The 241,760-nt window shown below is 41.4% G+C and overlaps 2 protein-coding genes and 1 long non-coding RNA gene across 20 annotated transcripts; 1 reads left to right on the forward strand and 2 right to left on the reverse strand.

Annotated features, from left to right (window-relative positions):
- Positions 1-6,465: 6,465 nt before the first annotated feature.
- On the forward strand, positions 6,466-213,058 carry CLDN10 (claudin 10). 10 transcript variants are annotated; one of them, XM_005586102.5, is made up of 5 exons: positions 6,466-6,914; positions 130,144-130,305; positions 130,394-130,475; positions 147,006-147,113; positions 147,680-149,508. In XM_005586102.5, exons 1-5 carry the CDS (start codon positions 6,701-6,703, stop codon positions 147,792-147,794), a joined length of 681 nt encoding a protein of 226 aa, XP_005586159.1. In that variant the 5' UTR covers positions 6,466-6,700; the 3' UTR covers positions 147,795-149,508. The 10 variants fall into 10 exon arrangements, with proteins under 10 accessions (XP_005586159.1, XP_005586160.1, XP_073877385.1 ...); XM_005586103.5 differs by having other exon boundaries at positions 6,466-6,857; XM_045377244.3 differs by lacking the exon at positions 6,466-6,914 and adding an exon at positions 71,662-71,747.
- Positions 66,455-103,374, reverse strand: LOC135968128 (uncharacterized). The gene is made up of 3 exons (XR_010582640.2): positions 103,180-103,374; positions 67,867-67,935; positions 66,455-66,583 (listed from the first exon to the last, which is right to left on the reverse strand). It is a non-coding gene; the product is annotated as an uncharacterized lncRNA (long non-coding RNA).
- On the reverse strand, positions 156,499-219,917 carry DZIP1 (DAZ interacting zinc finger protein 1). 9 transcript variants are annotated; one of them, XM_005586108.4, is made up of 23 exons: positions 219,588-219,917; positions 218,809-218,906; positions 218,230-218,444; positions 217,179-217,430; positions 216,483-217,040; positions 208,531-208,618; positions 205,293-205,417; positions 199,772-199,933; positions 197,374-197,511; positions 194,729-194,791; positions 187,346-187,486; positions 186,752-186,800; positions 184,703-184,759; positions 181,266-181,322; positions 175,065-175,124; positions 169,620-169,762; positions 165,986-166,148; positions 165,533-165,662; positions 164,889-164,942; positions 162,942-163,132; positions 161,407-161,537; positions 160,142-160,316; positions 156,499-157,695 (listed from the first exon to the last, which is right to left on the reverse strand). In XM_005586108.4, the coding sequence occupies exons 4-23, from the start codon at positions 217,212-217,214 to the stop codon at positions 157,616-157,618; spliced, it is 2,601 nt and encodes an 866-aa protein (XP_005586165.3). In that variant the 5' UTR covers positions 217,215-217,430; positions 218,230-218,444; positions 218,809-218,906; positions 219,588-219,917; the 3' UTR covers positions 156,499-157,615. The 9 variants fall into 9 exon arrangements, with proteins under 9 accessions (XP_005586165.3, XP_073877377.1, XP_073877378.1 ...); XM_074021276.1 differs by having other exon boundaries at positions 218,809-218,980; positions 219,534-219,917; XM_074021277.1 differs by lacking the exon at positions 175,065-175,124.
- Positions 219,918-241,760: the final 21,843 nt, after the last annotated feature.

Below are 241,760 nucleotides of genomic sequence, written 5' to 3' on the forward strand. Positions count from 1 at the left end.
TTTTGACTTTATACTGTTAAAGGGAAAAAATTATTCAATGACACTTGTTAAATATGGTAAGGCAGACTTTATTCAAGGAAAAGGGGGACTATTGCAATAGGTATAGACACCACTGCAATGGGATTTTGCAGTAGGGGAGAGAGAGATTGGACCCAACTCTGAATACAGCATGGGCAAGTGAGAATTTATAGTCAGGAGAGGGTAGGAGCTAGTAGATAGGAAATGACTAAGAGGAAACATCAGGGGAAGTGGGGATGCTGGCTAAGCCATTGTGACAAGATTCTTACTGAAGGCAGGCTGGGGTGATGAGAGACCGCCTGTGGGATGGTGGAGCATGAGGAACCCAATCTGATACAGAGGGTGATCAAAGATGAGAGATTCTAGCTAAACTGACTTAGCAGAATTCTTGCCAAAATTAGACAATCCAGAGACAAACAAGTCTAAAAGTCAAGGCCTACTTGAAAAAGACCTCAGGGCACCCTGAATAAAGTTTTGTTAAAAAGAATCTTTGTTAATACCTAGCAAAATTACCTAACAAAAATAAGCCCTGAATAAAGATTTATATCTATAGGTATAGATATATATCTATACATACACACATACATACATATAGATATCTATCTAATAGATATCTATCTCTATATATATATACATATATTTATTGCTATATATGTATATATAGATATTTGAGATAGGGTCTCACTGTCACACAGGCTGCAGTACAGTGGTGTGATGTCGGCTCACTGCAACGTCTGCCTCCAGGGCTCAAATGATCTTCCTGCCTCAGGCTCCTGAGTAGCTGATACTACAGACATGCATCACTACAGTTGGCTAATTTTTATATTTTTTGTAGTGATGAGGTCTCACTATGTTGCCCAGGCTGGTCTCAATCTCCTGAGCTTAAGAGATCTGCCTACCTTGGCCTCCCAAAATGTTGGGATTAGAGGCAGAAGTCAAAGTGCCTGGCCTCAGTAAAGATATTATCTGACAAACGAGTTGCTCACTAAAGAAACTTCTCAAGAATGGCCTTTAGGAAGAAGAAAAATAAACTGACAGGGAAGGTTTAAGATACAAAATAGAATCGCAAGCAAAAAAAAAAAAAGAAGATAAACAATGACAGTATATAATTGTAATAATGTTTGTGGGGCTAACATTTGTGTGACTAAAAATCCAGTTTCTGGGTCTAAACATCAAACAAGATAGAAGTAAAGTAATAACAGAAATCAGAAGAGGAGTAGTTCATGCTGAAACATCTTAAGGTTCTTAAGACCATTCAGGAGGAGAATAAAGACACTGATTACTTTTTTTTTTTTTTTTTAATTATACTTCAAGTTCTGGAACACCTGTGCAGAACATGCAGGTTTGTTACATAGGTATACATGTGCCATAGGTGTACACGTGCTGCACCCATCAACCCATCATCTACATTAGGCATTTCTCCTAATGCTCTCCCTCCCCTAGCTCCCCACCCTCTGACAGGCCCTGGTGTGTGATGTTCCCCTCCCTGTGTCCATGTATTCTCACTGTTCAGCTCCCACTTACGAGTGAGAACATGTGGTGTTTGGTTTTCTGTTCCTGTGTTAATTTGCTGAGAGTGATGGTTTCCAGCTTCATCCATGTCCCTGCAAATGACATGAACTCATCCTTTTTTATGACTGCATAGTATTCCATGGTGTATATGTGTCACATTTTCTTTAACCAGTTTATCATTGATGGGCATTTGTGTTGGTTCCAAGCCTTTGCAATTGTGATTTTCTGAATAGTGCTGTAATAAACATACGTATGCATGTGTCTTTATAGTAGAATGATTTATAATCCTTTGGGTATATACCCAGTAATGGGATTGCTGGGTGAAATGGTATTTCTGGTTGTAGATCCTTGAGGAATTGCCACACTGTCTTCCACAATCGTTGAACTAATTTACACTCCCATCAACAGTGTATAAGCGTTCCTATTTCTCCACATCTTCTCCTGCATTTGTTGTTTCCTAACTTTTTAATGATCACCATTCTAACTGGCATAAGAAGGTATCTCATTGTGGTTTTGATTTGCATTTCTCTAATGATCAGTGGTGATGTCCATTTTTTCATGTCTTTTGGCCACATAAGTGTCTTCTTTTGAGAAGTATGTGTTCATATCCTTCACCCACTTTTTGATGGTTTTTTTTTTTCTTGTAAATTTGTTTAAGTTCCTTGTAGATTCTGGATATTAGCCCTTTGTCCGATGGATAGATTGCAAAAGTTTTCTCCCATTCTGTAGGTTGCCTGTTCACTCTGATGATAATTTCTTTTGCTGTAGAGAAGCTCTTTAGTTTAATTAGATCCCATTTGTCAATTCTGGTTTTTGTTGCCATTGCTTTTGGTGTTTTAGTCATGAAGTCTTTGTCCATGCCTGTGTCCTGAATGGTATTCCCTAGGTTTTCTTCTAGGGTGTTTATGGTTTTAGGTCTTACATTTAAGTCTTTAATCCATCTTTAATTAATTTTTGTATAAGGTATAAGGAAGGGGTCCAGTTTCAGTTTTCTGCATATGGCTAGCCAGTTTTCCCAACACCATTTATTAAATAGGGAATCTTTCCCCATTGCTTGTTTTTGTCAGGTTTGTCAAAGATCAGATGGTTGTAGATGTGTGGCATTATTTCTGAGGCCTCTGTTCTGTTGCACTGGTCTATATATCTGTTTTGGTACCAGTGTCAAGCTGTTTTGGTTACTGTAGCCTTGTAGTATAGTTTGAAGTCAGGTAGTGTGATGCCTCCAGCTTTGTTCTTTTGTCTTGGCACTACAGGCTCTTTTTGGTTCCATATAAAATTTAAAGTAGCTTTTTCTAATTCTGTGAAGAAAGTCAATGGTAGCTTGATGGAGATAGCATTGAATCTATAAATTACTTTGGGGAGTATGGCCATTTTCACGATACTGATTCTTCCTATCCATGAACATGGAATGTTTTTCCATTTGTTTGTGTCCTCTCTTATTTCCTTGAGCAGTGGTTTGTAGTTCTGGAAGAGGTTCTTCACATCCCTTGTAAGTTGTATTCCTAGGTATTTTATTCCCTTTGTAGCAATTGTGAATGGGAGTTCACTCATGATTTGGCTCTCTGTCTGTTATTGGTGTATAGGAATGCTTGTGATTTTTGCACATTGATTTTGTATCCTGAGACTTTGCTGAAGTTGCTTATCAGCTTAAGGAGATTTTGGGCTGAGATGATGGGGTTTTCTAAATATAAAATCATATCATGTCATCCGCAAACAGAGACAATTTGACTTCCTCTCTTCCTATTTGAGTACCCTTTATTTCTTTCTCTTGCCTGATTGCCCTGGCCAGAACTTCCTATACTACGTTGAGTAGGAGTGGTGAGAGAGGGCATCCTTGTTGTGTGCTGGTTTTCAAAGGGAATGCTTCCAGCTTTTGGCCATTCAGTATGATATTGGCTGTGGGTTTGTCATAAATAGGTCTCATTATTTTGAGATACGTTTCATCAGTACCTAGTTTATTGAGAGTTTTTAGCATGAAGGGGTATTGAATTTTATCAAAGTTCTTTTCTGCATCTATTGAGATGATGATTTTTTTTTTTTCTTTTTGAGATAGAGTCTCACTCTCGCCCAGGCTGGAGTGCAATGGCATGATCTCAGCTCACTGCAAACTCTGCCTCCCAGGTTCAAGTGATTTTTCCACCTCAGCCTCCTGAGCAGCTGGGATTACAGGCACCTGCTATCATGCCCAGCTAATTTTTGTACTTTTGTAGAGAGGGGCTTTCGCCATGTTAGCCAGGCTGGTCTCGAACTCCTGACCACAGCTGATCTACCTGCCTTGGCCTCCCAAAGTGCTGGGATTACAGGCGTAAGCCACTGTACCCGGCCAATTACTTTTATATATTAAGCTAAATATACATTAAAGCTTCTATTAGTAATCATTAAACAATGCAAATAAAGTGTATTTTCCGATTTAATGGAGAGAAAAATTGAAATGTGAAAAAAGGGCCCAATTTCAAAACACCTCAAGAAAGGAGAAAAACTATATGTGTACTCAAGAAAAAAACTGAACAAACTGTTAGTACAAAATAGATGTTAGAATGAGTCTTAACTTTAAGAATAAATATAACAAAAAAGTAACTATTTTTAGAGATTAAAGTATATAACTTCACTAAAAGCATTAAAGATGGGTTAAATAAATGAAGAGATATATGATGTTCATGAACAGGAAGACTTGATTTTATAAAGCTATCCATTTTCCTCTAACTGAATAATAGGTGCAAAACAATTCCAACAAACCTCCCAATCTATATGTATGTGTATGTGTCTAATTTGATAAACTGATTCTAAAATATATAAGAGCCAGGCACAGTGGCTCATGCCTGTAATCCTAGCACTTTGGGAGGCTCAGGCAGGTGGATCACCTAAGGTCAGGAGTTTGAGACCAGTCTGGCCAACATGGTGAAACCCCGTCTCTACTAAAATACAAAAATTAGCCAGGTGTGGTGATGGGCACCTGTAGTCCTAGCTACTCGGGAAGCTGAGGCACGAGAATCACTTGAACCCGGGAGGCAGAGGTTGCAGTCAGCCAAGATTGCGCCTTTGCACTCCAGCCTGGGCAACAGAGTGAGACTTTGTCTCTAAATAAATAAATAAATAAATAAATAAAAATATATAAGAAATAGCAAAGAGCTAAAAAAAAAATCCGAACATGCTTGAAAAAGATGAGCAAGGTAAGCAAGGTAAAACACTCACCAACAAGATTTTGAGATACATTTATAAAATTAGAGTAGTTAAGAAAGTATTGTACTGGCCTAGGAACAGTCAAGCAGATAAATGGAACAGAGTAAAGAATCCAAAACCAAATCATGTGAATATTGATGCCCAGTATGTATGACAGAGGTAACATTGCAGATCAATAGAGAAACAAGGGACTACACAAGAAAATTGGAAAAGTGGGTTTCCACATTGCAAAATACAATAGGTCCCAAATCACATGACACAGAAAAATCAATCTGGATTATTTAAACACTTAAATATGTAAGTTAAAAGTCTGACGTTTTTTGAAGTGAAGAGGAAAAAAGTTATTTTCTTTTAAATAGAGATTTCTTTTTCTTTTTTCCCCCTTTTTCCTTTTCTTCTCTTTTTTCATTTTTTTTTTTCATTTCATTTCTTTTCTTTTCTGAGACGAGGTCTCAGCTCTGTCACCCAGGCTGGAGTGTGTGGTGCAATCATGGCTCACTGAAGCCTTGACCTCACAGGTTCAAGCCATCCTCCTCCCACCTCAGCCTCCCAGGTAGCTGGGACCACAGGCCTGCACCACAACACCCAGCTAATTTTTGTATTTTCTATAGAGCCAGTGTCTCAATATGTTGCCCAGTCTAGTCTCAAACCCCTGGCCTCAAGTGATCCTCCCACCTCGGCCTCCTAAAGTGCCGGGATTACAGGTGGGAGCCACCATGCCAGGCCCAAGAGAGGGATTTCTTAATCAAGATCTCAAACCACAAATCACTTGGTGAAACTTGATAGATTTAGCTATATTAAAACCAAGACTGTTTCTCAAATGGCCACATAAAGAGAAACCACAAACTGGGGGAAGATACCCGCAACATAAATAATCCACAAAAGATTACTATCTTGAGTATATAGATAACTAAAAATAAGTTATAAAAAGTCAAACAACTCAATAGATAGGTGAGCAAAAGTTGCATATTTCATTGTAGACAAAAACATAACCAATAAACACACAAAAAGATGCTCAACCTCCTTAGTAATCAGAAAATATAAATTAGTAATCATAATGTGACACCTTTATACCCATCAGACTGGCCAAAAGAAAAAATAACAGTCTCAACAACCCCACAGGTACTGTGTTATGAAGCGGAACACGGAGGACTTACCCACTGCTAGTGGGACTCTAAATTGCTGTAACTACTTAGTCAAACAATTTAGCATTGTCTATAAAGTTAAAGATGAGTGTTTCCTACATCCTAGCAAAATTCTGATTCTAGGATATGCCCTAGAGAAACTCTCGCTCACATGCACAAGAAGAAATGCCCAAGAATGTTTATAGCTGCGCCAATGGTTATTAGGGAGAAAAGGGAACAGAACGAATGTTCAGCTCCAGGAACATGAATAAATCGTGTTCCTTAAATTGCATTTAATGAAATACTATATTCAGCTGTAATAGTTAATGAATGACAACTACATTCCTGAGCATGGATAAATCCCTCAAATTCAGTGTTATGTGAAAAAAAAAATAGGTTATAGGAGAATTTCTACAATATGATTCAATTATGTAAAGATTCAAAAGCAGGTGAGACTAAAGCAATTGATCAAATAAGCCTTAACTGCTACTGTATAATTTGTACTTTGTAATATCTGGTAGTTGCACGGTTCGTTAAGCTTCAGGCTAACAGAAAATTAAGCATTAACTATGGTGGCAAGTTAAAAAAGATCTGCGAAATCAAAACCCTTAAAATTCATCTACGAAATTTTAATAAATATCCGTGTAGAAAATCAGAACGACTCTTTCAGGCCATCTTTAAAATGTCTTTGGTAAACCATACTTGATCCTAAATTCCTGTACTTCCTCAGGCCATCCGAGCATGAAACGCTGTCACCTACCCACATCCGCTGGCTGTGACGCTTGTCAAAGTGTTCTCTATCAGCTGCATGCCTAGACCACCAAAGCGTTCTGTCCGGACAGTGTCACTGGCGAAGGCGGCGCGACATGTCCAGGGCGCAGATCTGGGCTCTGGTGTCTGGTGTCGGAGGGTTTGGAGCTCTCGTTGCTGCTACCACGTCCAATGAGTGGAAAGTGACCACGCGAGCCTCCTCGGTGATAACAGCCACTTGGGTTTACCAGGGTCTATGGATGAACTGCGCAGGTAACGCGTTGGGTTCTTTCCATTGCCGACCGCATTTTACTATCTTCAAAGTAGCAGGTAAATATAATGGCTTTGTTTGGGGTGGAGGTAAAATGTACTTTCCCCCTCCAACTGTGCTGAAGTAGCTGTCTATGGGTGGTTGTTAACTCTCTGAAGACTGAGTGCTTAATCACAGTGCCACGATTTGCCTAGGAAGGATGGGGTGTATGAGTATTGGCTGAAAGAATGACATTATTTATTTTATTTGACAAAGGAGATGTAAGAATAACCTTACGGAGCTTTTGGAATACCCAGTGTGACTCCAGAGGGAAGAGTGGAAGTGATTAGATTGTTTTAAAAGTCAGTTTCAATTTGCCTTGAGTCATGGAGGAATCTTGAGGGGTCATCACCTCTATATAGGAAACGTTCTCATTGATTTAAACTTGTCTCTCTTCCTCTCTCTCTCTCTCTATATATATACACACACACACACACACACACAGAGGTATCTATATGTGTATATATATGCACACATGTGTATCTATACATACACATATATAACACACAGGTATCTATATGAATGTATATACACATATACATGCACACACATATATATGGAATATGCCATTGATAGATTGGAACTGGCAAATGATGGCAAATTGAAAATGGCTTTTAAAACAATGCAGCCACTTCCACTCTTTCCTTTGGAGTCACACTGGGTATTCCAAAAGGCCTGTAAGGTAATCCATATGTCTCCTTACATCTACTTTATCCTAGATTCCTGATAACAAAGGAAGGAATTCTATTTTCAGAGGGGTTTCCATGTTTTTTTTTTTAATGTTTGTCACAGCCTAGATATAAAACAAAACAAAACAAAAAAACCATATTGAATGATAAAATAACAGCAAGAAAAGTTTGAAAGCAGTTAAGTGAAAGAAAATGCTGTTTACTTTCCCCTTTGGTTACCTGGTTTTATTTATTTGTTTTAAAAATACATGGGGCAAGTTTTCATCGTTGTGCATATTAGAAATTCTATCACAAGTGTACATATCTCAAAGAGGGAACATGTATTTTTTAAGGACATTTTCATACTCCAGGATGCCTTCAGGGAAACAATTGTCATTTGCTTTCATGTCATTATGAGAATTACTATCTGCCTCTGCTTTCTGCACATTTGATACATTTACAAATCTGCAACAAGTTGTGGGTTTATTATCTTAAAAATTGCTCCTTGTTTTTTGGTAAAATACAGACTTTTCACAGTCAAATAGTAAAACTGTACCTTGGCCCCAGTAAAGAAAATGAAATAAAATTTTAACTAGGAAGTTACTGAAGCAAAATGTGTTAGGAGATTTTGTGTCAAGTATGCACATCATTAGTCTACAGCGAGTGCCAGGGGATAAAGAGAGAATACTTAACTAAATCCAGGAGATTTCTAATGACAATCAAAAGAAATATTCAAGCATGGATGCCTCAGTTAGGCCCTGAAATAACATGGACTTTCCGAGGTACCCATTTGAGGAATCCATGCTGTGTCTCTCTTCAGACTCAACTTCTAAACTTATTTTGGGGTATTTCAACACTGTTCCTTCTGCTATAGAACACTGCCTAGAAAGGGGGGAATTTTTAAAGGGAAAGAAGAGTGTGTGTGGAGACCCTGTTGTCACTCTGCACGTCTTATAGTCGTTCTTTCTCCAGGGGCCCCCTTGGCCCTTTTTCACCTTAGGAATCAGGTAGAAGAGATGGCATGTGGTAAGTCTGTTTGTTTTCAATTGGGTTCATCTTTTATATGTTCAATTATTTTATATATATATATTTTGAGATGGGGTCTCCCTGTGTTGCCAAGGGCGGTCTCGAACTCCTGAGCTCAAGAGATTCACCTGTTTCTGACTCCCAAAATGCCGAGATGATAGGCCTGAGCCACCGTGCCCGGCCTCATTTTAAAATGTCATTGGTAAACCATACTTGATCCTAAATTCCTGTACTTCCTCAGGCCAAAAAGAAACAGAAAGAAAGAAAGAAAATTACCTTAATATGTTTCATTCTGTATTTCTTAATGAAACCCAGTTATTGGAAATATGTGTTCAACTTTAGTTTCAAAGTGGGTTAAAGAACCATGGTACACTTTACATGACTTCAACTTGCTACTTCCCCAAACACATCATCACAGAGTTAGGAATTTTATTACTAGCATTTATGATGGTCCAGATATCTCTCACCCTTAAAACCTTCTTAGTTTGTATTTATTGTTTTTGAGACAGAACCTTGCTTTGTTGCCCTGGTTGGAGCGCAGTGGTGCAATCTCAGCTCACTACCACCTCCACCTCCCAGGTTCAAGTGATCCTCCCACCTCAGCCTCCCAAGTAGCTGGGAGTATAGGCACATGCCACCACACTTGGCTAATTTTTAAAGGTTTTTGTAGAGATGAAGTCTCACTATGTTACCTAGGCTGGTCTTGAACTCCTGGGTTCAAGCAATCTTACTGCCTTGTCCGCCTAACGTGCTGGGATTATAAGCATGAGCCACCACCCTGGCCAAAACTTTATTTTTAAAGTTAACTTTGCTTATTGATTGTAAAAATAATTTATTCTGTATCTCCTGTATCCCCTGCGCGTAGGTAGTTTGAAAATCTCACCCACTGACAATGCTTCCCCAAGAACAAGTACAATTAAATTAATATAATCTCTCTACCTTCTTCATCCTGAGTCACAATCTTTGTAAATGATACACTTTGCTGCAGAAATCTATTTTCAATGTCAGAAACACTGATTCTTATTTCCAAAGGAAACAGGGATTCACACATTTGGATTTCCTTTCCCATGGAGTCATTGCTGGTTGCTTTTCTTTTATTCCTATTTGAAAACATAACAATGAGGGAACTGGAAAAGCTATCTATGCCAATAATCTCTCCAACGTCGCAATAATTACAAATTGAGAAAAGAACTCAGAAGTCAATGAAGAATGAAAATGGTTATATCACCTTTTAAAATAATAAAGTATTTAAGCCTGCATTGTCAATTTGAGACAAATCTTCTTAGACTTAGGCCAGATTAAACCTCCTCTAAGAAAGAACAGCAGAAAATCTTTCTAAGCTGTCGGGTTTGTATTTTTTTTTTTTCTTGTTGATTATATAACTTCATTGCTGGAGTCATACCTTCTCATAGCTAACCCTCTTGAATGCTTCAGTGTAGCCACAGCTTTTCAGGGCTTCATTTGGATTAATAGTGACTACATCCCTTAAAAAGTTGATGTTAGCAAACAGCTTTTTGGGTGAGCAGCATTTATAGCTATTGTAAAAAAATACAGAGGCCACCTTCAACTGTCATTCTGTGAAATAAACCATAGGGACACCTGCAATTCAATTCTTATTACAGCCTGAAAGCTTGATTAAAATCCAAAGCCAATTCACTATCTTTAGACACTAAGTCTACCATAAACTAGGTCTCCTGTTTTGTTGTGTTTTGTTTTTCTCTCATAGCAACATTAATAGGAATGCTTTCGCTGTGAAAGTTAAGCATCTCTCATAGTAGGGAGAGAAGCAGTTCTTTCTGAGGGGGAAGACTGAATCCTGGAAGCGTGGCTGCAGTGAGAAATTGAAGCAAATCATGATCACCTTGGGACAGGGGCTGGATCTGTCATGTTCCTGTCGTGCCCCTGGCACATGCTGGGTTCCAGATATAGAGCTGCCAAATGACTGAATAAGCCAAATAATGAGTGAGACTACAGATGGTTCACGATGAGGGCAAAATTGTATTCCTGGAGGAAGGCTGGAGTGTGCTGAATTGAGGAGCGAGTGAAGAAATGCGTGCAGGCAACCCGAAGGAAGGTCACTGGATTATGACTCAGCAGACTGAGCCTCGCGTTCTGCCTCCTTTATGACTTGCTGTGAGACTTTGACTTCAGCAATGACACCTTCTGTGCCTCATCCTTAAATTAAGAGAACAGGTCTCCAAGAGTTCCTTCAGATATCTTTCAACCTGAAGTTCAATTCGAGAACTTCACAGTGCTTGGCCACCTGGCAGTAGAAGTTTCCCAAAGAATTATAGCCATAAAACTATCCTCTATTATAATGGTTATAGTTGCTCATGGGATTAAGGTCTTTCCTTCTGTTTTTAATTTTTGTTTTTTAAGACAGTGTCTCACTCTGTCACCCAGGCTGGAGTGCAGTGGCATGATCATAGCTCACTTCAGCCTTGACTTCCTGAGCCCAAGTGATCCTCCCATCGCAGCCTCCTGAGGAGCTGGGACTACAGGCACGTGCCACCATGCCCGGCTAATTTTACTTATAAGTAATTATAATTTTGTTTATAATTGTATTTATAAACAGATTTTGCTGGACATGGTAAAGACAGGGTCTTGCGATGTTGCCCGGGGTGGTCTCAAACTCCTGGGTTCCAGTGATCCTCCAGCCTAGGCCTCCCAGAGTGCTGGGATTACAGGCATGAGCCACCGTGCCCTGCCACGGCCTTCCCCGCCACCTGCCTTATCTATTATCTTGACCAGCTTCCTGTGTTCCTGACTGTTTACAGTCTTCTCTGCATCTGGGTTGAGATAGGTTTAAATGACCTTAAATGACCACAAGACCCAAGTAAAAGTGCCAGGATTTCAGTGGAATGAAACCAAACAGTCATCTGGAAGCTGCAGTCAAATGATGCTGGCTGTCTACAGGATTGTGAGCCTTCTCTCCTCACTTTCCAGCTGCTTCACCTCTCTCCCCACTCCCTTATTCGGCCATGCCATAAAAATGGGGGTAAAGAGGCCAGGCATGGTGGCTCATGCCTGTAATCCCAGCACTTTGGGAGGCTGAGGCAGGTGGATCACCTGAGGTCAGGAGTTCAAGACCAGCCTGACCAACTTGGTGAAACCCTGTCTCTACTAAAAATACAAACATTAGCCAGGCGTGGTGGCGGGTACCTGTAGTCCCCGCTATTTGGGAGGCTGAGGCAGGAGAATCACTTGAACCCAGGAGGCAGAGGTTGCAGTGAGCCAAGATCGAGCTGCACTCCAGCCTGGGTGACAGAGCAAGACTCCATCGCAAGGAATGCTACTTGCTAGAGAAAGAGGGTTTTCTGGGGGTTTAGTCACATCTAGGGAACAGCTGGGAGCCATCTGATGTCATCACTTTAGACTTCTTGCTAGTTAGAATGTATGCCTGTGTTAGTCCACTCAGGCTGCAATAACAAAACACTGTAAACTGGGTAATTCATTAATACCAGAAACTTATTTCTCATAGTTCTGGAGGCTGTGAAGTCCTAAATCAAGACACTGGCAGATTCAGTGCATGGCGAGGGCCCATAGATGGCACCTTCTCACTGCATCCTCACGTGGTGGAAGGGGCACGGCAGCTCTCTGAGACCTCTTTTTTATTTTATTTTATTATTATTTTTATTACTATTTTGAGACTGAGTCTTGCTGTATTGCCCAGGTTGGAGTACAGTCTCAACCTCTGCCTCCCAGGTTAAGCAATTCTCCTGCTTCCGCCTCCCAAGTAGCGGGGACTACAGGCGTCCACCATCACACCCAGCTAATTTTTTGTATTTTTAATAGAGACAGAGTTTTGCCCGGTTGTCCAGGTTGGTCTCAAAATCGTGTCCTTAAGAGATCTGTCTGCCTCAGCCTCCCAAAATGCTGGGATTACAGGCATGAGCCACTGTGCCCGGCCTCTGGGGCCTCTTTTATAACAGCACTAATCCTATTCATGAGGGCTGTGTCTTCCTGACCTAATCACCTCCCAAAGGGCTCCACCTATGAATACCATCATTTTGGGGGTTAGGATTTCCACATATAAATTTGGGGGTACACAAAGAGTCACAACATAGCAGTGCCTTAGTCCATGATTAAATAATAATAGTAAATATCAAACAATAATAATTAATAAATGAAAATGAATTACTATGTCAGTGAGGGAAAATTAATAAGTTAGATGCCTCCAAAATATTAACACTTTTCTTTTTTTTTTGAGAGAGAGTCTCGCTCTGTTACCCAGGCTGGAGTGCAGTGGCGTGATCTCAACTCACCACAACCTCTGCCTCCCGGGTTCAAGTGATTCTCCTGCCTCAGCCTCCCAAGGAGCTGGGACTACAGGCTCGTGCCACCATGCCCGGCTAATTTTTGTATTTTTAGTAGAGATGGGATTTCACTATCTTGGCCAGGCTGGTCTCAAACTCCTGACCTTGTGATCCACCCACTTCGGCCTCCCAAAGTGCTGGGATTACAGGCATGAGCCACTGAGCCTGGCCAATATTAATACTTTTAATAGATAACTACACCCTTGGATAACACTTACCTTTCCATTCGCTAAGATCCCCATGCTGCTTTCTGAAACTAAGTTTCATTAAATAAACTTAAATTTAATTTCAGATTAGTTTTTATGCTATGTCCCAAATGCATATAAAATTATTTAAAAGTATAAAGAAGCTGGGTGTGGTGGCTCATGCTTATAATCCCAGTACTTCGGGAGACTGAGGCAGGAGGGTCACTTGAGCCAAGGTGTTCAAGACCAGCCTGGGCAACAGAGGGAGACCCTGTCCCTACAAAAAAAAACATTTAAACATAGCCAAGCATGGCAGCACACATCTGTAGTTCCAACTACTTGGGAGGCTGAGGTGAGAGGATTGCTTGAACTGGGGAGGTTGGGACTGCAGTGAGCTGATATTGCACTGCTGCATTCCAGCCTGGGTGAAGTCCAAGAAACATTCAACATGTTTCTGTTCCAACAAACGGGGGCATAATATTATATGTGTACTGACACAGTCATAACCCAAGGTAGGTGAATTGGACTTTTGCAGTAGAATCTGGACAGGTTGAGCCACTGTAAAATTGTCTCTGTATCAATATGGTTAGAAGGCACAATGCTGAAAAGTGCCCTAGCCTTACAGTGGTGAAGATGGCGCTGGAGTGGTCAGACTGACCTCAGTTGCCATAGCAGTGGACGATTGGACTGGGGATCCTAAGGCAGTGTGCTGCAGGCTGTTCTTTCATGGAAGCATCAGACACTTTTTAAGATATCTTGTCTCCACCCATAGCTCCTGTCTTAGAGGCCAGGACCTTATCTCATTTATCCTGGTCTCCCCCATACCTACGCTATGTCTGGCTTAGAAGGCACTCAGCAAAGGTGTGTGGATTGAATAAATGGAAGGAGAAATTGTTCATTGAGTTAAATTCTGACATTTATATTGCAGAGGGAATCTCTTCTCATGTCACCAAGCTCTAGAAAAGGGAGAGCGTCCTAGGGAAGTGCTTAGAACAAGTAAAAGAGCCATGGATTTGTTTTTGTGGTCTTTTCTTTCCTTTCTGAGACAGGGTCTTGCTGTGTCTCCCAGGCTGGGGTGCAGTGGCGTGATCACAGCTCAACTTCCTGGGTTTAAGCAATCCTCCCATCTCATCCTCCTGAGTAGCTGGGACTACAGGTACATGCCAACCGTCCAGCTAATTTTCACATTAGCTGGACACAGTGAGATGGGAATCTCACTGTGTTGCCCAAGTTTATCTCAAACTCCTGGCTTCAAGCAATCCTCCTGTCTCAGCCTCCCAAAGTGCTGGGATTACAAGCTTGAGCCACCACACCTGGCCTGCCATGAATATTTTTTATGATGGTATCTAAGAAGCACAAACATTTAGAGTATTGCTTCTTGAAATGTGGTCCACCAGCCAGCAGCATCTATATCTCCTGGGAGCTTGTTTGAAATGCAGAATCTCAGGCCCCACTACAGACCTATTGAATCAGAATCTGCAATTTTATAAGATCTCCAGGTGTCTTCTATGCACATTAAATGTTTGAGAAATCTTTGCTTGGAGTTTGGTCTTAGGAATCTGATGGACGTAACATTTACTAACGGGTCTTAATCCCTCTGAGCTTCAGTGTGCTTTCCTGTTAAATGGTGATTAAATAAGACACATATGGCCAGGCATGGTGGCTCATGCCTGTAATCCTAGCACTTTGGGAGACGAAGCCAGGCGGATCGCTTGAGTGCAGAAGTTTGAGACCAGCCTGGGCAACATGGTGAAACCCTGTCTCTACAAAAAAATACAAAAATTAGGCGGCCGTGATGGTGGGCACCTATGGTCCCAGCTACTCAGGAGGCTGAGGTGGGAGGATCACCTGAGCCAGGGAGGACAAGGCTGCAGTGAGCTGTGATTAAGCCTCTTCACTCTAGCTTGGGTGACAGAGTGAGACCCTGTCTCAAAAAAGCAAAAAACAACCAACAAATAACACAGGTAAAGTGTCGTATGTAGTACCAGACACAAATAAGGCTCTCCATAAACAGTGGCAATTATGTCCATGAATATCTCTTTCAATGCCTTGAAAGGTCACATCTCAGCTGTAGGAAGGTGGCTATTACTCTGCTGTATCCATTTGTTTCCAACCAGGACTGCAGTAGCTGCCTCTTGGAACGCAAACCCTGATAGAAGCATGCCTTTGCTCCTTTGCCGCGTGTCCTATGTCATATTTTTCATGATGTGAAGGATATTGTGCTCATGATGTGAAGGATACTGGACTATAGTTTGCCCTTAAGATTTGCTATTTTGTATGAGTCAAGACCACCTTGCATTTCGATGTCAACTTCTCACTAAAGACATGGATCTATTCCTTGTGTCAATCACACATTGTAATAGCTCAGAATGGGGAGAAAAGGCTCCCTTTGGGCTCCACAGGGGAAGGCAGGGCTCCTCCAGGCTTAGGGTGTGTTTGGTTTGCCGGGCAGCCGAAAAGAGCAAATGTTTACTTGAGTATTCTTAGTTCTGAGGGCAGGGAAAAACTTTGGGACAGACAGTTTAATATATGGGTTTGAATCATAGCTCCACACAGAGCTAACAGTGCAAACTCGAGCACATTCCTTAACTTCTCATAGACTCAATCTTCTCATTTGCAAATGGAGGTAATAATACTAATTATGAATTAATGATTATTAAATCAACTCATAGGGTTGTTGTCAGGGTTAAATGAAATGATAATGTAAAATACTTTACATCATGAGCAGCTGTCACGATCATAAGTTAGCCGTCATGTTATTCATTGATGACTTTAATCATGTAACATGAAGTCACTGGTTTTTAAATGCATGTATACAGTGTGTTTTACAAAGTGCTTTCACATACATTGTCATAGTTCTCCAGAAGAAAGATACTCTGTAGTCTCCATTTTATATACGAAGCAACTGAGGTTCACTGGGGACCATATTTCTAACTTCCTATGGGCTTCTTCAAATCTTTTTGGGGAAACGGCCAGCATCTGGTACTAGCCCCCAAATTTGTGTTTAAGTCCCAGCTTGGCCATGTTTTGTGGACCTTCGGTGAATCCCTGGCATTTGCCCTTGTTTCCCTTTCTTAGCTGTAGTATAACGATGATGATGATGTTGTTGACAATAATGATGTCTAGTTACACGCTTCAAAAGCTTGTGGGGAAGGTTAAGGAAAAGAATCTTATTCTATGATGTAGACTAACCTGTGTTTAAAATGAACTGGGGATTTGTTTTAATCGGGTATAGTAAGATGCACAGACATGGAAATGACTGTCAGGAAAGAAGTTTTATACTCGTCGATCCCGAGAAGTGGGAGACACGGCATGGCATGCGGGGCCATGCAGGGAAGACCCAGGGTCATTCAGGAGCTGGGTGGGAAACTCATGTTCATGAGTCCTTGTTGTGATTTTTGTGGGAAGGAATAAGCCAGGCTGGGAAAACTAAGCAGGTTTAGGATTGGCTCGTTTTAATCCTTTCAGCAGGCTCTGGAGTGTAGGCGTCCCAAGTTGTAGGAGTCCCAAGTTGTCTGGTTGCCACCCTGGGGTGATTAGGGCAAGGAAATACCTGCTTAATGGGTAAACACTTGGGAAAGGAGGTAGTTGGGGGTGTGGTCTTTGGGATGGTTGGTTTGCTTATGAAAGATGTGCTTGTAGGGAGTCATTTACTATCTGTAATAACTGGCTAGCCCTTGGGTTGGAGGAGCAGTTTCCCCCAAGTCAGTGAGGCCCCAGATGCCAGAGCATGGAGAATACAAAAAACAAGAAAACAGAGTTAATACAGCATAGATACCAGAGCCCTTGGTGGTGTTTGGACTGTAGGACAGCAAGGCATGGATTTTGCTGTCCCCCACTCCTTTAAGACTTCATACGTCTCTGATTTTCTCCTGGTGAACATGTAGCATAGAAAAGGTTCAGGTTTATCTTTCACAAGGTTCATAACTCCTCTCCCTGCTCATTGCCCATCTGGTTGTCTCCACTGCACAGCTTTCCTCGCACCTCATAGACTAAATGGTATCCTAAAAGAGATGTACTTGAGGAACATCTTCTGAGCAAATGGTGTGCTGGGCTTAGTCATTTAAAACCTTCCTGCGCCTGTGCATATGTAGGTAATGTACATTATACGAAGCGCCACTGCTCCTAAATGAACTTGGGATAATTGACTTGATTTTCAGAAGCCAGCAGGTCTACAATTAAACTTTTGACAGATTTTTATGTGCATTGCAGGAAAAGTTGATTACCGAAGGATGATAATTTGGCAAATCATTCAGTGGATTCCTAGTGCAGAATATAGGCTCTGAGGACTCAGGGAGGAACAGGACAGGGGCAGGTCTTCAGATATATGCTGTTGGGAGTAAGGCAACCATTTAGCAATTAGCCCCGAATGCTAAACGTTATTGGACGGTTACGTTCAGAGGGAGGCAGTCTTCCCAAAGAGCTGAGGCTTGTACTGTCTTGAAAGATGGGCAGAAGTTTGACAAGAAGTTTGCTGAGGAAAGGAGGGCATTTTGGGCTGAGGGACTCATTCAGCTGCAAAAATCATTAACTGCATGTTTCTGGGAAGAATGCTTAACATTTGAGCTCCCTCATCTATTTTTTGTTTTAGTTTAGTTTTCTTTTTTCTTTTTTCTTTCTTCTTCTTTTTTTTTTTTTTTTTTTTTTTTTTTAACAGAGTCTCTGTCACACAGACAGGAGTGCAGTGGTGCTATCTCAGCTCACTGCCACCTGCTCCTCCCGGATTCAAGCGATTCTCGTGCCTCAGCACAGATGTGCACCACCATTCCTGGCTAATTTTTCTGTTTTTAGTAGAGACAGTGTTTCATCTTGTTGATCAGGCTGGTCTCGAACTCCTGACCTCAGGTGATCTGCCTGCCTCGGCCTCCCAAAGTGCTGGGATTACAGACAGGAGCCACCATGCCTGGCCTGAGCACTCCTGTCTGTTAAATGGGAATATTATCTACTTCAGAGGATGATGGTGAGGACTGAATGTGTGAATTTGCATACAGCGTCTAGAGCAATGCCTGGGACATACAAGCAAAGACCTAAAAGCGGGAAGAAGGCAAGTGCGTGCAGGAACAGGAAGCACATAACTGGAATGGCTGATACCTGAGATGTGCACAGAGGGAGGGAGAGCATCTGGCTGCAGATGTCGATAACAAAAGTGCCCAAAGAGACCTTTAAGCCCTCCAAAGGGATCCAGACTTTGTCTGGAAGAAGCTGAAAGCTATTGAAACATTGAAACCCTTGGGATTTGCACTTAATGTGTTAGAATCTGAGCAAAGGGCATAGCAGTGGGAATACAAGAAGATATTTGGAGGCAGAATTGTTGAGTCTTGGTGACTTGTAAGGAATGAGAGGGGTCAAGGATATCTCCAAGGATTCCTGCCAGGAAACTTGATGGGCAGTGGGATAGAGAAAGCTGGTCCCAACGTAACCTCTAGTTCCTTCTCCTGCGGTGTTTTCCAATACGTACCAAGATCTCAATCAGTCAGTTTCTTAACTTAATGGGGTTTGGCCTTGAAAAACCAATTGTAGACAGTGAGACAGATTGGCTTGACTGAGTTTTTTTTTTTTAACTGTGCTTTTTAGATGTCTAATACAAATCAAGAGGAAAATGTGATAGCTACAAAGATTAATGCAATTGTAGGTGACATTAATAGCACAGGAATAACAAAGTGAGACGGGTAATAGTCCCCAACTACTCTGTAGTCAAATTGCATAGTTCTAGTCTTACACACCATATATTTTAAGGGACATGAACATAAACCAATTAATTGATTCTAGAGGAGGGTGACTAAGAGGATGAGAGGTTTTGAAATCACTTCTCATGGCCATTTGTTTAACCTGGAAGAAACGGAAACAAATATAGGGCACAGAGTGGGAGAAGATATTGAGTAGATGTTTCTAGAGAGTGTGGTTTAGGATCACTTTGAAGAAGTCATTTCTATCAGAGTTGCCCTGCAATGGGACAGGCTGTCTCACAGAGACCTGGCTAGAAGTTTCCAGAGGAGGTTGATGGTAGTCTGCTAAGAGGCTGTAGAACCCCTTCCTGCACTGGCTGGGAAGGTAGACGAGGTAATCTCCCAAGCAATTTCCAGTGTGAGAGGTCTGAGATTCTGTGCACATGTACAAATAAACACAAATATTTAAAAATCTATGTCTCTGATTTGTGTATTGACTTCAGTAGTTTTGAACAGCTGCCAAGCTCTGTGCTAGATAACTTGGAATACAGCAATAAAAATACCTCATCTCTGCCCTTAGATGTTCACAGCCTAGAAGGACCAGGAATTGAAGCAGTAAACGTTATATATGTTATGTTAATACCATTCTATTTAAACCTATATGTTAATCAATGTTAGAATTAATATAAGAAGTCTGGACACAGTGGCTCATGCCTGTAATCCCAGCACTTTGGGAGGCCAAGGCGGGAGGATCACCTGAGGTCAGGAGTCTGAGACCAGCCTGGCCAACATGGTGAAACTCCACCTCTTCTAAAAATACAAAAATTAGCCTGGCATGGTGGCAGGCACCTGTAATCCCAGGTATTCGGGAGGCTGAGGCAGGAGAATTGCTTGAACCCAGGAGGCAGAGGTTGCAGTGAACCGAGATCGTGCCACTGCACTCCAGCCTGGGCAACAGAGCGAGACTCTGTCTCAAAAAAAAAAAAAAAAAGAGTTAATATAATTAATATAAGAAATACGTAGCTCTCCATCTCTAGCTGATATCTGGAAGGGTGCTAAGAAGCCCATAGTGTGTGCCATCTAACCTTTTCTGGGAGAAGGGATGACTACTTCTAAATCCAGGCACAGAGTGATGGTGGGGGCGGGGGGATACAAGAGAACAAGTCCTGCCTTTAACTAAATTTCCTTGGGTTGATATTTTTAGTTTATACTCACCAAATATAGTCCATGCATAAAAACGGACCCGCCATCCTACTGGGAGGCTGATTTTCTCCAGAACACAGAATGTGGACATTTGTGAGGTGGGCAGGGGGAAATGGAAGACAATTTTCTTCTTATCTTACTACCGCCAGATGTCCTCCTTCATTTCCACCAGCAAGCCTTGAGCCAGTCATATCAGGGGATTTCAGCCTGCACTGGAGGACTCCTACAAACGTCCCCACTAAACTGACGCTGCTGCAGTGGCCGAGGTCCTTCCTTGACGCTGCGCCTTGGCTCTGTGTTTGTGCCACTTTGCTCAGCCTTCCAGCTCCTGGAGGTCAGCTGCTGCCCACTCTCCTGTTTAAACCTGGACCGCAGACCTGTCACTTTTTTCCTGGCGACTGATGTCTGGTTCCAGGTGGTAGATCTGCCTTATGACGGGTCCCATCCCCCAACTCCAGCATGCCTGGTGGCTCAGTTCTGCCCCAGTGCCTGTCCTGAACATTATGCTCTGGACATCATTGATCTGCCTGATCCCCAGTGCCTCTCCTTTGCCTCCCTGCTTCAGCTCCTTCACCAGGACTTGCTTTCTCTTACCCCACACCTCGGGAAGAACTGTCAAAGCATGGCTCCTAGCTGTGAGAATTTGGGAGAAAATGAGAAGGGGGAGGGCACGTGTGTGCATGTGTGTGTGTGTGTGTGTGTGTATCCATTTTTTCACCTGGAAAAATACGCATGTTATCCTAGTGGCTCCCTCTATTCCAGCTTCAAGTCAGGAGTATCCGGGACAGCAGGTGTGGAGCCCGAGAAAGTCCTCCCCAGGAGTTTTCCCATCCCACCTGCAGCCTCAAAGCTGCCCTGCGGGGGTCCCTGCGGGGGTGCAGCCGTGCAGCCTCTCCCTTGCCAGGCTCTTTCTGCCTCTGCTTCCTGTGCCTTCGGTGAGCCCTCTTGGGAGAGGTGGGGTGATCTTCCTTTGCACAGGTGCTAAGCTATCCAGCTTTTGCTCCAATTCCATCTAGTGTTGTGAAATAAACGTACACTAGACTGCCCACACCACACAGGCACACACATGCACACGCATATGCCAGGCAGGTTCTACAGCTAACTACTCATACACACAATCTCTTACCATGCAGACACCTCTACACACCACACACACACACACACACACACACACACAGAAAAATACACACCAGTCAGCACATACACACAGATGTGCATTCACCATACAGGCAGGCACCACACACACATAGACACCCATTGACCCAAATACAACAATGCAAGCTCCACACCTAACTACATACATATACATACACTATGCACCTTGCAGACACCTCATACATATCACACGCATAGTCTTCAGAGGGAAAGAAAGACTTAGGGACCAAGATTTTCACAGACGGTGAGGAATGTGACCCCCTGAACAAAAACAGCTGGGGATGGCTGCTTATCCACACTATGCTCAGAAGTCATTCATATCGGGGCAGGGGTCAGTACAGAAAAGTTAGCTCCTGCCTCCCCAGATGGCTCTCACAGGCCTATGGGGTGCCTAGAAGTGACCTTCCATCACATCATCATCTTTGTCCACTAAGCCATATTATATTATATTATATTATATTATATTATATTATATTATATTATATTAATTTTGAGGCGGAGTCTCTTTCTGTCGCCCAGTCTGGAGTTCAGTGGCGTGATCTCGGCTCAGTGCAGCCTCCACCTCCCGGGTTCAAGCGATTCTCGGTCCTCAGCCTCTTGAGTAGCTGGGATTATAGGCACACGCCACCATGCCCAGCTAATTTTTGTATTTTTACTACAGATGAGGGTTTCACCATGCTGGCCAGGCTGGTCCCAAACTCCTGACCTCAAGTAATCCGCGTGCCTGGGCTTCCCAACGTGCTGAGATTACAGGCGTGAGCTACCATGCCCTGTCCCACTAAGCCATGCTTTAAATCATCTTACCTCCTTCCAAGTCTCCCAGCTTCCTAAGGACTCCCTTGGGAGAAATTTGGAGTCTGACAAATTATAAATACTCCATAATGATCCATTTCCCTCTTTCATTCCTTCCAGACCATAGACCTCGAAGCCTGACATCCTGTTGAAATCCCAGGTCTGCTGCTACTAGCTGTACTACCAACCTAGTGACTTAACCTCTCTGTGTGTTTCGGTTTTTTTTTTTTTTCATTTATTTATTTATTTATTCTAATCTCGCTCTGTCGCCCAGGCTGGAGTGCAGTGGCGTGACCTCAGCTCACTGCAAACTTTATTTCCCAGGTTTAAGTGATTCTTCTGCCTCCGCCTCCCGAGTAGCTGGGATTACGGGCATGCACCACCACACCCAGCTAATTTTTGTATTTTTAGTAGAGATAGGGTTTCATCATATTGGCCAGAATGGTCTTGAACTCCTGACCTCAAATGATTCGCCCGCGTCTGCCTCCCAAAGTGCTGGGATTACAGGCATGAGTTACTGCACCTGGCCACTCAGTTTTCTTTTTTTATTGTTTTATTTTTAGAGACAGGGTCTTGCTCTGGTATCTAGGCTGGGGTGCAGTGGTGTGATCATAGCTCATTGTAACATTGAACTCCTGGGCTCAAGGGATCCTCCTGCCTTAGCCTCTGAGTAGCTGGGACTATAGGTGCACACCACTGTGCTGGCTAATTTTTAAATTTTTTTGTAGAGACAGGGTTCTCCCTATGTTGCCCAGGTAGGTCTTGAACCCCTGGCCTGAAGCAATTCTCCCACCTTGGCCTTCCAAAGTGCTGGGATTTCAGGCATGAGCTACTGCACCTGGCCTTGTGTGTCAGTTTTCTTATCTGTAAAATGAAGATAATAGCAGAATCTGCCTTATGTGAAAGTTAATATATGAGTTCGCTTTTGTTGTTTGCTCTAACTGACAATTCTAGCTTTTCAAGACTGCTTTGAAACCAGACTTTGTTGTGTTTCTGTTAGCTGATCTCCCAGTTTGGCATCACCTAAAACCCTTCTGCACATTCCCTCTGGGTCTCTGTGGGAACCCTGCAGGGATTAAGAGCCCTCCCCCATTTTTCTCATGTTGCTCTGAGATGTCTGAATCCGGGAGGGTGGCAGCACATTTCTCTTCTCCTCTCTTTTCCCAGAGCGCTGATCCCAGGCTCTCGCCAAGCTCCCTGCTTTCGAATTCCATGTTCTTTGCCATGTGTCTTCCTCACAGTCCCCTTTGACTTGCCTGCTTCTCCATTCAGCTGGTCACCCAGGTTAGACACCTGTAGCACGTAAGGCCCACCTGCTGCTGCTTCAGACTGCACGCCCGGCCAATGCCAAGTCCTGTCAAATCTGATGGTCACCCCTCCCATTCTCCCTGGAGGGAGCTTCACCCTGTCTCTAGCTCAGGTTATTGTCTACCTGGGCTCAGCATCAAGGCTCTCCCTGCTAAGTTTAGATTGTGGTCAAATAGTAAAAAAGAAATCTATTCACCGTTCTACTTGCTCGAATCAAGGCTACAGATGAGACCCCCAAAGGCAGAGCTTCCTCCAGTTTAAACCTGGGCTTTGTTGAGCTGCATTGAGAGCATTTCCTCTGTGCATGCACCGCTGTAACTGTGACCTCGCTTGGTTCCCAGAGTGAGCTTTTGTACTAGGAGCTTTACCCATGCCCGTTTTGCAGGTGAGGTCACTTCATAGAGCTTGGAGAAGGGCCATAATTTTCTCAGTGCCATGGCTAAGGTGGTGGCCGTGGCAGGATTCAAATGTGAGACTGTGTAATTATTGAGTCCCAAAGTCCTATCACCCATCAAGGACGCCCAGAAATGTCCAATTCCTGGCAGGAAGAATGCATCACAACAGCCCTGACTGTCCTTTTCAGTCCTCCTGCTTCTCAGACTGGACTTCGAGATGAGCTTCTCCCTTCTCTGTGCCTCTGCTCATGCCATTTGGGGCAAACACCTGCTTATCGCTTCACATCTCTCTCTTCCTTCAAGCTGCACCACCAATGACATCTCTTATGCAAAGGCTTTTTAATCTTCTAGCTAGAAGGGACCTTTGTCTTCAAGGTCCCCCTGGCACTTGGTACTTCTCTTTTGTTTTTAGAGACATGGTCTCGCTCTGTCACCCAGGCTAGGGTGCAGTGGCACAATCATATCTCACTGCAGCCTCCAACTCCTGGGCTCAAGCTATCCTCCTGCCTCGGCCTCCCTAGTAGCTGGGACTAGAGGCGCAAGCCTCCACACACAGCTGGTACTTCTTTTCTTGTGGCTTTGCTACTCTGCCTTGCATTGTGGTTACTTGTGCACTTGTCCTTTGCCACTACTATATTATAAGCCCTGTGAAGACAGGGATCCAACAACTTCTTTCTATCCCTTGCCTGGAAGACCACCCTGCATAAAATCCAGGCTGTATCCATGTATGTTGAGTTAGTGCAGAACCATTTGTTGAGTTGAATGAGTGAGAGCAAGAAGCAGACCACAGGGCATGGAGACTTTCCAGGTTCACCTTCCTTGGTGTCATTACCAAGTCTATCGGAATGGTTATCAGCCCAACTTCAACCTTCTTGTCCAAAGCACAGTGTGATAGATGTTTCAAAGCATCCTAGCAAACTTTTCAAAAGAGAAAGCATTTGATACACATCTCTTGCTCTTAGAGGCTCACCCTGGTTCTCAACAGGAGCCCCTTTTATCTCTAAGGTTCAAACACCATCTCTTTAATGATCTGTTCTCGAATTTTCCTATCGTTTGCTACCAAGCTATCAATGTTATTATCAAAGCTACCAATTGTTATCAATGGCAATTTCCAAAATGTACCCTTTTGAAATTTGGGACATTTTCTTAACCCCTAATTTTCTCCCTGCTCATGTTTTCCTTCATTTTATGATCACATCTGGTCCTTTCGTATAGATATTAACATGAAAAATCTCAGGCACCCTTCAAAATGTTCTCTTTGGGCAGTAAGAAACAGCCCTCCCTGTATTTGAAAGGTGCTGCTGAGAGAAATCATAATTTATTATTATTTTTATTTTTAAAAAGCCTCTGATTATTTGAACAGATTCCTTCCCTGAGGACTTTCATCCTCTGAGTGATTCTGGGTTAAGTCCCTCTCTTGGTCATTAATGAATTTGAGATATGGATGTGGTTGTTGGTCTTGCCCATAAATTATCCAGTCATGCATGACCGCAGTCAGCAGAAAAAGAACTTTCCAGCTCTTCAGCTGCTGGATTCAGAAAAGTGACTGGGTCGCGTGGACATTTCTGTGAGGGCTCCAGTTTCTGAATGTTATGAGCAACTTAGTAAAAGTGCAAGGTAAACATAAAGTACCATTCACTGAGAGCAGACTAAATTACAAGCCATAACCTTCTCGAGATAGCCTGGTACCATTTGGGTTATCTCTTTTATAAAACGTGTCTGAGGATGATTGGTCTGGAAATAGTTGTTCTTTCATGTGTCTTACTCTATTTTCCTTTGACTCAAATGGTTAAGATGAGAAGTGGAAATAATTTTCTAACAATAAATTATTTCCTATCTGAACTTGTTTTCCTGTCAGGACTTTCTGTTACTTCCTCTGTCTCCAACCACACTCACACTCCCCAACTCAAATATTGCAAATAGTGTGTTTCTTAAAATATTTGTAATTACCTGTTATTATTAACTTCAGTATACAGGTCTTGCCTTCCTATTTATAAACCTTGATTCTTTCCTTAATCAGCATGTAATGGGTTTCGTTTTTGTTTTTGTTTTTTACTTTTTAACCTCTCTTATATCTCATACTTTTAATTTTATTTTTGTAAAAGTTATTCTCCGTAATATACCAGCATATGGGAACAAATGCTATTATCTTTACATTTATGCCCCAATTCACATGAAATCTAGGCAGAAACTCCAGACTTTTCCAGGAGTCCCCTCCCTAAACATCTCTTCCCTAGCAATATTTGTAATTATCTCCTCTTCTCCTACCTGCTCTTGTCTGTCGGGAGAACCCACTCTCTTGTCAGCAGGAGTGGGCTGGGCTATCATTCCACCAACATCCTCACCCACCAGCCTCAAATTCCATGAGCCTTACCTCTAAATAAACAAGCACAGAGGCCGGGCTGGTGGCTCAAGCCTGTAATCCCAGCACTTTGGGAGACTGAGACAGGCAGATCACCTGAGGTCAGGAGTTCCAGACCAGCCTGGCCAACGTGGTGAAACCCCATCTCTACTAAACATACAAAAATTTAGCAGGTTGTGGTGGCACATGCCTGTAATCCCAGCTACTAGGGAGGCTCAGGCAGGAGACTCGCTTGAACCCAGGAGGTGGAGATTGCAGTGAGCTAAGATTGCACTACTGCAGTCCAGCCTGGGCAGCAGAGTGAGATCCATCCCAAAAAGAAAAAAAAACACACACACAGTGATTAAAAATGATATGTTTTATGCTAACACTGCTTCTAGAAAAGGTCCATAGGCATTGCTGTCCCAGTAACATTTCTGCATATGAGATCTTCCCACTTGAGATTCTAGTGCCTCGCTGGGCATGGTGGCTCACGCCTGTAATCCCAGCACTCTGGGAGGCCGAGGCAGGCGGATCACCTGAGGTTGGGAGTTTGAGATTTTACTGCCAACATTGCCCCTCAATCTCATTCCCCCATGCTGGCTTCTGATAGCTCTAAATCTACCTTCTCTTTTTCTCACTCTCCAAGGGTCCCAAGCGTGGTAACAATTTCAATTTATCTTTGGACAAGTGTTTGCCAGAAGATCTACCCACAACCAGGTTGACCGAGTCAGGATAATTTGAGTGCAGGTGTCCCCTGGGCCAGGCCTGCACTTCTCCCCAGTCATTGAAAGAAGGCCAGGCCAGGCGAGGTGGCTCACACCTGTAATCCCAGCACTTTGGGAGGCCGAAGCGGGTGGATCACCTGAGGTCAGGAGTTCAAGACTAGCCAATCTGGTGAAATCCCATCTCTACTAAAAATACAAAGATTAGCCAGGTGTGGTGGTGCATGCCTGTAATTTCAGCTACTTGGGAGGCTGAGGCAGGAGAATCACTTGAACCCGGGAGGTGGAGGTTGCAGTGAGATTGCACCATTGCACTCCAGCCTGGGTGACAGAGCAAGACTCTGTCTCAAAAACGAATGAACGAACGAAAGAGAGAGAGAAGGAGGGACGGAAAGCAAGCCTGATGCTGAGTCAGAATCTCTGGTGCAGGCTCCCCTCCCCTCTCCCCACCCAAGGAAAGTGTTCTTTTTGTATACTCCAGCCTTGTCACAGAAGATTAGTGGAGAGGCAGCAGAGGGGATGAGGTGTGAGTGTGGAAGGATGAAGGGAGGGGTGTGGGAGCCTTGTCAGGGTCCTGGACCCTTTCAGAAAACTTCTTGACTCCTATGAAAATTCATGAATCTGAGGATATACTAAGGGCAAAGATGCTGTCCAACTTTATAGGCAGCTTCTGGTTTTTAAATGCAAATGAATATTTTGAGGGAGATGTAGCACCTACTTCCACCCCTTCACAGTCAAGTTTGAGTCACAAGCCTGCAAGTCCAGTCAAAACAATATCTTTGGCTGGGCATGGTGGCTCATGCCTATAATCCTAGCACTTTGGGAGGCCAAGGAAGGAGGATCACTTGAGGCTACAAGTTGGAGACCAGCCTGGGCGACATAGTGAGACCTTGTCTCTACAAAAAAATCTTAAAATTAGCTGGGTGTGGTGGAGTACACCTGTAATCCCAGTTACTTGGAAGGCTGAGGTGGGAGGACTGCTTGAGCCCAGGGGTTAGAGGCTACAGTAAGCCTTGATCACACCACTGGGATTACAGGCGAGTCACTGGGCCCAGTCAAGGATTATTTTCTATAGCCTCTAATGGGGAAAAAAAAAAAAACTATTTTAAAATTCTCTTCCTGCAGCCTATTGGCCAGTGGCCACAGGATTCTGTCTAGCCAATACACACATATCCTGTCCAGTGGTGCAAAGTACAAAAAAGTGATTTTGTTAGGCTTTTCCCACAGAGAGCATGTAATGTGTTCTTAAAGGTATAAGGGAATTGTTCATGGTTTATTTCTTCGTGAAGTTTTTGATTGAATTAAAACACCAATATAAATTGGACTTCAGCTGTCTAAGAGCAAATTTTCTATAATAAATAAACAAAATTCTGAATTTCTAGAGAACAGAAACTATGGCTTATAGTTCTGCCCCCACTGCATAGTACTTACCTAGCTTCGTGCATGGTAAAAATAAAGGTTCTGTAAGTTCATTTGTTGGATGAATGGATTTATTTATTCATGAATAAATTCTTTATTCATGAATGAACTTATTTATTCACTCATTACATTTCTTCCTTTGCTTGCATTTTACCTTTCATTTTCTTTATTCTTTGGACTCAGTAACACTTTTCATATCATTTTCAATAAAAGAGTTGAATAACTGTATATTGACCTGAATTGAAAAGAGAAATGGAAACAGAAAATCTTTAGCAAATTGAACTAAAAATCTCCCAGTGAGTTACAAATTAATCCAGTGAAATGTTCCGGATGTTTTGGATGAGGGAATTCTATTTCATACAGGTCACACTCCCTTACTAAACTCAGGCCTGGCTGAAGGAAGATTCTTCTAATCCAAAATATCCTGCAGTTTTAATTTAATTATGAAACAGCATGTTGTGCAAGCTAAGTTAGACTTCAAGATGACTTAGCAGAAATTCCCTGGTTTGATAATAAATACAGATACCATCCAGTGCAATAAAAATGACTGCATCAGGCCAGAGGCAGGTACAAAAATGCTGAAAGAGGCTTTTATTTATTGTGATGCCAGAGACAATAAAATTGTGTGTCATTTGGGGTGAAACTTTTAATTTCATATCCTGTAGGTATTAAACTACACTTGCTATCTGCACATCCAAGTAGATCGTCTCCCATCTTTACTCCCTGTCTTTACTTTCCCAAAAATCTTAATCCTGAGTTCTGCCAACACTGCTTTCTTACCTATTCCTTGTCTGTTCCTTGTCTCCACAAATCTCCCAATTCCTTTCCCGTATCTACTCTCCTATTCCACCCCACTTTTCTCTAAGGAACTCCAGGAAGCAGAGGTAAAACCCCTGTCCAAGAATATTCAAATATGTATTTATTCCTTCATGCAACAAAAATCAGCTGAGCATGGTGGCTCACTCTTGTAATCTCAGCACTTTGAGAGGCTGAGGCAGGAGGTTTGCTTAAGGCCAGGAGTTCGAGACCAGGTTGGGCAACATAATAAGACCCCTGTCTCCACAAAAACTTTTTAAAAAAACTTAGCTGGGCATGATGGAGCACAGCTGTAGTCTCAGTTACTTAAGAGGTTGAGATGGGAGGATTGTTTGAGCCTAGGAATTCAAGGCTGCAGTGAACTATCATCATGCAACTATACTCCAGCTTGTGCTACAGAGGGAGACCCTGCACCAAACGAAACAAAACAAAATGAACCAAAAAAAAAAAAAAAATGGAAACATTCATTAGGCATCTTCTATGCATTAGGCATTTTGCTTGGTTTGTAAGGGCAGATCACAGAAAAAACAAGTTCTTGTGTCTTTTCTCCAAGGGAGATTTAAATTTGCAGGCAGGATTGAAGCAGAATGGGAAATAGGAAAAAGATGGAGCTGATATGTACAAATATGTAAGACAGACAGTGTCCCTGCCAGGCTGTAAATAGCATAGGTCCCAAACCAAACTCAACATGTTCCTCTGCAAAAGCACTTCCTCCCACAGCCTTCCTGTTGTGTCCTAGTCCTGCAAGTGTTCCTGTGATCCAGAAGCATTTTACTGCACCCATCTTCTGGTCACCTCTGTTGCTGGCATATGGAGGCAGATCCAATTCCTAGTCCATCCACGTCTCTGGAGATTATTCCAGTTTTCAGTATTATTGTGTACTAAAAAAATTTGTTGAGTTAAATTACATTCTTACCATTGCACAAGCTTACAAAATCTGCTTCAGATGAAACAGCCAACTTCTACATTGCAGAGTTTGTTTCGTATGCAGATGGATCCTCTTTCTTTGAGAAGCTGGGTGTGTAGAAACTCAGGGAGGACCAAAACAAGGTGCCAGGGGCTCTGTGTTCTATGCAGTCTTGGGAACTGACAGGGGAGTTGTGGTTATCTGTTTGACCTTGTATTTGGTGAATCACATACTGATATGGGGGAATCCCCGTTGCTACCACTGTTTGTTCCATTCTCTAGTTTCCTACTCGAGTTTCAGATACTCTGCAGCTAGAAATGATCTTAGTTCTTCCCAGTTATCAGATACTATTTTCTGACCCTCAGTTCCCCTGGGGTTGCCACTAGCCTGGCATCATATGAATGGTTTCCAAATAAGGATCTCTTCCAAACAGAAGAGGCAGCCTGGGTATATAGTTATGGTTTCTGCCCTTTTCCTTGGGTGTACTCCTTGAAGACCCTCAAGGAAGCCAAAACTGAACTGGGCATATCTGCAGCAATCTCTGTCATCTCATAAGGGTATGTTGAAAATAAGTTGACATGTGAGTTAGCTACTGTCAGAAAATTGCTATGTAACCAACAACCACAGAGCCTCATGGTCAACAACAATAATGAACATTCATTTCTTGCACCTGTGAGGTTTGGCTAATCTAGGCTGGGCTTTGCTGATCTCAACTGGACTCAACTCATGCACTTGGGGTCTAATGGGGGTTTGCCGATGTTAGATGAGGTTGGCTAGGGTGACTTGTTTCTGCTCTGTCTACCTCCTAGGACCAGTAGGCTAGCCTGAGCATATTCTTTTCATGGCAAAAGTACAGCAGAACAAGTCTAATCACATGAGTGGTTGTGTAGACCTCTGATTGTATCATGTCTGTGACATCCCATTGGTCAAAGCAAGTCATATAACCAAACACAGAGTGAAGAGGTGGAGAAATAACCTCCGTGTTTTTGTTGTTCTTGTTGTTTTGTTTTTTGAGACAAAGTTTTGCTCTGTGACCCAGACTGGAGTGCAGTGGTGATCATAGCTGTATTAGTTTGTTCTCACATTGCTATAAGGAAATACTTGAGACTGGGTAATTTATAAAGGAAAGAGGTTTAATCGACTCATGGTTCTGCATGACTGAAAAGCCCTCAGGAAACTTACAATCATGGTGAAAGGTGAAGGGGAAGCAAGACACCTCCTTCACAGGCAGCTGGAAGGAGAAGTGCTGAGTGAAAGGGGAAGAGCCTCTTATAAAACTATCAGGTCTTGTGAAAATTCACTATTAGGAGAACAGCATGGGGGAAACTGCCCCCATGATTTAGTTACCTCCACCTGGTCTCTCCCTTGACACGTGGGGATTATGGAGATTATGGGGATCACAATTCAAGATGAGATTTTGGGTGGGGACACAGCCAAACCACATCATTCTCCCCCTGGCCCCTCCCAAATCTCATGTCCTCACATTTCAAAACATAATCATGCCTTTCCAATGGTCCCCCAAAGTCTTAACTCATTCCAGTATTAACCAAAAAGACCAAGTCCAAAGTCTCATCTGAGACAAGGCAAGTCCCTTCTGCCTATAAGTCGGTAAAATCAAAAGCAAGTTAGTTACTTCTGAGATGCAATGGGGGAAGAGCACTGGGTAAATACACCTGTTCCAAATGGGAGAATTGGCCAAAACAAACGGGCTACAGGCCCCATGCAAGTCCAGATTTGGCAGGGCAGTCATGAAATCTTAGAGCTCCAAAATTATCTCCTTGGCTCTATGTCTTACATCCAGGTCACACTGATGCCAGAGGTGGTCTCCCATGACCTTGGGCAGCTCCACCCCTGTGGCATTGCAGGGTACAACCCCACTCCCAGCTGCTTTCACAGGCTGGCATTGAGGGTCTGCAACTTTTCCAGGTGCATGGTGCAAGCTGTCAGTAGATCTATCATTATGGGGTCTGGAGGACAGTGGCCCTCTTCTCATAGCTCCACTACTGTATGCCCTAGTGGGGACTCTGTGTGGGGGCTCTGACCCCACTTTTCCCTTCCACACTACCCTAGCAGAGGTTCTTCATGAGGGCTCCACCCCTGCCACAAACTTCTGCCTGGACATCCAGGCATTTCCATACATCCTCTGAAATCTAGGCAGAGGTTCTCAAACCTCAGTTATTAACTTCTGTGCACCTGCAGGCCCAACACAATGTGTAAACTGCCAAGGCTTGGGACTTGCACCCTCTGAAACAATGGTCTGAGCTGTACATTGGCCCATTTTAGCCATGGCTAGGATGCAGGGCACCAAGTCCTGAGACTGGACAAAGTAGCAAGACCCTGGATCTGGCCTATGAAACCAGTTTTCCTCCTAGGCCTCCAGGCCTGTGATGGAAGGGGCAGCCATGAAGACCTCTGACATGCCCTGGAGACATCTTCTCCATTGTCTTGGTGATTAGCATTTGGCTCCTTATTACTTATGCAAATTTTTGCAGCCTGCTTGAATTTCTCCCCAGAAAATGGGGTTTTCTTTTATGTTGCATTGTCAGGCTGCAAATTTTCTAAACTTTATGCTCTGCTTCCCTTTTAAATATAAGTTCCAATTCCAAATCATCTCTTAGTGAATGCATACAACTGAATGCTTTTAAGAGCACCCAAGTCACATCTTGAACACTTTGCTTCTTAGAAATTTCTTCCACCAGATACCCTAAATCATCTCTCTCAAGTTCAAAGTTTCACAGATCTCTAGGGCAGGGGCAAAGTGCTTCCAGTCTCTTTGCTAAAGCATAGCAAGAGTCACCTTTATTCCAGTTCCCAACAAGATCCTCATCTCCATCTGAGACCATCTCAGCCTGGATTTCATTGTCAATATCACTGTCAGCATTTTGGTCACAGTCATTCAACAAGTCTCTAAAAAGTTTCAAACTTTCTCACATCTTCCTGTCTTCTTCTGAGCCCTCCAAACTCTTCCAACCTCTGCTTGTTAGCCGGTTCCAAAGTTGCTTCCACATTTATGGGTATCTTTATAGCTGCAACCTACTCTCTGTGGTACCAATTGACTGTATTAGTCCACTCTCACATTGCTATATGGAAATACCTGAGACTGAGCAATTTATAAAGGGAAGAGGTTTAATTGACTCATGGTTCCTTGTGGCTGGGAAGGTCTCAGGAAATTTACAATCATGGTAGAAGGCGAAGGGAAAGAAGGCACCTTCTTCACATGGCAAAAAGGGAAGAGCCCCTTATAAAACCATTAGATCTCATGAAAACTCACTCAGTGCCATGAGAACAGCATGGGGAAAACCACTCCCATGATTCAATTACCTCCACCTGGTCTTTGCCTTGACGTGTGAAGGTTTTATGGGGATTATGGGGATTCCAATTCAAGATGAGATATTGGGTGGTGACACAGCCAAACCATATCAATGGCTCACTGCAGCCTCAACCTCCTGGGTGCAAGCAATCCTCCCACCTCAGCCTCTCTCCTCTGGAGTAGCTGGGATTACAGGCACATACCACCTCACTCAGCTAAACTTTTATTTTTTAGCTGGGCATGGTGGCTCACGCCTGTAATCCCAGCACTTTGGGAGGCTGAGGCAGGCGGATTGCCTGAGGTTAGGAGTTTGAAACCAGTCTGGCCAACATGGTAAAACCCCGTTTCTACTAAAAATACAAAAAAGTTAGCTGGGTGTGGTGGTGTGTGCCTGTAATCCCAGCTACTCCAGAGGCTGAGGCAGGGAATTGCTTGAACCATGGAGGTGGAGGTTGCAGTGAGCTGAGATCAGCCCACTGCACTCCAGCCTGGGTGACACAGCAAGACTCTGTCTCAAAAGAAAAAAAAACATATTTTTTAGAGACACGGTCTCCCTATATTACCCAGGCTGGTCTCAAACTCCAAAGCTATCCTCCCACCTCAGCCTCCCAAAGTGCTGAGTTTACAGGTGTGAGCCACCATGCCCAGCCTTGCATTCTGCGTTCTTAAATAATAGTGTGACCTTGAGTGAAGTTCAGCTAAAACACTCCAGTACTTCTCCACCTCATTCTATTGCTCTTTGATTTCTATCCCTCATAATGGAGTCATTCAGGAGAGGGAAGAACAGATACTTCCTGAGGCCTTTATTTATGCTAAAAGTAACTTTACCTTTTTCCTTTGCCTTTGATTCCTATTCACTCTTGCCCTCAAGTTATTTGGCTTTTTTAGTTCTATGGTGGTGTCTCCAGCATCCTACTTTAGAAAAAGAAGTTAGTGGTCTTTCCCCTGTCCCATACCATGCCCCATTATCATTAGCATGACTGTTTTCCTGACCCGGTCATGATTTGTGAATCCCACAGTTCCCTTGGAGAACTGAATTATTCCAGGAAAAAAACTTTGAGATAAAACAACTTCAGCTTCCTCAACCAAATTCCTGATGACAGTTCTGCTTTATAAATCGAAGCTACCACTTGATCTCACAAGTGCAAATGCTTTAACTATGCCCTTCTGTGACACACAGAACAGCAGAACTTGTTCTTAATAAAACACTTGACCACGCACGATGACTCATGCCTGTAATCCCAATACTTTGGGAGGCCAGTGCAGGAAGATCACTTGAGGCTAGGAGTTCAAGACCAACCTGGGAAACATAGCAAGACCCCATCTCTACAAAAAGTAAAAAAAAAAAAAAAAAAAAAAAAAATTAGCCAAGCACAGTGGTGCCACTTGTAGTTCCAGCTCCTCAGGAGGCTCAGGTGGGAAGATCACTTGAGCCCAGGAGGTGAAAGCTGCAGTGAGCTGTGACAGTGCCATTGCACTCCAGCCTGGGTAACAGTGAGACCCTGTCTCAAAAATAAAAATAAACACTTTACATGCAGTAGTACGTAAACTCTATTGAAGAATTTTGTGGGGTAAAGCCTGTAAAATCCAGTTGTAATACCTCACAGAGTCCTGCGTTAATTAATCATAACTAATAATAAATAACTCACGAGTTAGTGATGGTCATTTGTGTTTGTATGAGAGTTATGATTTTACCTTTTTAAAAATTGCCTTTCAATACTACATTGCTAAATCACATTCAGATTATAATCTTTATAGCCGCTTTTACTTATTTGGTTCATTCTGCCTGTAATGAAAGGTATTTAAATTTATTAAAACCAATATTGATTTCATGTCATCATTCTCTAAACACTTTTCAGAAGTAAATAACTTTCATAAAGGCAAAGACTTGGGTATCAAAGTAAGCCAAGAGGCCCACAATAAACATGTGGGCAGGACCTAGGGTGGGCACAGCCCTATTACACGGTTCCCTTTACAAAGGTGGTTAGGAGTATCTTAGAAGCTGGAAGTGAGGAAAAAGGAGTCAGGGCCTGGGGACCACTTGGCAGAGGAGTTAGTTTCTAGGCCAGAACACACAAATCTGTTTGAGGCATTAAGTATTTGGAGAAGAAGACAAAAAACAGAAATGGTAGCCAAGTTCCACCTCATTCTAAACAACAGCTGAGTTTGAGGTAGAAAAAGGAAAGGAAGAATGTATAAAGGGAAGCAAATGTATAAACTGGAAGCAACCAGAAATGGGGAAATATAAACAACTCAAAAGATACTGTGATGCTATAATTCCGCTTCTAACAGTCCAGTTTCTGCAAGGTTCTTACCTGATTGGAAGAAGAAAAACAATCTATGGGCTCAGGGATACAAAAGAGTAATGCCTCATTTATGCCTTGTTCCCCTCATTGGTGGCTGTAAGCTGCTTGCCAAGGACTGAGGCCTTCAGAGCCTTTCTGTTTGGCTATGTTGATGCTTCTGAAATGTTTCTCATATAAATCCTTGTCGACAGGGCAAGCCCCCTAACCAGGGGCCCACATCTCTCTATAGTAAAGTCCTTAAGGTTTTCTCCATTGTTTTGCCCATGAGAGCATTTGAGTCTGACTCTTAACTATTAATATCTAACTATCTACCTATCTATCATCTATCTATCCATCCACATACATATATGTATATATATTTGTGTGTGTATATACATATAGTTGAGTCAAAAGTGCAAACTCTTTATATATTAACATATATATGACATATATATATATATATATATATATTTGTCTTTTTTTTTTGAGGCAGAGTCTCCCTCCGTTACCCAGGTTGGAGTTAATTAGCGTGATCATGGCTCACTGCAGTCTTGGCCTCTTGGGCTCAGGTGATCCTCCCATCTGAGCCTTCCGAATGGCTGGGTCTACAGGCACGTGCCACCACGCCTGGCTAATTTTTGTACTTTTTGTAGAGATGGGGTTTCGCCATGCTGCTCAGGCTGCTCTCAAACTCCTGGAATCAAGCAATACTCCTGTTTCAGGCTCCCAAAATGCTGGAATTACAGGCATGAGCCACTGAGCCTGGCCTTAACTATACTTTAAAGCAGGTTTTGAAACTACTTACACTGCTTTAGCCATGTGACACTATTTACAGCAGTCAGTCAGAACTGAAGGAAGTTCACACTCTGCCTCCATATGGACAACATCATCCCTTGGCAGTGACCCAATACACAGGCTAAGGACTTGCCCTGCAAAACCCTTTTTTTTGGACAACCCAGCTAGGGTTATCATTTGTTTGTGCCACTTATGGGTTTATCTGAAATACACAACTCCTGTAGTTGTCTGAATCAAATTTCACTCTGTGATCAAACTTTTGTTTCATTTTCAAGGTTATTGGAGCAAGGTTATTCATTACACAAGGACATTAGTCATTCTTAACTTGGTATTATGAAGCCGTCTAATCTAACATTTATGTATACAACTGGCAAACCTAATAGTCCCAAGAAAGACCCGTGATTTTTATGGTCTTGGATGTTGTTCATGATGACAAGGGTGTCCGTGTCCCAGATGCCATGCTGCGCATTTCAAAGATACTGTGTTTTTGCTTTTTTCTTTTTTTTTGAGACAGGGTCTCACTCTGTCACCTAGGTTAGAGTGCAGTGGTGTGATCTTGGCTCAGTGCAACCTCTGCCTCCTAGGCTCAAGTGATCCTCCTGTCTCAGCCTCCCAAGTAGCTGGGACTACAGGTGTGCAGCACTACACATGGCTAATTTTTGTATTTTTTGTAGAGATGATGTTTCACCATGTTGCCCAGGCTGGTCTCGAACTCCTGACTTCAAGTCATCCGCCTACTTTGGCCTCCCAAAGTGCTAGGGTAACAGGTTGTATTAGTCCATTTTCACACTGCTGATAAAGACATACCCGAAACTGGGAAGAAAATAGGTTTAATGGACTCACAGTTCCATATGACTGGGGAGGCCTCACAATCATGGCAGAAAGCAAAAGGCACTTTTGCCTTTTGGTGGCAGAAAGACAGAATAAGGCAGATGTGAAAGCAGAAACCCCTTATTTTTTTTTTTTTTTTTTTTTTTTGAGACGGAGTCTCGCTCTGTCGCCCAGGCTGGAGTGCAGTGGCGCGATCTCGGCTTACTGCAAGCTCCGCCTCCCGGGTTCATGCCATTCTCCTGCCTCAGCCTCCTGAGTAGCTAGGACTACAGGCGCCCGCCACCGCGCCCGGCTAATTTTTTGTATTTTTAGTAGAGACGGGGTTTCACCGTGGTCTCGATCTCCTGACCTTGTGATCCGCCCGCCTCGGCCTCCCAAAGTGCTGGGATTACAGGCGTGAGCCACCGCGCCCGGCCAAGAAACCCCTTATTAAACCAGCAGATCTTGTGAGGCCTATTCACCACCATGGAAACAGTATGGGGAAAACTGCCCCTGTGATTCAAGTATCTCCCACCGGTCCCTCCCACAACACGGGGGAATTATGGGAGTACAATTCAACATGAGATTTGGGTGGGGACACAGAGCCAAACCATATCACAGGTGTACCATGCCCAGCTGATATTGTGTCTTAAAACCCTCACCTTATGGTAGCAGAATTATTATCCTAACTTTAGAGATGAAACAATAAGCAAAATGCTGAGACTTTAAGGTTAAGTAATTTGCTTACAATGACACAGCCAGGAAAGTTAAGTTTAAGTCTAGAGTGCTTGCCCTAAACCTTCAAGCCATTCACTTCAAAAATACTCACTGGCCACCTGGCAGGTGAATAACTATGCCAGTGGCAAAGGAGGAATACACACATTTCCTATCGTTTAAGTTTTCATTCTACGCTCTCTTAGATCTTGGATAAGTCATTCATGCTGGCATTGTTTATGATCAAAGCAGATTTACAAAGACTTTCTCCACTAGATTCAAAAAGATATTTTTTCCTGTGGCAGTCTCTGAGATCCATTCACTTTTGATACTCAGAGTCTTTCTTCACTACTGTCATCTCCTTATGTTTAGAGAGCCTCCAAAACAGGTGCTCTTAATCTGGGAGTTATGAACTTGGGTTTTGTCAAATGCATTTCTGTGTCTACTGAGATGATTGTATGATTTTCTTTTTATTCTATCAATATAACGTATTCCATTAATTGATTTTCTAATATTAAACCAACCTGGAATCCCTGAGATAAATCCCATTTAGTCATGGTGTATGTTTATGTTTATTTATTTATTCTACTATTTAAAAAAATATTATGTTACATATATTTTACCACTATTTATTTTACTATTAAAAATAGTGTTAAAATATATATAACATAAAATTTGCCATTTGAACCATTTTCAAGTATATAATTCTTTTTATATGTGTCTGGATTCAGTTTGCTAGTACTTTATTGAGGATTTTACTATTCATTACAATGTGGATATTAGTCTGTAGTTTTCTTTTTCTGTCTTTTTTTTGATGTCTGGTTTTGGTATTGGGGTAATATTGGTCTCATAAAATGGATTGAGAAGTGTTTCCTCTCTTCTATTTTTTGGAAGAGCCTGTCTGATGTGTTGGGTAGAGCTTGATTATGATAGGCTTTGACTGTTAAAGTGAGGCTGCCTGGCTGTATAACAAGGCAGTGAGAACCCACTGGAGCTTGAACCAGAGAATGTGCATTTCAGTAATAATTTTGAAATAATTTAACAAATCACTACATGTAAATATGTATGACAAAGTAAATGGGAACCCTTCTTACAAGATAAAGGAGAGCTGAAATCATATATTTGAGGAAGCTAATGAAAAAAAAACATACAGTTTAGGAGGCAAGTGGAAACATATTTGTGATAGACAAGAAAGGAGTAAGTTGTCACTGATGCCTTAAAAATACAAGTTTAATGTTGAGGTAGGCAAAAAAACTAAAGCATTTACTTGCAAAAATTTTAGTATAGAAATAATGTACAAAAGTAGAGAAAATAGTATAATAATCCCTCCCCCATATTCTGATCTTGTATTCTTCAACGATTATCAACACTTGATCAGTTTTGTTTCCTCTATATCCCCTCTACTTTTTTTTTTTTTTTTTTTTTTTGAGACAGAGTCTCGCTCTGTCACCCAGGCTGGAGTGCAGTGGTGTGATTTTGGCTCACTGCAAGCTCCTCCTCCTGGGTTCACACCATTCTTCTGCCTCAGCCTCCCAAGTAGCTGGGACTACAGGTGCCCATCACCACGTCCGGCTTTTTTTTTTTTTTTTTTTTTTGTATTTTTAGTAGAGACGGGGTTTCATCATGTTAGCCAGGATGGTTTTGATCTCCTGACCTCGTGATCCTCCTGCCTTGGCCTCCCAAAGTGCTGGGATTACAGGCGTGAGCCACTGCACCCGGCCACCCCCTCTATTTTTAACCCATCCTCCTACTCTTGATGAATTGTTTTGAAGCAGATTCCAGATACTGAAATTATTTTATTCATAAGCATTTCAGTATATATCTCTGAAATTTAAGGACTTTTTAAAGCATAGCCCTGTAAATGTCATTGCATCCAAAAAAATCAACAATATTTCCATAACATCATCAAGTATCCAAGCAATGTTCCAAATATCCCTGATTGTCTCATAAGTTTTAAAAAACTTGGTTTGTTCAAATAGGAATCCAAACTAAGGCTCCTCCATTTCATTTGGTGAATACGCCTTTTAAATCTCTTTTAATCTATAAGTTACCCTTTCTGTTGTTTTTTTTTGGGGGAGACTATTTGTTGATAAGTAATAATTTCAGTTGGCTTATAAAATGTCCTATACTCTGCTTTTTGTTGATTTTATCCCTGTGGAGGTGTGGCTTAGCCAAGTTTCTCCAGAGAAACAGAACCAATAGAAGAGAGAGAGAGGAGAGGGATTTAGTATAAAGAACTGGGTTGGCCGGGCGCGGTGGCTCACGCCTGTAATCCCAGCACTTTGGGAGGCCGAAACGGGTGGATCACGAGGTCAGGTGATCGAGACCATCCTGGCTAACACGGTGAAACCCCGTCTCTACTAAAAATACAAAAATTAGCCAGACGAGGTGGCGGGCGCTTGTAGTCCCAGCTACTCGGGAGGCTGAGGCAGGAGACTGGTGTGAACCCGGGAGGCGGAGCTTGCAGTGAGTAGAGATCGCACCACTGCACTCCAGCCTGGGCGACAGAGTGAGACTCCGTCTCAAAAAAAAAAAAAAAAAAAGAATTGGGTCACAGAATTATGGAGGCTAGCAGGTCCCAAGACCTGCAGTCAACCACCTGGAGCCCCAAGAGAGTGTAGCCTGAAAAAGTGAGAAACAGCAGAACTGATGGTGTGGTTCAGTCCACAGGCACGGGCTAAAAACTCAGGAAAAGCTGATGTTTCAGTTCTGGTTCAAAGACAGGAAAAACGTTGATGCTCCCTGTGGAAGGCTGTCAGATGTGAAGAATTCTCTCTTAGGGTGGGTCAACCTTTTTGTTCTATTCAGGCCTTCAACTGTAGGATGAGGTCTACAATGATCCATATAGGGAGGAATCTGCTTTACTTAGTCTACCAATTTAAATATTAATCTCATCTAAAAACACCCTCAGAGAAACATCCAGAATAATGTCTGACCAAATATCTGGGCACACCATGGTCCAGTCAAGTTGACACATAAAATTCACTGTCCTAAGTGTATTTCCTATAAGTTTGTAGTTAGTAGTTAGATTCTGATTAGATTCTGGTTTCCTGTTTTTTGGTTTGTTTGTTTTTTTGTTTGTTTGTTTGTTTGTTTGTTTTTGGTAATTGTCTTACCTCTGGCCAATAGGCTCTTCAACCTGGTTCCTAAGTCTTTTTGGAACACTCTTATGGTCTTTGATAGTTTCCTTGCTGGATGATATGACAAGATGTTCCAAACTTATCCCTGATGTTGAATCGACCATTTCTCCAAAGAACTCTGTTCCCTTTAGCCAGAAATGGTATTTAGAGTGCATGAGGCCAGGCCAGATACAGTGGCTCATGCCTATAATCCCAATACTTTTGGGAGGCTGAGGTGGGAAGATTGCTTGAGGTCAGGAGTTTGAGGCCAGCCTGGCCAACATGGTGAAACCCCATCTCTACTAAAATTACAAAAATTAGCTCGGTGTGGTGGCGTACACTTGTAATCCCAGCTACTTGAGAGGTTGAGGTGGGAGGATCATTTGAACCCCAGAGGTGGAAGTTTCAGTGAGCCAAGATCATGCCACTGCACTCCACCCTGGGTAACAGAGAGAGACCCTGTCTCAAAAAAAAAGGAAGAAAGAAAACGGCCTGGGTGCTCAGGACACTCTTTGCTACTGTTAGTCAAGGTATCTAGGCCTTTTCAACAGACAGAGTTAGGAATAATGTATTTTAACATAAAATACATCATGTGTTCTCATTAGTATTTCCAGTTCAAACTTAGGATAGAGGTTTTTATTTAACTTCTTTGATTTGATATTTATATTTCTTTTTTCTTGCACTGAAAACCTTAGTTCCTAATGAAATAATGTAATTTTTCTACTAAATATATTTTGATTTCATGATAATCATACCTTACTATCAAGAAATATCATATGAGAGAAAAAATTATTCTAAAAAGAGAATTACTGAAGACCACTTCAGATTTCTTTACAGTTTTTTGGTTTTGTTTTCTGTTTCTTTTTTTTTTTCTCCTTTGGCATTTACCCCACTAGGATTATGTGGTCTCATGACTGTAGTTTAAAAATAGAATCTTAAAAAAGTCTAGATTCAGCTGACATCCAGGCATTTTAGCCAACTATGAAGGCAGAAATGATGTGGCATGGAGAGGTTATGATCTGAGTGATGCAGCCAACTATTTATTAACCCAAGTTTCTGCAAATTCAGGGGATGTGGACAGCTATAGTTCATATTTAACTTCACCATCTATATTTAGTAGGAGCACATGGTTGCTACTGATCAGTTATTCAACGGGATGAGAGTTAAATTCACTCATGAAGCTTTGGCTTTAGGAGGAAAGCACAAAGTTTTAGAGCCACAAAGGGTTGCAGTGGTACTGAATCTTGAAGGCTACCTGGTTTAATCACCATAGTCTACAGAGGAGGAAGCTAAGATCCAGCAGTGTCTAGCAACTTGCCTAAGAGCTCACCACTAGTTAGTAGCAGGGATAGAACTGGAAACTGATCTGTTGTCTCCTTTCCATTGATCTGTGCTGTTCCCTCGCTCTCCTTGTGTAAATGCTGAAGGGGATCATGATGAGCCCAGGATGAGCAAGGGAGGCCCATTCTGAAAGTTCAATCTGAAGACTGAACACACTCAAAAAAATGCTTATGAGACATTTGGTGAGCTATTTGGTAAATATTCAGTAATTGGCTCTAAGTATATAGCAAGACAGCCTTTATTGTCTTTTTAATTTTTTTCTTGCCCAGGTAATAAATTGAATAAGTATCTGGTACGATCTGAAAGCTGGAGACACAATTTCAAACATTTAAGACAATCTTCTCACCATATTTTATTTTTAAAACAATACAACAGTACTTGAAAATAATTTCTGAAGTCTTGATTATAAATGTTGTCTGTGTTCATGTATCTCATTCAATAAACCACCACTACATACACGATACTGGGCTACACAGACTTTTTCAACAACTAGAACCCTGCAAATATGGAACTAGGCTGTCCCAGAAGTTAGTGAAGTGGAGAACTGACGGCTAGTGGATTAGTGAATTCTTATCAGAAATCTGCACAGGGATTTCCTGCAGAGGTCAAAGGATGGGACTTGATGACATCTGGTGTCCTTGTCCTTTCTAATCCTAAGATTAGATTGTTTTTGTTTTGCTGTTTTATTTTAGACACGGTCTTGACATGTTAACCAGGCTGGACTTGAACCTTGAACTCCTGGGCTCAAAGGACCTCCCACCTCAGCCTCTCAAGCCGCTGGAACCATAGGTGCACACCATCATGGCTGGCTAGGTGACAGACCTGTATTCTATAATTTGTGTGAAGCCCCTATTAAAGTAGCTTGTTTGGGGAGAGAGTAGTAGCCATTTATACAAAGAGACGCAACATGTTCTTCTCTCCCCTTTTTCTTCTAAGTCCAAGTTCAGTCTCTATTTATAGCCAACCCCCAAAGATTCAACATACCAGAGAATAAGGCATAGTGAGCCCTTAGGGAAAGTCTCCATGGAACTGTCATCTTAGGGACCCCTCTTCACAAATGAAAAAGACATGCTTTGTGGGAATCTCAGCAACTTCCTGCTGTCCGTGCACATCTTGCCCATTGTGTTCTCCTCTCTCCAGCTGTCTTCCATTTCAATCACCCACTTGTCTCTGTTACTGATACCCCTTCCCACTCCAGGTTTATTAGTAGCTATGTTCTCAGCCCGAGAGTGAAAGAGAAGCAAGTGGATCATTTTGGGACCTGGAAAGTTATTTAACCTGTGTGCTAGTTCACGTTAACGTCAGCCAGCAAATGCGTGAGCCCCGGCTGCAGGCCCAGCTCTGAGATAGGTGCTGGGGAAAGTGAGGGAGACAGTTCCTGCTCTTCCAGGCTAGAGGAGGGAAGGAGATGAGAGAGGAGAGATTACAGGAAAGCCCATGAGCATGAGCACGGAAAAGGGTAAAGTCCTAGCCTCAGAGAGGATTAGAAGCCGCTCTGAGCCAAATGATTTCACTGTGACCTGAAGGAAGAGGGGAGGAGAATTTCCAAGCAGGGGAAAGACAGATCCAAAGGTCCAGAAAAATGGAAGTTCAGGGAATTCGAGGAACTGAAAGAGTAAGGCATGTTGCAGCGACTGTCTCGAGATGACTCAAGCGAGGAAGGCAGGAGTTAGACGGTAGAGGGGCTTGTCACAGAATTATCAAGAAGTGCTCACCAGAACTTCAGGTCTGACTTATGGATATGTGTGTGTATAACAAACCTACACATCCTGCACATGTACCCCAGAACTAAAAATTAAAATTAAAAAAGAAATAGCAACAACATCTAACAAGGGCTGAGGAAGAGATGGGCCTCGGGTGCCCCAGGCAGCCTGCATGCCAAGTGATGAGGATGGGGAACCAGGGAACAGCTGTGCCCTGGGCCGCTCACCACCCCGGGATCCTTCAGTCTAAGCTGAGTAATAATAGCAAATTCCATTCACATGATATTTCGTTAGGTTCTCACGTGCCTCATTCAGCTGACCTCTCGTGAGAGCGTGCCTGAGAATCACCCAGAAGGGCTGCAGGAACAGAGGGCCGGGTGCCATCCCCAGAGCTCTGACTCCGCAGGTCAGGGCGGGACTGAGAATTGCATTTCTCACACGTTCCCGGGCCCCGATATGCTGCTGGTTCAGGGACCACACCTGGAGAATCACTGGTGAACTCATTTCACGGAAAACCTTCAAAGGCCAGCTCTGTTGCCAGGCTGTTAAGCTTCGGAGGGAACCAACCCCTGCCCTCAAGGGGCTCGCCCACAGTGGAGGAAACAGAAATAAATAATAAAGTATTAGAATATAATGCACTAGAACAGCGGTCCCAGCCTTTTTGGCACCAGTGATTTCACTGTGACTTCGTGGAAGACAATTTTTCCACTGACAAGGGTCACAGGGTAGTTTCAGGATGATTCAAATGCATTATATTTACTGTGCATGTTATTTGTATTATGATGACATTGTAATATATAATGAAATAGTTACACAACTCACCATCATGTAGAATCAGTGGGAGCCCTGAGCTTGTTTTCCTGCAACTAGGCGGTCCCATCTGGGGGTGCTGGGAGACAGCGACAGATCATCAGGAGTGACAGATCATCAAGCATTAGATTCTGATGAGGAGCAGGCAACCCAAATCCCTCGAGTGTGCAGTTTGCAATAGGGTTCATGCTCCTATGAGAATCCAATGCCCGGCTGAGCTGACAGGAGGCGGAGCTCAGGCGGTGATGTGAGCCATGGGGAGCAGCTGCAGATACAGATGAAGCCTTGCTCGCCCGCCTGCCACTCACCTCCTGCCGTGAGGCCTCATTCCTAACAGGCCACAGACTGGTATCAGCCCATGGCCCAGGGGTTGGGGACCCCTGCAATAAAACAAAGGCTCAAATGGAGGTTAGAGGAGGCTGCTGTGAGCGCAGAGCGGAGGAATGGACGCACCTCAGTCAGGGAAAGTAAGAACAGGTGAGCCGTGCCTTCTAGCAGGGAAGAGAGTAAGAGAACAAATCCAAGAAGCAGCTGTGTACTCAGAAACAGCAGGGAGGCCTGCAAGGGCAATGGCCCTGTCTCAGTGAAACTGGGGAGGAAACCCATATGTAGAAAGGGACCGGGGAGAAGAGAATGGAAAAGGCAAGCGGAGATTGATAAGTGTTCGAGGAGGAGTGAGACCTGGTAAGATCTGCCTTTTTGGAAGCTCATTCCAGGGGGTAGGGAGGAGGAAGATGGCGGGGCGGGCGTGGAGCCAGGCTGGAGGAGGCTGTTCTGTGCTGTAGTGCCAGAGGGAGGCTTGAGCCCAGCAGAGGCAGGTGGGTGGAGGGGCTGAGCCTAATGGGATCTCAGGGATCTAGCAGTGTACATCTCACATCTTGGTGGAGAGGAGGGTTCAAAACTTGCAGGTCCCTTGTGTTTTGGCTTCACAGACAGAGCGAATCAGCTCCTCTCTGCTAAGGGGTCAGGAACACACATGCTGGTGCCACACAGAGGAGGAAACCTATAAGCCGGGAAGTAGGAGCACACACCCAGTGCTGTCCCACAGCTCGGGTCAGACGGCAGCAGCTCCCTGCCAGGGATTAAGAGCCAACCCCTGCCCTGTGCTCCCTCGCACTCTACATATTTGTAGGGATGGGGTCAGGGGACATCCCTGTGATTATGGAAGTTCCTTGGTTGAGAGAAATGACCTTGGTTCAAAAGGGGAGCGACTGCAACCAGCCCGGCCTCCTGGGAACCTGGGCAGATCTGCTGAGCCTGATCTCCGCTAAGCTTAGGAGAGGGGAGATGAGGCTCCGCAGCCACCATCTGATGCCCCAGCCAATTCTTGGAGACAGACAGTGCCAGGAGCTTTGCCAGCCCACCTCAGCTGTGCTGACTGAGCACTGGCCACCTGTGGGCTTCTCTGCTGCTCCTCTAGGGAGGGAAGTAGCCAGCAGGGTTTGAAAGAGTTTCAGTGCTCTTTGCCCCAGTGGCCTCTGGGCCCCTGGGGAGGGTGACTGGCTTGGAGCTCCAGGAAGGTGGCAACGGCTCCATTCCCACCTTGTGTCCTCCAGCTGCCTTTCTCTGGGTGGTGTCTCAGTGAAGCCAGCCTGGAGTCTATCTGTGTGCGCTCCCATGATCCCAAGTCCACCTGCATGGGTCAGAGCTCCCTGCTTCTCTCTCCCTCTCCCTCTTTCCACCGCCTCGCTCTGCCTGTTGGGACTTGAGAACCATGGCTCTGCTGTGATGTGACTTATGATTGATGCTGCCCCCTGAGCAAGCTGGGTGGTCTTCTGTGCTTGTCACAAATCTCTGCCATCTAATTTTACCCCACATTGCCCAGATTGCTTCCTTCCAGATAGGGGAACTGGTTGAGATGCAGACGCTGGGTTGGTTTTTATTTGCAAAGCACACCCCCAGGAGGACTCCTTCCAGGGGCAGGAGGACAGTGAGGGAGACATATTATTGGGTTGCCCAGAGCAAGGTGTGTCCTGCAGATGCACACGGGGCAGATGTTAAAGCATCAAGTTTACAGAAAGGAGAAACATGGTTAATACAGAAGCAGAAAAGGAATGCAAAACAGCTAGAGAACAACTGCAAAGGTGCACATGCGGAAACACAGGATGATGGCCTGCCAACCCAGGGGTGGATGGTCTGTGGACCAGCAGCACCTGGGACTTAGAGATGCAGCATCTCAACCCCACCTCAGACCTAATGAATCTGAATCTGCATATTAACAACACCCCGTGCGTATCTTAAGCCGTGATAAGTACTGGCATCAGCTGCAGACAGGCCCATGGACAGATGGAGGAGGAAAATGTGTGGTTCATTAGGGAGGCTTCTTGGAGGAGTCCTCTAGCAATGAAAGCCAGCTTCTATTTGAAAAGAAATGAGATCTTTTGCCTAAAACGGTGGTTCTCAAAATTGGCTGCAAATTGGAATCACCTGTTGTGTTTTAAAAAGCTCTGGAGGCCGGACGCAGTGGCTCACATCTGTAATCCCAGCACTTTGGGAGGCTGAGGCTGGCAGATCACTTGAGTCAGGAGTTCAAGACCAACCTGGCCAACATGGCAAAACCCCATATCAACTAAAATAGAAAAAAAAAAATAGCTGGACATGGTGGTGCACGCCTGTAGTCCCAGCTACTTGGGAGGCTGAGACATGAGAATCACTTGAGCCCAGGGAGCTGAGGTTGCAGTGAGCCAAGATTGCACCACTGCACTCCAGCCTGGACAACAGAGTGAGACTCTGTCTCAAAAATAAATAAGCAAGTAAATAAATATAAAAAGCACTGATTTCTGCTTCCAAGCAACAGAGATTCAGATTTAATTGAGATAAGACCAGGATGTAGAGAGTTTACGGAATTCTCCAGGTGATTTAAACATGCAGCCAAGTTAGAGAACCACTGGCCTTTGCCATACGGAAGATATAATGTGCTGTACCAGGACCAGAGAACAGAGTAACAGAGGAATCCGATGGTTTGAGAGCAAGACCAGGAGTGTGCATGTCTGCCCGGTGGGTGGGGTGAACAGGGAGGGTGCACCTAGGATCCTTCTCCCCTCCCATCCCCATTTGGCTTCCTGGGCCACATTCCTCAGTGCTTCCTTGGTTCTCACCTGGATGCTTGTATTCTGCTTCCCCCTAGTGGTGACTTGCAGTATGGCACAGGTGTCGCTGGAGGTTTCATTAAGGTTCCGCGTTCATCACTAACCTGTGACAGTGAGTCCCAGGCTGTGGTCAGGTGGGATCATCCTAAGAATCATGTCCTGTGAGCATCTTGGCCGTGTGACTTCAGGAGTTGCTTCGTCACAAGAAGCCTCAGGGAGTTAGAGGTCACTGGCCAAGCACTGCCCGGGCACAGGGCTGCAACTGGAGCCTAACTGGCCTCCTGTGCATGAGGTTTAAGGAAAGTCATTTTATTAGCCAGTGGTTAAGTGCCTGTGAGAGCAATCATCAGAAGGTGCAGTGGTAGAAGATAACAAGCTTCCTAATAAACAGTGGCTACTGGTCGGCCACGGTGGCTCATCCCTGTAATCCCAGCACTTTGAGAGGCCAAGGCGGGCGGATCACGAGGTCAGGAGTTCAAGACCAGCCTGACCAACATGGTGAAACTCCATCTCTACTAAAAAACATAAAAATTAGCAGGGTGTGGTGGCAGGCACCTGTAATCCCAGCTACTTGGGAGGCTGAGGCAGGAGAATTGCTTGAACCTGGGAGGCAGAGGTTGCAGTGAACCGAGATCACGCCACTATACTCCAGTTTGGGTGACAGAGCAAGACTCCACCTTGGGGAAAAAAAAAAAGTGGCCACCGCTTAGATCTTTGTGGCAAGAATGGGTTTTACTTAATTATCACATTTCATTCCATGACAAGCCTAGAAGGTATTAGGATTGTCAAATATTTTTATTGCAAATATGCATTGCTAAGGCTTATTTTAAAAAAACACATAAAGTCATATTCTTCTCTGAAATGGACATTTAGCAAAAATAAAGTCACAGATTTAATATTATAGTTAGTCATGAATAAATATTTTAAAATTATGAGTGAGAAAGAACATTAACTCGAGAAAATGTTGCTGCATCACTTTCAAAACAAGCATGTATTTTAAACAGACATGGTTTGCAGAAGAGGATTCTCATCTTACAGATAAGAAAACAAACCTGGAGACCTTAAGGAACTTGATCGAGGTCACATAGACAGTGACAGATGCAGGGTTTGAACCCACATTGGTGGGACAGCACTGTCTGTATGTACAGCCCCTCCCATGTCTCCTGCAAGAGTCCAGGGGTTCTCACCTGCTCAAGGGTTTGCAACAGAGACTTCACCTGAATCCTTGATTGAGTCTCTGTGGTTCCTCCAAGCTCCCCTAGTTCCTCTTTGTATTAGTCCATCTTCACACTGCTGATAAAGACATACCCGAGACTGGGGGATTTATAAAGGAAAGAGGTTTAATGGACTCACAGTTCCACATGGCTGGGGAGGCCTCACAATCATGGCAGAAGGCAAGGAGGAGCATCACATTCTACATGGTGGCAGGGAAGAGAGAACTTGTGCAGGGGAACTCCTTCTTACAGAACCATCAGATCTTGTGAGACTCACAATCACAAAAACAGCATGGGAATGACCTGCCCCCCATGATTCAATTACCTCCCACCGGGTCCCTCCCATGACACATGGGAACGGTAGGAGCTATAATTCAAAGCGAGATTTGAGTGGGGACACAGCCACGCCATATCTCTCTTCTTTCCAGTTTCACATTGACTCAGACACTTTATTAGGTAGAGCAGTCTCTGAAGGCCCCGTATTAGGGAGAGAATGCCCTTGTCCAGTCCTGGCAGAAAACTCTCTGCAGCTCACGCCCAGGGCTGGGTTCAGGCCAGATGAGGAGAGAGAGAATGAGAGAAACAGGAAGCGTTTGAAGCTGGCAGCCAGTGTGGTCCCCTGACCTGGCTGGTTCCTTTTCTTCTCCCCTGGGAGCCAGCTGCTGTCCACCCTACCCCATTACAAGAGTTCCTGAAACTCTGGTGTGAACCAGAACCACTGGGAAACTTGTCAGAATGCAGATCCCTTGGCTCCACCCTCAAAAAATCCTGATTCAGGATCATCAAAAGTGGGACCCAGGAATTTGCATTCTAAGCAAACAACCCATGTGAATTCTGCTGCACGGGGTCCTCAGAACACACATTGAGAAACATTCAGTAGACATGCTATTCACATTCAAGAGTACCAGTCAAGGCCCATAAGCTATGCTGAAATATTTAGAAGTTACGTATCAAGTGAATAAACTGTCAAATATATATACATAACTACGTGGCGGGCTAGAATTCCTGGGCTCTAGAGCCCAAGCCAGAAGGTAATGAGACAGCAAGAGCTAACCCCCAGCCCCCATCCTTCCCCTTTGTCTTCCCACTTTATGCCGTGAGGAACTTGCTGCTTGAGCGAAAGGACACACCATCCATAAATTCAAGCACAGGCACTCTCCCACCCTGTAACAGCTGCATCTTGACCACCTGTTGGGCTAGGATGGACCCCAGAGGGGAGGCTGGCGTTGACCCTGGAGGCAGAAAATTCCCAGGTACTCAGAGCATGGTCTAGATGGGGAAGAGGTTCCAGGAGGATGTATGCCCTTGACCTTGCGAACTGCCTGCACTGAGGGGAGGGGCAGCAGAGGGTGGCCAGGGCAGAGCCCTCTAAGCTGGCATTTCTCTAACATTCATGGGAATAGAAATTTCTCGGGATCTGAATCAGTAGGTCTAGGGCAGGGACCAAGATTCCGTGTTTCTAACGGCCTCCCAGGAAAGCTGGTGAGGCTGGTCTTCAGACCACAGAGGGAAGCAGCAAAGCTATAAAGCAGGGGTCAGTGCCAGGTAGTAAACTTTTAGTCTCTGAGGGCCATGTGGTTTCTGTGGCAATTATTCGACTCTGCTGTTGGGCCTGAGAGCAGCTACAGATGACATTTAAGAGAATGAGCATGGCTGTGTTCCAGGAAAACTTCATTTGTGAACACTGAAATTTGAATTTCAGATAATCTTCCTATGTTGCAAAATATTCTTCTTTGGGGCTTTTTCAATTATTTAGAAATGTAAAAACTCGATCAGGCACAGTGGCTCACACCTGTAATCCCAGCACTTTGGGATGCCGAAGTGAGTGGATCACCTGAGATCAGGAGTTGGAAACTAGCCTGACCAACATGGCAAAACCCGGTCTCTACTAAAAATACAAAATTAGCTGGGTGTGGGTGCATGTCTGTAATCCCACTTACTTGGGAGGCTGAGGCAGGAGAATCACTTGAACCCAGGAAGTGGAGGTTTTCATGAGCGAAGATCGTGCCACTGCACTCCAGCCTGGGCGACAGAGCGAGACTCTGTCTCAAAAAAAGTAAAAACTCAATCATAACGTAACTTAGTTGTACATTTACAAATAAAAGAGCATAATTGAATTGTTTGTAACACTAAGGATAAATGCCTGAGGGAATGGATACCCCATGTTACATGAGGTGCTTATTTCGCATTACAGGCCTGTATCAAAACATTCCGTGTACCCCATAAACATATACACTACTATGTACCCACAACAGTTACAAATTTAAAACTTTACCAACGATTTTTAAAATGTAAAAGACATTTTTTACATGGGCTGTACAGAAACAGGTCTGGATGGGGAGGTTAGATTTGGCCCAAAGTCTGTAGGTTGTTGACCCCTTTATATGGCCCAAGTCAGGAGCCGTGCATGGCTGGGTCTAAAAGCTGTGCCGATCTACAGAGCCCACGTGAAGCTGCTGTGGCAGAAAGGGTCTAGAGCCTCACTGAGTCATGTCTTTTGTGGGTCAATGGGTCTTCTGGGTGCCCATCAAATCACACCTTCTCAGGCTGCCTCCAGTACACACCTATGAGACCAAGCTTGCTGGTCCAGGGCAGGACGTCTAGTCCAGATCCACCCTGCTGTGTTACGCAGGAGCTCAGATTCAGTCTCAGAACCATCTGGATTGTTTTACTTTCATGATGAACTTAATCCTGATGGAAGTATAAATGAATAAGCCGACTGGGCACGGTGGCTCACACCTGTAATCCCAGCACTTCGGGAGGCCAAGGTGGGTGGATCACCTGAGGTCAGGAGTTTGAGACCAGCCTGGCCAACATGGTGAAACCCCCATCTCTACTAAAAATACAAAAAATTAGCCGGCTTGGTGGTGTGTGCCTGTAATTGCAGCTACTCTGGAGGCTAAGACAGGAGAATCTCTTGAACCCAGGAGGCAGAGGTTGCAACGAGCCAAGATCGCGCCCCTGTACTCCAGCCTGGGCAACAAGAGCAAAACTCCATCTCAAAAATTAAATAAATAAATAAATAAGCCCATTAAACATCCACAAATTTAATGTGAGGCCAACATTCTTACTAGTGAGAGATGATTCTCGATTGTTCTTGGGAGAAGGTGACTCTGCCCGTCCTCAGGCCTGGGAGCTGCCGAGGAGGGGAGAGTGAGGATGTTGGTTTATGGAAAAGGCGTGGGCACTGCCACTCTGTGCAGATTTCTGGAGCGTTCACCTGACTATTTGTTGATTTTTCATTGAACAGTTTTCTCCTCATTCAGACTGTGGGCTCTCTGAGAAGATGGGGAAACATTATTTGGGGAATTTAACCTTAGGGTGAAAATCATCTAAGCTTCTTATTTCTCAATTTCCCTCTCCTCCCCTCATTTCCATCTCTATTTTTTTTTCTTTCTTTTTTATGAAAATTTTTTGTAGAGATGTGGTCTCACTATGTTGCCCACGCTAGTCTTCAACTACGGAGCTCAAGCAATCCTCTTGCCTTGGTCTCCCAATGTGCTAGGATTATAGGCATGACCCACTGTGCGTGGCCTCTTCATTTTTTCAGTGTCACAGCTTGTATCCCCAGAAACCAGACTCTAAAGAGGCATTTCATGAAGGGGTGCCTGTGGAGGGACCACACCTGTGGAAGGTAGGGGACAGAAGCAGGAGTGGGCAGAGCAGTGACGTTAAGCTACAACCCAAGGCTGACAGTCTCTGCAAACCTCACCAAGAGCTCTGGAATTAGATGGACTTTCAGAAACATCCCAAGCATGGCTGCGCTGGCCAAGCCCTTATGCTCCACCATCCATTGGTCACTCGATATGAGCTTCCCCAGGCAGAGGTGTGCTATGGTCTAAACATTTGTGTCCCTCCAAAACTCCTATGTTAAAATCCTAACCCCCAAGGTGATGGTATTGGGATTTGGGGCCTTTGGAAGGTGATTAGGTCACAAGGATGGAGCCCTCGGGATGGGATTAGTGCCCTTATAGAAGACACCCCAGAGAGGTCCCTCCCTGGCCCCTTCCACCACGTGAGGATACAGTAAGAAGACATTGTCTATCAGTTAGGAAGCCAACCCTCACCAGACATCAAATTTCCTGGTGCCTTGACTTCACAGCCTCCAGAATTGTGAGAAATACATTTCTGCTGTTTTTGAACTACTTAGTCTCTGGTAGGATAGCAACACAAAAGGACTAAGGCAGGGCATGTCCTTAGGTGAGGCAGCTTTCTGCAGCTCAGGCACTTTCTGAGAGGGCTAAGAGCTACAGGCTGAGTGTGGTAGCACTTCCAGCAGCTGGGGCCTGATGTCTTTCAGTGTCCTTTCTGGGCAGCGTGTCACAGTATCCACTGCACACCACTCGGCTATCATTCTGTTCAGATACTTCTTGACTGGTCTTTCTACTTCTAATTTGTTCCATGTAGAATCTATCCTAAACACTACCTCCCTAATCTTTCTTAAAGGAAAATATTGGCAAAATATTTCATAATACATCATTATGAATAATTTTATATGTCATTCTCCTGAAAAGAGGTGTCACAAGGTCAAGTTTTTTCAGTTACACAGGAAATGTAAGTGTGTGAAAAAGCAGGTGTGTGGCCAGGTGTAGTGGCTCATGCCTGTAATCCCAGCACATTGGGAGGCCAAGGGGGATGAATCACTTGAGGTCAGGAGTTCAAGACCAGCCTGGCCAACATGGTGAAACGCTGTCTCTACTAAAAATACAAAAAAAAAAAAAACCCACAAAAATTAGCTGGGTGTGATGGCAAGCACCTGTAGTCCCAGCTACTCAGGAGGCTGAGGCACAAGAATCGCTTGGACCCAGGAGGTGGAGGTTGCAGTGAGCCAAGATTGTGCCACTGCACTCCAGCCTGGGTAACAAAGTGAGACCCTGTGTCAAAAAAAAAAAAAAAGAAAAGAAAAGAAACAGGGTGCAATACTACATGGTATGATGGGGTCTTATCTAGTTTGCCTCCACTTCACCCCACTGGTGAGGGAGGGATTCCCACCCTAGGGTTGAGAGGATGGTTGAATGTACGACATCCAACCCTAGACAGATGAGATGGGCAGCAGGTAATTCAGAGGCTCACAGCCCAGCGGAGAACAACCCTGCCCCACACAGAGCCAGGAGGTTGCAGTCGGGAACAGAGTGAGCCATCAGGAGCTGTGGGAGGCAGGCTTTGTAGTAACAAGAGGGCGAGGTGCCCCTGGTTCCTGTGGGAGGATGTGTTGGCTTGCTTGGATAATTCTGCAGGCTGACGGGGACATGAAGCCTAGCACTGCACCTGGTCCCTTTGACAAGGAGGGTTGCTTGGCTAGAGGACCTTATCTACCAGGAGCAGAGTGGGAGGAGAACTTGCAGTTAATCCATTTGAGCCTCTGTACCCTGATTTTACCAACCTTCATGGTCAAGGCAGTACTTAGTTTTGAATCTTAATTTCAGGCCTTACACCACAGGTCTGTGAGTCATTGGAGCTGAATTTCCTATCCAAAGGCATTCAAAATTTTTTCAGATCTGATCTAGCCAAACAATTCTATCATTCATTACTGGTTTTCAAGCCCGGGCCCACTCCAGATTCCCTAGAGTGGCACATCAGGGTATTCATAATCAGGCCTAATCCATATCTCCTTTCTCATCATGCCCGCTAAATATCAGCCTGAGTTTACTCATATTCACTGGACAAATTGTGTTTTTGGCATACATGGCTGTATGTTTTTACTCATTCTATTTCCTCCAGATAAGGACTAGAAATTCTAGTCATCCTTTGAGGCCAACTCAGATGCATCCTTCCTGGACATCGTAGGACAAGTGCCTCAATGGCCTTGATAACCCAGCTCTTCCCCCATTTTTCACTTGTAGTTCTCACAATAACTGTAGAATGTGCCAGAAACAACATTCAGAGATAAGGAAAAGCTGTCCAGAACATGCCAGATTCTGTTTCTGTTCCTCTGAGAACAGGATGTCCTCCAGTGTTGTGGTCCAGTGATCCCAATCTGCCCCCAGGGTATAAAACCCAGAGTGGAGAGATTTCAGGGTGCCTCAGCTGCGGTGCAATGTGGGGCATGTGCAGACAAGACTCCATCCATTCTCAGCAGTTTCCTGAGCCTTGCGGAATCAGCTCACAAAGGATGCCAGGCTTCTGTTGTGCCTTGCTGCCTATCTGTGATGAATAAAGTTGCTTTGCTCAACTTGTTCTGTGAGTGTTCTGTCTCACTCAACTCCTGCAAGTGGTAGAAACTGCAGCCCAAGATGCAATAGGTGCACTTTAGGAGGCTGATGAGGGAGGATCACTTGAGGTCAGGAGTTTGAGACCAGCATGGCCAACATGGCAAAACTCCAAAAGTCTCCACTAACAACACAAAAATTAGCCAGGCATGGTGGCGTGCGCCTGTAGTCCCAGTTACTCTGCAGGCTGAGGCAGGAGAATCACTTGAACCCGGGAGGCAGAGGCTACAGTGAGCCAAGATCACGCCACTGCACTCCAGCCTGGGCGACAGAGTGAGACTCCATCTCAAAAAAAAAAAAAAAAAGAAAAAAAAATGCAATTGGTGGAAGTATCTGGACTTCCCTTCCTGGTGGCTGGCATAGTGATGATCTTTGCGATCCTCCATGTAGTGGGATCTCCCCTGGAATTGGTAACCAGAGTACAGTGAACCTGCCTCACAGGCATCTCAAACAGGATGAAAGGTGCCTTGCTTTTCATTCCTGAAGCTTTTTCTTTTTCCATCCTGGCCATATGATTCAGTAGCCACATTTTAGCCTCTCAGTTGTGCATGTGCCTCCACCCTGCCGCACTGTGAGCTCTTTGGGGAGGCGGAACTACACTCTCCCTTTACAGCCTCTGTGCTTAATATGGTGCTTGATACTTGGGTGCTCAATGAATGAGTTGCACATGGAAAACTTAAAGAAATAAGGTTTTTGGTGGAGAAAAGTTGAACGTCATGGCCAAAATGAAGTGGAGATTTTGCTGTTGTCGCTGCTGCTATTGTCTTTGTGTTGCGTTTCACATGGATTTGAACTGTCCGTGTCCAGCCTTTTTCTCTTTAGCGTTATTCTAACCTACACCTATGGGTGTTCTCTGCATCTATCTCCTGATTAAGCACATGCTATTCTCACGGGCAATTTGTTCTGGCAACCTATGATGTCATTTGTAGGAAAACACTCTTGCCCAGTCTCTGCTATCCTAGCATCCTCTTGCTCAAAACTGAAGTTTCCCAAGAAGAGTATCTCCTGTTTGCAGGATTTACTTTTCTGTTTCCCTTAGAGAGTTACCTATGAAGAGAACTTTACAGATACAAAGTCATCACAAAATCATTTTTGAATATTCAGGACAAATAATGCTGAAGACTGGCTAAAGACTATGTTATTACTGCTCTAAGCTTTGCATTTGGGTTCATCTGTGGAAGCATAGTAATTCTTGAAATTTCCTCCGCACTTCTCTTAGTTTATCTCTTTCTGTCACGTAGAAATTATTCATGTTCACATTTTATCTTCCCTCCTAGATCAGGAGTTTTGTTAGGAAAAAAAGAAATTTTTCATTATAGAGGATTTGAAACACATACAAAAATAACAGAGAAGAGTATAAACTCACGTACTTCATAAACTCATGGACAATCTTGTCACATCTGTAATCCAATTCTCTATGGTTCTAATTTTTTCTAATTTTTTAATTGTTGAGATGAGATCTCACTCTGTCGTCCAGGCTGGAGTGCAGTGGCGTGATCACGGTTCACTGCAGCCTTGACCTCCCAGGTTCAAGTGACTCTTCCATCTCAGCTTCCTGAGTAGCTAGGACTACAGGTGCACACTACCATGCCTGGCTAATTTATTTTTATTTTTATTTTGTAGAGACAGGGTCTCACTGTGTTGCCCAAGCTTGTCTTGAACCCCTGGGCTCAAGTGATCCTCCTCCCTCAGCCTCCCAAAGTGCTGGGATTACAGGTGTGAGCCACCGTGCCTGGCCTAATTTTGTTTGTTTGTTTTTGAGATGGAGTCTTGCTCTGTCACCCAGGCTGGAGTGCAGTGGTATGGTATTGACTCACTGCAACCTCCACCTCCCGGGTTCAAGCAATTCTCTACCTCAGCTTCCCAAGGAGCTGGGATTACTGGCACCTGCCACCATGCCCGGCTAATTTTTTTATTTTTAGTAGAGACGGGCTTCCACTATCTTGGCCAGGCTGGTCTCAAACTCCTGACCTTGTGTTCCACCCACCTCAGCCTCCCAACGTGCTGGAATTACAGGCATGAAACATCATACCTGGCCTCAATTTTTTTTCATAAGTTATTGGGGTACAGGTGGTATTTGGTTACATGAGTAAATTCTTTAGTGGTGATTTGTGAGATTTTGGTGCACCCATCACCCGAGCAAGATACATTGCATCATAATTTGTAGTCTTTTATCCCTTGCCCCCTCTCACTCTTCCCCCCAAGCCCCCAAAGTCCACTGTATCATTCTTATGCCTTTGCATCCTCATAGCTCAGCTCATACATATCGGCGAGAATATACGATGTTTGGTTTTCCATTCCTGAGTTACTTCACTTAGAATAATAGTCTCCAGTCTCATCCAGGTCACTGCAAATGCTGTTAATTCATTTCTTTTTATGGCTGCGTAGTATTCCATCATATATATATATATATGTGATATATATATTATATATATATGTGATATATATATGTTATATATATATATATGTGATATATATATATATATGTGATAGATATATCACAGTCTCTTTATCCACTTGTTGATTGATGGGCATTTGTGTTGGTTCCAGGATTTTGCAATTGTAAATTGTGCTGCTGTAAACATGCATGTGCAAGTATCTTTTTGGTGTAATGACTTCTTTTCCTCTCAGTGGATACCCAGCAGTGGGATTGCTGGATCAAGTGGTAGTTCTACTTTTCATTCTTTCTTTCTTTCTTTTTTTTTGAAACAGAGTTTCTCTCTTGTCACCCAGGCAAGAGTGCAATGGCATGATCTCTGCTCACTACAAACTCTGGCTCCTGGGTTCAAGTAAATTCTCCTGCCTCAGCCTCCTGAGAAGCTGGGATTCAGGCACTCACCACCACGCCAGGCTAGTTTTACTTTTTCATAGAAATGGGGTTTCACCATGTTGGCCAGGCTGGTCTCGAACTCCTGACCACAGGTGATCCACCTGCCTTGGCCTCCCAAAATGCTGGGATTACAAGCATAAGTCACCACTCCTGACCCTACTTTTAGTTCTTTAAGGACTCTCCACACTGTTTTCCATAGTGGCAGTTTACACTGTTTTCCACTGTGGCTAGTTTACATTCCCACCAGCAGTGTGGAAGTGTTCCCTGTTCGCTGCATCCACACCAACATCTACTGTTTGTTTAATTTTTTGATTATAGCCATTCTTGCAGAAGTGAGGTGGTATCATACGCATTGTGGTTTTGATTTGCATTTTCCTGATCATTAGTGATGTTGAGCATTCTTTCATGTGTTTGTTGGCCATTTATATATCTTCTTTTGAGAGTTGTCTGTTCATGTCCTTGGACCACTTTTTGATGGGATTTTTTTTTCTTACTCATTTGAGTTCATTGTAGATTCTGGATATTAGTCCTTTGTCAGATGTATAGATTATGAACATTTTCTCCCACTCTGTGGGTTGTCTGCTTACTGTGCTTTTTCTTTTGCTGTGCAAAAGTTCTTTAGTTTAATTAGGTCCTAGCTATTTATCTTTGTTTTTATTGCATTTGTTTTTGGGTTCTTGGTCATGAAATTCTTGCCTAAGTCAATGTCTAGAAGGGTTTTTCCAATGTTATCTTCTACAATATTTATAGTTTCAGGTCTTAGGTTTAAGTCCTTAATCCATCTTTAGTTGATTTTTGTATAAGGTGAGAGATGAGGATCCAGTTTCATTTTCCTACATGTGGCTAGCCAATTTATCCCAGCACCATTTATTGAAAACAGTGTCCTTTCCCTCACTTTATGATTTTGTTTGCTTTGTTGAAGATCAGTTGGTTGCAAGTATTTGGGTTTATTTCTGGGTTCTCTATTCTGTTGCGTTGGTCTATGTGCCTATTTTTATATCAGTACCATGCTGTTTTGGTGACTATGGCCTTATAGTATAATTTGAAATCAGGTAATGTGATGCCTCTGGATTTGTTAGTTTTGCTTAGTCCTCATTTGGCTATGAGTGCTCTTTTTTGGTTCCACATGAATTTTAGAAGTGTTTTTGCTAACTCTATGAAGAATGATGGTGGTATTTTTATGGGGATTGCATTGAATTTGTAGATTGCTTTTGGCAGTATGGTCATTTTCACAATATTAATTCTACCCATCCATGAGCATGGGATGTGTTTCCATTTGTTTGTGTCGTCTGTGACTTCTTTCAGCAGTGTTTTGTAGTTTCCCTTGAAGAGGGCTTTCAACTCTTTTGTTAGGTATATTCCTAAGTATTTTAGGTTTTTTGCAGCTATTATAAAAGGGGTTGAGTTCTTGATTTGATTCTCCGTTTGATCGCTGTTGGTGTATAGAAGAGTTACTTATTTATGTATATTAATCTTGTATCCGGAAACTTTGCTGAATTCTTTGATCAGTTCTAAGAGCTTTCTGGAGGTGGCCTTAGCGTTTCAAGGTAAACTATCATATTGTCAGCAAACAGTGACAGTTTGGCTTCCTCATTACCAATCTGGATGCCCTTTATTTCTTTCTCTTGTCTAAGTGGCCTGGCTAGGACTTTCAGTACTATGTTGAAGAGGAGTGGTGAGAGTGGGCATCCTTGTCTTGTTCCTGTTTTCAGAGGGAATGCTTTCAACTTTTACCCATTCAGTATTATGTTGGCTGTGAGTTAGTTTTGATGGCTTTTATTACATTAAGGTATGTCTCCTGTATGCTGATTTTGCTGAGAGTTTTAATCATAAAGCGATGCTGGATTTTGTCGAATGCTTTTTCTGCATCTATTGAGATGATCATGTGATTTTTTGTTTTTAATTCTGTTTATGTGGTACATCACATTTATTGACTTGTGTGTGTTAAACCATTCCTGCATCCCTGGTATGAAACCCACTTGATCACGGTGGATTATCTTTTTGATATGTTGTTGGATTCGGTTAGCTAGTATTTTGTTAAGGATTTTAGCATCTATGTTCAGCAAGAATACCAGTCTGTAGTTTTCTTTTTTGGTTGTGTCCTTTCTTGGTTTTGGTATTAGGGTGAAGCTGGCTTCGTATAATGAATTAGGGAGGGTTCCTTCTTTATCTTGTGGATGGTGTCAAAAGGTTTGGTACCAATTCTTCTTTGAATGTCTGATAGAATTCTGCTGTGAATCCATCTGGACCTGGACTTTTTTTTGTTGGTAATTTTTAAATTACTATTTCAATCTCACTGCTTGTTATTGGTCTGTTCAGGGTATCTAATTCTTCCTGATTTAAATCAGGAGGGTTGTATTTTTCTAGGAATTTATCCATCTCTTCTAGATTTTCTAGTTTATGTGAGTAAAGGTGTTCATAGTAGCCCTGAATGGTCTTTTGTATTTCAATAGTGTCGGTTGTAATATCTCCTGTTTTGTTTTCTAGTGAGGTTATGTGGATTTTCTGCCTTCTTTTCTTTGGTAATCTTGCTAATGGTCTATCAATTTTATTTATCTCTTCAAAGAACCAACTTTTTGTTTCATTTATCTTTTGTATTTTGTTTGTTTCAATTTTATGTATTTCTGCTCTGATCTTGGTTATTTCCTTCTTCTGGATTTTGATTTGGTTTGTTTTTCTTTCTCTAATTCCTTGAGGTGTGACCTAAGATTATCTGTTTGTGCTCTTTCAGACTTTTTGATGTAGACATTTAGGGCTATGGACTTTTCCCTTAGCACCGCCTTAACTGTATCCCTGGGGTTTTGATAGGTTGTGTCATTATTGTCATTCAGTTCAAAGAATTTTTAAATTTCCATCTCGATTTCGTTTTTGACCCAATGCTCATTTAGGAGCAGATTATTTAATTTTCATGTATTTGCATAGTTTTGAAGGTTCCTTTTGGAGTTGAATTCCAGTTTTATTCCACTATGGCCTGACAGAGTGCTTGATATAATTTCAATTTTCTTAAACTTATTGAGGCTCATTTTGTGGCCTATCACATGGTCTATCTTGGAGAAAGTTCTATGCTCTGTTGAATAGAATGTGGTTGTTGGATGAAATGTTCTGTATATATCTGTTAAGTCCATTTGTTCCAAGGTATAGTTTAAATCCATTGTTTCTTTATTGACTCTCTGTCTTGATGACCCGTCTAGTGTTGTTAGCAGAGTATTGAAGCCCCACTGTTATTATGTTGCTGTCTATCTCATTTCTTAGGTCTAATAGTACTTGTTTTATAAATTTGGGAGCTCCAGTGTCAAGTGCATATATGTTTAGGATTGTGATAGCTTCCTGTTGGACAAGGTCTTTTACCATTAATGTCCCTCTTTGTCTCTTTTAACTGCTGTTGCTTTAAAATTTGTTTTGTCTAATATAAGAATAGCTTACCCCTGCTCACTTTTGGTGTCAATTTGCATGAAATGCCTTTTTCCACCCCCTTTACTTTAAGTTTATGTGAATCTTTATGTGTTAAGTGAGTCTCCTGAAGGCAGCAGATAGTTGGTTGGCGAGTTCTTATCCATTCTGCAGTTCTTTTAAATGGAGAATTTAGGTCATTTATATTCAATATTATATTGAAATGTGAGGTACTGTTGCATTCATCATGCTCTTTGTTGCCTGTGTACTTTGTGTTTTTTTATTTTGTTTTTCCTTTTTGCTTTTTAACTTATATTTTTGTTTTATAGGTGCTATGTGATTTATGCTTTAAAGAGGTTATGTTTTGATGTGTTTCCAAGATTTGTTTCAAGATTTAGAGCTTCTTTTAGCAGTTCTTGTGGTGGTGGCTTGGTAATAGTGAATTCTGTCAGCATTTGTTCGTCTGAAAATGACTAAATATTTCCTCCATGTATGATGCTTTTTTCACTGGATACAAAATTCTTGGCTGATAATTGTTTTGTTTGAAGAGGCTGAAGATAGGGCTCCAATCCCTTCTAGTTTGTAGGGTTTCTGCTGAGAAATCTGCAGTTAATCTGAGAGGTTTTCTTTTATAGGTTACCTGGTGCTTCTGTCTCACAGCTCTTAAGATTCTTTCCTTTGTCTTAACTTTGGATAACCTGATGACAATGTGCCTAGGTGAAGATTTTTTTGTGATGAATTTCTTAGGTGTTCTTTGTGCTTCTTGTATTTGGATGTCTAGGTCTCTAGCAAGGCTGGGGAAGTTTTCTTCCATTATTCCCCCAAATATGTTTTCCAAGTTTTAGAATTGTCTTCTTCCTCAGGAACATTGATTATTCTTAGGTTTGGTCATTTAACATAATCCCATACTTCTTGGAGGCTTTGTTCATATTTTCTTATTCTTTTTTCTTTGTCTTTGTTGGATTGTGTTAATTTGAAGATCTTGTCTTCAAGCTCTGAATTTCTTTCTTCTGCTTGTTCAATTCTATTGCTGAGACTTTCCAGAGCACTTCACATTTCTAAAAGTGTGTCCAAAATTTCCCGAATTTTTAAATTATTTTTTCTGTAAGCTATCTATTTCTTTGAATATTTCTCCCCTCACTTCTTGTATCATTTTTTGGATACTTTTGCATTGGGCTTCTCCTTTCTCTGGTCCCTCCCTGATTAGATTAATAACTAACCTCCTGAATTCTTTTTCAGGTAAATCCAGGATTTCTTCTTGGTTTGGATCCATTGCTGGTGAACTAGTGTGATTTTTTGAGGCGGTGTTGAACAGCCTTATTTTGTCATATTACCAGGGTTGGTTTTCTGGCTCCTTCTCATTTGGGTAGGCTGAGTCAGAGGGAAGGTCTGAGGCAGAAGGCTGTTGTTCAGATTCTTTTGTCCCATGGGGTGTCAGAAGGCTGTTGTTCAGATTCTTTTGTCCCATGGGGTGTTCCCTTGATGTAGTACTCCCCTCTTTTTCCTGTGGATGTGGATTCCTGTGAGCCAAACTGCAGTGATTGTTGTCTCTTTTCTGGGTCTAGCCACCCAGTGAGTCTAGCCAGCTCCGGGCTGGTAGTGGGTGTTGTCTGCACAGAGTCCTGTGATGTGAAATGTCTATGGGTCTCTCAGCCATGGATACCAGCACCTGTGCCAGTGGAGGTGGGGGAGGGTGCAATGGACTCCACAAGGGTCCTTAACTTTGGTGGTTTAATGCTCTATTTTTGTGCTGGTTGGCCTCCTGCCAGGAGGTGGCACTTTCTGGAAAGCATCAGCTGTAGTAGTGTGGAAAGGGACTGGTGGTGGGTGGGGCCCCAGAACTCCCAAGATTAAATGCCCTTTTGTCTTTCAGTACCGGGGTGGGTAGGGAAGGACCATAGGGTGGGGGCGGGGCTAGGTGTGTCTGAGCTCAGACTCCTTGGGCAGGTCTTGCTTCAGCTGCTGTGGGGGATGAGGGTGGGATTCCCAGGTCACTGGAGTTGCGTACCTAGGAGGATTATGGCTGCCTCTGCTGAGTCATGCAGGTTATCAGGGAAGTTGGGGAAAACCAGCAGTCACAGGCCTCACCCAGCTCCAACACAAACAGAAGGGCCGGCCTCAATCCCACCATGCCTCCCCCAGCAGCCTCAAGTCTGTTTCCGGGTGGAGGGTGAGATGGGCTTGAAAACTTGCCCAAGGCTTTTCGCCTCCCAGCTGTGAAAGAAAAGGGCTTCATTTCTTCCCCCTGCATGTGAAGTCTGCACGCCAGATTCATGCTCTCCCCCAGGTTCTGGCCAGGAGGCTTCTTGCCCCTTTCAAATTGTTATAAAGTTCAGATAGAGAATGCCTTCTCCCTGTGGAGTTTTACCCCCTGCTCCTCTGGCCGCCCTCCTGCTGGATCCCTGTGGTGTCAGGCCGGAATGGGCTTCTTGGGGACCCAGCGAGCTCCCATGGCCTTTCTGCTGCTTCCTCTACCCTTGTATTTTGCTCGGCTCAGCTCTCTAACTTGACTCCGCTTGAGGTAAAGTCGGAAACTTCTCCCGAAAACAGACCTTCAGCTTCCCCAGTGGAGGTGTGTGTTCGGAAGAAGAGGGTCTCCCTTTCCCGCTTCTGCAGTTGGGGCACTCACAGTATTTGGGGTGTCTCCTGGGTCCTGCAGGAGCAGTCCGCTTCCTTCAGCGGGTCTGCGGCTCCTCTCAGGATTGCTGCTTTGTTCTTGCAGTTGATCTGGAGGGTTACTTCTCCAGCTGAGGGTAAGGGTCAGTGGACCCTGCAGCTCTGCAGTTCCACCTCTGCCGCCCCTACCTCTACCACGGAGCCAGTGACCTCAGGTACCCTCCCTGCCCCACCCACCCAGACGGGTGCCCCTTCCTCACCGGCCCGGGTGCACCCACCTGGCTCTAATTTTTTTTTATTGTGCTAAAAAATACATGTTATAATTTCCCATTTTAATCATGTTTAAGTGTACAGTTCAGTAGTATTAAAGACATCTGCATTGTTGTGCAACCATCACCACCATCCATCTCCAGAAAAGAGTTCTTACAAAACTAAAACTCTGGACCCATTAGATGGTAACTCCCCACTTCCCCTCCCCCAGTCTCTGGTAGTCATCATTCTACTTTTTTCTCTGTGAATTTGACTACTCTAGATACCCTATATATTTGCCTACTCTCACTCTCTCTTTTTTTTTTTTTTTTTTTTTTTTTTGAGACAGAGTCTCACTCTGTCACCTAGGCTGGAGTGCAGTGGCACAATCTTAGCTCCACGGCAACCTCCACCTCCCAGGTTCAAGCAATTCTCCTGTCTCAGTCTCCTGAGTAGCTGGAATTACAGGCACATGTCACCATGCCCGGCTAATTTTTGTATTTTTAGTAGAGATGGGGTTTCACCACGTTGGCCAGGCTGGTCTCAAACTTCTGGCCTCAAGTGATCAGCCTGCCTCAGCTTCCCAAAGTGCTGGGACTACACGTGTGAGCCACCGTGCCTGGCCGTATTTGTCCTTTTGTGTCTGGCTTATTTTACTTAGCACATTTTCAAGGTTCATCCACGTTGTGCATGTATCAAAATTGCTAATACTATTTTAAAGCAAGTTACACATATCACTTGCGCTCATTCAGAAATATCTTACTATGTGTCTCTAAAAGATAAAGACGTTTTAACATAACCACAATACCAATGTCACACCTAAAAATAAACAGTAATTCCTTACTACCATCAAACACCCTTCCAGTGTTCAAATTTTGAATTGCCTCATAAAAGATAGATTCTCCACTGTTCTTGAGTACAGAATTCCTGTTTAATTTGTCCTAACAACCCTCCTCTCCCCATAGCAGCTGTCTTGTACACAGAAGATGCTGTCATACTACATTTCACCAATAGATGGCACAAATAATCATAACATTTGCTAAATCCAACTGACATTTACACAAGAGGAAACATCACTTGTAGAAAGTTGGCAATTATAGGTAAATATACAAACACAGAAATTGAAAATAGCCTGTTTGCTCTGTGTAACATGCATAAAACCTGAATACATCCCAATTCTAAGGGATAATTATTGGTATCAGACAAACTTTCTATTTGTTTTAAGGAGAACATGGAAAACATATTTGTTGGTGTTGACGTTTATCTCTACCATGTCAACATTTTTGGTATTAAATAATTGAGACCACTTATGTTTATTTATTCTTCCACTTAATAAAAGAAAAAGCAAATAGAATCTACTTGTACAATTGATTGCTGTGTCAAATGCCCATTACAAATGTATTGTCTAAATTGTATTAACTGTACTAACAGTTGCTTTCCCAAACTTCCTCTAGCATGTCCTGAAGAACAGAGAATCTTAGGATGGTAGATATGGATAGGGTCTTTAAGACCATCTGGTCTGGCCCCATCATCTGACAGATGAACGGACATGAAACCTCATCATAAGATCACACAACAACTTGATGGCTTTTTGTGTAATTTGCTATCTTTCTGCCAGCAATCTCACCTTCTCCCCTCCACCCCTACCCTAAAAAACTAACTGCTTGGTGAGCCAAGATTGCGCCACCGCACTCCAGCCTGAGCGATAGAGCAAGACTCCATCTCAAAAAAGAAAAACAAAAAACAAAAAAACAAAAAACTGCTTGGTAAAATTAATATTTCATTTTAAGGATGCAAAACCCAAATTGTGCAATTAATCCTCCCTTTCTTGTCCTTTCAATATATATATTTATTTATTTATTTAATTTTTTCTTTTCTTTTTTTTTTTTTTTTTGAGATGGAGTTTTCTCTGTTGCCTAGACTGGAGTGCAATGGCTCAATCTCAGCTCACTGCAACCTCCACCTCCTGAGTTCAAGCGATTCTTCTGCCTCAACATCCTGAGTAGCTGGGACTACAGGCACACGCCACCACCTCTGGCTAGTTTTTGTATTTTTTTGTAGTGACGGGGTTTCATCATGTTGGCCAGGCTGGTCTCGAACTCCTGACCTCAAGTGATCCGTCCGTCTTGGCTTCCCAAAGTGCTGGGATTACAGGCGTGAGCCACCATGCCCGTCCCCTTTGAATATATTTAGCAAACATTTATCGGGTATTACCAGGGCTAAGCAAGATCTTGTTCCCTTGGTCAAGTGAGCCTTTTATTTGAGTTCATATCTTGTAATTTCCTAGAAAGAAATGAAGCTGACTTTAGGAAATCAGCCTGTAAGGAATTTCTAATGGGAAGTAAATATGACACTTTCCAGCCCAGATGACATAATAATTCTGAGTCATTTTTTATCCTATTCTCCTATATTCAAATTAACACTTAATATTGGACTGTTCTTTCTGTTCTTAAAATCAGCTCCTCCAACCAGGACAGGCCCTAAACTCTGCCTTGAAAGTAAGTTCTCACCAGATTTATCCCAAGAAGAACTTCCTTTTATCTTCCCCAGATGTTCCGGAATATCTGGACTCTTTTCCCTGCAATGGCACTTCCCACCTGTTGGATGCGGCCCCCTGCCCTTTCTCAGGCTCTGTCTGCATTCTTCTCTCCTCTTTTCAACTACCAAACCCTCGCCTGTACCACTTTATGGCTTCATTGGGCAGTTCATCCCACCTGGAAAATAAGCACACATTCATGTCTGAGGCATATGCTTCACTTCCAGTAGTACCTTCCCAGTGTGTTCTTTGAGATATTCATAAATGGGGAGATGTTCCATAGTCAAAAAGTTTGAGAAGCAATTGTTTAAACAAATGTAAATAGCTTCCTTTATTGCAGGACTCTTCAGAGTCTTTGATTTCAATAGGCATCATTGGTCTTTTAAGATAGGAAGATAGTACTATATGGGACATTTTCAAAATTGATTTGATTAAAAAGCACTACCCCTTGTCTTACTGTGCTCAGGCTGTGATTACAAAATACCATAGACTAGGTGGCTCAAACAACAGACATTTACTTCTCATGGCTCTGGAGGCTGGGAAGTCCACAGTCAAGGGCCAGCAGATTGAGTTCCTGGAGAGGGCCCTCCTCCTGGCCTGCAGATGGCTGCTATCTCACTGTGTGCTCATGTTCTGGAGGGTGACCCAGCTCTTGTCTCTCCCTCTTCTTATAAGGGCACTAATCCCACCACAGGGGCCCCACCCTCATGACCTCAGGTAAACCTAATTATTTCCTGAAGACTCCACCTCTAAATGCCATCACATTGGGGGTTACAGCTTCAACATATCTGAGTGGTACCCAAGCCTCCTGTACATGACACTCCTTTTGTTTTCCTCATTGCACCATCTGCTACTGGGTTCTGTGGAATGCACCTAGGGACACACAAACTCCAGTGCAGGCTCTGGGTCTGAAAACAGACAACCTGAACTCATTCCTAGCTCCACCAGTCCCTGGCTGTGGGACTTGGGTAAGTTTCTCAATCTCCCCAGGCCTGTTTTCCAGCTGGAAAACGAGGATAATAGTACCTACCTCACAGAGTTGTTGTGAAGATGAAATGCTTCTATACAGGGCAATACGGGGCCACACACAAAGGAAGCACTAAAAAAAAAAAAAAGTCAGCTATAATCATGAAATGTTAGTATCAATAATTAACTATAATTAAACAATCTATTGTATTGGTTATTAATAAACATATTAATAGTGAATAATAATTATTATCTGGCAATATTTAATTTCTATTGAGGCTGAATATTGAATTCTATGAAAGGATCATGGTCAAGCCTCTATTTTAGGCTCTTAGAGGGCAATGTAGCATTGAAAGAAAATCACAAGAGAAGCCATGGCAAGCATGAGCCAGGAATCAGAAACAGTGTGGCTGGGCTTAAGGGAGAAAGGGCCACTGAGCTCAGTGCCAGGACTCTGTGCCAACCGTCACAGCCCTGACAGGAAGCAGAGTTGTGATTCTGCAAAGGACAGACCAGCTGCACAAGGAGGGAGGCAGGCCTGCCTGTCCCCCCGGCTTTGTGCAGATAGATTTGAACTCGTGGTAGTGTCATCTTTGAATGTGCATTGCAATTTCACATCCATATCTACCTCACCAAATAATCCTAGAATAGTGAACTTCAACACAAATGTCCCCTGCAATTTCAGGGGCTTAAGGGGTCCCTTTATGTAACAAGCAAAGGATTAGGGCCAGCTGGGAAATCCAAGTGTTTAAAACCTGTTCAGCACTTTTGCAGCCAAACAGTAAGTTGCCAAACATTTTTCTCTCAAAAGAAAACAGGCCACTGAATACTAGAAAGGAGAATTCCGGAAAAAAAAAATCAAAGAAGAGAAGAGAAGGGACATCTTGGGAAAAGTAAAATGATGTTGAATTTAAAGGTTTAAGACATTGAGATGATGAACTTAAATGAACATTTTTCTTTAAAATAAAAATACAACAAAAAGAGAAACAATCCAAGATGATTTTAAAAAGCAAACCAAGGGAAAATGTTTATAGTCTATTAATTTCTAGATATAATAAAATTAAAACACAGATTCTTGGCTAACAGATCCTAGGAGCTTTCAGAGTTACGTATCAGGCTTTTCCTGAGAGGCAATCTGAAGGTCAGTGTGTCACCTGAGGAAGGCACCTCCTTGAGCTCCCTGGCAGCCCTCATCTCCCAGCATGACTATCCTGCCTTCTCACTACTGTTTCATTGAATCCTCCTGGGATCCACAACGCAAAACTCCAGATCCTCATTCCTTTAGATCGTCCTCCGGCAGCATCACAGTAGGAAACATTCCAAAGAGAATTTCAGTTTCCAGTGCAACTACATACACAGTATGTCTATGGGCAAAATATTCTTTTTCTTTTTCCTTTTTTTGAGACACGGATTGCTCTGTTGCCCAGGCTGGAGTACAGTGGTGCCATCACGGCTCAGTACAGCCTCGACCTCCTGGGCTCAAGTAATCCTCCCACCTCAGCCTCCCGAGTAGCTGGGACTACAGGCACATGCCACCACACCTGGCTGATTTTTGTATTTTTAGTAGAGATGGGGTTTCGCCATGTTGGCCAGGCTGGTCTCAAACTCCTGGCCTCAAGTGATCCACCCATCTCAGCCTCTGAAAATGCTGGGATTACAAGCATGAGCCATCATGCCCGGCCTATTCTTCTCCTTTATAATTTTTAAATTGTGATAAAATTAAAATATGCACAACATAAACTTTACCACATTGACCACTTTTGAGTGTATAGCTCAATAGTGTTAAGTACGTTTACACTGTTGCACAAGCAATTTCCAGAACTTTTTTATCTTGCAAAACTGAAACTCTCAATCCATTAAAGAACTCATTTCTGCCTCTGCCACTCCCGGGCAACCATCGTTCTATTTTCTGTCTCTATGAATTTGATGACTCTTGATACCTCATATAAGTGGAATCATATAGAAATTGTCCTTTTGTGACTGGCTTTTCAATTGGCATAATGTCTTCAAGTTTCATCCATGTTGTAGCATGAGTCAGAACTTCCTTGCTTTTTAAGGCTGAGTAACATTCTATTGTATGGATAGACCACATCTTGTTTATCCATTAATCTGTCCATGCCAGGAATACGTTTTAAGAAGTCCACGAAAATGCATGGAGTTGTGTTTAAAAGGGTTTTATAAATCATGATTGGCAGCAATTATTAAACACCCTTCTCTGATTAGCCAGCATTGAAAATAGACAGGACTGGCCAGGCGCGGTGGCTTACGTCTGTAATCCTAGCAATTTGAAAGGCTGAGGCAGGTGAATCACCTGAGGTCAGGAGTTCTAGACTACCCTGGCCAACCTGGTGAAACCCCGTCTCTACTAAAAATACAAAAACTAGCTGGGCGTGGTGGCAAGCACCTGTAATTGCAGCTACTTGGGAGGCTGAAGCCGGAGAATCACTTGAACCCGGGAGGCAGAGGTTGCAGTGAGCCGAGATCATGCCACTGCACGCCAGCCTGGTTGACAAGAGTGAAACTCCATCTCAAAAAAAAGAAAAGAAAATAGACAGGACTAAGTGATTTGGATCTGCATGCTGACAGGCAGATAGACAGGCGCTGGGGTAGACTGAGTAATCCAGCCCTGACCAGCCCTATTGCCAGTGGAGGTGGAGGGTTCCCAGGAAGGCCTGAGAGTCTGGGAGGGAAACTGCCTAAGGGGGCAATCAATGGAATCAGCAGCGGGAGCCCCAACACTGACTCAGGCACTGACAAAGCAAGCCTGACACGTTGGGAAGGGATTTAGCACTAGAAAAAAGTTCCTTTATATCAAGGGTGTCCGATCTTTTGGCTTCTCTGGTCCACATTGGAAGAATTGTCTTGGGCCACACAGAAAATACACTAACACTAATGATAACTGATGAGCACAAAGAAAAATAAATCGCAAGAAAATTTCATAATGTTTTAATAAAGTTTACGAATTTGTGTTAAGCCTCATTCAAAGCTGTTCTTGGCCCACAGGCAGCCCGTAGGCCAACGGCTGTACAAGCTTGCTCTATACTAAATGTTCTCACCCACCAACCATTCATGTAGTCCACAAATACTTACTGACTGCCTGCCACGTGCCAGGCACTGTTCTAAAATTGGATTATATATCCTTAAATAAAGCCCAAAAGCTCCCCATTCTCCTAGAGTCTACATTCAATAGAATGTAACATCTAACAGATAATGCAGAAGCTAAACAGATAAATAAGGCTGAGAGATGTGAGGTCAGTAAAACAGCATGATGCAAGTGAGTGAGGCGGGGTCTGCATAAGAATGGGAAGTTAGGGAAAGCATCTCTGAAGTACCTATGTGGCCCGAGACCTCAATGGCTCAAAGGGGTTAGTCGCCATGCCATGATCCAGGAAGGAGAGTGCATCTGGCAGAGGGAATAGCAAATGCCAAGAGTGAGCCTCAAATGGGAGCCGACTTGCTACATTTGAGGCCAGTGTTGGAGTAGAGTAAGGGTGGAGTGGGAGGATGGGAGAGGCCAGTTTATGCACAGCTTGTAACTGAGTACAGAAGGATGTTTCAGGAATGTGTGGAGGAAGGTAAGGGAGGAGGTCTCTGGCAAGTGGAGGAAGGATGCACAGAAAGAAGCTCTGCTTGCTGAGGAACAAGAAGCAATTGCTGTGAGTGAGGTCTGGCATGAGTGATGATCAGTGAATGACAAAGCTGGAGAGGTGGGTTGGGGCAAGCCTTTGAGGCACCAATAAGAAGCTAAGGAAGGGATTTAAACTTTATCCAGCTAACCACCAGAAACCATTAAAGGTTTTTAATTAGAGAAGTGACCTCATTTTCGTTTTAAAAATAAACTTGTTGCTGGGATGGATTTGAATGGAAGAGTGACACCATTCTCCTGGGAAACCAAGAAAACTGAACTGAGCAAAAGGAGTAGAAGAAGCAGAGAAGACATGGCATGTAAGGGATACCTTGAGGGCAGATTATTTTGGTCTTTAAAAATATATTTTTTTAATTCTTAGTTTTTCTTTCTTTCTTTTCTTTCTTTTTTTATTTTTTCTTTACAGAGTCTCACTCTGTCACCCAGGCTGGAGTGTAGTGGCATGATCTCAGCCACTGCAACCTCCATCTCCTGGGTTCAAACGATTGTCCTGCCTCAGCCTCCCAAGTACCTGGGATTACAGGTACATGCCACCACGCCTGGCTAATTTTTGTATTTTTAGTGGAGACAGGGGTTCACCATGTGGGTCAGGCTGGTCTCAAACTTCTGACCTCAACCGATCCACCCGCCTTGGCCTCCCGAAGTGCTGGGATTACAGGTGTGAGCCACCACATCCAGCCCATTTTTTTGTTTTTAGAGATAGGGATCTCACTGTTTCAGGATGGACTGCAGTGGTGTAGTCGTAGCTCACTGCAGCTTTGACCTCCTGGGTGCAAGTGACCTTTCTGCCTCAGCCTCTAGCTGGGACTAGAGGTGTGTGCCACCATGCCCAACTTTTCTTGGTCTTATTGTAAACTGACCTTTTTATCATGAAATGACTCTCATCATTTTTAGTAATTCTTCTTGTCTTGATGTCTTCATTGTCTGAAGTCAATACAGCTACTCCAGCCTTCTTGTGATTAGTGTTTGCATGGATATCTTTTTCCATATTTCTACTTTTAACTTGTCTGTTTCTTTATATTGAAAGTGCATTTTTTATAAACAGCATATAATTGGGTCTTGCCTATTTTTATCTTTTTAAAAAATCTAGTTTAATAATCTCTGCCTTTGTTTGAAATGTTTGGTGGTCCATTTACATTTTATGTAATCACTGATATGGTTGGGTTCAAGTCTGCATCCTGCTGGTGAGGGGTTTCTATTTGTTCTAGCTGCTTTTCGCTCTTCTTTTCTATCTTCTCTGTTAATTGAATAATTGTTAATATTTCATTCTATCTCCTTTATTGATCTTTTAGCTATACTTCTTGGCATTTTAAAATAGTTGTTCTAGGGATTACAATGTATACCCTTAACTTATCAGGGTCTACTTTGAATTCATATAATCTAACATAAGAATTTTACAATAGTTGTGTTTCATTTATAACCACCACCACTGTCCCCCCCAACCCAATCCTTTAAGCTATAGTATTTTACTTCTGCACATGTTAAAAAGGATAGATTCACTTGGAAACTTGTTAGATTTTAAAGGTGAGAAAAAAGAAGTTTAGCTCCACTCCCAGGTTCCTGACTTGGGCATATAGTCTACAGTTCATCTAGAAAAGAAATCACCTGTCTGGGAGTGCAAATGAGATCATAATTGCAGTAATACCTCAAATCTTGATTTTTTTGTCTTCCCACCTGCTTAATTACAGGAAGTCTGGCTTTACTTGTGATTTCCCACCTCTCAAATGTCTGGGAAGCCCTAGGGAGTGGCTATACAAAACTGTGAATCAGCCTAGTCACTCCTTCTCTAGAAAGTTTTCCCCGCTTCAACTGTTGCCAGCAGGTTTATGGTGAGGAGCAGCTTGGGAGCATGTTTTTTGTTGTTGTTGTGTTGTGTTTTGTTTTGTTTGTTTTTTGAGGCAGAGTCTCACTCTGTCAGCCAAGCTAGAGTGCAGTAGCAGGTGCCCGCCACCACACCCAGTTAATTCTTGTATGTTTTAGTAGCAATGGGGTTTCACCATGTTGGCCAGGCTGGTCTTGAACGCCTGACCTCAAGAGATCCGCCTGCCTCGGCCTCCCAAAGTGCTGGGACTATAGGCATGAGCCACTCTGCCCAACTGGGAGCATGTTCTAAGTGAGAGAGATGTGCAGTCTCTCGATGCATTATGCTCACTCAGTAAAAGAGGTCTTCAGCAAAGATGTCCTGTTTCTGGAGCATCTGTCTCTTCTGATGGACATATTTGTATGAATGAATGAAAGGGATGGGAGTAAAACTCAGTCTTAACAGGTTCCCAGTGCCCACCCAAGCATACCATCCTCTAACTGTTGGTTCGCTCTATCTTGTGGGAGGGTTAAATTTGCTCAAATGCTTCCTGTGTAGGGTGAAGAGAAATGGATTCACAGATGGAGTCTGTCTTGGGCCTATATTTTGGATATTTGCCCATTGGAGATATTTAATATATAGATAAATATTTTGATCTCAAGACAGAAGCCAGAGGTGAATATGTAGATTTTCACAGAGCTGATAATATTAATAAAAGCCACAAGAGTGAATGTGTTTACCAAAGGAGAAAATGTAAAGAAAAAAACATTAGAGGGTCAAATGCTAAACCATGGAAAGTGGCTAATATTGAGGATTAAGAAGTATTGAAAAAAATACAGGTACAATATTCAAAAGAATGCATTTTTGAATAAAACCAAAGGGAAGGATGTTGTATCAAGGGCTGTCCATAGGTTCCTCAAAAAATTAAAAATAGAACTACCATATGATCTAGAAATTCCACTTCTGGTTAAATACTCAAAAGAATGGAAAGCAAGGTCTCAAAGAGATATTTGTACACCCATGTTTATAGCAGCACTGTTTACAAAACCCGAAACATGGAAGAAACCCGAGTGTCCATGGATGGATGAATGGATAAGCAAAATGTGGTATATACTTACGATGGAATATTATTCAGCCTTATAAAGGATGGAAGTTCTGACTCAAGCTACAACATACATGAATCTTAAGGGCATTATGCTAAATGAAATAAACCAATCACAAAAAAAATGCTGTATAATTCTACTAATATAAGGCACTTAGTCAAAATTATAGTGACACAAAGTAAAATGGTGGTTGCTAGGGGAAAGAGGGAGGCAGAAATGGTGGGCTGTTGTTAACGGTACAGAGTTTCAGTTTTGCGAATTGAAAAGAGTTCTGGAGACTGGTTGCACAACAATGTGAATATACTTAACACTACTGAACTGTACACTTAAAAGTTGTTAAAATAGTAAATTTTATGTTACATGTATTTTATCAGAACTTTAAATATTGACATAAAAATGAGTAGTCATGGGTACTACATGGAATTACAGGAAAATGCACACCTTAAGATATTTCTTGGATTTGGACATTGAAAAGAGTTTGAAGTAGAGATTGTCAATAAAGCGAGCCAAGCAAGCAAATATCATTACTGAAGAAGTATGACAATTAAATCAGAAAGAGGACTACAGTGAGGTGAATAGTGTAAGTTATGGAAGACGATATATGGGCATATTTATGGACAGGAAAACAGGAATATTCTCTTCTGTCTGCCTACATTTTTTACTTCTGCAAGAAACACTAAGTCCTCTGCAAGAAACAATCACATTTACTAAAATATGAGATGACATTTACATATTCTTATTTTTTTATTTTATTTATTTATTTATTTTGAGATAGAATCTCACTCTGTCACCCAGGCTGGAGTGCAGTGACCCGATCTCAGCTCACTGCAACCTCTGCCTCCCGGGTTCAAGTGATTCTCCTGCCTCAGCCTCCTGAGTAGCTGGGATTACAGGCGCCTGCCACCATGCCCAGCTAATTTTCGTATTTTTAGTAGAGATGGGGTTTCACTATGTTGGTCAGACTGGTCTAGAACTCCTGACCTCAGGTGATCTGCCTGCCTTGGCCTCCTAAAGTGCTGGGATTACAGGCATGAGCCACCACGCCCAGCAATTTTTAAATATTTTTTAAAATTTTTATTTTTCCTTTCTATAGGGATAAGATCTCACTATGTTGCCCAGGATGGTCTCAAACTCCTGAGCTCAAGTGAGCCTCCCACCTCAGCCTCCCAAAGTGCTGGGATTATGGCTTGAGCCATCACAGTGGCCAGTTTTGCATATTTTTTAAAAGCATCCATTTTGGTTATCTGCATAAAATCACTGTTGATTATTACATTGAAAATTCTCACTAATTTGAAGAAGTAGAAGGAGACGTCAGATTAAAGGTGGTGACATTTACTTTGAGTTTTAACCCTACTCTTCCCCCAACTCAAGAACATTTATCTGTTGAAGGTAGAAGAAAATTAGGGTAATAGCCAAAATTCACAAATGGATTAAAGGAATATTTTTTGCCAGTAGAGAAACTTGGGTATTTTCAAAGGCAAACACATGTTTCTGTATTCACTCTTAATTTCCATGAAAAGGTGTGTTCCTTGGGATAATTCTAACACTATGTTGAGACTGCAAACCCATGTGATAGGATGGTATCGGGTTCTGAGGGTCCACAGGGAGAAAACAAGGAATTTCCTAACTAAAAATATAAAATCAGATCTTCTGGTTCTCTCTCTGGAAATTTAGCAGAACCCACTCATTTTTAAAGGCAGGTATTATTGTAGCCCCATTGTTTTCCCATTGCTCAAATGCAGAGAGCCACATTCCAGGGATGTCTTACAATGGGCACGAGGGGACTTAAGGTTGTTGGCTGACTCACTTTCTTTAGTGCGCAGCTGTGAGCTCTCATTCATATAAGTACTATGGTCTTTGGAAGTTGATTTTGGTTTCAGCCCAGGCCAAGTCCCTTTGTGGCTCATCTGAAGGATATTTTTGGCTCCAAGGTGGTTGTTGGCAGACAGTGAAGCAAATACAACTCAAAGCTCTCACCGCTGTCGGATCACTGCCATAACAGGTAAAATGGAACTAAGGAGACAGTGGGCAAAGCAGATGTTTACAAAGTGAGGACTAATGCTTGAATAAACATAAAATAGACACATTTGTAATTTGGCTTGTGCCAAGACCCTTTCCCTTCTTTCTTTTTCTTTTTTGAGATGGAGTCTTGCTCTGTTGTCCAGGCTGGAGTGCAATGGTGCAATCTCGGCTTACCGCAACCTCTGCCTCTCAGGTTCAAGTGATTCTCTTGCCTCAGCCTCCTGAGTAGCTGGGATTACAGGTGCCTGCCACCATGCCCAGCTAATTTTTGTATTTTTAGTAGAGATGGGGTTTCACCATGTTGGCCAGGCTGATGTCGAACTCCTGACCTCGTGATCCGCCCGCCTCGGCCTCCCAAAGTGCTGGGATTACAGGCGTGAGCCACCGTGCCCGGCCGGACCTATGCACTTTAACAGGAAATTGGCTGGGGGTCAGGTCTGACATCGAGGAAAATTGAGCAGAATGAGATCACCCCTGAGGTTCCTTAATTCAGAGGCGAGTGGCAGCAGTACTTGCAGGTGGTGCCAGAATTCATTAAAGAATTGTTTTGGATCTGCTCCAATGAACAGAGAAACAAATGACTGGTGACATAGCAAAGCAACAATAATTTTAGCTTCATAAAGATGTTAGGTGTCGGACCAAATATAAGCAGACTTTTAACATCTTAAGTCAGCACTCATATAGTAAGAGCACTAAGCAACTCTGCTTTTCCTGACGATTCCAGTCCCTTCTGGACTCATCTCTCTCCCATGAATTTGTGGGTGACTCACTCGCTCTTCTTGATGGTCATTGGTGGTTTCCTGCCACCATCCGCTTTGTCTCTACCTCCGACTCCTTACTTGTTTCTTCTGGCCCACTCCCAGAGATCTCCTTTCTCTTCCTCTCACACAGCTGCCACCATAGCTCCCTGACTGTAAAATGCACAGCTTCCAGATGTGCTGGTGGGTAGGATGCGCATGGGGGGCTGATTTGTAGCATTCGTCGTTTTCTGTGGTGTAAATACTCCCACCTTGGCTGATTCTAAACTACCAAAACTACCAACGTGTTGTCATTCACTTCCCCAAATTGGCAACGGGAAAGCTCTCTTGAGCTTTTACAAGCAGGTTCCAGTACACCACGGCTTCTGAGCCTGAGATGAGTCACATTTAATGTGGTGGTGTTCCTTCCCCTTCCCCAGAGGGAAACCCTGGGATGATATGGAGAGTCTGGCTTCTAGTGAAGAACATTTGACGAGGGAGAAAATCTAGACATTGCTGCCTTTGAGTTTTGCTTAGGCCAGTCTTACACTTCTCCCTCTTTCCACATGGTCACCATCTTCCCACCTAAAGAGCACTCACCTCCTTTGAGAAGCCTGTGCTTGTCCTGACCCCTCTGAGCACACTTTAATGTTTATGAATTCATTCCTTCCTTTGACAGTTCCAGAAGATCTTTGTATTTTGCACAAGGACTCTGGTTCTTTGTGCTAGCGTCAAATTAGAGACTGTTTGTTTTCTGTTTTCCCAGGTTAATGGTAAATGTTTCAAGGGTCAAGATCTTATCTTTACATAGAATTGATTTTTGAACATTTATTTATTAAGCCTTTGCTCATTTGTCTTACCATAATCTTTTCTATATCCTCGTTTGAATTGTTTTTATGGCTTAAGTGTGTGTGTGTGTGTGTGTGTGTGTGTGTGTATTATATATATATAATTATATAAAATATGTATATTCTCTTTTTATACTGTGAAAACTATTCTTCTAAGCACATAAAATGTCTTTTCACAATAAAGATATCTTTTAATATTGATAATTCATAAATTATATTGCTAGGAAATTAAGTGAAAATTTGTTGGAGTAGGTCTCCAATGAACCAGTAAATCTCCAATAAACAAGTTGGAAACTTACTCCATTACTGACTACCTTGCTATGTGAGACAAGTTATTCAGGCCTCAGTCCTCCAAGTATAAACCAAAGGCACTAAGAAAGTTTTCAGGGTGTTGGAAACACTCTGTCAGCCAAAAAAATGTAAAGCACCTGAAGTCTAATAGAAAAGTACTCTATGAATATGACGTATTTGTCAGGCATAAGAATTTTCTGGGCCGGGCGCAGTGGCTCACGCCTGTAATCCCAGCACTTTGGGAGGCCGAGGCGGGCGGATCACAAGGTCAGGAGATCAAGACCACGGTGAAACCCCGTCTCTACTAAAAATACAAAAAAATTAGCCGGGCGCGGTGGCGGGCGCCTGTAGTCCCAGCTACTCGGGAGGCTGAGGCAGGAGAATGGCGTGAACCCGGGAGGCGGAGCTTGCAGTGAGCCGAGATCGCGCCACTGCACTCCAGCCTGGGCGACAAAGCGAGACTCCGTCTCAAAAAAAAAAAAAAAAAAAAAAAAAAGAATTTTCTAGAAAATAAAATATTTCATAACAGGGATCATTTTTTAAAGCTCAAGAATTATTGGAACATCTACAGAATTAGGATTTGACAACCAGTTTTTCAAGAACTTGGTCCAATTTTTTCATACATCTGAAAGTCAGTCAGCTGTAAGAACTGAAAATAGCAAGAAGTAAAGTGACATACTGTAAACACAGATTAGTATCATTTTATCCAAGCCATTGTGGGATTTTCTTTAGGTGAAAAAGCAAAACCTATGATAGAATGGCAGAGAACAAAAAAAAAAGGAAAAAGAAAAAAAATCCTAAATCCTTGTTCTGTTAATAAACAAATATAGGTTTGGAAGTCCTAAAACAGGGAGGACTTCCAGACCTATGTTTATTAACAGAACAAGTGTTGAGAACTTGAGCGATGTGAAGAAAACGGGTTTCGCACAGAAGCGTTTCTTTGTGAAAGAGTTTTCTGCAGTAGGCAGAGGTGAGAGAAGGAAGAGGGGAGGGAGCTTCTCCTGTGGTGTTTCAGACCCAGGCCAATGATACAAGTAGAAAAAGTCATCTTAGACAAAGATTCTCTCTCCTTTTTTTTTTTTTTTTCTGTTTTGTTTTTTGTTTGTTTGTTTTCTGTTTGTATGTCTGTTTTTGATGTTAATATGAGCAATGTGTTTGACCAACAAGGCTAGGACCAATGATATAACTAGGAAAAGTCATCTTAGATAAAGATTCCCTCTCCTTTTTTGTTGTTTTTTGTTTGTTTTAGGTTTGTGTATCTGTTTTCGATGTAAATGTGAGCAATGTGTTTGGCCAACAAGTCTAGGAAGGGAGAGATGGGAGAATAGGGGGATAGCGAGGGTTTTAACTTCTCTTGAGGGAGATGATTTCACCCAAGGACTGTATCTTAGTTTGTGCCACACAGGATGCTGTCCTGGGAATTTCCCAGGGGCCTAGAGCAGTATCAGCTGCAGCCCTGTGCCACGTCCCCCAGTCACCCGGTACTGTCTCCTCTCTGCCACCTCCACCACACTGGCTGTCCTTTCAAGCAGGCTAGAGCACTGCACTTGTGTGTCTGGGCTTAGGGCCCTATAGGCTTCCTTAAGAAAATAGACTGAACCTGATTGCAGAAACATCAGCTTTTCACCCACAGAAAGTGCCAGGCGTTTTGATTTTTGTTTTCACCAATACCTGGTACACAGTAAGAGTTTTATTTTATCTTTATTTATTTATTTGGAGACAGGGTCTCACTCTGTTGCCCAGGCTGGAGTCCAGTGACACAGTCTTGACTCACTGCAGCCTCAACCTCCTGGGCACAAGTGATTCTCCCACCTCAGCCTCCTGAGTAGCTGGGGCCACAGGAGCACGCCACCATGGCCAGCTAATTTTTAAGTTTTTTGTAGAGCACAGAATCTCACTATATTGCTACCCAGGTTGGTCTTGAACTCCTGGGCTTAAACAATCCTCCCTTTCCACCTCCCAAAGTGCTAGGATTACAGGCATGAGCCACCATGCCCAGTCCAATAAATGTTTTATTAGCTTGAATTTGGAACTTTCCTACCATTGTAGAATGGCCCTTAGGATCCATAGTCAAGAGCATTATTTATTACTTACTATTTACATACCCCTCTGGCAGGCACTGTGCAGGGCAGGAGGCACTGTGATGAAGAAGAAATTTTACAGTTTAGGTAACAAGGGACAGAATGTGTTCTATGCTGAAAATAAACTTGTTTTCCAATTAACATAATGACTAAAAATCATTTCACTAGACGGTTTCAAACTATAAATTCCTTCCACGTCATATTGTATGACACCCCTCTAACAAACCCTTCCAGCCCTTTCTTCTTTCACACCCTTCTTACTCAACATCCTCTCTCCCTCTTGGCTTCTGGGTGTTAAAAGCAGTAAAATAGAGCTTTTTCCCTGAAATAAAAAATTATTTTTTTAAAACTTAGGAAAACTAAGAAAATGAAAACACTGTAAAAGGGAAGACTCATGTGTACAGAATGAGCTCTTATTCATTCATAAATACATATTGGATATATACTACATTGACAAGCATTGGACTATGGTTGAGATAGACCTTTTTTCATGGAATTTACATGGTAATCTCTGTCAATAAGCTTTAGAGATAAACACAAAAACAAGTGTAGAAACAAGTATATAATCTGACAGCTTTTCATGGGTGCCTTAAAGGAAATAAGCAGTGCTGCGTGATAGAGAATCATGCAGTGAAGAGCTGGAGCCAGCTTGCATCAGCTCTCAAGAACTGATTGTTATGCTTCAGAACTCTTCCAGCCTATTACCAGGCACGGTGGCTCATGCCTATAATCCCAGAAATTTAGGAGGCCAAGGCAGAAGGATAGCTTAAGCTCAGGAATTCGAGACCTGCCTGAGCAACACAGAGAAACCTCATCTTTACAAAAAATCAAAAAATTGGCCCGGCATGGTGGTGCATGCCTGTAATCCCAGCTACTTTTGGAGGCTGAGGCAGGAGGATGGCTTGAGCCCAGGAGGTGGAGGTTACAATGATCTGTGATGACACCACTGCACTCCAACCTGGGTGACAGAGCGAGACCCTGTCTCAAAAAAGAAAAAAAAGAAAGAAAAAATCTTCCAGCCTATTGACTTCAGACTGATAGCTAGAAATTAGCTGTGGTAGGAGAATTTACACCACAGAAATAAGCAAGCACTAACAATCAGGGATTCCTCCACCTACTCCACCCACCCCACCTGCAAAAGCCAGTTGCTAAATGTTTACCAGCACACAACCAATAATGGGGAGGTAGAGGAATTGCGCTACGTTTTATGTAGAGGGTGGGTGACGCCCTGTCTATGGAGAGAATATTTAAACAGACCTCAAGGTCTGAGAAGACAGGAGTAAAAGTGTTTCAGACTAAAGGATCCCTAAGTGCAAAGGCATTAAGGCAGGTAGCCTCAAGGGTCTTCTAGCACTTGTCAGCAGGTGAGAGTAGCTGGTGATGGGGATGAAAGCCAGATGAGGCCTGGATCAGGGAACATGGGGCTTTGTAGGTCAAGGTCATGCATTTAGGTGTTTAGTTAAGAGAAATGGAAAGCCCTTTAAGGGGTTGAAGCAGGTAAGGGTGTGTGCGACATGACTTGCTTCATAAGTTAAGAGGCTCACTCTGGTTACCGAGTAGGAGATGAATTTTAAGGTGACAAGGGCAAGCATGGAAGCCATTGCAGTATCTCAGTTGTGAGAGGATGTACCACAGACTTGCATGGAGATGGTACTGAAGATGGTAAAGAGGAGACAGATTTGAGATATACTGTGGAAGGTGAACTTGCAGGAGACTTGGCTGCAACTTGCAATCATTACGAGATGAGGTCTTGTTACATTGACCAACCTGGAGTACAGTGACTATTCACAGACATGATCATAGCGTACTATAGCCTTGAACTCCTGGGCTCAAGCAATCCTCCTATCTTAGCTTCCTGAGGAGCTGGGACTGGAGGCACTCACCCACTGCACCTGGCTAATTACTTTTTGTTTTGTTTTGTTTTGTTTTTTGAGACAGAGTCTCATTCTCTCACCAACGCTGGAGTGCAGTGGTACGATCTCAGCTCACTGCAACCTGCACCTCCTGGGTTCAAGCAATTCTCATGCCTCAGGCTCCTGATCAGTTGAAATTACAGGCGTGTACCACCATGCCCGGCTAATTTTTTGTATTTTTAGTAGAGACGGGGTTTTGCCATGTTGGCCAGGCTGGTCTTGAACTCTTGACGTCAAATGATCTGCCTGCGTTGGCCTTAATTACTATTACTTTTAAGACAGAAAGATGTTACACTCAAGAACAGAACGGACTGTCTTTTGTGGCATGAATGTGAGTCTTTCCTACAGGTCCTTCTCCACTGTGTGAAGTGAGGCTCTGAGTCAGGGGCCCTAACCAAGAGAAACTGTGGTCACTGAAAAGTCTTGGATTCATCTCAGAGCTCACCTTCTCTCTGTCCCATCACACAGCTAGCTACCTCTTGATTAGATCCTTGGGGGAGGTGGCTGACATAGTTCCAGCTTGGTTTGCTTGATGATGGCTTATAGAACATGAGCCCAGAGGAAGGACATTGACTGGCTTGGGAACAGAGAGTTTCTTTCTAGTGCTCTGCTGACCTTCTGCCTACTTGGCTCCAAACTGACAGGCAGGTGGATCACGTGAGGTCAGCAGTCTGAGACCAGCCTGGCCAACATGATGAAACCCCATCTGTACTAAAAATACAAAAATGAGCCGGGTGTGATGGAGGGTGCCTGTAATCCCAGCTACTCGGGAGGCTGAGGCAGGAGAATCGATTGAACCCGGGAGGCGGAGGTTGCAGTGAGCTGAGATTACACCACTGCACTCCAGCCTGGGTGACAGAGCAAGACTCTGTCTCCAAGAAAAAAAGAAAAACAAAAGATCTCCTTTATAATTTCAAAATTATATGTGCTAAAATATTTAAATAAATAATTGCTATGAATACAAATGCATACCAACGAAACAGTAGGAAAGAACTCCAGCTTCACAGTAATAGAATATTTCTCATCTATATTGAGAGTCCAGTAGCCCAGATGTTTATATAGTATCATGACATTATATCCTACACCTTCAGGCAGATTAAACAGTATTATAAAACATAAGAAACAGCATTTAAGTCCAACTCTTTGAGAATTTTGAAGCTCATAGCTTCAGGCAGAATGGATCCACAGAGACCAAGCAGCAGATTAAGGTTTGTATTGACTGCAGGATTTGGATTCAGACTAAAAGACAACTTCAAATAAATAGCTGTGTTTTGAGAGCACATTGCTTTGTGAATGCTTTCAAGCTTTTTCTGTTTTAACTTCCTCTGAAATCCAAGAGGATAATGTTTTTACCAAAAATATTTACCAGGAAATGGGAAATTTAAATGATCCCCAAAGAAAACCAGCTTTTAAAAACCCTTAAAGCCCTATTATTAGGCAAACAAAGATTATACAGAGATCCTGCTCCTGCTGCCAGTCTCAAGGACTTCTTCAGGGCAGCAGTGAAACCTGTCAGGCAGCTATGGAAAAGGCTTTGGATCTCTGTGTGTGCACAGAAGGGCATGGAGGGGAATTCTCATCTTCTTAAGATCTTCATCCTTAATATAAGTTTCTGAATTATTTGCTCTATAAACCAAAACTTTGATCAGAATTTATGCGGGAGGGGATAGTGTCTCCTACAGCCAGACATACGAGATGATCTGATAACCATGGGCAATATTTACCCATACAGACCATTGTGATGAAGCCATTCTCTAAGTTAATAGATTATCTCCTTCCTTCCTTCCTTCCTTCCTTCCTTCCTTCCTTCCTTCCTTCCTTCCTTCCTTCCTTCCTTCCTTCCTCCCTCCCTCCCTCCCTCCCTCCCTCCCTCCGTCCCTTCCTCCCTCCCTCCTTCCCTCCCTCCCTTCCTTCCTCCCTTCCTTCCTTCCTTCCTTCCTCTCTCCCTCCCTCCCTTCCTCCCTCCTTTTCTCCCTTTTTTCTTTCTCTCTCCCTTTCTCATTCTCTTTCCTACCCTGTCCTCCTCCCTCCCTCCCTCTCTTCCTTTCTCTTCCTTTCTCTCCCTTTTTCTCCCTTCCTCCCTTCTTTCCATCTCTTTCTGTTTTTTCATTCTTAATTTTTTTCTCTTTCCTAACTTCCTTCCCTCTCTCCTTCCTTCTTTCTTCCTGACTTCCATGGCCATTTACTGAGCCCTTGCTTAGGAGCTGGCCATACAGACAAATGAGTCACAGCCATTGCCCTTGGGGAGCTCTTCCCACAGACAAAAAATGGGAATGTGTTGGGGTAGACACCCACCGAATCTAGGGATCCGGTGGTGGGAGAAGGGTGCAATCCAGGAAGAAAAGTTGATGTTTGAATTGAATATTAAAAGCTAAACAAGCTGGGCACGGTGGCTCATGCCTGTAACTCTAGTACTTTGGGAGGCCAAGGCAGGTGGATCACCTGAGCCCTGGAGTTTCAGACCAGCCTGGTCAACATGGTGAAACCCCGTCTTTACTAAAGATACAAAAATTAGCCGTGTGTGATGGGTGCCTGTAATCCCAGCTATTCCTGGACGCTGAAGCAGAAGAATTGCTTGAACCCGGGAGGCAGAGGTTGCAGTGAGCCGAGATCACATCACTGCACTCCAGCCTGTGCGATAGAGCGAGACTCCATCTCAAAAAAAAAAAAAAAAAAAAAAAAAAAAGCTAAACAGAAATTGTCAGTGAGACAAGAAGAGAATGATTGGTCTAGGCAGAAACTAAAATATGTCCTATTTTTTTCTGGTTGAATTATAAATAGGAATGATATTAACAGCTGTGCTTATCTCTTCCAGGAAGAGAATGGCCATTAGAATCTTTAGCTTGAGCATTTAGATAATATGAACACATCAAATATTAAAAACAGCATTTTTAAGGCTTTCCTTACTTTCTGTTTCCAAAAAGGTTTTTAAAGCAACTTATAAAAATGTAAGTAATATAAAAGGAAACATGAATAGATGAGAACAGAAATTAAAAAGAAAATCACATTAAGAAAATGAAATAAAGCTTACTGACTGCATGCCATAGGTCATTCACAGTTAAGGGAGGTGGTGAGCAGATATGGTTCAAGCCTCCTTCACACCATGTGGGACAGAGTCATGGTATCCATAAAATAAAATGTGGCCACAATTTCTCCCACAGATATTCCAAAATGGACTGTAGTGGAGTCTGCTGTTTTTGCTGCCCAGTGTCCATCTACTCTACACTGATTACGAAACACTTTTGCTCTGAAGTCATCCTCTCCCCACCCACAATATCTATTCGTAGTGTGGATTTAGCTCCACTCCCACACCAAGGGTTGAGTATGTGGCTCAGATAGGACCATTCAAGGCATTGCATTCCCCTGGTCCACAGAGGTTGGTTCAGAGATGCATACGTGAGAGAACCAGAGCTAATCAGACCACCTGGACCTCTGTAAAAGAGATTCTGAACTTGCACCAGGGGAGAACCTGGAGAACCTGAATCCTAGAGCTGCTGCCGCTATTTAGAGACCTCAAGAGCAAGGCTTACCTGAGAATGGGGTGAAGACAAAGAGAGAAGGAGTGAGGACATCTAAATCCTACTGCTATCATTTGAGCATGGATCAGGTAGTCCTTGAAACTTACCCAGACTTTTCAATTCCATGAGCCAACCACTTCTGATTTTGCTTTCACCAGTTGGTGTTGGGTTTTTTTGGTCCTTCACTCATATAATGACATTGTGTGATGGAGCAGAAAATACTCTCAATGAGATCATTACAGTAGACACAAAAGCAAGTTTTGTAGAATTCTCTTGTGCCATCCCTCAAAGCAGGTCAATTGCGGTTGTAAAATGCCAAAGCAGGGTAAAGTCAATTCCAAAGGGAACTAAGACAATGTAGTCCCAGATGATGAAGCTGTCTTGAGTCAAGGATATAGATACACTTCATATTCTTCAGAAAATTCTCAATGATGACTGTATCTTGACATCACACTTTATAACATGCAGGGAGAATTTTCTGACAAGACTCTGAAGCGTAGATACTCTGTGTTACCAATTGAGAGACTGAGGTTAGGCACAGTTGCTCATGTCTGTAATCCCAGCACTTTGGAAGGCCAAGGCAGGTGGATCACCTGAGGTCAGGAGTTTGAGACCAGCCTGGCCAATATGGTGAAACCCCATCTACTAAAAATGCAAAAATTAGCCAAGCATGGTGGTGGGATAATCCCAGCTGCTCGGGAGGCTAGGCAGGAGAATCACTTGAACCCAGGAGGCAGAGGTTGCAGTGAGCTGAGATCACACCATTCCACTCCGGCCTAGGCAACAAGAGCAAAACTCTGCCTCAAAAAAAAAAAAAAAAAAAAAGAAAGGAAATTGAGCATATGAGGATATGTTTGATAATCAAGGAATAGTTCATTTTAAAAGTTAGGACATATTCCTAAAGCCAGCCTTTCAGGGTTCAAATTCTTTTTCTTCCATTTTATAGTGATTAAGAAGTCTGGAGCAAGCAACTTAACATTTCTTGGCTTTGATTTTTTCACCTGAAAAATGGTGATAATAACATTACCTGCCACAGCGTTGTGAGGATAGAATGAGCAAACGTGTGTAAAGTGATTAGAAGCATGCCTAGCACATAATTACTACTCAATGTTTAGTCGCCATTCTTTTTTATTATCATGTCCTCACAGAGAATCTTTATAGGCAGGGCCAAGATGTTACTCAAACAGTTTTGGGTCCACTTCAAGAAACCTGGAAAAATTGATGATCTAAGTCGCAAAGTTCTGTTATAGATCATATCCACAATTATTTACATGAGAACATTTGCAAAACCTGGATTTACCAATTGCAATCATTAAGAAAAAAAATCTATACATAAAAATGTCTAATTTTAGGCCGGGTGTGGTGGTTCATGCCTGTAATCCCAGCACTTTGGGAGGCGGAGGAAGGTGGATTGCTTGAGGTCAGGAGTTTGAGACGAGCCTGGCCAACATGGTGAAACCCCATCTCTACTAAAAATACAAAAAAGTTTTTTTTTTTTTTTTTTTGGGGGGTATGGTGGTGGCGCATGCCTGTAATTCCAGCTATTCAGGAGGCTGAAACACAAAAATTGCTTGAACCCGGGAAATGGAGGTTGCAGTGAGCCAAAATTGCACCACTGCACTCCAGCCTGAGTGACAGAGTGAGACTGTCTCAAAAAAAAAAAAAAGAAGTCTAATTTTAGAAAGCTCAACTTCCTGATGACTGCTCTAAGACAGAGTGGCTGCAACATGGACCCTAGGTAACTCAATGATGTGATCAGAGCTATAGAATATTGGCTGATAATTATTTTGGTCACAAAATTATTTTGGTTTAGAGTGTGATCTTGTGTCATCTTTCTGACTATAATTAAATAACTGAATCAATTGTTGAGGCCTCTATGAGTACGTGACAGGCATCGGTAGAGCCATGTGACCTTGAGTAAATTGCTTAATCTCCCTGCACCTCAGTGTCCTGTAGGAGAGCTGTCCTGGGGTATCAAAGAGCACAACACACATCAGGTCCTTAGTGTAGTGTCAGGCACATCATACAAGTTCATTAGAGCTTAGTGTATTAGTTCAGAATTGAATTTACTTGCAGATATAGAAAACACAGGTAACAGTGGCTTAAATATCCGGGCTTTTTCTGTCACCAAACAAGAAGTATGAAGGTTGGTGACCCTGAGCTGGTCCGGAGACCTAAAGAAGCAGATGGATGCAAGGTCTCTGTGACTCTCCGGGCCTTTCTTTCATGTCTGGTCAAAAGGGCTGCTGCCACCATTGCATCCATGCTTCCTGCTTTAGGCAGGAACATACAAATCTGAGGTCTGTTCGTTTTAAAAGAAAATTGGACAGAATTGATATGGAAGTGTTTGCTACAGTTAGCTAGAAGTTACATGGCAGTTGATCAACCTAGATCTTCATAGTAGCCCTGGAGGTAGGAATGGGAGGTACTCTTTCTATTTTACAGATGTGGAAACTGAGGCCAGAGAGGTGAAGAAATTTTCACAGTGCCATACAAGTAGTCAGTAAGTGGCAGACACAAATTTGTAACTTAGTCCTTGTTCAAGCTGTTAGTTTCTAACTCTTAACAGCGCACCAAGCTGCCACGGGGAAAGTCTTTGTTGGAGGCTCAAGGATGAGTTTTAAGACAACAAATAAAAAGGTTAATGGAAGTCAATATCACTAAATCTAAATTTAAATAATGTGCTCTAACATACTAGGAGCATTTCTGGGCCTAGATAAAGAGGAAAGCGAGAGGAAAGTTTAACAACATAAGAAGTAAATGAGATTCAGACATGAAAATCATCCATGGAAATCATCTATGAAAAGTGTATGAAAATCCAAAGTGCAAAGAAGGAGTTGCTCATACAATCACAATTTTCTGTTTTTCTTTACAATGTTTAGGTAATATAGTGTGTGTGTGTGTGTGTGTGTGTGCATTCGCCCAGGCGCACGTGTGCATGTGTTTGTGTTCGCTCAGATGAACATGTGTATGCACGTACTCTAGTGAGTGCATTCACATGCATGATAATAGACCCCACCATATTAACCCCAACCCTAAACCTAATCAGAACTAATAACAGATTAATCTTTCTGGGTTATTAATAAAGCCTTTCAGTCTATGTAGATTGATTTTGTGCAAAATTTCCATATTAAAATACGTTTCTTTTTCATGTACATATACATTTGATATGATTTAAGACATTCTGCATAGAGATCTCAAATATTTATTTTAAAATTTATTTCTAGTTATTCACTATTTTTAGATGGAAAAAAGTTCCCGTTTATTTATTTATTTATTTAGAGATGGAGTTTCACTCTTGTTGCCCAGGCTGGAGTGCAATGGCGCAATCTTGGCACACTGCAACCTCTGCCTCCTGGGTTCAAGTGATCCTCCTGCCTCAGCCTCCCAAGTAGCTGGGATTACAGGCGCCTGCTACCACGCCCTGCTAATTTTGTATTTTTAGTAGAGATGAGATTTCACCATGTTGGTCAGACTGGTCTCAAACTCCTGACCTCAGGTGATCCACCTACCTCAGCCTCCCAAAGTGCTGGGATTACCAGTGTGAGCTACAGCGCCCAGCCAAGTTCATGTTTTAAATTGTTTGGATGCGGCCGGGCGTGGTGGCTCACACCTGTAACCCCAGCACATTGATAGGCTGAGGCGGGCGCATTACGAGGTCAGGAGACCGAGACCATCCTCACCAACATAGTGAACCCCGTCTCTACTAAAAATACTAAAATTAGCTGGGCGTAGTGGCACGCGCCTGTAGTCCCAGCTAGTTAGGAGGCTGAGGCAGGAGAATCATTTAAACCTGGGAGGCGGAGATTGCAGTGAGCTGAGATGGCACCACTGCACTCCAGCCTGGGTGACAGAGCGAGACTCCATCTCAAAAAAAAAAAAAAAAAAAAAAAAAAAGTGGATGGATGCATCTACATTGAAATTCAATGAATTTTTATGTGTTGACTTTGGATCTAGCAAACTTGCTAAACTAATATTAATACTAATAATTTATCAGTAGATTCTCTTGGATTTTCTATACCTACAATCATATATAATTTGTGAGTTTCAATAATTTCATTTCTTCCTTCCCAATTCTTACACCATTTGTTTCTTTTTCTTGCCTACAACACTGGCTAGGCCACGGTACAATTTGAAAAGAAGTGACAATAGTAGGCATCCTTGTTTTGTTCCTGATTTCAAAAGAAAAATTTCAATGTTTTATCAATAAGTATAAGGTTTGCTTTGGGGATGTGTATCTATCTTTCATCAGATTCATAGAGTTCCTCTCTATCCTTCTTTAATAAGATTTTTATAAATCATGAGTGGGAGTCAAATTTTATTCAATGTTTTTTTGTCATCTATTGGGATGGTCATATTATTTCTCTCTTTTAATCTGTTACTGTCATGAATTCATTGGTTGATTTCTAATATTAAACTAAACTTTGCAATGTCAACTAAACCCAGCCTGATATCGCAGTGAGCCGAGATCGCCACTGTACTCCAGCCTGGGCCACAGAACAAGACTCTGCCTCAAAACAACAAAAAAAAGACTGATGTTATTTCTTCTTTAAATATTTGGTAGTTCTTACCAGTAAACCCATCTGGACCTAGAGGTTTTGTTTTGTTTTGTTTTAATGGAAAAGATTTAAATTGCCTCTCTCAGTTATGAATTGTTAGAGGACTATTTCATTTTTCTATTTCTTCTTGTGTTCGTTTTGGTGTATTGTAATTTGAGGAATAAATTTGTCCATTTTTTTCTAAATTTTTAAATTTATTGTCCATAAGTAATTCATGAATCTTGTTTCTTTCTTTAATGACTGCAGGATCTATACTGATACTTCCTTTTTCTTTTATGATACCATTTGTTTGTGCTGCTTCTTTTCTTTTTCTTTTTTTACTCAGTCTCACCAGAAGTTTATCAGTCAATGTCTTCAAAGAGACAACTTTTAGCTTTCTTGATGTTCTCTGTTTCCTGTTTCATGAAGGCTTGCTTTACTATTTCTTTGGTTTTAATTTGCTATTCTTTTTCTGTTTATTTGAGATCATGCTTGGGTGATGAATTCTTATTCTTCTCTTTTAAAATAAACATTTTATGGTTATAAATTTCCTGTAAATACTGCTTCACTTGCATTCCACGAGTTTTAATGTCTTGTATTTTTATTATCATGCAGCATAAAATTTATTCTAAATTTTATAATTTCTTTTTTGACAACTGATTTTTATAACTGTTTTCAAATAGGTAAGATTTTTCTATTACATTTTTCTCATAAATGTCTAGCTTGATTTTATTGTAGTCAGAAAACATACTCTGATTCTAACTCATTGAAATTTATTGAGATTTGTTTTTGTGACCTAGCATACAAAGTAAATGTTCCATGGGTGCTTAATTAAAACTGTGATTCTTGGGTGAAGTATAGTCATCCGGAAGGTAAAGTTTGCTGGTAGTGTTTCTCAAGCCTCATATATCCTTACTGAGTTTTTAGATTGCACACTAAAGCCCCCCATTATGGTTGTAGATTTTTCTGTCTCCTCTAGTACTTAGGTCAATTTCACCTTATTTTTTTGAGGCAATTTTGTTAAGTATATACTAATTTAGAATTTTTATATATTACTAATGAACTGGGTTTTTAAAAATCATTATAAATGACTCTCTTTAACTGTGTGATGATGTTTTTTGCCCTAAGTAGTTTGTCTAATATTAATAGACATCAGTCTTATTTTAGGTAGCATTCACATTATACATCTTTTTCATTTTTTATCTATCAACTTTTCTGTATCTTCATGTTTTTGTTTTGTCTCCTGGGTTTTTTTATTTTTTATCCAGCCTGAAAATCTTTGACTTTAGTTCTTTGCCCTTAGGAACATTTAGTTCATTGACATCTAATATATTTATGACAATAATTTGTATTTAAGTTTACTATGTTTTCGCCCTCTTTTTGTCCCATACATTTTATACTCCTTTTTCACTCCTTTCTTTCCTTCTTTTGTATTCATTTGCTTATTAGTCTATCTTTTTTTGTTGTTAATTTAGAATTTATACTCTTTTTTTTTTTTTTTTTTTTTTTTTTTTTTTGAGACGGAGTCTCGCTCTGTCGCCCAGGCTGGAGTGCAGTGGCCGGAGCTCAGCTCACTGCAAGCTCCGCTTCCTGGGTTTACGCCATTCTCCTGCCTCAGCCTCCCGAGTAGCTGGGACTACAGGCGCCGCCACCTGGCCCGGCTAGGTTTTTGTATTATTTTTAGTAGAGACGGGGTTTCACCGTGTTAGCCAGGATGACCTCGTGATCCGCCCGTCTCAGCCTCCCAAAGTGCTGGGATTACAGGCTTGAGCCACCGCGCCCGGCTAGAATTTATACTCTTTTACTAGTCTCTTAGTTGTTCCCCTAGAGTACAACTGACTTATTGATTCTAATGCTAAATGGTACTATCACTCTCACGGTGAACCAAAATAAATCTCAGAATACTTTGATTTCATTTACTCTCAGCTTGACCTACATGTAATTCTTGTAAATGTTAATTCTATATGTATTTTAAATCACATAAGGAATTGTTACTGTTTAATGTTATTATTGTCCGTTTAAGTTTACTCACACATTTGCTATTTTCATTGTCCTTCCTGCATCTTCAACTTTACTTGTGGGATTATTTTCTTTTACCTGAAAAGATCAGGTAAATATTTGCCATTTATTTCCTTTGATGTGGATCTACTGATAGCCAATTATCTCAACATTCATTTGTCTGCAAATATTTTTTATTTTATATACATTCTTCTTTTTTAGAGATAGGGTCTCATTATGTGACCCAGACTATTTTCAGCCTCATGGCCTTAAGTGATTCTCCTGCCTCAGCCTCCTGAGTAGCTGAGATTATAGGAGTAAGCCACCAATGCCCGGCTTATTTACAGTTTTGAAAGATATGTTATTGCATGATTTCTCGACTTTGGCGCACTTTATTTTTTTGGCCAGATAACTGTTGTTGGGGCTGTCTTGTGCATTGTAGGACATTTAGCAGTTTCCTTGACTTCTACACATGAGATGACAGTATCACTTCCCTTCTAGGTTGTATCAACTAACAATATCTCCTGGGGAACAAAATTACCTTGGTTGGGAACAACTGGTCTACCGAATATAGAATTCTAATTTCATGTAACATGTTTAAGATATAATTTCATTGTCCTCTGGCTTTCACTATATGTCCAACTTTTGGTCTTAGGTACTTTGACTGGCTTTTTTTTTTTTTTTTTTTTTTTTTTTTGAGATGGAGTCTTGCTCTGCTTTGACTGGCTTTTAACATTTTTATCTTTGACTTTGATATTCTGTTTTGTCACAATGATGGCTATAGTTGTGAATTTTTCTTTATTTGGTTTGGAATTTGTTGAGCTTCTTGAGTTTATGAATGAGGCCTTTCATAAGTTTTGAAAAGCAGTCATTAACTCTGTTTTTCTACTTAATTATTTTGAGATCTACGTCACATAAAATTTACCACTTTAAAGTGTATTAGTCAGTGGCTTTTAGTATATTCCTATGTTGTGCAACCAACATCATGGAATTGTGTAATATGTGGTCTTTGTGTCCGGGTTCTTTCAATTAATATAATGCTTTCAAAATTCATTCATGTTGTAGCATGTAATTTCATTCCCTTTTTGATTAAATTATATTCCGTTGTATGGAAATACCACATTTCGTTTATCCATTTATCAGTTTATAGAAATTGAGGTTATTTCCACCTTTGGACTATTGTGAATAATGCTGCTAAGAACATTCATATACAAGTTTTTGTGTGAACATGTATTTTCAATTACCTTGCATATATACCAATAAGATAATAATTGCTGAGTCATATAGTAATTCTAGGTTTAATTTTTTGAGAACCTGCCAGACTCTTTTCCGCAGTGGCTGCATCATTTTACATTTTCACCAGCAATGTATGAGGGTTCTAATTTCTCCACATTCTCCCCAACATTTGCTATTTTGTACTCTTTTATTTTTTATTTTATTTATTTATTTATTTATTTGAGACAGAGTTTCACTCTTGTTGCCCAGGCTGGAGTGCAATGGCGAGATCTCGGTTCATCGCAATCTCCACCTCCCGGGTTCACGCAATTCTCCTGCCTCAGCCTCCTGAGTAGCTGGGATTACAGGCATGCACCACAATGCCCTGCTAATTTTGTATTTTTAGTAGAGATGGGATTTCTCCATGTTGGTCAGGCTGGTCTTGAACTCCTGACCTCAGGTGATTGCCTGCCTTGGCCTCCCAAAGTGCTGGGATTACAGGCATGAGCCACCACTCCTGGCCTATTTTGTGCTCTTTTAAATTAAAGCCATCTTAGTGTGTTTGAAATGGTAACTCATTATTATTTTGATTTGCCTTTTCCTAATGACTAATGATGTTGAACATTTTTTCATATGTGTTTTGGCTATTTATGTATCTTCTTTGGAGAAATGTCTATTCAAGTCCTTTTTCCATTACTAAATTGGGTTATTTGGTTTTTTATTATTGAGTTGAAAGAGTTCTGATATATTCTGGACACTAGATCCTTATCATATTTGCAAATATCTTTTTCCCATTCTGTAGGTTGTCTACTAACCCCAAATGAGATGTAAGTGAGCAACAAATAAATCTTCATTGTTTTTTGTTTTGGTTTTTGTGAGACGGAGTCTTTCTCTATTGCCCAGGCTGGAGTACAGTGGCGTAATCTCAGCTCACTGCAACCTCCACCTCCTGGTTCAAGCTATTCTCATGCCTTAGCCTCCAGAGTAGCTGGGATTACAGGCATGCCCCACCGCGCCCAGCTAGTTTTTGTATTTTTAGTAGAGAGCAGGTTTCGCCATATTGGCCAAGCTGGCCTTGAACTCCTGGCCTCAAGTGATCCGCCCACCTCATCCTCTCAGAGTGCTGGGATTACAGGGATGAGCCATCATGCCCATCCCAACTCTCACTGTTGGAAGCCACTGAGATTCTTGGGCTGTTATTGATTACAGAATAACCTTATTAAAATTGACTAAACAACTTGCATCTAGCTTTGTGCACCTGCACTTTCCCATGCGGTGAGGATTTCTCCTCACTGATTCTGGGTCTATAAATCCTCCTATTAGGATGTTGGATCTCCTAGATCATTCCTCTATATTCCTTGTCTTTCTCTTCTATTTTCTAAGTCTCAATGTTTTCGCACCTCTTTCTGGAAGATATTGTTAACTTTGTCTTCCAAACCTACCATTGTGTTTTTATTTCTACTATGATTTTTTTTAATTTCCAAGAGAGTGTTTGTGTGCCTTCTCTGAATGTTCTTTAGCTGTTCTTTTTTTTTTTTTTTTTTTTTGAGACGGAGTCTGGCTCTGTCGCCCGGGCTGGAGTGCAGTGGCCGGATCTCAGCTCACTGCAAGCTCCGCCCCCCGGGTTTATGCCATTCTCCTGCCTCAGCCTCCCGAGTAGCTGGGACTACAGGCGCCCGCCGCCTCGCCCGGCTAGTTTTTTGTATTTTTTAGTAGAGACGGGGTTTCACCGTGTTTGCCAGGATGGTCTCGATCTCCTGACCTCGTGATCCGCCCGTCTCGGCCTCCCAAAGTGCTGGGATTACAGGCTTGAGCCACCACACCGGGCCAGCTGTTCTTACCTCATAGATGCAATATTTTCTTTTATTTCTGTGAAAATATTAATTATAATTGTTAGATTTTTTTTTCTCCCCACCTAAGGTTTTCTCCACGTTAGTTGTTACAAGTTGCTTTGTTCATTCATTTGACTTCCCTGTTGGAAATTTCTTCAACTGTCTGCCAGTCAGTTCTTCAGCACGGGCATTGAAGAATTCATTAGGAGCTCTGAGATTGTAGGTGGACTTGTCCACTGAGGCTCACAGTGGATGTCTGTAGTGAGCCATTTTACTAGGGAAACTCCAAAGTCAGTACCTTTAAGTTGTTCCTTATGAACCTGTCCATTCTCTAGAGATGGATCTTTTAGTCAGTCTCTTGTATACAGAGTTTAGTCCGGACTGCCAATGTTTTGTGTTTTGAGAACCAAATGTAGAAAAATGGCAAGAAGGGACCAGCCTGGACAACATGGTGAAACTCCGTCTCTACTAAAAATACAAAAATTAGCCGGGCTTGATGGTAGGCACCTGGAATCCCAGCTATTCAGGAGGCTGAGGCAGCAGAATCACTTGAACCGGGAGGTGGAAGTTGCAGTGAACCAATATTGCGTCATTGCACTCCAGTCTGGGCAACAAGAGTGAAACTCCATCTCAAATAAATGAATAAATAAAAATGTTGAGAAGGAAAGGAGAGCGGTCTTTAGCATTTAGTGTAAAATTTTCAGTTAATCACACTGTTTTAATAATGAAACTCCCTTCTTCATTTGGAACAGGTGTTCCCCAGTTCAACAACCAAAATTTCATCCACCCCAGAGAGTATACTTCCAGCTTTCTGTTCAGGTGAGGAGGGAGGATTTGCTCCCATTGAGCAGAGCTGAGTAGGAAATATGAGTGTCAAACTTCTTCTAAATGGACTTTCAACAAATCATCCTGTTTTAGACCCATTTTTGCCACCTTCTTCTAAAGCTTCCAGGGGTCTGCTAATTGTGGCAGTTCTGCAATAAAATTTGGGTTGTTTCTTGGTTTTCCTTATTGCCAATTTAGGATCAGACCTCTCCATGCTGTTAGGCAGCTTACCATTCATGAATGTTATTTTCAGCTTTCATAAAAGAAATGTTATGTTCTTGTTTGCCTCCTTTTTAGTCTTGATGGTTTTAAGCAATAATTTTTAAGAAATTCACTTACTGTCTTTTTAATAAAATTTCATGAGGAAACAAATACAAATGTATGTGTCTCCTACCCTTAACCAGAAGTCCACCTTCTTCTCTCTTTAAAATTCTGATATAGAAAAAACAAAAACAGGCCAGGAATGGTGGCTCACGCCTGTAATCCCAGCACTTTGGGAGACTGAGGCAAGTAGATCACCTGAGGTCAGGAGTTCAAGACCAGCCTGGGAAACATGGTGGACTTCATGTCTACAAAAAAATACAAAAATTAGCCAGGCATGATGGTGAGTGCCTGTAATCCCAGCTACTCAGGAGACTGAGGCGGGAGAATCACTTGAACCTGGGAGCCGGAGGTTGCAGTGAGCTGAGATCACACCATTGCACTCCAGCTTAAGCAACAGAGTGAGACTCTGTCTCAAAAACAACAACAACAACAACAACAAAAATAAAATTTAAAAAAAAAAATAAAAATAAGTCTGTGGCCAGTATATATCATCTTATGGTGAAATATCATTCTATGCATCCAAAGGCAGAGTGTGTCAGCTATAGCCATTCATTCTAACAGGAGTGTGACATTCGTAGGGGAAAGTTTTTTGCTATTTGACTGCTATCATGGAATTGGATGTATGCTGAACCATTGACCTCTAAGATTGGTGGCAACCTGGAGACTTCCTGATTCTAGGATCTGTGCTGTGATCTGACCGCATGTTTTCTGGTTACCTCAAGTAGTTGTTTCCATGCTTTGTTCAACTGTTTTTCCTTTCCCTGTGTGACTGACTGTATCTGTCTCTATAATGCCGCCATATGCAAGTCGATATGGTTTGGCTGTGTCCTCACCCAATTCTCTTCTTGAATTGTAGCTCCCATAATTCCCATGTGTTGTGAGAGGGACCCTGTAGGAGACAATTGAATCATAGGGTAGTTTCCCCCATACTGTTCTTGTGGTAGTGAATAAGTCTCATGAGATTTGATGGTTTTATAAGGAGTTTCCCCTTTCACTTGGATCTCATTCTGTCTTGCCTACCACCATGTATGATGTGCCTTTTGCCTTCCACCATGAATGTGAGGCCTCCCCAGCCATGTGGAACTGAGAATCCACTAAACCTCTTTTTCTTTATAAATTACCCAGTCTCGGGTATGTCTTTATCATCAGTGTGAAAACGGACTAATACACAAGTGAATCATACATTTTGGTGTCAGATATTTCTTGCTTTTCCCATATAGTATAGCAAAGAAGGACATCAGCTAGAGGAAGCAAAGAACTGGATGGATGATCCAACCATCTGCCAAAAGATGAATTCAAATAAGGTATCAGTAACAAGTAAGATCAAACAGAAATAAACCAGATGATTCCTTCTCCTGAAAGACTGATAGCCATATTGAGTAAAGCTAAGGAAAGGGAGAATGTCATGTATGGAGCTCATGGCAGCAGAAACAAGTACAGACACCATGGCAAAGCCCTTGAAGGAGATCTGACTGCATTAATGAGCCATTTTGTTAAATGGGTAGTTAGCAAGAAAAAAAAAAGTTTATTCAATAAGTTGGCAACACCAAGTTAAAGAGAGAAGTTAAGTAGGTCATTAAGACACTACAGTCACTAATATTTAGAGCTTGAACACAGTATGAATTGGTTATCTACAGTGATGGTCAATCAAGGGTGTTTTGTTTCTTTCTGAAACAAAGCTGGGAACGACGTTTTCGTTGTTGTTGTTGTTGCTGCTGTTGTTGTTTTTAATGTAGAACTGGTTGGGTCAGTAAGATATTGCTGCCCACGTCTAGCATTTTTTCTAAGATTTTTGTCTTAATATCATATGGAGGCATGCTGTTACCTATAAATTTACCTATAAATTTCTAAATGTAAAAGAAATCCTCAAAATAATCAGAAGAAAATTCAACAGATACTATTGAGATCTCTTTTTGCTCTGTTGATCAATTTATTTCTTCAGTCAGTAAGTTAGTGGTGCTTTCTTTTCCTTTGGCAGTGTTTCATCAGATCTTCTGGAATACTTCTACTTAGGAGTAAGATTTCTAACTAATTAAAGTGAATAAACACGTTTCTTTCAAAAGAATGTACTGCGTTACATAGAAAACAGGGCTTGAAAGGAATTGTTAAGAACCATTAGCCTTATTAATATGTTATTTTTTTTGGTGCTGTCAAGGGCATTGGGAACTGCAGTCCTTTGCAGTAGAATTCTTAGCTTCTCGGTAAGCCTGCCTCTAGACTGGAATAATTTAGTCACCTGACTTTCCTGTAACTCTTATTATTTTTGGCTTCATGAGGTAGTATTCATGCAGAAGTGGTCCTTTTCCACTCCCCAAAAGTCTTTTGTAGGAGACTGATAATCTCTTTTCTTTCCCTACTCCTCTGCATGAAGTGTGCAAAAATCTCTGGTCATATCCAGAATTTTAATACAAAGAAGTAGGTTACAGTTAATATTCCAATTTTGCTTTTTTCCCCAAATAATTTAGGGTTTAACATTATTATTTCTTGGGTTATCAGGAGATAGCTCTCCCTTGAAACTAGCGTATTAGATGTGAACAGTTGGTACTGCTTTTTAACAATTCTGGTGAGGAAAACATTGTAAATTATCGTAGAGTCAAATGCGATCTAATTATTATAGAAGGTCACTTTTACTACTTAAAACATTGAGTTGATTATATTTAAATCAAAAAAGATATTAAAGGTGAATAAATGTCACATATTAAAACCTCAAGCCACATGCATATAAAGCTTTTTAGTGCCCACAAACACCAACGAAAGTGTGTGATTACGTTCCCATGTTCATGCACCTGTATTTGTTTCCTCTTGATTCACCTAACCACTTTCACAGGAGAGAAATGGGGAGAGGGAGCAGCTTCAAAAAGTTTCCACAGTGCACCATGAGATATTTAAATCCATCTCACAGAATCCATTTCCCGTGCACTGAAAGTCCTGCGACATTTCCAGAACTGCTGTTTACTTTGGGATGTAGAGATGTTAAAATTCTTTGTGTTTAAACCACAACATTTATGAGTGGCATGAGACAAAGACTTATGGCAGGTTGTAAGTGGTTGGGCAATCCCTGCCGGAAGGAAACAGGCTATTGAATTACTGGACTCAAGAGCAGGCAAATCCATCTGGGTTGGCAAGCCCAGGGAAGGCTGCCAAGAAGGACTTAGAACCAGTCTTTGCCCTTCCCTGCCTGAGTATACTCATCGAAAGGACCCTGTGTGTCTATCTTCATTAGGGCAAAGAGCTCAAATCCCAAATTTCATAAAGGAGAATGCTAATGCTATGGTCACAAGCTTTTACACAAAGAAAAATACCTGCTACATAGACATTCAAGGAAAACATCTTGTGTTCATCAACTACCTTGTGCTTATATTTTTTATTTTATCCATATGTTTTCCTAAAGTATGGCCCTGAAATTCACTGATCTTTACAATATCTTATTATAATAGGAACAGTCTAAGAATTATTTTCTTTCTTTACAATTAAAAAATAAAAGATGAAATTAACTTACCTAAGTTTAATACTGAGTTCCTTCCTAGAAACATCTCTAGCCCTTCAGTCATATTAGACTCCAATGAGAAGAAACTGATCTTTTTTTTTTTTTTTTTTTGAAATGGAGTCTCTGTCACCCAAGCTGGAGTGCAGTGGTGCAATCTCGGCTCACTCAGCCTCCCAGGTTCAAGCGATTCTCCTGCCTCAGTCTCCCGAGTAGCTGGGACTACAGGCATGTGCCACCACATCCGGCTTATTTTTTGTATTTTTAGTAAAGATGGGGTTTCACCATATTAGCCAGGATGGTCTCAATCTCCTGACCTCATGATCTGCCCACCTCAGCCTCCCAAAGTGCTGAGATGACAGGTGTGAACCACCACACCTGGCTGATCATCTTTCTTAAATAACAAAATATGGTAGACTTTAAATTAGGATATAATGGCAGTAACATAATTTTTTATTTTGCATTTTTAAGGCCAACTTAATTTTCAAGTAAGGATTCCAATGCATTTGATTAGCGAGATGAAAGTTATATCGCTGAAAGAGAAAGAATGGATTCATATTTTAAAGAAGTCATAGGGCATCAATTTTTCTAGTAGGCAGTCAAAAGTCATTATATCCTCATTATTAAATTCTTCTCCAGATCACAGGATGACAGGATGTAAAATTTAAATTAAAAGAAGGAAACTTTTGGATGTTGATTGCTCAGTATTTCCTTTTTTTTTTTTTTTTTGAGACGGAGTCTCACTCTGTCACCCAGGCTGGAGCGCAGTGGCGCAATCTTAGCTCACTGCAACGTCTACCTCCTGGGTTCAAGCGATTCTCCTGCCTCAGCCTCTCAAGTAACTGAGACTACAGGCACCCACCACCATGCCTGGCTAATTTTTTTTTTTTTTGTATTTTTAGTAGAGATGGGGTTTCACTATGTTGGCCAGGCTGCTCTCGAACTCCTGACCTCATGAGCCACCCATCTCAGCCTCCCAAAGTGCTGGGATTACAGGCATGAGCCACCGCGCCCAGCTAGTATTTACATTTTTAAAAAGATAGAGGAATAGATCTGCGCTTACACATGCATTTGATTTTCCACAAAGGCACCAAAACAATCCAACAGGAATTTAAACAAATGGTGCTAAAGTAGCCAGAGAGCCATATGGAAAAATGAATCTAACCCCTGATTCATACCAAACAATAGTTAGAGATGGATCACAGGCCACATAAAAAACAGCTAAAATCAAAGGGTTTTAAATGAAAATACAGGAGAATCATGACTTGGGGGTAGGCAAAGGTTTCATAAGATAGGTCATAAAAGGCCAGGCGCGGTGGCTCACGCCTGTAATCCCAGCACTTTGGGAGGCCAAGACAGGCGGATCACAAGGTCAGGAGATCAAGACCAGCCTGGCCAACACAGTGAAACCCTGTCTCTATTAAAAATACAAAAAATTAGCCAGGCGTGGTGGTGGGCGCCTGTAGTCCCAGCTACTTGGGAGGCTGAGGCAGGAGAATTGCTTGAACCCAGGAGGCGGAGCTTGCAGTGAGCCGAGATCATGCCACTGCACTCCAGCCTGGGGAACAGAGCGAGACTCCATCTCAAAAAAAAAAAAAAAAAAAAAAAAAAAGATAGGTCACAAAAAAGCAATAACTATAAGAGAAAAAATTTTTTATATATTAGACTTCATCAACATTTAAAACTTCTGCTCATCAAAAGATGCCTTTGAGAAAATAGGCAAGCCACACACTGAGAGAATGCATTCACTAAGAATATATCTGATAAAGGCCTGGTATAGAAAGAGCTCCTATAATAACAAAGAAACAACTCAATAGAAAAGGAGCAAAGAATTTGAACAGGCACTTCACAAAAGAAGGTATTTGAATGGGTAATAAGCACACGAAAAAGTGCTCAACATCATGAAGTTATCAGGGAAATGAAAATTAAAATCACAATAAGATATCATTGAATACCTACAAGAATGGCTAAAATAAGAGACTGATAACATCAAACCTTGGCAAGAATGTACAGTACCTGAAAGTTTCACATATGGTTAGTGGGAATGTAAAATAGTACACTTTGAAAAATGGTCAGGTTATTTCTTATAAAACTAAACATACACTTACCCTCCCACCCAGTAATTCTGATCCTAGATATTTACCCATGATGACATGTTCACAAAAAAACTTGTACAAGAATGTTCATAGCAGCTTTATTTGCCCAAAACCCAAAACTGGGAATAGCTCACATGTTAATCTGCAGAAAAATGAATAAACAAACTGTGATATCTTCAGATACTGGAACTCGACTCAGAAAAAAAAAAAAAAAAAAGACATGAACTACTTATATATGCATCAACATAGATGAGTCTTAAAATATACTGAATGAAAGAAGCCTTATACGAAAGAGTACATGCTATTTGATTCTATCTAGATAAAGTTCTAGAATAGATAAAACTAGTCTACTGTGGAAAACATAAGAACAATGAGGGGAGTGGGTTCGACTGGTAAGGAGTATGAGAGAACTTTCTAGAAAGATAAGTGTTTGTTTCATTTATACAGACGTACGCATTTGTCAAAAGTCAGTGAATATACACTTAAGATTTATACATTTCATTTTATGTAATTTTTACATCAAAAGAAAAATTAAATAGCTAGTGATATGCTTGCTGAAGGATTTAGGAGAAATTGTGCTGAGGCCTGCAATTTATTTTAAAATATTCCAAAAAAAAAAAAAAAAAGCAAAAAACGATGGATAGAGGGAGGGAGGGGGGAAGAAGAGAGACAGAGAGCGAGAGAGCAAAGCAAATAAAATGTTTATGGTAGAATGTAGGGGTTGGGTATGATATACGGGGTGTTTACTGTAAAATTCAACATTGCTATATATTTATAAAGTTTTACGAGAAAATGTTGGGGAAAACGAAAGTAGATTTTTAGAAGAAAGAACCAGTTTTCAATAATCTTTAGATATAACACTCCCATAATACATTTGACAGAATTATTTTCCAATGGGACTATTTGATAATAAATTACTAATTTGTTCAATCCATTAAAAAAATAAATCACACTGGTATCTTGAGTCTCTTCTAGTAAATCTATGGGTATAAGAAGGTGGAGGGGAAAACCTGTAGGTCAAATAAATTAGGAAGTATTCATTGAGCTTTTACTATCTGCCTACTCTGTGGGATACAGAGACATCCAAGACTTAGTTAGATCTTACCTGCAGGGGCCACATTCTCACTGGGCAGCCATGAAGAACGAAGCAAAGGTCAGGCCTGCGGGTAATGCAGGGTAAGGATGAGGACCCACATGCTCAGCAGCACCTTCAAGGCCCCAACCCTGCTTCTCCCCTCCACTGTGATCTTCTCTCTTGCTCCCACCACAGGTCCTTCTACCCAGACTTCTGGCTCTGTCTGCCGGACTCTCCCCCCTGGCACCAGGCTTGAGTATTCTGCCTCGTTCACTAAGCCTCGGCCCCCACCCGTTTCCTCAGGGACATGCTCCCTGACCCAGAGCAGAGATCACCTTCTTTGTTACACCGTTTCAGAGTACAGGAGTCCTTTATTAGACAGCATTTGATTCAGTTTATAATTACATGGTCACTGAGGGATCGTTTGGGTCATGTGTGTCTCCCCTACTAGATTTTCAGCTCCATGAGAAAAAGAACTGTATTTCCTTTTTAATTCTCATTACATCCTCAGCAATTTAGCAGCATCTGCTATGTAGAAGGTTATATATGAAAACACACAGAAAGCATTGGGTGTTTTTTTTTTCCTTTAAATAGGAAAGAAAACAAAGAAGAAAACATGGTTATAACCATATGAAGCTACTGCCAGGACAGTATGTTAATAAAATAAATTTAAGAAAAGATTTGTTGAAATCAAAAGAGGAAAAATATTTGTAGAATTATAAAATCTTATAATTGGGAAGGGATATTGTGGGTCATCTGGTCCACCTAAGCTTAACTGTACTCCTGTCAAATTTATGAGTATCTTTAGTAGATATCTTTAATTATTTTACATTTTTAAAAATAACTTTTTATATCAAACTGTTAAAAATTTGAAAAACCAAATCAGTTCTTCATCTTCAGAAACTGATTATTATATAAAGCATTTAGTATAATGTATGATTCACAGTGATAGTTATAATAACTACTATTAGTAGGAGTATTACCAGGAAACCTCTAAGTTGTAGTGCATTATTTTGATAGGAACTTGGGTTTTGGATCATTTAAAAAAAAAAAGGGGGGGATTAAATTATAACTCTGCCTCTAAATGGCAATACATCTTTGAGCAATTTGCCTAATATCTCCAAACTTCAGGGTTTTTTTTTCTCCTGGCATTCAATAAACGGTAGCCAATCATGGTTATAATGTAACAACAGCAGTGAGGGTGAATAAGAATCTGTGTTTATTCTCAAAGCGCTCACAGCTCAGCAGGGACGTGGATAGAAATTCCGATTCTGCGCAGTAAATGCAGCAATGGAAGCATGCCACCAAGAATGAGAGAGTGACTCTCAGGCCTGGTCTACTGGGGGAGGAAAGAGTTTTGTTTAAAAAGTAATTAAAAGGAATTCTCCAGGCTAATTAAGCAAAAAAGACATCCTGGGTGGAAGAACACTGCCATGCGTGCTTGCTGTGATCCAGCAGAGTATTCCAAGGTGGGGCATGGCAGGAGATGGGCTGAAGATCCTGGGATACCTTTCGTGTCATGATAAAATATGCGGATTTCATGCTGCAGGTAGTGAGGAGCCCGTGAAAGGTTTTAAAGTGGTAGAGAAACAATCAGGCTTATCTTTTAGGAAAATCAGCTGGGGAGTCATATTAGAAGGAGTGAGCCCTGGGGCAGGAAGACCAGTCAGGGTAGTGGATGGAAGAGGTGATGAGGGTCTGAACTGGCAAGAGTAGTGTGGGCCTAGAGAGGTGAGAATGACTCATGGCAGTTCAGAAAGAATGTCAACAAGATTGAGTGATGAAGAGTACAGAGGGAAGAGAGCCATCCAAGATGACTCAGGAAGACTCATAACTTGCTTGGCAGACTGAGTGGGTAGACAAACAAATATGGTTCATGGTTCAGTGGAGAAAATACAGAAGGGAGCTGTGGGGGAGGTGGGGGTGAGAGGTTTAGTTGTAGACCTAATTGAGGTCTCTAGACCTGTGAGCCACCCGGAGAAAGGAGAAGATGTCCCATAGGCAGGTCCTGGAAATCAGAAGAACTGATTCTGTGTCAGAGAATCCCATTATGGAGCCACCAGTTGGTTCAGGGAAAGAGCGTGATGTGAAAAGGGATTAGTGCCAAGTATAGAATGCTGGGGATACCAGCCCATGAGGAAACATGGAGACGAACTGTGGAACAGGCAGAGAAATCTAGGCAAGAATGAGGCTATGGAAGTCAAAAGAAGAAAATATTGCACAAAGAAGGAACTGAGCAACTATGTAAAAGGTACAGAGAAAACAAGATAAAGCATGGGGTCTGTTCACTAAATCAGGTAGCACAAAACCACTTGTCTCTTTTGCCTATGATGTTTCAGTGGAAAGGGAAAGATAGCAAAGATGGCAGTGGATGGAGAAGTAGATGGATGGTGGACAGAGAGACTGTGATACTATAATAGACAAGTCTATTGAGATGGTCAGTTAAAAAAGAAAAATGAAGAATATGTTTAAAATGTCCCCCATGATATCTTTAAATGCATTTGTGCATTTTCCTAATTTGGAAAAAAAAACCAAAACAGTCCTTAATATCTGCTTCATCCAAGCAGAAAGATCACCTGAGATCAGGAGTTCAAGACCAACCTAGCCACATGGTGAAACTCTGTCTTTACTAAAAATACAAAAATTAGCTGGACATGGTGACACACACCTGTAATCCCAGCTACTCGGTAGGCTGAGGCAGGAGAATCGCTTGAACCCAGGAAGTGGAGGTTGCAGTGAGCTGAGATCATGCCACTGCACTCCAGCCCGGGCGACAGAGCAAGACTCTGTCTCAAAAAAAGAAAAAAGAAAAATCACCCACGGAACAATTTATCCTTACCCATACAAAACTTACAGCCTCAAGAGGAAGATGAGCTTGGACCACTGTTTTCTAGAGAAAATTGGTCCTAAAAATCATTACTTTGTAATGATTGGCACAGTTTCCCAACATATCTTGATTAAAAGAAAATGATAGATTCCTAATTTGAGGCCCTTCATAGTGCCATCTTTGCGTAACAGTTGCAAAATCTTCACCTTCTAGTTCGGTTAATGTTGGCTTTGCAATGTCCTCACACCTGTCCTTTCTCGTCCTTTCCCACAGTCCTTACAATAAAACTGTTTATTTTTAAACAACTACATGCCTTTTTAAAAAGTTCACATTGAAATGTCTTAACAATCGTTATCCGAAAGAGGGCGCAAATTTCTCATGAACTATAGTGCAGTATTTTACAACATGTCTTTGCTGCTAGTGGTATTTACATTTCACAGCTGCGGTAATTTAATGCAGAAACACTAATCCTGCGGCATGTGCATATGAATTCTGTTCTGTTGTGTGGGTGCTAATTAAGAGCCTTTTGCTTCTTCAGAGGAGTTTCAGAGAAGAGCTAAGCCTTGCTGAAGTTAAGAAGTAAGTTGAAGCTAACATTTTTCTATTCTGGGTAGCCAAATCAAATTAAGATAGAATATTTTAAAATTAAACATTAAGTGGGTGGAGAAAAAAAAAACCTCTCTGTTTACAATCTTCTAATTTTAGGATGTATTTCCATTCTACCACAGATTAAAGAATGCCTAATGAAGTTAATATAATTCAGACTTTGTGTGGGGTTGGTTAATAGCTAATCAGTTTCAGCAGGGGGGGTGTTGGTTTTTTGTTTTGTTGCCAGAACTGGAAACATTCATAATTCAATGAATGCCCAGTGTGCACGGCTCTTCTTGCATACAGGAGGCAGTATGAATTGCGAACAGAGGGAATCAAGTGGATTCCGGTCTCAGCTATTCCTTTAGCTTGAGTCCCACCATAATTTGTGTACGTTTTCTGATGGGGACGATATGCCAAAGTGGTGCTGAAGTAGAACTGGGTGTCACAAATATGAACTGTGCAAATGGAAGGAAGTGCAAACAGGAAACCATTTTTGAATGGTAGTAATGTACCACAAGTCTCCGTTACTGAACAGAAATTCATTTAACCGAATTCTGCACTTGAAATATATAGATTAGGGCACAACTTCACTCCACAGAACGGCATTTCCAAATCTGAAGTCCTGTGCTTATTCTTGCTTCTGTAACTGGCTTGGATTCCAAATTCCAGGGTTTTCATCACACCTACCTGCTTGGTAATTTGCTGGGGTGCGGTAGCCATGAACTACTCGTGAGTAACACTCACTCACCTGGGTAATTCGGATTGGCTTCCAGACCCTAAAAGTGAAACCAATTATAAGTAGAGAATCCCTGAAACTTTATCTGCCAATTGATTAGCACTGGTGGCTATCAACTAGAACCCAAAACTACATTCTCCAGTGGCAGCATACAAACAGCACTAAATGAGGGCAAATGCAGAGCTAAATTCTTAGTCCCTTTATATGTACCAGTCTAAAACGACATTGCCAAGTAGATCTGCAGAAAATTTTGATAGAGAACCAACATGACAACAAGAGCCAAGCATTATTTCCAGCTTTCATTTGATTACAAATCTGTGACCCATTGACTTTTTTTTTTTGAGACGAGTCTCTCTCTATTGCCCAGGCTGGGGTGCAGTAGCAGAATCTTGTCTTACTGCAACCTCCGCCTCCTGGGTTCAGGCGATTCTCCTGCCTCAGCCTCCAGAGTAGCTGGCACTACAGGTGCCCACCACCACGCCCAGCTAGTTTTTTTTGTATTTTTAGTTTCACTATATTGGCCAGGCTGGTCTCGAACTCCCGACCTCATGATCCACCCACCTTAGCCTCCCAAAGTGCTGGGATTACAGGTGTGAGCCACCGCACGCAGCCAACAAACTGTTTCTATGAATTACCAACGAGCATTCATACCTCCTCTCCATATATGATGATAGAGTGATATCAATTGATTCATCATATTGGTTTCCACTTGTCAGTGGCCAAACCTACCTTCATCATGCAACCCATGCGGCTACAAGGTCAATGTGTGTGTTTGCTCTGAAATCCTCACACTGCATCTTGGCCAGCTTCCTCCTTTCCTGACTATAAGATCTGATCTCTTCTTCTATAGGGTAGAGTCTGGATCACATTTTGTTTTCTGGATTTCTGAGGCCATGACTCCTCCTCTTCCTCTGCCTGCTTCTATAGCCAACACCATTGTTCTGCTGTACCACCTTATGGCAACAATCCTAACACCTTAGATTCCATTCCTGTAGACTCCACAGAGAAGGCGATTTTTAAGTACCCAAGTTGTTTGATAATGCTGAACTTCGTAACATTTCTTTTTTTTTTTTTTTTTTTTTGAGATGGAGTCTCGCTCTGTTGCTCAGGCTGCAGTGCAATGGTGCAATCTCGGCTCACTGCAACTTCCGCTTCCTGGGTTCAAGTGATTCTCTGGCCTCAACCTCCTGAGTAGCTGGGATTACAGGCACCCGCCATCATGCCCGGCTAATTTTTGTGTTTTTTTAGAGATGGGGTTTCACCATGTTCGCCAGGCTGGTCTTGAAGTCCTGACCTCAGGTGATCCACCCACCTCGGCCTCCCAAAGTGCTGGGATTACAGGCGTAAGCCACCGCGCCCGGCTGAACTTTGTTACATTTCTAAAACATTTTATAACTCTCCAAGAATAGAAACCAGATCAAATGTTTGAGGACAGCAATGTCAAAGTAGAGGGTAGAAAGGAACCAAAGTCACTGGACTCTTAAAACAACACAGAAGAAAACGTGAGGATGCTGGCATTACAACTGAATTTTGAACCTGTTTTCACCTTTAGTATTTATACTGAGACGTGGGAATACAATATTGTTTCAATATGCCTTCTCTCAATGATCATTTTTTAGTTGGTACATGACTAAAAGGTTTGCTGTATTCATTGGAGTAAAATTCACATTCTGAATTAATTTGCTTAGAAGAGGAATCTGATTTTATAATAAAAATTTTAAAGGAGTCAATTAGAAAAGTGCAGCTAGAAGAAAGTTATTGCATCATTTAAGGGCTTGAATAATATATAAATGTAAGTTAGTAATAAAAAGGTAACTACAAGATGGCTTTATTTCTTATTGAAACTGTATTTTCTACCTTTCCAGAATATTGTCCTGAGAACACTTACATATTCCTTTTTTTAGAAAAACTGTTGAATAAAGAAGGCACTCATTATTTTCAGCTCCCATAGTTATAATTCTCGTTTCCATAGAAATTTGCAGTATCCCATAGAGTACAGTATTTTATTCAGCTTTCAAAAGATCATCTTGACCCTTTAACACATGTTTACTTTTGGCTGGGCAAGGTGGCTCATGCCTGTAATACCAGCACTTTGGGAGGCCGAGGTGGGAGGATCACCTGAAGTCAGGAGTTCAAGACCAGCCTGAGCAACATGGTGAAGCCCCTTCTCTGTCAAAAATACAAAAATTAGCCTGGCGGGGTGGCATGCACCTGTAATCTCAGCTACTTGCTGGGGACTGAGGCAGGAGAATCGCTTGAGTCTGGGATGTGGAGGTTGCAGTGTGCCAATATAGCACCACTGTACAACAGCCTAGGCAGCAGAGCAGAGACAGACTCTGTCTCAAAAAAAAAAAAAAAAGTTTACTTTTAAGAACTGCTTACATTAGTTACAAAAGACCACTTTTTAGTTGTTAATATGCGTTAGATAGCAAATACTTGGCATATATGCATTCTTTGAAAATATCAGACAAAAAACTAAACAAAAATTGCATGCTAGCTAGTGGCTCTGACTGGAAAATGAGAAGTAATGTTAATTCTTAACGTTGGCTACGTTTGTCACCTGTAAAATATGATCAAGCCTGTTAGTCTAACTTAATAGCTTGAGTAATTGACATAGGGAGTGTAGTTTTATTGGGGGCTGGGGGAAGACATTGCTTTTTTCCACTGACACTGACGATACCAGTTTACTACTATGTGATACTTTTTGCTTAGAACTGGAAGAGATAAGTAGTATTTTTCAAGTTTTGAGGTTTGGGTGTTCGGCTCTTGTGGATGTGTCATGTTTAATAAAGCTTGTTCACAACTACTGGCTTAGGAAATGGCTTGCAGTTAACAAGTATCTAACTTGGAACACCGGGTGGAATGACCACATGGCCCAGTGGCCCAGGGCCCACACTGAGAATTCAGCAGCTGTGCTTGCTAAATCTGGCTCCGTCATTAACCTGCCGAGGAACCTTCTACAAATGCTTAATTCCAACCATGAAAGTAAACATAGGCACCAATGCCTGAGAATAGTTGTAAAGGAAATCAGACCTGTGCAGAAAATAAATAGAACTCGTCTGCCCTTCCTTTGTAACACTTGTTGGAGGCAGGGAGGAATTCAGAATGACCAGGCTGTAGGTTACTGTTCTTTGCTTCTAATTAAGAGGCAACTATACGCAAGTGAGCATAATTAGGAGAAACTGGGGCAGTTGGGGCAAGTATGGGCAAAACTTAAGCCAACTTTGAGAACTAAAGGGCAAATCTCTGGAGTGGTGAGAAAGAGATTTCTCCGTGGTTCTGTCTCTTGCTAGTTGCATATGTGTACAATGACCCCATCACACTCTGAGTCTGAGCCTTCCTCTCTTTCTAGTTTATTTCCTTGTCTCCCCCATTCCTTCTTGTTTTTGCTTTGTTTGCACTGTCTGAAGGGGAGGAGGAAACAATATTCTCCCATTGCATTTTTTAGTTCCTTCCTCTATCACTAGAGCTAGGCAGAGCTTTTGAGACTCCTTTTGACACACTCACTTTTTTTTCCACACTCACTTTTTAGACGGGAAAAATGGGCCCAATCACATGTAAATATGAGCAGCAAGGTAGTGACAGCTAGAACAGATGGCAGGTCCTTTAAATGCCAGTCCAGTGCTATTTCCATACATTGCACCCAAGTTTAATGATTAAGAACAAACAGTAACACTCCCAAGGCTGAACTGACCTTATGTTTTTCATATGTAAAAATGTATTCTATGTTTGTTACTTCACAACTGTGTTAGTCCATTTTCACATAGCTATAAATAACAGAGACTGGGTGATGTATAAAGATAAGAGGTTTAATTGCTAGGTTTTGCAAGCTGTACAGGAACATGATGCTGGCATCTACTTGGCTTCTGGGCAGGCCTCAGAAAACTCAAAATAATTGTGGAAGATGAAGTGGAAGCTTGCATGTCACATGGGCACATGGCCAGAGCAAGAGCAAGAGAGTGAGGTGGGAGGTGCTATACACTTTTAAATGACCACATCTCATGAGAACTCATTCACTATCACAAGAATAGCACCAAGGGGATGGTGCTAAACCATTCATGAGAAATCTACCTCCATGATCCAATCACCTCCCATCAGGCCCTACCTCCAATACTGGGAATTACAATTCTACATGAGATTTGGTGCAGACAGATCCAAACCATATCAGCAACCACAGGAGTTAGGGCAGGTGGAGAATGTGACAGCATTTAAACACCATTATTTCATCTACATGGAATTACGTGATGTAGAGTATGAATGTACATACTTTGAAATTCAATGTGATTTTGAAGTATATCCACAAGTGTGGTTCATCTTTGGCCCAGTTTGGCCAGAAATAAAATACTGCACTGGAAATATGTATGCTACATTCACTAAATAATTTAAAAATGAGAGTTAAAGTTCATAATCATAGTTATGAACATAGAAGCCAAGGCGGGTGAATCACTTGAGGTCAGGAGTTCAAGACCAGCCTGGCCAACATGGTGAAACCCCATCTGTACTAAAACTACAAAAATTAGCTGGGCATAGTAGCACACGCCTGTAATCACAGCTACTAGGGGGGCTGAGGCAGGAGAATCTCTTGAACCCAGGAGGCAGAGGTTGCAGTGAGCTGAGATGGTGCCACTGCACTCCAGCCTGGGCAACAGCGCTAGACTCTGTCTAAAATAAAAATAATAATAACATGTATTATTATACTATAAATAACAAATACAAGTTATGACCATAGCAAAAAAAAAAAAAAAATCATAGTACAAACCCACATTCACATTTGTCCAGTGAGAGGTAAAGTAAACACCAGTATATATGGAAATTTAAAATCTGCCCTTTAGGCTGGGCATGACGGCTCATGCCTGTAATCCCAACACTTCCGGAGGCCAAGGCAGATGGATCACCTGAGGTCAGGAGTTTGAGACCAGCCTGGCCAATGTGTTGAAACCCTGTCTCTACTAAAAATATAAAAATTAGCCAAGGGTGGTGTTGCATGCCTGTAACCCCAGCTACTCGGGAGGTTGAGGCACGAGAATTGCTTGAACCTGGGAGGCAGAGGTAACAGTGAGTCGAAATCGCGCCTTGAACTTCAGAGCGAGACTCTGTCTCAAAAAATAAAATAAATAAATAAAATCCACCCTTTTGAGAAGTCTTCTGCCCTGAGAGTGAGAGTCAGCCAGAGCTTTTCAGGTGCTAAGTAACAAAGAATGGTGCCGTTTAAAATAGGTGGAAGTGTGGAGGTACTTAACACTTAGAGCTTAGCTTGACTTTCCCTAAGCCAGTGAAATACAAGAGTCTTGAAAGTCAAAAGTAATTGGCATTAGGAAAAAGAGTATAAGAAACTGGTGAGTCTAATTTGTGAGTGAAGTTACCATACACCTATTCCAGGTAGCAAAACAAACTAAAAGAAAAAATACTGCATTTTCCAAAATTCATAAAATTTCCCAAATTCATAAAATTTATGAATTTAGGAAAATGCAGTATGTTTTTCTATTAGTTTGCTTTTTCTATTAGTTCGTTTATGAATTAGGAAAATTCATAAATTTCATGCCTAAAATTCATATTTAGGAAAATGCAGCATGTTTTTCTATTAGTTCATATTTTCTATTAGCTCATATGTTTTTCTATTCATTTCATATTAATATTACATGATTCCAAACTATCTGTAGAAAAATTATTTAGTGATAAACATTTATATGCATATATGCAATCGATTGTAAAAGACAAAAAAAGCAATTACTTGAGGATTAATTTAATTGTTTAAAGTATAAACTGACAAAGCCTTATATTCATAAGATTTTAATTTGAAAGGATATGACATTCCTTCTTCATGTTAGAAGATTATATTCAAAAGAGCAAATAAAAATTAGACATTTACAGTTTGTTTTTGAGAGTTCATGCTTAACATTCTACCAATATTAATCATATATCCTTTTTTGACTAATAAAAAATTCAACAACATTTAGCAAATGCCTATAGTATACCCAGTTCTATAATATCTATTCTTTAATTTGTTGAATCCTCTCAATCACATCTGGAAATTAATATGAAATAATAAAATTTTATTATTTGCTTTTCTCCTCTACAGTATATGAACTCTAGAAACTCAAGAATAAACAGAGTATCATTCAGGTTGCTTAACCAAATTTCATTGGCTGCTTTATTTAGCATGTCAAAAAATTACAATATAATCTTTCATATGGTGTTTTGATTGGAAATAAAACATTGCTTAACTCTATAGGATTACATATATGGATGAATTGTATGGTGGGAGGCAGCTGACATAGGGCATGGTGGTTTGTCAGAAAGATTTATGCCAGAAATCCTAGAGGTGTGGTAGTTACGATAATACAGGAAAAACATGACATCAACTTTGTTCTTTAGATCTTTTTCTTACTCTTCACAAACCCTAAATCAAACATAGAAACAGCTATTGCTTTGAACCACAAAGAGAGGTGTGTCTATTATCAGTCTGCCGTGTTATCAGCATACAATTCCATTGTGATTTCCTTTCTTTTTATGTTACTATTCAGAAGTCATGTATAGAGACGACTGCATGAACCTGAATCACAAAGCCTCCTAGTAATACACTTGTAAATATTTTATTGGGGGACATAAATATATCTTTGAGGAGAACCTAGATGAAATAGGGTAGTTTTCAACATTATTTTTTAGATAGAGTCTCACTCTGCCGCCCAAGCTAGAGTGCAGTGGTGTGATCTCAGCTCACTGCAACCTCCATCTCCCAGGTTCAAGCAATTCTCCTGCCTCAGTCTCCCAAGTAGCTGGGATTACAGGCGTGCGCCACCACACTCAGCTAGTTTTTGTATTTTTAGTAGAGACAAGGTTTCACCGTTTTGGCCAAGCTGGTCTCAAACTCCTGACCTCAGGTGATCCACCTGCCTCAGCCTCCCAAAGTGCTGGGATTGCAGGTGTGAGCCACTGTGCCTGGCTCAACTTTTAAATATTATTCAAATCTTGCTTCTAATTCAGATTTTTCTTCAGCACCAAACTCAGATAATTTTTCAGATTTATACATTTTTGAAAAATATTAATAACATGCAAAATGTTATTCCAATTGATATACTACTTCAACATATGCTTTATGACCTAATGTGCATTAAGAAGTCATTTTTGAGTCCAGGCACAGTGGCTCACACCTGTAATCCCAGCAGTTTGGGAGGCCACGGCAGGCGGATCACCTGAGGTGGGGAGTTTGAGACCAGCCTCACCAACATGGAAAAACCCTGTCTCTACTAAAAATACAAAATTACCCAGGCATGGTGGCACATGCCTGTTATCCCAGCTATTCGGGAGGCAGGAGAATCACTTGAACCCAGGAGGCGGAGGTTGCGGTGAGCCAAGATCGCGCCTTTGCACTCCAGGCTGGGCAACGAGAGCGAAACTCCGTCTCAAAAAATAAAAGAAAAAAAGAAGCCACTTCTGGGTCCCAGTTTCCTCATTTGAAAATATTGAATTAGGTAACTTTTTTTTTTTTTTTTTTTTTTTTTGAGACGGAGTCTCGCTCTGCCGCCCAGGCTGGGGTGCAGTGGCGCGATCTCAGCTCACTGCAAGCTCCGCCTCCCGGGTTTACGCCATTCTCCTGCCTCAGCCTCCCGAGTAGCTGGGACTACAGGCGCCGCCCCCACCTCGCCCGGCTAGTTTTTTGTATATTTTTTAGTAGAGACGGGGTTTCACCGTGCACCGTGTTAGCCAGGATGGTCTCGATCGAATTAGGTAACTTTTTTAAGGTCCTTTCTAACTTCAGCATTCTAGAAATAAAAATGTATACTTTAGTTTGATGTCTTTTAAAATAACAATATTTTTATGGCTATTTAAAAACCATTGTTTTTTAAATGTTTTCACCAGAAAACAAAATGAACATGAGAAGGAGAGTCCACAGCACAGTAAATGATGCCCACTGCAGAACATCCCCAACTCAGGATGGCAGGGAAGAAGGGTGGGCGCTCACTGGCAGAACATTCCCATTCAAGTCACTGGGCCAGCTCCGTTTGGCTGAGAGCACGGGCCAGAGCTCAAAGCATGCAGAAGACAGATTTAAGAATTCTCTAATGAACTCTTCTTACTGTGTGTGTGAACTCAAAGAAAAATGTTCCAGGCCCAAACTAACATAATGAATGACCCTTGCTCAGGACACCATTAAACAGCATATTATTGAACTTCAATTCACCTACTGCAAGATCTAGACATATACTGAAATGAAGTAAGGAAACTAGGTACCCTGTTCAAATACCTCGATTATAAAAGCAATTTTCCTGAAAATAAAGTTAAATCAAGTTATCCAGAATTGTCTTAATGCATTTTGTGCATGTTGGTTCACACACTGTAGATATTCACACACTGTAGATATTCACACACTGTAGATGTTCACACACTGTAGATATTCACACACTGTAGATGTTCACACTGTAGATATTCACACACTGTAGATATTCACACACTGTAGATGTTCACACACTGTAGATATTCACACACTGTAGATATTCACACACTAGATATTCACACACTGTAGATGTTCACACACTGTAGATGTTCACACACTGTAGATGTTCACACACTGTAGATATTCACACACTGTAGATATTCACACACTGTAGATGTTCACACACTAGATATTCACACACTGTAGATGTTCACACACTGTAGATATTCACACACTGTAGATATTCACACACTGTAGATATTCACACACTAGATATTCACACACTGTAGATATTCACACACTGTAGATGTTCACACACTGTAGATGTTCACACACTAGATATTCACACACTGTAGATGTTCACACACTGTAGATATTCACACACTGTAGATGTTCACACACTGTAGATGTTCACACACTAGATATTCACACACTGTAGATATTCACACACTGTAGATATTCACACACTGTAGATACTGACTGTACTCTGTACACAAACTACAAAGAGTTGTCTTGGTGGGAGGCAACTTCTCACAAGGAATGGAGACTCTGGAACTGAGCTGGCTACATTGAAACCTCACCTCCACCACCTTCCAGAGCAAGTGACTTAATCTCTCTGTGGTTCAGTTTCCTCTTCTGTACAATGGGAGTGAAAATAGTACCCCATTGCATGGAGTTGTTATTAAATAGTATCTATTGCATGGAGTTGTTAGAAGGTACAAGATCAGTGTTTATTAGATAGAAATGAGAGAATGCCTACATTTTGAAGGAAAAAAAAAAACCTCTCAAAATGAAACACTAGCTTATAGGTATGTTTTTGTCAGAACATGCGTTTTTAACCCTGAAGTAATTCATTTTAAACTTCCTCTGATTTTCCCCACAATGTGAGCCACATGGTAAGTTGGAATAAACTTTGCACCTGCTCTATCGTGAGGACCGGGGAGAGGAGCAAGTATCTCATTTGGTAACAGACACTAGACTGTATTGCTTCCCACTCCTTACACCTAGTCATTGAGAAAACCAAGGGATATGGAAATCATTCACTCTGTCCTTAACGTCCTCTGCTCAGCTTCTCGTCCCAGTGCTGTCTCCCTCTGATTTCCCGCTTCTTCTCTCCTTTATCTTTTTTTCTTGCCCCTTGCTTTTCTCTTTGCAATTTCTGTTCCCCTTACTGTCTCTGCCTTATAATTGGTCACTTCTTTCATTTGTTTTTACTTTTTTTAGAGACAGGCAGGCTGGTCTTGAACTCCTGGCTCATGCTCCTGAAGAACTGGGACTACAGGTGGCTGGGTTTTTTTATTTTTATTTTTAAGAGATGGGGGCTTTCCCTGTGTTACTCAGGCTGGTCTGGAACTCCTGGGCTCAAGTGATCTCACTGCCTCAGCCTCTGGAGGGACTGAGAGAGATTACAGCACCCAGCTGTTCACCCTTTTAAATTTTAACTGCCCTCCGGTTTTATTTCTCACTTTCCTTTGCAAGCCCCGCACCCCCCACCACCTTTGCTACCCTGGACTAACCTCTGCTCTGACTTCCTGGTTTCCCTCCCTCTGCCCTCACTCTGGGCACCAGCCCCTTCCGTGTTGGCATATGACTCCACACTTTCTGCTTTCCTACTTTGAGATTTACAATACACTTCATCCTTACTCACTTACTGCTGTCAGTCTGACTGATTAATACCACTTTTATGAAAAATGTAATTTTATCTCTTTAAAGAGACACAAGGAAATGAGAGGCATGAGTGAACTAAATAATATTCATTATTTACTAAGCATCTACTACATTCCTGTCCTTCATATACATTCTCTCTAATCCTTACAACGCCTTTGAAAGAAGCTGTCATTTAGTACCGCTTTATACTTGAAGAAGTGATGCTGAGTGAGATTAGGGGACCTGCCCAAGGGCATTAAGAGGTAGAATTTTATCTCACATCTTTCCGATTACATCATCTACCCTCTGTCCGCTATATCTCCCTGATTCTTAAGTGAATGAAACTACCATACTTTATCACATGTTTCTCCTAAACAGAAGGAAAAAGTGACAATAAGTCTACATGTAGAGATTTTAGATTTTCTCCATGCACTGCCTCCCACATACACATCTATACGGACGCCACCTTTAAATTTAGCAAAGGAGGGAGGCAGAAAGTGAGTGGGAATAAAACAGTAAAGACACCAAAGGAAAACTGCTTCTCTCCTCTCCTTGATGTTATCTGTGAATGACTGAGTTCGTTAGGAATCCTAGACTCAGGGGTTTTTGGAGTTAAAAGTGGTCTCGGAAGCTATCCAAAATAACTCCTCTGTTTTACAAATGAGGGAGCTATAACTCAGAGACATAAAATCACTTGCCCAAAACATATAGATTAACATACTGCCCCGACCTGGGTGGGAGGTTAAATTGATATTCATCAAGTGCTTATGGACAAACACAATGTACCCAACCTGTCTACAAGCCCTGGAAGGTTCTAGCCTCCCAGAGTGAGAGTCATTCCAGGCTCGAAGGGTATTCCTGTTGGGACCCAAACCGTACCCCTCCCCTCAAGGGGCTCAAGAGGAGTCTAGATGATCCTAAGATAATTTAGAATTGGGAATGAGTGTGTTTCAAATGAATGCATGAAAAACAAATCCACAAGGTATATGGCACTGACTTGTAATAGGCCCATAGAAACATTCTGATGGAGTACGACTTCACAGGTTGCCAAATGACAAAATAAGGCAACTGTTCGTATAGTTATAATTTGCAAAAAAAAATTATATTTATATAATTATATTTATATAATTTATATATAAATTATATATTATTTATTTATATATATTATTTATATAATATATATATTATTTATATAATTTATATTTATATAAATATATATATATTATATAAATGATGGTGATGCAATGGTGAGAATAAGTGTTCATTCTGTAACTATTCCTATCACTCTGTAGCTTCCATGCTAAGTAGATTACAAATATCACTGGATTTGCATAAAGCATTAAGATAAATGAAATGTTAGGGAAAATGGAAGGAAAAAGAACACAGATATGCTCTTTTAATATCTTGGTAGCGGCATTAATGTCTTATTTAACACGTTGTAACAATACTTGGCTCCTGGGCAGTTTTTTTTTGTTTTTTTTTTTTTTTAGTTAAAAAAACAACTGCCCAGGAGCCAAGTATCATCGAGAATTCAGTTTCTTCCCACCTGATGAGCAGCACGCCACCTCACTGGGATCTAGGAAGGAGCTAATGTATACTGAAACCAAATGTGATGCTTAGAAAATCCTTGAGCTATTGAAAGGCACACCTGTGTTGCTTGGTGGGTGTACCGAATCTCAAGTGAGGAATTTCTGCAAATCTCCTGTTTAGTTGGCTAAACTGGTTTTCACTCCTATTGAACAACCCCAGGGTGGGGGGATCGTCTATTTCTCCTTAATAACCATAATAAGCCAAAGAAATAATTTTCAATGCTAATTCCAGTGACTTAGACCTCAAAAGTGGACAGGTTCAGCACATGTTTCAGGGCATTATATGTCTTCGGGTCAAATTTATTAATTTATAGATCAGTTAGTAGTTCTCATATTGGAAAAGATCTGCAGCTTTTTGTAAAGACTAAACTATTGTTAACTAAGATGTTACTTTGAATAATTTAGAGGAGGCAACCTTTTTTGATGTATTCACTTTTATATTTAAATTAAGAAGAGTCTGTTATGAAATTTCAGTGAACTGAATCCTAAAGAAAATAAGGAAGCATTTATCAGTCAAAAGTACTCTATAAATCGGTTTGCAGATTAACTGCAAAGGTTATTTGGGAACTGTATAATCTTAAAGCAAAACAAGCCATTTATCCATTACTTCTTCTCAAAAATCTCTATTTGGTCCATTTTTATTTCTGGACATTCTTTTTTTAGATTATATGCTACTCCATAATATCTTTAGAATTCTCCTGACTAAACTAGCTTGAGAAGCATAAGATATAAGACATTCTAAAATAAAAGTGTTTGATTCATTACATAATATTATCTAGATATTAAAGAAAGTTAACATTTTTCATTCTTTGGTCAGGCACTTCACAGTCTCTAATATACAGCTTTCCACAGTAACTATGTAGTACATTCTAGGGAAGAAAAAGAAAAGAGTTTAGGGTTGTCCAGCCTCATAGAAAGGAGAAAGGAAAATTTAAAAAATCCACAGGCATGACGACCCTAGTCTGTTTTAGCTGGCAAAGGAACTAATAGTGCTGCCATTTAAGTCTTAATTTATGGATTGTTTGTGGTGTTTCCAATCCCTTTTAAGTTGAAATTGTGTGTTGCAATCTCTACAGTAATAGAATATTTCTTTTTTCAAAGTTTTCAACAACGAGATTAATATTCTTTCTTCCTGTGATGCATACCACCATGTGTTATGCTAAATTAACTGCTTATACACATATATACAAAGCTCAACCAGTCAGAGCTGTGGTTCTCAGCCTGAGTACACATTAGAAGTTTTGGAAATACTGCTACCATGGCCACCCCCAGAGATTCTGGCTTCACTGGTGTGGCGATGCAGCAGAGAGAGAAGAGTGTTCCAAGTTGGAATTCAGAATTTGTTTCCTCTGGATGCTATGTTGCAACGGTAATCTGGGTTTATGGATTTTTAAAGTATGATAGGTAGAACTACATTATATGTTAAATAAACTTTGAAGACTGGTTTAAAACACCAAACCATTCTTCAAAGTTCTTTCTTTAAAACAAACAATGTGCCTTTGGATCCAAACACAGTGGAATTTATAGCCAACTAGGTGATAAATTAGGAAGTGCTGGAGTCTTATTAAAGGCCACAGCACTACACTTGTTTTGTGTCAAAAGTAAGTCAGGGTTTTGTCTAGTAAAAACAAAGAAATAATCAATTTAGTGAGTACCTACCATGGGCAAGTCACAGTAAACAAAGGGACTATCAAACAAGGCCAGGAAATAAAGTATTAAATTTGTGTAATTTGTAATTTTAGAAAAATCAGTAAGAAATGTTATAGTTAATGGGTTTTTGTGTTTTTCAAATAGTAATTGGATCATAAATAGGCAGATTATTCAGAAAGGAATATGGCATAGAACTAATAGTGGAAATATGCTGGAGGGCAAAAAAAACAGATGATAAAACACTTTTAAAAGGCAAGCCATACAAAAGAATAGAGGATGCTTTGTAGTCATTGCTCAAAGGTGACTGATTTGCATAGCAAGGAGGATGAGAAGGAAGAGGTTAGGAAGATACTTCTCAAACTCGGTTTTTAAGTTTAGCTTACCAGTGAACCTAACATGATACATCAGGACAAGTTGGGGTTCAGAGCAGAACAGTAGGGTAACTGTGTCTGCATCATCACCCTTGTACCCATTCACGAAAGCCGTGGACTGTTAAGCACATAGAAGCCCACCACCTACCAGCCGCTGCACGGCTGCAAGAGTAGGACTTACTTTGTGTTCTCAGAGCACAGATTACAGCATTTGGATAGACATTGAAGACAGACAGATTTGGGCTCAATAGGAAGAAAAGCTTTCTTAAAAGGGCTGTCAAAACATGAAAAAACACAGTAGATATTTTGCCATGCACTGAACTGCAGGTCCTGACGGGTGGAGCATGGGCTAAACATTCTCTCTAGAAATAGACAGGATAATTGTTTTGAGTGTGGAGCGTGTCCTGCTGGTCTCCAGTGGTTCTTCCAATCTAAGTTTGGATGATTCTATGTCCAGCTTCCTCTCTTCTCCAGTCACCTTGTCACCTCTAATTTCACTGGGCACCCATTTGGTTTAAAAAAAAAAAAAGTGAAAGAGGGAAATTAAGAAATTCTTCACATTGAACCAGAGTGTTTCTACCTAAAGATAGTGACACAGAGGGTTAGTACGAGATTCATCACAGCAGACTGATTGATAGGTTTTAGACCTTTCCTTACTTTTGGCAACAAGTGAACCCTGGAAGCTCATACCAAGAGCTGCAAGAACTTTTAAGTGGACAAATAATAACCCCAGTGTCCTTGTTCTCTCATTTATGCCCAGATTTGTGGCTTCAGGAGCCAGAAGTACACCCTGATCGTTATGTTTACTTTTAGACAGCAATGAAGGGATGAAGGAATGAATCAGTTTATATTTCAATTAGGCGTGAGAGGTGGAGGTGGTTTAAAAACCAAAAAAAGTCAAGATGGCAGTTTTGACTGGGATAGCAGCATCCTTTCATAGACCTGGGAGCTGGAATGGACCTACAGGGAAAATGTGTTAAACAAATGCCCTCTGTGTAGTGCATTGGTATGAGTACACCAGCAAGATCAAGATTGTCAGGATGCCCCATCTGCTGCTATCTTGACTTTAGGCCTGTGCCACGCACCTTTTTGCCATGACTTTCCGCATACCACCAGGCCAAAAAGAACTGCAGAGTTTTGAGGGCAAGGCCGGTTTCCAACCCAGAATCTGCACAGTGATCCCTCCTTGACAAGTCAAACAGAGTCACCCAAACAAGCGTGGCACGCAAACCTTTAGAGTTCAGCAAACCGAGGACTGAGTTGCCAAACCGTGTCCTTTCAGGGCACGCAAAAGGCTTTTCCTGCTCTGCTTCTACAAGGTAGTCAGGAAGCCAAGCTATTTGCCTTGGGTAGGGCTGGGTCGGGGTGGTGAGGTGGGGGCGCAGCAGGCTGTCCACACCCGATGCCAGTCTGAACCTGAGCCGCTCCAACAAGCGAGCTCTTCTCCGCGGCCCTTCGGCGCAGGGGAGCGCAGGCCGGCCTTCCTCCCGCACGCGGGCGCTGGCCAGCTGCAGGTGGAGAATCCGGGGGCGACCGCCAGCCTTCTGAGCCCCTCACGGGCCGGGGCGTGGGTGTGCCGGATCGCGGTCGCCCCCTGGCGCCGGGTCCGGTGGGCGGGGCGGTGGGCGGGGACAGTGGACGGAGGCGGAGGCGGGAGGCAGAGCCGCGGGGTTGGGAGTGCGGGGGTCGCGGCGCAGAGTGGGAGCGCGAGAGCGAGCAGGGCTGCAGCGGGCGGCATGGCTAGCACGGCTTCGGAGATCATCGCCTTCATGGTCTCCATCTCGGGCTGGGTACTGGTGTCCTCCACGTTGCCCACCGACTACTGGAAGGTGTCTACCATTGACGGCACGGTCATCACCACCGCCACCTATTGGGCCAACCTGTGGAAGGCGTGCGTTACCGACTCCACGGGCGTCTCCAACTGCAAGGACTTCCCTTCCATGCTGGCGCTGGACGGTCTGCATCCCCGCGGCCCCCGCCCTCGGCCCTCCCTCCTCGATGGCCAGCCCGCTGGGCGCCCTCTGGTCCCCAATACTCCCAGCGGGACCCCCGGACTGGACTCCTCTGAGGCCCGACCCGTCTCTCTCCACAGGGCCTCAGGGAGCCGGGGACGGTCCCTGGTGCCCGTCCTCTCCTGACGGCTGTCTCGCGGGGCGCCTGTTCGAGCCCGGGACCCCGGGAGGGGGGACACGCAGACAGGCCCGGGTTGGTGACTCCCGGGCGTCGGGGGATGGGGGAGCTTTGCCGTCCTGAGAGTCTAGGACGCGGCTGCCCCTCCACCCCCCATATCTTGGGGTCTGCTGGGACCCACAGTTCATGCTGCAGGGACTTGTCTCCTCCACCTCCCCTACGTTCCCCGAAGGCTGGGTTCTGATGTAAACGGTGTCATTGCAAGCCAAATCCGCTTGTCCTGACCTCCCTTGAGCCATTTCGTTGGTTCTTTTAAAAGTAGGCGGGGGTGGGGGGTGCGAGGTTGGAAGGGGGAAAACATATTGCAGGATTTGTTGTTGTTTCCCTTTAAAGAGCTTCTACAAACTTGTCCGCCGAGGCAACACTGCAAACACTTCCTCCGAGTTTTAGGAAAATAATAGCCCTTGCGGTGCCGCAATGAGTCGGCAGTGGGTAGGGAATCTTGGGCCGTGCGAGCGTGGCGCCCGGGAGCTGACCAGTTCTGCATCCGAGTCCCCGGTGCCTGCTGCTGTCCTGGGTTATTCCTTTGTAGAGGTTCACCTGCGTCGCTCCGGTTAGGCCTTATGCTGGTAGCAGCTGGTGGATATTCACACGGAACTCTGGCTCTGTTGCGTTTCAAGACAACAGCCGATGTCAGCCCGGTCCCAGTGATTGCCCAAGTTCTAGGCTCTTTGCTTCCAGGATTTTACAGCAAACGGATCCCGGCAGAAACTTAAGAGGAGTTATTTACATTACGTATTTCTAGATTTCAGGTGTTTCTTTTTCTTTTATTACCGCACTTGCAGTTTTTGTTTACACAGCTGTGTAAATGAAAGAAAATAATTGATTCCTGTAAGATGGGGTTTGCCACGAAAAGCAAACTGTTGCTCAACGTGGTATTTGATGGAACCCTCCGTATAAGGAATACGCATCTAGTTTTAGAAGGGTGGCGCCCGGGTCCGTGTCCTGTTGGGTAAAATAAGCAGCCAGAACAGTGTTTATTCCGCCAGCATTACCGGTGAGTTTTCTGTGGTTTGTAGAGCACGCATCCAGGTAGATAAACAGGCATTCTCTTGTTTCTGTGGTTTATAGTCAGCAATATGTTACTGTCCTCTGAACACTCTTCTGTTGTAATACTCTTCTATTGCTCCCTGAGATCGTGCCAGATAGGTATGCTTCCTTCTGTAGGACAGCCGGGGGGCAAAGGAGAGAAGGAAATAAATGCTCTATGAATATTATTAAGTGCAGAATAATAAAGTTTTCTCTTACATGTCTGCAGTGAGAGTGGAGGTGGTACCAGACCTGTTTGGGGGCAGATCAGGGAGTGAAGAGGAAGTAGGAATAGTTGTCCTGGTTAGCTGGGAGGAGAGCAGAGAGGAGTGACATTCATATGCCATCCAACTTGCAAAATGGTCTTCCTGTGTGCTCATGTGACTAAAAAATGACTTTTAAAAACATAAATGGCATGACACTACCTACTGTTGTACAACACTTTAAAATTAATATATTTTTCCAAGTCAGTAGTTAATAGAAGTGACTGTGTAACCGATGTATGGTATAGTCATTATAAAATGGCTTAGTTAACCATGGATCCATTGTAGGCATTGGACCTTTTCCAACTTTTCTTTGTTGGTGGTGCTTTACTGAAAATCTTTATATTCACCTCTTTGTACATGTGTATATTTCTGTAGACTCCATTCCACTGAGAAATGGTTTTGTAAGAGCAGTAGAATACACGTGCATTTTAATATTCAGTTCATACTGTCAAATTACTTTCCACTGACAGTGTATGAAAGTACCTGCTTCTCCACATTCTCACCACTCTGTTAATCCAGTTTTTGTTGTCGGTTTTTTTGTTGTTGTTGTTGTTGCTTGTTTGTTTGTTTGAGATGGAGTTTTGCTCTTGTTGCCTAGGCTGGAGTGCAATGGCACAATCTCAGCTGACTGCAACCTCCACCTCCCAGGTGCAAGTAATTCTCCTGTCTCAGCCTCCCAACTAGCTGGGATTACAGGCATGTGCCACCATGCCCGGCTAATTTTTTTTGTATTTAGTAGAGACAGGGTTTCACCATGTTAGTCAGGCTGATCGCGAACTCCTGACCTCAGGTCGTCCACCCTCCTTGGCCTCCCAAAGTGCTGGGATTACAGGTGTGTGCCACTACGCGCGGCCATCTTGTTATCACTTTAGTTGGAATTTCCCTTATTGCCATGGTCAAAATCACGGGTTATAAAAGTGGTCAAAACCCATCTTATTATATATTTACTGATCATTTGTTTTTTTCTCTTTTGTGAATTGGCGTCCATATCTTAGGCCCATGGTTCTGTTGTTTCTTTGTGGTTTTGATGATTTGTTCAGTCCTTGATTTGTGATGCAGGTTGCAATTTCACACCATTGTTTGTCTTTTAAATTTGTGGTGCCTTTTCTCATACAGGACTTTGAAATTTGTAATAGAATCATATGTATCAGCCTGTTTTTTGATGACTTTGCCATCTGTGGCTTAAGAGGGCATTTCTTACCGCAAAACAAACTTACTTTTCTGCATCTCTCAGAATAACATTTTGAAGGGTTAAATCACGCAACTGTGTTTTCCTGTGGAGGGGAGTTGATTCCCCCACCTGCAAGTGGAGGCTTCCAGGGTAGGGCCCCTCTGTTCGTCCTCTCTACCTTGCATTCCCAGGGCAGCCGTATCTGGTGGGTGCTGGTCCTGACATTGCCTTTGGAGAAAGTTGCCATGGTGACCTGAGTAGAACAGCCCTGCCCTTAAACCCAGGCATAAGCTCTAGATTGGGAAGACGATCCAGGAAGGGAACGAGAAGGCTCGTGACTCTTGCCTATCTTGTGTTAGGTGGAAGAACTCTTGGAGTCAAATGATGAGGTCATTATTCTGAATTCCTTTTTTTTTTTTTTTGAGACAAAGTTTCACTCTGTCCCCTATGACAGAGTGCTATGCCATGATCTCTGCTCACTGCAACCTCCGCCTCCAGGGTTCAAGTGATTCTCCTGCCTCAGCCTCCTGAGTAGCTGGGATTACGGGCACTCACTGCCACACCTGGCTGATTTTTGTATTTTTAGTAGAGACAGGGTTTCACCATGTTGGCCAGGCTGGTCTTGAACTCCTGACCTCAAGTGATCTGCCCGACTCTGCCTCTCAAAATGCTGGGATTACAGGCGTGAGCCACACGCCCAGCCCTATATTTCTTATATAAAGAATTCTCTGATTCCCCTCCCCTAGGGGTATCATTGCCACTTGTTTTCCTTATAAGGAAAATGAGGCCTAGCAAAGCTCTATGTCTAGATTTAATGTTATGCCATGTTAAGAACCCAGCTCTAATTTCTGCTTAGAATCCACTGTAGTATTATAATATGAAGGGATGCTTTGATGACTTTCATACTACTCAGCAGACACCCATGTCATTCATCCTGTGAAGGAGGTGCTGCTATCCCTGTTTTACAGATGAGAGAACTGAGCCTCAGACAGATTAGGTCCTATAACCAAGGGCATACCTCGGGTAAATAGAAGCACGAGAGGTGAAACTTTAGAGTTCCTGCCCTCCTCATACCACTGTTCTCTCAAAGGATTTGCAGAAGTACACAAAGCTACCAGGAAAATAAAAGCACATTCTTTTTTTCCCCCCTAAAAAAAAAAAAAAAAAAAAAAATGCATCAACTAGCACAGGTGCTATTAGCAAACTGTCTCCACCAAGTGGATGTTTTCGTTTTTTGCTGATTTGCAATTGAAAATAAAGTACACGTAATTTGGAAAACACTTAACTTTTAAGGAACACCTTGAAGGTTTCCTCCAACAGAGTTCATTCATTTAAAGTCGCTGTATTTTACTATTTGAAAATTTCACAGTTGAATGAGCTTGTGATTTCTGTTTATTGTTAACCCATACTCCTTTCAAAGTACCACTTGAACTTCAGCTGAGAATAATTTTCAGCCAGTTTGTTTTTAGTGGATGCCATCTATTTTTGCTAGTGGGAATGCTTGCCATTTCTCCCCGGAGAACTAACTATAAATTATACTTCAGAGAACTTCTAAATAAATATGTTCATGCCTCAGCACCTTAATGTGTTAATTAGCTATTAACAGTGTCAGTAAATTAGACCTGTCAAAAATAATGGCCTCCTTGACTAGGTTTTTACTACCACTTCTCCTGCTGGTGTTACTTGTAAGTTTTGCCCTCAGGAACTGTTAAAAAGCAAGGCTGTAGAGGTCTGCTTTGCAAAAGATGAACTCTGAAAGGGTTTGTTGGAATCATCTTGGCTCTGATCTGTGGGTGCTATAAGGACTGGTAGCCTTAGAACACGGAGAATTTACAAATCTCAGGCTTACGAGCAACTCCATTACATTTATGGTTGGCAGGGGAGTTTATCCCCAGCTCTTTGCTCTCCATTTCAGAAAATCTGGCCAATGATTGTCCTTGTAAATTGCCTTCTTTGTGCATGCGCAAAATTGGCAAGTTATTGCTACTGTTCATGCTGGAGAAAGGTACCTCACTTTCCAAATCCAGGTTCTGGTTGGCACAAAAGAAGGACCTGACCAGATCAGAATCTGCCCTGCCCACTTCTCCTCTCATGCCTGTGTCAAGAGACCAAAGCGGGTCCTGCTGCCAATACCAGGGCTGAGACAGGGAATCTCAGAGTGAGAAACTTGGGACAAATGTTATGAGTGGTGATTACATAAAGTTTAAAGACTACTGTTATTTTCCCTGTCGTATTAAGAATCAAATTGGTTGGCCTGGGATTCTACCCACTGTTTATCATCTGGGAAATGCATTCCGTGTTCTCAATGACCAGATTGTTGAATTTAACCTTTGGTAAATTCCTGACAACTTGCACTTTCTGTTAACAAAGCATGGAAGATAACTAAAGGAAATGCAAATTAGGGTACATGCTAATGTTTCCTGGGAGTATATATAAATAGATGAGTCCCCCATTTTTTGTTTATTTAATGACTGCAGTCAGAGTCAGTTATAACACCTCAAAACCAGAGATTAAAATGAATTTCACAAAAAGAGTGAAACCACACTGTCCGAGTAGCCCTGGTGGCAAGCAATGAACCAGTCTGGGTTGTCCTCGCAGGCTCTCTTGAATCTTGTAAGGGACTGACAGGCTTCCCCTCTCTGTCTTGCCTCTACCTGCTGTCTGGGCTCTGGCTGGGGAACTTGAGGACTGAAGTTTAAAATAGAGCTGGTTCAGCATTTGGCAGTGGAGACCCAAATAGCCCTGCAGCACAATGTTTGCTATGAAAGAAGCCTTCATTATCCTGTTTTCCTAAAAATAAGTTAGTTTTGCTGTTTTTGATAGCCACGGTGTTAGTGAAATTGTTTTTTGTATGGAAATAGTTCACACTACACAATAGAAGGTGACTGTCCTTGCAATCTGCATCTGTGGGAGTCTAAAGTGTTTACAATTAAGTAGAGCAGCTCTTAAAAAACAGGTCCAAGGAATAGGATTAAAACTTCAATTTCATTCTTTTCCAAAGAAACAGACTGGGGCCAGGTGCGGTGGCTCATACCTCTAATCCCAGCATTTTGGGAGGCTGAGGCAAGAGGATCACTTGAAGCCAGGAATTTGAGACTAATCTGGGCATTATAGCGAGACCCTGTCTCTAGAAAAAAAATTAAAAATTAGCCACAGGTGGTGGCAAGCGCCTACGGTTTCAGCTACTCAGAAGGCTAAGGCAGGAGGATCTCTTGAACCCAGGAATTGGAGGCTGCAGTGAGCTATGATGATGCCACTGCACTCCAGCCTGGGTGACAAAAGTAAGATCTTGTCTTAACAAAAAGAAAAGAAAAAGAAGAAACTGAACTGGAGGCCACTAGTATGTACTCCCTAAACTCATGATTATCATGATCTTGGAATTATTATTTATTGTGGCTTTGCTTGAACACCACTAATAAATGACTCGTCATATATTGGCACATGGAGGTTTTTTCCAGTTAAAAAGTTTAATTCCAAATGTAAATCTGATGTAGGTATATATGTTCATTTGCTTAGCAAATATTTACTTACACCCAGTATGTGCTACTATCACTATTTTAGATTGAAATATGGCATTGTTTCAGGCTGAAATGAAAATGACTTATGTGGTAAAAGCTTATTAGTTTAAACCCTGTTAATGTGAAAACCTGGACAAAAGCCACACTAAAGTTTACCCTGTACCGTGGCTGTGCAAATAAAAATACGTGACTAAGAAAAAGAATAGCACAGGAAGGATGAACAAACGAACTCACAGAACATACTTTTTAGGGTACTTTAAAGGCATTCATTTATAGGAGAACAGTTGACTTAATCACTATAAATGACTCTTCTACAAAATAGTGCTTTTAAAAACCCAGTTTTATTATATATGTCCTGAAAATAATAGTACTTCACTAAAATATTCCCTTAGACTCCCCCCCCCATGGTTCATGATGATATTCCAGTTAGTCTCCTATTAATAACCTTCCACTAATATTGGAAGGTTTGACCCTTTGGAGCTCTTTCGGCTGCCCAGTTATAAATCTTATCATTTGATAATGTCAAAATCATTAAAACACATTTTTAAAGTCCAATGAGCGGAGGAGCTACAGAGTTGTGATGGTGGCAGATGATGTTTTTTCACAGTACAAGGCAATGTTATATGGAACTTGTAGTCTGATTTGGGATGGAATCCATGTCTGCTACTTTCTAACTCACCTCTGGTAAGTCACATAACCTTTGTGTGCCTCAGTTTCCTCATCAGTGCATATGGAAATAACACTCAGAGATCTGTCCTGAGGATTCCGCATAAACCGCACTTCACAGTGTGTGACCTAGAATAGGCACTCCCTGTAGATTAACTTGCTTTCCTTTCTTGCTTGTCTTGCCACATGTTTTCACCATTACAGTTATCTTTTTGGAAAACAAACATCCAGAATGACAATGTAAAATGAGGATTTCTCCCTGGACAGCCACATGCTTTATGTAACGTAAATGACCTACTCTAATTGCAGGTTATATCCAGGCATGTAGAGGACTTATGATCGCTGCTGTCAGCCTGGGCTTCTTTGGTTCCATATTTGCACTCTTTGGCATGAAGTGTACCAAAGTCGGAGGCTCCGATAAAGCCAAAGCTAAAATTGCTTGTTTGGCTGGGATTGTCTTCATACTGTCAGGTAAATAGTAACTTTCTTCCAAGCAAGGTAATTGATGATGTGAATGAAATCACACTAACCATAGTGCTTTCCCTCTGATACTTGTTAGGGCTGTGCTCCATGACCGGCTGTTCCCTATATGCAAACAAAATCACGACGGAATTCTTTGATCCTCTCTTTGTTGAGCAAAAGTAAGTACTCCTCTCCGTCTGTTTCCAGCTCACAGGAAATGTATATAAATTAATATTCTCAACCAAGAGACATGAATTTCCTACATGACTTTTGAAAGTAAGACATACTGATAAATGGTAACCGATGACATCATTCAAGATTAATTGTGTTATATGCCACATACACAAAACATACATTTAATTACTTTGCTAGTGTTGCAGTGTCTTGTCTCTAAACAGTTCAAGGCATCAAATTTAGAACTATAAACTTCATCATTGGCTGTACATCATGAAACTGAGGTCAAGTAGAGGAAAAGTGAAAGGTGTCAGATGGGGAGAAAAGAATGAAGCGGCGTGCGAATAGAAAATTAAAAGCTTGTCTTGATTGCTGCCCACTCAAAATGATATTTGCCAGAAGATAGTTTCTGGGTCTTTTAAATCTGCTGTATTAACTACTGTCTTAACAAGCTCCACCTAATAAGCCTGTATAAAGAAACTGTACATGATGCAAGGTTTTTGAAAAATGTTGCAGGAGCACGGCACCTTTACCCAAATGTGGTTGGTCGGTCTTGCAGATGAATGCTTTGGAATTAACAGATCAGTTTGCTTGTTGGTGTTGTTTTTAAACTATAGGATGTTGCTTTTTATAGTTTCCCTAGGCTTATTTCTTTGGATTGGGAAAACCCCAGGGATACCAAATCAGAATTAATATATTAAATATTTTGTCTTGCCTAAGAATATATCTACATCCCTCTTTAGGAAGCCTTACATATATATATGTGTGTGTATTGCTATCAATGAGGCTGGTAATTTTATTTTAGACTTCAGGTCAAATTTTATAGAATTTTTAAGGAGTATATTACTGAAATAGCTGGTCAGCTGGGCTTTACTTTTTTTCTAGTGGTTTTAGGAATCTTCAGGAAATTGATTTTCTAGTTCTGTCTTAAGTGTACCTTATGCATAAATAGTAAATGCTTATATCATGAAATATAATGAAAATAATAGCTAGTGCCTGTTGAGTCCCCACCAGGAGCCAAGCAGAGCACTGCAAATATTATTTTATTATGTTATTTTATTTTATTCTTAAAACAACCTTATAACCTTATTAAGTAGGTGCTCTTGGTACTCTTTCTTTAAATTGAGGAAAGAGGCCAAGTAATGTGTTCAAGGGAACTTGGACCAAACTAGTAAGCTGATTGAACTGTGATTCAAACCAGGCAGTTGAACTTCAGAACACTGGCTCCTAAAATGCATGATTTATAATATTCCACTATTTTGTAATTTTTGTGACAATATTCTATATATACTGTTCATCAACTTTCGTTCTTTTATTTTTAAAGAGATAGGGCCTCTTTCTGTCACTCAGGCTGGAGTGTGGTGGTGTGATCATAGTTCACTGCAGCCTTGTGCTCCTGCGCTCAAGTGATCCTCCCACCTCAGCCTCCCGAGTAGCTGGGACATGTATGTGCCACCACAGCCGGAAATTTTTTTTTTTTTTTTGAGATGGAGTTATTGCTCTTGTTGCCCAAGCTGGAGTGCAGTGGTGCGATCTCGGCTCACTGCAACCTCCATCTTCCGAGGTCAAGCGATTCTCTTGCCTCAGCCTCCTCAGTAGCTGAGATTACAGGCACGCACCACCACGCCCAGCTAATTTTTTTGTATTTTTAGTAGGGACAGGGCTTCGCCATGTTGGCCAGGCTGGTCTCGAACTCCTGACCTCAGGTGATCTGCCTGCCTCGGCCTCCCAGAATGCTGGGATTACAGGCATGAGGCACTGCGCCCGGCCCCGGATAATTTTTCCATGTTTTAATGGAGACAGGTCTTGCTATGTTGCACAGGGTTGTCTCCAGCTCTCGATCTTCAATGATCCTCCTGCCTCAGCCTCCCAAAGTACTGGGATTACAGATATGAGCAGCCATGCCCAGCCTTTTCTAGACATTTAAAAATCGTTTTTATTCAGAAATTTTATTAAATGGGAAACAAAAACAAATGTTTTAGACCCTAATATAACTTTTTTATCCCTTGCCTATGATACAAAAACATATTCTGATTTATTAATTTTCTCCTGACTTATCTTTCAAATGAGATTTGCACAGATGTACATGGCTGCAAATGTTGAAATGAAAACCGAGGCTGTATTTCTGAAGCTTAGAAATATTTTAATATTTAAATGAAATAATTGTATTTAAATGATACATTTTTATTTTAGGGTTTGATATCATAAATATGCAACAAACCTGTGTTTCTCATGGTTTATTTTATTAAACACATTGCTCACTCTTCTACATTATCTTTCCTGTATTACTGGTTTTATTTTCCTGACAATTATTAAGGATATCTTTGTCTAAATCTTAACAATCATTGGAATCTTTCCTCAAATAGTCAAGGCTAATTTGTGTACAAACAATAACTTAAGCCTATCTTTGTGTGACTGTTTTCTGTGCTTGCTATAGCTCAGTCACCTAACTCAGTGTAGTGCCATTGGAATTTCTTACTCTCTTTTCAGATTTTGATTAAACTCAGTTCAGTAATGAGGTGCTGTGAGAGGTTTTCCTCTTTTTCAACCTCTTAGTGCTACATTGAGCTATTCCACCGTCATTAGCTTCTCGGAATTTCTCTTTCCATCTCTGCCTACTCTCTCTCTCTCTCTCTCTCTCTCTCTCTCTCTGTCTGTATTCTCGTCTGTAAAACAAAGATAATAATAATACCCCTCTCACGAAATTGCTGTGAGAGTTAGGAGATATATATATATGTATATATATGATTGGCACAGAGCAAACACCTTGTATTAGCTTTTATTGTGTTATATTAACTATTAAGAAGATTGTTTTTTAATTCTGTATAGTATGTAAGATGTGGCTTATCTTCATAGATGCCTTTATTAGCTCTTTTCTGAGGTGGCTTAAATATATAACACCTACAATTCGCCCATTTACCTAATGTAAGTAAAAGCACAAGAATCAGGGGTCATGAAAAACAGCACTGCTTATCCATTGGTAATATTTACAAATAACAGGCCCTTTGCATCAAGGTCTACAGAAAATATAGACTATAAAAAACCTGATATTGAGAATGAGTTGACTCCTTGAGATTGGGGCTTTCTCTCCTTCATCTCTGTTTTCCCTGCAGTGACTTTCACAAAGAAAGGTCCTCCATGATTTCAACAAAATCCAGCTGGATCAAGGAATTATCAAGGCCTGAGAATTGTAGATATCATCAGATTCTAATTACCTACAATGATAGAAAAGAGGCATAAAAATGACACGACACCCACAAGAACTCACACCTCATTTAAACAAAACATACTTGTATAAAAACTAATAAATTAACATGACTTCATTTGGTTTCCCTTTATCAATACCTTCTAGTAGAGGGGATAAAAACTGGGAAGATGAATAAGCTGTAAATTGGCTACCAGCACAAAATGAACCGATTTCCTAGATCTGAAATATCAGCTTTAAAGCAATATTTTATTTCGGCTTATTCTAGGGATAGCACTTCTTTGGCTAGCATTTGCTGGAATTTGATAATTGATGCTTCTGGTTTTCTTTGTACGTGAACTTAGAGAGGAATACGTTGTAGAATCAAAGCTTGTGGCAGGGCCAGCCCTAGATGAGCTGGGATGTGAAGGATGCCACTATAGGAATGTTCTGACTATGTCTTTGGTGTCTTAATCAGCTGGCATGAGAATTAAGTTCCTTGAGGTCAGAAAACGTCTATACAACTCTATCTTCTTTGCCTAGCACAGTACCTAGAAGTGAAATTCTTGTCTGTAGACCTAGTCCTTTCAGAATTAGCAGAGATAATTGTTGTCTCAGTGGATAGAGGGAGCCTTCCAGAGGATGGAGCAAGAAAGCTCTCTTCTTCCCATTATTATCTTACATGAATCTTACAAAAACTAGCTGCCACTAAATACCATGTCTCCCTGCAGGTGCATGTGTGTTTGGGCCCTTAGGAAGCGCAGTGAGAGACAGCTACTTGCCACATGTTCTCATTTACATTTCTGGTGAGCAAATACTTGCTCTCCAATACCCAAACCCTAACACTTTGGAAAACAGTTTAGATCTCAGAGCACGGTTTTGTTGTTCTTTTTTTTGCTGCTGCTGCTGTTTTTCCTTCGGATTTGTATGCTGTGTTCATTGGATCTTCTTTGTAGATTTCCAGGACAACTCTATATAAGGCACATCTTGCTTGCCCAAGTTAGGAAAACACAACTAAGCTCATGAACCAAGTTCCCGCTACATTCCTGCTATATGCAAGGAACTCAGCTGGGAGCTTTGTTGATGAGAAAAAAATGAGTGGCTTCTTGCATGGCATTGGAGTAAAGATTGCAGCAGGCACACAACAGGCGGTATTGCACTTTATGTTCAGTGGCTAGTTCCTCTAAAAGCCCTTCCTTTTCCACCACATATTTGGGAAGATTTTTCTTCCAACCTACAATCATTTGACAGAACTGCAATCTGTAAAGAGGTTCATCGTGTTCTGCTATTTCCCCATTTTTCCCTTTTGTTTTGCTTTCTTTCATTCGAGCTATGACTATGTTCTGTGACTCCAGCATGAGCTCTTGCAGAGCCTTGAAAACTGTTTTTCAACTCTTCCCTTTAGGCTGTGTCAAACTAACTTCCTCCTTATTAAAACAAAACCTAACAAATCTGAAAAAAAAAAAAAATCTCCTACAAGCTTGTAGTAATAGGTACTCCTTAGCATGATTCACCATACCAGGATGTTGAAATTTAATTATGTTATTCCCACCATTGTTTTATTGTCCAAACCACTAGCTTTCTGAATGTCCTGCTTTGTTTTCTTAGATAAACTATTGCAAATAAGAATTGATCAACATTAAGAAACTCCTTTTCAAATCATGCAAAGTTATATGACTTAACTGATTGCTCTGGCTGAGGAAGTAGAACAGAATTGTTATCTTAGACTTATTCTTTTTTTTTTTTTTTTTTGTATATGAGATTTACTGTTAATATTTTGGCCCAGATATTCTTGTGTTGGGTTCTTATCATCCTCTAGGCTTTTTTATTTCCAGACTTTTCAAAATCATGTCACACTTCTCATTCCTGGCATGTATTTGGTTTCTACTTTAGGATTTAAGCTTTATATAGATAAAATCTTTTCACCATTGTGGCTATTTAGTAGTTAGAAATAAACAACTACATGCTTGCTTTTTTTATTATTATTTAAGTTCTAGGGTACATGTGCACAACATGCAGGTTTGTTACGTAGGTATACATGTGCCATGTTGCCTTGCTGTACCCATCAACTTATCATTTACATTAGGTATGTCTCCTAATGCTATCCCTCCCCCAGACCCCCACCCCCGACAGGCCCCAGTGTGTGATGTTCCCCGCCTTGTGTCTATGTATTCTCATCATTCAGTTACCACTTATGAGTGAGAACATGTGGTGTTTGGTTTTCTGTCCTTGTGATAGTTTGCTGAGAATGATGGTTTCCAGCTTCATCCATGTCCCTGCCAAGGACATGAACTCATTCTTTTTTATGACTGCATAGTATTCCATGGTGTGTATGTGCCACATTTTCTTAATCCAGTCTCTCATTGACGGACATTTGGATTGGTTCCAACTCTTTGCCATTGTGAATAGTGCTGCAATACATACATGTGCATATGTCTTTATAGTAGCGTGATTTATAATCTTTTGGGTATATACCCAGTGATGGGATCGCTGGTTCAAATGGTATTTCTAGTTCTAGATCCTTGAGAAATTGCCACACTGTCTTCCACAATGTTTGAACCAATTTACACTCCCCCCAACAGTGTAAAAGCATTCCTATTTCTCCACATCCTCTCCAGCATCTGTTGTTTCCTGACTTTTTAATGATTGCCATTCTAACTGGCATGAGATGGTATCTGATTGTGGTTTTGATTTGCATTTCTCTGATGACCAGTGATGATGAGCATTTTTTCATGTGTCTGTTGACTGCATACATGTCTTCTTCTGAGAAGTGTCTGTTCATATCCTTTGCCCACTTTTTGATGGGTTTTTTTTTTTTTCTTGTAAATTTGTTTAAGTTCTTTGTAGATTCTGGATATTAACCCTTTGTCAGATGGGTAGATTGCAAAAATTTTCTCCCATTCTGTAGGTTGCCTGTTCACTCTGATGATAGTTTATTTTGCTGTGCAGAGGCTCTTTAGTTTAATTAGATCCTATTTGTCTATTTTGGCTTTTGTTGCCATTGCTTGTGGTGTTTTAGTCATGAAATCTGTCCATGCCTATGTCCTGAATGGTATTGCCTAGGTTTTCTTCTAGGGTTTTTTATGATTTTAGGTCTTACATTTAAGTCTTTAATCCATCTTGAGTTAATTTTTGTATAAGGTGTAAGGAAGGGATCCAGTTTCAGCTTTTACATATGGCTAGCCAGTTTTTCCAGCACCATTTATTAAATAGGGAATTCTTTCCCCATTTCTTGTTTTTGTCAGGTTTGTCAAAGATCAGATGGTTGTAGACGTGTGGTGTTATTTCTGAGGGCTCTATTCTGTTTCATTGGTCTATATATCTGTTTTGGTACCAATACCATGCTGTTTTGGTTACTGTAGCCCTGTAGTATAGTTTGAAGTCAGGTCGTGTGATGCCTCCAGATTTGTTCTTTTGGTTAGGATTGTCTTGGCTATGCAGGCTCTTTTTTGGTTTCATATGAACTTTAGAGTAGTTTTTTCCATTTCTGTGAAGAAAGTTATTGGTAGCTTGATGGGGATGGCACTGAATCTGTAAATTACTGTCGGCAGTATGCCATTTTCACGATATTGATTCTTCCTATCCATGAGCATGGAATGTTCTTCCATTTGTTTGTGTCCTCTTTTATTTTGTTGAGCAGTGGTTTGTAGCTCTCCTTGAAGAGGTCCTTCACATCCCTTGTAAGTTGGATTCCTAGGTATTTTATTATATTTGAAGCAATTGTGAATGGGAGTTTACTCATGATTTGGCTCTCTGTTTGTCTGTTATTGGTGTATAGGAATGCTTGCGATTTTTGCACGTTGATTTTGTATCCTGAGACTTTGCTGAAGTTGCTTATCAGCTTAAGGAGATTTTGGACTGAGACAATGGGGTTTTCTGAATATACAATCATGTCATCTGCAAAGAGGGACAATTTGACTTCCTCTTTTCCTAATTGAATACTCTTCATTTCTTTCTCTTGCCTGATTGCCTTGGCCAGAACTTCCAATACTATGTTGAATCGGAGTGGTGAGAGAGGGCATCCTTGTCTTGTGCTGATTTTTGAAGGGAATGGTTCCAGTTTTTGCCCATTGAGTGTGATATTGGCTGTGGGTTTGTCATAAATAGCTCTTATTATTTTGAGATATGTTCCATCAATGCCTAGTTTATTGAGAGTTTTTAGCATAAAGAGCTGTTGAATTTTGTCAAAGGCCTTCTTTGCATCTATTGAGATAATCATGTGGTTTTTGTCGTTGGTTCTGTTTATGTGATGGATTACGTTTATTGATTTGTGTATGAACAACTACCTTCTTTCAGATAAATTATCTCATTCTTGTCAAGTTGAATGGACATTAGACAATGTAAGAAGTAAATTTCTAGATTATACAGATTTTCCTGGGTGAGGATGAAAAGAATATTGACCTCATCAGGTGACCTTGTCAAGATATTTAATTTCTCTCTTCTATACTTATTATAATTTAATACACTATGGATGTTTGTTTATTTAAGTTTACTCCATTCATGAGGTTATTTGGAGGATGAACTAATGTTGGTAGCAATCTCACATATTCTCAGATAGGAGATTCCAGATAAGTGCCAAGTGGTAAGAACAAAACAGAGTTCAACTGTTGAATATTAAGAAAGTGTTATTCAGTGGTTTCAGTTTGTTCAGAAATAGTGTAGGCCACCTCAGATCACCAGAATTACTTTGATGCTTTTTGTTATGCTAGCATGACGTAAAAATCTGCTTGGGAACTAAATATTTGGCGCTGTCTTTTGTTTTTACTGACTAGTGTGTGACATCATGATTTCTGCCAGTGTGCCCTGCTTTCTGGTAATTCAGCTCTTACCTCCATTGCTCCTCTCCTTTTCACATCCTGGCTAACCTCTGATCAACCTTCAGAACCTGCATTCTTGGTGGGGTGTCCCTGTTTTGGGTATTCCCTTTCCATCCTAACCCTACTGGGTGGTTTGCACCTGCTCATTTATTGGCTGGTCTCCTTAACAAGACCACAAGCATCTAGAAGTAGAAACGATGTGTTGCTCACTTTGGAATCTCTTGTAGAGGACCCATGCTCCATGACCCTTACAGCAAGGACGGTAAATCCGCAGTGTTGTAGGACTGTCTGCCTGTCTGTATCTCTCCTAGAATGGTAAGACGGAGCATGCTTGTGGTGATCGCCTAAAGGAACAGGGAGACGCAGCATGGCACACTGTTCAAGAATAAGGACTCTGGATCCAGGCTGCCTGAGAGTAAACCTTTGCTTTGTCACTTTCTAGCTGTGTAACCTTGAAGAAGTTACTTATCCTTTCTGTGCCCAGTGCCCCTCATCAGTGGAATGAGGATAATACATACTAGGAGGCTGTTGTCAGGATTAAATGAGATAGTATACTTCAACTGTTTAGAATCATGGTAGTTCATAGTAAACACTTACTAAATGCTAGCTACTATTTTTAGGGATACTGACTCTAATGCAGAGTATACTAATGTATAGTATATTACCTTATGTAGTCTATTTAGGTTAGCCACAGAGAAATGTATGTTGAAATGTTGGAGACCTAGTAGAAGAGATCATTTTAAGACACTTGGCTCTCAAGTAGAAGGCACATTTGAAGGGGACCTAACACGAAACCATAAGGCTTGGCTGGGTGCAGTGGCTCATGCCTGTAATCCCAGTACTTTGGGAGGCCAACATGGGTGGATCATTTGAGGTCAGGAGTTCGAGGCCAGACTGGCCAACAAGGTGAAACCCTGACTCTACTAAAAATACAAAAATGAGCTGGGTGTGGTGGCGGGTGCTCATAGTTCCAGCTACTCAAGAGGCTGAGGCAGGAGAATCACTTGAACCCGGGGGGTGGAGGTTGCAGTGAGCCAAGATTGCACCACAGCACTCCAGCCTGGGCAACAGAGGGAGTGAGACTCTGCCTCAATAAATAAATATATATATATATAAAATAAAATAAATAAGGCTTGTGTAATTTAAAAATTGTTGGTCACCTCTGTCATAGCATTGAGTTAGAGATAAGTAATAATATAAAGTTGTCAACTGGATACTCTTGGTTCGATTCTAAAATATATTCAGGTAGCTACTTGAAGACTGAATAAAATGTCAGATACACTTTTGATTGATTGACCCAAGCTTCTTTTGCTGCAAGTCCATCTGTGTATTTTTACCTCAACACAAAGCCATGTACACCCACATCCACACACGGATTCTTGACTCAAGCTTAGCAATACTGGCCATGCCCTAAGGCATCTCAGGACAGTATTTGTTATTTTAGGAATTTCCCATCTTGAAGCACAGTCTTCTCTGTGATGTCAGTTTATTCAGACTTAAAAGTCTGCATGTAAACCTGTTACTGTGCCTACTTTAACTATTATGACTCAGTGCCTCATTTCTCACTTACGGCCAAGCAAACTCCCCAATTATCCACACACGAATGGAGATGTGGCATGGATGGTGCTAAGCAACAGATTTGGTTTTGAATTGAACTATGTGACTTTGGGACCATGAGATGTTCCTTTTACATTACAGTTTACTTTGGCTAACAAAGAGTAGCCAACATTAGATTTAGTCCTACTGTGGATGGTTTTTAAATTCCTGTGAATAATTTTCAAGAATTAGTAGTCCTGTGTAGACACTCACTGATCACTTTACACACTATTAGAGAGGCAGGTGGCGGAGAGGAGAAGGGTGAGGTTTTGGAGTATGACTCAGCTCTGATCCTGGCTGAATCCTCGTCCTCCTCTTCTGTTATATTAGGTAGAGTGCAGTTGCCTTGACTGGATAACAGAGGTAGTATTTCCTGTTCTGAATGTTAAGAGGATGAGAGAAGATAAAATATTGGGGAGATATTGGCCCAAAGATGTGAAATTTCAGTTAGATAGGAGGAATAAAATATATACATAATTTTAAAATGTATATATATACACACACATATATACATATATAGAGACCAGTTTTATATCTATTTATAAATTCAGCATTCCTGATTGCCTAAATATGTTTCCTGAAGTTACCTTTGGACAATGTGTAACATATTAGGTTGGTGCAAAAGTAATTGCAGTGTTTGTCATTACTTTTAATAGCAAAAACTGCAATTACTTTTGCACAGACCTAATATTTCTGCTTCCTTAGTTAGGTAATGAGCTAAATAAAATCCTTGAAACATGTTCATTTTAGAAAATAAAAAGAAAACGTCTATAAAGCATCCACCACAGCGACACATGGTAGGTAATCAATCAATGTTACCTGTTATTAATATATGCAACTTATAGAATTCTGAACTACCCTAATGAAAATCACAGCACATGGAAGGATAATGGGCATAGTCTATTATAATCTAGCCACAGAAAAGCAGTTTTTTTGTTTAGGTACCCCCTACCAAATGTCTTTATTTTGGGTTTCCAAAATGTAAGAATTCTCTATGAAGTTTCCATATATAAGTAGACACTTATAATTTAAATTATTCCATCCTACTTTCGCCCACCATTTGGGAGGCACCTGCTACTATTTTGCAAGTCTTGTTGGATGCCTCGGGTAGGAAGTACTGTGGCATCTGCCAGGCAGTGGGAGAGAACCCAGCAGAGGGGGAGGCTGAGTGTCTCATAAGAGAGACTGGACTGTGGCAGCCTCAGAGACACACAGGATGAGCGGGCACCCCACATAACTGGGGCCCCAAAAGAATGAGGTGTATTTTGGGGAAATGCAGATAATTGCTGTAGAATACTTACTTATATAAAAATAAAATCAATTCATGCAGTTATATAGATCTTGGATTGTATTTAATATAAGACAATGCATTGAATAAAAAGTTTTATGTTAGACCAATAGAATTCAATTTTGAAATGTTATATTTGATAATATATGAGTGTACTTTCTGGATTTTAAACTTTGTAAAAAAAAAAAAAAACTTATGTAGTTATTTTAAGGTAATTGGAAAATGTGTCTTGATTAAAATGAGGAGCAGGATACTATGTTTGAAAAACACACAATATTGAAGGATGGCAGAAGACCTGACTTCTAGCTCTGTGACCTTCAGCAAGGTCACTTCACTTCTCTGGGGATCTTAAAAGGATGAGGTGCTTTCGTTTGTTAAAACCGATCTTGCTTCGTTTTGGGAGGGGCTGCTTTTTCCTTTTTCAGCTCCAACATGCCCTGATTCTAATTGGTATCCTCACCTCTTTTTGTGCCGGAAGAAAAGGCAGCCCGAGGGCATTCATTAAAAAATCCCGTGCCCTGAAGCTCTTGAGCCACTGAGAACTTAACGAGCCAGGGAGAGACAAAACTCCCATCTTTCTGAAATGACAAAATATGTTGCATCGATTGGGTTTTTTCTATTTATAAAATCTTTTACTTAAAGTGTACATAAAAGGATGATGGCGTGACAGTTAAGAGCTTCGGTTTGGAATCACAGTTATGGGTTTTAAATCATGGGTCTACCATTTATTTGGCTGAGACATGAAGGAACAAGTAATTTAATATCCCAGAGCTTTAGTTTCCTCATTTGTAAAATGAGGATAGTAATACGTATCTCCCAGGCTTGTGATGAAGATTGAATATCATAATGTTTGTAAAAAAAAATCTTAGCACACACAGAAACGTCCTAGTACAATGAGCTGGCAGTAATAGTAGCTGTTGTTAGCATGGACATTGACTTGAACCACATCTGAATGTGTTTGGGAGAACCGTGGTAATGTTTACTTTGCAAAAACATGCTCTTCTTATTGTTTCATCACACTTTACTGTAATTATTGGTTTAATGTCTGACTATCCCCAGTAGACTACACAATCTGGATCTGTGAGCCAGGGCCATGTCCCTCTTATCTGCCCTGAACACCTGATTAGCACAATACCTGGCATGTCATTTCTGTAGAGGTAACCAGAGGAGGTTATACCAGCTCCCCATAGATGGCAAACCTAAATCAGAATAGGGATTTGGGTGCCAGGAATACAAAAGTAGGAGGTGAAAATAAGTTGTTCAGCATTCCATTTCCTTAGGATTACTCTAAATGGCTAAAATATGAGTTGAAGTATGAAATGCATCAGAATCAAGGTCTCTAGGTTGGTGTAGCTCTGGCCAGCTCAACATGAAATGAGAGCCATGCACAACAGCCTACAGCACCACATACAGCCGGGTGGAGAGTGACTTCACCTTAGATCTTTATGGTTTCTTCTTTGAGAAAATTATAAGTCGTTATCTGTGTTTTAATTTCTGTCAGAAGTAAATTTGTTCCCCATTCCGTGTCTAAAGTCACTTAGTGACGTTATTAATGTATATTGAAGTTATACGTGCAGCTTTTGATTAGTCCATCAACCGAGATCCTCTAAAAACAATGTTTTCCTCCATAAATGAAGTTCTGTCCTCAACCTGAAAGTCATGGTTATGCATTGGTCCAGTGTCATGTAGATTTGTAACCTTTCATAATAATGAAGAAACTTTGGTGTTAGTCATAAAGAGGGCACACTCTGAGCAGGAAGGCTGGCCGAGGGCCAGGAGGATATTGTTCACAAAAGACCTGCAACAGAGAATCTGAAATTTGGATAATCTTACCAACGTGTTGAAATCAGCTTCTTAGTGTTACCAAAACGGAAGAAAGATTTCCAGACAGAGAGTAAATAAGTCTCCTAATCAATGTGAAAGAATATGTGCCTGGGAACAAACTGGAGTGGATATTATGTTCACCTCTTTCTCAGTCCTGTCTTTCAATAACACACGTCAGTTTTTTTTTGTCTGTTATTTGTGTTTTTTAATTTTTATTTATTTTTGTGTGTGTTTTTATTGTACTTTAAGTTCTAGGGTACATGTGTACAACGTGCAGGTTTGATACATAGGTTTACATGTGCCATGTTGGTTTGCTGTACCCATCAACTCATCATTTACATTAGGTATTTCTCCTAATGCTATCCTTCCCCACTAGCCCCCAACCTGTGTCCAAGTCTCATTGTTCAATTCCCACCTGTGAGTGAGAACATGTTGTGTTTGGTTTTCTGTCCTTGTGATAGTTTGCTGAGAATGATGGTTTCCAGCTTCATCCATGTCCCTGCCAAGGACATGAACTCATCCTTTTTTATGGCTGCATAGTATTCCATGGTGTATATGTGCCACATTTTCTTAATCCAGTCTATCACTGATAGACATTTGGTTGGTTCCAAGTCTTTGCTCTTTTGAATAGTGCCGCAATAAACATATGAACACATGTCAGTTTTTGCCAGATACACACAGAGAGGTGTGAATTAAAGTCACTGTTGACTAAGTTTGTGATATGTCTTTCACAGAAAGAAGGAAAAGTCTCTGAAAGAACATGCCACCAAATTAAAAAAAAAATTCTGGGGTAGACGTATGGTTTCTGAAATCATCTCTAAATGGATATTGTCTATTAAATGTTTGTCTCCAACATAATTCACACTGAAATTCAAATGGAAATGATTTTTTCCTTGGAATAGTGTCAATATGTAGTGACTTAAGATATTTTTCAAAAAGGGCCATGTGTGGTGGCTCACACCTGTAATCTCAGCCCTTTAGGAGGCTGAGGTGGGTGGATCACCTGAGGTCAGGAGGTCAAGACCAGCTTGGCCAACATTTTGGAAACCCCATCTCTACTAAAAATACAAAAATTAGTTGGGCATGGTGGCACACACCTGTAATCCCAACTACTCGGGAGGCTGAGGCAGGAGAATTGCTTGAACCCGGAAGGTAGAGGTTGCAGTGAGCTAAGATTGCACCATTGCACTCCAGCCTGGGCGACACAGACTCCATCTCAAAAAAGAAAAAGATACATAAAAAGGATATATTTTAAAAGATATTAAATATTAATATAAGCCAAACTCATGATTCCTAAATTCCTCCAGAAAGTTTCAATATGGCTTAATGTAAACCCACTTCCTCATCCACCTGGGTAATTTATCCTGTAATTTGTAGTAATACTGTATCTGTGTTTGTAATGCTTCTTTCAGTGAACTCATTGTGCCAAGCTATGCTTATGATTTCTATCATCTTCATCCCCCAACTGGCCACTCTTAATAATTCGATATTTATTTATTTATTTGTAATCAACCATGGTATCTGGCACTGGCATTCTATTTTAGTGAAGTTCAATATTTTCAGAAAAATCTCAGACCATGTTTTCAGGGCATATTTACACTAAGAGTAATATTAAGGTATAGTTTCAGGAGAGAAGATAGCCTAACCTGTACTGGGAAAAAAAGTAGAGAAAAATAGCAAGTGTTGTACAATTATAGTCATCCTATAATAATACACTTCATGCAGAACTTTACAGTTATGCTCACTCCTTTAGCTGTCTGCAGTAAAAAGGGTGCCAACAGACAGATCTGATGCCATCTTCTAGGATTTCCAGGTGTTTCAGGGGCCAAATGACAGGCACCTCCAGTTTGGCAGGCATGCTGCTTGTTGCCGGTGCATAATCTCGTTAAAATAACATAAAAGCAGGGCTGACTGCAGGAATCCAGGGCGTCTTTTTCAGATGTGTAACACAATATTTAATGAAAGTATCTTTTCTGAAACTCCCAGTTCAGCATTCCCGATCTGGCCAACTCTTTTTTCACTTGTGGACTTCCTGCTCAGTCCTCCTGTGTATATGTGTGTGTGTGTGTGTGTGTGTGTGTATGTCTGTGTGTGAACTAACATGACAGCAAAAGCAACCTTTTGTTTTCTAACTACAGTCTGCCTACATGATTTGTGCTGCAGAACAGAACAAACACGTGGAAAGCTTGGCAAGGTTAAGGCAGAGGGTGTGTGTGCAGACCGAAGTGTTTGTATCCCCACTTATACAAACCCTCTGTCTCTGCCATTGCCCCTTAACGGAGCCCGCTTACGTTCCTCAGATGCCAGAGCACAGTTAGTGCTCCAGAGCGGAGGGGCTTCCCTCTAGTTGTTCTGTTGCAGCGGTTCCTTGCCCCATCGATCACCCTGATGTCCCAGGAAAGGCAACACAAGAGTGAGTAAAGAAAGGCTCACAGAGCAGCATTATTGTGCACATAACTCCATCCCAACTGCAAATGCACAAGTGGGCCCCGTGTCCCTGATCAATGTGATGTGTGTCTTAAAATACTGAGGTTCACTAAAATAGGATGCCAGTGCCAGGTACCATGCATGCTTGATTAAAAGCACACCCTGCTTCCTGCTCCCCTGGCTAGTGATGGGCGCATCCTATTACACCACTCTGCCTGCCACTCAGACCACACCAGAAAGCCTGCCCATGTGCAGAGCCAGAGTTCAGAGATAGTGACGCTTCAAGTAGGAGGGGGTGCAGCAAGGCTCAGGACAACCCCAGGCAGCACTGGGTGGCCTCGATCTGATACTGAAGCCTGGCCTTGGCTCTTGAACTTGGCTCCCCTGCGCCCTGGGGATGGAACTAACCTTGGGCCCTGTGTTGCCTTCCCCTGGACCTCTTACTCTCTTGCCTCATTTCCCCTATGGATTCTGTGCTATCAAAAACAGACCCTCCAACCCTGGCTTTATTTTACACTGAAAAGCACCGAGATTTCTTTTGTCTTGCAATGGAAGTTTATGGGCCCCAAATGAGAGTTACTCTTTATAAAAACAAACAAAAACCTAAAATCAACCTATTCTTCTGGAGAAAGCTAAACAAACATGAGAACACACATAGTCGCTGAGATTTTGGTGTACTTTTCTCATTCCTTGTTCTCTGGGTGAACTGAAAGGATTTCCTCTAGTCCGCTACTGTAAGTGATCTTGTTTTTTGTCCTCAGGAGCACTGTACATACATTTGTTTCATGGCCTTCCCGGGGAAGGACTGTCTCGTTTATCTTTGCATCTGCTCCTGCTGTGGTCATCGGCAGAGCACTATGACCTGCCATCTGGGAGATGCTTAATAGTAATTTATCACTAAATGATAGCTATTGATTCATTTCCCCACTAGACTGCAGTGATTAATGACGATTTGCACATATCAGGTGCTTAGTAAACATTTACTAAATTGAACTAACATGACAGCAAAAGCAACCTCTCATTTTCTAACTACAGTCTGCCTACATGATTTGCGCTGCAGAACAGAATAAATAGATGGAAAGCTTGGCAAGGTTAAGGCAGAGTGCAGAGGAAAGGTGCTGGCTGAGTCAGGAGACCCTGGCTGTGACTACTTTTGCTTTGACCTTGCCCCCGTGGATGCCCTCATTTCCTTTCAGGATGTTGGGATGGTCTAATGGCTATAAAAACACTTAGGGAAGAGTTTACAGCATTTTACAGCCACAAGGCGTTATTATTTCCTTTACAGTCTTCAATAGCAAAAAAACATAATGAGCATTTAGTAAATGTTGACTCTCAGTGTTAAATACTGTTTACTCCCCAAATAAGTGAGCTGTAATACTTGTGTAATGCTTTCTCACAGGTATGAATTAGGAGCCGCTCTGTTTATTGGATGGGCAGGAGCCTCACTGTGCATAATTGGTGGTGTCATATTTTGCTTTTCAATATCTGACAACAACAAAACACCCAGGTATGAAAAAGAGACAAAAATGACCTGTTAAAAAGTCGAAGGCTATTCTAAATCATGACATGTGGGACAAATTTCAGATAGTTCATATGATTCTTAGAAACTTCCAAAACCCAGAATTGGAAAAGGTTAGGAGTACAGTTAATTTTCTACAGTTTTACCATTATTATATTCCAAAGAAAATTCTGTAAGTAGAAATAAGGGTCTGAATATGAGGACATGTTCTTCACTTTGGCCTCATCATAATTTTCCTGTAGGTAGGCAGGAATGTTGATGGCCTCCACTAAGTCTCCTAGGTTCCAGGAAGACGAGTTTTAAAACATGGTTTTGTAAGAGGATAACTGAACAAATGACCAAGTCATGAGTTTCTTCTGCAGAGAGTGTCCATCCCACCAGTTATTCAGAAATGACACTGAAAATACTTCTTGGGGCAAGAGAGAAGAAAGCTATCTAAGAAAGAGGAAGACTTACATTTAGATATTGGCAAAGACGGGCTGAAACAGTTTCTTCCCATTTTTGTTTGCCCTATGCGTAGAATAGAACCTACCAAACTATGTTTTACCTTTCAGATACGCATACAACGGGGCCACATCTGTCATGTCTTCTCGGACAAAGTATCATGGTGGAGAAGATTTTAAAACAACAAACCCTTCAAAACAGTTTGATAAAAATGCTTATGTCTAAAAGAGCTCACTGGCAAGCTGCATCTTGAGTTTGTTATAAAAGCGAACTGTTCACAAAATGATCCCAAGGCCCTCCCATAATTAACACTCAAAACTATTTTTAAAATATGCATTTGAAGCATTTGTTGATTGCAATGGATGTAAGTGTTCTTACACAGTTATATACTAATCATTTTCTGTTGTGGCTTTCTATAAAAAATAAACAGGTTATTTACAGGATTTGTAAAATGTTTTCTACATTTACTACCAAAAGTTCAAGAAGTATTCGTACTCTAGCCTTTTTCATCATTCATAGATAGAAGTCTTCGTACCCACTCCTTATGTTTCTTTTCGTTCATACACAGGTATATAAGGAACAATGTCTTATAAACAGCATGGCGGCAATCTGAGCATATTCCTCAAAAGGTGTCCAGGTTAAATAGACATGTTACTGGCTGCATACAGGCAAATTCTAGGTTTTTGTTGTTGTTTTTAGTATTCTACAACGTGTATTTAAAAAGCTAAATATTTTTGTGGAAGCAGCAAGTTATCTGGCATAACTTAACTTCTACAGGATCAGAGAATCTTGCTCATTCATGGCCATATCCACATGCCCATGGCCACTCAGTAGATTGTTGAAAAAGCAAAGCCACACCATTCTCTTTGATGTATGCAGAGTTGCGTAGCAGGGGATGTTCTCTGATTTATTCCACTGGCACCATTAGTGACTGTTTAGTTGTTTTCATAAATGATGCTGTGATGAAGACTCATGTACATATTTAGCAAATGTTAGTTTCTTACATGTGTCTGTCATGACTGTAATTCATTACGACTGCTCCAGGAAGGGCTAATGGGGCCAATATATTATTGCCTGTCATGTGGCACATCCATGTGAAGGGGCTGAGCGTCCCTGGCACAGAATGCAGAGCCCTGAACTAGGGCATCAGCAGAAGCTGAGATAGAGATATTGGTCGTGGTTGACTGTGGAGCCAATTAAAACCTGTTTATGCCTAGTGTTCCATTATTGGAACGCTAAGCATGTGGGAGTTATTTATATCCTACTGCTCAAGGTCACTGCCAAGGTCTGATTGGAAAAATTCAAAAAATTGCAACCTTAGGCGTAAATGGGTTAAGGACATCCCAAGCCCACGTGGTATGTGCCTCACTCAGAACTGACGGGCTGAGTTCTATCTAGTCTGTCTTCCAGGCCCTGTTTATGGAACCAACTGGATAACTGAGACACTTGTCATTTCTAAAGACATTTAAGTTGTTCCAGGGATTTCTGAACAAAGACACAGCCTTCCTCCTACAGCCAGCCCTATATAACATGCCCACAAGGGCAACATTTATCACAGTTAATACATGCCTTTCATGTCCTGTCTCACTCACTCCTCACAGCCATCCTAGGAGATACATACTGTTTTCATCCTGCATTTACAGAAACAGAAATGAAAGCAGAGAGCTTAAGTAATTTGCCACATGTGATGTCAAAACTAGGCCTTTGAACCAAGACAGTCTAGGGTAAAATATACTTTCAAAATATGAATAAGAATTGGTATCTGTGTTATCTTTGAGTAAGAAACTGTCTGATATGAATCACAACATGGATGAATGTAGTATTTTCCTGAAGTGTGAAAGACTTAAAAGAAAAATCACATTGTTCAGAGGTGCTCAATGGAAAGAAAAGGAAATGAACAAGTTTGTTAAAAATAAAAATAAAAAATTCCATACCTTTATAATCCTTGAAATATCTTTTGCAGAAATACAAATTAACTGAAAGACATAAAGGTAGATTATGTCCTACAGGCCAGTGTGGGACAGAGTTGTATGGGTTTGCATTTCAAACAAATTTGTTATTCACAACTGGTGAAGATAACGCTTAGATTATACTGAAGAATTTAGGGAGGGTGGGGGATGAAGGTCCGTTAGAAACCAGAAACACATTAGTTGGGCATCAGCAAGGGGCAACATAAAGGAATGGTTCCCCTCAAAAATGAACAAACCAAATTTTATACAAAAAATGAGATGCAGCCGGGCGCGGTGGCTCACGCCTAGAATCCCAGCACTTTGGGAGGACAAGGTGGGCGGATCATTTGAGGTTGGAAGTTCGAGACCAGCCTGGCCAACGTGGTGAAACCCCGTCTCTACTAAAAATACAAAAAACTTAAGCCAGGCATGGTGGTGGGCACCTGTAATCCCAGCTACTCGGGAGGCTGAGGCACGAGAATCACTTGAATCTGGGAGGCGGAGGTTGTAGTGAGCCGAGATGGCGCCACTGCACTCAAGCCTGGGCAACAGAGTGAGACTGTCTCAATTAAAAAAAAAAAAAAAAAAAAAAGATACAACTAACCAGGTAAGTTAAAGGGAGGGGCTTTTAAGACACAGATGTAGTGACTTAATTTAAATACTGGATTTACTTAGCAAAAGTTTATTTCCCCAAGCCCTTCCGCTCAGGAATGAAAACATGGCAGACACAAAACACGGAATAGAGACCTGGCTTACAGTCTCCCCTTGACGCTTTGTACCTGCATGGCTTCTGGCAACTTACTTAATCACTCTCAGTTTCTCACACCTTTAGGATGAGGATTATAACAATAACGACATCACAAAGTTGTAATTAAATGAATTAGTGCATGTTCAAAACCAAACCAGACCAAATGGTTCTATAAATATCTTTTTTTTAAAATTTACTTTAAGTTCTAGGGTACATGTACATAACGTGCAGGTTTGTTACATATGTATACTTGTGCCATGTTGCTGTGCTGCACCCATCAACTCGTCAGCACCCATCAACTCGTCAGCGCCCATCAACTCGTCATTTACATCAGGTATAACTCCCAGTGCAATCCCTCCCCCCTCCCCGCTCCCCATGATAGGCCCCGGTGTGTGATGTTCCCCTTCCCGAGTCCAAGTGATCTCATTGTTCAGTTCCCACCTATGAGTGAGAACATGCGGTGTTTGGTTTTCCGTTCTTGTGATAGTTTGCTAAGAATGATGGTTTCCAGCTGCATCCATGTCCCTACAAAGGACACAAAATCATCCTTTTTTATGGCTGCATAGTATTCCATGGTGTATATGTGCCACATTTTCTTAATCCAGTCTGTCACTGATGGACATTTGGGTTGATTCCAAGTCTTTGCTATTGTGAATAGTGCCGCAATAAACATACGTGTGCATGTGTCTTTATAGCAGCATGATTTATAATCCTTTGGGTATATCCCCAGTAATGGGATGGCTGGGTCATATGGTATATCTAGTTCTAGATCCTTGAGGAATCGCCATACTGTTTTCCATAATGGTTGAACTAGTTTACAATCCCACCAACAGTGTAAAAGTGTTCCTATTTCTCCACATCCTCTCCAGCACCTGTTGTTTCCTGACTTTTTAATGATCGCCATTCTAACTGGCGTGAGATGGTATCTCATTGTGGTTTTGATTTGCATTTCTCTGATAGCCAGTGATGATGAGCATTTTTTCATGTGTCTGTTGGCTGTATGAATGTCTTAAGAAATGTCTGTTCATATCCTTTGCCCACTTTTTGATGGGGTTGTTTGTTTTTTTCTTGTAAATTTGTTTGAGTTCTTTGTAGGTTCTGGATATTAGCCCTTTGTCAGATGAGTAGATTGCAAAAATTTTTTCCCATTCTGTAGGTTGCCTGTTCACTCTGATGGTAGTTTCTTTTGCTGTGCGGAAGCTCTTTAGTTTAATGAGATCCCATTTGTCAATTTTGGCTTTTGCTGCCATTGCTTTTGGTGTTTTAGACATGAATTCTTTGCCCATGCCTATGTCCTGAATGGTACTACCTAGGTTTTCCTCTAGGGTTTTTATGGTATTAGGTCTAACATTTAAGTCTCTAATCCATCTTGAATTAATTTTCGTATAAGGAGTAAGGAAAGGATCCAGTTTCAGCTTTCTACTTATGGCTAGCCAATTTTCCCAGCACCATTTATTAAATAGGGAATCCTTTCCCCATTTCTTATTTCTCTCAGGTTTGTCAAAGATCAGATGGCTGTAGATGTGTGGTATTATTTCTGAGGACTCTGTTCTGTTCCATTGGTCTATATCTCTGTTTTGGTACCAGTACCATGCTGTTTTGGTTACTGTAGCCTTGTAGTATAGTTTGAAGTCAGGTAGCGTGATGCCTCCAGCTTTGTTCTTTTGACTTAGGATTGTCTTGGAGATGCAGGCTCTTTTTTTGGTTCCATATGAACTTTAAAGCAGTTTTTTCCAATTCTGTGAAGAAACTCATTGGTAGCTTGATGGGGATGGCATTGAATCTATAAATAACCTTGGGCAGTATGGCCATTTTCACGATATTGATTCTTCCTACCCATGAGCATGGAATGTTCTTCCATTTGTTTGTGTCCTCTTTTATTTCACTGAGCAGTGGTTTGTAGTTCTCCTTGAAGAGGTCCTTTGCATCCCTTGTAAGTTGGATTCCTAGGTATTTTATGCTCTTTGAAGCAATTGTGAATGGAAGTTCATTCATGATTTGGCTGTTTGTCTGTTACTGGTGTATACGAATGCTTGTGATTTTTGCACATTAATTTTGTATCCTGAGACTTTGCTGAAGTTGCTTATCAGCTTAAGGAGATTTTGGGCTGAGACAATGGGATTTTCTAAATATACAATCATGTCATCTGCAAACAGGGACAATTTGACTTCTTCTTTTCCTAACTGAATACCCTTGATTTCTTTCTCTTGCCTGATTGCCCTAGCCAGAACTTCCAACACTATGTTGAATAGGAGTGGTGAGAGAGGGCATCCCTGTCTTGTGCCAGTTTTCAAAGGGAATTTTTCCAGTTTTTGCCCATTCAGTATGATATTGGCTGTGGGTTTGTCATAAATAGCTCTTATTATTTTGAGGTACGTTCCATCAATACCGAATTTATTGAGCGTTTTTAGCATGAAGGGCTGTTGAATTTTGTCAAAAGCCTTTTCTGCATCTATTGAGATAATCATGTGGTTCTTGTCTTTGGTTCTGTTTATATGCTGGATTATGTTTATTGATTTGCGAATGTTGAACCAGCCTTGCATCCCAGGGATGAAGCCCACTTGATCATGGTGGATAAGCTTTTTGATGTGCTGCTGAATCCGGTTTGCCAGTATTTTATTGAGGATTTTTGCATCGATGTTCATCAGGGATATTGGTCTAAAATTCTCTTTTTTTTGTTGTGTCTCTGCCAGGCTTTGGTATCAGGATGATGTTGGCCTCATAAAATGAGTTAGGGAGGATTCCCTCTTTTTCTATTGATTGGAATAGTTTCAGAAGGAATGGTACCAACTCCTCCTTGTACCTCTGGTAGAATTCAGCTGTGAATCCATCTGGTCCTGGACTTTTTTTCATTGGTAGGCTATTAATTATTGCCTCAATTTCAGAGCCTGCTATTGGTCTATTCAGGGATTCAACTTCTTCCTGGTTTAGTCTTGGAAGAGTGTAAGTGTCCAGGAAAGTATCCATTTCTTCTAGATTTTCTAGTTTATTTGCATAGAGGTGTTTATAGTATTCTCTGATGGTAGTTTGTATTTCTGTGGGGTTGGTGGTGATATCCCCTTTATCATTTTTTATTGCGTCTATTTGATTCTTCTCTCTTTTCTTATTAGTCTTGCTAGCAGTCTGTCAATTTTGTTGATCTTTTCAAAAAACCAACTCCTGGATTCATTGATTTTTTGGAGGGTTTTTTGTGTCTCTATCTCCTTCAGTTCTGCTCTGATCTTAGTTATTTCTTGCCTTCTGCTAGCTTTCAAATGTGTTTGCTCTTGCTTCTCTAGTTCTTTTAATTGTGATGTTAGAGTGTCAATTTTAGATCTTTCCTGCTTTCTCTTGTGGGCATTTAGTGCTATAAATTTCCCTCTACACACTGCTTTAAATGTGTCCCAGAGATTCTGGTATGTTGTATCTTTGTTCTCATTGGTTTCAAAGAACATCTTTATTTCTGCCTTCATTTCGTTATGTACCCAGTAGTCATTCAGGAGCAGGTTGTTCAGTTTCCATGTAGCTGAGCGGTTTTGATTGAGTTTCTTAGTCCTGAGTTCTAGTTTGATTGCACTGTGGTCTGAGAGACAGTTTGTTATAATTTCTGTTCTTGTACATTTGCTGAGGAGTGCTTTACTTCCAATTACGTGGTCAATTTTGGAATAAGTGCTATGTGGTGCTGAGAAGAATGTATATTCTGTTGATTTGGGGTGGAGAGTTCTATAGATGTCTATTAGGTCTGCTTGCTGCAGAGATGAGTTCAATTCCTGGATATCCTTGTTAACTTTCTGTCTTGTTGATCTGTCTAATGTTGACAGTGGAGTGTTGAAGTCTCCCATTATTATTGTATGGGAGTCTAAGTCTCCTTGTAAGTCTCTAAGGACTTGCTTTATGAATCTGGGTGCTCCTGTATTGGGTGCATATATATTTAGGATAGTTAGCTCTTCCTGTTGAATTGATCCCTTTACCATTATGTAATGGCCTTCTTTATCTCTTTTGATCTTTGATGGTTTAAAGTCTGTTTTATCAGAGACTAGTATTGCAACCCCCGCTTTTTTTTGTTCTCCATTTGCTTGGTAAATCTTCCTCCATCCCTTTATTTTGAGCCTATGTATGTCTCTGCGTGTGAGATGGGTCTCCTGAATACAGCAGACTGATGGGTCTTGACTCTTTATCCAGTTTGCCAGTCTGTGTCTTTTAATTGGAGCATTTGTGGCGTTCTCTGTATTTCCTGGATTTGAATGTTGGCCTGCCCTACTGGGTTGGGGAAGTTCTCCTGGATGATATCCTGAAGAGTGTTTTCCAACTTGGTTCCATTTTCCCCCTCACTTTCAGGCACCCCAATCAGGCGTAGATTTGGTCTTTTTACATAATCCCATACTTCTTGCAGGCTTTGTTCATTTCTTTTTCTTCTTTTTTCTTTTGGTTTCTCTTCTCGCTTCATTTCGTTCATTTGATCCTCAATCGCTCATACTCTTTCTTCCAGTTGATCGAGTCGGTTACTGAAGCTTGTGCATTTGTCACGTATTTCTCGTGTCATGGTTTTCATCTCTTTCATTTCGTTTATGACCTTCTCTGCATTAATTACTCTAGCCATCAATTCTTCCACTTTTTTTCAAGATTTTTAGTTTCTTTGCGCTGGGTACGTAATTCCTCCTTTAGCTCTGAGAAGTTTGATGGACTGAAGCCTTCTTCTCTCATCTCGTCAAAGTCATTCTCCGTCAAGCTTTGATCCGTTGCTGGCGATGAGCTGTGCTCCTTTGCCGGGGGAGATGCGCTCTTATTTTTTGAATTTCCAGCTTTTCTGCCCTGCTTTTTCCCCATCTTTGTGATTTTATCTGCCTCTGGTCTTTGATGATGATGGTGACGTACTGATGGGGTTTTGGTGTAGGTGTCCTTCCTGTTTGATAGTTTTCCTTCTAACAGTCAGGACCCTCAGCTGTAGGTCTGTTGGAGATTGCTTGAGGTCCACTCCAGACCCTGTTTGCCTGGGTGTCAGCAGCAGAGGCTGCAGAAGATAGAATATTGCTGAACAGCGAGTGTACCTGTCTGATTCTTGCTTTGGAGGCTTCCTCTCAGGGGTGTACTCCACCCTGTGAGGTGTGGGGTGTCAGACTGCCCCTAGTGGGGGATGTCTCCCAGTTAGGCTACTCAGGGGTCAAGGACCCACTTGAGCAGGCAGTCTGTCCCTTCTCAGATCTCAACCTCCGTGTTGGGTGATCCACTGCTCTCTTCAAAGCTGTCAGACAGAGTCATTTGTGTCTGCAGAGGTTTCTGCTGCTTTAGTTGTTGTTTAGCTGTGCCCTGTCCCCAGAGGTGGAGTCTACAGAGACAGGCAGGTTTCCTTGAGCTGCTGTGAGCTCCACCCAGTTCGAGCTTCCCTGCGGCTTTGTTTACCTACTAAAGCCTCAGCAATGGCGGGCACCCCTCCCCCAGCCTCGCTACTGCCTTGCGGTTAGATCGCAGACTGCTGTGCTAGCAATGAGGGAGGCTCTGTGGGTGTGGGACCCTCCCGGCCAGGTGTGGGATATAATCTCCTGGTGTGCCTGTTTGCTTAAAGCACAGTATTGGGGTGGGAGTTACCCGATTTTCCAGGTGTTGTGTGTCTCAGTTCCCCTGGCTAGGAAAAGGGATTCCCTTTCCCCTTGCGCTTCCCAGGTGAGGTGATGCCTCGCCCTGCTTCAGCACTCACTGGTCGGGCTGCAGCAGCTGACCAGCACTGATTGTCCGGCACTCCCTAGTGAGATGAACCCAGTACCTCAGTTGAAAATGCAGAAATCACCGGTCTTCTGTGTCGCTCGCGCTGGGAGTTGGAGACTGGAGCTGTTCCTATTCAGCCATCTTGCTCCACCCCCCTCTATAAATATCTGTTGAATAAATAACTGAATGAACAAAGTGACACATGGGTCATCTTAGGTATGGTGTATTTTTGTAGATTGCCATTCTCTGTCCTACTACATGAAACTTGGATTCAGCCTTCACTAAAGCTTTTAGAAACATACATATAAAGTGAGTATATCTGTATGAAATAGGCCCTTTAGGAAGTTGGAAAAATTTTTTTAGAGGGCAAGTATGGCTTACAAGTAAAAAGGATCCCAGGGTGGGTGGAAACAGATAAAGATTTGTTCTAACCATTAGGACAGGATGTGATATGGCATAGCTGTCAAGGCCAGATTCTCCCTCTGTAAGACCTCTAGTAAGTATAAATTTAACTCAGAATTCATCTCTAATAACACAGCCACAGTCACAATGACATAACGGAGTGCTTTACTGAAAAGGTTGACAAATGAAAAGAGATCTAAAACCCAACAAATCTTTTAGTTAAAAGGTTACTTTTTCTTGGAAACAGAATATAGTACCACCAAGTTATAAAAATGCAAAAAACAGTTTATATGAACTTTCTGACTTTCGACAATGTCATTGTTTTAAGAATGTAACTAAATTACTTTTGAGGTATTCATAATACATGTTGGGTATTTAAAAAGTAAAAAAAAAACATACATACATGAATTCAGTAATGACTCAAATATTTTCTATTTAGTCTGATAAATTGGCAATTAAAATAACTACACTTTATTCATAAAATATCCAAGATAAAGAATATACTATATAAAATAACCAACCATTTAATAGTAACATGCTTACAGTTTCTCAAAGCTGAATGTGACAAATGTACTTCAGGAAAATGTATTTAACATTGGACTTAGCTATATTCTAATTCTAAACTTACTTTTTGGGGTGTGGAGGGGTGGAGTCTTCTATATTGCCCACGCTGGTCTTGAACTCCTGGGCTCAAGCGATCTGCCCACCTCAGCCTCCCAAGTAGCTGGGATTAAAGGTGAACACCACCACACTCGGATTAAACTTACTTCTATATGAAAAATAACCAGACTAACTTTTAGGGACTAGTGGTTCCACCAATTCAATTTTAAGACTACTAACAGAATTTTATAAACACCTATGATGTTACAGCATACGTAAGAAAAATATTTTTTAAAGTTTTAGTAATTCAAACCAAAACCTGCTGTATGTTAAAAAAAATTCACTTAAAAATTAGTTGGAAAAAAATACACTTAACACTAGAGTACCGTTCTGAAGAAAAAACTTTTTATGACTTCAATGACATGTTATTTTTAAGCAGCAGCAGAAGTCTTAAACACCTTTATATGCTTTGAAATACTGTTGATGATCTGATTTTCAATACTGTAATAGGTGCCATTAAAGAGACCATTGTTCTTTGAATCAGTCTCTGTGTTGCTGTTGGAAACACAGTAAGGCAGAAGCACTGGAATCATGGAGGCAAGTTACTGAAACACTGTGATACTGAAATACTGCTGGCTTCTGGAAGAATCTTCTGACATGTGGAATTAGACATCTGAAGAATCGCTCCAATCAGTCACAGTTACTAAGCTGCTTTTTAATGTGCTTGATTCATTTTCTTGAAGTCCTGTAAGTGGTGGGGAAAGGCAGGAGAAGAGAAGGCCTCAACGGTTAAACAAGCACATTGTCAAGTCTATAAAAATCCATAATTTCATATTGTCATTAATCACTCAGTGTCTAAATGTGTTCAGGAATCCTCATCTCCCAACCCCCATGAGCTATGTATAGGATGGCACTTTAAAATCCAACCATGAATTGGTCGCATCTCTAGGACACACTCACAGGACCCTTGGATGCAAGCTTCCACCCTGCAGCCTACAAACAGCAGGGGCCACATCCTGCTTCCCACTCCTTCCCCAGCATTCAGCTCAGGGCCTGGATGTTGAAGGTGCTCAGTACATTTGTGTTATAGTTACTGACTCTGAGTGAATAGATGGTAAAGAAAGAAGGATGAAATTAGCAAGCCACGTAGGGATTAAGTGTTAAAAAACAGATTTTCTAGGGTAGATAGGCTGAACAATGAAGCCAATTTTAAAATGCCATGATTTTGAGCCACTGAAATAGAGTGCAGAGAATTCCACTCAAGTTTGACTGTAGAAATGTGTTCCTCCAGGGGCACAGGTTTATGATGTTGGAGTAAAGAGACAGGAGATTTCCTTAGGGCATCCTCTTGGCCGTGTAAAGAGTCACTGTAATGCAAACAGGGTCTCCTGGTTTTCAATAATTAGAGTTGACGCTTAGACAGCACAGATAACTGATGCCAGTTATGCAACAGCTATGTTATAACTGGACAATGTGAGAGAAAAGGTATCGTGAAGGACAGAGGCAGCAACAGCTTATCTTACAAAGGGGCGAGAGGCTGCTGAAAATGAAAAGAGCAAGGGTGGAGATGTGCAGGTATTAATTTAAAATTACAGGCTGGGTGCAGTGGCTCACATCTGCAATCCCAACAGTTTGGGAGGCTGGAGCGGGAGGATCATTTGAGCCCAGGAGTTTGAGACCAGCCTGGGCAACCTGGTGAGACCCCCATCTCTAATTAAAAACAAAAAAAGTAATAAAATTATACGTAGGAGTACAAAAACAGTGAAGAAGGCATGAGAGGTGCGGTGGGTGGTGAAAATGAGCCAAGTCCCCATCTGTCTTTGCAGGACATCAACAGTTAATATCTAAAGTCGATGAATCAACAGATGGTTTAAGGCCGTTACTGAGCAGCACAGAGGTACCACTAATGAAGGTGGTGCGATGGCAAAGAGAAGCCTTCTGAACTACTCAGCTTTCAACATGTGCAAGAATTACTTTGACAAAATATTAACATTTTCTAATTTAAAAAACTTTACTAAGTTATTAGGCTTATCTAGGCTCTAGATTGGGGGATATGAAAATCATTTCAAGTAATTATCTCATAGTATTTCATCCTACTGACTACAATGCTACAAGAGAAACCTCCCTTGGGAGAAAATGAAGAAAAATATTTAATAGGGAAACAGACTAATACAGAAAAATTGCCAGAAGAGTGGTCTCATTCAGGTATATGATCAGAAATTTTAATTCCTAAAAGGCATCTTCATGAAGAGAATATGGGTATAGACATTTTCAAAAATAATATAAAAGCCAGGCATTGTGGAGAACATCTGTAGTCACAGCTACTCAGGAGGCTGAGGCAGGAGGATTGCTTGAGCCCAGGAGTTTGAATCCAGCCTAGGCAACATACTGAGACCCCATAGCCTAAAAAAATAAATAAATAAAAATTAAAAAAAAAATTTTTTTTTTGAGACAGAGTCCCACTCTTTTGCTAGGTTGCAGTGCAGTGGCGTGATCTCAGCTCACTGCAACCTCCGCTTCCCAGGTTCAAGTGATTCACCTGCCTCAGCCTCCCGAGTAGCTAGGACTACAGGTGCGCACCACCACACCCAACTAATTTTTGTATTTTTTGTAGAGACGGGGTTTCACCGTGTTGGCCAGGATGGTCTTGATCTCTTGACCTCGTGATCTGCCTGCCTCGGCCTCCCAAAGTGCTGGGATTACAGGCGTGAGCCACTGCACCCAAACAAACAAACAAAAAATTTAAAGAATACAAACAATTTGGGGGCTACGAGTGGTGGCCCATGCCTGTAATCCCAGCACTCAGGGAGGCTGAAGTGGGAGGACTGCCTCAGTTACTAGGGAGGCTGAGGTGGGAGGGCTGCTTGAGCCTAGAAGGTTAAGGCTGCAGTAAGCCATGACAGCACCATTGTACTCCAGCCTGGGTGACAATAACACCCTGTTTCAAAAAATAAAAATAAAAATAAATTTAAAAATTTAAAGACTAAAGATTAGTCCTATAATTAAATAAAAATAACAATATATATGAATCAGTAAGTTATACATATCCACTCCTTATTTAAATAACATAAAGCACTGACAGCTTTCTTGTCTGATGATATACTAGCATAAGTTAATTAGATATTTATAAAGATGAAACACAACTAATAAGAAAATGGACTGAGCTTGTATTAGAGGGGAAAGCAGCGAACCTTCTCCCTTTGGCCCCTTAGGATTAAATGCGCCCCAAGCATTTAGCACATGAGCAAAATGTGGCTCATTTTTCACAGGTGGAGGTTCCTTCTGTTCTTTTCCAGATTTTTTTCCCAAAGATATCTCCTCCTCTAGGGATGATATGTCCCAGTCTTCATCCTCCACATCTGCACACTAAAAGAAAGGAATGGAGAATAATGTTTCTTTAAAAAAAACAAAAACCGGTGCCCCTCAATCATTTCATTGGTTAGACTGAGCATCTAACATTGAACCATAAGGAAAGAAGTGGGGAACTATTAATACTTCCAAATCTAGTCATTTCTGCAGGGCAATGAAATGGATTTGGAAGTTGGTATTCTGAAATCTGAATCATCTATTTTTCATTTCTGCCATGGAAATATATGTTTCCTACTCTACCAATCATGAATGTAGAAAATTCCAGAAATACTACACTGTAGGGGTATGAAACTCTAAAAGGCAGGGTGCTCTCGCTTCTTACCTCTGTGATAATAATGACATCTAACTATGGGCACATCACACCAAGGCCTGGAGAAATAGCCCCCAACTGGAAGGTGCACACAGTTCTAGCATGTCCTTCCTAAAGAAAGATGCTTTTGCACTCTCTTGAATGACACAGGACTTTCTGTCATTTTTGGCTTGTGTAACACAAATAGAATTAACTAATAAAAGTAATCTGACAAAATGCCCTGGACTGGAAGACCAGTTAACACAGATGATTCATTGCTGTGCCCAGAAATACAATGGGAGAGCTCCATCCACAGAAACACTTCTGGCATCCTGGCTGTTAGAACCGCTGGGAAAATGTTTGGGCTTCTTCTCTAATGCAGACAGAGGAGCTTGAGCTCCACCCTCACTTCAGCTCCCAAGTGGGGCTAAACCCTTAAAAGTCCCTAAGATCTCATGTGAGGGTAGTGGAGAAGATCTGAAGGGCCCTGATTCTGGTCAGTCACAAATTTCTTTGTACAAATCATTTGATATCTGCAAGTATCAAATAATACATGTGACAGGATTTTGAAAACCTGTAAAGTGTGATGCTTATTATGTATTGTTGCAGTTATCACACCAATATCTTTGACTGTCTATGGAATGGAAAGAAATGCAATATTGAGAACAAGAAAGGTGAAAATCTCAACCTCTACTATACCAGCTAACTATGTTTTATATTTCACTACAAAAAGTGTGACCATTAAGGTGTTATCAAAAGACAAATAAATGTATATCTAGAAAGTAAAAGTGATTTCACCTTTAGTTCTTGTAATTCTTCTTTTTTGATAAACATCTCAGGAACATTAGTTCCACCAACTGGTTTATTCACATTTTTGCGATGTGAAAACATCTTTTCAACTTTTTCAGTAGGTGTTTTAATGGTGGCTCCTATAAGATCAATAAAAATTAGGCAAGTGAAGTATTTAAAAATTTCATCTATCTTCAATTCCAAAATAACCTTACAGGAAACTTTGAAAGAGTCTAAGCTTTGGAAATAATTATGTATTACTTCCAAGTCAGTTGATATACTTTGGGGTTAAAAAATTAAACACATAATCCTTAAAATAATCATAATCCTTGAGACTATGAGCTATAAAGTTTTCATTTTATTTAATTAATTTAAAAAAAATAGAGACGAGGTCTTGCTATGTTGCCTAGGCTGGTCTTGAACTCCTGGGTTCAAGCAATCCTCCTGCCTCCGCCTCCCAAAGTGCTGGGATTACAGGTGATAGCGACTGTGCCTGGCCTAAAGTTTTCATTTTAAATCAAAGAAAGATGATCTCATTCAAGTGTATGGTCAGAAATTAATTTCAGTGAGATAACCTGCATGAATGGAATATTCATAAGGGTATTTACAAAAAATATGAATTTTTAAATGAATTCATTATATTTTATCTCATTACACAAATACATGGTATATACACATTATATACAATACAAATTACATCCAAAAATATATTAAATATAACAAATTACATATAATATATTAAATATAATAAATTACATCTGATATGTTTAAAATATATAATTTTAAAATTGCATTAAGTAGAATTTTTTAAAAAAATAATGACCCATCAGCTCTACTTCTCTTCAGCAAATATTTGCAGTGACAGGCTAAGATCTTTCTTCCTTTAGTATTACTCCAGCTCCAAGAGGCAGCACAGTGTATTAGAACAGCCATTCTCATAGTCACCCAGTGTCCTGGGTTGAATTGTGTCCCTCTAAATTCACATGTTGAATTTCTAACCCCCATTCCTTAGAATGTGACCTTATTTGGAGGCAGTGTCTTTGCAAAGGAAATCGAGGTAAAGTGAGGTCATTAGGATGGGCCCTAATCCAATGTCCTTATACAAACGAGACATCTGGACAGAGATGCACACAGAGGGAAGATGATGTAAGGATGCACAGGGAGAAGACAAGTCAAGGACAGAGACGCGGAACAGACCCTCCCTGGCAGCCCTCACAGGAACCAACAGTGCCTACACCTTGCGGTTGTACTTCCAGCCTCCAGAACTGTGAGGCAATAAGGTTGTGTTCCTTAAGCCACCCAGTTTATGCTACTGTTATAGCAGCCCTAGCAAACTAATATACCAGGTATCATTCCCAACTCCTTCCTCTCCTTCAACTGGAAAGTGCTAAGCCCTGCCCATTTTCCGTGGGCGCCTTTGGGATCCGCTGCATCCGTTTCTTGCGCACCCTCCCAGAGCTCAGACTCCCAATGGTCGGTACACCCAGGTGAGGGCCACCGTCCTAAATAAAGTTTCCAGAGAGTTTTCCAAGGTAACAGCTCACCTGTGGGCTTGGGAGAATCATCAGTGTCCTCGATCTCGCTTCCCTCGGTCCCGTCCGCGTCACTTTTCACTGTGTTCTTCCCGAAGCTGCCTTTGTTTTGCGATGGTGGCACAGGAAGTGGGCCTGGGGATGCGTATGCCCGGATGAGGTCGTCGTCCTCCTGCTCCTCCTCTGAACTAAAGGGAGGGGTCCTACACAAATCAACACCGGGACAGGGGCGCTGTTTTCGTAACACTTCAGGATTTATGATATTAAAAGATATGCCTCTTAAAGTGGTGGCACCTTTCTCAGGTAATTCCCAGTGGGCACAAGTGCTTTTGGGGTTATGACCAAGATGGCGGCAAGGCCAGAGGTTATACCCATGACTGAAGCATCCTCCCACGCCCAGATCTCTGCCAGCAACGGGGCATGTTTATCAAAATGGGCTGAAGCTGGGGCCTGTCTCCTCTAAACCCAAATGTGTATATTCTTAATAATTTTGGTTTTCATACACCTAAGAAAAACATTTCTCAAAGAAAAACATTTCCTCAGTATAACCACTCATCTTTTAAAATTGTGTCATTACTTACAGTTTCTTTATACTGCACTTTATTGCAAAGAGCTTTTACATACACGATCTCATTTGTATCATCACATGAATTATTACCCCAATTTTAAAGTGAAATAGAAGTTCAAAGCAGTGTTCATTCATTTAAATAATATTTATTGGGCACCTAAATTCCAGACAATGTGTCAGTCTTGTACATGTTGATTCATTCACACCACATCCCAAGAAATAATGCTCTTCCCATGAGATTATGTATAAGAAAAGTGCTTTTGAAGGGTGAATCAGTTTATTGTCTCTAATACACAGTGCCTCAATGAAGAGAGATTTATGTCATCAATATCTCCAGAATAAGGCAATGATGATTAAATTATTCATGATCAAATTAGTCTTACTCATAATCAGTAACAATATACCTAGAATTTATTGAGTACCCACAAGTGCCAAGCACTGAGCCAAGCCCTCTTCATACATTCCCATTTAATTTGTAGAACTCTCTTGTGAAAAAGGCAGCATTATTCCATATTGCAGATAAGGAAATTGGGACTTAAAATATCCCATATTACAGATAAGAAAACAAGCTTAAAACAGTAATCAACTAAATCAGTAGCACACAGGTGATGAGCAATTGAGCTAGGGTTTTTCGTATCCTAAGAGAATCTAAGAGAGGAAGAGCTACTAGGGTCATTATTAACTTCCACAAAAAACTGGAACACGAAATTATTACATTTATTATTTTTTTTATTTTTTTATTTTTTTTTTGAGGCGGAGTCTCGCTCTGTCGCCCAGGCTGGAGTGCAGTGGCGCCATCTCGGCTCACTGCAAGCTCCGCCTCCCGGGTTCCCGCCATTCTCCTGCCTCAGCCTCCCGAGTAGCTGGGACTACAGGCGCCGCCACCACGCCCGGCTAATTTTTTTGTATTTTTAGTGGAGACGGGGTTTCATTGTGTTAGCCAGGATGGTCTCGATCTCCTGACCTCGTGATCCGCCCGTCTCGGCCTCCCAAAGTGCTGGGATTACAGGCTTGAGCCACTGCGCCCGGCCGAAATTATTACATTTAAAACAAACTTACACTGTCACAGGTCTAGGCATAAAAACTCAACATCAGCCATTTAATTTAAATGTACTTATTGAGAAATTACTCAACATTGTCAGGGGGTGGATATAAGAATGACTCAGGTGTCTCTCTTCTTAATGGAATCCACAATGTGGTTAAGGGCTATTGACTTATGTACTAACTAAGACACAAAGACATGTCACAAATAACATATCACAAAGGGACAAATTATGATAGTAAATAATTATGGCTTCATTCAACCATAATGAGCATACTACTTTAAAATGAAAGGAATGTTCAGTGAAAATAATTTTTAAAATGACCCTCCCATCCCCATCAGTACTCACGTAATAGTTGAAGACTTTCTGGGAAAATGATCTTCCATGATATTTTTCTTAATTCTAAAAAACAACAGAAAAATATTTTTAAATTGCAGAAGTTAATAATATAATTTCAGATACATTTCCATGGAACTGGTGAGTTTTGCTTTTGACATATACTAATGAGGATGAGCAGCAATAAAAGTCACCAACTGTCAACAAGAGACTGGTAGGAATTACAAGTGTGATTCTCTGGTGGACCAAACACTGTTATGGACTCAATGTCTGTGTCCCCCCCACTCCAAATACATATGTTGAAGACCTAACCCACAGTATGATGGTATCTGGTGGGCCTTTGGGAGGTGATTAAGTTTAGATGAGGTCATTGAAGATGGGAGCCCCCATGATGGGATTGGTGCCTTATAAGAGGAAGTGAGGCCAAAGCTCGCTGTATCTCCACCATCTGAAGGCATGGCAAGAAGGCAGTTGTCTGCAAGGCAGAGAGCCTTCACCAGAACCTGACTATACTGGTATCCTGATCTTGGACTTTCAGCCTCCAAAATGGGAATATAAGACATTTCTGTGAAGCCACCCACTCTATGGTATTTTGTTAAAGCAGCCTGAGCTAAGACAAACATTGATAAAATAAATCTGAGGGCTGAAATACTCACTTTGAAACAGATGTCCTATCAGTAGAAACAGCTTTTTGTCTAATCAGTTGTCTGTTTTTGGGAGGAAGTTGTATCATTTTGGGTACTTCTCCAGTTGAAAGGGTATCCATTTGAGAAACACTGTACTTATCTGGAATATAGTGTCATTCATGAGTCTCCATTGCCTTTACGGTCAGTAAGTGAAAAGCAAAGGTAAACGGTGTAATACCCCCTATGCTGCTGTGGAAATGAACAATCCCATCTCTAGGGTTTAAAGCCAGAGTCTAGGGTTGTTGTTAAAACCCAAGACCCAGCATTTAATAGTACAAACAGTAAGAGAGTTGTCAATGAAGTGGCAAAGTTTGTTAACCATTTAAAATTATAATAATTTAATGATATCTTGTGGTGAAAAAAAGAAGAAAAAAGAAAAAGTTGTTAAATTAAGCTCCCATTTGCAGTAGGTAACAAGCTTACCTGAAGATAGTAGTGCTTTCTCCTCAATTTTACAGCTGACTTGATGTTCAAGGAATTCTCGAATTTGATGAAAGTTAGGTATTTCTCTTTCTTGTTTATGTCTTTCTGATTCCACACTTTTTAGTACTCTATGCAATTGATCACTTGAAATGCCATGTACATCCTGAAAGAATAAGATGTTAAGTTGGCCAATTATCCTGGGAGGTTTCATTTCATGGGGATATATCAGCATTAACTATGGCAACATTTCAATCCATCCTTACAGGACTCCAGCTGTGTGTAGAGGGTGAGGGTGCCCCAACAAGTAACACACTGTCTTGGCCCCAAAGAGGCCATGAGTTCAGTTGGGCACATAAGGCTTGCATATGTTTATGACTGGCTGACCAACGAGGCTATGTGTCATAAGAACCCAATGAGTCTACAAAGGCTAGAAGAATTCCAGGGAGAGAGGCCATCGAAGGCCCCAGTGGCCAGAGAAGCCTGAAAGGGAAGGCTGAGCTGTGGCCTGAAGGACAGGTGCAGTCAAACAAGTAAAAACAAGGAGAAATTTCCAGATGGGTAGGCATGGGGTATGGACACCTGTGAGAAAGGAAGGTGTCGAGGCAGAAACAGGCAAGGCACATCCCACAGGTTAATGCTTACAAAGACCTGGGTGATGAAACCAGCAGAAGAGACTAAATGCCAACCCAAAAGGCTGAAAGGTTATTCTACAAGGAACAATAGGTCATCAGAGCATCAGAAGTGACTTTCTTTCTCTCTTTATTTTTATTTATTTATTTTTTTTTGAGACAGAGTCTGGCCCTATCACCCAGGCTGGAGTGCAACGGCACGATCTCGGCTCATTGCAACCTCCGCCTCCCGGATTCAAATGATTCTCCTGCCTCAGCCTCCCTAGTAGCTGGGATTACAGGCACCCACCACCACACTCAGCTAATTTTTGTATTTTTAGTAGAGATGGGGTTTCACCGTGTTGGCCAGGCTGGTCTCAAACTCCAGATCTCGTGATCCACCTGCCTTGGCCTCCCAAAGTGCTGGGATTACAGGCGTGAGCCACCGCACCCGGCTACAGGTGACTTTTAACTATGCAAATAGCATAATTAAAGAGACAATATGAGAAAAGTCATCTGGATTTGATGAGAATCTAGACAGAAGAAAACTAGTTAAAGGGATATTTGTTGAATAACAGTGTCTCACACACACACAGCTACCTATCATCTTTGTCCCCATACCCCTTGCTTCCCTCAGCCTTCCCAGTCCCAGGTACTGGCCCTACCACCCACCCAGTTGCCCAGGACAGAAATCTGCATCATCAGATTAAGTACCACCTCCAAGAAGAAGTTTTCTCTGACCTCAGTTATTCAATCAACCCCCTCCTCTACTTTTCCTTTATTTCACTTCATACAATCTAAATTAGAGATCTCCCATTTGTCTGGACAATCATTTGTTTTATGCCTATCTTCCTATACCATGTAGCTGGAGGATAAGGCCTAATACTGTACAAATGTCAATCCTTCCCACTTAATATACAAAACTGGAAACAATTTCAATCAGAATCCCAACAAGCATTATTCTGGGAGTTGAAAAGTTATTCCTAAAGTTCATTGGAAAACAAAACATGGAAGAACTACCAGTAAATTTTTGAAATAAGGAGACTAATGAAGAAGGCATGGCCTATAAAAGATACTAAAACACAGGACAAAGCCACTACAATTAAATTAGTATGGTGTGGGCAAAGGAACACACAAAAACCAAGGTAAAACAGTTGAAAGTCCAAAAACAAATCCAAATATATATAGGGATTTCCTATATGACAAAAGTGTCCTTTTAAATAAATGGAGAAACAATGGATTATACAACAAATGATATGGGGACACCTGATCCAACTGGAAATTAAGTTAGCTCTCCAAATCACTGTTTCAAAACCTAATTCTTAAAGCCCAGATAGACAAAAACAAAATAAGGCAAAACAAAACAAACAAAAAACTAGGAAAACCTCTCCAAGCATTAGGGGAAAAAAAGAAAGTTTTAATAATCTTAGGATAAAAGAAAATGTCCCAATTAAAATTAAAACCCAAAAAGCCACTTGCAAACAATCAATATGGAAAACTACAGTTTCAAGAAACAATCTGTGTAGGATGAATGTCTTTGATTTCCACTGCCCAAAGGGTGGTCAGAACCCACCTAAAAAGGGTCTATGTGCAAATTTTAAAAGACTGAGTTGATGAAAGATGTGGAGCAACTAAACTCTCAAACACTGTTAGGGACAGTGTGAGTTGGTACAAAGACTTTGGAAAACTATTTGACAACACCTACTATACTAAACATATGCCTACCCTTTGACCCAGCAATTTCATCCCTAGATATATATTCAAGAAAAACAAATGCCCATGTTCACCAAAAGACATGTACAAGAATTAACAGCCAAGAAGAGCCCCAAAATAGAAACACAAATGTCCATCAGCAGGGAAGAGATAAACTGCAGTATAGTCACACAATAGAATGCTATAAGGCAATAAATAAAGAACTACTGCCACATGAAAGAACAAGTATGAATCATATACATAAAATCATAAGCAAAAGAAGATATAAAATATTACACAGTGTATGACTCCACTTTTATGAGGTTCAAGAATAAGCAAAATTAAGTCAGAATACCCTTTCTCTCCAACTGGGAAGTAGGGGGTGATATTGACAGGAGAAGGTAAAGAGAGTCTTCCAGAGTGTTGGAAATGTTCGATCTCATCATTTGGGTGCTGGTTATAGATCGTACACATACATCCATGTACATACAAATCTGCCTATATACATAAAAGTATACAAACATGTATATCCACAAATATAGCCACATACACATACATCTGAAAACATACACAATCATCTATATACATACATATACACAAATGTGTATACACATACACAGATATCTGCATATACACGGATACATACATGTATATATACATATCTACATACACACATACACACTATACACATCCACGTGTGTGCCCATGCATGCATATGTGCTCACAAGTTTTGCATATATATGTATATATGCATATGTAGATGCACTTTTTTATATACATATAAACTAATGAAGTTCAATTAAGGTTTGTGTCTTTTATGTATGTCAATAAAAATAGAAAAAGCAAAAAATCTATATGATAGGATATACCAAAATTATTCAATCTGGCAACAATATGAAATCGTATCTATTCATCCATTCATTCAACATGTATTAATGAAGTGCTGGTTTTGTAATAGGCAATGATTTGAGGTTAATATCAGAATGTAAGCAGCACTGTGACTGCCTAGATACAAACCCTGGCTCCTTCATTACTAGCTGTGTGACGTTAATCAAGTTACTTACCTTTTCTGTAAACTGTCAAGATACTAATGTCATTTACTTCAGAGATTTGTTTCTATGTTTAAATGAGTTAATATTTGTTAAGTTCTTAGAAGTGTGTCAGGCACACAGTGAGTGCTATTCAAGTGTTTGATAAATAAAGTAGGTCACATTAGCCTCTGGTCTCCAAACATGGACAGAATTGATGTGTTTACTTCTCTTCTCTGATCATTTCTAATTTAGAAAACAAAATATAGTAAAACTAACAAATATTCCAAAAATGAATGAACATACTGCATTAATCCCCAAGGTTTCCAGTTTCTCCATCAAGTTCTGCTCCACCATTGTTCTTAGTCCCTTAGTGAGGGAGGAGTTACTCTTCAAAGCTTTTCTTAAATGCATTTTGTTGTTATTTAATTTCTGTTCATTTTCTCTTCCTGAAATCAGGTTTTAAAAATGTGTTAAAAAATGAATTAAGCAAATACATCAAATCTCTAAGCAGAAAATGACAAAGCACAGCTTTTAAGCAGCAAGTAAGTATTTGTGATGTTTTAAAACTTTTGGATATTTTAGTCACTCAGCACAATACAGAATGCTTAAGTTACGTAGCTTTTAAAACTATTTTATGTCTACTTTAAAACTTCAGTATTTTTAAAGACTCTGGATCACTTAATCAGATGACAACTATAGATATATATGTATCTATAGAAGCATGATGAAAAAAATTATTTAGGAATTTAATGTTTTATCACTAGAATTATATCACTATCTCCTGAAAAATTCATCTCTAAGCTAACTCTGTTAGAATTTACGTATCATCTTATGAAGAAAAAGCCCAATTTACTTTAAATAATTAAAAGTTTTTGGCCATCTCAGTGGCTCACACCTGTAATCCCAGCACTTTCGGAGGCTAAGGTGAGTGGATCACTTGGACCCAGGAGTTTGAGATTAGCCTGAGCAACATAGTGAGGCCCCATTTCAATTTATTTTAAATTAAAAAAAACACTTTTTCAAAGTTTTTTAGTTTACTAGAAGCTAAGTACATATAAAACTTCAAGATGTGAAAATCATTATCCCCCTCAAAATATTTACCAAAATGAAAAAGGATAACAAAAGTATTAGCAAAAGTGTATTTTGTTTAAAACAACCTGTAATTAAAAACAAAGAAACCAAAACCAACAGGACATACTCTCCTCACTTCCATCCCTACCCCTTTTTTATTCTCCACTAAAAAAAATGTCAAGTTCAAAAGAGTTTGGAGAAGAATGATGGCATGACCTTTAAAAATCTGAGTCCTTATGTACAAAGGAACTAAAGACTTGATTAAAGAGATGCGATGTTTGGCAGTTCAGACCCTTACTGACTGTCCAAAGCCTAATCTGGGAGAAATGTGACAACTATACTACCATTTTGGAGCCTAATCTCCTAGCAGGGGCATTTTGCCCACCAAAGGATGGCATCAAATGCCATTTCCTAGGTGTAGGGCTCCAGGCCGTCTGAGACTCTCCCTTCACTGCTGCCTCACCCATCTCAGCAGACGGGATTCCTAATACCCATAGTACTTGGATTTGCAGGAGATCTTGAACAAAATGTCTTTTTGTTTAAGATGTTTTCTAAACACCAGTTCAATTCCCACATTAAAAAATATTTCTATTACATAAATAGATGGTTTTACTGAAAGCAAAATTAGATTACTTTTTTGTACATTAAATAGAAGAAAAAAACCCTGCACAAAAATACTATTCTATGTTTTGCTATTGCAGCTTGCTAAGCTGAAGTGATAAAACTGCATATAATTATATATTAAAAGTCAGAACTAATCTTAAATTGTATAGTCTCAGCAATCATGCTGCTGTCTAACCACCAATGTTTACAAATATTTTGAAACCACCAAAAAAAGCACTTCTACAAAATCATAGCTGCAGCCACTATGTTGCTGGCTTTGGCTTTTAGGTGGCCATCAAGTGTGCAACTGTCTAGGGCCAAAAATAAAAAGAGGCACCAAGAGACAGCCTGGAAGTCTTGGTGCCACCATTGAAATAGACATACCCCCTACCCCAATTATGCAAATAATCTTTTGGCCAATATCTCAGATAATGAAGGACATACACAGAAGCATCGCCTAAAAAGAGGCTCTGGGCCCAGTTTCCTCTGGGACTTGGGGCCACATACAGGGGCAAGCAATGCCTGGAATGACTTGGCCGCAGTTAGAAGAGCTGTAAAGCCTTTGCTGTTAGTTGTTGAATTCCTTTGCCGATGTGTCTCTGATCACCCTCAACTCTGATGACAGGTTCATTTTGATGACTGAGTTTCCCCAAACTACTGCAGATTAAGCATTTCCCTCTATCCTCAAATTCACCTTATATACTGGTGCTTGCTTTGGGAAATCATTTATGAATAACTACAGCACCCTTGGTAAAGATTCTTACAAGGCTGGGACTGGCCAATGGAAGCAAGAGAAAGAACGTAGAGTAGGCAGGGAAAAATAAAGTTTTTAAGTAGAAGTGGAATTAATCACTTGAAAATCAACCACAGCTGAAGATTTTAGTTAACGCACATATTGCTCACCAAGACCAAGGCAAAACTTTCTAAAGACTAGCATTTCCTTCAAATACAAATTTTCAAACACAAGCAAGCAGATGGCCAGGCTAATGCACAACAGTCCATACATGGGATCAGTTTTATCAGACATACAATATCCCATTTATGGTAAACAAATAATTGTAGCATGAAGCAAATGATTTTTAAAAATCCTTGAATTTCTGAGTTGGAAAGGACTTTATCTACCACCTAGTAATGATAGATTTTTCACATGAGGATACTAGAAACAGCAGTACAGTAACTTCCCCAAAGGCCATCCAGATGGTCCTGTAGAGGCCACATCAGCTTCCCTTTCTCCATTTGCTCTCTGCAGTAAACTATGGACAGTAGAAAACCTGGATGTTGTCACTAATTAAACTCAACAACCTGAAGCAGGCTCTTAATCCCCCTATGTTTTCTTTCTGGAAAATAAAATGGCCTCTAAGATCCCTTCTGGCCCTCACATTCTAGCATCTATAAAACAGCAAGATCAAATATGCCTCTGCTCAAAAAGCAGGTACACAGAAATATGCATGTGTGAGTTACTTTTTAGTAAAGGCCACAGTGTTTTTGCAAATCACTGCCAAAACTGAGCTTCGCAAGCACTTATCTGCAAAATGTTAGCACAAGCTGAGGAATTTATTGATGGCAATTAATCTGCTGCCAGTATGTTAACTCCACAGAGGTGCTAGAAGGAGGCAGTCACTGGTTTCTGCAGCGGTGCACGTGGACCCTGAGGTATTTTCCATGATCCTCAGCACTCTCCTATCTACTGCCAGAGCTGTACACATGGAGCATGGCAAGGGTTATTTTCTTTTCCAGTCCAGCCCCCTAAATGTGGCAGCAACCAATGGTGGTGTTTGCTGTCAGTGATTCCAAGCTACCCTCTTACATTGACTGGAAGAACTCTAAAAGCACAGGCAGAGGGATGCAGTGACTGAAACCTGGAACTGGAAGTTAGAAGACCACTCTGGGTGATGGTGGACAATCATGATTCCTATAGGAACCCTCACTAGTCATTTTTTAAATGAGTGTGAACTACATGACCTGAAGTCCCAGTTTTGAAATTACGAGACCTTTTCTATGAACCTCCTGACATGTTTCACAGATTCTTCAAAGAATACGGGATTGTATGTCTTGGACATCAGTAAATGATATGTATGTAGGAGAGAGGAAGCATGTTACTTGCAAGCAAAATGATGTGTCATTATTCAGAACTCAAATAGGGTAAGATTTGTTCATCCCGTTTCTGGGAAACCAACAGGGTTGGTTGAAAATCACTTAAAGACAGTATTTTTAAAGCACTGTTTCTCTTCAACTTTATAGGGCTCAGAAGCTCAAATGCCTACATAAAGCAAAGAAGGCAACATGGGGCAAAAGAGTTGAGGGGGATTATGGCAAACCGGAGGTTGCTTCCACAGTCGGCAGGGGCGGCTCAGCCCTGCTAAATGTTGCTCAGTAGACCATGACCCAGGGTTTCCAGGGTATTGTATTGTGGCACGAAGCCAATAATTTAAAAAACAACAACAACAACCAGAATTTCTGAGTTGGAAGGGACTTTATCACGTAGCAATAGATAATTAAATTGTGTAGATTGCACTACAATTAAATATTGGCAACCGATCATAAAATATTTGCCAACACTGCAGCTTGAATAAATCAGCGTCTGTGGAATCGATTTAGCCTGCAGGATCTCGTTTGATGCCTGGGTTGTGGCCATCTTTAAGGTGCCGGAAGTATCTGGGAATGACCCACCCCAATTTATTTGCTTAACAATGGAACAAGGCTGAGGACCCCATAAGAAGGTGACAATATCTTTTAAAGTTTTGCTCATCACAGTACCCCAAAATTTCCCTCAACAAGCTTTTATGGCTTTTTGTAATTTAATGCACCTATAGTCACTCTTGTTTCTGAAAGAAGCAAGTTTCTAAACATTGGAACAGCAATTACAAAGAAATAAGCAGGAAATGAAGCAACTAAAACCAAACTCTTCAAAATCAGTGCCAAACATGAACAACTATTGGGACAGGAAGATATGCAATCCTAAGCTAAATGGTCTGTCTAAAATATACAAAGTCAAGACAAATTACAAAGATACATGGAAGCAAAATAAACAAACCCCATAAAAACATCAACAAGTGACTGATCACTAGCATAACAAGATTAGACTTGAAAGTATACCTCATATAGGTATTATGAATATGCCTGATCTAGTGAATTCTCAATTTGTAGCCTTATAAAAATAAAAAAAAAAACTGGTAAATGTCTAGAGAACAAGGGAAGAGTTATAATAAATATTGAATTTACATATTAGAATACATATCATTTGACTTCTCTTCCTGACAAAACTGACAAAACCAGAATCCATATAAGTATTGACAATTTGCTTAAATTCTCCTAAAGAAGTGATATATGGTGATATATGACAATTCTCCTAAAGAAGTGATATATGGTGAATTATTATAATTAATAAGAAAAAGTTATGATAAATTGATTCAAATATAATTGTTTTCAAAATCTACAAATCTAGCATTAGAAAATGTTCCTTATAATTAAAGCTTTCTTCATAAATTTTAAAAACTGATCAACAGAAAATAATTTTTAGGACTATCAAATAAAATGAGTAAGCAGTAATAATTATCTCCCAACACCCGTAACAGCTCCCAAATTCCACCATAAAGATATTGTTTTGCATATAAATATTCCACATCCAGAACTTAGACATTATGCTTTTCTTGCTATTAAAAATAATTTGGAAATAAGCATTTCACCAATTCATTTCAGATTAAGGGTATGATAAATCACCACTATGACACAAATCTTTTCAGATCATCTGGTACACATGTATGCGTCAACATGTCATCTCATCAGAAAAATCTGCATTAAAATAAAGACTTAAATATTTTTTCAAGTTCCCTGACACAGAAAATTTCTTATCTGCTTGCACAAGAATACTGTGAAGCAGGGGAAAGCAGAAAAGAATATTAGGGGAATAGGATAACAGAATACTCCATGTGGGTTGGAAGTAAAATCCAAATCTAAATGTCTTTCCTAGTTTTGATGTAGTGGAATAAAAACCACTGGCTCATATTTTCCAGGCCTAGGTTTTGATATATAAATATAATATGTGCAGGTAAACCTGATCAAGCCCTTTGTTACCTTTTTCTTCCTCTGAAAGTTCTTCTATTGGTTCCAGTATGTGCGACAAGAATGCCTGTTCTATTAACAAGGAAAAATAAGAACAGTACAAACAGGACAACAGCAAAGTAACATTAGTTTCCTTTCAAATGATTTAGAAAGATATAATTCCATAGCATTTTAATCATGCCTAAATAGCAAATATTTACTGAGGAAAAAATGTTGAGGCAATCAGTCAAAGATGGTCACCTTTTCATGGTATCTTCAGTTTCTATGTACTTTCCATTAACTAAACTCTACAGAAAGTATAGTTTTAAATAATTAAGTTAGAGTTTCTTATTCATCAACCTAGTACGCAATAGCCTTTTACGACACAAGGGCACAACTGCAAAAGATCTTCATTACTTATAAAGTATTTCGATCAAGTGGCTAAACAGAAAATTAATGAAAATATTTCAACTACAAAAAAATAAATAATTCCCAAGGCCCTGGGATTCCCACTTGTTCCCGGTGCTAACCCCATGGTATTCAAGTGGTAAGACCAACAAGATAAAAGAGGAACGACAGGAGAGAAGTCAGCAGCAAGACTGAGAGTCATTCTTCGACACCTGCATGGATACATTTCAAGACCTAGTTCCGGGGCTGGAGAATGCCCTGGCCCCACAGCTGGGCAGATAAGGAAGGACTCTTCACAGTCTCACCCCAGAACGTCAACCGCACTCAGGGGAGATGAGGTCTTTGGATGACTATTCCCAGAGAAATGTTATATGTATACACAAGGAAACCTGCCAGCAGCAGGCATAAAACCAAACCCTATCCCATCAACTGAAGGTAATTTCCTTCATGGGGAAGGTCAGGTTTTGGGTGAAGGTTTAATGATGGTGGTCAGGCATTAGGCATGGAATGAAATGCAACTAGCAAAGTTGGTGCATGGTTCACTCACCTTCAGTTTGGAGACTGATACAGTGCACTTCCCCCCACCAGCTCTCCACTTTTACCTCCAAGTGGGAGGTCATTGCATTCTACCACCAGACCTGGGAGTGGGTGACGAGCCAGGGTAAAAATGGCCAACAGTTACTGAGTGCTCATCAGGTGGCCGGGCAGGGATCCACATGTGTGGTATCTCAAATTTAATGCTTCCCACTTTAAAGGGTCTGTTTTTTATTCATTAAAGGGTATTTCTAGAACTCTATTTCAGATAGATAAATGATAGAGAGATGATAGAAAGAGAAACAGACAGACAGATTTAGGTATATACAAATAGATTCTTACAGCTTAGCCAGCAACCTAGTCAATGTATGTAACATTGGCTGTATGGGAGAAATGCATCTGAAACTACTTTCAGGTGAACTTCTGGAATGCAGCCTATGACTGAGTAAGACCACCTTAATGCTGTCCTGAGCTGAGATCCAGGGTGAGAGTCAAAACACTCAGAGGTCTGAGTCTCCCGTGAACTTGCCGAAAGCTTTCAAAAAAATCCTTGTCAGTTTCCTACCATTGTCTCCAGAAGAAAGGCTCTTGGTCCTCTAACTAGCCCTGCCCTTTTGTCCCTGGCTGACTTCAGCGGGACTTCATTGTGCCCACCTTAGAAGCTAACACTGGCCAGAGCTTACTCAGTGGCTTGTGCCTTGCTGGCCCATCACAATGGCCACTACGGTAGCCATGGCTGCTCTCTGCACTTGGTAGGAAAAGTCCCTAAGCCCACAGCTTAGGGCTGGGCTGTGAATCTGGATTGCCTGCTTCCAAAGTCTGGGCACTTGGCCACAAAGCAATGATGCCTGCCCACTGGCGCTCACTAGGCTTGTCTTCCTGACTTCTTCAAATGCCACCGCTGTCCACCCATTATCAGAGTTCACTGTGCTCTGACCTTCCTTGGCCTTGGCCCTGGTCCCCAATCAGGTGCTCAGCCTTTCTGCCAACTCCACCAAACCGCTGGTCTGTCCACTCCTTCTCCACTCTCGTCACCACAACCCAGACTCCTGGGGAGGAATCTCAAATGCAGGATCACCCACACCCACAACTGGTCTCCCCAGCTCAGATTCTTTGCAGACGCTCTGGTCAGGCCAAGCCTCCCATAGCCCAGCTCTCTAATTCTGCACACCCAGCCTCAAGAGCACTCAGCGGCTACACACTGCCCCAAGAACGACCCTGGACAGCTGCCGCCTGGCACTCAACAGCTGCCATGAACGCCCTCAACCAACCTCACTTCCCTCACGTCTCCTCCTCTTCTCTATGCGTGGCCAAGTAATTACTCTGCACTGCTAATACACATCTACTGCTTTCCTGCCACCTTTTCCTTCTTACTGTTGGCTTTGCCTAGGATGCCATCCCAACATATTCACCTCCTACTCAGCTCAAATGGCCAAATATCAGCTACGCCAGGAAGTCTTCCCAGAGTCTCCCAAATGGAGAAAATCTCTCCCCTGCCTGGATACCCATTTCATTTCTCAGTGACTCTCACCTTGCACCATATTTATAAACATGTGGTCTCCTTTATAAGCTATAAGTTCCTTGGGGACAGACTTTGTTTCTGATTCGTTTCTGTATCTCTGTCATGCCCGCCTTGGCGTTACCCTCAGGAGTGGCCCACAGCTGTCATTACCCAGTGGTCGGTGAAGGAAGGAAAGCAGGAGTGGCGGAACACCACTAGAGAAACATAACTACACGTGGCATGTTAACTCCTGTCAAAGACATGTTCACTGAAGACTCTTCTGAGCTTTTCCAGGATATATGTCTAGGAGATCTTATTGGCATATCCAAACATTTCCTCTTGTGACTGCACGTAAGCATGGTCACCTGACAGGGAACAGGCCCATTCTCCTTTAGAGGGTGGAATTCCACTGAACTGAGACTTCCTTTCAAGTCTCCATCCCACTTCTGTAACACTATTTGGGCCAGTGGTGTCCAGTGGGGGAAGCCATCTTTCTTTCCATCAAGAGACACAATACGCCAGAAGTCTGGAGCACACCACCTGTCATGTATTGGACAATCAACTATTGCTTGTGTTAAGTGTCAGTATTTCAAGATGTAGAATACTTGCTGTGAGAGCAAAACATAATAATTGTAAAGTCTAATAAAAATGTTTGTAAGTTGGGTGCAGTGGCTCACACCTGTGGTCCTAGCACTTTGGAAGGCTGAGGTGGGAGGATCACTTGAGTCCAGGTGTTTGAAACCAGCCTCGGCAACATAATGAGATGCTGTCTACACAATAAATTTAAAAATTAGTCAGGTATGGTGATGCACCCCTGCAGTCTCAACTATGTGGGATGATCACTTGAGCCCAGAAGGTTGAGGTTGCAGTGAGCTATGATCATACCAGCACATTCCAGCGTGGGCAACAGAGAAATGCCCAGTCTCAAAAAAAAAAAAAAAAAAAAGCTTCCAGTTTTTGTGGTCATCATTGTAGCTATATACAATTAAAGTCATGTATACACAAGCCCCTCACAATTTATAGGCCAAATTAAAGGAGGGCTTCACATGTAGGTGGAACCTAGCAGGTGTCCATAGACTTTGGGGAAAGTGGTTATTTTGCATCCTCACTGCACTCATCGCTCTAAAAGTGGGCCATATTATCAGGTCAGGCAACCTAAGCAATTGGTGTACGGGTCAGTTTAACAGCAACAAAGTCTACTTTATTTACTGGGCATCCTAATACCACCATTTAGTCACAACCCCATGAGCAAAGAGCAAAGTGGTCTCCAGTGGTGAAAATACTACAAAAAGTTATTTGAGGTTTGTCCAGTAAAAACACATACTAGGGGATGGGGATCAAGCATGATTGTTTATCTTCTCCAGAACCCGTGTTTCATCCTATCAACTGCCTTCAAATCAGAACCTGATTGTTTATCTTCTCCAGAACCCGTGTTTCATCCTATCAACTGCCTTCAAATCAGAACCTGATTGTTTATCTTCTCCAGAACCTGTGTTTCATCCTATCAACTGCCTTCAAATCAGAACCTGATTGTTTATCTTCTCCAGAACCCGTGTTTCATCCTATCAACTGCCTTTGAATCAGAACCTACTGCCTGTACTGTTCAGCTTGTGTAGCAGAGTTGAAAGCAGGGAGCCATCAGGGTTCCCATTTTACCTAGATCCTATCAGGACAGAAGCACTGGCAAGGTTGGCTCCTAGCAGCTTACAGTGGAATTCCTTCCAGGCTGCTTTAGCTCACTCTCTCCTCAGGGCAGCCCCCATCAGATGAGAAATCAATGCAAGGGGCAATGGCCCCCACCCCTGCCTCAGTGGAGGACAAGCCAGAGCACTCATCCCAGCTCTGCAGCTCTGAAGCAGGGCTGGCTGAGGCCTCCACTGCAGCTGCACCTGGGTTTAACGTCCCCTTCGCCCAACACTGCTTCTCTCACAGGTGCTGTCCGAGGGCACCCCCCCATCCCACCTGTAAACTTCTGTATCAGTCTGTTTCCCAGGGGACTCAACCCACAATGGTAAGGAATCGCAAGATTTTTCATGGTAAAGAACCTCATCAAGCTTTGAGATGGAACAAAGGACAGAGAGCGAACGGGCGAATAAACATTATGCAATCCATGACTAACCTGCCCTGCCCCTGCTGCCCTGGGGAAGCTGGCCTGATGGGGTGGGGGACGTTGGCGGGCCCTGGCCAAGTCTCTTCCTAGCTCCTGCCCACTGAGATGCTCACAAATCAGCTTTGATCCCCATCCAAGGGCTGTAGGCCCTGTGCCAGGTCTGGTTGGCATTTAAAACTAGCATTTCAATCCCAGCAGATGCCAGGAAGGGGGCATGACTGATTCATGCAGCTCTGGGCCAGTGAGGGTAGGGTCTCCAAGAACACATGCTTTAGAAATGATCGATTTGTCCAAACCCTTGAATTAACCCCAGACAGCTTAATGTACCTACGGGGGTGTCCTTTAGTTAGCAACAAAAATATATGACAAAGAAACTGGGACCTTGTGTAATGTCATACAGAAAGCTAACGATAACAAAGTAGAGGGGCGGGGAAGTAAAAGAAACTAAAATACACTGTTGAAGTACAAAAGAGAAGTGGCCAGTAGTGCTTTACAAAAGGACGCAATAGAGAGATTTTAGACCTGACATAAAATAATATGAATACCGAATGATTGCTAGATACTTTTCTTATACATTCAATATTAAAGCAAATTTATTTATGTCCAATGTGCTTTTATCTGTTACTGGTCTAAAGGAAAAAACTGCATGCTCTAAACACTTGTAAATAAGAAGATCAATATGTGGAGAATTTATACATCACATATTGTGATCACATACTCAAGACAACTGATCCACCTGAAATGATCTTCGGGAAAAAAAATAAGGTGCAATAAACACTTCATGAGTCAGTCATGAGTAAAAAGGATTATTACTAAAGTTCATGGTATACAGACCACGATATTTATGAAGACAAAAAGTGCCACTATACTGACCAGTTAGATCATGGATTTACGTGTAACCTTTTTAAAAGACCAAAAATGAAAGAAGACTGAAGTAATCATTGGATTCCGCAGCAACTGTATGTGAGACAGGAAAAAGATGGCCCTTCTCCCATCTTAATGCATTTGTAATATCCAACAGACCACAGGAAAACATCATGTTAAAGTACATACTATAAAAACTGTAATCACTTTAACTGTATAAAAAGTGAAATACAGCTACAAACATTCAGCCCGTCTATTGGATTATGTGAATAACAATTATCACCCTTTTGATCTGGTCCAAGAACTGAACCCTGGCAATGATTTCACCCAGTGCTTCCTACCTGTTTCCTTTAGTTTCCATTACATGTCTTTTCTAGATTTTCCCAACCAGTCATTCAAACCGTTTGTTTAGAAAAGGTGACTTGCTGCCACATTGAAAGTTATAAAAACAGCCACATATGCCCTGTGGCATGTGCTGGTTGGCTGGTCTGGTAGCAGACCATTCTTACCCAACACCTACTGCTTTCCACAAAAATCATAAATAACCAAGACACTACTCAAGTTAAAATCTCTACTTGTGAGTCTGGCAACCTTTTATACCTATCTACACCTTTTATACTTTAAGACTTTGGAGGATATGTCCAGTTTACAACAGTATTACACACGAAGACTGCAGTTTTAATAACTGTTTTTGCAATCACTAAAATGTTTCCTGTTTTATTATAAATTACCTCCACAGAATCACTTTTGGTTAATAAGTTATCTAACTCCGGGTGGCAACTGCACATAAAACGCTGAGGCTATTACTGAAACTTACCTTGTGCCATTGGCAGACTAGATTTAGTCTCTGAAGTGTGCAGGGCTGGGGCATTCACTGAAACAGCATAAAAAGGAAAAACTCAGAGGTTCCATAATTAAAGCATAAGCATCCTAACATGATGATAGCCAAATTTGCCTCAAATTAGTCAAGATACATACAGACCATAAGGGACAAATATTTCAAGTGACAAAGATATTACACAACTAACATAAACTTATATTCATAACAGCTTTATGGAGATATGTTCACCTTTTAAAAATATACAATTCAGTGGTTTTTTAGCATATTCACAGGGCTGTGCAACCACAACCACTGTCCACTTTTAGAACATAATCTTCATCACCTCCCTCAAAATGCCCATTCCCAATACCCATCACACCTCATTTCTGCCCCTTCCCCATCCCCAGGCAACAATTAATCTACTATCCATTTCTATGAATTTGCCTATTATTGACATTTCATATAGTAAATGAAGCCATACAATATGTGGTCCTTTGCATCTGGATTTGCTCACTTAACACAATGGTATCAAGGTTCATCCATGCTGTAGCATGCATATAAATATCAGTATGGATTTTTATGGGCAAATAATGTTCTGTTTTATAAACTGACCACATTTTATTTACCTTTTCATTAGTTGATGGACATATAAGTTGTTTCCACTGTTTAGCTATTATGAATAACACTGCAATGAACATTCATGCACAATAAACCAGTTTTGAAAAGTACTCTAATCACTGGGCTGGAAGACATTATGTGAAGGTATTAATTTAGTCACTGCCTGTGGAAAGAGGTTTGCCCAACTTAACTAAGACTAAATGCTCTTCAATTTAAATTTCTCCAGAAAATTAGATTCCACTGCTTTCTTCAAATATTTGACAATTCTTATCTGAGAGTCCTCTCTGGACTATTTATTTGTCCAGTTTGTTTTCACTAAACGGTATTGGTCTATTAGTTTACTGCTTCTTTATTTTATCAAGACAGAATTTTAATTCTAATCTTACCCTAAAAAGTACTGGCCACAAACCTCAGCTACTTTTTTTTGAAACAGAGTTTCACTCCCATTGCCCAGGCTGGAGTGCAGTGGCATGATCTCGGCTCACTACAACCTTTGCCTCCTGGACTCAAGCGACTCTCCTGCCTCAGCCTCCTGAGTAACTAGGACTACAGGCATGCAGCACCATGCCCAGCTAACTTTTGTATTTTTAGTAGAGACGGGGTTTCACCATGTTGGCTAGGCTGGTCTCGAACTGGTGACCTCAAGTGATCCACCTGCCTCGGCCTCCCAAAGTGCTAGGATTACAGGCATGAGCCACCATGCCCGGCCATCAGCTACTTCTGTGGGTATACACTTTTTATCTTCACAATGGCTTCTAGTGAAAGTGTTCAATTCCTATTTGTAAATTGCTAACAAACTCTGGAAATACTGCCTTTGTACCCATTTGCAACTTGCATAATCTAGATCAAGTTCTGGCAAACTATAGCCCATGAGACATACCCAGTCCACTGCCTGTTTTTATTGGAACATGGCTCCTTCACTTAAGTATTGTCTATGGCTGATTTTGCACTACAATGGCAGAGCTGAGTAGTTGCAAAACAGACCATCTAGCCTGTGAAGCCTAATGTAAATCACTATCTGGCCTTTTACAAGAAAAAAAAAAACACAGAATACTAACTATTCCTGATCTAGATATTATTCCAGCTTACAGAATCAAAAGATCTGATGCTGTTAAAATTGATCACAATTTGGTCTTTTCTCTAAACTACAGAATTCGTTCCCTTATTATGAAAGGGTAGTAAATCAGTAAATGACTGACTAGTGTCTAAATCACCAAGGGTATAGACAGGTGGAATCAACAGGTTTGACCATATCTGCCTTATATTAGACATTACAAATCTTCATTTTACTGGGTATAGGTCTGATTTATTTATTGCATATCTCCTAAGCTGACTTTCACTTTGTGATTTAGATTTTCTGATCTTAGAGTGTATGTTTTCTTTTATGTGATGAAAACTTCCCTGCCATCATTAGAACCTTGGCTTTTAGATCCTTTTGTATGCTGGGAAGAGGAATGGGATGAGCCAGGGCCTCACTTGGAAGGGACCCCTACCTATGGAGCTATGGGCCTATTTTTTTAAATTATTTTTGGAATTTTCTAGAGCCAGTGGCATCCGTAGTTTTTGACAACATTCCCCAATCAGTAAAAGTTCCCCCAGAAATACACATATTTATTTAAATGAATTTTATATGTACTATAATACAAATATGTACATTTTAAAACAAAAAAATTTGAAAAAAGTAAAAGGATGAGATTTATTAATACATAAAAATAATCTCTAATAATTTTTTCCCACATTCCAATAGATAATTTTGCATACTCCATTTGGAGAAAACCACTCTAACTAAATATAGCCTTGGGTTTGGTTTTTTTTTTTTTTCCTGCATATATATTTGAGTTTGGTCAGCTGCCGAAGATTGTTTGTTTGAATAATTTAGTATTCGACCTTTCCATCCTTCTCTGAAATGTGTTTTTTCCTTCATTTCATAAGCTGTAAGTTCAGCATCTCTTCCTCTCTCAGTCCTCCTCTTGGCACTTAAACTCCACTCCTCTCCTTAACTACCACTTAACTTCTTCAGCTCCAAGAAGCAACGAGAGACTTCAAGAAGCCTCCGAGAAGACTGAGAGGTTAAAACCATCAGCATTTTCTGGCCAGTAGTGCAAATTCCAAAACACGGTCAAGAATGTCCTTTGGTCACTACACAGTGCTCTTGAGATCCCTAGGCCCACGTGTGTGGTGCCGTCTCCCTGCGCTCAGCCTCAGCCCATACTCCTCTTGTGGTCATATTGCTGTGCACATGGCACGGCTATCTGCCCTTACTCCTTCCTGAATGGAAGCACAACTATCTCAACTATTTAGCTCGTATTTTTAAACAACGACCTGTCAGTTTCTAAACTGTGAAGATTATGTCCTTTTGGTTTACTGCAGAATCTTGACAGCTCCGGGAGATAGAGCAGATGGCCAGGCTGACCACAAGTGGGGACAGACAGGTCACCTGTCAAAGCCTGCAGCAGTAAGAGTGTCAGCAGTTTCAAAGTGTGGTGACACCACAGTCACCCAGTCACCCAGTGTGTCACTTTGAGAAGTCTACAAGTATAAACTAAAGTGATGCCAAGGAATTTTTAGTCATCCCTTTTTAGACAAATTGTGAAATAATAGCTATGGCTAATCAAAATCACCACAACATCACGTGGATATTCATAGTCTTGAGTTTTAGAATGAGGTCAAAACCAAGAATCAAAATAAATCATTATGCGATCTCTAAATACACTAGTTTTCAAAGAAAAGTCTCGAAAAATAGTAAGTAAAAGTTATGTTTTGGTTTAGCATTTTAAAGATACCTTTGGAGCCCTGCATCTATTATAGGAACTTACTAGGCACAGCTGGAACAGCTGGCTGAGATTCAAAAGCCTGCCAGGCTAAAGGATTTCCTGAAATGACAGAAAAATAAATGAACAAAAAAAATCACAAGCTATGGATTAAATTTTTGTAGCCCTTATCCTAATTTGTGCCCCCATGAAAAACAATAAAGGAAACGTACCAATATATAGCACATCACCAGGAGAATAAATACGCATAACATAAATCTTTCTGAAGCTAAATTTTTCCCAGAATTATTTTTCAGTCAAATATTTATGATATCTAGTTAATTTTGCAAGTATTCCTCCCTACCTGAGCTCTTGTTATTTTGAGAGGAGTTAAAGGGAACCACAACCCTCTTTCCTCAACTCTATCTCAAAACAAGAGTGAGGAAACCCAGCTCATACACCCCAGCACCACCCCCAGGTGGCATCCCTCAAATAGACAAAGATGCCTCAACAACCTGAGACGTGCAGGAACCAGGACTGGAATCACCGGGAAGAAAACTAGGCAGAAGTGAGACCCTGAACCTGTGGCTTCCAGTCTCCCTTCTGGTCTCTTTTTTATTTTTTTTTCTTTTGCAAAGTCAGCTGTTGCCCTGGTCTTGACTGGTTTAGTGTGTGTATGCGTGACAGAGAGAGAAGGAGGGAGAGAGAGAGAGAGGAAGAAAGGGAGGGAGGGAGGGAGAGAGACAGAGACAGAGAGAGAGAGAGAGAGAGAGAGAGAGAGAGAGAGAGAGAGAGAGAGAGAGAGAGAGAGAGGGGGACCTTGAATGATACAGAGGTAGGCAGGCTATCACTGGTGCAGTCAGTAGGTTGTGCATATTCCCGCTAAGCATAGAACAAACCTATAACCCCAAAACAGCCACAGTTGAGAAAAACGCAGCAAGCCTTTATAGCACTTTAGAATAATTAAGAGTTCTTTGGTTTTTGTTTTTTTAGAGATGTGTCTCTCAAACTGTCACCCAGTCTTGAGTGCAGTGGTGGAATCACAGCTCACTGCAGCCTTGAATTTCTGGGCTCGAGTGATTCTCCACCCCAGCCTCCTGAGTAGCTGTGACTACAGGTACCTGCCACCATGCACAGCTCATTTTTTATTTTTTGTTTTTAGAGAAGGGGGACTCGCTATGTTGTCCAGGCTAGTCTTGAACTCCTGGCCTCAAGTGATCTTCCTGCCTTGGCCTCCTAAAGTGCAGGGATTACAAACATGAGCTACTGTGCCTGGCCTACTAAGAGCTTAATATCAATAATAATGGCTAACTTGATGAGGGCTTAATAGGTATATTATCCCATTTAATCCTCATAACAAGCCTATGATGTAGTTACTATTTGCTATGACTTGAATGTCCCCTCAAAAATGCAAGTTGAAATTTAACTGCCATTGTAACAATGTTACATGGCAATAGTGGCAGGAATGGGTTGGTTATTGAGAGTGGGTTCCTGATTTTAAAAGATGAGTTTGGCCCAATTTCCTTTCTCTGTCCATGCATTAGCTGGCCAGGTGATGCCTTGCACCATAGGTTGACCCACACCAGACGTCAGCACCATGCTCTTGGATTTCCCAGCCTCCAGAAACTTTGTTTCTTTATAAATACCAGTCTGTGGTATGCTATTATAGCAGAGAAAACAGACTGAAACACTATTCATATTCCTACTATAAAGCTGAGGAAACTGAGGCAGAGATTCACAAAGCTATGAAGTGCCAGAGATGGCAGGTAAACCCAATCTGTCAACAGACCCTGTGCTTTTATACACATAACTCTGTTCTACGGTGTATAAATTAAGAGGCAAATGGTTCCCAAGTAGGTATTATGTGTCTAAAAGTATTCTGATTAAAAAAATGAAACAACTACGTGATAGTTTAGATTTTTTAAATTCTTCACCTTTCTGGGTTGTGGTAACAAATCTCTCGAATTAGAATAATAGAGGACAAACCTACCAAATTAATACAACAAGAAGAATGCCATCTTAGCACACATAAACAAGTGGGGCCCACATTCTTCTGAAGCCCAGCGCAGTTGGGGAGGTCCCCTCGCTGCCAGCACCGGGATCCCATCCACTTACCTTTGGGTTCACTGATACTGTTTACTGGATTACAGGTAAAGTCTTTAATCTGCAAAGAAAGACAGTCTTCTAGTGATATGTCTGAAGTTAGACAGGGACACACACATGGGATAATGGAAAGATACTGTTATTAGTAAATTAACCTTTTCACTAAATCATCCAGGGACATAGGGCTTGTGGACTTTAAAAGCATAGAGGCAAAAGTTATTACCCAAACCTCACCATTACACAATATATTCATGTAAAAAAACCTGTCCATGTACACCTTGAGTCTAAAATAAAATAACAAAAAAAGTTTTTTAAGTTGCATTTGGTTTTGGCTGCTTCTCAGGGTAATTACTGAATGAAATTCTTATTTACCTTCAAATCAAATTAATTTTGAACTTTAACTGTATAAATCTTCAACATATTACTTTTAAATACCTTTTAAAAATGTATTTTATTGCACTAGCTTTTATAAGCAATCACAAGGGGAAAAATATTCCATCTTCCTCACCTTATACCACTTACAAATGCTCTAAAGTAAAAAACACATGTTCTTAGATAGACTGCGTTGCTTAAAGAAGCACGGTGCCACACTGTCGCCAGACATACCTGCTGTCTCTGAGTTATAATCAGCTCGTTCTGCTCCTGAAGTCTCTGCCCTAGCTCTTCTATCCTTTTCTTGTAGAAAACATTGCTTGCATTTAGATCATCTATCATTGAGGTTCGAAGTTTCTCTATATGTGACAGGAGCTGAAAAACAGTTAAGAAAGGCATCTGTCTGTAAGCTGCATGTCAAATGTCTTCATTCTCCAGATTTCAGGTACGTGCCCTGCCTGTTTTGCTGGCCTGATGCTATCCATGCACATCAAACCATTGAAAAAATATTTGATCATGGTAGATCCTGACCCTGGCTGCTCTAGGTGCTTCATCTGTGTTCCCAAGGGAGCTCATGACCCCAGACAATGCTGATACTGGGAGCAGCTAAGCCAACTAGAGCACATAACATGAAATAACACATGATGAGCAATGATAAAGGATTCAGGCTTCTCCTGCAGAGTGGCTCTGACCCTCAGTACTAAATTTTTCCTGCAGTCCTGTCCTTCACATGCCACCTGGCCCATCCTAGGCCAGAGAGCACATCTTAATTTTTTTTTTTTTTTTTGACATGGAGTCTCACTCTGTCACCCAGGCTGGAGTGCAGTGGAGCAATCTTGGCTCACTGCTGCCTCTGCCTCCTGGGATCAAGCAATTTTCCTGCCTCAGCCTCCTGAGCAGCTGGGATTACAGGCCCACACAACCACACCTGGCTAAATGTTGTATTTTTAGTGGAGACGGGGTTTCACCATGTTAACCAGGCTGGTCTCGAACTCCTGACCTCAGGCGATCCACCCACCTTGGCCTCCCAAAGTGTTGGGATTATAGGTGTGAGCCACCATGCCCAGCCACATCTTAATTATTTTATATTCCCAGAAACTAGCCCAATCCCTGGCCCTTAGCAGGTTCTCTGAGAAATGTTTACTGATAAATGTTTACTGAGAAAAAGAGGGGCGATGATGGAGATTAGAGGGAAAGAGGGAGGGAGGGAAAGAAAGGGAGAGAAGCAGAGGACAGAGACACGCAGATATATTCATCTTTAGAGATAATGTCATGGAAGATCATAGACTGGACAAAAGGAATTCAAGAAGAATTTGTTTTCAATAATTGAAGGAAAGGTGCTTAAAGCAATTTCAGTAGTTGTTTAAACAGAGAAGGTTTAAAAAAAAAAAAAGGGGTGGAGGGCGCTTGAGGTCAGGCACCATGGCTCATGCCTGTAATCCCAACATTTTGGGAGGCCGAGGCAGGCAGATCACTTGAGGTCAGGAGTTTGAGATCAGCTGGCCAAAATGGCAAAACCCCATCTCTAATAAAAATACAAAAATCAGCCAGGTGTGGTGATGGGCGCCTGTAATCCCAGCTACTCGGGAGGCTGAGGCAGGAGAATTTTTGAATCCAGGAGGCAGAGGCTGCAGTGAGCTGAGATCATGTCATTGTACTCCAGCCTGGGCGACAGAGTGAGATTCTATCTCAAAAAAATAAAAAATTAAAAAAAAAAAGACTTGATAATTGGGGTGAAGGACATTCCAAGTCTATGTCCTGGAAGTGGTGACAGGGTATGCTGATCAAATAAAGGAGCAGGAAGTATCCATGCCTGAGATAAGCATATAAGGGCACCTAGACCAGCATTTCCTTATTTGCTTGCTTTTAGAAAATTAACACTCACTGTGTACTAGATGCACTTCATTTTGTTGAGTCCACGCCACAATTTTACAGACACATGTTGGCCCCATCGTACAGATAGGAAAACTCAAGTCTAGAAAGGTAAAGTCACTGGCCCTAATTGAAACAGCTGAAGGGGGCAGAGCCCAGACTTAAACTTTCACATGCACGTTTCAAGGTCGGTGCTTTTTTGGGAGGCTATGGAGGGAGAATCGCTGGAGTCCAGGAGTTGGAGATCAGCGTGGGCAACACAGTAAGACCTGTCTCTACAAAAAGTTTTAAAACTTAAGCTAGGTGTGGTGGGGTGAGACTGTAGTTCTAGTTCATCGGGAGGCTGAGGTGGAAGGGTTGCTTGACCCCAGGAGGTTGGGGCTGCAGTGAGTTATGCTCATGCCACTGCACTCCAGCCCGGGCGAGAGAGTAAGACCCTGTCTCAAAAAAAAAAAAAAAAAAAAAAAAAAAAAAAAGCAGTGTCTTAGCATCCTGCATGGCTTTGCCTCTGAAATCTCCGTGATCCTATGAGGCTGGACAAACACTGGGTGGAACCAATCTAGAAAGATTTTCCGAGTGAAACCTAAAAAGGATCTTTCCTATCCTAGTGGATACTAAGAACCTCCCCCAAGGAGGGCATTGCCAAGAGCTTTCATCCTTACAGGCCCCTGGAAAAGTGGCCTCCAAAGCAGTCTGGGAAACGCTGAGCTGGAAAATAGAAAGAAAAGCCAGTAAAAAATGTCCAGGCTGCCGGATAGAGGTTTAGGGTCTTGGCCTTGATCAACTACTTGGGGAGTTGCTCCAGGCCCCAGGAAGAAAGGAGGTGGGGGAAAATCTAAGTTTGTGGAGAGAGGAATGGAGAGGGTCTAGGCAAACACAGCCAGAAATTATTTTGAAGTTTGCAGCTCATAAGCCCATTTTCTATTATCCCATTTCAAGTACTACGCATTTTTCCCTACCGGTCCACATCACCCCATCCTCCCTTCCTTCATTATGTGACCATTTGACAACCTCCCAAGCTCTCAAGGGTCTTCTTTTGGGTAAAAAGGACATGCCATCGCTTATCTGTGACTGCCTCTGAACTCTTACCAATGTTATTTAAAACAAAAAAAATTGCCAAGAATCTAGGTAAATCAATAGAAAGTTGGCAAATGCAACTTCCCCTAAACAGAGAAATACAATACGTGCATTGTGGGAATAGCAGGCACCAATCATGTGGAATAATTAATAGTTAGGTCTCAGGCAGAGATTACTAAACCTGATTGAATTCACCCCTCTGTTAGGGTTTAAGAGAAAAGAAGGGAGAGGTAAGCAGCTTCTAAACAAGCGAAACCAACAGACAAGGAAGGAGTGCAGCCTAGCGGTGGCACAAATCCCCCTCACATACCCAGTACATGAGGTGTGCCCCACTCAAAACCAGGAAAGGCCTCACCTTCTTCCTCAGTGACAACCGTCAGTCTTTCTCTCTATCATGACTCACAATGACAAAGTGTAAAAACTGTAACTTGCTTTCTATTCCAGCCAGAGGCCACTGAAATTCCCACAACTGCTTTGAAATACAGATGGCTTTAAAGGGGCCAGGATTTAAAAACTCCGCCCCCAACCTCGGCCCACCGATTAATAAAGAAACCTGAATTCTGTCCCTAAATACCAATGCTAGAAAGATGGCCTGAAGAATAAGAGTAGGGATTTTAATGATCTAAGAGCAGTGGTCCAAACCATAGATCCAAAACAGAATAGCCTGGGTGGCTTTTGGTTTATTTCCAAAATCCATGTGTCCCAGACTTACCTACTAAATCAAGATCTCAGGGAGTGGAGCTGGTCACGTGTACTCTGGAAAACAGTCTCAGATAATTCCGAAGTGCATCCCTGGTTAGGGATTACCATGTTAGAGCAACCAAAGAAAAGATCCTGAGTTCTTACAGAAAAGCAACCACTCGAAGCTGTCACTGCCTGTTTTCCTTCCCAGCTGGGAGCTTCACAGGTGAGTGCCTGAAGCTAGACAGGCCAGCCAGTGTAGTATGCCCTGGAGTATACAGGGCCTGCATTCAAATACCAGCGACTGTGGGCAAGACAGCATCTGTCTAAGCCCGTTTCCTCACCTGTAAAATGGGTGACAGCACCTACCTCATAGAACTCTTAGAAGGATTAAGTATATGGCAAATACAAATATCCATTTATTTCTAAATGTTCCCATGAAACCAATGGTATGCTGGTTAATCAGCTTTCAAAACAAAACAAAACAAAACACCCTGATGAGGAGAAATGTGCCCAGTTGAGAGCCAGTATGAGTCAGCGCCAGGACACTAGGACATGAACGGTAAGAACGGGCCACGTTTGCTTCCGTGTAATGCAGGGGGACAAAGGAGAACACTCCTTGCACAGTGGAGCCACTTGTGGTGCGGAGAAACTACCGTCCACTGCTCCTGGGATCCTGCATCTTAGCTGCCATAGATAAAATATGCTGGGAGGTGAACGCCATCGTCCTACTACACAGTCATTGCCACGGGGGCAGCTCCCTAGGTGCAGGGTGGAAACCTGGACTAGTGTCCTCCCTACAGAAGATGGTGCTTAGACCTCCAGACAATTCTGGTAACCCTGCTCTTCTGAACCCTACAATCAGCCTTTCTCCAACTATGAAAACAAGGCTGAAAGATGCCCTGGCTAGACGTCTAGCTACCTTCCACTTTCATTCTGCAAGTGTGTAGCGAGTGCCAACCACATTTCAGGCACATGAGTGGATGCTGGGAAGACAATGGAGAGCGAAACAGATAGAGCCCTTTACTCAGAGGGCCAAGGATATGATTGGAGAGACAGATAACAAACAAGGAAAAAAATAAGCAAGTAAACTATTTAAAATAGTGCTCAGAGCTCTGCTTGAGATGTGATGGGAATAATAAAAAAAGGGACTACCTACTTGGATAGAGTGACATCAGGTGACCAGGGCCCAGAGGCCAGAGGCAGTGGGGTAGGCAGGGTTCTCAGGGGGCTCTCAAGGTTGCACTCCTGGTGTACACCCCTGTGTGATGCTGTCCCTTGGTCTGAAGAGAACATTGTGCTTCTCAACCACAGAATATGGCAAAGGTGAAGGGACTTTGGAGATGCAATTGCAGTCCCAAATCTGCAGACTCTGAGGTTATGAAAACGAAGATTATCCTGTGTTGGCCTGTCTTATTCAGGTGAGCCCCCTAAAAGAAGTTCCAGGCCGGGCACGGTGGCTCACGCCTGTAATCCCTATACTTTGGGAGGCCAAGGCAGGTGGATCACCTGAGGTCAGGAGCTCGAGACCAGCCAAGCCAAAAAGATGAAACCCTGTCTCTACTAAAAATACAAAAATTAGCTCGGCATGGTGGCGCGTAATCCCAGCTATTCAGGAGGCTGAGGCAGGAGAATCACTTGAACCCGGGAAGCGGAGGTTACAGTGAGCCAGAATGGCATCACTGCACTCCAGCCTGGGCAATAGAGTGAGACTCTGTCCCACCAAAAAGAAAAAAAAAAAACAAAAAGTAAGAAGTCCCAGGCCCTTCCTGAAGGGGGAGAATGTAAGCAAGAGAGACACACTCTCACTGGCCTTGAAGTCATCATGCTGTGTACTGCTATGGAGAAGGAGTAGCCTCTGGGACCTAATAGTCTCAGACCTTCAAATAACCACAAGGAACCCCAGACAGGAACACAGCCCAGCTGACACTCTCAATGCAGCCTGTGAGTCCCTGAGCCCAGCCATGCCCTGCCTGGACTCCTATACATTGAGAAGAGAAATACATGCCATTTTCACCCACTCAATTTGTGGTCATTTGCTACACAGAATAGAAAACTCATACCGAGGGCAAGGAGGTAGCCATGTGAAGAGAAAGCGGAAGGGCTTCCCAACAATGACAACCAGGTATAAAAAAGGAAAAGGCCAGAATGTTCTAGAAGTTAGCAGAATTAGAATTAGAATCGTAGCTGGAAAGAGGAGGTTCCGGGAGGGGGGAGGGTGGCCAGCAGCCAGGTTATTTTTCTGGCTCTGTGGAGAGCAAACTAAGGAAGGGGAAGGCTGGAATTGAGAAGACCCACCCTGGGGCCCATTCAGAAATGGAGGCTTAGTTAGTGGTAGAGGCAACAGGAAACAGAAGAACTGGTTCCATACAGCGAGCCCTGCAGACAGCCTGGACTTGGGGATTGAGAGAGAAAGGTGGAATCAAGATGAGCATCTGGAAGAACGAGGGTGCCATTTGCCACGTCTGGGAACAAACCAAGAACTTCATCTTAGGCATGTTGCACTTGAGAAGCCCATGGAGATGTCAGTACAAAGCTGGCTACCTAATCTGGAACTCAGAAGAATTGTTTAGGCTGAAGAAGTAAACATGGGCATGATCCACACACAGCCCTAACCCCACTTCAAGAAACTCTCTCCATTCAGTCCCTAGGGTACTCTGCATTTATCCCATCCTGATTCCCATATCTGTACCCTCACTCCTACTCTCCTTTTGTACTGTAAGCAGTCTGAGGGCAGGCATTGTTCCACACCTCTTTTTAGCCTTATAAAGTGTAGTACATAGCAGATGCTCAGCAAATATCTCCTAAATTGAACTGCCACATCAGTGATACAATTTTCAATATACTGTATATGTGTATGTATATAGATATGTATATTGGTTGTATGTCTGTGTATTATCACTATAAATTTGCATGATGAAATGATATTATAAATGGAATAGAGGAAAAATAGTGGTTCCTATTTCATTTTCTGGAAATGATACAATCTTAAAGGTAGATTAATGTCTAACTTTCCCATCGAAGTTCCTCAAGAACTGCAGATGTTTTGTGAAATATTTTTAGTTTTTGTTTGCTTTGCTTTAGCTTGGCTCTAGTACTGTTCACAGTTTCTTTTTTACCCCCATCTTCCTCAGTATTTGTTCCACTTTGGAGAAATATAAGCTGATAAATTTTTTGATCATCTGAACACACTTCATCCTAGCAATTATACACACACATATTATATGATCTTTTGTTGTTTAATATTCTACTAAGAAAGGTAATATTAGAAAATGTGCAAAAGAGGAAACATTTTTTCCATTCAGAAAAGATCTACAAGAAATACTAAGGTACAAAATACAATTTCAAGTGAAAAAATAAACAGAAGTTTTCCTATTTTAAGATCTTCTCAAATACATCTACTTTAGATGTTTTGCACTAGTGTAAACACATTTTAACACTTAAATTTCTGATGTACTTAGGTGAAAGAGAATCCGTGTCATAATTAAAAGCTTGTTTTCATTAAAGTGATTTTAATGTAAACAGTTCTTGCCTTTTTAAAAAATTACATTGCAGTTCTGTGATGCAAAAAAATCAGAAATATGTATTTGACAATGAAGAAATGATTACGTAACTTATGATACATCCAATAAGATCATCATGACATCATTAAAAGTCATGATTTTGAAGAATACTTTAAAACTTAGGAAAGGTCTATGATATATAAAGTGAAAAGTGTACAAACCTATAAAACATAATTCGAATGTTGTAAAGCTATGTATATATGAGGTTCTACACTTACAGAAATGCGTAAAAGAAAACTGAAACAAATTATAAGAAAGTAGTAGCAGTGGTTATTGTTCATGTTAGAATTATACGTAATTTTAATTTTGCTACACATTTCTCCCCAAATGTTATTAAGTGGACAAATATTATGTTTATGAAAAAGAAAAGCAAATATTCCTTTAAAACATGGCCCACTTTAAGCCATTGGTTTCTTAACCTTACCCGACCCTTCTCTTTCTTGTGTTCTTGATGAATAGCTTGAACTCGAGCTGTCCATTTGCTTTCCTACAAAATAAAAGAATAATTTATGTACAACTGTAACAATGAGATCTATGCAATATGGAAGCTTCCTTTTTAGTGAATACCTATGAAACCCAACTATCTATCTGGTAAAATTTAAGCTAGTGAAATAGTCTGGCTCTCTGTCCCCACTCAAATCTCATGTGTTGGAGGAAGGGCCTGGTGGGAGATGACTGAATCATGGGGGTGGATGTCCCCCTTGCTGTTCTCATGATAGTGAGTGAGTTCTCACAAGATCTGGTTGTTTAAAAGTGTGTAGCACTTCCCTCTTTGCTCTCTCTCTCCTGGCTCCACCATCTTAAGACATGCTTGCTTCCCCTTTGTCCTTCTGCCATGATTGTAAGTTTCCTAAGGCCTCCCCAGCCATGCCTCCTGTACAGCCTATGGAACTGTGAGTCAATTAAACCTCTTTTCTTTATAAATTACCCAGTCTTAGGTGGTTCTTTGTAGCAGTGTGAGAACAGACTAATACAGCTGGTATTTTTTAGAATATACACAGTCAAAAATGCTTAAATACATTTGCATCTGGTTTTAATCTTATACCATAAGGCAGGGGTCAGCAAAAATTTTTTAGTAAGGAGCTAATAGTAAATATCATAGGCTCTGGGGGCCAAACAACTTGGTCACAATACAACACAATACAGCTGTGTCATCCCACAACTGTATTGGGACAACAGCCATGGATAAGATGTAAATGAACTAGCACTCATAAAGTGTTACTGGGACATAGCCAGTAACACTTTATTTACAAAAGTAGGTGCTAGTTTGCCAACCTAAGAGGCCAAAAGGAAACACCAAGGTTTCTGAGGCCATGGGTTCTGAACTGACAACACAACTCACAGGACAGAAATAGAAGAAATTTAGGTGGGACCTTAGGATTTTAGAACCATGTCCTTCAGTTCATGAGTGACCAGCTGTAGTTTCCAGCCTGCTGGAAGCAGATGTCAACAGTTCGGTTCAGGACACAGCTCCTGGTTTCCTACCATATACCAGGCACCTCGCTGGATGGCCACTGGCAGGCTAAAAGAAGATTAAGAGACAGGCCCTGCTCTGGATGGGAGGCGAGTAGACACAGCCATGGAGAATCCACATACAATGTGTATGTGATCAGGTCCCACTTAGGGACTACAAAAATGCTATAGCCTAGAGGCTCAGGAGAACTTTCTGAAAGTGGTACCTCCCCCCGTGGCTGAATACTAAAGAATGAGTAAAAGACAGGTCCCGAAAACTGGGAGCTGCAGGACAGGCAGGAAGGCAGCCAGAGCTGAGGAAGAAGACAGAAGGCCATGTTCTCAGAGGCATGGGCTGCTGGGCCGCTGGAGTGCCAGGAAAGCAAAGAACAGAGAAAGATGTCCCAGGGATCAGAACCCAAAGGACCCTGCAAGCTGGTGGGAAGTCCAGAATAAGGGTCACTGAAGGACTTCAGACAGGACAGGGACATGGTCAGCCTGACTGCAGTGGAGCAGGTAGATTTGGGTAGGGGAGGAAAGACGTGAGCACTGAAGCAAGAAGCAGTGATCCCGATTTCCAAAGTTCACTTACCTTTTTTAGAATGACCCAGGCTTTTTAAAAAAATCCTGAATTCATAAGCTCTCATCTCTATTTTCTTCCTAGTTTAAAAAAAATTGTTCCCCTAAACCGCTGTGACCAAAATAGCCATGATGAAGACTGTGCTGATTACAGAAGTTCACTTCCAAATAAAAGTGATTGTCTCATAAATGTAAGAGATCTTGGCCAGTTAGCTGTGTGTGTGTATGTGTGTGTGTATACATATATATATGTGTGTATATATACGTGTGTATGTATATATACGTGTATGTGTGTGCGTGTGTGTATATATATACACACACACGTATATATACACATACACATATACACACGTATATATATACATACACACGTATACACACACACACACACACACACACACACACACATATATATATATATATATATATTTTGTTTGAGACTGAGTGTCACTCTTGTTGCCCAGGCTGGAGTGCAATGCTGTGATCTCAGCTCACTGCAACCTCTGCCTCCTGGGTTCAAGCAATTCTCCTGCCTCAGCCCTCCAAGTAGCTGGGATTACAGGCATCTGCAACCACGTCCAGCTAATTAAGCCAAGGTGGGTGGATCACCTGAGGTCAGGAAACCAGCCTGGCCAATATGGTGAAACTCCATTTCTACTAAAAATACAATTAGCAGTATATTTAAACTCTAAAACTAAATCTGGTGCTTCAATGTGCCCTTCTACGCCTTTTGAAATTGAAAGCTACATCTGAAAGATGAAAAATGAATAGCTAGGTTATACTAACCAATTCAAATTGATTTTATGGAGAGAAGAAACAAAACAGTTTTGCCAACTGTTGTGTATGCTATTTGCCAACAGCAAGCGTGTAACAAACACCTCTTATGACTTAGGCATGTTGCAGGAGAAAAATAAGAGCTAGTCACCTTCATGGTTACTGAAAAAGACACACACTTTTTCTGCAGATGGCACTCACGGTAAATTACTTCGCTAAGAAAAAGAAAGGCATCCACTGCAGCTGCCACCCACTTGCACGTACCTGACTATCAAGAAGCTGCATGACATTATGGAAATCCTGGGGATATGGAGAACGGTCTTCTTTAAACTCGTGTGCATCTTTTAATGTGCCTATGTTGGACTTGATCTGCATATTGGACTTCTGGATTTCTGACAGTTGCTATAAGATAAAATTCAAGCTCAGTACTACAGTTAGACTTTTATAAGACTGAAACGGAGAATAAAATCAGGGAGCACGTAGCTGTGTTTTAAATCTGACTGCCCTCTTGGATGCTCCTGGATGCTCTTGGAAGCTTCTCCCACTTCTGCTTCCCTGTGGTTTTACTGGTTTATTTCTACTGCTTGCTGGTCTTCCTATCAGAATATGTACAGGGTGAAAAAAGGGGAAGGAAAATCTAACTTTCTAATCTTAAATGAGTCTATTTTTTTTTTTTTTTTTTTTTTTGAGACAGGGTCTCATTCTGTTGCCCAGGCTAGAGTGCAGTGATATGATCATGGCTCACTGCAGCCTCAACCCCTGGGTTCAAGCAATCCTTCCACCTCAGCACCCCCCCCCCCCCAGGTAGCTGGGACTACAGGCGTGCACCATCACACCTGGCTAATTTTTGTATTTTTTTTGTAGAGACAGGGTTTTGCCATGTTGCCCAGGCTGGTCGCAAACTCCTGGGCTTACACAACAATCTGCCTACCTCAGCCTCCCAAGGTGCTGGGATTACAGGTGTGAGCCATCAGGCCCAGATGGGGCTTAAAATTTTTTATGGGCACTTAATAGGCACCAGAAACAGAAGAACTGAATGCACCTGGTTCTTAAGCTAGTTTAGTGAGAGGCCAACACTGTCCAGGGACCACATCAGTAAATCCATTAGGGACATAATGTTTTAATTTTACCCTTTTCTTTTGAAAAGGTAACATTGTTCCTAATGTTACTCATGGCAAAAACCCTCAGAAAACCACAGAAGGTAACATGTTAACTTCAAAAACAAAAGGATAGGGGAGCGCACTTCTCCTCTCCTCAGTGTAGGCTGCTCATAGTGACTTCATTTCAGAAAGGACAGCAGGGAAAGGAGGAAAAAAGAGAAATTCTTTGGTGGACAAACCTGACAAACACTACCTCAGCCAGGTAGCCAAGCTCAATAGCAACAGTTATAAATCATGTAGATTCATAACACGAGGTCTCAGACAAAACATTCAACTGTACCGCTCCTGCACAAAAATGCCACCGACAGCACGTAAATTACCAAACATGGCTGTGTTTCAATAAAACTTCACTCATGACACTGAAATGTGAACTTTAATGAAATTTTCCTGTGTCACAAAATAGTCTTCTTTTTTTCCAACATTTTAAAAATGTAAAAACTGGCTGAGCACAATGGCTCACACATGTAATCCCAGCACTTTGGGAGGCCCAAAATCGTCTCTACCAAAAATACAAAAATTAGCTGGGTGTGGTGGCATGTGCCTGTAACCCCAGCTACTCAGGAGGCTGAGGCACGAGACTCACTTGAACCCAGGAGGCAGAGGTTGCAGTGAGCCAAGATTGTGCCGCTACCCTCCAGACTGGGTGGCAGAGACTCTGTCTCGAAAAAAATAAAAAGTAAAAATGTAAAAACTATTCTTATGTCACAGGCCATTCAAAATCAGGTGGTATGCTGGACTTGGTTCATGGGCCATCGTTCACCAAACCTCATGCTAGAGTTTAAAGAGTTTTAGGAAAGCCCTCAGGTGAATTCCAAAAATCTCTCTATTTTTGTTTATAAAACTTGTTGGCCCCTAGAGGGAGCTCAAGGACCTTTGCTCAGCTCCCTTCCTTTCTACCTTTTCCCCAAAGAAGAGTCACGTCAAATCTAACCAGGGAGCTTAGAATTCTTAGCAGGAGGACACTGATGGATTGGCTGCTTCTTTCTAAAGAAGCAGCTCAGGTATCATCTACGCATGAGGCCAGGGCTGTATGGACCAGGGCTGTTCCCATAAGGGAGAGGGGCTCATTTAGCCATAACTTGCTTGCTTTAGAGATCCTACCCGGGCCTGGGTTGAGGAGGGGGCCTGGCAAGGGTTCTTAGTCTTTCTGGGTCTGCTTTCTTCCATTCCCACTGGACAGTGGAAAGTTCCAAAACTCAGGGAGGAGTTTACAGTTCAAGGGTAACCTAACCAGATAAGAAAAGAGGGACCTTCATAGAAGAGGGTCTTCTATATCTCACCACGAGTGTTCTGCACTGGAGTTTAAGGCCAAAGCTCCCATTCTCAGCAAAACACCTCTGACTCACTCTGTCGCCTCTATGCCTCCCTCAAGACTCTTGGGGAGAAGAACGTCTGCACCAGGGTACCGTAAAGTAACTGCTGGATCCCCTGGCCTTAATGCCATCCTAACACCACCTCTCAAGGCAATCAGTACCATAAGAACTTCTAGGTTTAATACTTACATATTCTAATGCTGAATTCTTGGAAGTTAATTCTTTAAATTCCTTCATAAACATTTCCTTGACTTTTTCCATTTCATCAACTAGTTTCTCCTTTTCTTCTTCTTTCCACCTATCAAATAACTTCAAAAAGTCTTCCTCTTTTGTTTTTTGCATTTCATATTCCTGAAATTATTTTAATACACAGCTTTAAAAGTTCTGGTCTGAAGAAAATAAGCAATATTTAAAATAAAAGTTCATAGCATCACTTCAAAAATGTTAGCTAGTATTGCTTATTTCAGTTGGGCTTGTAATAACATTTCCTATCATGGCAGGTCTGTGCACAAAGATTTTTCTAAACTAAAGGCAGCACACAGAATCCTGTTGTCCTTACATCCCTTAAAATAACAACAGAGAGGCCCGAGGCCTCCAGCTTTTTGTGTTCTGTGAACTTGTATAAAAGTCATACCATAATCTATAAAATGTAAATATACTTTAAAGAAAACATATATTGAGCAATAAAAGAACATTTCTTGACACCATAGCAATTTGGGTAGCATAACTCCATCCCACCACCAGAAAATACAAATTCAGATTTATAGAAGCTAGATTCAAGGTTAGCACTTGATTTCTCAATGACCTTCAGGATTTTTCAAATCTAAATTGAGAACTTGAACAACACTATATGCCAACTAGCCCCAACACACATATATAGAACTCTGTACCCAGCGACAGCAGAATATGCATTCTTCTTCAGTGCACATGGAATATTCACTAGGAAGACCTTTTTTTAGTCCATAAAGTGTTTCTCGGATTTAAAAAGATCAAAATCATGTAAAGAATCTTCTCTGATCACAATAGAAGCCAGAAATCAGTAACAGAAGGGAACTGGAAAATTAGCAAATACGTGGAAATTAAACAACACGCTCTTAAACAACCAATGGGTTGAAGAAAAACTCACTAGGGAAATTGGAAGATACTGTGAGGTTAATGAAAATGAAAACATAACATACCAAAATTCATGAGATGCAGCCAAATCAGTGCTCAGAAAGAAATTTATAGCTGTAAGAGCCTACATTTAAAAAGAAGAAAGGGCCAGGTGTGATGACTACGCCCGTATTCCCAACACTTTGGGAGGCCATGGTGGGAGGATCACTTGATCTCAAGAGTTTGAGACCATCCTGGGAAGCATTGTGAGACCTCATCTCTACCAAAAATTAAAAAAAAAAAAAAAATTAGCCAGGTATGGTGGTATGTGCCTGTAACCCCAGCTACTTAGGAGGCTGAGGTAGGAGGACCAATTGGAACGGGGAGGTCAAGGCTGCATTGAGCTGTGATTGTGCCACTGTACTCCAGCCTGGGCAACAGAGAGAGATTCTATCTCCAAAAAACAAATATAGAAGAAGAAAATATTAAATAAATAACCTAGCTAGAAAAAGATGAGCAAAGCAAACTCAAAGGCAACAGAAAGAAAAAAATTATGAAAATTAGAGCAAAGATAAAGCAAAGGACAGGAAAGTAATACAGAGAATAGATGAAGCCAAAATTTGGTTCTTTGCAAAGATCAACAAAACTGACAAATCTTTAGCTACCCTGACTAAGAAATGAAAGTGAGGACATGACTACCAATCTTAGAGAAATTAAAAGGATTGTAAGAGAATATAATGAACACTTGTACACCAATAAATTGGATAATCTAGGTGAAATGGACAAATTCCTACATAAATTACCAGACTGACCCAAGACAAAGGAAATTTCAATAGACTTTCAATAAATAAACAGATAGAGTTAGTAATCAACAACCTCCTAAAAAGGAAACGTCCAGGACCAGATGGTTTTACTGGTGAATTCTACCAGCTATTTAAAGAAAATAGAATACACAAGAAACTACTAAAGTAATAAACAAATTCAGCAAAGTTGCAGAGTACAAGGTCGACATGCAAAAAGCAGTTATATTTCTACATACCAGCAATGAACAATCCAAGAAAGAAATTAAGAAAACAATTCCATTTATAATAGCATCCCAAAGAATAAAATACCTAGAAATAAATGTAACCTAAAAAGTGAAAGACTTGCACACTGAAAATTGTCAAAGTTTGTTGTAAAAATTGAAGAACACCTAAATAAATGGAAAGACATCCCATGTTCATGGATAGGTAGATTTAATATGGTTAAAATGGCAATACTCTCCTAAGCAATCAAGAGATTCAGTGTAATCCCATTTCAATAACCTTATTTGCAGAAATGGAAAAGCCAATCCTCAATTTCACATGAAACTGTAAGAGGCCACAAATAACCAAAACAATATTGAAAAAGAAAAACAAAGTTGGAAGACGCACACTTATCAATCTCAAAGTCTACTACAAAGCTACAGTAATCAAAGTTGTGTGATATTGGCATAAATACAGATATATAGACTAGTGGAATGGAATTGAGAATCCAGAGATAAACCCAAACATCTAGGGTCAACTGATTTTCAACAAGGGTGTTAAGAACATTCAATGGGCCGGGCGCGGTGGCTCACGCCTGTAATCCCAGCACTTTGGGAGGCCGAGGCGGGCGGATCACAAGGTCAGGAAATCGAGACCACGGTGAAACCCCGTCTTTACTAAAAATACAAAAAATTAGCCGGGCGCGGTGGCGGGCGCCTGTAGTCCCAGCTACTCAGGAGGCTGAGGCAGGAGAATGGCGTAAACCCAGGAGGCGGAGCTTGCAGTGAGCCGAGATCGCGCCACTGCACTCCAGCCTGGGCGACAGAGCGAGACTCCGTCTCAAAAAAAAAAAAAAAAAAAAAAAAAGAACATTCAATGAAAAAAGAATAGTCTCCTGAATAATTGGCACTGGGACAACTGGACAAATCACATGCAAAAGTATAAAGCTGGGCCCCTCTCTCAATCTGTATGCAAAAATTAACTCAAAATGGATCAATGACCTAAATATAAGAGCTAAAGTGATGAAACTATTAGAGTATATAAAGAACTCATACAGCTCAACAAAAAAGGCAAACAATTCAATTTAAACAAATGGGCAAAGGACTTGAATAGACATTTCTCCAAATAAAATATATACAAATGGACAATAAGCATGAAGAGATGTTCAATATAATGGTTGTTAAGGAAATACAAATCAAAACCTGATGAGATACCACTTCCCACCCACCCAATAGGATGACTTTAATTAAGAAAACAGAAAAGTATAACAAGTATTAGTGAGGATGTGGAGAAATATGAACATTACTGGTGAAAATGTAAAATGGTACAGCTACTATGGAAGACAGTTTGGTGGTTCCTGAGAAAGTTAGACATAAAACTACCATATGACTCAGCAATTCCACTCCTAAGTATATAATCAAGAAAAATGAAAACATATGCCCACATAGAAACTGCCACATGAATGTTTATAGTAGCATTATTCATTGGAGCCAAAAGGTGAAAATGAACCAAATGTCCACCAATGGATGACTGGATAAACAAATTACGTATACATACATACATACAATGGAATACTAGTCAGCAAGACAAAAAGTACTGATACATGTTACAACTTAGATGAACCTTAAAACATTATGCTAACTGAAAAAAGCCAGACACAAAAGGTCACATATTACTTTTTTTTTTTCAGATAGGGTCTCATTCTGTAGCCAAATGGGGTGCAGTGGTGTGAACACAGCTCACTGCAGCCTTGACTTCCTGGACTCAAGCCATCTTCCTCCCTCCTCAGCCTCCTGAGTAGCTGGGACCACAAGCACATGCCACCATACTCAACTAATTTTTTAATTTTTTGTAGAGACAGGGTCTCACCATGTTGCACAGACTGATCTTGAACTCCTGGACTCGAGCAATCCTCCCGTCTTGGCCTCCCAAAATACTGGGATTACAGTTGTGAGCCACTATACCTGGTCTACAGATTTTTTTAAAAGATGTATACCGAATAGGAAAATTCATAGACATAAAAAGATTCGTGGTTACCAGGGCATGAGGGTAGTACAAGTGATTATTGAATGGGTATGGGTTATTTTTCTGGGGTGTTGAGAGTTTTGAAACTAGAGAAATGGTGGTTGCACAATATTGTGAATACACTAAATGCTACTGGATTGTACACTGTAAAATGATTGCCTAAAAGAGATGTTGGTACACCCTTGTTCATAGCAGCATCAGTCATAATAGATAAGAAGTGGAAGCAACCCAAGTGTCCAACAACAGATGAACGAATAAGCAAAATGTGGTATACAGACATATACCATCAACTATTATTCAGCCTGAAAAAGGAAGGAAATGCTGACACACACTGCAACATAGATAAACCTTGAGGATATTATCAGTAAAATAAGCCCATGATGACAAAAAGACAAATACGCTACACTTCTACTCATATGAGGTATCTAGAGCAGGCAAAATCACAGAGAGGGAAAGTAGCTGGAAGGAGGTGGGAGGGGAGCACTGTTGTTTAATGGGTAGTTTCAGTTTTTCAATATAAAACAGTTCTGGAGATTGGCCGTAACAATGTGAATACACTCAACACTACTGAACTGTACACTTAAAAAATAGTTAAAATGATAAATTTTACATTATAGGTATATTACAGTTTAAAAAGAGTGAGCCTATGTGGAAGACAGAGGGCTCTGTCAATGATTCTGTGAAATGACTGCTGTTTTCCCTAGAAAGTCACACTTCCTGTCACAGGCTTCCTGTCCCCATGGGGGAAACAAGGAAGAACTGAGCACACTGTCACTCCAACAGTGACAAGGAAATAAACGCTCTTTGATGGCCTTACTCTCTCCATTAGGTACATCAAGGTCAACCCTCTGTTGGATCAATAATGGCATGCGTGGTACCCACGGTGTACCCACAGTGACCCACAGAAGTCAGAACTCAATGAATCATGGGCCTCTTTCCTCTTGGGCCCTTCATCAACCCAAGTGCCTCTGAACAAGTCATTCCAAGCACCAAACGGCCTGACACATGGGTAACACAGATGAGAAAAAAGAGAAAAGGAAACAGATCGGAAGCATGAGGAAGACTCAATCCTCTGTTGGTGGCCTTGAGTATGGAGGAAGAGGGTCAGGAGCCCAGGAGTATGGGTAGCCTCACAAGGAAATTAAGAGCAGCCCTCCCTCAGTGGGCAGCCTGGAAGAAAGTGTAGACCTCTGGCCTACACCTGCCAGGAACTGAACTCTGCCAGCAACCAAATAAGCAAGAAATATTCTGTTCTACAGCTTCTACCAAGGCACATGGTCCTCCTGACACCTTGACTTTAGCCCAGTGAGATATGAGAAGTGTCAGACTTCTGTTTTAAGCAAAATTGTAGAAAGTTAATTGTGTGTTATATGAATTCCACCTCAATTTTCTAAAAGGCTTTTGAAAAATAGAGAAATATATTTCCAGTGATGTGCTTTGTAGTAAGATACTACTATGGCAATAAAAAATGCAATCATCTTGTCAAGTGCTACAAACTCTTAAGTGTCCTCTGTTTATTAGAGTCCATGGCATAATTGAATTACATACAGTTAATTGTAATTAAAATACCACAGAATTCTGCCTGGTACCTTGGAGAATCTGACCGCACTGGCATGGTGTGCAGCCTCTAGCTCAGACCTGGTGAGCTGTAGCTCTTCCTTCAATACGACGATCTCACTCCGGAGCTTCTCAATCTGTGCATTTTTCTGATACTCTGTTGCAACAGAAAATCGTGTTAAAATACCATCTCTTACCAAATGTACCTGGACACTTATGGGGTACAGTCCTGTTGATAACACAAAGGAAACTGTTCTCTTACTTGGGATAAGATTATTTGTTTCATGCCACATGAGCCCATTTTTGCTCTTTAGAGTTTATTTGGAGCCCAGTGTATTTTGGGGCACTGAATTATTTTTTAGCAGATTCTTTCAGCCACTGTGTTGAGGTTGGATTATCCTACAGAGACACATGAGAGCCCTGTTCAGGGAGCAATAATGGTAACAAGGAATAATACAGGGTGCTTTGGCCCAGTGGCACTCTGCGCCTTTCTTAGAGGTGCCTGTCTCAATCACAGAAGGCAAGCAACAGCTTCCTCTGCAGGCACCACCACACTGAAATCGCTGTGGTCACCATCCTTAAGGTGCCCGCTGAACTCTCCTGAGGACCCCATCAGTGCTAACACAAGCAGAGGACTAGAGGGACATTCAAAATGCAAACTTGGGCCATAGCCTATCAACTGGGGTAGAAGTGAGGTACTGAAAAGTTGTAAAAGGAAGCAACAAGTGAAAGGAAGAATACTTATGTACATGTACTTACATGCAGATGTACACATGACTGAATGGATGTACATGTGTCTGTGAGTGTAGACATGAAAGGTATGGAAACCAAAGTAGAAAGTCAGAATCTCAAAGATGACCTGAAGAAATAATACTCGTTTCAGAGTCTGAAACCCTCTCTGAAACGAGTATGAGTTAGAATAAGATACTGAAACAGAAGAGAAAGAAGGTCAGTTTCACACTGAAGAATGGTAAATTAAAATATTTCATCTTTCCAAAATATTGCTAAATTTTATCAGTGATTCAGGACTTATTAATGAGAGTATTATGCTGTTATTTTTGTTTCTACAAAGCTTAGCTATTTCCTAAGTAATCTATTTAACTGAAATGGGCAGGAATGGAAATAGCCTGGCCCACAATGGAGGGAAAGGCAGGTATTGAGTGTATAAGCCAAGTACCGATGTCTAGATACTGAGAACATTTAAGATCAGAATGAGGTCGGGCACGGTGGCTCACGCTGTAATCCCAGCCCTTTCGTAGGCCAAGGGGGATGGATTACTTGAGGCCAGGAGTTCAAGACCAGCCTGGGCAACATAACAAAACCCCATCTCTACTAAGAAAAAGAAAAAATACAAAAACTAGCCAGGCGTGGTGGTGGGTGCCTGTAGTCCCAGCTACTTGGGAGGCTGAGGCAAGAAAGTCACTTGAACCCAAGAGGAAGAAGTTGCAGTGAACCAAGACGGCACCACTGCACCCCAGCCTGGGCAACAGGGGGAGATTACATCTAAAAACAAAAACAAAAACAAAAACAAAAACAAAAAACAGATCAAAATAAGAATTTCTGTGGGTTACTGTGGCAATCCGCAGGAAGCTTTGATCTGCCCATGGAGAAAGAGCCCTTACATTCTTTGCTTTTGAGAATACTTCAGCGGTAGAAAACCTGGCTCCTTGGTAAGCCCCAGAGTCCCCTCCCCTCTCTTGCGTCTTCATTTTCCGTACCATCTATATTGTCGGTGGTACACGCACAAACTCATCTTAGTATCTCCCACATCAAATGAAACAAAAATTGTTTCTGGGTCTCACATTTCTGTCCAGATGAAGCCTCATGTCTCTGCTTTCCTTCCCAGTAAGTGTTATTGAAACCAATGTCTGGATACAGTAGGACCACTCCCTCATAATTCTCAGTTCAGCTCAGGGGAATCAGACTTTTGTCCCCACCTGTCTACTGAAGCTGCTGTGCCAGGGTCACCGACAACCGTCTTGACAACAGCAGTCCATTGTCAGTCTTCATCTTACTCTGCACCTCAGGAGCACTCGATAGGACTGACCGCTGCCTCCTCTGTGAAATAGTTTTCCCTTGGTTTCCATGGCAACACACTCCCCAGGTTTCCCTCCAGCTTTGATAGAGACTATTCCTCACTCTCTGCTGATGCTCTTTCTGAGCTCCTAGCATTGGGAAGACCTTCGGGCTGGCCTCACCGCCTTCTCTTCTCTCTCTAGGTGACCTCAGCCAGACCAGCTCTACTCCAGTGATTCCTAGATTTAAATCTCCAGCCTGGGTCTCCACCTCAAGATATAGCCCTCCAGTACCCCCACCTGCATGTCTGTTGCACATGTGATGTAAATGCACCCATGGCAAGTACAAACTCTCATCCCTCTTCCTCCTTGAAACTACCTCCCAGCCCTGGCCCCCCATCACAGGAAACATCACCACCATTCACCCAAACACAGAGGACAGAAACCCAGGGTCCTCTGTAGCTTCTGGGTCCACAGCTCATCTGTTACATCTTCACCTGCCCACCTGCCTGGAAACAAAGCTGGTCCAGGCCCCCGTCTCTCTCACCTGGGCTGCGATTGCAGCCTCCTCCCCTCACGCATCCACTGCTTCCACTGTCGCCCCAACAGTCTAGTCTCTATCCACAGCTAGAAGGGTCATGCTAAGGCACACATTAATTAGATCATGCCCCTCCCCTGCATAAAATCCTCCAGTGGTTCTGCCTGGTGCATATAAAAACTCCACATTCCAGCCCACACCTTCACAGCCTCCTGTGATCAGGCCCCCAGCACTCCAGCCTCACCACACACCATCTCCTCGCCTATTCTACTCCACTCTACCAGCCCTTCTGTTCCTCAAACACATCATCCCGGCACACCTCATGCCCTTACAGTCAGTGTTCCCTTGGCCTGTGAACACTTTTCCCAGACTTTCACCCCACCTGGAGTCACTCTCTACCCCACTGTCCTGCGCTATGATCTTTTGCCACCATTGGAGAAGAATTACTCATTTATCTGTTTAATTACTCATTTATCTGTTTAAATGTGTCTCCTTAACCCCCTTTAGAATATAAAACTCGAGAGAGAGTGGGGCTTCTCCACTCAGCTTGTGGCTGTATCTCCAGCACCTAGTGCACTGTATGCACCTCCTGAGGGCTCCATATTTACTTACTGAATTGACAGGGACTATGATGGGAAATGCACTGGACCAAGTCTCATTGCCAAAAGAAAAAGGGAGCAGGAAGAAAACAGCTTCGAAACAGAACTCATTACTCACCAAAACGAGAATTTTCTTCAGTGTGGCGGCGTTGAATGTGACTTTGTAGAAAAGCTTGGTTCATAAAGGCCTTGTCACAAAAATGACACTGAAAAGAAGAGAGCAACAAATCCAAGTGTCTGTAACGACTGTCGTCCCACTTAATTGTAATTAAAATTCAGGTACCTGGCCAGGCCCGGTGGCTCACACCTGTAACCCCAGCACTTTGGGAGGCCAAGGCAGGCAGATCACCTGAGGTTAGGAGTTTGAGACCAGCTGGCCAACATGATGAAACCCCATCTCCACAAAAAAATACAAAATTAGGTATAGTGGCGTGTGCCTATAGTCCCAGCTACTAGAGAGACTGAGGGAAGAGAATCACTTGAACCCGAGAGGCAGAGGCTGCAGTGAGCTGAGATTGCACCACTGCACTCCAGCCTGGGCAACAGAGTGAGACTCCATCTCAAAAAAAAAAAAAAAAAAAAATTCAGGTACCTGAAGCACTACCTCTTGGGCGCTTTCTTGCTGAACAATACCATCCTGGCAAGAGATACTGAAAGCATGACTAAAAAGAGAGAGATGAAACCAGGCTGGGCGCAGTGGCTCATGCATATAATCCCAGCACTTAGGAGACTGAAGGCAGCTGGGGGGGTCACTTGAGCTAGGAGTTCAAGACCAGCCTGGGCAACATGGCAAGAGCCCATCTCTACGAAAAGTAAAAATATAAGTAAATAAATAAAAATAAAACCAGGGCATTCCTCCCAAACTGAACACAAGACAGTGAAAACCACCTCTTAACAGTTAAAGGAGTCCTTCTACTGCTTTCTGGAGCCTCTGATGCTGCTCTTGTTAGACTGACAGCTTCTACTCTATCAACAACAACCTGCCCCTGCCACTCCAGCCACACCAGCCTTCTTTCTGTCCTGCAGGCACGCCAATCTCAGAGCCTTTGCATTCACTGTTGCCCCTGCCTGATTTTATCCAGACCCTCCTTCCATGGCTGGCACCTTCTCCTGACATTCAAGATGTCATTCATCAAGCATCTTCCATGCTGGGGATGATGGCATGTCCTCAACAAGGTCCTCCTTCAAGATCCTCCTGCCTGTCACAGTCTCTTGTCACATCACATAGTCTTATTTTCATCCTCATACATCTCACTGGCTAATATTTTCATGTTTATGTACTTGTTTATTGTCTCCAGCTCAGTCCCTCTAGGTTCTAGAATACAGCCTTCTGAGGGCAGGGCCTCTAATTTATCTATAGCTTTATCCCCAGAGCACAGCCTTAATACATGAACGAACAAAAGCTTGAAGTATAACCTATTAAGATAAATTTTCTGAGAAAAAAGAAGTCAATTCCTCATATACCTCTGTTTTTCTACTTCAACACTGATTCAACTTTTAAGCAAAAATCCCATTTGTTTCATCTATATCCTCACTCCTGGATTACTCTGAAGTAAATCCTGGATATTATATATTTCATTTGTAAATATTTCAGAATGTATCTCTAAAAGGAAGATAGGACTTTAACACAAATCATAACACCATTATTCCACCTTATAAAGTATAAAAATTAAATCCTTTTAAAAAAAACAAATATTCAACTATTTGGATAATTTTTAATTTTTGTTAATTTGATGATTTTCCCCTAATACTTCACATAGTGTCATAGAAAAAATACTCGGTTTGTTTTGGAATAATTATTAATAACTGGGTCCAAATAAGGCCCTATCCCTATCCTGTAACTGATGGTTATGTCTCCTAACACTCTTTTAGTCTATAGGTTTCTCCTCTACCTCTTTTTTTTCCTTGCTGTCCTTTGCTGAAGAGGCTGAAGCTTGTCCTGCAGAGTTTCTCTCCATTTGGATTTTGCTGTTTTCATGCCCATTGCGTCACTGAACATGTTCTTTTGTTCACCATGCTGCCTTACTCTTAATCAGTGTAACTGCATCCAGACTTCAGGCTTTGGTTTCTAAAACTAACATTCTGTATATTTCCTTTTTTTTTTTTTTTTTTTTTTTTTTTTAAGTGTCTCCCTCTGTCACCCAGGCTGGAGTGCAGTGGCGCAATCATGGCTCACTGCAGCTTTAACCTCCCAAGTTCAAGAGATTCTCCTGCCACAGCCTCCTGAGTAGCTGAGATTACAGGTGCCTGTCACCACTCCCAGCTAATTTTTGTATTTTTAGTAGAGATGGAGTTTCACCATGTTGGCCAGGCTGGTCACAAACTCTCAACCTCAAATGATCCACCCACCTTGGCCTCCCAAAGTGCTGGAATTACAAGCGTGAGCCACGGTGCCCGGTCATATTCTGGTATATTTCTTGGTATTGCATCTCAGAGAATCCCTAAAACATCTCTTCAAACTCCTGGGCTCATGACAGCTTTGGTTCACCTATAGGACTTTAGGGACCCCTCACATCGGCTCTGATGTAAGTCATATAGGCTTTCGGGCTGTGTACAGCACTGGAGAAAGGAAAGGAACAGGAAGCCATGCCTCCCTCCCTCCCCACCCCACCCCACCCCAGTGTTCACATATTGCCAGAAGGTGTTCTAACGATCCTGTTCCTAACAGAGACAGAGACCATCCAGCCTTCAAACTGCAATACGGCCATTCTATCCAGGCAAGTAGAATGCTTCAGCAGGGTTGCCCATGTAAGTGTAAGATGAGAGAAATGCACAGTGATGATGGAGAGGATGCAAACACACCACCGTGTCAAAGGGAGGAGGGGAAAAAAGGAGGGAGGGAGGGAAAAACATGGCATGCAAAGATAAAGCTTACTGTGGGGATCTATAAATTAAGGAAGGAATCTAAAGATGCTCTTCACAATCTATTCACACCACAGAACATAAGAGTAGCATACATTCTATAAAAATGATATGATTTTTTTAAAAACCAGAATGAGTTGAAAAAGAAAGATAAAATACAAAACAAAACAAAAAAGAGTTGAAACATCATTGCAGAACAAATAAATAAGAAAAGCAAGGAATAGGGCCAGGTGCAGTGGCTCACGCCTGTAATGCCAGCACTTTGGGAGGCCAAGGCAGGTGGATCACCTGAGGTCAGGAGTTCGAGACCAGCCTGGCCAACATGGTGAAACCCTGTCTCTACTAAAAATACAGAAATTAGCCAGGCATGGTAGCACACGCCTGTGATCCCAGCCACTCGGGAGACTGAGGCCAGAGAATTGCTTGAACCTGGGAGGCAGAAGTTGCAGTAAGACAAGATTGCACCACTGCACTCGGGCCAGGGCGACAAAATGAGACCTTAACTCAAAAAAAAAAAAAAAAAGAAAAAGCAAGGAATAAAAGAGACACTGTTGAAAACTGAATTGCTCACTAAAGGAAAGGCTGAGATAATTTACCGTAGTGAATGCAGATTAGAAGGAAAGGATTAAAGCAATGAGAAAGAAACCAAAGGGTATGGAGCACTGATGGACAAAACCAATACTACGTACAGGTAACTGGTTTCCCAGAAGTAGAGAAGCCAAAAATGAAAAAAAATTTAAAGACTGAATACAAGAGAATTTCCCTGAAGTGCAGTGAAAGCTGAATCTGCAGATTAAGAGTTCACCAGGTTGTAGGGAAAACTGATACAGAACACTCAACACCAAGACATACCCTAGAAAGCTACTAGGCTTCAAGCAGAAAGAAAGGACTCTTCAGTCATGCAGGCAGAAAAAGCAAGTCACTCACAAGAAGAAAAGCTTTAAGCCACCCTCATACTTCTCACAGCAACATTTACTGCCAGAAGACAAAGGAATCACATCTAAAAAGTTCAGAGGGAAAGTGTAACTAAGAATATTCTTCATCCAATGTCTTTCAAAGTTGACAGAATTGAAGAAATGCAGCACTCTTCGGCCTTCTGGGTAAGAAAAATCGTTTTGACAATCTTATAAATTAAGACATAATTCAAAATGAGAAACTCAAGAATGGAGATGTTGAGGTAAAAGGACTTTGAGCACATAAATATAAAACCAATGAAGAAAAAACAAGTTAAGACATTATGGTTGAGTAAGAGAATGTGAATGTTACCAGCCTGGATAGTGTAACTCTAGAAACGGGAGAGAAGCCCTGATTCTCACTGTGACTGTGTTTGGAGATGCGGCCTTTAATGAGATAATTAAGGTTAAGGTTACATGAGGTCATAAGGCAGGGTTGGGGAGGGCGTGAGGTGGAGAAGGGGCAAATCTTTTTAAGGTAAATATGGCGCAGTGGCTCACACCTGTAGTCCCAGCTACTCGCAAGGCTAAGGCGGAAGGAACATTTGAGCCTAGGAGTTCAAGGCCAGCCTGGGCACATAGCAAGACCCCTTCACTTTAAAAAAAGAAAAAGAGAGAGAGACATTAACGATCTCTCTCTCTCTCTCTCTCTCTCTCTCTCTCCCCCCAAACACAGAAAAGGCCAGCTGATGAGGACATAGCAAGAAGGTGGCTGTTTACAAGCCAGGAAGAGAGGCCTCACCAGGAACCATCCCTGTTGACACCTTGATCTTGATCTTCGACTTCCAGCCTCCAGAACTGTGGGAAAATACATTTCTGTTGTTTAAACCATCTAACCTGTGTGATTTTTATGGCAGCCTTGGCAGATTAGTACAGATCTATAATATCATTTATAGAAAATTTTCAAACTTAAAAATACTGTCTTACGAATACATATGTTCATAAAAATATTTTACACGTTCATAAACATAAATAGGAAGGATATAGTCAAACAAAGATTTCCTCTGGGAATGCAGGAAGGGAAAATTATTTATTTCTAAGATGTTTAAAACTCTTTAAACATTTGCTATCTTGGAAATATAGCAAAATGCTAACCTGAGTTAAATCTTTTTTTTTTTTTTTTTTTGAGATGGAGTTTCGCTCTTGTAACCAGGCTGGAGTGCAATGGCGCGATCCCAGCTCACTGCAACCTCCACCTCCCGGGTTTAAGTGATTCTCCAGCTTCAGCCTCCCAAGTAGCTGGGATTACAGGTGCACACCACCACGCCTGGCTAATTTTTGTATTTTCAGTAGAGACGGAGTTTCACCATGTTGGCCAGGCTTGTCTTAAACTCCTGACCTCAGGTGATCTGCCCGGTATTTGTCCCAAAGTGCTGGGATTACAGGCGTGAGCCACTGCACCTCGCCTAACCTGAGTTAAATCTAAGAGGTGGGTATATGGTGTGTCTTACATTAGTCTATGCACTTTTTGTATGTTTATAATATTTCAATACTAATTTTTATTTGAAAATCAATGAGGTTTTTCTTTTAAAATCTCCCATATATGGGTATTCACTATATTGTCATTTTAATTTTTCCGTGTTTTAATTTTTTTAAATAAAATTGAGGAAAAAGACCTTACACATTGCCATCACTACCCCCCTTATACACAACACACACACACACACACACACCCCATGGGGGAAAAAACTCATTAGGGTGCATGCATGTGTGTTTCTGTCTGTCTGTGTGTCTGTGTGTTCAAGTCTCTAAGAACAGGCAGCTTTAATTTTTTTTGTCTCAGCTACTCAGTTCTTACGATTTCTTAAAGCAAAGGGAATGGAGACAAAGCGAAGTGGTATGAGAATGAGAATGAGACCACAATTTCTCAAAGGTAAAACTGATAATGCAGTAGACCCAATCATTGTGTCAGAACAAGGAGTCCAGCCTTTGGATTTTCTGTATAAGGGAAGAAAGAAAAACTCACATGATAGCAGTCATATATTGTTCACATTTTGTAATAAGTCAGCTTTGGTATTTGTCATGTCACAAAACGTTTTTCCCTCATTACCAGGTATTAGCTAAAACAGCAACTACATGCCAAGCACTGCCGTAAGCACAGTCCATGCACTAAGTCATTCAACCCCCATTAACAACTGCTAAATATTCCCATTTCACAGAGTAGAAACTGAGGCACAGGGAGGTTGAGCAACTTGCCAAGGTCTGGTAGCTGAAAAAGTAGTAGGTGTCACTCATTTGATAAATTGAGTCATTACCTTTTAATTGTTACTTATCATTCACATTTGAAAATCTTCTCTTAAGCTGGGTGTGGTGGCTCACGTCTGTAATCCCAGCACTTTGGGAGGCTGAGGTGGGTGGATCACTTGAGGTCAGGAGTTCAAGACCAGCCTGGCCAACACGGTGAAACCTTGTCTCTACTAAAAATACAAAAATCAGCCAGTATGGTGGTGCACACCGGTAGCCCCAGCTACTTGGGAAGCTGAGGTGGGAGAATCGCTTGAACCTGGGAGACAGAGGCTGCAGTGAACCGAGATCATGCCCCTGCACTCCAGCCTGGGCGACAGAGTGAGACTCCATCTCAAAAGAGAGAAAGGAAATCTTCTCTTATAACAGCTACTTCTATAGTAACCCCCCAAAAAGAAAAAAAAGTTTATAAACATACAATTTCTGTATGTTAGAGGTTTTAAGATTTCACTAGATAGCTGCTAAAGCTGGAGTATAATAAACCTTTAAAAAATGTTTAAATATAATCCATTCTATTTGTTGCACAAGAAAAAGACCATCTTAGCACTATTTGAAAATATTTACTTTTTAAGCATTTATTTTAAGCATAAATATTTACTATTTATGAAATAAGCAATTAGCAACGCCCAGTGTCATTTGAAGATTATACCTCAGGGTTGTCTACCCAAGACCAAACACTAAGTCCTTCTAATAATATTAACTGTTCCCTTTTGTTTGTTTGTTTGATATGGAGTCTCAATCTGTTGCCAGGCTGGAGTGCAGTGGCACAATCTTGGCTCACTGCAACCTCCGCCTCCTGGGTTTAAGCGATTCTCCTGCCTCAGCCTCCCAAGTAGCTGGGACTATAGGCACGTACCACCACGCCCAGCTAATTTTTGTATTTTTAGTAGACATGGGGTTTCACCATGTTGGCCAGGATGGTCTCAGGTCTCAATCTCCTGACCTCGTGATCCACCCCCCTCAGCCTCCCAAAGTGCTGGGATTACAGGCATGAGCCACCACACCCCGCCACTGTTCCCCTATCTTAAGAACACTCAACGTTCCTGCTGGGTCAGTTCTGAGCAATATTAACTGCACCATTTTCTCTGCCCTGCACCCAGTTCTCTCCAGCATTCATGCATTGGCTCCACTATTACTAACTCCAGTGAGGCCTTTTAAGCCATAGTTAGCCAAAAGGACTAGAAAGTAAGGGCATGACATCAATCTTGTTAATCTGTTGCTTACTTTGATATCTTTCTCAATCATTGTTTATACCTTCTGCACTTCCTCCAACTAGTCAATAAAAAAAATACATTAGCTTATGTTATACTCAAAAATTGCAATATTTATCTTGGACTCAATGTCTAACCCAAAACAGTAGGAAGATTAAGACCAGAAGATAAAAATACTTTATTCTTTAAATAATGTTATGTAAGTGAATGTCCTTGTTCTTAGACAATATATACGTCAAAATATTTAGGATCTGCAACTCACTGTGAAATGGTTCAAAAGTAATAACAATACGTATACAGAAATAGAGGAACTGTGGCAAATGTTAATAATGGGGGAATCTGGGTGAAGGGCATATATATGAAAATTCTTTACAGTCTCCTGGCAACTTTTCCGTGAGTTTGAAAATATTTTAAAATTTATAAAAATGAGAAAAAGACCCTACAAATTTAAACATTCTGCATTGTTTGGGGACTGACTTCAACAGCAATTTGTATATTGTTTTTTCATGATTAGGTTGATTCGGAGGAGGAAAGTGTTTCAACAACCAGTATTTAGATAACTTCCATAAAGCACCACAGACGACATTTGTTGTTTAATTATTAATCCTCTGGTCGTCTGCAGAAGGTAACGAACCATGACATTTGCTGGTTAAAATTACTGTTTTTGCTTAAATAGACTGTGTCTTCTGATATACAATATAAATCTTTAAGAAGAAAGAGTGGTGATACAGGACAGGCCTATCAAATGGGAACTGAGTTGTTTACCGGATTATGAACTGTGCTCACACACAGCTGCCCACCTGGTAATAGTTGGCTTTGGCCTCGATCATCAGCTGCTGGGTGGAGATCATCTTCTTCCTGCGTTTGCACTCTTCCTTGAGCATCTTGATCTCCCCCACCTGCTTGGTGAGCAGCTTCTTGCTCTGCTCGCCCTCGCAGTGGCTCAGGCGCAGCCGCTCCTCCAGGGTGTGCAGCTGCGAGGTGAGGAACTCTTGTGAGTGCAGCAAGTACTCGATGGTGAACTGCGCCAGACGGATGAGCTTCAGCAGCACCGGGTCCACCCCCGACTGACAGTGTGGGCACTTCTCGTCCTCCAGCTTGCAGAAGGTGATGTTCATGATGTTCTCCTGCAGGGTCAGCACGTCCACGGCCCCCGCCACCTTGTCCACGTCGATGGCGCTCAGGCGCCGCCAGTCCACACTCTCCAGCCGCGGCCTGAACTGGAAGAAGGGCTGGGGCCCCGAAGCCGCGCTGGGGGGCGCACAGGCCATGGAGGCCGCACCCGCGGCGGCGGCCACAGCGACGTCGGGCCCCTCTGGGCCGCTGGTAAGCGGGTAGTAGACATGCTTCTGGAAGGGCTGCAGGGGGCACAAAGAGAGCGCGGCGGGAGGCGGGGATGGGGGGCGGGCAGGCTGGGGAGCTGGGGGTCCGGGGAAGCCCCGGTCCTCCCCAGCCCCGCGTCCCCGTCGGGGGAGCCCCGGCCTCCCGCCTCTTACCATACTTGAAAGCCAATCCGCTGCCTCAGCTTGCATAGGAGGAGCTGGGCGGTCTCTACCCAGCCTGGGCCGCCTCCCTGGCCGCCGCCGCCACAGCCCTCAGGAGCGGGAGAAGGCCGGGTTCCTTGCTTCCGCGGCGGCGGCGGCGGCCTAAGGTCTGGGTGTCCAGGACGTTGCTATGGCAGCCCCCCAGGTCCGGACCTGGAGCAAAGGGCGCGTCCGCCCGCGCGCGCTCAGCGTGCACCCAGAACCCTGCGGGACCAGAGAAGACCTCTTGGACGAGCCCAAGTGGACACAGCCGTTCACCCGAAGAGGGTACCTCCTGGGTGCCGGCTCCCCAGGGCGCCACCCTCCCTGGCCTTTGGGGCTGGACACTCCATGTCCCTAAGGCAGGCGTGGGGAGCCACATCCCTGGGAACCTTTGGTCTTAACTGCCATCCCCTGGTTATTTATTTACTGTAGCCCTGGCCTTAGGCTTTGATATTAGACATACCTAATCATTCCATCATTAATAGGAAAAAAAAAAGAAGTATCTATTCATCTTCATCTTTTACACACGATTTAGAAAACAGTAAGCAATAAATATATATATAATTAAACTTGATAGAGGAGGACTCGTTGCAAAAGGGCATGAGGAAGCTTTTGGCATAACAGAAATGTTTTTCATTTTGATTGAGGTGTTGATTACCCAGCAATATACACTTGACCAAATTCACCGAATTGTATCCTTAAAATTAAGGGTGGGTTTTTATTATATCTCAGTAAAGTTGTTTTTTAAATGAAATTTGTAGTTAATCATATTTGATGGCAGGCTTTCTAGATTTCTGACACCCAAGTTGCTTTTTAAACGGAATCTTTCTTTCTTTGTAGGTCAGCAGCCTAAATATAACATTTTGATAAAAAGTACAAACCAAAGAACTCCCCAAAATATGTAATACTTCACCCGCCTTTCCAAAAGGATACATTCTCAAAATGCTGAAGGTAGAAACAGATGGAGGGGGATTTGAGCCCTCGGCTTTACCAACAAGTTTTACAGGGTCATTGTATTTACCTGACAAACTTGGATCGGGGCTGCATTCTGGGTTTTGGAGAGGCTAAAATATTTCTAGCAGCAACTTGTAGACTTCAGGCCTCTCATTTGTGCAGGTCTTCTGGGGGCCTCCAGTGGTTACCACAGAGATCAATAAGCTGAGGAAAAGCCAGACATTCCCCAATCCACCGGGGTATTCCTGCTTGGACCAGACATCAGGAAATTTTTTTTCTTTCCTAACATCCAAATATGTGAACAGAAGAAAGGAAAATACAATTCAGAGTAACTGGAAGCAAAGTTGCAATATCAAATATATTTAGCACTTTCAAGATATTGTTAACTAGAAATAAACCCATGCAAAAACATCCAGGAAATAAAACACGCACTTCATATGGTTTCAAATAAACCATACTTCCAAGTATTTTTTAATTGGCCTTTAGAAAAAAAAGAACGATTCCCTGCAACCAGGCATAAAAAGTGCTAAAGACATAATTAGTTTCAAAGTTTGATTCTGTCATTTACTTGCTGCCTGATCTAGAACAAACTGTCAGCCCTAAGACTCAGCTTCCCCCATCTGTTTAAGAGCATCAAGACACCGACCTGGCAGATCTGTAGACTCTAGGCTCCATCCACTGGGCTACAGGATCAGCGGGAACAAGAGCTGTGGTCTCTCTTGCTCAAGTATATGTCCCTAGCACCTAGCAAAGGACAGGCACGGAGAAGGCATTCAGAATTTGCTGAATGGACACGTGAATGAAGAACGATCGAATGACTTGGGCACTTAGTTAAGGAAACATCAGCTCCTGGCCCCTTATCCCTTTTATTTTTGCTGCCCCTGGCCTGTTAGAAGGATTAACCCATGATTTGGGCCAAGGGCTTCGGAGATGAACGTGGGGGTGGCCCACGCGCCCCCGCTGAGATCTGGGCGCAGAGATCCGCGGGCCCGAGGCGCCTATCTCCGTTGGCCGCCGCATTCCATCGTGGGGAGCCGTGCGGTTGGCCACCCCTTCCCCCTTGCGTGGATCTCGGTCACAAGATGGCCGGAACAGGAAAGAAGGGGGCACGCTTTCCCGTTCCCTCCCTCCCCCATCCCGGGCAGGGCCCCCAGCCTCGCGCGGCGCCTCAGGTCCCAGGCGCATGGCACCGCCGGGCAGCCGAACGGGTAGGCAAAGGCCGAGAGACGCGGGTTCTGGGGGGACCTCGGCGCCCTTCCTTGGAAGGCAAACAGGCAGTGGGGGCTGCGGCGGCTACGCCAGCTGGATCTGCAGCAGCTCGGCTCGCAGCCGGGAGAGGCAGGAGGGCCGGTTTCGCGGTTATCGGGATACCCCGTCCGCCACCGCCTCCTGCGTGCGTCTGGAGCATCCCCGGTCTCGGCTCACCGCAGCTGCGCGCTCCAGGGCGGGTGCCGGGCCCTGCAGGCAGGCGGGAGCGACACAGGGGACCCAGACCCCAGGGTCGCTGCTGACGCGGGCAGGGCCCGCGGAGGCCGAGGAACAGCAGAGCGGAGAGAGGCGGGCCGGCTCCTTCTTGCAGGGCGCAGGATGAAACGTGTCTCGTCTGGGCAAGTTGTGGCGAGGCGGGTCGCCTGGCGCCGCTCCAGGGCCTTCCAGATTCCGGACCACTGACGACTCGGGATCCCCCACCCCCCTCCCGCCCCCTCCCCTCCGCGATCTCCCTCCGGCCTCTTCCCTCGGTGTCCCGGCTCCTCTGGCAGCTGGGCGGGACTGCGCGCGTCTAGACTGCAGCGCTAAAATGCGCTCAGCCAATCCTGCAGCTGGCGCAGACACGTGGTGCGGGGTCGCGCCCTGTTGCTGGAGCTGGATGCTCACCCTAGGAAGGCTTTTCAAAAAGAAACCAGATTCGCTCCTACCCGGTGGTTGGCCTGGCCCTCAACAAGCTAATTTCCCGGAGGAGCTTCAGGTGAATTATCTTCCAAGAAGAGATGCGTTTTAACCGCGGAAGTGTGCAGATGCAAAGGACCTTGAAAAGGCCATCTAGTGTGGCCCTGCATTTGAGTGACGTGGAAAACCGAGATTAGGGACTTTTCTCCAAAGCACTCTAGGATTTAAATCCACGTAGATTTCTGCGTCTCTTTCCGTTATGCCCATTTCAGGATGAAAGACACAGATCTTTGTTGATAGAAAGTTAGGCACTGCAAATTACAGGAGATGTGGGTCCGGGGTAGTGTGCTTATTTATTTAACCTAAAATTGAAACACATGGGACAAAAGTTAGTAGTTTTAAGAAACAAGTAACCCAGAACGTATGTATATACTATCTGGAGAAATATGAGGGCACCTTTAGCAAAACCTGAGTGTCTATATATATATATATATTTAAATTAGAAAGGAGTAGTTCAGAACTTTTACTGGACCAATATGCCGTTGTAAAAGGGCTTTTCCTTGTGCTTCTCCCTGACAGAATCAAGTTTGAACCATACTTTAGCACAAGGCTTCAAACATAGCAACAGCTAAATATGTATTTATGTTGAATTCCTTGCTTTAGTTTTATTTGAAGCCATAAGGCCTAGGATGACCATGATGGGATTTTAAATTGGTCTAATTTTAAAATTATTTTGATAGAAAATTCAAGATCTCTATGAAAATCCTCTAAGTACTATGGGGAAAGATTTCTAGATAGAAATTTCAGACAATAGGCCGGGCGCGGTGACTCACGCCTGTAATCCCAGCACTTTGGGAGACCAAGGCAGGTGGATCACCAGGTCAGGAGATCGAGACCATCCTGACTAACACGGTGAAACCCCGTCTCCATTAAAAATACAAAACATTAGCAGAAGGGGGTGTCGGGCGCCTGTAGTCCCAGCTACTCGGGAGCCTGAGGCAGGAGAATGGCGTGAACCCGGGAGGCGGAGCTTGCAGTGAGCCGGGATCACAGCACTGCACTCCAGGAAAAAAAAAAAAAAAAAAAAAGAAAGAAAGAAAGAAAGAAAAGAAAGAAATTTCAGACAATATGAGGTAGATAGGGACGTTGCTCTGAAAAATCCGGTTTTTGTGAACTCCGTAGCTGTGTGTGTGTGTGTGTGTGTGTGTGTGATGATTGCTTAATTAATATTATTTGTTGATATACCATTTGAGTTACATGTATTTCCCATCCCCACTATCAGTATATTACCCTACAGGTGTAGAACTGGAATGAGAAGAACCAACTGACTTTGGCATGACTTAGCAGCCGTGATGCCTTCTTGATCTATGCACAAACCACTTACACCAATTGTCACATCAAACATGTCTTTTAATGATTAAGGTATCTGTCTCGTCCATCAGACTGTAAGATCCTCAAGTATTCCAGTATTTTGAGCATTTAGTAAGTCCTCAAATAAATATTTGCTTTTTGAAGACAGAAATGATCCTAAAGAATGAAATAATAATATTGGTGAACATTAATCATTTTGTACAGTAAGTAAACAAAAGCATTGTAGCGGAATTTATTTCAAATGGTTGTTTCTGTTTCTCTCATTTGAAAATAGTTATTGATATTACCTGGCTAATGTCCTTTAGTATGAAGTTGATAAATGAAGAAGGGCAGAAATCACATGTGTTGTCTGATTCAATACATATTATTTTGCCTCGTATTCCCAGTTCAGATACCTAACCTTGGTATTATATACATGGTTTAAAGAATAATAGGCCAGGCGTGGTGGCTCCAACCTGTAATCCCAGCACTTTGGGAGGCCAAGGTGGGAGGATCACCTTAGATCAACAGTTTGAGACCAGCCTGGGCAACATGGTGAAACCCCGTCTCTACTAAAAATACAAAAATTAGCCGGGCATGGTGGTGCACGCCTGTAATTACAGCTACTCAGCAGGCTGAGGCAGGATAATCACTTGAACCTGGGAGGCGGAGGCTGCGGTGAGCTGAGAGCATACCACTGCACTCCAGCTTGGACAAGAGAGGGAGACTCTGTCTCCAAAAAAAAAAATAAAAGGAACCAAGTTTATTAAGAAAGTGAAGGAATAAAAAAAAAAAAAAAGGCTACTCCATAGGCAGAACAGCCTATACCACATTTTTAAAATCCAATCCACTTTGTTTGATTCCATGCCCTTGCTATAGTGAATAGTGCTGTGATGAACATATGGGTATATGTGTCTATTTGATAGAATAAATTATTTTCATTTGGGTATATACCAGGTAGTGGGAATGCTGGGTTGAATGGTAGTTCTATTTTAAGTTCTTTGAGAAATCTCCAAACTGCTTTCCACAGTGGCTGAACTAGTTTGTATTTCCACCAACAGTGTATGAGCGTTCCCTTTTCTCTGAAGCCTCGCCAACATCTGTTGTTTTTTGACTTTTTAATAATTGCCATTCTGACTGATGGAAAAGGACAGGAACAGACACTTCTCAAAGGAACACATAGAAGTGGCCAACATATGTGTGAAAAAATGCTCAATATCACAAATCATCAAAGAAATGCAAATTAAAACAATGAGATACCATCTCACACCAGTCACTGTGAGATTTAACAGATTTTAAGGCTGGTTTATAGGGAGAAATGTATCCTGAAAGATCTAGGGGCTTGCAGGGAATTTCTTTGTAATTTGTGAGGGAAGCCATCTGGGAAGGTGTATGGCCTTCTATTATTGTGGGAACCTGACTTATGTATAAGGCTCTGGCATGGAATTGTGAAATTACAACCATCTGTTTGGAAACAAAATGGTAGGCAGTATTGCCCCAACTCAGTTGTCAAGCTCAACTCTCCTTTGGCATAGTGAGTTTGGGGTCCCAAGATTTTATTTTATTTCACACTTGGAACCTGAAAGTCAGACTCACATACTAAGGATGGGAAGGCAGAATGATGTTGTAAAGGGGTCATATCAGTCTTGAACTGCCTGCATCTAGACATCTCTTCCAGGTAAGAAACCTTTTCAAGACATTTATCTGAATGTTCTCTTTTATGCAGAAAAATTTTAACTGCTATTAGAACCTCCCACATCTCATGATTGTTCTGTGGATTACAGGACACTGTTCTTGTGATAATTCAACTTCAGTTGCGTCCATTGCCACTCTAACAATTAAATTCCTGAGAGTGTCGGGCACAGTGATTCATGCCTGTAATTCCAGCACTTTGGGAGGTCGAGATAGGTGGATCACCTGAGGTCTGGAGTTCGAGACCAGCCTGGTCAACATGGCGAAACGTCGTCTGTACTAGAAACACAAAAATTAGCCAGGCATAGTGTCCCATGCCTGTAGTCACAGCTACTCAGGAGGCTGAGGGAGGAGAATCACTTGGACCCAGGAGACAGAGACTGCAGTGAACCAAGATTGCATCACTGCATTCCAGCCTGGGTGACAGAGTGAGACTCCATCTCAAAAATAAATAGGTAAGTAAATAAATTCCTATGAGAAAGATTCTAGTTGACTTAGTCACATGCCCAACCAAGTGGTTTGGCTAAAGGCAGGGTGTAAATTACAACTCCACCATAATTACATGAAAAACACTGTAGCAATCCTCAAAGGAAGGCACCTATATAGAGAAATATGAAAACAAAACAAATGCAACGTCCATTAAATCCACTTCCTTGGCTGCTTAGCACCTCATATTCTTCTTTCCATTGATATGTCTTAGTCTGTTTTGTGCCACTACAACAAAATACTTGAGACTGGGTAATTTATAAGAATAGAAATTTATTTTCTCATACTTCTGGGGGCTGGGAAGTCCAAGATCAAGGCTCTCGCAGGTTTGAGTTACTGATGAGGGCCTTCTTGTAGTGTCCTCACATGGCAGAAAGCTGAAGGGCAAGAGAGAGTAAAAGAGCAGGTGAGCGGAATGCTTTGTGAAGCCTCTTTTATAAGGGCCTAATCCCATTAATGAGGGAGGCATCTTGATGGCCTCATTGCCTCTTAAAGGCCCTGCCTCTTAATACCATCACATTGCCAACACCTGAATTTTGGAAGGGACACATTTGAACCATAGCATTCTGCTGTGGCCCCCAAATTTCATATCCTTCTCACATACAAAATAAATGTCTTCTCTCCCAGTAGCCCCAAAAGTCTTAACTTATTCCAGCATCAGCTCAAAAGTCTAAAATCCAGAGTCTCTTTTAAATCAGATGTGGGTAAGAGTCAGGGTATGATTCATCCTGGGACAAATTCCCTCCAGCTGTGAATCTATGAAATCAAACAAGCTAAGGGCTTTCAAAGTACAATGGTGTATTTAGGCATGGGATGAACATTCCCATTTCAAAAGAGAGAAATAGGGAAGCAGAAAGGAGTAACAGATTCCAAGCGACTCCAAAACTCGACAAGGCAAACAACACCAAATCTTGAGGCCTAAGAACAACCTTCCCTTACTTCATGTCCTGCTTTCTGAACACAGCGGGGCAGAGGTTAAGGTCCCCAAGGCCCCAAGGTACCCTACCCCTACAGCTTTGCTGGGCATAGCCCATGGAGCAGTTGTCACAGGTTGGTATTGGGTACCTGTGGCTCTCACAGGTTGGCATTGCATGCTGGCATTTTTATAGGTCTGGGGTCTCTGAGGTAGAGACCCTGTCCCCATGGCTTCACTAAGGCCTGCTCTAGTGGGGATTATCTGCAGTGTCCCTGCCCCTACAGCAAGTCTCTGCCTGGGCCCTAACGGTTATCCTTTGAATTCTAGGTGGAGGCCACTAATGCTTCCACAGCTCTTGCACTCTGCAAGTCTGCAGAATTAGCACCACCTGGATGCAGCCAAGGTGTATATGGCTATGCCTTCCAAGATGGTGGCCTGAGCCACACCTGGGCCTGCCTGAGCCACAGCTGGGAAAGCTGAGGAGTGCTGCCCCAGAATGCAGAGTGCAGAGACCCAAGGCAGCCCTGGGCAGTGAGCCCCAAGTTTCCATGAACCCCTGAGCCCTGCAAAACTATTCTTCTCTCAAGGCCCTGGCACTCTAGGCCTGAGATGGGCATGGCAGCCTCAAAGATCTCTGAATTGCCTTTGGGGTCACTCTCCCATTGTCTTGATGAAAAGCACCTGGCTTCCTTGTATCCATACTAATCTCCCTATCAACAGTCACTTGGCCATTCTCTTGGTTTTCTCTCCTACACATTTTTCAAATCTTTATATGCTCAGGCTGTGAATTTTCCAAATCTTTACGTTCTGCTTCATTTTTAATTATAAATTTTATCTTTAAATCACAAATTTTATCTTGAAATCATTTCTCTCCTCTTGCATTTTAATAGAAGCAGTTAAGAGAAGCACTACAACTCTTTCAATATTTTGCTGCTTAGTGTTCTCTGAGCCAGGTGGCTGCCTCCTCTTCCTCCATGCATCCTTTCTCCCCCTCCCAGGAATGGCCAGGTGTCCCCACTGGCTCCTGGGCCAGGAGGCATCCAAGGTTCTGTGAAGCTGCTGAAGGAGGCTGTCTTAGTTTGTTTCTGCTGCTATGATGTAAAATTTATTTTCTCTCGGTTCTGGAGGCTGGGAAGTTCAAGATGAAGGTGCTGGCATGTTCCATTTTCTGGTGAGGTTCTAATCTCTGCTTCCAAGGTGAAGCCTTGAGGCTGAATCCTTGGAGGGGAAAAACACTGCATCTTCCTATGGTAGAAAAGCTGGAAGGACAAGAGAACCAAATGCTTTGTGAAGCCTCTTTATAAGGGCCTTAATCCCATCCATAAAAGGAGGAACCCTTATGGCCAAATCACCTCTTACAGGCCCCATCTCTTAATACTATTACAATGGTAACACCTGAATTTTGGAGGTAGCATATTCAAATCATAGTAACAATTCAAAAAATATCCTGTTAGTAAAAAGTAAATACCTTATGCAGACTTGCCCTATGCCACACCGAGAGGTTACCCAACAGCACCTCCCACTATCATGACACAATGACACAATGCCAGGAAGACTCGTGAAATAGCAATTTCTGGATTATGTCTATTTTTACCTCTAGTTCCTTTTTAATTATGTCTTGTTTCTTAAATCTATAGCCTCAGTGGTAAATTTAGCCACATTAACACACCCTACAAGCAACAGAAAAGGAAAAAGGAAAAGATGGAAAAAAATTTTTTTGCATTTCATGGCCCATTAAGAAATCAAGGTAGTTGCAGTAATTCAGATAGCCATAGAAGAGGGTCCTGCATATATTCAGATAATGCATTGCATAAAATCACCACATCTAAGGGGATGGCATTCCTCATGGACATATATTAAATTATGAAACTGACAACAATGACAGAGAAGAAAAATGGAAAGAACCTAGGTGATTAATGACATTGAGTAGAAGATCATATTGTGTCTGAAGTCTGTCCTACATTTGGATTTCCAGTTAAGTGAGATAATACACTACTTTATTGTTTAATCCAATTTGAGGATTAAGAAACAGTTACAAACATGGAAAATATTAACACAGCTATATCAATAATCACTTTAAATATGAATGGTTCAATACATAAATAAACCAATTAAAAGACAGATTTTAAGAGTGGATTAAAATACAAGATCCAACAAGATGTTATGTATAAGAAATCCACTTTATATATGAAGACTCAGATAGATTAAAAGCTAAGGTATGGAAACAGATATACTGTGCTAACGCTAATCAAAAGAAATCTGGAGTGGATATATTAATTTCAGAGAAAGCAGACTTCAGAACAAGAAAAATTATCCGGGATAAAGAGGGGTGCCACATAATAATAAAGGGATCAATGTTTGCAAAAGACATAACAATCTTAACATCTGTGTACATGAGAACAGAATGTCAAATACCTGAGGATGGATAGAATTGCAAGAGAAATAGAGAAAATCACTATTATAGTTGGAGACTTCAACACCTTCCTTTTAACAACTGATAAATCAAGCAGGAAGAAAATCAGTAATGTCATAATTGACCTGAAAGGCACTATCGACCAATTTGATCTAATTGATGTTTATAGGATATTCCATCTAATAACAGCAGATCACATATTCTTTGCAAGTTCACATGGAATGTTCACCATGATAGATATTATGAGCCTTTGAACACACCTTAACAAAGGTAAAATAATAGAACTCATACAAAGTAGGTTGTCAGACTACAATGGAATTAAACTAGAAATTAATAGCAGAAAAGTAACTGGTAAATCCCCAAATATTTGGAGATTAAATAATATAATTCTATATAATACATAGATCAAAGAAGAAATCTCAGAAAGACTTTACAAACATTTTGAACTAAATGAAAATACAACTTATCAAAATTTGTACAATGCAACATAAGCAGGGCTTTTGCAGGAAGTTTGCATTGTTTAAAGATAAAAATAGGCAAATTATAATTTTAAAGTGTTTATTTGAATAGTGATTCATGAATTGGGGAGCTCCAGAGGCAAGTAGTTTGGGGGTGCTCCAAAGAAGGGTAGGTGGAGAAGGATTTTATAAGGGGAAAGTAGAAGTAAGGCAAAGAAAATATTCAGTTGGTTTAAGGGGAGTAGTAGCCTTATTTGGATCATTCCAGCAGGAAGTCCCAAATTAGAGGTTAGTTGGTGGTTTCTGATTGGTTAAACTTACTTCAGTTTACTGCTTCCACTGAGTTGGGTTTCAGTTTCTGTAGGTAGTGCTAGAGTCTCCTCCTTCTGATGGCCTTCCAATTAATGATTTTTTTTTTTTTTTGAGACAGAGTCTTACTTTGTTCAGTGGCATGATCTTAGCTAACTGCAACCTCTGCCTCCTGCCTCCCAGGTTCAAGCAATTCTCCTACCTCAGCCTTTCAAGTATCTGGGATTACAGATGCGCGCCACCATGCCCGGCTAATTTTTGTATTTTTAGTAGAGACAGGGTCTCACCATGTTGGCCAAGCTGGCCTTGAACTCCTGACCTCAAATGATCCACCCGCCTTGGCCTCCGAAAGTCCTGGGATTACAGGCATGAGCCACCAAGCCCAGCCCCAGTTAATGATTTTAACAGTATAGTGGAAGAGATTGGGGCTGTGTTCCTGTGTTCCGCATTAGCTATAACTTTTCTTACGGCCCGTATTTTTTAATTAATTCTTTTGTTTTTATTTCTTCTGTACAAAAGGAGACAAGTAGCTGTAAGACTGCTCCGCATGTAAAGTTTATCTTCCCTCTGCCAAAGGGACAAATTGCTTCCTGGAAATAATAAATGTATTGCCTTTCAGGCTGTATTAGTCCGCTCTCACACCATTATTAAGAACTTCCATGAGACTGGGTAATTTATAAAGGAAAGAGGTTTAGTTGACTCACAGTTCCATATGGCTGGGGAGGCCTCAGGAAACTTACAATCATGGTGGAAGGCAAAGAGGAAGCAAGCATCTTTTTCACAAGGCGGCAGGAGAGAGAAGGAGTGCAAGAAGGCGGAAGAGCCCCACACTCACCAAACAGCCAGATCTCTTGAGAATTCATTCACTCACTATCATGAGAACATCATAGGGGAAACTGGACACATGATCCAATCACCTCTCACCAGGTCCCTCCCTTGATTATGGGGATTACAATTCGAGGTGAGATTTGGGTGGGGACACAGCCAAACTTTATCACAGGCCCATATCTTTTGCCTCTTGGAACCAAAGTGAGTAGCTTCTGTCACCAACCAGCACATCTCATTGTTCTTGCTGCAAACATGGTATTTGGGTTTTACGCCACAGGATATGTCTCTAATCTTGGAGGAGTATCTTGCCACATTTTTTTTGAGGTGTGCACTAGCAGGCATTCTCTTCTGATTCCTGTACTGTTTGTCATCCCTCCCACTTACTTTGGGATTTGAGTTTCAACAGTTTCCTATATTTTGTAGTTTGCTTTCCCCCTTTTCATTATATTGTTGCTTTGGGTAATTTCCAAGAAAGAAAACAAGAAATGCTGACTTTGAGACAGAATAGGATGAGACCCAGCCCCCATCCCCACTAACACATTTTTTTTCCATGTCTGCTGACTACCAGACTTTGCACCACCACCTCCACTGGCATTATATCCTCTGACTGGGAGATGTTGAAGAAACTAAGATAAGCAGCATTCCACCACAAATCTTACTGAAGACACTTAACCCTATCCGTGGCATGCACACAAGACCAGAAAAATGACTGATCCTGACCCCTCACCTCATTATAATACTAAAATCTCTGCCCAAGGTGGGGCTTATCCACCATTTTTTTGATCATGCAATGTATGTACTAACATGATTTCTCACTGCACCTGCACTCCCTGCATGCTTAACCCTGCATATGCAATGACGTTCACATACCTCATGCTTATTCATGTCACCCTTCTTAAAGCACCAAAAAGACCCGCCCTCGGGGAGCCCCCCAGATAATTTCTTCTTCCTGTACTGTATCTCTTGTGCTGGAGTATAAACCCCAATAAAGCCTTGTCAGGGAAACTTTCTCAGCCTCATGCTAGTTTCTATTAAATGACAGTTTATGAACCTGTGGTCAGTGACAACTTGACACCGCCATCCTCAAAATAGAAATTGGATAAATACCACTTACCAAGTTAAAGTAGTTTCCTTCCATCTTTTGCTGAGATTTCTTTCTTTTAAACATGAATGAGTGCTGTATTTGATCTAAGGCTGTATCGAATCTGTTGGAATGATGATTTTTTTATCTACTTGTTAATTTGATATGGTTAATTAAAAGGTGTTTTGATATCAATCTACCCTTGTATTCCTGGATAACGTCTTCTTTGTTATCTTCATCTTCTTTTTCACTGCTGAGTTTGATTTGGAAATATTCTATTTAAGGTTACTTTATTCACATAATTTGGTGAAAATTTTTCTTTTGTTTCAGTTGTAGCATCAAACTTTCTAACATGAGTTGGAGAGATTTTCTTCTTTTTAAAAATTCTCTGAAATACATTATATAATACAGGGCTGACAAATCCGTCTAGGTCAAGTGGTTTTTTAAAGAATATGTATAATTACTCATTTATTTTTTTAATAGCTATTGGCTTATCCAGGCACTCTGTTTTTCTTTTCCTCTCCATTTTAAAATTTATTGGCATAAAAACGTTGAATGTCTTATACATTAAAACATCTCTACCATATTTGTAGTTGTATACCTCTTTAAAATTCTAATATATGCTTTTTCTCTTTTTTAAGCTGGCTACATTTTTGTCTATTTTATTTTTTTGAGACAGAGTCTCATTCTGTCATCCAGGCTGGAGTGCAGTGGCAATAGTCTTGTTCTGCCGTCCAGGCTGGAGTGCAGTGGCCATATCTCGGCTCACTGCAACCTCCACCTCCCGGGTTCAAGGGATTCTCCTGCCTCAGTCTCCCAAGTAGCTGGGACTACAAGCGCGTGCCATCACACCCTGCTAATTTTTTTTGTTTTTAGTAAAGACGGGGTCTCACCATGTTGGCCAGGCTGGTCTAGAACTCCTGGCCTCGGGTGATCTGCCTGCTTCGGCCTCCCAAAGTGCTGGGTTTACAGGTGTGAATCGCTGCACCTGGCCATTTTTGTCTATTTTATAATTTCTACCAGTAACTAGCTTTTTGGTTTAGTTGCTTCATATCTAGCTTTCATGGCTTAGATGCTTCATACCTTCCTACCCCCAATCAGTAATTTCTGCTCATTTTTTATTATTTATTCCCTTCTTCTTTTTTACTCTTGCTCTGTAGTGTTTCTAGCATCTTGAGATAAATTCATCATTTGTTTGTTTTCCTCCTTCTTCCTTATTTTGGTTTTTAAATGAAAGCATTTAAGGCTCTGAGTTTTCCCCTAAGTACTGCTTTAGATGCATTCTACAAATTATGATAATGCAGCATCTTCATTATCATCTAGTTTTGCATAATTTAGGATTTTGGGGAGGATTATGTCTTTGTTATGAGTAATTTAGAAATACATTATTTATTTGAGACAGAGTCTCACTCTGTCTCCCAGGCTGGAGTGCAATGGGGTGATATTGGCTCACCACAACCTCTGCCTCCCAGGTTCAAGCGATTCTCCTGCCTCAGTCTCCTGAGTAGCTGGAATTACAGGCATGTGCCACCATGCCCAGCTAATTTTTGTATTTTTAGTAGAGACGGGATTTCATCATCTTGACCAGGCTGGTCTCAAACTCCTGACCTCAGGTGATCCACCTGCCTCGGCCTCCCAAAGCGCTGGGATCAGGCTTGAGCCCCCATACCCGGCCAGAAATACATTTTTACTTTCCATACCTTGTTTTGGAAGAATTTGATTATTGTTGACTTCCAATTTATGTATTATGGTCAAAGAACATAGAACATATGATAACCATTCTTAGAATTTTGTAAAAATCCTCTGTGAACTAGTATTTGGTAGATTTTGTAAATGTTCCATAAGTACTGGGAAAAAAATGTTTCCTATTTCCTAGGCAGATGATTATCATCTCTCTTTCCTTATCTACACATATAACTGTTAGATAAAGCATTAGAGAAAGCTTATTAAATTTGGGTTCAAATTTTCTAGGACTCTCTAAGGATATTCTAATTCTTACTAAAATTTTTGTGTGAACTTGGTCTAAAGAGTTTTTAATAGTGATATGTTAAAAACAAATTTTTTTCTTCCAATTATTACTTCTCTCACTTTGTGTTTTAGCATTTATCCCAACTATTAGGTTCTTTTAAATAATTTTTCTGAATTTTAGGTACTAACTTTTTAAATTTGCAAGATTATTTATTAATTATTGCGGTGGGTAGAATAGTATTTTCCCCTTCTCTCATTCATGTCCACCCAGAACATCAGAGAACATCAGTATGTGACTTTATTTGGAAATAGGGCCTTTGTAGATGTACTTAGTTAAGGACTGTGAGGAGATCATACTGTGTTAGGTAGCCCCTAAATCTAATGACTGGTATTCTTATCAGAAAAAGAGAGGACACACAGACAGACACATTAGGAAGAACATCATGCAAAGACGGAAGAAGAGATTAGAGTGATGCAGCTACAAGCTAAAGAACGCCAAGGATTGTCAGGAACCACCTGAAACTAGGAAGAGACAATGAAGAGTTTTTTTCCAGAGCCTATCAGTATCTTGATTTTGGACTTCTAGTTTCCAGAACTATGAGACAATAAATTTATTTAAACTGTTTGTGGTAATTTACTATGGCAGCCCTAGGATGTTAATTATTTTTTACATCTACCTGTTCTTACTGTGTTTATACAGGCTTTGTTCCATACTTCTTTCTTGTATTTACAGATGTTATTTCTTTGTCTATGTCTGTCAGCATCCTTAGTCTATACAATTAATTTCATCTTAGTGAGTTCAGGTTCAATTGGTTTGCTGCTTGTCTTTCTTAGCATTAGAGTTCTTGATATGTTTTGAAATGTTATTTTGCAGTATCATTTTGAGTCGAAAGGTATGTTTTTGTTTATTTTCATTTTTGTTTTCCCACTTTTCTTTCTCTCTATACTCACTCTCTCCTATCTTATAATGGTGCTTCCAGGCTGATACTGAAGAACCAGTCAAGAGCAGGTTGATTCCCCCTTCCTAGGTTTCTACAATTCCAAGTAAACAAGCAGCCATAATAGGGCTGTGCTGGTGAAGGTGTCAAGCAGAAAGGAGAACATGATTACTTTTAGTGCCTTTCTGGATCCAAGTCATACACCAGCTTTCCCGTGGCTTCTGCTTGCACATGACTAGTGTGTTTTTTTGTTTGTTTGTTGTTTGTTTGTTTGTTTCTGTTTCTAGCCTATAGAAATATTTATCTTGGCTTAGACTCTAGCTAGGTCCTTTTGTTTGTTTTTTTCATTTTACTTTACATATTGCTATGAATTTGTAACAGAGGTCCAACAAGTGAAGCTTTTGTGCCCTCTTGCCAGTTGATCCTTTCAGAGCCTAAATAGCTGTCAAAAACATTTTAGGCTATACTTTTATAATTAACTGAAGATAATCTGATAAAATAAAGCATTATTTATTCCACTAGGAAAAGTAGCATAATCCCTGGAGAAATCCGATATATCAGTATCCTTTCTTTCTTTTTTTCCATAACAGAATATAAAACTTTAATTATATTTTCCTCTAGTTTTAGTATCTGTTTTCAGTATGGTTTGTTATACTTAAAACATGAAGAAACGGAGTCACCAATTTAAAAGAAAACTTACATGCTAGAGTTCGGTTTAGTGGTATGGTAGTGAAATAAACTTTGTTTGACGATGTCTAGATTAGCTTTTAGCTGTTTAACAATTTACAACAAAGTGATTTTTTTCTTTTTTCTTTTTTTTTTTTTTGAGACGGAGTCTCGCTCTGTCACCCAGGCTGGAGTGCAGTGGCCAGATCTCGGCTCACTGCAAGCTCCACCTCCCGGGTTCACGCCATTCTCCTGCCTCAGCCTCCCGAGTAGCTGGGACTACAGGCACCCGCCACCTCACCCGGCTAGTTTTTTGTAATTTTTTTAGTAGAGATGGGGTTTCACCGTGTTAGCCAGGATGGTCTCGATCTCCTGACCTTGTGATCCGCCCGTCTTGGCCTCCCAAAGTGCTGGGATTACAGGCTTGAGCCACCGCGCCCGGCCAAAGTGATTTTTTTTCTATTAAAATTTATTTTTATATATTTTCTATGTTCTCAAAACTCTACATTTCATTATGGCATTATTATTTTAAGAACAAGGAAACAAAATCTATAGCATTTGAATTACATGATTCAGTAATTTCATGAAATTAACTATGACATTCCTATTTTTAAAACTATCTGTTTAGGTTTCGCCTAATCCAAAAGCAGAATTAGCCTTCAGTGACCCCTGGTGGTTATAGGTATGCATTTTGCATTTTCCATGTTCTTTTTTTTTTTTTTTTTCTTCTGTGCTATAGCTGTAGAAATAGCTTGAACAAAAGGTCTGGAGTCATTGCTTCGGCTGGGACTAGATGGATAACCCTTAAAAGTGAGTTCCAATATTCTCTGGATTATATTGCATCTCCACTTCTCAAGAACTGTCTCTCAAAGTTGCTGTCTTCATCCTGCAACACTAAGATTCCCTATTAGATCATTGCCATTGTCAAATAGACTCTCTAATCTCTTACCATTAAAAAATTTTTTTAAAAACCACCTTTTCTTGACCCTCACCCTTCCCTGAGTAGAGCCCTATTGCCTTGCTGCCTTTTAGGCAATACTCTTTTAAACAACAAACAACAAACAACGACAACAATACAACTTTATTACTTTATTATGAAAATTTTCCAACACACAGTTATCACTATTTTGCTATTTGTACTATAATTTTAAAAAATTTATGGTAAAAATACAAAAAATTTACTATCCTAACCAATTTTGAATGTACAGTTGTTAAAAATACTTCTTGGGTTGTCTGTATTTGCTGTGTGTACTTTATCACCTCTCATTTAGTCTTCCATCAACTCTTATTTGACTTTTCCTCTCAGTCCTCCCCTAAAACTGCTCTATCAAGGTTACTGACCCAGAGGTCAATGCTTAATTCTCATCTTACTCAGTGATATGCATTGGATCTGTGTCCCCACCCAAATCTCATGCCGAATTGTAATCCCCAGTGTTGGAAGTGGGGCCTGGTGGGAGGTGATTGGATCATGGGAGTGGGTTTCTCCCATAGGAGGTAGTTTAGCACCATCCTCCTAGCGCTGTTCTCATGATAGAGTTCTCACAAGATCTGGTTGTTTAAAAGTGTGTAGCACTTTCCCCCTCTCCCTATTCCTCCTGCTCTGACCATGTGAAGTGCTGGCTCCCCCTTTGCCTTCCACCATGATTGCAAGTTTCCTGAGACCTCCCCAGAAGCCGGGAAGATGCCAGCATCATGCTTCCCGTACAGCCTGTGAAGCCATGTGATATGGTTTGGCTGTGTGTCCCAACCAAATCTCATCTTATAGCTCCCATAATTCCCACACGTGGGAGGGACCCAATGGGAGATGACTAAATCATGGAGGCAGGTCTTTTCGGTGCTGTTCTTGTGATAGTGAATGGGTCTCACGAGATCTGATGGTTTTAAAAATGGGAGTTTCTCAGCACAAGCTCTCTTCTTGCCTGCCACCATCCACATGAGATGTGACTTGCTCCTCCTTGCCTTTCACTTTCTGCCATGATTGTGAGGCCTCCCCAGCCACGTGGAACTGTAAGTCTTCTTTTGTGTAAATTGCCCAGTCTCGAGTATGTCTTTATCAGCAGCGTGAAAATGGACTAATACAGCATGAGTCAATTAAACCTGTTTTGTACATAAATTAGCCAGTCTCAGGTATTTCTTTATAGCTATGCAAGAACGGACTAATACACTCACTCATTCACTCCTCCTTCTTGAACTGCTTTCTTCTTATATTCTATGGTACTGCACTCTCCTGGTTTCCCTGCTACATTTTGGCCAAGTCTGCAGTCTCCTCCTCCCTCAGTATACTTTCAAATGTGTGATGTCTCAGGGCTCTGTCCTGGGCATTCTTCACACATTCTCTTCCAGTAATCTCATCCAATCACGACTCCCAACTTCATTGAGTTCCAGCCCATTCTGTTCTCTGAAATCCACACTCAAAAATCCAGTTGTCAGCCGGGTGAGGTGTCTCACACCAATAATCCTAGCACTTTGGGAGGCCGAGGTGGGTGGATTGCCTGAACTCAGGAGTTTGACACCAACCTGGGCAACATAGTGAAATCCTGTCTTTACTAAAATACAAAAAATTAGCTGGGTGTGGTGGCATGCACCTGTAATCCCAGCTACTCAGGAGGCTGAGGTAGGAGAATTGCTTTAGCCCTGGAGGAGGTTGCAGTGAGCTGAGATTGCACCCCTGCACTCCAGCCTGGGCAACAGAGCGAGACTCATCTCCATTACAAAAAAAAAATAAAGAAGAAAGAAAGAGAAAGAGAGAAAGAAAGAAAGAAAAAGAAAGAAAGAAAGAAGAGAAGGAAAGAAAGAAAGAAAAAAAGAAAGAGAGAAAAGGAAAGGAAGGAAGGAAGGAAGGAAGGAAGGAAGGAAGGAAGGAAGGAAGGAAGGAAACAAAAAAATCCAGTTGTCTTTTTGACATATCTGCTTTGATATCCAAGAGGCATTTCAAGTATAACATGACTAAAAAGGAACTTGATTTTCATCCTCCAAAATAGCTCCTCTGTCCTTCTTTACACCTCCTCATGTCAGGAAATGACACCAGTTAGTTACTTGAACCAAATCTAGGAATTATTTCTGATTCCTCACTTGTTCCCATCCCCATCTATCCCATTTATTACCACCATAATACCTGTCAAATCTGCTTGCTTCTCTCCACTTCCATCTCTGCTGTTACCCCACACAATTTGAGACATCATCATCTTTTATCGGGACTACTGCAATAGCACTCTAACTCCTATCTGGGCACACTGCTTATCCTTCTACAATCCATTTTTCACACAGCAGCCAGAAAGATGCCTTTAAAACTAAATCTGATATACCCAAAAATTTAAAAATAAAAAAACCTGGCCTTATATTCCTATGATAAACCCTACTTGATCATGAGGTGTTATCATTTTAATGTATTGCTGGGTTTGATTTGATAATATTTGTTAAGGATTTTTGAACATAGGTTCATGAGGTATAGTGATCTGTAGTTTTCTTGTAATGTCCTTGACTGGTTTTAGTATCTAGGTAATGCTGAACTCATAAAATAAGTTGGCAAACAATTTATCTTCTGCTTCTGGAAAAGTTTATGTAGGATTTGTATCCATTCTTCCTTAAAAGTTTATGTTGGATTTGTATTAATTCTTCCTAAATAAAAATGTTAGAATTTTCCGTTGCAATAAACTGGGTCTGCAGTTTTCTTTGTTAGGAAAAAATGAAAATAAAAAACCCTAAATCTGTTAGCCCTTTGCTTAAAACTCTCTGGTGGATTCCCGTTTTCAACAGAATAAGATTAAAACCCCCTTTTAACAGCTTTAGAGGCACTATGCGACCTAGTTGCTGCCTACCTCCTGACATCATGTTACACAACTGTCCCCCAGATTACATTGTAATACTCTATTCCTAAAAAACACTTAAGTTTGTTTCTATTTCAAAAACTTTGCATTTGTGATTTGGGTCCCCAAACTTTTTGGCACCAGGAATCAGTATCGTGGAAGACAATTTTTCCAAGGGGAGGGCATGGTTTGGGGATGAAACTGTTCCACCTCAGATTACCAAGCATTAATTAGATTCTCATAAGGAGTGTACAACCTAGATCCATCATATGCACTGTTCTCAGTAGTGATTGCATTAATTTACATTCCCACCAACAGTGTATGAGGGTTCCCTTTTCTTTACATCCTTGCCAGTATTTGTTATTGCCTGACTTTTGGGTAAAAGCCATTTTAACTGGGAGATGATATATCATTGTAGTTTTGATTTGCATTTCTCTGATATTCAGTGCTGTTGAGCACATTTTCATATGCCTGCTTACCATTTGTATGTCTTCTTTGGAGAAATCTCTATTCAAATCTTTTGCCCATTTTTATATTGGATTATTAGATTTTTCCCTATTGAGTAGTTTGAGTTCCTTATATATTCTGCTTTTTAATTCCTTGTCAGATGAATAGTTTGTAAATATTTTCTCCTATTCTGTGGTTGTATCTTCACTTTGTTAATTGTTTCCTCTGCATAAGTTTTTTAAACCTGATATGATCCAATTTGTCCATTGTTGCTTTGGTTGCCTGTGCTTGTGGGGTATTACTCAATAAATTTTGCCCAGATCAGTGTCCTGAAGAGTTTCTCCTGTGTTTTCTTATAGTAGTTTCATAGTTTAAGGTCTTACATTTAAGTCTTTAATCCATTTTGGTTTGATTTTTGTATAAGGCAAGTGATAATAGTCAAGTTTCATTCTTCTGCATAAGGATATCCGGTTTTCTCAGCATCATTTATTGAAGAGACTGTCTTTTCCCCAGTGTATGTTCTTGGCACTTTTGTCAAAAACGAGTTCACTATACATGCATGGATTTGTTTCTGGCCTCTCTATTCTGTTCCATTGGTCTAGGTGTCTGTTTTTATGCCAATGCCATGCTGGTTCCTATAGCTCTGTAGTATAATTTGAAGTCAGGTAATGTGATTCCTCCAGTGTCATTGTTTTTGCTTAGGATAGCTTTGGCTATTCTGATATTTTGTGATTCCATATAAATTTTAGATTTTTTTCTTCTATTTATGTGAAGGATGTCATTGGTAATTTGATAGGGATTGCATTGAATCTGCAGACTGCTTTGGGTAGTATGGACATTTTTACAATATTGATTTTTCCAATCCATGAACATGAAATATCTTTTCATTTTTTGTGTCTCCTCTTCAATTTATTTCATCAGTGTTTTACAGTTTTTATTGTAGAGATCTTTGACTTCAAATTCCTAGGTGTTTAATTTTATTTGTGGCTATTGTAAATAAGATTTTTAAAATTTTCTTTTTCAGTTTGCTATTGGCATTTAGAAATGCTACTTATTTTTGAATGTTGATTTTTTTATTCTGCTACTTTACTGAATTTATCAGTTCTAATAGTTTTTTGGTGGAGTCCTTAGGTTTTTTAAAATATAGGATATCATCTGAAAACAAGGATAATTTCACTTCTTTTCCAATTTGGATGCCCTTTATTTCTTTCTCTTGTCTGATTACTGTAGCTAGAATTTTCAGTAGTATGTTGAACAACAGTGGGCATCCTTGTGTTCCAGATCTTAGAGGAAAGGCTTTCAGTATTTCCACATTCAGTATGATACTAGTTTGGGTCTGTCATATATGGCTTTTATTATTTTGAGCTATGTTCCTTCTATACTTAGTATTTTGAGGGTTTTTATCATGAAGGGATGTCGAACTTTATAAAATACTTTTTCAGCATCAATTGAAATGATCATACAGTTTTTGTCCTTTATTCTGCTGATATGCTGTATCATACCCATTGATTTGCATATGTTGAACCATCCTTGCATCCCTGGGATAAATGCCACTTGGTCATGATGATCTTTATAATGTATTGTTGAATTCAGTTTGCCAGTATTTTGTGGAGGATTTTTGCATTGAAACTAATCAGAGATATTGGCCTGTAGTTTTCTTCTTTTATTTTTTATTTATTTATTTTTTTTTGAGATGGAGTCTCGCTCTGTCGCCCAGGCTGGAGTGCAGTGGCGGGATCTCAGCTCACTGCAAGCTCCGCCTCCCGGGTTCACGCCATTCTCCTGCCTCAGCCTCCCGAGCAGCTGGGACTACAGGCGCCCGCCACCTCGCCCGGCTAGTTTTTTTGTATTTTTTTAGTAGAAACGGGGTTTCATCATGTTAGCCAGGATGGTCTCGATCTCCTGACCTCATGATCTGCCTGTCTCGGCCTCCCAAAGTGCTGGGATTACAGGCTTGAGCCACCACGCCTGGCTGGTTTTCTTCTTTTAATGTGTTTTTGTCTGGCTTTGGTATCAGGGTAATACTATCCTTGCAGAATGAGTTTGAAAATATTCCCTCCTCTTCTATTTTTTGGAACAGTTTGACTAGGATTGGTATTAGTTCTTCTTTTCATGTTTGATAGAATTCAGCAGTCAAGTCATCAGGCCCCAGGCTTTTCTTTGCTGGGAGGCTTTTTCTTGTGGCTTTAGTCTTGTAACTTATTATTGGTCTGTTCAGGTTTTAGCTTTCTTCATGGTTCAATCTTGGTAGGTTGTATGTATGTAGAAATTTCTTCATTTCTTTTAGGTTTTCTAATTTATTGGCACATAGTTGCTCATGGTACCCTCTAATGATCCTTTGAATTTCCCCAGTATTGGTTATAACATCTTATTTTTCATCTCTGGTTTTATTTATTTGGGTCTTTGCTCCTTTTTTCCTAGTCTGGCTAAAGGTTTGTCAATTTTATCTTTTCGAAAAAACTAACTTCTCGTTTTGTTGATATTTTGTGTTGCTTTCTTCATTTCAATTTCATTTATTTCTGCTCTAATATTTACATTTCTTCTACTAACTTTGGGTTCAGTTTGCTCTTGCTTCTCCAGTTCTTGAAGATGCATTGTTAGGTTGGTTTATTTGAAGTTTTTCTTCTTTTTTGATATAGGCACTTATAGCTATATGCTTCCTTCTTAGTATCACTGTACCCCATAGGTTTTGATATGTTGTGTTTTCATTATTGTTTGTTTCAAGAAAATTTTCAATGTTCTTCTTAATCTCTTCATTGACCCACTTGTCATTTGGGAGCATATTGTTTAATTTCCATGTGTTTGTATAGTTTCCAAAATTCCTCTTGTTATTGATTTCTAATTTTATTCCATTGTGGTCAGAGAAAATGCTTGATATTATTTCATTTTTTTAAATGTTTTAAGACTTGTTTTATACCAAATTTATGGTCTATCCTTGAGAATGATCCATGTGCTGAGGAATAGAATGTGTATTCTGCAGCCATTGGATGACATGTTCTGTAAATACCTATTAGGACCATTTATTTGGTCTATGATGCAGATTAAGTCTGATGTATCTTTGTTGATTTTCTGTCTGGAAGATCTATCCAGTGCTGAAAGTGAGGTGTTTGAGTTTCCAGCTATTATTGTATTGGGGTCTGTCTCTCTCGTTAGCTCTAATAATATTTGCTTTATATATCTGGGTCTTCCAGTGTGAGGTGCATGTTTATTTACAATTGTTATATCTTCTTGTTGAATTGACTCCTTTATCATTATATAGTGACTTTCTTTGTCTCTTATGGCTTTTGTCTTGAGATCTATTTTGTCTGATATAAATAATGCAATTCCTGCTCTTTTTTGGTTTTTATTTGCATGAAATATCTTTTTCCATCCCTTTATTTTCAGTCTATGTGTGACTTTACAGGTGAAGTGTTTTTCTTGTAGGCAACAGATCATTGTGTCTTTTTTCTTTTTTAATCCATTCAGTCACTCAATATCTTTTGATTGAAGAGTTTAGTCCATTCACATTCAATGTTATTACTGATATGCAAGAACTTACTCCTGCCATTTTATGTTTCCTGGTTGTTTTGTGGTCTTTTCTTCCCCCTTCTTTCTTCCTGTCTTTCTTTCAGTGAAGGTAATTTCCTCTGGTGGTATGATTTAATTTCTTGCTTTTTACTTTTTGTATCTCTGTTATATGTTTTTTGATTTGAGGTTACTATGAGGCTTGTAACTACTATCTTTAACCCATTATTTTAAGCTAATAATAACACTGTTTACATAAACAAACATTTAAGCAAAAACTAATAAGAACTCTACACCTTAACTTCATCCCCCAGCTTTTAAACTTTTTGTTTCTATTTGTATCTTACTGTACTATGTCTTGAAAAGTTGTTGTAGTCATTAGTTTTATTGCTTCATCATTTAGTCTTTCTACTGAACAGCAGTTTACACTTGCCAGTTACAGTATTATAACAGTCTGTGTTTTTCTGTGTACTTACTCTTACCAGTGAGTTTTGTACCTTCAGATGATTTATTTTGCTCATCAACATCCTTTTCTTTCTGATTAAAGTACTCCCTTTGGCATTTCTTGTAGGACTGGTATGGTGTTCATGAAATCCCTTGGATTTTGTTTGTCCAGGAAAGTCTTTATTTCTCCTTATGGTTGAAGGATATTTTCACTGGATATATTATTCTAGGGTAATTTTTTTTCCCTTTAGCACTTTAAATGTGTCATGTCACTCTCTCCTTTTCTGTAAGGTTTCCACTGAGAAGTCTGCTGGCAGACATATTAAAACTCAATTGTATGTTATTTGTTTATTTTCCCTTGCTGTTTTTGGGATCCTTTGTTTATCCTTGACCATTGGGAGTTTC

Source organism: Macaca fascicularis, chromosome 17, assembly GCF_037993035.2.
Source record: "Macaca fascicularis isolate 582-1 chromosome 17, T2T-MFA8v1.1".
Classification (NCBI taxonomy): Eukaryota; Metazoa; Chordata; class Mammalia; order Primates; family Cercopithecidae; genus Macaca; species Macaca fascicularis.

Bases quoted from the DNA above. Each gene is read 5' to 3' on its own strand.
- DZIP1 (XM_005586105.4), bottom strand. From the start codon at position 217,214: ATGCAAGCTGAGGCAGCGGATTGGCTTTCAAGTATGGTAAGAGGCGGG. The intron at 208,619-216,482 runs GTGGGCAGCTGT...TCTTCTTTTCAG, and splicing joins CCAAAGCCAACTATTACCAG to TGTCATTTTTGTGACAAGGC. The intron at 205,418-208,530 runs GTGAGTAATGAG...CTGTTGCAACAG, and splicing joins TGAAGAAAATTCTCGTTTTG to AGTATCAGAAAAATGCACAG.
- CLDN10 (XM_005586101.5), top strand. From the start codon at position 122,731: ATGGCTAGCACGGCTTCGGAGATCATCGCCTTCATGGTCTCCATCTCG. The intron at 130,306-130,393 runs GTAAATAGTAAC...GATACTTGTTAG, and splicing joins GATTGTCTTCATACTGTCAG to GGCTGTGCTCCATGACCGGC. The intron at 147,114-147,679 runs GTATGAAAAAGA...TTTACCTTTCAG, and splicing joins GACAACAACAAAACACCCAG to ATACGCATACAACGGGGCCA.